The 286,774-nt window shown below is 42.2% G+C and overlaps 7 protein-coding genes across 14 annotated transcripts; 4 read left to right on the top strand and 3 right to left on the bottom strand.

Moving 5' to 3' along the window:
- Positions 1-12,461: 12,461 nt before the first annotated feature.
- On the bottom strand, positions 12,462-20,564 carry KICS2 (KICSTOR subunit 2; the record flags this gene model as incomplete). 2 transcript variants are annotated; one of them, XM_082784702.1, is made up of 4 exons in its annotated part: positions 12,462-13,891; positions 17,430-17,566; positions 17,645-17,718; positions 20,330-20,564. In XM_082784702.1, the coding sequence occupies 4 exons, from the start codon at positions 20,562-20,564 to the stop codon at positions 13,075-13,077; spliced, it is 1,263 nt and encodes a 420-aa protein (XP_082640828.1). In that variant the 3' UTR covers positions 12,462-13,074. The 2 variants fall into 2 exon arrangements, with proteins under 2 accessions (XP_082640828.1, XP_082640827.1); XM_082784701.1 differs by having other exon boundaries at positions 17,430-17,718.
- A 402-nt stretch (positions 20,565-20,966) lies between these two features.
- RPL18A (ribosomal protein L18a) lies at positions 20,967-24,309 on the bottom strand. The gene is made up of 5 exons (XM_082753806.1): positions 24,156-24,309; positions 23,701-23,880; positions 22,918-23,047; positions 21,505-21,614; positions 20,967-21,115 (listed from the first exon to the last, which is right to left on the bottom strand). Exons 1-5 carry the CDS (start codon positions 24,171-24,173, stop codon positions 21,023-21,025), a joined length of 531 nt encoding a protein of 176 aa, XP_082609932.1. The 5' UTR covers positions 24,174-24,309; the 3' UTR covers positions 20,967-21,022.
- A 403-nt stretch (positions 24,310-24,712) lies between these two features.
- Positions 24,713-51,753, top strand: XPOT (exportin for tRNA). Of its 3 annotated transcripts, none has more exons than XM_082771140.1 (25): positions 24,713-24,885; positions 27,073-27,209; positions 29,043-29,125; positions 30,127-30,183; positions 31,781-31,850; positions 32,739-32,957; positions 33,558-33,742; positions 34,122-34,290; positions 35,635-35,871; positions 36,176-36,214; positions 39,641-39,703; positions 40,666-40,790; positions 41,686-41,830; positions 41,990-42,109; positions 42,288-42,382; positions 43,124-43,193; positions 43,617-43,855; positions 44,384-44,669; positions 46,282-46,471; positions 47,717-47,833; positions 47,917-48,032; positions 48,543-48,590; positions 49,383-49,454; positions 50,554-50,610; positions 51,150-51,753. In XM_082771140.1, the coding sequence occupies exons 2-25, from the start codon at positions 27,150-27,152 to the stop codon at positions 51,174-51,176; spliced, it is 2,889 nt and encodes a 962-aa protein (XP_082627266.1). In that variant the 5' UTR covers positions 24,713-24,885; positions 27,073-27,149; the 3' UTR covers positions 51,177-51,753. The 3 variants fall into 3 exon arrangements, 2 of the variants coding, with proteins under 2 accessions (XP_082627266.1, XP_082627267.1); XM_082771141.1 differs by lacking the exon at positions 24,713-24,885 and adding an exon at positions 25,036-25,642; XR_014318419.1 differs by lacking the exons at positions 49,383-49,454; positions 50,554-50,610; positions 51,150-51,753 and adding an exon at positions 47,546-47,616.
- Positions 51,754-57,061: 5,308 nt separating this feature from the next.
- On the top strand, positions 57,062-84,681 carry TBK1 (TANK binding kinase 1). 2 transcript variants are annotated; one of them, XM_082756018.1, is made up of 21 exons: positions 57,062-57,111; positions 60,370-60,489; positions 61,487-61,627; positions 62,430-62,559; positions 63,130-63,311; positions 64,114-64,274; positions 65,674-65,784; positions 67,959-68,138; positions 69,615-69,811; positions 72,295-72,353; positions 73,445-73,536; positions 73,974-74,075; positions 75,539-75,617; positions 76,509-76,630; positions 76,746-76,822; positions 77,155-77,194; positions 79,432-79,533; positions 79,640-79,736; positions 80,784-80,890; positions 81,266-81,337; positions 82,138-84,681. In XM_082756018.1, the coding sequence occupies exons 2-21, from the start codon at positions 60,403-60,405 to the stop codon at positions 82,187-82,189; spliced, it is 2,190 nt and encodes a 729-aa protein (XP_082612144.1). In that variant the 5' UTR covers positions 57,062-57,111; positions 60,370-60,402; the 3' UTR covers positions 82,190-84,681. The 2 variants fall into 2 exon arrangements, with proteins under 2 accessions (XP_082612144.1, XP_082612145.1); XM_082756019.1 differs by lacking the exon at positions 57,062-57,111 and adding an exon at positions 57,530-57,607.
- Positions 84,682-139,480: 54,799 nt separating this feature from the next.
- Positions 139,481-187,597, top strand: RASSF3 (Ras association domain family member 3). The gene is made up of 5 exons (XM_082778277.1): positions 139,481-139,721; positions 181,709-181,816; positions 183,105-183,372; positions 184,347-184,462; positions 184,835-187,597. Exons 1-5 carry the CDS (start codon positions 139,593-139,595, stop codon positions 184,982-184,984), a joined length of 771 nt encoding a protein of 256 aa, XP_082634403.1. The 5' UTR covers positions 139,481-139,592; the 3' UTR covers positions 184,985-187,597.
- A 10,327-nt stretch (positions 187,598-197,924) lies between these two features.
- GNS (glucosamine (N-acetyl)-6-sulfatase) lies at positions 197,925-218,691 on the bottom strand. The gene is made up of 14 exons (XM_082760585.1): positions 218,435-218,691; positions 218,168-218,227; positions 217,314-217,520; positions 215,731-215,796; positions 215,179-215,277; positions 212,692-212,859; positions 209,009-209,091; positions 207,529-207,647; positions 206,902-207,005; positions 206,415-206,516; positions 205,080-205,187; positions 204,298-204,408; positions 202,393-202,553; positions 197,925-201,583 (listed from the first exon to the last, which is right to left on the bottom strand). The coding sequence occupies exons 1-14, from the start codon at positions 218,588-218,590 to the stop codon at positions 201,508-201,510; spliced, it is 1,620 nt and encodes a 539-aa protein (XP_082616711.1). The 5' UTR covers positions 218,591-218,691; the 3' UTR covers positions 197,925-201,507.
- A 95-nt stretch (positions 218,692-218,786) lies between these two features.
- Positions 218,787-267,784, top strand: TBC1D30 (TBC1 domain family member 30; the record flags this gene model as incomplete). 4 transcript variants are annotated; one of them, XM_082775143.1, is made up of 14 exons in its annotated part: positions 218,787-219,051; positions 221,161-221,325; positions 243,863-243,924; positions 244,325-244,390; positions 246,770-246,895; positions 248,402-248,587; positions 250,782-250,950; positions 252,427-252,595; positions 256,426-256,531; positions 261,238-261,350; positions 261,525-261,664; positions 263,326-263,532; positions 263,733-263,789; positions 264,948-267,784. In XM_082775143.1, the coding sequence occupies 14 exons, from the start codon at positions 218,787-218,789 to the stop codon at positions 265,730-265,732; spliced, it is 2,616 nt and encodes an 871-aa protein (XP_082631269.1). In that variant the 3' UTR covers positions 265,733-267,784. The 4 variants fall into 4 exon arrangements, with proteins under 4 accessions (XP_082631269.1, XP_082631271.1, XP_082631270.1 ...); XM_082775144.1 differs by lacking the exon at positions 218,787-219,051 and having other exon boundaries at positions 221,278-221,325; positions 244,253-244,390; XM_082775146.1 differs by lacking the exons at positions 218,787-219,051; positions 263,733-263,789 and having other exon boundaries at positions 221,278-221,325; positions 244,253-244,390.
- Positions 267,785-286,774: the final 18,990 nt, after the last annotated feature.

The following is a 286,774-nucleotide window of genomic DNA, read 5'->3' as shown; positions in this document are numbered from 1 at the left end:
CGACTCCACGCCTCAGGACTGCCTCCACCAAGAAAGAAGGGTGATCGGTGATCATTGTAGGCGACTCCCTTCTCGGCCTGACCCTACCCGTAGGGCAGTCTGCTGCCTCCCTGGGGCCAGGGTCAGGGACATTGCCAGGAAGCTTCCCAACCTGGTTCGCCCCTCTGATTAATAATATCCTCTATTGATAGTCCGGGATGGCAGCGATGATATTGAAGAGAGAGGCCTGAAGGGTATCAAACGGGGCTTTAGGGGACTGGGACGACGAGTAGATGGATGGGGGAGTACAGGTCGTGCTTTCCTCCATCCCTCCTCCCCCCGAGCAGCACAGGGGAACGGGGGAATGGGGGTTATGGTCAGTCTACAGCGCTTCTTCTCTGCCGCTCCTTCTCGGTCACTCTTGTCCCCTGTGCTGTGGGGTCCCACACACGGGATAAAGTCCTTGATGAACTGATCCGGTGTGGACTTCCCACAGGCAGCAGCTCTTCCAGAACTGCTCCAGATATGGGTCCGTGCCATGGGGTCTATCCCTCAGGAGAAAACTGCTCCAACCTGGGTCCCCCACGGGCAGCAGCTCCTGCCAGGTCACCTGCTCCTGCGTGGTCTCCTCTCCGTGGGCTACAAGTCCAGCCCGGAATCTGCTCCGGCAGGGGTCTTCCACAGGCGACAGCCTCCGTCGGTGCAGGGCCACCTGCTCCACCGTGGTCTCCTCCATGGGCTGCAGCGTGGAACCCTGCTCCACCGTGGTACTCCATGGGCTGCAGGGGGACATCCGGCTTCACCATGGTCCTCACCACAGGCCACAGGGGACTTCTGCTCCGGCGCCTGGAGCACCTCTCCCCATCCTTCTGCACTGACCTTGGCACCTGCAAGGCTGTTCCTCACTCCTCTCACTCTCCCAGCTGCTGTGTGGCACAGCGTTTTTTTCCCTGTCTTAAATATACTCTCACAGAGGCGCAAAACAACATCGCTTATTGGCTCAGCTCTGGTCAGCAGTGGGGCCCTTACCAAACATGGGGCAGCTTCTAGATCCTTCTCACAGAAACCACCTCTATGGCCCCCTGCTACCAAAACCTTGACACGTAAACCCACTACAGGCTCCAGCATCATCTCATCTAACTGTCAAAGTCGGCGGTGACAGGGGAAGGACAGGAAGGGAAAATGCTGCATGTTAGTTTTGTAGAAGCCTGGGCCACAGATGACGAAGCTGTGGCAGACGTTGTGCTTCTGCATCCCAAGTGCTGAAAGACAGGGCAGTGGTGCGTTCTTTCGGGGCAACCCTTCCACGCTGCCTGACTGTCTGTGTTCTTGCTCACTCAGGGGTCTGCGAAGGAGAAAGAAAACCTTCCAGAAAAACAGGATGCTGAATCTCAGCCGCATTTTCAGGACAATACACAGGTGACTGTGCTGAAGAGTGACGCAGATCAGTTGTGCAGACGCCTGCTGGTGGCGGGCACGATTTCTTAGGTTCAAATTGCAGCTGCAGACCGATCTACTGACAGGATCGAATGAGTAAACGCGTCTCTCGTCTTGTCGCGTCCTTACTGACTTCTGCATTCTCGTGTAATGCCGTTTCTTCAGGGTGTGGTCAGACAGCTGCCGCAGGAGCTTCCCCGTGCTCCCGAAGAGCAGCCCAAATCCCAAGCTCCTCTTGAAGACGCGATGCACCGTCACGGGCACCTGAAGGAAGAGAAGAGGCGTTTGCAGAAGGAGTTGGACAAGAATAAAGACAAGGTATGGCAAGGCAGTCTGCTGCCACCTCTGCAGGGGCCCAGGTGTTTTTCGTGGCAAACCCAAGTGGGGATCTGCTCCTGTCGGGGGGCTTTGTGTAAGCCTGGCTGGTAGGGAACAAAGGTAGACGTCGGAGAGGGGCCAGTACAAAAGATGCTGAAGTACATGTAACGTGGCTTTTGAGAGGTGCCTGGAGAGTCGAATCTGTCGACTCCTTTCTGTGAAGCCTAAGCTCACTTGTGTGAATCCCTGTTCCGATTTGACAGCTGCTGCGATTGCAACAACAGCATATCCAGCGCTTGAATTACGGAGTTGGCCTCCTGCAGATTGCTATAGAGAAGATGGACAGGGAAGTAACAGCTTCTCGTGTGAAACAGCAAAGCGTTCTGGTAGCATCTGCTGCAGCTGCGGTTATCAAACATCTGGAGGAGCGCGTGCAATGGTAAGGGAGTACGAGAGGGGGAGCAAGGCTTCACTTTCGGGGACTGTGTGAAAGCCAGAGGGTTGCCTTCTTGCCGCACAGCAAGTTCGTGCAGGCTTCTGAAAGATGCTTTTGCTTGGGGCTCTGCTACTTCATGCTCTTCTTCCCGGCTTAATACTCTTGAGGCCTGATCCAGGCCTATTGTTACCCAGGCCTATTGGCCTTGAAAAGGAGCTGGATATGCTTTTCTTCGATCCGGGAAGAACGGGATACATAAGGCCTGAAGGCCCAGTTGCTTGACAACTTAAAGCGAGACATATTGTTCAAAGGGAATGGAAAATGGAGACGGGAGTCGAAACAGCTGGGAGCCCCGCGGCAGGACAGAGGCACCACGCAAGGGCAGAGCCGCAGCCACGCTCCCGGCCACCCACGCGCTGTCGCTTCCCCAGTGGCGGCGACAGCACTGAGCTCTGCCTGCTGCAGGCAGCACAAGGCTTTGCTGCCAGGACACGGGCAGGGGGTCACAAAGGGTGTCACAAAGGGCGTCACCAGGGGCATCCAGCCTGGGGGCACCGCCCTCCGGGGGCAGGGGGCGCCTGCCCAGCACCTCCACTGCAGGGTGGCCTCACGGGCAAGAGGCACAGGGTGGGCGCAGGGTGGCCTGGGTCTTCACATGCAAGTCGGTGCCGGCCTGTGAAACTCTCTCCAGTGAGGAGGGATAGCACGTGAGGAGGTGTTGCGCCGGGGGAGGTTTGGGTTGGCCATTAGGAGCTCATGTTGCTTTTCAGTCCTTAAAAACGGCGACGGTCTGTGCATTGTGCAGACACTGCAGCCACTTTCCTGGCAATGGGGCTCGGGGGCTCAGCTTGACCAGTGCGCTTGATGGTCTTGAAGGTCTTTTTCATCCTCAAGAATTCTGTCCTTCTACAACAGGCTAGATGCCAAGTTTATTGAATAGCAAGGTGGAGCAGCACGTGTGGAACGAAATGCAGGGGAGGAGCTGCACAAGGTGGAAGCCAGAGTTTTCCAGGCTTCCCTCATGTCTTCAGATCTGCACTTTGCTTTCTGGAATTCTGTGCTGTGCGTCCCCCTTACCAAACATGGGGCAGCTTCTAGATCCTTCTCACAGAAACTACCCCTATGGCCCCCTGCTACCAAAACCTTGACACGTAAACCTACTACATTATCTCAACCACGGGGCTTTCCAACCCCCATGGCCACATTCCCAAATCTCCCCCTTCTTTATTAATATCAACCATTTTCTCGACACGAATTACCACTCCATATGTAACACATACCATTAGCAGACTGGAGCAGTGAGACTAAAAGCAAACTAAAACCATTTCCCCCTCTTCCCACTCCTGAGCAGTTCTCTTCAAGACCTGCTCCCACACGGCTCCGTACCACAGGGTCCATCCATCCCCCAGGAGCAAACTGCTCCAGCACGGGTCCCTCACGGGTGGGCAGCAGCTCCCCCCAGACCCCCTCCCTGCTCCTGCGGGGGCTCTCCATGGGCCGCAGCCTCCTCCAGGCCACATCCACCTGCTCCACCGGGGGCTCCTCCACCCATGGGGGGGCTGCAGCATGGAGATCTGCTCCGTGTGGGACCCATGGGCTGCAGGGGGACAGCCTGCTCCACCAGGGGCCTCTCCCTGCACAGCCCGCAGGGGAACTGCTGCTGCCTGCCTGCAGCACCTCCTGCCCTCCTGCTGCGCTGAGCCTGGGGGCTGCAGGGCTGAGTGGTTTTTTTGTGTGTTTGTTCTCCCTTTCTTCAATCTGCTCTCCCAGAGGCCCACCCAGCCTTACTGGGCAATGTAGGTGGGCAGGGCTTTTTTCCAGCATGGAGGCACCAGAGGCAGGCTGATGAGGTGTGGGCAGAGCCAGCGGAGTCCCCTCCCCTGTTGCTGCCCCCTGAGGGCGGCAGAGGCTCCGTGTGCAAGCTGTGGGCGGGTGGATGGCCTGGGCAGCCTGGTGGCGGAGCTCAAGGAGGAGGTGGAGAGGTTGAGGGCTATCAGGGAGTGTGGGAGATGGACCTGTGGGGCAACTCGCTGCCGCGCCTGAAGGAAAGGCACCGGGGTGAGACACCCCAAACAGTGGTGGGCCCCCTGCCCTGTGGGGCAGAGGGAGGGGACCTAGGAGATGCGGAGGAATGGAAGCAGGTCCCTGCTCGGCGTCGCAGGCAGCACCCCCCACCGGCCCTGCCCTCCCAGGTGCCCTTACACAACAGGTTTGAGGCCCTGGAGCTTGAGAGACCAGTGGGTGAGGTGAAAAGTCTACCCAGGAGGATGTCTAGGGCAAGGAAGTCGACTCCACGCCTCAGGACTGCCTCCACCAAGAAAGAAGGGTGATCGGTGATCATTGTAGGCGACTCCCTTCTCGGCCTGACCCTACCCGTAGGGCAGTCTGCTGCCTCCCTGGGGCCAGGGTCAGGGACATTGCCAGGAAGCTTCCCAACCTGGTTCGCCCCTCTGATTAATAATATCCTCTATTGATAGTCCGGGATGGCAGCGATGATATTGAAGAGAGAGGCCTGAAGGGTATCAAACGGGGCTTTAGGGGACTGGGACGACGAGTAGATGGATGGGGGAGTACAGGTCGTGCTTTCCTCCATCCCTCCTCCCCCCGAGCAGCACAGGGGAACGGGGGAATGGGGGTTATGGTCAGTCTACAGCGCTTCTTCTCTGCCGCTCCTTCTCGGTCACTCTTGTCCCCTGTGCTGTGGGGTCCCACACACGGGATAAAGTCCTTGATGAACTGATCCGGTGTGGACTTCCCACAGGCAGCAGCTCTTCCAGAACTGCTCCAGATACGGGTCCGTGCCATGGGGTCTATCCCTCAGGAGAAAACTGCTCCAACCTGGGTCCCCCACGGGCAGCAGCTCCTGCCAGGTCACCTGCTCCTGCGTGGTCTCCTCTCCGTGGGCTACAAGTCCAGCCCGGAATCTGCTCCGGCAGGGGTCTTCCACAGGCGACAGCCTCCGTCGGTGCAGGGCCACCTGCTCCACCGTGGTCTCCTCCATGGGCTGCAGCGTGGAACCCTGCTCCACCGTGGTACTCCATGGGCTGCAGGGGGACATCCGGCTTCACCATGGTCCTCACCACAGGCCACAGGGGACTTCTGCTCCGGCGCCTGGAGCACCTCTCCCCATCCTTCTGCACTGACCTTGGCACCTGCAAGGCTGTTCCTCACTCCTCTCACTCTCCCAGCTGCTGTGTGGCACAGCGTTTTTTTCCCTGTCTTAAATATACTCTCACAGAGGCGCAAAACAACATCGCTTATTGGCTCAGCTCTGGTCAGCAGTGGGGCCCTTACCAAACATGGGGCAGCTTCTAGATCCTTCTCACAGAAACCACCTCTATGGCCCCCTGCTACCAAAACCTTGACACGTAAACCCACTACAGGCTCCAGCATCATCTCATCTAACTGTCAAAGTCGGCGGTGACAGGGGAAGGACAGGAAGGGAAAATGCTGCATGTTAGTTTTGTAGAAGCCTGGGCCACAGATGACGAAGCTGTGGCAGACGTTGTGCTTCTGCATCCCAAGTGCTGAAAGACAGGGCAGTGGTGCGTTCTTTCGGGGCAACCCTTCCACGCTGCCTGACTGTCTGTGTTCTTGCTCACTCAGGGGTCTGCGAAGGAGAAAGAAAACCTTCCAGAAAAACAGGATGCTGAATCTCAGCCGCATTTTCAGGACAATACACAGGTGACTGTGCTGAAGAGTGACGCAGATCAGTTGTGCAGACGCCTGCTGGTGGCGGGCACGATTTCTTAGGTTCAAATTGCAGCTGCAGACCGATCTACTGACAGGATCGAATGAGTAAACGCGTCTCTCGTCTTGTCGCGTCCTTACTGACTTCTGCATTCTCGTGTAATGCCGTTTCTTCAGGGTGTGGTCAGACAGCTGCCGCAGGAGCTTCCCCGTGCTCCCGAAGAGCAGCCCAAATCCCAAGCTCCTCTTGAAGACGCGATGCACCGTCACGGGCACCTGAAGGAAGAGAAGAGGCGTTTGCAGAAGGAGTTGGACAAGAATAAAGACAAGGTATGGCAAGGCAGTCTGCTGCCACCTCTGCAGGGGCCCAGGTGTTTTTCGTGGCAAACCCAAGTGGGGATCTGCTCCTGTCGGGGGGCTTTGTGTAAGCCTGGCTGGTAGGGAACAAAGGTAGACGTCGGAGAGGGGCCAGTACAAAAGATGCTGAAGTACATGTAACGTGGCTTTTGAGAGGTGCCTGGAGAGTCGAATCTGTCGACTCCTTTCTGTGAAGCCTAAGCTCACTTGTGTGAATCCCTGTTCCGATTTGACAGCTGCTGCGATTGCAACAACAGCATATCCAGCGCTTGAATTACGGAGTTGGCCTCCTGCAGATTGCTATAGAGAAGATGGACAGGGAAGTAACAGCTTCTCGTGTGAAACAGCAAAGCGTTCTGGTAGCATCTGCTGCAGCTGCGGTTATCAAACATCTGGAGGAGCGCGTGCAATGGTAAGGGAGTACGAGAGGGGGAGCAAGGCTTCACTTTCGGGGACTGTGTGAAAGCCAGAGGGTTGCCTTCTTGCCGCACAGCAAGTTCGTGCAGGCTTCTGAAAGATGCTTTTGCTTGGGGCTCTGCTACTTCATGCTCTTCTTCCCGGCTTAATACTCTTGAGGCCTGATCCAGGCCTATTGTTACCCAGGCCTATTGGCCTTGAAAAGGAGCTGGATATGCTTTTCTTCGATCCGGGAAGAACGGGATACATAAGGCCTGAAGGCCCAGTTGCTTGACAACTTAAAGCGAGACATATTGTTCAAAGGGAATGGAAAATGGAGACGGGAGTCGAAACAGCTGGGAGCCCCGCGGCAGGACAGAGGCACCACGCGAGGGCAGAGCCGCAGCCACGCTCCCGGCCACCCACGCGCTGTCGCTTCCCCAGTGGCGGCGACAGCACTGAGCTCTGCCTGCTGCAGGCAGCACAAGGCTTTGCTGCCAGGACACGGGCAGGGGGTCACAAAGGGTGTCACAAAGGGCGTCACCAGGGGCATCCAGCCTGGGGGCACCGCCCTCCGGGGGCAGGGGGCGCCTGCCCAGCACCTCCACTGCAGGGTGGCCTCACGGGCAAGAGGCACAGGGTGGGCGCAGGGTGGCCTGGGTCTTCACATGCAAGTCGGTGCCGGCCTGTGAAACTCTCTCCAGTGAGGAGGGATAGCACGTGAGGAGGTGTTGCGCCGGGGGAGGTTTGGGTTGGCCATTAGGAGCTCATGTTGCTTTTCAGTCCTTAAAAACGGCGACGGTCTGTGCATTGCGCAGACACTGCAGCCACTTTCCTGGCAATGGGGCTCGGGGGCTCAGCTTGACCAGTGCGCTTGATGGTCTTGAAGGTCTTTTTCATCCTCAAGAATTCTGTCCTTCTACAACAGGCTAGATGCCAAGTTTATTGAATAGCAAGGTGGAGCAGCACGTGTGGAACGAAATGCAGGGGAGGAGCTGCACAAGGTGGAAGCCAGAGTTTTCCAGGCTTCCCTCATGTCTTCAGATCTGCACTTTGCTTTCTGGAATTCTGTGCTGTGCGTCCCCCTTACCAAACATGGGGCAGCTTCTAGATCCTTCTCACAGAAACTACCCCTATGGCCCCCTGCTACCAAAACCTTGACACGTAAACCTACTACATTATCTCAACCACGGGGCTTTCCAACCCCCATGGCCACATTCCCAAATCTCCCCCTTCTTTATTAATATCAACCATTTTCTCGACACGAATTACCACTCCATATGTAACACATACCATTAGCAGACTGGAGCAGTGAGACTAAAAGCAAACTAAAACCATTTCCCCCTCTTCCCACTCCTGAGCAGTTCTCTTCAAGACCTGCTCCCACACGGCTCCGTACCACAGGGTCCATCCATCCCCCAGGAGCAAACTGCTCCAGCACGGGTCCCTCACGGGTGGGCAGCAGCTCCCCCCAGACCCCCTCCCTGCTCCTGCGGGGGCTCTCCATGGGCCGCAGCCTCCTCCAGGCCACATCCACCTGCTCCACCGGGGGCTCCTCCACCCATGGGGGGGCTGCAGCATGGAGATCTGCTCCGTGTGGGACCCATGGGCTGCAGGGGGACAGCCTGCTCCACCAGGGGCCTCTCCCTGCACAGCCCGCAGGGGAACTGCTGCTGCCTGCCTGCAGCACCTCCTGCCCTCCTGCTGCGCTGAGCCTGGGGGCTGCAGGGCTGAGTGGTTTTTTTGTGTGTTTGTTCTCCCTTTCTTCAATCTGCTCTCCCAGAGGCCCACCCAGCCTTACTGGGCAATGTAGGTGGGCAGGGCTTTTTTCCAGCATGGAGGCACCAGAGGCAGGCTGATGAGGTGTGGGCAGAGCCAGCGGAGTCCCCTCCCCTGTTGCTGCCCCCTGAGGGCGGCAGAGGCTCCGTGTGCAAGCTGTGGGCGGGTGGATGGCCTGGGCAGCCTGGTGGCGGAGCTCAAGGAGGAGGTGGAGAGGTTGAGGGCTATCAGGGAGTGTGGGAGATGGACCTGTGGGGCAACTCGCTGCCGCGCCTGAAGGAAAGGCACCGGGGTGAGACACCCCAAACAGTGGTGGGCCCCCTGCCCTGTGGGGCAGAGGGAGGGGACCTAGGAGATGCGGAGGAATGGAAGCAGGTCCCTGCTCGGCGTCGCAGGCAGCACCCCCCACCGGCCCTGCCCTCCCAGGTGCCCTTACACAACAGGTTTGAGGCCCTGGAGCTTGAGAGACCAGTGGGTGAGGTGAAAAGTCTACCCAGGAGGATGTCTAGGGCAAGGAAGTCGACTCCACGCCTCAGGACTGCCTCCACCAAGAAAGAAGGGTGATCGGTGATCATTGTAGGCGACTCCCTTCTCGGCCTGACCCTACCCGTAGGGCAGTCTGCTGCCTCCCTGGGGCCAGGGTCAGGGACATTGCCAGGAAGCTTCCCAACCTGGTTCGCCCCTCTGATTAATAATATCCTCTATTGATAGTCCGGGATGGCAGCGATGATATTGAAGAGAGAGGCCTGAAGGGTATCAAACGGGGCTTTAGGGGACTGGGACGACGAGTAGATGGATGGGGGAGTACAGGTCGTGCTTTCCTCCATCCCTCCTCCCCCCGAGCAGCACAGGGGAACGGGGGAATGGGGGTTATGGTCAGTCTACAGCGCTTCTTCTCTGCCGCTCCTTCTCGGTCACTCTTGTCCCCTGTGCTGTGGGGTCCCACACACGGGATAAAGTCCTTGATGAACTGATCCGGTGTGGACTTCCCACAGGCAGCAGCTCTTCCAGAACTGCTCCAGATACGGGTCCGTGCCATGGGGTCTATCCCTCAGGAGAAAACTGCTCCAACCTGGGTCCCCCACGGGCAGCAGCTCCTGCCAGGTCACCTGCTCCTGCGTGGTCTCCTCTCCGTGGGCTACAAGTCCAGCCCGGAATCTGCTCCGGCAGGGGTCTTCCACAGGCGACAGCCTCCGTCGGTGCAGGGCCACCTGCTCCACCGTGGTCTCCTCCATGGGCTGCAGCGTGGAACCCTGCTCCACCGTGGTACTCCATGGGCTGCAGGGGGACATCCGGCTTCACCATGGTCCTCACCACAGGCCACAGGGGACTTCTGCTCCGGCGCCTGGAGCACCTCTCCCCATCCTTCTGCACTGACCTTGGCACCTGCAAGGCTGTTCCTCACTCCTCTCACTCTCCCAGCTGCTGTGTGGCACAGCGTTTTTTTCCCTGTCTTAAATATACTCTCACAGAGGCGCAAAACAACATCGCTTATTGGCTCAGCTCTGGTCAGCAGTGGGGCCCTTACCAAACATGGGGCAGCTTCTAGATCCTTCTCACAGAAACCACCTCTATGGCCCCCTGCTACCAAAACCTTGACACGTAAACCCACTACAGGCTCCAGCATCATCTCATCTAACTGTCAAAGTCGGCGGTGACAGGGGAAGGACAGGAAGGGAAAATGCTGCATGTTAGTTTTGTAGAAGCCTGGGCCACAGATGACGAAGCTGTGGCAGACGTTGTGCTTCTGCATCCCAAGTGCTGAAAGACAGGGCAGTGGTGCGTTCTTTCGGGGCAACCCTTCCACGCTGCCTGACTGTCTGTGTTCTTGCTCACTCAGGGGTCTGCGAAGGAGAAAGAAAACCTTCCAGAAAAACAGGATGCTGAATCTCAGCCGCATTTTCAGGACAATACACAGGTGACTGTGCTGAAGAGTGACGCAGATCAGTTGTGCAGACGCCTGCTGGTGGCGGGCACGATTTCTTAGGTTCAAATTGCAGCTGCAGACCGATCTACTGACAGGATCGAATGAGTAAACGCGTCTCTCGTCTTGTCGCGTCCTTACTGACTTCTGCATTCTCGTGTAATGCCGTTTCTTCAGGGTGTGGTCAGACAGCTGCCGCAGGAGCTTCCCCGTGCTCCCGAAGAGCAGCCCAAATCCCAAGCTCCTCTTGAAGACGCGATGCACCGTCACGGGCACCTGCAGGAAGAGAAGAGGCGTTTGCAGAAGGAGTTGGACAAGAATAAAGACAAGGTATGGCAAGGCAGTCTGCTGCCACCTCTGCAGGGGCCCAGGTGTTTTTCGTGGCAAACCCAAGTGGGGATCTGCTCCTGTCGGGGGGCTTTGTGTAAGCCTGGCTGGTAGGGAACAAAGGTAGACGTCGGAGAGGGGCCAGTACAAAAGATGCTGAAGTACATGTAACGTGGCTTTTGAGAGGTGCCTGGAGAGTCGAATCTGTCGACTCCTTTCTGTGAAGCCTAAGCTCACTTGTGTGAATCCCTGTTCCGATTTGACAGCTGCTGCGATTGCAACAACAGCATATCCAGCGCTTGAATTACGGAGTTGGCCTCCAGCAGATTGCTATAGAGAAGATGGACAGGGAAGTAACAGCTTCTCGTGTGAAACAGCAAAGCGTTCTGGTAGCATCTGCTGCAGCTGCGGTTATCAAACATCTGGAGGAGCGCGTGCAATGGTAAGGGAGTACGAGAGGGGGAGCAAGGCTTCACTTTCGGGGACTGTGTGAAAGCCAGAGGGTTGCCTTCTTGCCGCACAGCAAGTTCGTGCAGGCTTCTGAAAGATGCTTTTGCTTGGGGCTCTGCTACTTCATGCTCTTCTTCCCGGCTTAATACTCTTGAGGCCTGATCCAGGCCTATTGTTACCCAGGCCTATTGGCCTTGAAAAGGAGTTGGATATGCTTTTCTTCGATCCGGGAAGAACGGGATACATAAGGCCTGAAGGCCCAGTTGCTTGACAACTTAAAGCGAGACATATTGTTCAAAGGGAATGGAAAACAGAGACTGCTAAATTATGGAACTTAAAGGATTGTTTGTTACCTTTCCTGATTGTATAGGCATATTTGTATTTAGTATGTAAAGCGATGTTCTGTATATTTAGGATGTTTGATGTTCGTGTGTACTTGGTGGTGGAGCATAGACTCCCCACACACCCAGCACTGTTTACTTGCCTTTTATACATTTTATACCTTTTATACCTTTATAGTTTTTATACCTTTTATAAATATTTGTTTTATCAATATTACAAAATTCAGATTGAGACTTCATTTATAACGTATGTAATAAATTATATTAATCTCCCTATGTTGAGTCTATTTTGCTTGTGACAATAACTGAGCTGTCTCCCTGTCCTTAACTCAGCCCTTGAGCCCTTTCCATGATGTTTTCTTCCCTTCCTCAGACAGAGAGTGAGAGCTATGCTCTCAGCTGCACAGCAAGGTAAAATCACCACACATCATCAGGAGAATCACATAACGTAGGGCTACAGGTACAGCCGAATTCTTTCCAAATAGAATATGAGGGTTATTGATTCCCCAAATAAACACAGCACTTACAGGGTAACCAGATGTCATACTTTTTTCCAAATGTGGAGGCTAGAAGTAAGTGGTATAAGAGACGTTTCAGAATGAGGTAAACACGCTACACAAGCTATATACTGAAATAAAAATTCTAACAGTGATTCAGCCATATTATGAAATTACTTCAAATTAAACAGAAAGAAAAATATGCTTACAAAAATCTAAAAATAAATCTAGGTTGACCCTAACAGCAAATTGTAAATTTAACTCATTCACAAAGAGTATTTCCTACTGCGTTTTTTTTTTTTGGAAACATAGCCAGACCAAAGCACAACTTGAAATAGCTTCACTGCTATTCCCATGGCACTTCTTCATGGTTCCTTCTAAAACACCTGCTCAACCTCAGCTTATCTCCTTGAGTTTAAATCTGAATTAAGACTGATACCGTACACATAATGTCACAACACTCCAGTGGACTCTACTTCCAACCCAGACTTCAGCTTTATTTGCACAAGTGGGCATTCTGAAACAACGTCTGTTCAGAACAGACAGCTCTTTAATGGTTTATGTCAAAGACCTCAATTTTAAGCCCTTTGAAAACTCAGAATTCAGAGTATTTTTATGATGCACATATTTTTATTCAGAATGTGTTCTTGCAGGTTCACACATTTTAATATTCCCTTCTATCAGCGCAGTTCCCAGAAATAATTCCTGTCAGGCAACACGGTTTTCTGAAGATAGTATTTTCCACCTTCATAGCATTTTCAATAAATTCTATAGATCAGATTACAATAAAGTGCACATATTCCTCTGTGATACAGGCAACAAAGCTGTGGACTGAAAAAATAAGTCATACTGCAAGTTGAAAAGACACATACACACACAAAAAAAAACTTGCTGTGGCCATTTAGCACCCCACAATTAAGTTGTCCCACTAAGTACAACCAGAAATATATATATTTGTAAATGTCTGTTATCTTAAAAAAACAAACAAACAACAACAAAAAAAAACAACTTATATTTAAAAATAATGGTTCATTTTTAATTAGACTCTGAAAAAAAAATAAAAATCATTAATTCATATAAGTCTTGAAGCCTACAGCTTTCCCCAAGGCTGGCAGTCTGCCTTGACAACTTGTATTACGTATTTTACCCTTTGGATCCAGGCTTCAAGCTTGCAAAAGCTTTGGAGTTCTTCAGGGAATGCGAAATTTCATTGAGAAAAGAAATAAAATGAGAGTCCCTTTCTGACTTCTTAGACTCAAAAATGACTACTAAGGTAAAATGAGGTTCGGGGCGAGTCAGAAAGTATGTGCTTTGGACTTTGTCGTCGTAGAAGTGAACAACCTTCTCCAAGCTGTTGAGGTCAGAGGTTCTGTCAGTCATAATCATGATTACGTTGGGCCAGTGCATCACAGGCCTGTCGCTGGGCAGAGACACCACTGCGGGGTACTGATCCACTCCTTTGGGGGCTTCCCTGTAAGAATGGGGGTGATGATAACCGTGTCCCTGAAAACTCTCCGATCCACGATTGTCAAAAATCAAGGAAACGTTGACAGCATCATATTTCCGAATGAAACTGGAAATTTTCCCAAAGTAATCAGGATTTGTCTTTGCAGTCAACGTTTTCATTTCAGATGCTGTTGTTTGTCGACTAAGGGCCTCGTGAAAGTAAAAGCTAAACTTGGCAAGGAGAATGTTTTTGAGTTTCATCAGCCAGAGGAAGAGGTGTGGAGGTTGTACTGCTTTTTGAGACTGCCCTCCAAACAGATGCTTCTTGGTCTCTCGCTGTTTCTCAAAAATTTGGCCCCACGTCTGTAGTTTTGTGTGAGCGCTGTGCAAGTTGACCAGGGATGGCAGGAACTTCCACTCTGAGATCTGAGCCTGAGCCTTTAAGAGATGTGCGAGCACATCTACTTCCAGCTGGAAACTGCTTTCAAGAGGACTGAGGATTGGATGATGAAATCTAGAAAACACAACGGTATTCGAGACATGAGAACTGCTGTACACAGCAGTGAAATTACCAGCTAATGTTTGTCAATTCACATACAGAACACCACACAACGGAGGCTACAGTGTAACACACAAAAAAATCACCTTGTAAGTTTAAAAACTCCTCTTTTAACGCAACTAGGACAAACATTTTAATAAACATACAGCACTTCATATTTAACAAAAGCAACCATCAGGCCTTTATCAACGCAAGGGAATACTCTTTGACCAGCCCAAGAAAAGGCAACAGTTATCTTGATCCACAAGCTACCATAGTGCCACTCCTCTTTAAAATCAGATCTAAGAATTTTTTAAGAAAGAATTCAGATTTTTTTTCTTTAAATTTTTCTTCCAATTTGAAATCCCTTCTAGTGGCAGTATGTCTTGATAGTCATAGAATAGTGCTAAGATATTAAGTTAAAACAAAAAGCTATCTTACGTTATAAATTCAATGTGTATGTAGAGAAGCTATGAGGAAACCAAACTGACTTTTATTCTTTTCTTTTTAATTCACAATAAAAATGTGATGGGAAATTAGTCAATAGAATCACAATTGACTGTATTTACCAATGAACCCGGTCCCAAATTTTGAATGTTAGTGTGCTTAGAGCAATAAAGGAGAAAAAACATTTGGCAGGACTTCGTAATATCACAACAAAGATGCTCTAACAATCATTTTTTTCCTCTCTAAAAATCCAGGACAAGATCAGCTCTGAAATTCACAGAAAAAAATCTCATCTACAAGGTAGAAGTGTCACTGTACATCTTGTTCACTGGAGTGACCCTACCATTCAAACAAGTCTCAGTGGAATTTGAATAGATCCATTCTATGGGTTTCTTTCCCACCTCGTTTTCTTCACATCTTATCCAAAAATTGTGTGATCTTAAAAATATTTTCAAGTGTCCCTTTTTTTCTCAACAGACACAACACATATGTTGAAAGGATTTGCTTTTAAGATGCAAGTCCAGGTTTATTGGAAGGAAGTGAAATGCTGGATGTGGTGGAACAACTGACGCAGCATTTTCTGCAAAAAGGCTCAGTTGGGGGACCTGCCAGCTTCTGTACACAATGTATGTCAGCAGCCAACACGTCCTTCTGCTGTAGCAGTGATCCAGTGTTTACCAACTACTCTGGTGGGTTGAAAAGTCCAGAGCATGTTTGAATTTCTTTAAACAAATAAGGGTCAATTAGAAATAATATTCCCGTAATAGCCAACACTACATTTTTTTCAATGGTTTAGGTATTCAGCAGAAAAGAAAAAGAAAAGTTTTGTCGTCATGTATTAGAAGGGAGGAGAAGCACTATGCAACATTATTTATTCCAGATATTCCCACAGTCAGACTAAGCTTATTCTTCAACCTTAAAACCAATTAAAAAACTCGCTGCCGTGTCTCCTGGATTAATGTTTTGACGTACGGCTTCCCACTTCCACTTTCCTTCATGGCTCATTGCTATTTCCATGTTTCGCTGCACGGCAGGAGTTGCTAAACTGTTTTAATCCAAAAATATGCTTCTCAGCCACAGCTGAGAAGCCTGATATGGTTGCAGAGGAAACAGGAAAGTTAACTACAGCAGATAGTCTGAGTACATAACCTAATACAGAAGCACCTGACTGAGCTCGGTATCACTTAAAACAGATGGGCTTTTGCGCTATTTCGGTAAGCCAGAGTGTTAAGAACTTAACTGCACATTGGAAATTTGATTCTTCCCCCAATGGTTCTTGAAAGCGGAGGGATGATAGATTTGTTTTGCAGACCATAAACAAGTCACATCATTCTTCATTTCCTTCTAGAGAACACAGATACATACAGATCTGCAAAAAGCTGACTAGATGAAGAGCGTTTAACACTTCAGAACAATTACATCAAGATAGTTTACTATTTACTTATTCACTCCTCACTAGGTGTTTAAAGGCTCCTGCTTCTGATGCTGTTTTAATTAGTGCAGTTAAATTATCCCTTTCTTTCAGAAATACTCTGTACATTATTGGGGAGAGCCAAATGACTGCAATAGCTCTAGCAGCCTCTTAGGGTGTCTTTATCATAAAGATTGCTCCTTATCCCCAAGCAAGATCATCACTATTTTCCCAAGGAGACATTTCTCATTTCCTATTATTTCTTCCTTATTTCTTATTATTAATAGTGCATTAGAAGCACAAATGCATCTCTGAGACTCAGTTTTGATTTCCAGATTTTTAAACAGTGCTGTTGACTAAGCACACACTCAGAACAAGTGATAATAACCAGCGTACATCGTAAAGCAACTTTGCAACAAGCATACCTTCCTTTACTCTTCTACTGTCTGTCTTACCAAGGAAAAAAAAAAGCAGTTTCATTCTTCCTTGGACGGACTGCTCTGATATTGTGAATGCTTACAAGCTGAGAATCACCAAAAAGGACTAGTAAGATGACAGACTGGCTCTGACTTTCACATAGCAAAACTACACTACAGTTCCCTTAAATTATTCCTAAAATTAAGGGAGCCAGCTGCAGTGCTTAGATTTTGAATGTCAGAAAACAGCACCAAGTTATCTTTATTTTTTTACACTTACTTTAAAAATCCTAGCTGTATAAATAAAACCTCAGAACATTCCCCTGAAACGTCCTCTTTGATATTATTTCACTAACAGAGATTTAAAACAATCCAGCTCCATTTGGAAACTATTTTCCAACCACAGATACCTTGCTTTACTTTTAAAATCAAGAATTGGCCTCTTAGTCTGTTGTTGGGTCATTCAAGACTTCTCTTGTTTTTACACTGAATCACTTGCAAGGATCACAATTTAGATCTGCTCATCAGAGTTTAGATCACATTTAGATCTACTCATTTACTCATCCCAGTGATTTAAAGACATCCTGGGGTTCTTGTAAAAGGAAGTATTAAATCTTAACTTCAAGAAACCACAAATGCAGGGACCAAAGACTCAAAAGTGGTCTTTCTGCTGGCTCCAATAGCTCAAGAGAAGGGATAACAATGCCATCAAACCCCTCCATCTAGGCCAAAAAAAAATAATCTGTAGAATTAATTTGAAAATTTCCTAGAGACAGGCATATGGAGTCTAATACATGGCTTTTAGAATAAAACAGACGTATTCTTGACTAAAACTGGCACAGAAATATCTGTTATATTTCTACACTAATTTTACTGAAGCCCATATGAAATTAAGTCTTGTTTCCCCTCCACACACTCCTAATAAAAAAAAAGAATTCTTGTACTTTTTCCATGAGGAAAATGATTCTCCCTTTCTGCTGAGCGTGAATTAGGAATTGGTAAGATCATTTCTATAACATGCTGCATAGATTAGGGGTTGGGGCATCTAATTGTCTTATTTTAAGCCCTCAGCTCATGTTTGCACACCGCTCCCCAACGCTCACATCGTGTGTGAATTCACGCAGGGGGCCGCACTGCTCAGCAATCAAAGGAGAGCAAAACCTTCAGGCTTGCTTTGAACCTCAACACCATTTATTACAAAACATGGCTGAGTACTTACTGTCAGCAAACAAGCACTGACCTTGAGCTGTATTTCTTTAAGATGGATTCCAAAATGTTTACCAGTTCCTCAGAGTTAATGAACTTTTGGGTGCTGAGCGTGTACATTTTTTCATAGAAGTCAGCAATTTCCATCCGAGCCTGAACAAAAAAACAGAGCTGTTCAGACAGGTGAGAAAGCAGCTCTTCCAAGTGAGGAGCTGTTCCTCCTAGTGCATTGCGACCCGTCGCCACCACCTTCTTCAGCTCATTGTGCAGGGATGTGTAGATGGTTCGGATGGAGTCCTTTCGGCTGAAGAATGACTGACCACCTGTTCAGATAAATAGGGAGGTATTACCAAAATCCAGGGACAGCAGAGATAGACAGCAGTACTGGAAAAAATAAAACCGTGCTTGTTTTTCCCCAGGTGTTCCCAAGCTTTATTTGATCACACCATTTTTCATCAAGAAATAAATTTCAGCGTGTTGTTTTGCGAGTGCCTGAGCTGCATGTAGCAGAAAGTCAGAAGCACTCTACCTGATCTGATGCAAGTCACGCTTGTCCTTATTCCTTATTTCAGCAGCCAGCGACTGCTGCAAGATTTCTTTAACCCCTTCACATTGGCCTTAACTACGGTGTGACCTTTTTGATACCAAGGGGTTCGGTAATTTTGCTACTATGCTACATAACCTGGAAGTGGTGTTACCTGTGCAAGTCAGGAGAATCAAGTCATTGAGAAATGTTAATAGGCTCCACTGCTGTTAATAGCTCTAGATCTCTTGAAGAGAATTCCCCCAACAATACCACTTGAAACGTCAAACACTCAGACTTACAAAACCAGATGTTTCCAGTCCCTACACCATCTAATATAAGCCAGAATTCAAAGGCAAAACAATCATAGCTTATCTCAGCAGGACCACAGCACAGGTTAATGCGTAACTAAAACTGAGAAAAAAAGGTCAGGGCTTCTTTCTACCTGCTCGATGCTATGAGGAATTAAAAAAAAATTAAAAGTGGCCATCATGCTCATGGTTTTTATTTAACTGTCTGCAATTTTTTTCACATATACTGTTCAAAAGTAACCTTAGCAATTTGAGGCAGAAAAGCACAGGATTGGTTCTGGTGGATAAACAGCTGGCTTTCCAAGGCAAGAACTGCCCCCAGGTCATGGCAGAGCAGCAATCACCCATTGCTGTTGTCTAGGAAGTTTGTAAGTGTTATACATGGAGTGGTAATTCGTGTTGAGAAAATGGTTGATATTAATAAAGAAGGGGGAGATTTGGGAGTGTGGCCATGGGGGTCAGAAAGTCCAGGGGTTGATGGTAACATCAAACTCTTAACAATGAGGCCATCAGGAATATAAAAGAGTTTAGATGGAACAAAGAAGGGTGATTCAGGAGACTCCATGCAGTCTCAGCTTTCTTGTTCTCCAGCCATTAAGGCATGGATGTTTCTGGGTGTTTGCTGTTGTTGTTACAGTCCAAGTTGTTTGACCAATGGAAAGTTGTTTTGAAAAGAACTGCTGTGGGTAGAAGGGTATAAGAGGGGAGCCTGCCCTCAAGATAAAAAAAAAAGCAACACGATGAAGTTACATCAATAAAGAAGCAGGAAAAAGGAGTGAAGAGGAGCAGGCTGGCAGAACGGAGGCCAGGACAGGAACAGGCACATTGATTGCCTCATGAAGATAGGTTCGGCCAAACTCAGCAAACTGCTCAGAGAAGCTCGTACAGAAAGTCGCTGGAAACAGGCGGCACCAGAGCTGGGATCTCAGCTCGAGCTGAGAGAAGCGGACCCATGCACACAGCTGCCCCTCACTGGTAAGCAGTTGCACATTATGGGGAATCACACGTCCTTAGGAACAAAGACTGTCCTGGTAACCTTACAGCTTATTCTCCTTATTAACTATTGGACAGTTTATGAGCCTGAAATATGGGACCAAACTGAGGTCAAGTTGTGGGACTCTGCAACTAGAAACGACAAGGTTGCGGGGGGATTGCTCGGCACCTGGCGAGCAGTCTCTGAGGCCTTAAAGAGCCCTGTGGGACCGCAGTCACAAACGTGTGGCTTGCCAGACAGTGAGGGAGCTGCGGGCTCCTTTACTGATCCGACTGCTACGCCACGGGCCCCTCTGCTGCCACAGCCATCGAAGGCCTTTGCTGTTCTGCCCCCTGCTGACCTGGACGTGCCTTTGGACCCAGGCCTATTGGCCTTGAAAAGGAGCTGGATATGCTTTTCTTTGATCCGGGAAGAACGGGATACATAAGGCCTGAAGGCCCAGTTGCTTTACAACTTAAAGCAAGACATATTGTTCAAACGGAATGGAAAATGGAGATTTAAATTATGGAACTTAAAGGATTGTTTGTTACCTTTCCTGATTGTATAGGCATACTCGGGTTTAGTACGTAAAGCGATGTTCTGTATATTTAGGATGTTTGATGTTCATGTGTGCGTGTTGGTGGAGCACAGACTCCCCACACACCCAGCACTGTTTACTTGCCTTTTATGCCTTTTATAAGTATAAATATTACAAAATTCAGACTGAGTTGAGACTTCATTTATAACACTTTTATAAATATTACTAAATTCAGATTGCGACGAGACTTCGTTTATAACATAAACGAGTAGCTCTTGTCGTTTTATCATTTTTTTTTCCTTCCTGCTAGCACCAAATTCGCTTTTTAAAGCCAGCTGTGCGGATTTTCCTTGCCTGCGAGGTTCTCTCAGCGCAGGTTCACGCTGGCCACCCCTTCGCTACCAACACCGAGGCTGAACTTTATGGCCGGGCAGGCTCCCCTCCCCCGGCCAGCGCTGCGGGACCCCCGGCTTTCAGTGCCCGCGCACAAACCCGAGTCCGCTGCCGAATCGCCCAGCAGCTTTGCAGCCCCCCGCCCAACACAGGAGCTCTGGGGAGCCCCCCGCCTGCCACCCCCCGCGGGCGGTACCTAGCTTCTGCCCGAGGAAGGCCATGCTGTGGTACGCCTTCTCGGCCGCCGCCAGGTGCCCCAGCGCCGCCAGCAGGGCCAGCCAGCTGCCGCCCGCGCTCCTGTTGCCCTCGCGCTCCTTCTCCACGTTGTCCTTGGCCTTGTCGTACGAGAAGATGCCGAGGTGCGAGAAGAACGTCTCCAGCACCGCCTGCTCCACCGGCACCGGCGCGCCCAGCGCGATCGCCTCCCCCATCCCGCACCCGCACCCCCGCCCGGTGCTCCCGGCCCCGGCCCCGGCCGCTTCCTCCCGCCCGCCCCTTCCGCATCCCCCGCTCCGCCCAGCGCCTGCTCGGGGAGCTGCAGTGCCCGACAGGCCGGGCGCTGGGCGGACTCTTCTAACCCAGACGATTCTCTGATGCCCACCCCCTTCCACCGCATTAACCCCACGTGGAGGTAACGGGCAGCTCTTCCCCACCTCCAGCCGCACCCCTCCGCCACCCCCACAACAGCACCGCCCTCCCTTTCCCCTAGCCCCTCTTCCCCTCGTGCTCTGCCGGCAGCTTGTAGGGAACAGAAGGAAAGGGGCTCCGGGGAAGGAAGGGAAAAAAAAAAAAAAAAAAAAACACTGGGGAGTTTTTCCAAAGAAAAGCAGGAGTCAGAGGTTCAAATCTGTCTTTATTACAACACGGAGCCAACAGCACGTTTTTGCATTTAGAAAAATGTGTTTGGTCTCTTGGTGGTGAAACGGGGCTTGTGCTGCTGACGCAGAACTCTGTGCGGCAGAGGGAACTTGATCTTCGAATCCTGCAAGAAAAATATTTGCGTTAGTTGAGAAGTTAGATGAACACCAAAAACAGTTTGCAACAAATAACTGGGTTATAATTCAGCAGGTCATTCATGTAATGCATCCATAGGTTAGATACACTGCATAGGAGGTAATGGGTGCGACTGTTTTATGGTTCTTTCTGAACAAAAAAGCCCATTTAAGGCAAATTCCCTGTAACATAATATGCATTTATTTGGAGTACTCTGTAAGGCCTGATCACAGCATACAGTAACTGCAAAGCTATGCCTGCCAGTTCAGTCCCCTCCCCACATATCCCCACAAAACAAACCCATACCAGACAACAAAGCCCCCGCCAGCCCGATATTGAATTGGGACCCAGCAGGTGCCACAGTTTCACTTCACTCACATGGAACTGCTTGACTGCCGGCCTACGGCACTTGCTCGCAGCGATTTCCTCCACCTTCATGATCTGAATAGAGTGAGCACGGGCACGGTGACGGGCTCCCATATCACGGTCTGTAACGAGAGAACCCATTAAAATAAATCTTCACACATTCTCAGTTCAGAATCTTACCAGCATCCTTCCAGGAAATATGAATGTCACCCACAACCTCTAAAATGCCTGGTTAACTCTGCTTCATCACTTTATTTCCACCATCTAGAGCAACAGCAGAACTGTTCATCAGAGAACCAAAGTGCAGCAGCCAATTCCACCTGGAAGTCGTAACAGAATGTCCCTCTCCAAGAGAATACCATCTTACTGCTCTTGCCTGATTTCAAGGAGTTACGAACTTGCAGAAAAGTCTATATGGGACTTCCCCCCACACAAAAAAAAATGTAATTCAGAATCAACAATGAAATGCAATTATTGGGAAAATGGGTTTTTCTAAAAATTCTCAAGTGATACAGTCAGGGATTGTTACTTAGCCCACATGATTTACCTTACGGAACAGGAGGGTCTGTACATAAGCTGCCTGAAAACTCCTCCCTGTGGCAGTCACACTGCCTTAAGATCGTGATGTCCACAGCTCATTTTACAAGACAGGCCTATTGCAGTACCGTGCTCACAGTGTCCCACATGAAGACCTAACCTACTAAACCTTCATCTGCTACAATATTCTTGAGCATGCAGCTTTCAAAGTCATTGTGCTATGACAAATCAAGCTCTCAGACTGCTTAAGCAAGCTTTTGGGATGTTCGTTAACTTGCAAGGTAATGTAGGACCTTAAGTTTCACTTCCAAGAGCACCTCAGCACTTGAAAGGCGACAAGATACATATGCTATCTGCACACATTGCAAGAACATCATTACCAAGAACAACGCTCTTTGGGTTTTTGTGTGCAGTTTGTGGCATTTTGAACGCTTCCAGATTCAACTGTCAATAGCATCGGCTATACAAATGGTCTGTCCCTCAAATACTTCATATAGCAGGAACCTGGAGAACCCGACAGAAATAATCTCCCCACATGAACTAGGAAGATAAACTCGACCATTTCAAAACACTACATATAGTAAAATAAACTTATATAGCACCTTAAAGGTTATGAAACCGTTGCCCTGTGCAGCAAAATTTTTTACTGGAATTACAGAAAGTCACACTAAGGGGAAATATTTTCAAGTTAGAGAAAACGTATCATCAGTAAGGGAGCACAAACATCTGCAGACTTCTCCAGCCACTTCACAATCTGGATTCCGAGTGTTTCGGTTACTGTGGATGAAGACAGCGCTCTCACCTAGCCTTCACACCCAATTTAAGATCTGAGCTTGTGTTATGTACAGGTCCTACCATTCTGTACCTCCAGCAGCTACACATACTTACAGCACTGAGTGACAGCACCCGCAGTGGTCAGATCCCTGTACTCCCTGTACATGTTGTGAGTTCCACTGCGGGAGTCATAGCGCAACCAAATGCCAAAGTTCTTTACTCGCAGGGGGGACTTCTCATACACCTGGAATTAGACAAGAGCATAAAAGAAGTTAAAAAAACATCGTTTGTGTTTCACCATTTAATTATATTAAAGCTCTTATGAGAGCACTGTAGAAAGTTCTTCTGTCAAAGAACATTTGGTCTCTTTTCCCACACCAACGTGGTGGCTGTCAAACCTTATTGATTTGTCAATAAGGTCAAGAGTTGGACTTGATGATTCTTAAGGGTCCCTTCCAACTCAGGATATTCTATGATTCACTGTGAAATTACTAGACTTCAGCTCTACATCACAGCAAAAATAAGTAAAAAAGAACACCCTTTAAACAGCAAGATAGATATGCCCAGGTATCGATTTTTGCAAGGATTGCGAACGTTCATGTAACTCTTAAGAGGCATATGCCACAATGAAATAAATGTGAAACCCAGGGAACAGCAGTGAATGGCATAACTCATCATATGTTTAAAATATTAAGTTAAGAGGATTTGGGGTTAAGCTCCCTGGATATGCATTGCTACTTTGAAAAAGTGAATTTGTTGCTCATCTTCACAGTAAATGAAGGATGAATTTTTAACTTTGCCCCCCCCCCCCCCCAGCGCTTCATATAAATTCCTTCTATGTATACCAGCTGGCACTCCCCAGAAGCCTCCCAGATTATCAGGTCTTCCAGCGCGCACCTGTCCGCAGTACACGATCTCTCCCGAAGACTTCTTCATCTTCTTCAGCTGGGACACGAAGTACCAGAACCGGGACTTGGCAACCACGTGGTTGGGGGCGAAGATCCGCATGCGGTACAGCGGAGGAGTGGCGCATTTCGGCGTCGGCAGGCACCGCCCGACCACCTTGTACTCTCGCAGCTGGGGGCAGACGCAGGGCAAGCCGTGAGCAGCCCGCTGCCCGCCCGCCGCCCGCCCGCCCCGGCCCCGGTCCCGGGCCCGTCCCCGCCGCGGCCTCCTCAGGCGCCGCCGCCATCTTGGCCGCTCGGCTCCCTGCAGGGCCGCGCGCGGAGCGCCCCAACCCGCGGCACCGCGCTGCCAAAGGCCGCCTCGACCCCAGATCTTGATCCCAATTCCAATCCCAGTCCTAATCCCGACCCCGATCCTAATCCTAATCCCGCCGCGGCCGCACTCACGGTGCCCGACGCCTTCATGGTGCCGCCGCCCGCCGGAAAGGAAGGGGCCGCGCGCGGCGCCTCCTCACCTCAGCCGCCGGCCCCGCCCCCCGCCGCGCCTCGCAGCCCGATTGGCCCAGGCAGCCGTCAATCACCGCCTTGCGCTGGGAGCCCGCGTGGCCGCCCGGGGCCTTCCTTACGCTATTCACAGAACGCGTTACGCCGGCGGTAACCGCGGCAACCGCCTGACCGCCGGGGGAGGGAGGGGGTTGCGGGCCCCGTCCTTGGCCTCGGGGGGGTGCGGGTGTCCGGGCTTGATGCCGGTGGCTGCCCGGCGCCGTGCGGCCGTGCCGTGCCCTGCTCCCCGCCTCACGGCCGGTAACCTGCCATGTAACACGTACCCCACCGCGCGGCGGGACTACCTCTCCCAGGGTGCTTGGCAGCGGGACTACAGCTCCCAGCGTGCCCCGCGGCGCGGCAGGCTGTGTCTGCCGGCCGGCGCGCCGCGGGGCACGCTGGGAGTTGTAGTCCCGCCGCACCGCTGAGGGGCGGGGGCACCTCTTCCCGGACGCGTGAGGGCCGCGGCGCCTCCCCTTGGGCGTCTTCCTCCCCCTCCTCCTCCTCCTCCTCCTGCAGCCGCCGCCAGCCGAGGCGGCGCGGCCCGGCCCGGCCCTGCCCGCTCCCTATGCTCGTGGCGGCCCCGGAGCTGCGGGGCGGGAGCGGCCGCGGCCATGGCGCAGTGACCGGGAAGGTAACGGCGGGGGGGGGGGGAGGGGCAGGGGCAGGAGCGGGGCCTCGCCGCTCCCCGTCAGGGGCCGCCGGGGTCGGGGGGGACCGGAGGGGCCCGGGGGGGGCCCGGGGGACACGAAGCAGCGGGCACGGCGCCTGCTGGGCCCCGCGGGGCCGCCTGCGAGGCGCTGTCAGCCAACAGCAGCGAGGCGAAACTCCGCCGTGTTGTGGCAGCGCCTGCCGCGCAGCCCTGCGGTAACTTCCCAGGGTAGCGGCGAGCGCTGTTTGCAGACAAAACTGCCTCTAACAGCGTGCCTGGTGTTACGGCAGGCTGTATGTTTCGATTGAGTTGGTAAATTATCTCAAAATTGCAGCCAGGCCCTGCTTTCCAAGCGTAATTTCTCTGTAAAATGCATCTGTGCAGGAGAAGCGGCTCGCTGAGCTAAACCCAGGTGCCAGGAGAAGCTGTGCTGTTAGGCTGGCTGGCCGGGCCTTTTCAGAAAGCTGGCCCATTAATCGTCCTCAGGAGCGGGGTAGTCCATCCAAAACCTTCAGGAAAGGGTATTTGGTACAGGATCACATCTTAAACGTGCTCACGGAGCATATGCGAGGCTAGCAGAACCGCCTGGCCTCACTGGTAGCTGGACACGTGAGGAGAACGCGTTTTGAGCCAGGTTGTTTGTAACAGCAGAGCCTGTCACCTGTGTGTGGAAGATTCCTGTCTTTCAGGCCAAGGATCCAGTGATATCAGTGGGAAAATATGCCAGAAATATGCTGCTGTAAGTTGAAACAGCTCTACTTGTGTAACCGTGTGTGGACCAGGCCCCATCTGAAAGATGCTGTCCAAAAAAGCATTTTTTCCTACAGCGTTTTACTTTTTTTTTCCCCCCCTCGTCTGGCTGTTCTGGTGGTTGGTTATGGGGAAAACAAGCTGGGGACGCAGAGGGAGAAGCCTCAGCAGAGCAGCGCTAATCCCTAAAGGTTTTGACCCCGCGCGGGATTGCTGTGTGTCGTAAGGCAGCGTGCAGAGCTCGTTTTGCCACGAGTCACTGCTTTGTTCCAGACTTTCTGGTTTCTGTGCTGCCACAACCTGCATTTTTGTGTGCGCGCCCGCTTAATTTGGGGTATTAAATTGCCTTTCGTGATGCATTTACTTATCATAGGTTCTGCAATGGCTCTCATAGGAATGTCTGTCCGATGTCACAGCAAATGCTGGGCTTTCCCTCCCAGGCGAGCTCGCTGTCACCGTGCCACTTTCTTCAGGGGGGAGGGCGCAGAGAGCACGCACCGGGCACGTCACGCTAAGAAATCGGAAATCCTACCTATAGGCATGGAGGCAGTTTCAGACCACAGTTACTTTGTGCTTCCTCTCTTCCTCTCGTCTGTCTTCCTTTCCCCTGCCTCCTACGTGCTTACATAACGAGGCCTTGCTTCAGGCCTGATTAATGATGTTACCACGTGGGAATTTTTTTTGATGGCTAGGTGGATTTTTGTCCCCTCTTGCTGTCTGACAGCATCTGCGTATTTGACAGAGACTTTTTTTTAATCCACTGTGTTTTATCCAGAGCATTACAGAACAGCTTATAGAGACACAATCTCTGGAATATTTGTCCAGCTTGCTTGTTAGTTTTACACCAAAATTTCTAAATAAAAATCATCACTAGTAAATCAGCACCCATTAGCAGAAGCAGGCAGCTTTGTTAACAGCTCAGTATGATGTATTTTGTGGTTAACATCTATGACACTTCTGCAGCGTGCCCTTGCTTTAGAAGAAAGACCTCCTAATGGGTTTGTTCCCCAGGGGAAATACTTTACAAATGGTTTTATGAAGCATCTTAACAATATTTTAGAGATGAGTAGAGAAGCTTAGTTTTGCAGTTGCTAAGCTTGTGGGGTAAAAAAATACTGTTGTGTATCATTGAAGTAGATGATTTATGCTTATGTCATATCATGATGAGTCTTCACGTGCTTGAAATTTAAGTTCCAGCCTCTCAGTTAAGTGCTTCACCTTATGGCCCTTCTCTGTTATCCAAGGGTGGTTGAAGGAGTTTGAATTTTGTTTTCCATATCAGAAAAATGCATGCTCATGCTGTGGGGGAGTCCGTGCTGGGTGTCTGCGACTTGTGTGCAAACGTCTGTGGTTGCTGCTGTCCTGCGTTTAATTTTTATTGCCGTGCTGAGCAAATAAAATCTCTTTCTCTGTTTTCAGATGATCGTAGGCTCTCCTCTAGAAGAAGCGGGCAAACCTGTTAGTAGGAGTAGGAAACACATCGTATAGCAGTAGAGATGGATGAACAAGCCCTTTTGGGGCTAAACCCAAATGCTGATGCAGACTTCAGACAAAGAGTATGTAATTAACTCGCGTATCTCTCTAATAATTTGGGATGTTGCTTCACTGAAAAGTCTAATACTTTCTTGATTGTTATCTGGTTAACCAGCACAAAGGGTTTGTGGTGGCATGTGCAAACTGTCATGTTGCAGGCATGCATGTAAGCTGAAGGAGTTTGTTTCCAACTCCGTGAAGTTACAGTTAATATGCACAGAATTTATTTCTCTGGGCTCTGGCTTTTCCAGTCCTTTCAATTACCTGTACTTGTTGCTCAGTGCCTTATGCAGGTTCCCACAGAATGAAAAGCAGCCACTGGAAACAGAGTTGCTTAAAATTGCCCTTTAATTCTTAGGTGGGGATTGTTTTTTTGTGTGGTTTTATTTTTATTATTGTTTGAATGGATTGCCTACCTTCAGTGTCTTGTAATGAAACATCAGTTTTTGAACTGTGGTGAAGCTTAGAGTAACTTAAGAAAATAATCATGGTAAGTGGTAACAGTTATGTGATACGAGAGATGCTGATGTGGCAAGGCATTACTGTAACTATTTAATGAGTAAAGGGTTCTGCTTACTCATTGCTGCATACAGGATGACATTCAGTAAAATCCTTCAGAAATGTGGATACTCAATATCTTTTGGTGTTCATGAAACAAATCCCAGAATGTGTAAGGCAGTCACAAACGTAGTTTGCTGCATCCCGGTATTGCTAAGCAGCTCGGTAAATATGTTTATTGTGGGTGTTTGTCCTTCCTGAAAAGAGGGATGTAGCCAAACTTTAAAGTTTTGTTAACAGAATGTGACTATCAAATTTGAAGCTTACAAATTCCTTGACATTTTAACCATGCAATCTGCATAGTTCTGAAATATTTTATACTAAAAGGTGACATATTTTTTTGCTATTCATGCAAAAAGGGACTTTACGTAAAGTGCATCTCAAGCATCAGCTATTACAACTGTTCAGTAGAAGGATATTGCCAGTGCTGTCTACAATGAACTCTTGTTTTAAGATCTTCAACTCCCTGAATAATCACTTTGTTGAATGTAAACAGTTATGTTAGTGAAAAAGTAAGCTTGAAAGACAAGCCTTCATAGGCTTAAAATAACGTGTCAATCAAATCTGTTTCAAAAATTATTTTACTGTTTTGTATAGCAAGGCACACTAAATCTTAAAGCAGTTGGATTGAGTTAGCTGTTTTCAGGAGGTTCTTAGAAGATCTGATTAACAATTTGGGTGTCTACAACTTGACTGAAGTAGACAGTTCTTTCCAGTCTCTTTAATAGGTTCACACACTGATGTTTGTCAGGTGGTCAGTGAATGACTGTGTTTGAATGCTGCTTGAGATGCAGAAGGCAACCAAAACTGTGCAACAAAAATAGTGAGATTTTTCAGTGAATTTTTTCAGTGAAAAACCTGAATTTTTAACTTGGACTTGAACTTCCACCCTTGGAAGTTGTATTTAAAACCCAAGTGGACAAGGCCCTGAGCAGCTTCTCCTAGCTGACCCTGCTTTCAGCAGGCAGTTTGGACTGGACTATCACCAGAAATCCCCTTTAACCTCACCAGTTCTGTGAATCTGACCTTTTTAAATAGAAGTAACAGAAACCTTTGTATTGAATGTACAGTGGGGGTGGGTACCTGTAGGGTTAACATTTGGAGAAACACTTGTGTTGTGGTAATGAGGAAGCCACATAAAAGCCTCTTTCCAAATACCGTTTGTGTTTTTTTTGAAGGAGAGGTGTTTAAATGTGTGTCCAAGTGTGAATAAGATGTCTTGCTGTGGGTTTTTTGTTTGTTTGTTTGTTTTTGTATTTTTTTGGCTTTCTCATTGGTTCTTACTTGAATATTTGCAGGCGCTAGCCTACTTTGAGCAGCTCAAGATATCTCAGGATGCTTGGCAAGTCTGCGCAGAAGCATTAGCTCAGAGTATATACAGGTAATGTGGATAAGAATCGTTGCTTATTTTCACTAGTAGTATGTTTGGGTCTTTGGGGTGTTTTTTGTTTTTTTTTTATCTTTAAAGCATAATTAGCAAACTGTAAATTGCTGAAAGTTAATACGGTCTTCATGCCATTCTTAGTATCACTGTTAATCTGTGATTTCCATATAATGTCTTTCAAGGAAGAATAATGTATAAATAAAACTCAATATTAATTTGGTAGCTTAAAGATTGCTGCGTTACGAAATCCAGGACAAAAAAAAATGCATTCGAGCTCACTGAATGCATCCCCATTCAGTTCTGGGGAGGGGAGGAGTGCTGATGCTGTTGTGAGAATATAGGCTTTATATGCACTAAGCTAAGGAACAGTGCCTCAGCCCTTTTCAAAATGCAAAGTGTCGTCATCCCTATTTTTGTACAAAGTTGTGTATTTGGATCTCAAATAATAGGGTGTTGCTGTGTCATACAGTAATGCAAGCTGGAAGGAAACTCAGGGATGTATCTCTCCCAAATAATATCAGTGATTTATAGCGAACACTTCTTTTTCAAAAGATTCTTTAAAGCTTCTCAGACTCCAGCAGGTTATGCAGTGACTAATAAAACCATGCAACATTTGTAAAAAAAAAAAAAAAAAAAAAAAAAAAAAAAAGCATTTTGTAGTCTCTGTTTACCAAAATACAGTGATTCATACAATTGTTAGTTTTTTTAAAGGCAGGATGCAATACGTATTGTAGTTGATGTTCAATGCCAAACTCATAGCATGATAAATTGGTGAATATAGAAAAAAATATTATAAGAGGGAATATCAACATTGCACATTTTTTTTATCAAACGAATTGCTGGAATATTTGCTGGTTTTGCATAGACTTTATCTTTAGTGCACAGTAGTTCTTGAATTGCCAAAGGCACCACCTGGTTGTAATATATGAGGCATTTTGTTCTTCACAGAGAAGTGTGCCATACTGCCACATCTAACGGAATTTTGTCTTCTTTTCTAGTGATGATCACATCAAGTTCTTTTGCTTTCAAGTTCTGGAACATCAAATTAAGTTCAAGTTAGTAATCTTTCTTGATAGCAACCATATAACACTCTTTTGATTTTCTTTTTATTCTGCTTGCAAATAGACTTAAAATGGGATGTCGTTCCTGAATAAAAGCTTTCAGAACCTTTATTCTGCAAACCATTACCTCAGTGTGGTTGATGAGCTTAATTCATCGCCCAGGACTACTTCTTGTATTCCTTCAGCTTTTCCTGGGAGAGGAGTAGCTGGTGTCTTAGCAGCATGCTCTGCCTAGCTAGTCTAATGCTTGCCTCATGACTGCCCAACACCGACCTGATCACCAAGTGTGGAATGAAACTTACTTAGCATTGCCCTTTAAGCCTTACTCCACACTCCCGTTGATTTTTGCAAAAAAATAAATAAATAAAAAGTTTAAGTCCTGCAAACAGCAGCCTTACTCAGTACAGAATCCTGGACTCCAGACAAAGCCTTATTCATGCAGTAAGCATGGCAGAGATGTGAGGAAGTAGTGCTTTCACTGTGTAGTGTTACTGTAGCTTCATGATTTTAGAACAAAATAATTTGAAATAGCAAAAGTTTAGTTGCGTGGAGCTATATTTATTTCATACTTGGGGCTCCTTTGGTGTCTGGGCTACAGCATCACAGCAGAGGTGTCTGCCTCTGGGATATCAGTGTGGCTGGTTGCAATACACTGAACATGTGGGCCAGGCTTCAGATAGAAATAAGATGTATAGTGCAACTGAGGCTCACAATTACGTATCAGAGCAAGAATTAAAGCCTTATCTTTTAGAGATTTTATTAACTTGGTCTTACCTCATTGTCCGCCTTCGTCTGCATGTGTCACTTCTGTCATCTGCTTCTTACAATGTTTTTTCTCGTTTTCCTGCATCGTGTTTTCAGTGGGGTTGCTTTTTTCTTCTCCTCAATGACTAGATACTTTGACAGGAACACTGAGATCACATTCAGCAGACATTTCTGTCAGGGGGTGTTCCAGAGCTATAGCACACTGGAGAAGGAATGGCAGAAAGAGTCTTCTCAACTTGCCTAGTCCTCAGAAGGAGTATGTGTGGGTAGTATTTGAGTTGGGCTGGTTATAACATAGAATTCTGCCAAGACTTGTGCGTGATGCAAAGCAGAATTCCTTGCTTGCTTTGCTTTTCTTGTTTTGACGTACATGTGGTAATAAATGTCTTGTAGGGTCAGATCAGTGAAGGACTTCCTTGTGATCACTATTGTCAGAGTCTTCAAATAGCGTAGTAATCAAATTTGGGCATATACAAATGTTATTCGTTCTCCCCATGGCTTACAGTCAAAGGTGTGTTTATGTTAGGGTCATAAGTCCTGTCCCTTGTAGAAGGGCAGACTTCCTGCAAAATTTCAAACTCCTACTCTGATAAAGGAGGTATTAAAGAATTATATCTCCAAGCATGAATACAGGCAAAATGTTTTTCCTTATTTTAATACATCTTTTATTCAGAATTTTAATATGTTAATAGCTGTGTAAATTCCTTTTTCTAGGAATCTTTAATTTACACTAATGTGTAGCATAGTTACTAAACTTTTTTTTTGTTTTACCGAATGTTGCACTTTCCATGAAGCAGTCATAGTTTGATCTCATGCTTTGTTTCAGATACTCTGAACTTACTGAAGTCCAGCAGCAGCTAATTAGGGAAACGCTTATAACATGGCTGCAAGCCCAGGTAGGTGTGTTACTTTACACCAGTTCTGCACGGTAGGCTAACATAGTGCATTCAGTGCAGGCTAAGTGGCTAATCTGCCATTTGAGTTTAAAAATATATTCCTGAAGATATGCAGTATGAGACAGTAAAAAACTGTTAAGATGCTTGTATTTTTTAGATTTTTTTTTAATTATATCTTGTAAGGAAGTCTGTGCTTGAACTTAACACTAAATATAAAATTCTTATGTCAGATAATGATTGCGGTTTAACTACTGTGTGCGAAGTAAGGAGCATTTAAAGTTTCCCTTTAGAGAGGTATAATCTAGATTCCCGATGTCCTTGAGTGTCTAGAACAGGAGTGGTAATTGTGTTTTCACAACACTCCTGGCCTGTGTCCTGTCTACTTAGAATGCTGGCAGGTGTTTGTAAATGAAAGGATGAGACTGCTCGCATTACCTGCTCTGGTAATGCTGTGGTAGTGTATTGGCTACTCTTTTTATGGACTGAGTTACTGCAGCTGAAGTTATAGTATCAGTTGGACCCAAGAGTTTGGAATCTGCAGAACTGTGCAGTGAGCTGATGCAAGTCTTTGCCTACACCTGCCGTTCTCTGGCTCTCCTTCCAATATCATTCCAATTCCAAATTGACATTTATTTTTTTAATAGTATGCTTAATATTTTTGTACTGAATGAAAACCTTAGGACTGTGTCACCAAGAATGTTTTCCCTGCTTCATTATAACTTAGCTAATTTTTTTTTTCAAAATCATTAGAAAGTAAGGCTTTTTATAAATCTCAGCTGATAAAAGGAGGAAAGCAGTACCTTAATCACTGTATGGAGATCAACAAGCATATCTGATTTTTCTCGAATTTAGTAAAAATTTACAAATAAAGTATGTTTTTTCTACCAGATGCTGAATCCCCAGCCTGAGAAGACTTTTATTCGCAACAAAGCTGCACAAGTCTTTGCATTGCTTTTTGTTACTGAATATCTCACAAAATGGCCCAAGTTTTTTTTTGATATTCTATCAGTAGTTGATCTTAATCCACGAGGCGTGGATATGTACCTCAGAATCCTGATGGCTGTTGACGCTGAGCTGGTAGACCGGGATGTTGTTCATACATCAGAGGCAAGTTATTACTTCACGTTAATATTTGTTTTGAAGTTCAAAAAAATTCGCTAATTGCAGCAGAAGACAGAAGTTTTCTTTTTTTTTTCTTTCCTATGACAACTCTGCCTTGGAGCCATGAGGTGGTTTAGATCCAAAGCCATATGTTGTTTAATGCTTTTTTTGATTCCATACTTCTCAGTTAATGCATTTTTTGCGTGAAGAGCAAGCAAACAAAAAGTAAGGAGCTGAGTTAGCCAACATAATGTTAGACTTGACTCATTTTATAACGTTAATTTCTACTACTGCGTTTTTGAAGGAGTCCTAACATCAAAAGTCCATTTAATCATCTGGAAGACTTCTTTCTCCTTTGCCTTTCTTCAGTGTTTGGGCATTGTGGTAGGAAAAAAAAGGGGGGGAAAAAAGGGGGAAGGGGGGAGAAAACTAGGGCATTTTTCTTTTCTTACAAGAAAAAAAAATGCTCTTTTTGGGCATTTGATTTGAGTTGTTTATCTAGTTATGACATGGAGTTTCTGGTATTGGGTGCAAAAATGATACTAGTTTGAAAAAATGCTGCTGATCTGTGACAGGATTGATTTATCCTGTTTCCTGTGTTGATAGGAGGCTCGTAGGAACACTTTATTAAAAGATACTATGAGGGAACAGTGCATTCCAAGTTTGGTGGAATCGTGGTACCAAATCTTACAAAACTATCAGTATAATAACTCGGAGTTGACATGCCAGTGCCTTGAAGTAGTTGGAGCTTATGTATCCTGGATAGATTTGAGCCTGATAGCTAATGAAAGGTAAGGATTTTTTGATGGGATATCTTTGGGGGGAGAGGAGATAGCACAGGACTTGCTAGTATGTTGTCTGTATTTCTATGGAACTACATTAAAACTTGTCTTTGAATAGAGATTTTAATTGCATATAAATGTTTGGGTCTTCTGTTTCTGAAGAGCAATTGACTTGGCAAGCCAAACTGATATAACGGTAAAAATAGACACTTTAGAGTTTGCTGAGTTGTCCTTAAAATGTGTAACGTGCTGGGTTTAATCAGTACAAAAGACTTTATAATGGTTTCTTTTTAATAAGACATTTTAAATATTCACACAAATAATACAAAGCTTCTATATGATGCTACTGTGTACTTTTAAATATAAACTCTTTTTTTTTTTCCCAAAGGTTTATAAATATGCTGCTAGGTCACATGTCTGTGGAAGTTCTCCGGGAAGAAGCTTGTGATTGTTTGTTTGAAATTGTAAATAAGGGAATGGACCCAATTGATAAAACAAAATTGGTTGAATCTTTATGTCAAGTATTACAGTCTGCTGGCCTCTTCAGTATTGATCAGGTTTGTAAATTGCTTTTACAATAGGAATGAGGTTTCAGACGGTTCTTAAATAAGCAGCTTAACAGAAAACTGTCAAACTAAGTCCACAAATATCGAGAGAATTAGCTGTGCTTCTCTGTCAATGTTAAACGCTTTTTGCACTTTTCTCATACTTAAATTAACAGCTCTTTATTAATGTACCTTACTCATTTAAAGTACAGTCACTGCATTTTGTTTGTCTTCAGCATGAGGTGTTTTTTTTTGTTTTTTTTTTTGTTCTAGAAGGTGTTCTGTAACTCCTATTCCTCTCCTGAAGCGTGGCGTGCATACTGTTTATATCACTTCTATGACTTGTTGCCTTGTATCCTCCATTGTGATTGACTCTGTAATGGATATTTTAGCCAAGGTGTTTTAAGAATATAGCCAAGGCAGAAGTTTTTAGTGCAAGATGTTAGTCTAACTTTTTCAGGTCACGTGTGCTGTTATGCATGGCTGCACCATCAGACATGAGGCTTGAAATTCTTATCTGGGAGCTGGAAAAATACATCCACCAACCAAACACATATTCCCCATGAGGTCGTAGTACTTCAGGAATAACTGTTTGCTATGTGCTATGGAGATAGAGGAAGTTCTTAGTTCTTAGTTCTTAGTTCTTAGTTCTTGGATTACAAGGCAGTTTTCTCTTTATTGAGAAGTCTGCATCCAATATGTGCTCCTTTAGAAAGCAAAAAATGTGCATTCATCCATTCAGGAGTCATTTCTCTAAAAACCTCTGAAGATCTCAGTCTTTCAGAGAGACTTGGTATTGCTCTGCCTTTGTACGGCTCTGACAGGGATTAAAGCATCCATTTGGGATGACTGATCTAGCAGTGTTTCTCAATTCTGATTAATGTATTTCTGCAAAGGAAAGCCATAAATATTAACTAATCACTCGCTTTTACAGCCAGTACTGACTGTTGCTTGTTATCAGTATTTCTAAGTAAGGCACAGCTGTTAATTCTTTGAAGTTTTCCCATAAAGTTTTTCCTCTTATACAGACTAAAATTTATGGTAGCTATGTGCTTCCTCTTTTATTTTGAACCTGCTAGCCAGCTTCTTGCTGTAAAGCAAAAAGTGAAACAAGCTAATTTGAAGAGATGAGCAAACTACTTTTGCATAATGGAGAGCAGGCAGCTCCCTAGCATTGCTTTTCCTTTTCTCTCTAATCTCCGGAGAACACAAACCAGATAATTATACTTTCCATCTGGGAGTCAAATGTTGGTTTTACTTCTACTACATGCTAAATGTGGGTAGTACCATTGGTAAGCTCATGCCATTTAAACCTGATCTCTGCTAGTATTTTTAATCGGATATCTTTTCTTACAGGAAGATGATGTGGATTTTCTGGCCAGATTTTCGAAGCTGGTCAATGGAATGGGGCAAGCTTTAATAGCTAGTTGGACTAAACTGATAAAAAATGGTGATATGAAGAGTGCTCAAGACACTCTGCAAGCTATTGAAGCAAAAGTGTCCCTAATGTTGCAGCTGCTCATTCATGAAGATGATGACATCTCATCTAATATCATCGGCTTTTGTTACGACTACCTTCACATCTTGAAACAAGTAAATATGTCTGGCTTCAATTTAACATCATTTTTGATGTATTATTTACTTTTGATTTTGTGGGAATATATGAAGCTAATATTTTTTTTAAGCAGACTTACAACCTTTTGAGTAACTAGTGTTCAGTACATTCAGTTTTATTTAGAAATCTGTAGGAACTGTGTTAAATCTTGCAATAATGGACAGGAGGGTTGTAGATCATATGGCTGTTTAAAAAAATGCAAAAAGCAAACCTGTTTTTTTCTACTGGAAAGTAGCAAAGGAGTTACAATACAAAAAGTAACTCTTGAAATTTCTTTTACAGCTTTCTGCACTTTCAGACCAACAAAAAGCTAATGTAGAGGTAAGTGTTGACTTTCTCTTTACAAAGGCTTCTTATTGCAAAAACACGTTTTGTGTCAGAACTTTTCTTTTTGTTGAAACAAATGATGTATTATTTGTATGCCTTAAAATGTCCAGGCTGACCATGAGTCAGCAATGTGCCTTTGTGGCCAAGAAGGCCAACGGTATCCTGGGCTGCATTCGGAAGAGTGTTGCCAGCAGGAAAAGAGGAGACTGAGGGGAGACCTCATCAATGTGTATAAATATCTGAGGGGAGGCTGTCAAGAGGAGGCAGCTGGTCTCTCTTCATTCGTGCCCAGCAACAGAATGAGAGGCAGTGGGCACAAACAGAAGCACAGCAGGTTCTGGCTGAATATGAGGGGGCACTTCTTTAGTGTGAGGGTGACAGCATGGGCACAGGTTGCTCACGGGGGTTGTGGAATCTCCTTCTCTGGACATATTCAAAACCCACCTGGATGCCATCCTGTGCAATGTGTTCCTGCCTGTCGGGGGATTGGACTAGATGAATTCCAGAGGTACCTTCCAACCCTGTCCGTTCTGTGATTCATATGACAATAATTAAAAGTAAGGACAATATATTCCATCTTCCACTCAATACCTGCAGTTGTTTCTTTAATTAGTAAGCCTCTGTTGAGTTGTGCATAAAGATGAAAGCTATTTAAGTGCTGGTCTTCCCAAGGGCCCTCAGTACCTTAAGCCTATCTTGGTAGGCGTAGATAGAAGACCAAGATAGAAGACATTTTCTCCTGAAGCTTTGTATTTTTTATTGAAACCTGCCATAATCCCAAAGAAATGGAAGAAATATGGGAAGAGTTGTCATTAAATTCAACCCTTGATGGTATCAGATGTTAAACTTATGAAAAGCTGCTGTTCGAATATAACGCTTGTCCTTATGATGAGCAGCTACATGCTAAGCATTGCATTAAGCTTCAGTTTATACATTAGTCACCAAAATCAATAAATAACTGTGTGTCCAGTTTTGGAAGTCGTAAACTTACCTGTTTGTTTTTTCAGCAGTTTTTACATTTTTTCTTCCCTATGACATTTCTGCACCAATGCGGATGTACCAATTTAAATATTATTGGCTTGGTTGGTGCAGGCTCTGCAAGCTCATGTAGCTGACTGCTGTGATTCCTTTTCCTTTACTGAAAAGAAAACTGAGCTGTTCTAACATTAACATTTGAGTTTGGGTAATGTCCAGATTATGTGGATCTGGTTTTGTTTAATGTTTGTTTAAAGTGGATGAGGTAACCGAAGTTTGATAGTGTTACTGAGTCTTTTATTTTTGATACTTTCTCTCTCCTGTTCAAACCAAATTACTACTGCAGCACACGTTAAGGCACTTAAAATTTGAAGGTGGTGCTGTCCAGAACTCTGATTATGTTGAAGTTGCTTTTGTACTGAAGAACTTCCTGTTATAATTATTTCGTAAGTTTCTTGAGGGTTTGTGTTTAATTGAGAAGCAATTGTACCAATCTTTCTTCTTTCATCCAATTCATAACAGGAAAATTTTGAAACAGTCTAAGTCTTTTGGCTGACTTTCTTACCAAGCTTTAAATCATATGCTTAACAACATTCCTTTAAAATTTTGCACCTAAGAAGTTATCACTTTTAACTTGTGCATTATTTGAATGGGAGGAAAGGGAATCCTGTTTATTGTGCCTTTTGAAGTTGCAAAGGTTTTTCTCATCTGCAGGATTACATCTTTAATTCTTAAAAAGACAGCTGTTTCTAGGCATTTCTGGCTACAAGCATACCACATCGACGTTTTGTAATTCTTTTAATTCTTTAATTTTACTTCCTGTAGAGAAGCAGAGAATGCTTACATACGATGCAGACACTTGGTGTCAATAGAAAGCCTGACCACATTCTTGCCATATGACCACGTTCTTCCTCAAACTATTGCAAGTGCCTGCTTATGCAAGATCACCAAGAATTTCATTTCACTGACTCAAGTTTAATTTACCAGCCTGTTTTGGTGTTAAAGAACATACGGTTTTTGCACTTAAAAAGAAAAACATCACGATGAATTCATCAGAAGTTTATTACTATTTTATTTACCCCTTTTTCTTCTTGATTGCTTACCTGACTTTAATGGGTACCTACATTTAGAACCTCCAGTAGTGGAAGAGGATAGCAAAATACTAATTAAGTTGTTGCAGGTATGATCACAGATCTCATTTTCTGTAGTTGAAATAAAAACAAAAAACTGTCAGCTACAGAACTTAACAAATGGTGGGGCAAGTTCTTTTAATCTGGTATTAGGAATAGGGATCAGGTACTCTGTAACACTGATCAAATAGCTGTTATAATTCTGCTGAGTCTTCTCTACCATTTAGTGAGTCCACTCCACGTGTAAGGAACATGGAAATGTCCTGCCCAGTTACCTGGTGCTACTGAATATCCTCTCAGATTTCTAACACTTTGTTGTTGTAATAAACATAAGGAAAAGGCTGCCTCTGACTCAGTTTTAGTTATCTGGGATAGCTTTCTGTTCATTTGGAATGTTTAGATCGAGTACATATTTTTGTAGGCTCCCCAGAACAAACTCTTAAACTAAAGTGAAAATTAAAGTATAACAGATTTTCAAACATCTGTTTTAGCTAGCTGTGTCGGTCTGTTGTCCAGTTTTTCTCCATCCTGAAAAATGTGAATGGAGTTGTGTACTGTATATATTTTAAACATTATATCAAAGTTCTAAAACATAAAAATAATAAGTGCTTTGTAACACCAAAGTGATACATTTAGCATTTGAGACTTCAGTAGAGACTAGATCTAGTCTTTATTCCTGTTTTAGGACTTACAGACAGTCCCTGATAAAGTGAAATTACACATTAGTGCTTGGACAGATCTAACAACTTGCTGCTGTGGAAAAGGGAAGGTTTTGCTGTTCTTATTCTTGTTTGCTGGTCATGGCTGTTGTTCTTGAACCCTTTGCTGAACCAATTCAGATTATTTATTTATTTATTTATTTATTGCCAGATTAACAACCACCTTTCGGAGGTGGTGAGGTATTAGAGAATGTGATGTGATGGCTGAGCTGACCTACCTCTTTTAAAATATGATCTCAGACATCCTGTTTAGCTTCCTCTGCCTAGTTCAGTCATCTCTAATTGTTGTTTTCAGTGTGAACTGAACAGCACGGATTACAAGCAGGAAATACAGCCAGATAATACTGTTAGACAGAGCTCAAAGTCATGCATACCGTTCATCTGGAATGGCATCTGTGTATTTTCTGGATAGAGTCTGTTCTAATATGGGCTGTTAATACTGTTAAACCTCAGAAAATAATAATTCAAATGGGGTTTAAACGCTTACAAATATTTTAACGTTTGCCTTAATGTTTTTCTTTGCTGTAGGATTTTAACTGTTGCTTCTTACCACTTTTCTGCTTCTACCCTTAGTTCTGTCTTCTTCTTTATCTTAGGCAATCATGTTGGCTGTTATGAAGAAGTTGACATATGATGAAGAATATAACTTTGAAAATGAGGTATTGTGTGAATAAACAGGCTAATGCAACTTAAATTACATGTAGTAAAACTTTCTCATGTTTTAAAAAACATATTTTTTGTATGCTAAGGCTATAAAAGTAGAAAGCTAAGGTCTGTAGACTGATTTTTTTTCCTGTGTAGAAAGCTTATTTTTTAACCTGAGATCTGCATAAGATAAAACAACATAGTAAAAGGATATCCAAGCCAGTTTAGTTAACAGAGTAATTCTGGCTGCATTTGTACAGAACTATTCCTAAGTAAATACGACTGTGCTGTTAGCTAAACATAGCTGTTGAGCTGGCTTGTTCACTGCTGGCGTGTTTTTCAGAGTTTGCACGTTTCTGCTGTCACGCAAAAAGATTTGAGAAGCGTTGTGTAATGAAACACTTCAGAGATACTACTTGACCTACTTTGAGTGGAGGAGGCCAAACCCCTGCAAAAATAGCCTAAAAGAGGAGGAATTTCTTTTGATTTCACTTTCTGCCCATGCCAGCCAGCAGTAATGATTGAATGTGTTAGGCATTTTGCTCTGGGCTGTTGAGAGCAATGGTTTTAGAGATTAACATGGACTACGTGTAGTCCAGGTTCACTGTTCCTGTCAGATTCATTTTAAAACTAAGATGCTGAGGAAGAACATCTTCATGAGGAATGAGTCAATTTTCAAGAAACAGGTCAATAATGCTTTGCCAGGAGCATTTTCTTTCTTACACTTTTTGGCTAGTTTTCAGTTTGGAAAGCCTTTTTAGCGTGTTTCTGGACTGAATGCAATGGATCTCAACATATTGCAACCAGACAATAAAGGAGCTAGCTGTTATGTTGCAAGAGCATTATTGAATTTTCAGAGCATGATGTGGTGTTCGCATATATGTACACATTTTTGTTTTAAGTGCAATTGTCTAAAACAGTTCTGGATGTATTTAAGTGTGCAAATATGTACTTAACTGATGTGAATGTTTTGTAGGGTGAAGATGAAGCAATGTTTGTGGAGTACAGAAAGCAGTTGAAACTATTGCTGGACAGACTTGCTCAGGTCTCACCAGAGTTACTGTTGGCATCTGTCCGCAGAGTCTTTAACACTACACTTCAGTAAGATTTTTGGTTTTTAACTTCTTTACATGAATACAATTCTGTTAGCTTTTTTGCCTTTCTTACTCTCAGGGTTTGCACTAAACATAAGCATGGTGTAGCAAGGCAAAGCCTATTGGCAGAATAAGCTAGTTGCAACTCTCTAAGTGTGACTTTGTGTAACTTCATGATAAAAAATCTTTTACTCAGCTTCTTAGAAAGAAGAAGCTTTCCTTGGAAGCCTTAAATGGTATCTGTATTTTGTTCTTCTCGGGGTGTCTGTTCATTTTTGTCATTTAGACCCACACGACATCCATTTGGACAAGTGTTCACTTTACACTGCCAGGAAATGCTTGTGAGATATGGAAAGTTGTTTTTCTGCTAGCAATAGTATTCAAAAATAAAGTTGGATACAGAAGAGAAACAACAGTGAAGTTTTTGTTTAATTCTTACAAAAAGAACAGAACCAATCCTGAGACCTATGCATGTAAATAAGCTAGGTGCCTGGCTAGGTGGATGGCTGTCTGTATACAAGTCAAAATGTAGTGTCACCAGTGCCTTCCTTGTGCCTTGCTTTTCAGTGAGCACTCTCTTTAAGTGAAGGTGAATGCCTTGTTGACACATCAAAGTAGGCTTTTGTGCCTAAAGAAACACTTGGAAAAATCTGTAGCTTTTAAGCTGAAACTGGTCAAAGAAAACTGGTAACATCCAGATGGAGAGGTGTTACATCTGTGGATAAGGTCTTCAGAAGCATCCTGAAATACTGCATTAGGTCTTACAGTATTTATTTTCTTAGCTGAAACCTACTCTTTTTATGCTATGTGTCTGAATATTCAAAAGAATATTTTAGTGTGGTGGAACTGTGATTATTTCATAATCTTTGTTGACTAATGTGATTTTATTGTTGTTTCTCTAGAAATTGGCAGACTACGCGATTTATGGAAGTAGAGGTAGCGATAAGGCTGTTGTATATGTTGGCTGAGGCTCTTCCTGTATCTCATGGTGCTCACTTCTCTGGTGATGTTACAAAAGCTACGGCTTTGCAAGATATGATGAGAACGGTAAGCATGTGTGATGTGGGAGCTATTTAAAAACGATGATAAAGACTGAAACGTTTCAGTTCAAATGACTTATATTAATTACCAGCATTTCAACTACATTGTACTATTTTAATGCTATAAATGGGTAAAGTACTAACTTGCTAATGCTTCTATTTGTAGCTAGTGACTTCTGGCGTTAGTGCCTATCAGCATACATCAGTGACTCTGGAATTCTTTGAAACTGTGGTTAGATATGAAAAATTCTTTGCTGTTGAACCTCAGCACATTCCAACTGTTCTAGTAAGTTCCTCCTAATTTACATATTCAACTAGTAAGTGTAGATAAGTTTTCTTATATTTAAGAACTTTTCTTCTTTTCTGGACATCACTAAAGATGCTGGCTTTCTTAAATGTTTCAATGACTAGTTTTCCCCACCTTGTTCAGGGATTGTAAGCTGAAGTACTTTTCTTGATTGCAGATGGCGTTTTTAGATCACCGTGGTCTTCGCCATACAAGTCCGAAAGTACGAAGTCGAACAGCTTACCTTTTTTCCAGATTTGTCAAGTCTCTTAAGTGAGTAAAGCTGCTATAGATGTATTCAAATCCTGCAGAAGACTTATGTGTGGTAAAATAGGTGCATCACAGCTGTCACGGAAACAGGCAGGGCTTTAAATGGACTGCTGTGAAGTAATATGACAAAACGGTGCCCTAACAGAGTAGTCTTACTATGTAATACCAACGTAGCAGTGGACAAATTTGTCATCATAGAATGAAGAATTTGAATACATATATTTATCCGATTTTGATTAGATGTTGAAACTAATCAATGATATAGATGTCTGCCTGTTTTTCCTCTCTGTAAGCACAGATGAGAGAGATTTGAATGTTTACAAAATTTATACTTGGAGTTTACTCAGGCCAGTAGAGCCCTTCAGATAGCCCTGTCCTGTTGGTCTTACTTCACAAACATGGCAGGAGAAGCTCCAAGATGGAACAGATTACAGGATTCTTTTTTTTTTTTTTTTTTTAAACTGTTAATGAAAATAGTTACTCTGAGTGATGCTGTTTATGCATATTTTTAAAGAATGAGGGAAAAAAATAAATGCTTATTTTTGTACCATGTATTATTTGGCCCACCACAAGCACCATATCCATAACCCAGGTTTTTCTAAAACTGTGCTCTAATACTTAAAGGGATGTTCTGTATTAGGAAGGTAGTTTAATGTCAAGCTTTACACCTTATGGAAAATGGCAGCAATTTTGTAAAAATGCACACACTTCTAAATAGTGTCATGTACTTTTGTTTTACTTCAGTAAACAAATGAATCCCTTTATTGAAGATGTTCTGAATAGAATACAAGACCTTCTGGAACTTTCTCCTCCTGTGAGTATTTACAGCATTTGTTGTAATAAATAGGGCTTGTGGTTATTCATCAGTGTGCCCAAATACATACTGAATTGTGAACTTAGTACACAAACATTTAAGCACAAATAATTGTCTTGGATGCTGGGGGGAGAGGGGGATGACTTGCATGTTTACATTTGAACCTAACTTTAAGAATCTTACTTTTTTGGATTTCTGGGTGTATAGGCAAAAGAAAAGTAGATAGAAGGTTGTTTGAATTGTATAAACATTTTTGTTCCTTTAAGTATGTTTTGCCTGTGCTTTACACTTCTGCCTAGGTAGAAAAAGAAATAAATAAAGTATTGTAACTGTACTGTAGAGATTAAAGAAAATTGTGATTAAAGAGAAAGTGACTTTGATAGAGGACACTTAGTGAATTACGTCTGTTGTCTTCCATTTTAGGAAAATGGTTACCAAGCTCTGTTAAGCAGCGATGATCAACTTTTCATTTATGAAACAGCTGGAGTATTAATAGTTAACAGTGAATACTCTGCAGAAAGAAAGCAGGCTCTAATGAGGAATTTGTTGACTCCACTGATGGAGAAGTTCAAAGTATTGTTAGAAAAGCTGATGATGGCACAAGATGAGGACAGACAGATGGCACTGGCTGACTGCCTCAATCATGCTGTTGGGTTTGCTAGGTAGGTACTGCACAATATCTGCATGTATTTCTGATTTGAGTAAAAGTTAATTTATTTTTAAGTAATTTAAATGAAAAAATTCATTGGAAGGAGGGTCTGAGTTTCTACCTGTGTTGTATCAATCTAGAAAATCCCTAGTGGCTGTAGAATTTCTTATAGTAGCCCAGAAAATGAGTTAAGTCCCCTTAAAAAAGGCTGTTAAGGATGTATATCAAGAATATTGAGCAACTTGATAATGAACCAGCAGCATCTATACCCTTCCTTATGAAATACTTTCCTCAAGTAATTGTCTGGAGCTGTTCTAATCATATGTTGATTGTGACTTGTTAGAATTTAATTCTCCAAAAGCTTCCAAAGCATAGCCACTTCATATCAAGTATTTTTCTTCTGGTGTCTGGCTCCCATTTCACAAGATGTAATATTTTAGTCCAGTCTATGGATTTTAAAGCATACGTTGTTTTCAGTGTTACTACTTCTCTGTTATATAGAACGTGAGCTTATATAAAACTCGGTGTGTTGCTTTTACAGCCGAACCAGCAAGGCTTTCAGCAATAAGCAAACTGTAAAACAATGTGGCTGCTCTGAGGTATATCTGGACTGCTTACAAACGTTTTTGCCGGCTCTCAGTTGTCCGTTACAAAAGGAAGTTCTGAGAAGCGGTGTCCGCACTTTCCTCCACCGCATGATTATTTGCCTAGAGGAAGAAGTTCTTCCATTCATTCCTTCTGCCTCTGAACACATGCTTAAAGATTGTGAAGCAAAAGATCTTCAGGAATTCATTCCTCTTATAAACCAAATAACAGCGAAATTTAAGGTATGATGTTATATAAGCTTTCTGGAGTCAAATTACTGATGAATAGGTATTTTTCTGGAACCAGCAAAGAGGTGATATGTGTCAGAACCTTGCCTCACATTTATTAATAATGTATATTTCTATGACTCTTCATAGTGAACAGCCTTCAACTACTTCAACTACTTGCATGCATTGCTAGACTCACAGTAATTAATTGTTTTTCTTTGATTAATCTCAATATTTTATGTTGTTTCTGAACTTTTGTGTTTAATATTTAAAAATAAAGTATTACTTGCAGCACAATTTTTTATAGACACAATTAACTTTTTATGATTTACAAGATCTCAGTGCAGTGCTGTTGCCCAAAATGTACACTGAGGCTTAACGCACTATTTGAAACTGATCAACAAATACATATGGAGGTTGAGGCATGAGATGTGCATTGAGACTGGGACCATCAATTTATCTAGCAACAGTTCAGGTTGCAGCCTTTTGGGGGTTACCTAGTCCTAATTTCAACAGTTCAAATGCAAAGCTAATAAAACACATTAACTAACTAACCCGTTACTTAAATAGGTTTAAATAAGTCTTTCAGCAGAACGCAAAATTTAAACTCATAAACAGAAGAAGAAATGTGTTTTGTGAGGAGTAAACAAAGCCATAATACACTTGTGTAAATCTGGTATGTGGGCCTTTCTTTGGAGTATACATCTACAGAGAGAAGGAATTTTTGAAAAATAAAGTATTTGGGAGATTAGAGAAGAAGACTTCAATTGCTCTAGTCATTTCAACAAGTTGTGCTGAAATCATATCAAGATATTTAATGGTAGTCTATGGTGAAGAAGGTATAAAAAATTTGCAGGAGCAAGACTGGATGAATACCAAGTTCAGGTGTAACGCTTAACTTTTTATGGTACTGTACCATTTTTTATCACATTATGTTAAAATAAAGATTCTAGTTTCATTAGGTCCACCTTGGTTTTAAGGTCTTCACCCTCCTCTACTGTAATTCATTCAAATACTAGGAAATAAACATTTGAGTTGTGCCTTTAGGTAACTCTGAGGTATGGCTTAATAGCAACCCCAAGGAATTCTTCAGTTTTTCAAGTCGTTAGTGTTCAACTGCTGTAGTGCCCATGTGTATTTCTGACTGCAGGTAGGACATAAATGACAAGCTTGTTCTGTAATTGCAGTAGTTTTTCAGATCAGGTGAATTTTCTTTAAGTATTGAAAAAGGTGACCTGCTGTTGGTTTTAACATCTTAGAGGTACACTTTTCTGTAACTGCAGTGACTTTATAATAGCCCACCTTTATATTTTGGGGACTTAGAAATAGTCTGCCTGAACAGAAGGATGAGAAATGTGGCAAAAGCTTCTGTTCCAACTCTGAATGAGACTAGCTGAGACTAGATATTTTTGTACAAAAGACTTGAAGTAGGTGGCACATAAGTCAAGATGCAATAATGTTCATGGTGACCCTGATGTGACTTTCTTTGCTGTATGTACTTGGTACATGAAAATATTGACTTTGAAAGTGAATCAAAGCTGAGAATTGTAACAAGCCCTGAAGTTTTAATTTCCAAGTGTCAGTTTCTATAACTGCTTGAGCTCATATTTTCTTCCAATCTCCCCAGACACAGGTTTCACCTTTTCTGCAACAGATGTTTATGCCACTACTTCATGCTATTTTTGAAGTGTTGCTCCTTCCAGCAGAAGAAAATGACCAGTCTGCTGCTTTAGAAAAACAAATGTTACGGAGGAGTTACTTTGCTTTTCTGCAGACAGTAACTGGCAGTGGAATGAGTGAAGTCATAGCTAATCAAGGTAAGTAGCTCAGTTTCTTGACGATGGCACTACAGTGGTTGTCCTCTAAGTTTTGTCTGCTAAAATCGCAAGCCTAGTTCCTGCCAAGTACTATGAACTATGTTAGATAGAATGGACTGATGCAAATATGGTATTACACACTTACCTGTTTTAGCAAGAATTTGGGTCTGTAAAATCCAACTATAGTAGGCATATTCTTCCTATTCATTTTTTTCATTTTGAGTATGATGACTGTGTTTATAAGAAGAATGCTTTGTGCATCATCATGCATTATTGTATTTGATTGGTGAATCAGAGATTAAACAATATTTTCCCCTAGAAAATAATTTAAAAACAGATTGCAGTGTTGAAGCTGCTTGGGAAGGACATTCACAACTCCCAGTTGTAATTCTGTGTTGCTCATTTTCAAAAATACACATCAGTGACTTCTGTAATTTTTATTACTATCACCTGATCTTAACAACTATGTTAAATGTATTGTGACTTATTAAATACGTACTTAATGAGCTTTCTGAAATGCAAATTAATTCTTTTTTCGTAACAGGAATACAAAGCCAAGTGTCCAGTGTCTTGATTCTTTATTAAGTAATTCTCTTGGTCTGGATTCCATCAAAAAGGGAAGGGATTTAAAAAGCTTTAAAGAAACTCATCTGATAGTTGGAGCTCCAACTTCCTCCCCCCATCCTAAACTGCTTGTAATACCAATGGAAAAGGAAAGGATGGTGTTAAGAAGTAGTAAAAGCTTTCTTGAAAGAGGCATTTTGGTAGTTGTAATAGGCCAATATATTTTACAGGAATCAAATAGAAATAAGCATAAAAGCATCACAGAAGTTTGAAGTATGATTTAAAAAATCACCTTTCCCTGTATTGGAAGATAAGTGAATTATTTGGGTGCTGCCTAGTTTAGTTAACTGTCATGTTTGGGTCAAGAGGAGAAAAATGATTTCTAAGCAGATCAAGGTCCCCCCCCTCATCTTTATGTGTGTTAAAGGCCAGAATAGGGGGGGAAAAGCATCTCCAAACTTTGAAAATAAATAAGTAAATAACCTAAATAAGAGTTGTCTTGCATCGTAGGGGAAACTTTCCAAAAATATTTGAAATTTGTGCAAAAAAAGGCTATTTTGAAGTTGAAACATATCTTCCAGGTCAGTATTCTTTAAAAAAATAAAAACAAAAAATTGTGCAGTAGTACAGAAACTCCTAGGTTGCAGGTTTAAATGACAAGCTCCCTTTAATGTGTTTAAGGTGCAGAGAATGTGGAGCGTGTGTTGTTCACTGTCATTCAAGGAGCAGTGGATTACCCAGATCCTATTGCACAGAAGACTTGTTTTATTATTCTTTCGAAGTTGGTGGAGCTTTGGGGTAAGATTCTTTCCATAATTCCTTTGAAGCTGCTTCCGTCTGCGAAGCACCAGTAGGACATGAAATGTTATCTCTCTTTTCAGGAGGTAAAGATGGACCAGTAGGTTTTGCAGACTTTGTCTACAAGCACATTGTACCTGCATGTTTCTTAGCACCTTTGAAGCAAACGTTTGACTTAGCAGATGCCCAGACAGTATTGGTATGTATCACAGTTTGTTTTTTTCTTTTACTCTCATTGCGATGAGGCAGACTGAAGGGAAAAAGAATAATGGCCACGTTGTATTAATGGTTGACTTGTCTTACAAAGAAAATACCTTATTTTTTCTTAATGGGGTACTCGTATGGTTACTTTTTACATGTTGTGGCACTGTATTCTGTAGTTCACCTATGCTCAAAATCAAGCTAGAGAATTGCAGGTTTGAGAATTTAACATTGATCTGTATTACATGCAAACTAACACTCAGTGAAAGTGAACGAACAGGTAGCTCTTCCTTAGGTTGTTTAGGGTTCAGCTGTGACAGACAACTTTCTGGTTAGAGAGGAACAAAAACTGGAAGTAAAGTTTGAGGCTGTTAGTCTTGGGTGAGGGAAAAGAAGGCAACAATGGCATAAACTAGCCCTTGTTTTGGGACTGACTTTAGGATCTTTGGATGTAAATACTTACCCAACAGACTAACTGAACATTCTAACGTTATGCATTACGTTACAGGCTTTATCAGAATGTGCAGTGACATTAAAGACAATTCATCTCAAAAGGGTAAGCTACAGAATACTTTACAAGGAGTAACTCTTGCAGGCTTCTTTTGAATGTTTTCATTAATTTCTAGAAATCAGATACTTATTTAGATTAATTTATATTCTACTTGTATATAAATTAATAGGGTGAATATAATGCTGTGTAGGAATAGAGAATCCAGTACTTCTACGTCTTGATAATATACTGCAAAATATTGACTCCTTAATTAAGGGAGAAAAATCCAACCGCTTGATTGTTGCTGTGTTTAAGTGATCAATAGGCCTTATACTTTTCAATGTAGTACTTCAGCTAACATGAAAGAGCAATTAGAGATGGGAAACCAAGCAGTTTCTGAGTCCATGTTACTGCTACGCCCTTTAACTTGCTGGCTACCTTCTCTCTGGAGTTATTAACAAACTTTCAGAGAGGAGATTGTGTTGAGAAGAACTTAGGGTCTGTGTTCCTTTTTCTCCAGCTAGGACCTTCTTATTGAACTGACTTTTACAATTGACATGTTGCAAATTGACTCTATTGTAAATTTATTTCAGTACAATTTTCAGTGCATTCTGTTGTGTAACAAAAGATACCAAAATGCAGTTGAATTCTTAATGCCAACATTAGGATAATTCTTTTTATTTCCTAACATCTGAGACATCTGTGAACGCTTGGTGTTTGATACACATAGCTTCTCTGTAAAATAGACACATAGACCATCTATTTTAAAACTCTTCTGTACCGTGCAGTATAGGGCTGTGCCTTCCATAAGTATATAGAAAAATATACTTGAACAAATTGTGTGCTGCTTTTCTTTAGGGTCCTGAATGCATTCAATATCTTCAGCAAGAGTATTTGCCTTCTTTGCAAGTAGCTCCCGAGATAATTCAGGTAGGAATTCCCAAAAGAACGTTTGGAAAACTGTTAACGTGCAGAAATTTTTTATGGGAATAAAATGTATACTGACAAAGCTAACCTCCTACTATCCCTCAGTAAAAATTATTCTGATACTGCCTATTGGAATAGGATTCATTTAGTGTAAGGAGTGAAATTACTGCAAGAGTACCTTGCAAAAAAGTCATCTTCCTACTTCAATACAAATAAATTCGTACTTGAATATCAGGAAACTTATAATAACTCAAAAGTAAAATGACGAAGAATGTTGAATGTACACCAAGTGTGGTAATAAAGGCTGTATTCAATGCTAAGCCACAGCACTGGATTTACTGCCAAAATATCATACTACACCAAAGCAGGTGTGGATTTTTTGTGTTTATTTTGAAGTAGTAGATAGTATAAGAGGATTCTCAAAAGTGAGACTTTACACTTGTCCATTGTCTCAACATTAAGCATTGTTAGCCATATGGTAAGCATTGCTGTGAAGAAAGTGTTAGCTGTAGCCTAAGAATTTAAAATTGCAATTAATTTGGGTGCTGTAGTAATCAAGCTTGCTTGAAGTTTTTTAATAAGTACGAATGCCTCCTAAACTGTAGAACTTTCAAGTGGTGTTAAATATACATAAGGATCAAGTATTACCTATTGCTTGCCCCAGTGTTGTTTTCTGGTCTAAGAGTGCAACTTTCAGAAGTGGCAGACATGTTCTGCTGTAATCTAGAGTCACTTCGTGGTGTGTGTGAGAAATATCACTGAAGTGCAAATGTTTGCCTGAAGTATTCATTTCAAAGCCACCAAAAGTTACGAGAAAAGTTAAACGTTCAGAATCTCCTTTACTGCAGTCCTTGCTTCTGTCTATTCCTCTAGAAGTGAACTTCATATTCTGTATTTGACTATACAGTTTTTCCTCATCCCAGAATGCAGTTCTTTTACAACTTTCTTTTTATCCATAACATGCTTTTCTTTGGTTACACATTAAGAAAAATATAAACTAAGATCAATGGCTATACATACAAGATATTTTATATGCTCCTGATATGTCAGGTTGTCTTGTGCTTCATTTACTTCTTTAGTATTTCATTCTTCTCTCTTACAGGAATTCTGTCAAGCACTTCAGCAGCCTGATGCTAAAGTTTTTAAAAACTACTTAAAGGTAAAAGTTTGTTGTTTTTTTTTTCATTAGATCATTTTTAATTCCATTTGAACATTGACACATAATTCATTCATGGCACGTACTTGAAGTAAAATGGAACTACAGAATGTCCTAACATGAGACTAAAATTGTATATAAGCTTTTAGTTGCAGTGAACGTTTAAGCAGCAAAAGCAGTTGTATAATCTTTAAGCAGTTACATGAAAGAAGGAGCAGTAACAACAAACTACATCTGTAAAATTGCACTTATGCTTTGCACCTTGCCATTTCCTCAGTAGTTTGGTATTCTTGTGACTTGTGTTACTTAATAATTGAAATAACAAAAAAAAAAAGTTATCCTGTAATTATAGATAATGTGTCATTTCTGAGGGTGTAAATGTCATCAAATAGCACAAGTCACATCCTTGTAACTCATGGTTCATTATGTTAACGTAGAAAATGAGCTCTATCTAATTATCTTACATCTCAAACATGCCATGTCTTAAGTTTGTATTCCTTTTCCTCATTATTATTTTTTTTTTTTTTAATAAATTTTGACAGGTATTCTTCCAGAGAGCAAAGCCCTGAGGAAAGGACTGGAATCTCATGTATCTGTTTCCATAATCAAGAACTCTGGCTGTTAATTTATAAAAATGCTAACTCTTGTGCCATTAAAACTGGTTTTGTTCTTAAAAACTGTTGCTTTGTGCTCACATCAGTACATATTTTAGCCTTTGCTTAAAAAAGAAAGGAAAAATGCAAATGCCCTACTTCCGTGTCTTGAAAATGAAGGTATGTGACAACATGAAAAATTGCCCGTATATCTACACAACACTTTTATTATGTATAGGATGATTTAAGCTTAAGCTGTAACATGTACGGCAATAAAATGACACTTATTTTTGAAATTAAATGTAAAAATCCCTTCAGACCATAGAAATGGTTATTAAAATGTGTACATTTTTGATACTGAGTAAAATGTTTTCATAAGACATAAAAATCCATCTGTTCATGTATGGTGACATGAAAATAAAACAATCAAAGTCATTTTTGTAGATAGTCATTTCATTGAAGTTGTCTTAATGATAAAATATATATATATATACCTCCTATAAAACAGATTGGTTTAATAAATGATTTCATTTAAAAGTAGCCTCTGGTTCTATCTTTTTTTTAATAAAAAAAAATAAAATTTTATCCAATGAAATGTTAAGTCTCTTTCAATCATTTTGATGAACGCTTGGATAACAAGTTGGATTGCAGTCTTAGACGTGGAAGATCGTGGCAGAAAGAAAGAATTGCATTCATGAAAATACTTCAGCAGGGTCATACAGAGCCTATACAGAGTTTTTAGCAGAGTGTGCTGATATTTCTCTTTCAATTTGTTGATCAATCTATGCATTTCTGTTTTTTTTTTTTCTTTCTTTCTTTCCTATGACATAAGATCATTCATAGCTATTTTAAAGGTACGGAGGGAGGTAGGTTAGGATTCTTGCTATGCACAGGTTTTAATACTTTGTTCAAGAACTTATTTGCATAGTAAACAGCTTGCTTAACTCTAGCGTAATTAGAAGCACATTTTTCTAGACTTTATGGTGCTAGGTTCTTCATTCTATTAAAGCAGGAAGTAAATGAAAGTAAATGAGGAGGTGGGTTAGGAACAGCAGCCAGGAGTGCAATGTGGTAGCATTTTGAGGGTATTTACTGCACTTCCCTCCCTTTTCACTGGGGGAATGAAGCAGAGGGTGTTTACTACTCTTTGATAGGACAGCATCACTTCTATATTTTTTCTTTTTTTTTTTTTTTATGCATTTAATTGAAAGTTTCCTGTTTACTTATTTTCTCAGACTAGTTTTCTTTTCTCTGGTGCTGCTTTCTATACCTCTTAGTTCTACATTTCCTTCCGTCTTGCCGTACCACTGCTAGAGGTTCCCCGGGCCGAGTATCAGTTCTGTTTTCTCCTGTAGCAGTACAAGCCTTCCAGCCTCCATGTTTTGCATATGCAGCCCTGCTCTTGCACCTCGTGGCTGCCCTTCCACGAACAGCTCGAGGGGCCACCGGGCTATTGCTGAGTGTTTGTTACCACCCTCTGCTCTGTGTTTAGCTTGGTCTCCTACCCCTGCACTTACAGCAGCTTTATCACAGAGAGGGAAGAGCTTTCACTAAGCAGATTATAAGGCAAACAATAAGGTTCTTAGGACTTGAAACTTAAAACAAGCAAACAAAAGCCCATACTAGAGTGTCACTGTAATGGAGTTACTGTTTGGCATACATGATGTAGACGTCCATATTCTGAAGGAAGGGTAGTGCTGCTGCTTTCAGTATTTGGTAAAAGCATGGAAAAGCCTCCAGTCAGTAATTCTGTTAGCACATGTAACCACTCCATTTGTCTAACAGAGCAGATTCAGCTATCCTTAAATTACAGCCGCAGGAGAAGAGTATAAAGACCGGCCCCTGCCCAAGGAGAGCACGCTCCTTCCTCAGCCCCCCTTTCCCCTGTACTTTCCCCTCTAGCTTCCTTTGTGCTAAATGTGATGTTCAGCTTAGCGAACATCTGAGCTATTCAGGGAGATGAAAAAGCCGGAACGCTTCCCCTCAAAGCACATCAATTTAGTGTCCTGCCGGGGCAGTGCCAGGCAAGGGTGGGTATGAAGCAAAGGGAACTCATACGGCAGCCCTCAGCCCGGCTATCATAAAGTTGTACCCTGACCTTTCATCCATGACAGAAAATATCCTGTAGGATGAGTGGTTTGGTAGCATGGATCTTCAGAGAAGCTTTGCTTCAGCTTGAAGATTTAAAAAATCGTTTACTTTTGTTTTCTTTGACCTAGTTGGCGCAAAATACTGTACTGTGAGGGATCATGTGAAGTGTGAGCCACAAAACAGGATCTGTGTGCTCTGCTGGATGTGGGTTTCTATATCTGTAGACAACACACAGAGACCGATCCTCACTGCAAGCGTTATTTTTCTGTGACTTTCTTCAGCTGTGCAGAGACCAGAGGTCTGCAGCTGCTTACAGTGCGGTTGCATGGTGTGCACGTGGCTGTGCGGTGCCTACTTACCATCTCTGCACAGAACCTAGAAAGGCGGCCGATGGGTTTCTGCATCATGACTTTGAACAGATGAAGTCTTGCCTTTTTATTTTATTTTTTTTAACCTACTGGGAAAAAAAAATACACTATAGATTATCTATCTCCAAAGTCTCTGTATCTTTTATTTACAAGCTGGTGTAGTTATTAAAGGCAGGTAAGCTTTCAGGTTTGTAAGTCCTTTTCCAGGCGCAAAACAGAGGCAGTGAATTTCATGCCAGCAGGGTGAGAGACAATTTTTCTCAGGGAATGGCTTGTCAATTTGGGTAAGACATGTTGTTACCAACCAGTTGCTGCCCAGAGAGGCAATGCATCCCCACCCCCTCTCGATTCAGCTTGTCAGCTTCCATAACAAGATGATGTAGAGTGGAAAGCTGATCCTACAAAATAAGTGAATAGCTTTTTTAAAGCTATTTAGAAAACTCCTGACCCTTTGAGAATAGTTTCCCAGTTGGAACTATCCTGCTACTGTGTGCAACTGTGGACTCGAGGAAAGCAGCTGTACTGTGTGGGCAGGGTCTCCCTCCCTTCCTCACCCCTTCCAGCAGCAGTTGGACATTTTGCCCAGTAACCACCCAGTTACTGAACTTCAATTGACACCATTTCAGTAAATTCAGCCAACAGGAAACCAAAGAAAGAAGAGCATAGAAGAATAACCAACAGGTCTGAACTGACTGAGTACACCGAAACCACCATGCAGGGCTGGGAAATGCCAGCAGAAGTGAAAGAACAGGGGGAGGGGTGAGGGGAACGAGTAACAGAGGTTGGATGGGGCAGAGAAAGAGAGGAAGGTTGTGAAACATGCTGGTGGTAGCACAAGGTGCCACATCAGAAAGAAATGGAATGTGCTGGTGTCCTGGTTTCAGCTAGGACAGACTTAATTTTCCTCCTAGTAACTGGTGGAGTGTTATGTTTTGGCTTAGGATGAGAAGAGTGCTGATAACATGCTGATGGTTTAATTGTTGCGGAGCAGTGCTTACACCAAGCCAAGGATGTTTCAACTTCTCGCTGTCCTGTCAGTGGGCAGGCGAGGGGTACAGCAAGAGCTGGGAGGGGACAGACTCACGGGCTTCACTTTCCCATTTCTCTCCCCCATCCCAGAGAGGGAAGGGGGAGGGGGAGCAAACGGCTGTGTGGTATTTAGCTGCCAGCCGAGTTAAACCACAACAGCTGGGAAATACTTTTCTTCTAAGGCCAAGCTTGATGCAGTTCCTGGTGATACTAGAAGTGAAAAGTCAGAGGTAGAGCAATGGTTCAGTGAAAAATGATTTTGTACTCTCAGTGGGTCTTTCTTCTGTCGGTTGCTCACATTCAATCCAACAGGTACTTGGGTGTCTATTTGTCCACAGCACATGGCAGGAGGATGCTGTGATGGCATGTTGGAAAAAAGTGATTCTTGTTTTTGTTAAAATTTGTGTGGTAAGATGCAATTTATCACTCAGAATTTTAAAAAGTCAAATAATTTCTTTTTTTTCCTGGTACATGTCTACTGTGGTTGATTTCCCCACTCCCCTGTTCTTATCTCATTCTTGCTAGGTTGCCCAGAGAGTCCCAAGATTAAGATTAAAAGAAAGGACTATTTTGCCCATTTTATTGTTCTCAGTTCAGTTTGAACAAAGCTTCACGTTTACTGTTTTCATGTTTGGAAATGGGGCCTTGGAAATCTGGAAGAAGAGATCATGCTGGTGACTATTATATTTTTCATGAGCTCCTTCAACCAAACGTGGCTTACTGTGAATCATTGCCCAGAGTTTTAGTCTGTTTGTGTTCAGTAAAAACTCCTATCAAAACTCTATTACAGTGTCCAGCAGTCACCCAGATACATACCCACCAGAGGTACACATCCTAGAAAATCTATCAGCCTCTTTCCTTCTTGATGAAGGTCATGGTTAAGCTGTTAGTATCCGTTCTCTCTCCCAGCTGCCTTGCTTTCTTCGTGATCTTTTTTTTTTTCTTTTTTCTTTTTTTTTTTTTTGTCTGACTGCAAGTACTGACATTGAGTAATTTGATAATACACCCACAAAAAAGTATTTGTCTCTCTTCCAGGTCTTTCAGAAGGTGTGCTCTAATTTAAGTCTCCTCATAGCTTCTTGATTCGTACTTCAGGATGTGCTAATTAACATTCTTCGAGAGCAGAGTTCCAAAACGATGCTCGGTTTGACTTCTTTCCCAGCCTCTTTTTCTTCTCTGAGTTCTGGCTCTCACACGAATCCGTACATGTCAGAAGGCTGTACAAACCATGCCAGCCTCAGCTGCCGTTTGTATAACTGTATCGTTAGGAAGAAGAGATGTAATGGTATACAACTACAGACTGCTGAATTTGTGAACATGAATGAGAATCCGCCTACAAAATATGTGAGGAATACCAAAAGTTTAACTAATACATTGAAAAGAAGTCGAAGGAAGCCAAGGCAAAAAAATCTAGAGCGAAGCTGTAATGACATTTTCCATTTTGGTGTCTGTTTTTTTCCTGTTCCTATATTCAACGTACCGCTTTCCTATGACTCATGCTGTGAAACATTTAAAGGCTAGAGAGGATGCTCCTTGCATAAGGATCACGGAGAATGTTACAAATATACCCCAAGAAAATGGACATTTTGATTCATACAAGCCACGTGAATCACCTTTGTAGGTGCGAGGCCCAGGGAAAGCACGTGGGCTGGTAACTGCAGTGAGGGTGGCCAGCAGCCAGACCAGGGGCAGGGTGGCACTGGAGGAGAGCTGTCAAGGTGCACAAAGCCCTGGGGAACCTGAAGTCGGCATTGACTCTGCTTTGAGCAGGAGGTTGGACCAGAGACCTCCCAAAGTCGTGGGGATTGAGTGATTGTGTGACTTAAAATGGCTGGTTCCAAAAATATGACCGTACTGAGACAGCAGCCAGCCTGGCTGTAATCAGCAGCAGAAGCAGTCTTCATGCTCAAGATGTTACACAAGCAGGAGAAGTTCACTGGTGCTCTCCAGATTTGGAGAGGGCTTTGCTGAGATCCATATGGATGATCCGAGGGATATTTCTGAAGAAGGCAGCGCTGACTCACAGGCACCGAGCTGGTGAATTAAAAAAATAAATAATAAAAAAAACAAGCTTGGAAAGCTGGGTGCCGGGGAGGGGGTGGTGGGAATAAACCCTGCAACTTCTGAGGAGCATTGCAATGGCTTGCGAGATGTGAGGACAGCATGGCAACGTGGCTGGGAGCTATTTGTGATTAATGCACGATTAATGTTGATGGCCACGGGAGACACAGCCCGTGGTCAAAAGGTGGCTGTCCGGGATGGGAAGGGAAGGGAAGGGAAAGGAAGGGAAGGGAAGGGAAGGGAAGAGAAGGGGCCGGGTCCCGAGGCGGCGCTGCTGTCACGCAGGCCCGCTCCGCCTCCCGGCACGGCGGAGGAAGGCGGAAGGGGCCGTGGCGCTGGGCAGGCGGGGGAGCGGCGGCTCGGTGCGTGCGGCCGGGGCCGGGCAGGGCTCGGGGGGGCCGGGCAGGGCCGGGCCGGGCTGAGCCGAGCCCCGGGGGGCGGCAGCGGCTCGCTGGGAGCCGCTTGCCCCGGGCGGCGGCGGGGCGAGCGCGGGGAGCGCGGCCGGGCCTGCGGCCTAAAGGGGGGAAAAAAACACATAAAAAATAAAAATAAAAATAAAAGGGTCCCGTGCAGCCGCTGCAGTGACCACGGCGCCGGGCTGGGAACCCCCGAAATTGGGGGTGCCGGGGGCTTGCCGCTGCAGGCCGCTGAGAAGGGAGGGGTAGGCAGAAAGGGAAGGGTGAAGGCACCGAGAAGTGCTTGAGGTGGTGGTGAGGAGAATAAATCAGCCCTGGGGAGGACAGCTGGGACGGGAGGAACCTGGACGCCGCGCAGATAAGGGTTTATGGCCCTAAGGAGCAAAGAGTGGGGCGTCCAGGCTGGAAGCGGGACGGGGGCTGAGGGAATTGGTTTAGGAAGGTAATGGAAGGGGTGACAAGGAAACTTAACAAGTGCTGGGTGTTGGGAGACTCTGCGTCAGTCAAAGAAAGCAAAAGTATTAGATCAAAGGAGTCCTAGCGGTTGTATAAGTTATTAAACTGTTGTTATTACAACTTGATTAAAGTCAGAGCTTCTTGAGCCGCTGTGCCTTTAGACTGAAGGCTGTGCTAAGACAGCACCAGCTTTGTTATTACTATAAAAATACTTCTTTGGACAAAAAAAAAAAGCCCAGTAGTGCTACACTGACTGTTTTGGTACATACCTGGGGTCAATACCAGCACAGTTAGATCTTTAGTTTTGCAAATTAAAAACAAAAAACAGACCTTGAAAGCCCATTTCAGACTTACTTTTGAATCAAATTCAAGCTTATCTATTGCAGACTTAGCCTTCTGTGGTGTTTTTACCCAAAGACATTGATGCAAATTTTATTAGGAAGTAAGAAGGTAATGGCAGAGAGCTGATCTCATACATAAGCTGCCTCATCTGTCACTTTGGGCAGCGTGATGATCCGGGCTCTAGTAGGCTACTAAAATATTTAGTATTTGAGTAGACATCAGTGAAGAAACTGTGCTTGTTTGATCCATCTGCATGCTTTTGGTTTGCTTAGAAAGGATTCATTATGTTTGAGCCTCAGTACAGGGTTGTGAATGTTGGTTTCAAATAGATGATAACATGTATTTACAGTGGGCTTGATTTAATTGTGATTATTTTTTAAAGAGTTCCAGAGGTTTTAAAAATGATCTACAGAGTGAGACGTATTATTTTGTTGCCAACCCCTTCCTTCTGTCTCTGCATTACAGATAGCTCTCTGCCATCTACAGTAACTGCCAGCAGGGAGAACTTGGTACTCCACCATTGCCAATTGTCTTAGCAGAGTTGACTGAGTATTTCCATTTGCCTTTTTTTTTGGTTTTTTTTTTTTTTTGGTTCAGATTTGAGAGATTCTCATTAAGATTTGAGATGAAACCTTTCTTTGCTTCTCCACGCACAAAGAACTTTGTCTAGATGTTATAAGTGCTGTTGCCAAATGACTCCAAATTTATTTTGGAGTACTGGCAAGCCTTTGCATTTCGCTGTCGTGTTCTGTGTGCTCCGTGAACACCCGGATGTTTTGGGTACGGCCTTACAAGAAGCTCTGCGTCTTGTGTGAGCCAGTAGCTAAAGGAAAGCAGGAAATCAGCAGGTGCTCAGTGCAGAGAAATGTGTTTGAAGCCGTGGGAGCGCTGCTGTCCCTGCCCACGGCAGCGGCTGGCGCCCAGCCCCCTGCGCTGCGTGCCACCACCCAGCCAGCCCCTCTCTCTTCTTCCAGGAGGTGCAGCAAAGGCTTTTCCAGTTCCTTGCTTCTACATCTCAGTGAGCTGTTCCTGCTAACCGTGTTTCAGTCCTTGCCACTAGGACAGGTGGATGCAGAGCTGTCTGCCCGGCACTGAGGGAGGACAGCTGCTGGAGGACCTGCCCCTGCCCGGGTCCATGTCACGCCCTTAAGGTTCTTTAGATCTGGGAAGCTACATCGTTATCTCAGGTCCTTTTGCTAGATCTAATGGCAAAATTAGTGCTTTGGTTAAACCAGGAAGGTAGAGGTATTCAACTGCAGCTCCTGCTGTTTTTGCGGAGGCTGGCAGGTCTGTTTTTTTCTTAGAGCTTTTATTTAATCAAACTTTTTTTTTTTTTTCTTTCTTTTGAATCTGTGAATAATTAAGTGTTTGACCGTTTATCCTCGAGGAAGGTTGGTTAAGCTGGGCTGTCTCTCTAAAATTGATGTGACATACCAAATGTGAAATTTTAAAAGTGAGTGAACCGTAGAATCACAGAATGGTTTGGGTTGGCAGGGACCTTAAAGCCCACCCAGCTCCAACCCCCTGCCATGGCAGGGACACTTCCCACCAGACCAGGTTGCCCAAAGCCCCATCCAGCCTGGCCTTGAGCACCTCCAGGGATGGGGCACCCACAGCTGCTCTGGGCAGCCTGTGCCAGGGCCTCACCACCCTCACAGTAAAGAATTCCTTCCAAATATCCAATCTAAACTGACCCTCTTAGTTTGAAGCCGTCCCCTCCTTGCCCTGTCTCTGCACTCCCTGACAAAGAGTCTCTCCCCAGCTTTCCTGTAGACAACTGAAAGAAATGTCATTTAATTTCTTCCAGAGGAAATCAGTGGTTCTAACAAGTAGCTGAAAACGCTTGTGTTATTCGTGGCTGTTACCTAGCTCAGAACAGCTCTTTGTAGGTACTTAGCCCAGTTTCTTTACAGCTGTACTCAAGTGCAAGGCCCCGAGTTTTTGTCCTGAAACAGTTGATCTGAAAGATCCATTTATCAGCTGTCCTCTCTTGTGTGGTCTTTGCCATTGCAAAGTGAATTAGGGACTCCGTTACTTGTCCTGCTGGGCCCGTGCGTGTGGTTTTGACTCTTTTCTATAGTTTCTGTTACTGTATTAAAGACATATTTACAACAGATCAATGTTTACATGGATTTCACTACTGCAGATGATTTTTCAAACAAAGTTTGGGTAGTAAGGATCTTAGATGCAGAGGAGTGTTGTGTCAAAGGCATTGGCTTTGATCTCTGGTAGTGCTCAGCTTGGTTTTGTTTCTCTGTTTCTCCTCTTAATCCTCTGCTTGGCTCTTTTTAATTATTTCTGTATGTGTTTGGAGTTGTCTGGTTTTTATTTCTTTTTTAATTCAAAAGTTTCCATTGTGCATTTTAGTAAAATACATTTCAGTATATTTTACCTTTTGTTTTTAAGGTCAAAACCAAAGCTGTCTAATTGAGAGCAAAGATGCAGAGCACTTCAAATTACCTCTGGCTGTTGTCTGACATTCTAGGACAAGGAGCTACTGCAAATGTTTTCCGGGGGCGACATAAGGTTTGTGAGGATTTACTAGCCCAAGTAAAATATAAAACTGAAAACTTTTTTGTATGTGAGTAACGTCATGGAATTGATGATCAACTATTCAAGATTTAGCAAATGCATTTTTGTAACTACTTATAAGGAGGTTTTTTTTTTTTTTTTTTTTTATCCTTCCACAGAATTAGAGTTCTATACTGTTACCTGTGAGGGTTTCTTTATGATATTATTTGTCTTTGTAAAATACTAATGTTTAAAGTTGATTCTTGGTTCTTTCACTCTTCAGTTCTATGAGAAAAACACTCCTTGCTTAAAGAGTTTAAATAGAAATGTCTTGTCAATTATTGCATGATATATGTCTTTGTGAAACGCTATTTTCATAGTTGTCCCCTGTTCTTCTAAAACCTGTTTGTTGTGATTTTTATGGTCTTGTACTCTAAGTGAAATATTCTTAACATGTTATCATATCTGATGTGAAGTTGCTGTAATCTTTGCCTTTAAGTCAGTGCTTCATACATATGTTGAACACTATCATTTTGGATGACATGCTTTGGATAATTGCTATAAAACAGCACAGATCTGTGTATGCTGTAACCCAAGGAGCTAAAATGACCTTATCTGCCTAGTCATTCCATTCCAATGAGTCCCGTGGTTTGTCTCACAGAATGAAGAACAGCCTAGCTGTGGAAGTAATGTTCCCTTACATTAACAACACAGTGTCAAATCAATATGAAGTCATATGTAAGCTACAAGTTTTCTACATTCCACATCTGTGTGAAGCAACATTGAGCAATAATTCAGCCAATATTAAACTAAACCAATACATACATAATATATATTTTTAGGAGAATCTTAATTTTCACCGTGACACAAAATACTATTTTGAAGTTTTTCTAATCTGTGTATGCTCATACGGACAACAAAAGATCTCAGAATGCTTGGATAATGGGTATTTGCACGTTTACAATCTTAGGCTTCTGTTTGATTAACAATTTGTATTTTTTTTTTCTAACAGAAAACTGGGGATTTATATGCTGTCAAAGTATTTAACAGTATAAGTTTCCTTCGTCCTGTGGATGTTCAGATGCGAGAGTTCGAAGTATTGAAGAAACTGAATCATAAAAACATAGTCAAATTGTTTGCTATTGAAGAAGAGGTAATGAATTGTTGTAGTTATAATCTGAGATTGCTTTACTTCAGTTATAAAGGATAAAATTACATTTTTAAGAATGGTAACTTATGTGGACCCAGCCACCCCTTTTTTGCTTCCTTTTTGTTATTGTTGTTGAAAGAATTTGCTTGGTTTCGGTGTTTAGGCACAGGTTATGATTCTTCAAAGCCATCTCAAAAAGCTATTGTCCTAAGCTTTATTTTGAAATAGGATTTTTAAGTTATCTTAAGTATGAATATGTAATACATACTGATAAGATACAGAAGCATCAAGCAAGGTGAATACCGTTAATTTACAGTTAGTTTACACTTGAAAATGGGAGGTGTTTCAGTAATTATGACCTTTTTTTGCTTTTGCTTTGTAACCAACTAAAATAATGACATAGTACCTGTAGAATTTTAGTAAACACGAATTACAGTGCTGAAGCTTGAGACTGATCAATTGAAATGACCCAGATGCTGAGACAGCTAATGAAGAAAGAAGTGCTCTTTCTGCTCTCCTGTGCTGTAGTTTCTTGTTTGCCCACCTATTGATACTGCCGTCTACCTTGCAAGGGCCTAGAACTTGAGGCTTTCTTCATCTCCAAGTTAAAATAAGTGAAATAATACAAAAATTGATCTGTGCTTGTTTTGAAGATCACCAGGATGGTATTTGTGGTCTAGCTACTGATTGTTTTTATTTATATGTTTATTTATTTATTTATTTTAAGCAAGCTCCTGTGCTATATGTAATTTCTGACATTGTTTTCACAGTAATCGCAGACTTATCTTTTGGAATTGTTTTCCAGACAACAAGTAGGCACAAAGTACTGGTAATGGAATTCTGTCCATGTGGGAGTTTATATACAGTTTTAGAGGAGCCATCCAATGCCTTCGGTTTGCCAGAGTCTGAGTTCTTAATTGTTTTGAGAGATGTAGGTATGTAGACTTCGCTCTTTTTGTTGACTGAAACAAACTCATACTTGTTCTGTTTATCTTGAAATAGCAGGAGACAAGGAGTTTGAATCTGTCAATTCAACAAGTCAAGATAGCTATGTGGAGTTGTATCTTTTATTCGTGTCTGTATTGGTGTAGATAGCTGAATTAAGATGTAAAGCTTTGAATATTTTTGTCTGAATCGTTGCCATAAATCTTGATTGTTTGTTTAAGATTATTTATCATGCATTTGACTGATTTATAGTGATAATTAATCTCAGAAGAGTAAATTAGAAAAATTATGAGTTTTACCTGTATCAGCCTGTTGTTAGAAAAATATCCACCAGTACTTTATGGGAAAGATGTTTTTGAGAGCAAGAAATAGTGTAAGTTAGCTGTTTAAAAGAAGAAAAGGAAAAAAATGCGCAGAACGTTTCCTCGTCTTTTTGTTAATTGGATGTCTCTGCGCATTCCCATTTCCCATTGAGAAAGTGGACACAAATGTATTCTTAATAACTGGTCAGTGTGAGTGTCGAGTTGCATATGTAAACTCTGCCTTATTTTTTATTGAAGTGGCTGGGATGAATCATCTCCGGGAAAACGGAATAGTGCACCGTGACATCAAGCCAGGCAATATAATGCGTGTTATAGGTGAAGATGGTCAGTCTGTTTACAAGCTGACAGACTTCGGCGCTGCGAGAGAACTCGAAGATGATGAACAGTTTGTTTCTCTCTATGGCACAGAAGAGTATTTAGTAAGCCCGTATGATTTTACTTTCTGTTGAAAAAATGTTTAAAGCCTGGCACCCTTTGTGATGAGAGTTGAATAGGTGAAGTTGAGACTGCTGGAAATTAATAATGAAATCCTTGTGTTGTACTTGTTTTTATAACTTCCCACCTTTTTCACCTTGGGTCACGCCAGTTCTGCTGACCTGAGCACAGTAGCCTTGAAATAATATCCAGGTCTCATTTCTGTAGTTTCCTAGAGTGAAAGGAACAACACCAGTATTCTAGTTATGAATGTCTTTATTCCTTTAGGTATTTTTCAGTTTGTATTGAATAAGTGGGTGATGTTAAGTGTAGTTAAGACTCACTTGATATCATTGTTAGCCAGAGGGAGGCAGGCAGAGAAGCATCAGTACAAGCACCTTAGATGTTATTGTCTTCCTGCCATTGCCTAAAAATGTTTTCCCACAAGTAATACCATAACTGATACTCTCCTCTGCTATGGACCCTTTTCCAATTTAGTTTGTTGCTTCACAGACATCTGGAGGAGTACTAGCTTTATTCTTTTCTTTGGTGCTATTTTATTCTAGTGGCCTATTTTTCGCAAAACTTTATTAAAAGAAGCTATCGTAGACCTAGGAGCACTTTTGTTGTAATTTGTAGGAATAACTTAAACAAATTTCATAATATAATCTAATTTCATTTTTTGATGGAAAAAAAAACTGCTCTGAAATGATAAATTGTGGTTTCGTTCTTTATATTGCCCATAAAACAGTTCTAAGTTCTTTTTATCTATTTTATCTTTTTTTTTTTTTTTTTTTTCTACATCAGCATCCAGATATGTATGAGCGAGCAGTTTTGAGGAAAGAGCATCAGAAAAAGTACGGAGCCACAGTTGATCTGTGGAGTATAGGGGTGACTTTTTACCATGCTGCAACAGGGAGTTTGCCTTTCCGACCTTTTGAAGGACCTCGTAGAAACAAGGAAGTGATGTAGGTAATTTAGAAGGAGAATTTTATCTGTTCATAAATTTAAAGTCGGTCCATTAAATATTTTCTTTTTTTCCCAGAAATCCTATATACATATTGTAAACAGTAAGATAATGAAAATATTTAAGGCATAACATTCTTTAAAATTCTACTTTAACAAGGATTTTACTGTGTGGGACCTTCAGACCTGAAAGAAGTATCAGATTTTCCCCCAAATACTGATGCTTTTCCACACATCTTTCCTTCACCATTGCCTGTTGCAGTGCAGTATATGTAATTTGGATACTCAGATGATGTTGTGGTATTCTAAACTGTGTTCTTCAGCACTGCAAATTTTTCTTATCCTTTAAATGGTTGTGTCTGCAGACAGTCTTGAAGTGCATGCACTACCCCTGAGACTGACATTTATTTTTTTAGTAGCAGAGACATGGCTTTGCTTATTTCACACAATCAGGTACTGTAGCTAGCAACGTCAGGTAACTCCTAAACGTGAAACAGAAGTTCTGTCTGTGATGTGCTGGTTGTAATTGATCCCTTTTTCATCTTAGTCTAGTTCTATTTTGTTGTTCTTCTGTGTATTGCATTTAAAAACTAAAGCAAGATGGTACCTGGGGACACTGATGTGCCAGTAACTCCTTTGTACTAGTATTCCTTCTCAAGGCTGAATCCAGTTTCCTTAGCTTAAGGAACTGCCCATGCTTTGATTCTCTCACAGGCATTCTTGTCTACTTGATGCTTGTCTGCCTGAGAGAGAAGCAAGGAACAGGAGTATGTTTTGCATGTACCTCGTCCTCTGAGAAGAGAAATCACAGCTGAACTTTTACATTTCAAAGACAATTGCTCCTGATTCATTTCCTGAGGAGTTTGAGAAGTACTAGCCTGCTAGGTACAAAGTTGGACAGTGCTAAATTGTATCTGAATTGCTGGATGTTTCCAAGTTGTAATTTCACAAAACCCACCTCCTGTTCCTTCATCCCCAAGTGACTTTGTGGTAGCTAAATGTTATCTCTTGCCATGGAAAGTACTAGAAGTTAGTCAAGTAAATCCCCAAGTTAAAGTTCCTTGGCAACCTGATTTTGATTAATTAGTACTCGTGAACAAACTTCAGCTTCTCACAGTAATGCTAGAGATCTCTCCTTAAATTTTCTCTAACGTAAGCAAAATTGCTTCTCCAACATAGTCCAGAGTATTTCTACTTCATTATTTATTATTTTAGTACCACTCTGTGTCAGCTTATAAGGGAAGCTCCCTAATTATTCCACCACCTCTAAACAACAGGATGGCCTAATGTTCTCTCTGGCTTCAGAATTTATATTACTGATTCTATTTTGAGGATTAGTTTACTAGATCTGTCTGTTAGAGGTTGCAGTTAAGTCTGTATTATTTTTATAATGTGTCACAGGTATAAAATAATCACCGGGAAGCCTTCTGGTGCTATTTCTGGAATACAGAAAGCAGAAAATGGACCAATTGAGTGGAGCTGGGAGATGCCTGTTTCTTGTAGCCTTTCAAAGTAAGTTTTAGCTTCTCACAAAATGTTTCAATGTTGCTTGATGATACTTTTGCAATTATTTCTCAGGATTGGACCTCTGGAATAGAGGTCTGATTGTTGAGTTGCTTTCTTTGAACTCTTCAGTAGATCCATACAATGTACTAATAGGTTCTGATGTGTTTTTTCTTCCCGTCTGTCCAAATAGTTTTAGTATTGCTAACTAAAGTGTTGCTAGTTTATAGCTAACTAGTATAGCTAGTATTACAAATGAGCATCTATGAATCTGAAGTGTTATGAGTGGAACAAAAAATGTTACTATTTTTTTCCACCCTCAGAAAGGAGCATGAAGATTTAATGAATCTTGAATTGATGCACCACTCCTTCCCTTTCTTGCAAGAATGTGACTTAAAGATTAGGCAGTAGGAAATGATAAGGAAAGACAGTTCAGAAATTTACATTTTTCCCAGGAAACAATCTGCATTGGCAGATGCAACATATTCTTTTAGCATCTGCTATTTTTTATCATTTATTTTTGTTTTTGCTTCGTATTTTGTGATACTCAGGATGAAGAGCCATGCAAGACTGGTTTAGACAGAAAGAATAATTACTGCTGATATATTGAAAGGGGAGAAATGTTCAGTGCAGTGTAATTACCCCTCAACATTTTAAGGATGTTTTGCTTTTTAACAAATTTCTCTAGCAAACATAATGTGAAAGATCTCACCACAGTACGATCTTAAAAACACCTCCCATAGCCTATTTATTTCAGAGACTCATAGAATATTCTGAGTTGGAAGGGACTCACAAGGATCATTGAGTCCAACTCCTGGCTCCACACAGGACCACACAAAAATCAAACCCTATGTCTGAGAGTGTTGCCCAAACGCTTCTTGAACTATGTCTTGGTTCTGTGGCCACTTCCCTGGGGAGCCTGTTCTCCTTTCAGTGAAGAACCTTTTTCCAACATCCAGCCTGAACGTTTCTGAGTCTTCTTCATAATGCACAACTACAGGTGTTCTGAGTACCTTGCTGAACACTTACAAAGCTATTTTTCTCTTTCTTGGTGAAATGAGAATGAAATTATTCTGTGAACAGGCTTTAGAAATCAATTTTGTGAAAGTCAAATATGTTGACCCATGAGGATTGTATAATAGAAGTCTGCTTTTTATCAGCTTATTAGTTTGTAAAAATAAATTTATTCATAGCATCCAAAACATACAATTTATGTTTTTCATGGTATTGCGTAGTTGCTTCCTTCTGCTTATTCCGTATAATTCATGTATTTTAAATAATCTAGGAAGCAGATTTTTTTACTAGATATCTGTTTAGAGTAATATTTTCAAATAGCATTTAAACAGAATTTATTGTTGCAAGTTTAGACTGAGGTGAGTTATGAGTTCAGCATCCACTGACCTCCAGTGGGATCATCACTGAAGCTTTCTCCAAACTGTTTCCAGTTTTACCCACTGAGGTCAGATTGGGGACACATATATTTTTAAAACTTCCAAGAAATTGTCTGTGATAACACAGGAGTAGGATCCACAACATTCCTCGCAAGTCAGGTTTTCAGAATAGAAATACAAGACACTTCGGCTGGCTTTTTCCTAGAATAGTGATAGCTGTAAGGCAATTGTTGCATGTTTTCCTTTGCAGCAGTTGAGCTGCATGCGTCAAATACTGCTTTAGTCCCATCTCAATCAAGATGAGTTCTTGTGAGGTTGACAATTCCAATAATGTCTTTGCTAACTGAGCTGATCCTTACTAAAAACAACACACAAGCATCTCTGACAGCAGACTGTAAATGGCTGAAATCTCCTCCAAAGTGAGGAAGTGCATTAGGTGTTTAGTGAGAGCTGGATAAAAGACTATTGCCCAGCAGTGGTAGAACATGACCTTAGTTCTCTGATGCAGACTTCTTAAATTGTCATTTCTTTTCAGTGTCTGTGAAGTTTGTGAGATATCAAGGAAAAATATTTAATAGTCAAGGCTCAAAAGGAAAGAGATCAAGTGTGTGTTATAATTAATGAAAAACAATGGACATTATCACTGAACATTCTGTTATTTTGCAAAGGAAAAGAATAGTGCTGGAATATTCATCAAGGCATAATGCACAGACTTGTATTCTTGAGATAAGTAAAACTGTGAAAAGATCCAAGTAGACCCAAGTTGGTTTATGTCTTCCTGGTGTTCTCTAGGGGTCTGCAAGTACTGCTCACACCTGTCCTCGCAAATATTCTGGAAGCAGACCAGGAAAAATGCTGGGGATTTGACCAGTTCTTTGCAGAGACAAGTGACATCCTGCACCGAATAATAATCCACATCTTTTCGCTCCAGCAGATGACCTTGCACAAAGTTTATATTCACAGCTACAATACGTAAGTGTTGCTCGCTTTATTTTCATTTGTTTTCATTTCTTTGCTCTTGCTCTGGCAAACAGTATCGTGACCTGAGACCACCAGTGTTACATACATGGTAGCCTTTCCTTGCCAGTTTATCTGGAAGTGTAAACTTGTAATTTCTCTCTGAATTCACAGGGCACTGAAGTATGTTGATGAATATATCTAATAAAAATAAAATTGTTGAAGGTCAAATCAGCAGGTTTGGGCTTAATCAGTGGCAGAACATAGACTTAATCCTTAACATGTTTGTTACAGTGCTTTTGTGTTTGTAATGGTTACCAAATCAGCCCAGGTGTGTTTATGCTATGTTTTTAGTACCTGCTACTTACAAAATAGTTTTTCAGAGAATGCGTTCAACTCCCACCGTACTTACCTTGTCATCAAGGGTATAAAACATGCGTGTCATCTGTGTCTGACATAAAACTCTCACAGGGCTTCTGACGTTGTAATTGATACAATTCAGGATCCTGAATTATATGGTGTTCACTTCATGGTCATCAAGCGCTGATGTTAAAAGCTGTAAAATCTGATTTATAGTTTGATAGAAAAACAAATGCATTTTCTCTGCCTTACTATAGATAATGCAAAGCATATACTATCCTCTAATATGAGAAAAATACAGTTATTTAATCAAATGTGCAAATACAGTTCTGGCCTTTACCAGTTTTTCTTTTTTGTTCTGTTGTTTGTATTGCTGGAGTACCAGTTTTGCAGAGAAATCCTGCTTGTAGCTCTAATTACTGTTTATACTTTGCTTTTTCCTTTATTATTTATCTTTATGATTATTTGAGTGCTGGCTGTCATATTCAGAGGTAGCAGTGTGGTAGTGCTCCACAGGAGGCAAACTGGTCCTTTCTGGTGGTTTGTGTTGTAAGAATTCCTAACTTCAGACAACGTCTCATATTCATTGATAGCTTGAAATAAAATACCAAAGTATCATTGGTTGTTCTGCTCACTGCTGTTTTGGAGATGAATCTGGCCATCTGTTAGCTTCAAGGCTGGATTTAGGGTCTATGCTTTTTGACATGTAAAATATCAGGCTTTTCTCTTGGAGAGACCGTATACCTCTTTTTAAGAAATGGGAATGCCTGAGAAAAGTGAAGTATGCTTCCTTCCTCTCATCTGATGTTGCCTGTTTCTACTGACCTTCAGACTGCAGGGCAAAGCAAGTTTGTTTACACAGACACTGACAAAAAGTGCTTTGTTGGAAAATCAGAGGTAGAGAGGGAAGTTTGGTAGTTCCCAAGGAACAGCATTTCTTTTTGTAACAGAGCAAGTGGGAGCCTTAGGCAGCGCTGCTTTTTGGTGTTCCAAGACAGATACTTTATGTATAAAAAGTGTTCTTAATTTAAAAGAAGGAAAAAGGGATTTTGTTATAAGTAATACAAAATCTGAGTTGTTGAACTATTGTAGTGACTCTAACTAGTGCTGTATATATCGTGTGCATTGTAGAGCTGCTATATTTCATGAGCTGGTCTACAAACAGACAAAAATACCATCTCAGAATCAAGAACTGATTTATGAAGGTCGGCGTTTAATACTGGAGCCTGGCAGATTGGCACAGCACTTCCCCAGAACTACAGAGGAGAATCCTATCTTTGTGGTGAGCAGGGAGCCTGTGAACATCGTTGGGTTAATCTACGAAGAAGGTATGCAACAGTCATTTCTCCTTTCTCATAGCTGTCCTTGGTAAATGGTGTTGCTTGTTTGCTTAACATCTTATGTCTGGATGACTGAAAGTCTTTCAAAAGCTTCTCTGTGAATATCTGAATTTCTAAGTAAGCAGTCAGATTTAAAATTTGCTGATACTCAGCATATTTTTACTGTAACAGTAGCTGCAGTGTACCTAGTGCTGTGAACCCAGGCATTTGTAGCTGTGGTGCTGCATCGGGGGTTCTGAAGCTTTTTTGAAGCACACACTTTTAAAACGTTGAGGAGAATGTTATAGAATGTTATTCAAAGCTGGTTCTTTTGTTATTTCTCACTAAGTGGAAATTCAGGCTTTGCTCTGTTTGTTTTATTCCTCATGAATGCGGTTGGTTTTTCTGTTAGCAGAGGAGGTCTAAACGCCTTAGCTTTTCTTAGAAGATAAGGTAATGTCATAGCAGAAGAAAACAAAATTCAGTTTTTGCATTTATCACTGAGAGACTTACAGAGGGCCCTGTGCCAGAGCCCTTTTTTTTGTGAGACGAGCTGGAGGACAAGCCTCCAGTTGAGAGATCAGCGTTGGCTTTTGTCAGTGTGTCTCACAGTGAGTGCCAGAGCCAGCTGGTGCTCACGCAGAGGTGCCGAAGAGTGTGGGTAGGTGTGCCGTCTGTAGACGGATCACCAGGGCCTTTTTATTGTCAGAGCTCTCCAAAGGACTCTGTAGCTGTGAGAATAAAGGAGGTTCAGCTGATGGAGGCTACCCTAAAACAGCTACAAAAGCTGTTCAGTGAAGTCCTACCCATAAGGCTCTGGATGAATCTGAGCAGCAATGAGATGAGAGGGACGGGTCTCCCACAGGGACAAACACAGGGCTGAAGAACAGAAATAAATGGCTGGCTTTTGGCAGGCGAGAGATCATTAGTGGTGATGTGTGTTAAATCTGCACTGTGCAGCATTTTCACAGGTAATCTGGAAAATGAAGTATATTTTGCTGAAAATACCACATGAAGGTGTTTAAGGTAAAGGCTGGTCATGAAGGTACGTGTGAGAACCACACAACATTAACAGGCTAGGCAGATTAAATGAAAATCCACGTAGATGCACATGAAAACAGTGTCCGGTGTCGGGAGGGGAAGCAGCCTGAACTTACAGAAGGACTCAGCTTTCCTGCTATTCTACCTTGCCATTCAGGAAAAAGATCATGGACTCTTAATAGATGATTCTGGGCAAACATCCACTTGGTGCTTAGTAGCAGTCAAAACAGCCAGTGGAATATTAGGAATATTCAATGAGGCTAAAAAAAAAAAAATGTTAGTCCCCCTGTGTCCACTTACTTTGCCTTTACTTTGACCTTTGAGTTTCCGGACAGTTCCAGGCCCTTTTCCCTCCTCTTTCCAAGATGGTACAGAAGCACTAAAACATCTGAGAAGAGCAACAGGAATGGCTTAAGAATTGGTAGAATGGATGAATTTTTAGCTGAGAAAGAAGTGGGGGGGGAGCAGAAGAAGAGGGCTGTGCTATATCCATAGGCATGTAGAAGCTGCATAAGGATTACTTTGCTTTCTCTTCTAATAGAACAACCACAAAATACCAAATCCAGTTGTCACGTTTACTGCTTTGAACCTGTGTGAGAGGTACTTCCATCACACAAAACATACTTAGGCTGCAGTTTTTTTTCTATAAGATTTGAGTGCTAAAGCTTTTAATGGGTTCAGGAAGGCTTCCGTTAAATTAATGGAAGAAAAGCAGTGCAACAAGGGCTTCGTTAAACACAAATTTCATCAGATCTCAGGAAGTCCTTGAAACACAAATTGTTTGGAGCTGGGAGAATCTGAGAGTAAGTTAGATTTTGTCCTGTTCTTTTTTTTCTGTAAACTTTTGCTGTTGTTAGCTGTGGGAGACAACATACTGAGCTGGGTGATGTATCATAGAATGGCTTGGGTTGGAAGGGACCTTAAAGATCATCTAACTCCAACCCCCCTGCCATGGGCAGGGACACCTCCTAGACCAGGTTGCCCAAAGCCCCATCCAGCCTGGCCTTGAGCACCTCCAGCGATGGGGCACCCACAGCTGCTCTGGGCAGCCTGTGCCAGGGCCTCACCACCCTCACAGTAAAGAATTCCCTCCTAACATCTTATCTAAATCTCCCCTCTTTTAGTTTAAAACCTTTTCCTCTTGTCCTATCATTATGTGACTGAGCGTGAAGTTTTTCTCCATCTTTTTGAGAAGCCCCCTTTAAGTATTGAAAAGCTGCAATGAGGCCTCCCTGGAGCCTTCTCCAGTAATGCTTTTTTGTTTAGAGGTGTTCCACATAACAAAACAAAATGGGGCTCTTCTTACATTCCTAGCTTCTGACTCAGTTGTGGTTTTGAGTTTTAGTAATAAATATTTCTTCAATATGTACTAGTGTATCTCTCATTTTGTTAAGACTTCTGAAGTCTCTTATGAAACATGGGAAAATACAGATTTTTGTTTTATGTTTCAGTTTTACTTCCTAAAGTACATCAACGTTATGACTTGGATGGGGATGCCAGTATGGCTAAAGTGAGTAATTGTGATTTTAATTTATATAGCTGTCTCAGATAATGATACTGAGATGAGAGCTACTTAATTCTCAGATGAATAATGTTAATAAAGCTATTTTAATATGCTGGTAGGAATTCTGACCAACAGAAGTGTATTTGCTAACAAGGGCTCCAAAACTGTACTTTATTAAAGCCTGAGTTTGTATACAAAACATGTTTGTATTTAAAACCAAAAAAAAAACCAGCCTTCTGAAGTCCAAGTGCTTTGCTACTGCAAAAAGGCACTTCTGAAGGCTCCAAAGCTAGAAGGTTCATAACATCTGCAAGAGTGGAATTTCTGTTGCCTTTTTTGCAAGTTTACAGGATCTCTGTGGGAGACAAGTAGTGGATGTTTCACTTTTTTCTTGTTGTTACTCTAAAATTACCAATGGTGGGTGCATTGACATGCTTTGACTTTGTGACAACCATTTATGCTGTTCCTATAAAACATTGTCTGCTGAGGAGCTTTGTGTTCAGGCAAGGTAGTCCTAAAAGTATATGTTTCTTTGGAAACCAAATGTCTTCCAGATTAATAAACAGAAAGTAAGCAGTTGATATTATTTAAAATATTTAAATTATTGTTTGTGAAGCTTTGTTCAGAATTCCAAGTGATACAGCAAACTTGTAAGGGAAAATTAGGTGAAAGAAGAGTCCCTAGCCTTAGAGTTGTCAAATGTATCATTTTTACTAGTTTCTTTTAATGTATATGTTTAATTCCTAAACTACTGAGGAAGCGTACTTGTGACTTCCCAGAGGTTAAAGTAAATGCTGAGAGTAAGTGGTATGATTTTTGCTTATAAAAGACTTAGTTTCATCCCTAACATACTTCAGCATAATTAGAAAAACTCACTACCGTGTTTAGCTGTACCTCTGTAATTAATGTTTGGTTATTTCCTGACTAGAATTTGGGCAAAGTTGTGCATTTTGTACTACCATCTTCATGTTGCTCTTTGTTTTATTAATCGGAGTAGCTTTGTTGTCATTAATTGATCTGAAACAGTTGTTAAAAGAATGACAGTCCAGTACTAATGTTTTTTGTGTTTTTTTTTCTTTTTTTTTTTTTTTACCCAGGCAGTAACGGGTATCGTATGTTATGCCTGTAGAGTTGCCAGTTCTTTGCTGCTTTACCAGGAGCTGATGCGAAAAGGCATTCGATGGCTAATGTAAGTGGTTGATTGAATTGCAGCGAATGCGATTTTTTAAAAATTATTTTTATTGAGATATACCTTGGCTATCAATGTATAATTTTGTGATCCTGGGAAGGAGGTTTCTTTTACTGCCTGAATATGAATAGACTTCCTGATTTTTCCATCTTTTCACCATTAAGGAAACAAAGATTCTTTTTTCTGTCAGTAAGTTTTAGGCATTTGCAGTTTCACTTTCTCCTGTGGATAGTCAAAGTATAACCTCTGGTAACATGCAGATACAATTGAGCAGCTTGCACAGGATAGTTTTATTTTTTTTTAATGAGGATTATAGGAACACATCTCTAAAGGAAAACAATTTTTACTAGCAGTTACTACTGTAGATGTATTATTGTATTACTGATTGCTGGTAAGGTGGCAGTTGAATGTTAGACTAATGCTTCACTATTTTTTAGTGAAATAATTAAGGATGATTACAATGAATTGGTTCATAAAAAGACTGAGGTCGTCATCAGGCTGGATTTCTGCAGCAGAAACATTGAAAAAGCTGAGAAAATGTGAGTAGAAGCACTACACCTAATGCATTTATTTTCTTTGTTGTCTTTAATGGCAGTGGTATTTTACCCTATGTTTATTTACAGAATTTTTGCCTTTAAAAATTAAATGTGAATTAGTATGGCTTTACTGACAGCAGTGACTTCACTTAATCAGATTTAGTAATATGCTCACATATGGTGGTTAATGCACACATGTAGAGCCGTTGGGCTTTTAGAGTAACTCCAGCAGCCATGTATGTATACCACCAGTTTGCAGGTAGCAACTGTAGATACGAAAGGACTTGTCAGATGTGATGTGCACATGCCAAATATGTAAAAAGTGACCCATCTGGGCTTTAAGGTACTTGCTTTAGAACAAACAAACAAACAAAAAAGCAGCAACTAGCAAAACTGATGCCTGATGTAGCTGGGTAGCCTAACTGCAGATCATCAGGGCTGTACTCCAAACTTTCCTTCAAGCCAGTTCACACTAGGTAACAGGACCGTTTGGCCCAGGTATCTTGCTGTGTTCTGCCAGGTCCTGCAGATGTATGCTACTTACACTGCTCAGAAGTCACTGTAGGGTCTGTTTTGTGACTAGTATGTTCTGTTGTATATCAGAGCAGCTGTTTGAACAAAAATTATAGTAGTTGTTATGTGAACAGAAATTTGCTATGTGTTTGCATGTAGTTTTTCACCCTCCTAGGAAGAGGCAGTATTTTTTCAGTTTACTAACTTCAGAGGACTTTCACAGAGTTCGCAAAGGACACGTCCTCTTGTTTGTCCTCCTGTTTCAAGGCTCTGCTGTAAAGCAGGACAATGCAGAGCTTTTATTTGACAAGGCAACCAGCATATTCGCCTTGAGCGAAGTATGTATTGTTTGAAAGTAGCTGGGCTTGTTTTTCATGGTATTTTTAAAAATAAAATGTGTCTCAGACTCAGCAGGAAAAATACCCTCCTGGATGATTTATTTGACACTTGAACTATAGTCTTACGGAAAGTGTCAGTATGAACAGACAGTGCTACTAGCCCAGCCTTTAAGTTTTTGGTACCTCAGCCTTTCTAGTGAAATTCTACAGAAAAAACATCTTGTTGCAGTGGTTTGTTGTGTCATTGATTACTTGAAGAATCATTAGTTCGGTAACCTATTAAAAATGAATTGATGAGAGGAAACAGTTTTCTACTGTCTGTCAAATACAAGTCATGAGAGTAGAATTTAAAAAAAAAGTTAGAAATGGAACTTTCAGACTTCTTTTTAACAGTTCGAATGTAGGAGAACATTCAAGGAAGATTTTTTTATTATTACTATTTTCATTACTAATGGCCACTTAGAGTTGTCTGTCTTTCATGGTTGCTTGGCAGATAATGTATTTCATATAGAAGAAATGGTACTTATCGTTCATCTTTAGATTCAAGGAATATTTTGAGTGCATTCATTACTCTTTTATTATATTTTTTTTTTTATAAATGTGCTTTGCGTTCAGATATGAGAATTTGATGCAGATCAACTTGGAATCATCAGAAGTGGATGAAATTTCAGAGATAAACACAAAACTGTTGCGTGTAAGTATTTTATAAAACCCATGTCATTCTCAAAATGGTGTTACTAGAGAAAGAATGAAAAAACAAACCAAACAAACAAAGAAACAGTAATACAGGGTTTTCTATGAATAACAACTCTAAATTTTCAAAGTCATTTCTGGACTGTCAAAGGCAGTTCAAATGCCTGTATCTAGATGTGGTTTTCTTTCTGCAAAGACACCAAATCCTGTTATTGGTCCAGTGCAGTGAAAATAATTGGGTCATCCCTGAAAATACAGTTCCATTTACTTAAATAATCAAGTGAAAAATTAAAACCACAAAATGTATTTTACTTGGAGAATCTTTTTCCCTTTCCTTAAAGAATTTTAAGCTCCTTGGTTGGCTTTCTAAAGTGATACATAGACAAGCATGCTTCAGAGTGATCTGCTTTGAAATTTGTATCAAGTTTCCAGACAGATGGAAAATAACTTCTCAGACTGGTATCCTGGGAAGATGCATAAACTAGAAAGGAAAAGGTGATTACTGCATTTTTATTTTGGAGGTTGTATGACTTGCAGAGAAAGAAATGCATGAATTTAGTGAGTAGTTAGTCATTATGTGAACTTGTAACAAACTAAAAGAATGAGAGTAGAAGTAAATTGGGAATATATGAAAGGTAAAATCTTGTTGTTGAGGACTCTGAAAGAAAAATAGTAACAAATAGAAACACCAGCTTCAGCGAAATTCTTTCTTGAATAATACTGTATTTTATCTGCTTTTAGCTAAGCTTCAGCAGATGATTGGGCATATTGCTTTAATGAAGGTCAGTTAAACACATGGGTCTGTAGTATTAATGTGCTCAGTCTGTTTTCAGCCTGAATTAATTTTTCACTTTACCCAGTAGTAAGGTTGAATTTTCTTGCTCTTATGTAGCTCTCCAGCTCTCAGGGCACAATAGAAACCAGTCTTCAAGATATCAAAAACAAGCTTTCTCCTGGTGGTTTACTGGCTGATACCTGGGCAAATCAAGAAGGCATGCATCCAAGAGACAGAAAGTGGGTAATTGTATTAACTGTTTTAATATGTATTAGTTGTAGTTCATAAAAGCTCATTAATAGCTGCTTAAGTTCGTGTGTGAAATTCCTAATTTTATTCCTTTTGTTGCTCTAGTCCAGAAAGGCTGCAGGCACTGCTATGTTCCATCACAGATATTTATTATCAGTTCAAAAAAGACAAAGCAGAACGAAGTAAGTAACTTATTTGATTCACTTTTAACATAAACTCTAGCATAAAGGACGGTTCTATTGTTCTGTTAGGATATTTGTGATAGCAATGAGCAGTTGGTCAGCGTCAGTGAATATGTCTGTAGGCCTTTCCCAGTTAGCTACTGTCTTAAAGCCCGTGTGAATGAAACTATTAATCTCACAAATCTGAATTGCAATACTGGCAGAAAAAAAAATGTTACTTTTTCCTACCAACTTAGAAGAACATACAGAAAATGGGTAAACAAAGTGGGGTTTTACATAAATACAACTAACAGAATTCAATTGGTAATGTCTGTCATCTGCTCTTATCCTAGGGCTTCCGTATAATGAAGAACAAATTCACAAGTTTGACAAGTAAGTTTTGAAGTTACATTTGGGTAATACGATGGTTGGTTTCATGTCCTATGGGCACTCTTGGCAATAACCTCTTCTGTTGATTATTGCTGTAACTTACAACCTCTTTAGGAGTTTTTTTAGGAGTATTTTTGTTTGTTGTTTTTTTGTTTTAATGTCCTTTAAATGTCATAAATATATAGGGTACCAGCATTTTATAATGAGGTGTTTTCTGTTGCTGGAGTTCCTTCACAGATATACCTTTTAAAGGTAGATGTGAAATACCTGCTCCTAATCTGGGTATAATTGTCTAGACACCCATGAGGCTCCTCTGACTCTACAGACTTAACTCCTGAGCAACTCTAAACAGCTGCTCTGCTCATCCTGTGGCACTTGTCTCAGGATCCACTCAGGTACTCCTACACAGGTGCCTAATACTATCTGAGTCACCCTTAGGTACCTGAGATGTGGTCTGAGACTGGGAGGTGGGACGTGACTAATGGGAGACCTGCACCTTTCTGGATGAACAGCTGGAAGCGGCACAGGATGCCCTTGTGCATCTCACATGATGCTAGATGCTTGAGTTCAAGTAACTAAGTTACTTTCCTAGAGGCTGGTCAGTTGAGTGGTTCTCTAGTTGTTGCTTACTGATGTATGAACTTAGACACTGCTTCTGGAACTTTCTATGAATTCTTGATGTTGCTACCACTACTGTGGATCACTAACAATTACAGATGGAGCCAACATGAAGGTGGCACTGACGGGTATTCTCTTGATCACGATTTTACCATGATGATAGCTAAGTGGTGTAGCTGCCAACCGGGGAGGGGAGATTGCTTTAATGTAACATTTTTGAACTCAATGGTCCTTATGGGTCCCTTCCAACTCAGGATATTCTATGATTCTAAAGGCCAGCAGGGACGAGAAACCTAACTAGTTATGAGATAGATCTTGATACACTGAAAGTGGCTTGGACACATCATTGTCCTGCAACAACCAGAACTTAACGTAGGAGATGATGTGAGCAGTAATTTCAAGTCCCATGTTCTAAAAAATATCCTCAGAAAACAGGTAAACGTTGAGACTGAATCCACAGCATATCTTTAAGCTGCACTCCCTTTAGCAGAGAAAATAAATTTTATTTTTTACCTACTACTACTCAAATGGTGTCCTTGCATTAATATATGAATAACTTTAAATAAATAGGCTTCATTTTAGTGGTCCTGAATACTTTATATTTTCTACCACAAGTGGTAGAAATTTTCTTTTCTTCCTCAAGATTGTACAGGTGTATTTGAGATCCTAACTACGTCCTTTTTTATTCGATGCCTCCCAGAGAGAAATGGCAGTGGTTTGCCTTAAGTATTACACTGCTCTTCTGCAGTGCAATAGCTTGAGTTCCACTGATCTGAGAAATGAAACTGAAGAACTTTGTGCCTTTAGCAACAGTGATTGGCCTTTGTAATAGTTACTACTGGAGAGATAAGGGAGCACCACTAAATTCATACTGTTTTGTGGCTGAATGACAGGTATGCATGCCTGATGACAAACCAACTACATTCCAATCAGCATTTGATTAACCAAAGGCTATCATGCAAAAGTTAATGATATACCAGAAACAGTTGTTAGGCTGCAGCCCTCAGTATCCTAGATTCCCTTAGTTTTGCTTCCTGGTACAATGCATAGTATAGTATGGCAGCTCTACTGGGACTGCTGTCTGCAATGCTAACAAGAATTGGGCTTTGTTTTGTTTTCCCATCCTTATCTCTGTATCTACCTTTTTTTTTTTTTTTTTTTCTCTTGTCATAAATTTAAGCTGACACAAAAATCCAATTTTTGTGTTGCATGGATATTATTCATCACAAAGGATTATTTATATATGCTGGAGGTTCCAAATATCTACCAAAGATAAATTAGAAATAATGAGGAGTTTTTCCCTTTCCATTTAGAATCCTTTTCCCTTAAATATACCTGCTTGGATAAATGCTGACTGGAAAAATACATTTGGCCAATTATTCATACACCAATAATTGCAACTTAATTCATTCAGTTATTTTTTTTTCTCCCTGCAAGGGAATATTTTTGAAACATAACCTGTCAGCTCACGCAGTGTGTTGAATTCTCATCCATTACAACTGCACACATAAAATTGGCGGAAGAGATTTTAAGTCCAAATTCCTTTTCTCCAAGTTTCAGGAAGTGAGTTGGAGGAAAGGGTTGTGAAAGGAGTATAACACTGTTTTGTTTCTGTGTTTCAGGCAGAAGCTGTACTTGCATGCTACAAAAGCCATAGCTCTGTTCAAAGAAGAATGTGTCAGCAAGTATGATGTATTTCTGGACAAGTCTGAGGACTGGACAAGGCAAGTTTATTGATTTCTTTAATATTCAGAAGAGTTTACTGCACCACATTTTTACAAGATTCTTAAAGGGTCTTGAAAGAAAACTTTCTCTTTTTTTTTCTTTTAGGAAAATGCTTCACGTAAGGAAGCAGTTATTGGCTCTCACCAACCAGTGCTTTGATATTGAAGAAGAGGTATCCAAATACCAAGATTATATAAATGAGGTAGAATTCTTCTAAATTATTTAAAGTGTTGGCAAAAATAAAAGACTATATTTTTTAATGTTAATACTACTGTTTATAGTGAGTCATGCTTAGGTTAATGCAGTCATATTAAAATATAGGGCTGTGTGGATGTAGTGGTCTATAGTAGTTTCACTGATGATACAGGAGTTGCATAGAGGACAGCCTGGTTTACGAATCCTGACTTGTTTTTTATTTTTGATATCACTAGCAGTCCAAAAAAACATCTATGCAAACAGATGTGAGTTTGCTGGGAGGTGTTCTGTGTAACTGCTGTCACAGTAGTATCTAAATGCTTAGAGGATTATGTTAATACTCTTATGAAGTATCAGACACTTCTCCCATATTCAAGATCAGGGGGTACATGCTCAAGGATACATGCTAATGTAATGCTGCTGGTGGCTTGCAAGAAAACGTTTTGTTAAAATTTGAACAGCGACTCTTGCAGGATACAAACTTACCAGAACTACCTCAAAATTGAGAGAATGAGAATAGCTGTAACTCTTTTGGGTGTAATCCAGTTAATGAGACATACAAGGATCATAGTCAATGCACTGTCCCCTAAGCAAAAAGTAATCTTGAAGTGCATTTTCATTCAATACATGTATTATTCTTTATAAAGGAAGTAAATATGAAAGAAAAACACCCAAGAGATTAAAAAAACAACCAAACAAGGAACAGTGAAGAGCAGCGTTTTACTTGTTATTTGTTTGTATTTTAGTAGCATGATAGAAGTCAGTTATTCATTAGAATCCTGTTGCCTTAGGATATCTACAGACATAACAAATAGATAATTCCTCCTTTTGAGAGTTTGTTAGGAAAGTATAAGGCACTTAAGAAGATGGAAAAATCAGGGAACTACAGGTTATATTTATAAAGAAATTGCCATGATGATCTCATGCCTTATTGTTGTAATGATTTTATGAGGCATCATAGCAGCAGAGAATTTAAAGAAGGATTTTAGGTTGGACATTGAGATATGTATCACACCTTGTATTTTAACTTGTACTTCCTTTTTGTCTATTGCAGTTACAAGATGCTCTGCCTCAGAAAATGTTTGCAGCTTCCAGTGGGATGAAACACACAATGAATACAGTTTACCCAAGTTCAAACACATTAGTGGAAATGACTCTTGGGTGAGAATTTATTAGTTGGGTATATGTAATATTCCATACCAGTTACACAGATGGATTGAAAACAATGTTTGCAGTTGACTTAGTGATTGTTGTTAAGACTGATAATTTTATATTTATTGCAGGGGAAAAAAAAAAAAAAACAAAAACAAAAACCAAAAAAAAACAACTTAATATTGCTAAAGCAGTCTTACAGATTTGTGAGTAAAGGATAACACTAATAAATATCCCTCACTTTTAGTAAATAACCAACCTGATACCTGTCTCTCATTTGGTAGGCAGTAACAGGTAGCTGAAAGCTGTGTGGTGGTGAGTGGTTGTAGTAGATAACTGCCTCTGTAAAAATTGTAACCTTTCTTTTGCTTCTTATTACTACAGGATGAAGAAACTAAAGGAGGAAATGGAAGGGGTTGTTAAAGAACTGGCTGAGAACAACCACATTTTGGAAAGGCAAGTGATTATTTTCCCTTTTTGGGCTGATAGTAGGAGCAAACTTAATTTGGTACATTTTGTTGATTCAGAATGCAAACTAAGGGACAATTCTACAATCTCTTTAACTGTATATATTTTGAACTATCGATCTGAGGTGTAACATGAAAGTTTAATTTAAAACCCTGAAACATTACTGAAAAATTATTCTGACACAGCAGTCATGACATGTTTGTTCAGGTATTCAATACTGCTTAGGTATTGAACAAAATACCACGAATAGAAATATCTGTTGCACGGAGAGCTTAATTCTGAATTTCAACACAATATTTTTGCAGCAATCCAGTGGGCTCTTTTAACTCTTCACTTTTAGATATTTTTAACTGAAATTATGCCAATATCGTTGAATGATTTTACAGTTTTTGGATTGCTTAAATAAAATGGAGAGAAACAGTTTTCATTATTACATATGGAATACTTTTGCTTTTTTTCATAATGATGATAAAATATAACGTCCTGGTGATGATGATAATAATATATAATAAAAACAACGATCTCCTAAAAGTTTCAAGGTAAATTGCTGATAGAGCTGAGCTGAGCTTCAAGACGAATTGGTTTGGTTTTGTTCCTCATGCCCAGTCTCATACAAGAAAGGATGCTATGCTCCAAGGACCTTGTCACCTACAGAAGTTAGATACAAACGTGTGTGTCAGTATGTAGCTAGGGAAAGGAAAGCTTCCATAAATAAATTATAATGAAACAAGATTAATTGATTTTATGTTTAATTCCATCGCCTAAGAATACACTGTTTTCTCTTTTAGATTTGGTGCTTTGACTACGGATGGTGGCCTGCGGAATGTGGACTGTATCTAGCTTTCAAAGGACTTGAAGAGGACTTGTAAATTTTTCAAAGGGAAAAAGTACAATTGGGACATGTAAAAACGAATGATAATTCTGTACCCAGTTTTTTTTCCTCTGCAACTGTAGTATTAAAAAATGTAAATATGTATAATATGTAAATATAGAAGATATATATATCTTTTTTGTCAACATTAGGATAGAACTACTCCTGGCAGGGAATTTAACCCATGGAAGATCTATGACAGAGTCCTAAAGGCAAAAGTGTTGTTGATGAAGTTGATATGTATTTGTTTTTAATATTGCTCCTTTTTTCAGAGTGCAATTTACTCTTCATTGCAAGAGAATTTGTGAAAAATTATGATTGGTCTTTAAAGGGTGTTTTGGTTTTTCTTTAACCACTACTGTTATTTTGGAGTCTACTTGAATGACTAGTATCACAAAACAGGAGGACTGTTAAATCAGGTCTCTTTAAGTAGGTGTAAATGGTGACTAAAAGCACAGACAGGACAGAGTGGAAATGCCTTTCTCTTTCCTTCACATCCAGACTGTTAATTCACTACTACGAGATAATAAATTCACAGCTTTTTTTTTTTTTTTTTTTTTTTTTAAGTCCTTGTCCATATTTAGTGCCATGTTGTCTGCTCTGTATGTGGAAATTTTGCACTCCAGGTTGTCAGACTGAGTGTAGAAGGTCCTTTTGTAAAGTAATGTTTTCAGAATTTTCCTGAAATCTTGTTGCTCACCACAAGAGAAGTGGGTTCTTAAAGTAAGATAGCTTTCTGAGAATTCTGTTTGCAGACATAGTTTTAAAAGGTTACAAATTTTGTATTGTAAGAATTTTGGGGCTGTCAGTAGGCTAGATAGCATTGTGCCTCAGTGGTAACTGAATACTACAAAAATAACTTACCAGTTCAGATCTTGAGAAAGGACTTCAGCCACTGCTGACTTATGACTGAGATATTAAGTGAAAAATGTAGTAAGACTATGTGTATTTAGTTTCCGGAATCAGTAGTCACTACTTTCCAGTACTACATGATTGGGTTGCAGAGATGCAGAATGAAACTGCCTGCTCCAAAATATATAAAATGAGAGGAGGAAGAGAAGAGGAAAACAAACAAACAAAATCACTCAGAAAACAACTTTTACTTGTTTGGATACTACAGATATACTTGTTTCAGGTGAAGAACATGTAAATGTTGCAGGTTTCACTCTTACTGTGTAGAAACCTGTCTAAATATGATCAATAGTATCCAAATAGCTCTTCTAGTTGCCATATTTAATCTGTAAGAAGAGCTGGATCCATGCTATTTAAAATTATTCATAATTGGTAGTGAAAAATTTAGGTCTAAATTAAACAGTAGTAACCTGTGATAGCATCTGAGAGTTTTGTGTTTTTTATACCCTGCTTATCTGTCCAGGTCAGTATACAATATGTTTCCATTTTATTGAAAAAAAAAAAAAAAAAAGAGGTATGTGTGATAATAAGTGATTATTTCTTTGCTGAAAGAAGAGGAAATTCACTGCCTTGATACCTCTGAGACCTGTTTTCCAGTGTTCTTGGTTAGAATCAAATATTAGAAGGAAAATCAAACAGTCACTATCACATGGGTCTAAGAATATTCCTTTGCAAGCTTTGTTAAAGAAATCTAGCTATGCAAAACTAGCGCAGCAGTTTGTTACATGTTTTTCCTTGGTTAGTCATGGCATTCCTAACTGTTTGTTTTAATATACTGGAATCATGTTTAACTGGAATGTTTTAATGCCTGGTTGTGTATTCATTCATTCACATCCACGGTCTCACTGCATGTCAGTAAAGCACATGCCTACGTGTTAAATAATCAGGCTCTCAAATTGTACATAAATTATATATTTTTTTCAACATTATGTTGGTAACTGTTGTTTCAAGGGTTCTTAATTTTGAAAGAAATTGAATATTGGAATATATAATTTTTGACTTCCTTTATATTGAAAGTCTGAAAAGGAAAGTTAATTGTAGTAACAATATTGCCCATGTATTGAAGTATGTGCAGCATTCTTTTATATGGTTGAAAATGTTTTATGTTCTATTATTTCATTTTAAACATTGCTGGTTTTAGTGTTGCTAAATACATCAGTAATCGTAATCTTGTTAAAATTACTTTTTAAAAAAAGTAATTTTTATTTACTTTTTTTTAAAAAAAGCAATTTTAACTAAGCACTAGCTAAAGAACCTGAAATAATCAGTTCATAATCTACTGATTATGTTCTTATGAAGCGTGTATCTTTGTCATATTGAAGCATGGTGTATGATACCATGGAATTTTTGGCTCATACTAAGTGTCCTGATACTATCAGTTGCACTACTGATTTGCCAAAAGAAGTAATAGAAAGTAATATATGGTTCTTCCTCCTGAAGCTGGTGAACTGTTTTGGGGGGTTTAGCTTAGTATATTAATTATCTGTTACTTGAACAAATCTGTCTTCATACGAATTGTGAAAATGCATGAGTGAAAGACTTAAATACATCATCAACCACTTACCGTAGGGTGTGTACTTCTTTGTCTTTCCATAATTTCACTTTTTGTCCATTTCAGTACTACTTTTATATTTTTTATTTCCCTGTATGCTCATACAAAAGAAGTCTCAAATCTGAAGTAGCAAAGTGCAGCCTAGCATGCATTAGTTGGCTGTCCAGAAAAAAAGTATCCTGAACAACAGAATTACCACTATAAGTGCGATATGGAGAGTCACTAATCCCTTTTATTTTTAAACTACTCTGCTGTTCTGTGTTCTGATCAAAGTTAGTTCTCTGTAACAGTGGCAAAATCCCTAGACTCTGAAACAGTCCACTGGTGGAGCTTGATCAGTGCTCATTTAGGTAGATCACCGTAAAAGTGGTAATCATAGAATAATGTTGCATGTAGTACTATGATAAGGATTCAAAAGGATGAATGGAAGAGTTTTTTTGTTTGGTTTGGTTTAAGTCTTAAATCCTAGAAGTGGGGGATGTGGAATAAACTGGAGTTGCATAGGTGTTTGGGAAAAATTAAACACGGAACCATAGCTAATAGTTCTAACTATAGTTGCATAGCATTATATTAGGGTCAACTCCCCTCCAGGAAGGGCGGGGTAAGTGACTTGGTTACCCCCACATGGTCAGCTGAACTGGTGACAGCTGCTAGCAAGAGACCTGGAAGCCAGCAACAGAATCCGACTTTGGCCTGTGCAGAGGAAAGCATGGTTTACTGGTGACCAGCACAATGAAGTGTGTCTAAACTGGCTTATCGGTAACAATTTAAAAAGGTACAGGCTACTGAAGATCAGTTAGAGGAGAAAAAAGAAAATAGCTAAGGTCTGGAAAACTTGCCTGGGAAGGACAGGAAAAAATGGAAGTCAGTTGGCTGAAAGGAGAGAAGATTGGATGAAGGGGGTAACAGAAGCCATCAGTCATCTAACGGCTGTTAAAGTCTGTGGTGAAAGGATTAGAGACTACAAGTACAAACTGTAGTGCAAGAAAGAGGTAAAAATCAGACTGCGTTAGGAAACGTCTTTCTGAGAGTGAAGAGAGTCAAGTGGCTGAACAGACTGTTCTGAGAGGTGAGCAGTGTATGTTATATAGGGGAGTTAGGAATAGGTTAATTGTCAGGAGCTCTTGTGGCCAGTTCTGCCAGCAGCAAGGCACAAGCTTTCCAGCTCTACTTTTTTTCTGCCCTGTGAACTCTGTTGCATGCTTTTTGGTTATTTGTTCCATTGTTTGCAAAGAAAAAAATATGTTAGGGGTGGTTATTCCTCAGTGGACTTTGCTCTCTTGATGCAGGTACCAGTGTGGCCAGCACTGACTGTGCTTGTAGATGTCCGTGCAGGCATCTTTTGGAGAACTTTACTTCATATTGACAAGGAAGGCTGACAGCAACAGGTAGAGCTGCTGATGTGCTACAGCTATGGGCATGCTGCAGTTGTTCAGAGGTGTACTACTGTCCTGAGGAGTTGCACTAGCATTCATTGAGGTCTGGCATCTACTGAAATAAAAACACCCAGCTCCCAGCTCCCTCTGTGCCACCGTGAGGGCTGCTTCAGCATCCCTGAGTGCACCTGGGCCATGCGGTGGGGGTTTGTCAGCGATTCCAGAGCCAGCTGTGAGCAGGCACACCATGTCCCAGCTGGGCTCACAGCAGGCATCTCACTAAGCAGCCGTCAGCTTTGCTTGGCAGGCACGTTTGCTAACTCATCATGAAAGGAGCTGACGCTGGCATGACCACACTGCTGCTTCCCAGGTGACGGCTGTGGGAGCCTTACTGCGGTTTCAGGTGTAAGCGGATAGGAGCAGGTTACAATCTTTGTGTAAATCAGATGAAAGGATTCAGATTTGTATGGGCTTTCAATACACCTGGCTCTCGCTGCATGGTTGGTGAGGGGCTGTCCTGAAAAATTTCCTGCAGATACCTTGTCATGAAAACCAACACACTGCTGTGTGTAAAGAGGACAGGGCTGGTAGGCCTGGAGCACTGCAGAGCCCCAGGCAGCAGCTGTTCCTCCCAGAGGCATTTTCATGGACAGGTCTCAGGAAGGGACACGAGGGGCCATGCTCGGGCTTTGTGGCGGTCACTGGGACAGGTTGCAGATGTGCCCGGCACTGCCATGAAGTGACCAAAGCCGTGAGGTGGCTGCAGGGCCTAGATCGCCCTGGCACCTCCCCACCTGTGTCAGCAGTGCTGGCACAGTACCCCTCACCTGGCCCTAAGGAGAGCCTTGTTTTTTTTCCCAAATATCGCGTGTGGGTGCTGTCAGCTGTGTTCCTCACAGGCACAGCACAACTCGTACCACCGCTGTGTTTCTGATTGGCTGTGCAGCACCACAGGGCTCCTGTGGCTCCATAAAGCCAGTGCTGCTGTGCCCTATATCCAACCTGCTGGATGCGAGGAGGCTGTGTCTGGAAATACCAAACATCACAAGGTTGTATCACATATGTGCCAAGGAAACGTCTTTTGGGGGTACATAGTAGACAAAGGTGGGTTTTTCTTTCCTCATGTGGAAAACAACTTCCCTGTTTTCCAGCCATTGATTTGTCACCAAAATACTCTCAAATGCAATGATTCAATTCACCTGCTTGCTTCTGTTCTCTTCTGTGCCAGAGTCCTTTTGGTGGAGCTGCTAGAACATTTTCATTACTGGGAAATTTCAGAAGAAAAAGCCAGCAGACTGCAGACAGAGCTTGCAAGAAGGGCAGCTGGCTCTGCCTGCTGAGCAGCTCTGCTGTGGCTGCCTTTACATCGCTTAAAAACATGATGTACCTCGTTTTGTTTTCAGGGCTTTTATAAAGTGTAGGGGAAAAAAATCTCCCATTGAGTTCTCAATGGGACGCCTTCTTCATAGTTTCAGTTTCCCTCCCCCAAAAACCAAAACCACACCTTTTAGGTTAATCAAGCACTGTCCTTAGAGGAGCGATGCATGAAGGTGTGTGATTTGCGTTTGATTTATCTCATCTCTTAAAAGAGATGAGATTTGAAACCCACAGCAGCACAGAAAGGTCAGTATTTTCTTATTGTTTTGTTGTGGCTTAAAGATGTGTTATAGCCTCATATTGTCCTCTGCTGAGTTATAAAATTCCTGTTATAAGGTTCCCATCAGTACACCTACCTTTTGTAGCTCTGTTTTTGCAGTTACTAGCCTGAATGGAAATATGTCGATGTGAAAAAAAATACGTATCATTTAAGATAGTGCATCGTTTGTTCTGACAGGATGTGTAAGTGCAGTTATGTGAAAGTAGACCTTAAAAATCACTTTTTTTTTTTTTTTTTTTTTTTTTTGTCCTTTTATGGTCAAGCATTCTGTGGCAAGAGCTTGAAGTGTCATGTTGGATTATGTGTCTTCCAGTAATGTTTTCTCAGAACAATTACAGCTTGCAACGTTTTTCCTTCTCCTCTATGACAAGCTCAATTTTTATCAGCCATAGTCCTTCAAGCTGCTCTCTTAAATCCCTGGCAAAGTAGCACAGGGAGCATTCAACATTTATAGCCTCACATGAATATAATATCTAAAAGCCGTACAGCGGTATGGAGATGAGAGGGAAGAGGAGCTAAATCACGCCCAGACTGCTGCGAGAAGCTCAGTGCCTGCCTGGCGCGCAGGCACGCTGGCGAGCTGGGCTGATGGGCTGATCTGGCAGCCGCAGACACCTCCAGGGCTGAAGCGAGGTTTGTGGCCACCGTGGTAGCCTCTGCTGGGAAAGCTGTGGTCCGCTTCGGGTATCCCTGTGAAGCAGAAGTTACGTCTGAATTTATGAAATACCTTTCTGAGGTTTCAGGCGGCCTGGCAAGGCGTGATAGAGCTGGAAGATTCTCAAATTGTTGTGCTTTCCAGAGGCTTCAAGTGTGGGGACCTTCGTTTTATGTCATCCAAAAAGGAGACACGACAGAATCTTCCAGACTGGCGGCTGCAGATGAAAAAGGAATTACACGCTAAATTGTCGTGAGGATTCTGAGTCACAAAGACACAGGTATTATTTTTATTTAAATCACCCTGTTTTGAGTATTGACTGAAGTTGTTTCTCACTAGATGGTTGCCTCAGACAAGACCAGAGTCAGAGGTGCTGAGCTGGGTGGTAAGAATTAAAAGGCATGAGAAATTCCCCCTGGGACAGGGAAGCACTTACAGGGCACATCAAAGGGGGAATTTTCAAGTATTTAGGTCAGCGGACTTTTCCAGTCTCAGAGAAAAAATCCACAGTGGTTATAGGAGTGGTGGCTCCCTGAGCACCCCTGGCCGGCCTGCCTGGGCTGTAGCACAGCTTTTTCAGGGGCTGGGCTTCGCCATCATCATTTCCCAAAGGGGCTGTGGTCATCTTCATTTATTTTTATTTTTTTTTGTTCATTCCTTGGTACATGTGAAAAAGCAAGGTGAGATTGTGACATTGCTGGATTGAATGAAGAACTACCAAGAAAGGGGTCTTTCTGCTTCTTTTTGAGTCTCATTTGCAATTCGCACGTAGGTTTTCAGGCTTCTGCTAAAAATTGGAAAAATACTTTCATTTAACCCAGGGAAGAGAGAACAGAATGGGAAAAAAAGAGTTCAAGGAGATCAATGATCATCTGTTTAAATGCAGTGCACGAGGTGTGCATTATTCAAGCAATATATTTCTTGGAAAAAAATAAGGCAATACTGGTATTTCTGGACCTGAGCCCAGGAAGAAAGCCATTTGTAATGAAATACCTCTGAAAAAAAAAATAATCAAAAAAGATGCTTTGTAGTATCAGAGCTCTTCTGTTGTTTTGGATTACTTTTCAAGAGGGACTTAATCAGTTTAGCACTCCTGACTTGCTCAGCCATCCACCTTTTCACCTCTATTTTGTGGGGTAAGAACTGGTGATTTGTGCAGATGCAGAATGGCACTGCCTGGCCTGACTGCTCCATACAGAGCAGTCTGAAACAGAAGAGATTGGATTATTCTAGGTTAAAGTAATGAAATGATGTGCAGTAAAGAGTGCTTTTCTGTTGTTCAGGTTTTCTTTCAATCTGAGAGTATTGCGAAGTGATAATTTTCAGTGTCAAATCATACTGCCAGTTTCATGGTGTTCAGTATTATGGTGCATAGCAGCCCTGGAATAGCTGTATGGTTTGGCCTTATCATCTGACATTTGAAAAATGAGGCATTTCTAATGGTTTCAGGTAAATATCTATCTCTATGCTGCCTAGTTTTGGAATAGTGTTTCCTGATGGTTTTACTTTCCCCAGAGTCTGGTCAGCAGGATGTGTTTATGTAGGTGGCAGGTGGCATGAAAGGAATTACTCTGCGGACTGCTTGCTCCAGACCTCCTACTTCATTCCCATGACTTCTCTTTTACCTTGAATTCTGACAACTTCACTGTGAAAACCTGTTCTCATTGAGCCAAATAGAAATGCTGCTAGGCCCTTTGAGGAGCTTTGCTTTTCATTTATGAGAATATGGAGAGTTTGTAGAGCCTACGTGACTTTCAGCTCAAGCTTTCCGGAGATATTTAATCAGATGGTATTTTAGAGGTACCATGAAAAATAGGTTGTTCCTTTTCAACTTGAAGTGATGGGACAGGCTTGGGAGTTCACAGATACTTTTGTTGAAAGCATGGCATTGATGAACTGATACCTTCTACTCTTAACACCTGTGTGTCACCCAAGCAGCAGTATAGAATCATAGAATCATAGAATATCCTGAGTTGGAAGGGACCCTTAAGGATCATCAAGTCCAACTCTCGACACCGCAGGGGTCTACCCAAAAGTTCAGACCATGTGCCTAAGTTCACAGTCCAATCTCTTAAATTCAGACAGGCTCGGTGCAGTGACCACTTCCCTGGGGAGCCTGTTCCAGTGTGCAACCACCCTCTCTGTGAAGAACCCCCTCCTGACGTCCAGCCTAAATTTCCCCTGCCTCAGCTTAACCCCGTTCCCGCGGGTCCTGTCACTAGTGTTAATGGAGAAAAGGTCTCCTGCCTCTTGACAACCCCTTACGAGGAAGTTGTAGACTGCGATGAGGTCTCCCCTCAGCCTCCTCTTCTCCAGGCTGAACAGGCCCAGTGACCTCAGCCGTTCCTCGTACGTCTTCCCCTCAAGGCCTTTCACCATCTTCGTAGCCCTCCTCTGGACACTTTCCAACAGTTTCATGTCCTTTTTATACTGTGGTGCCCAGAACTGCACACAGTACTCGAGGTGAGGCCACACCAGCGCAGAGTAGAGGTAGTGCTGTGTGTGTTGGGATCGTGTGGCAAGGCTGGCGGTGACCTCTGCGAGACCAGTGCGGTGTAATGCTGCAGGAACACTGGGAAGGAAAACAGACTCACAAGTATTCATGCAGGTGCCTGTAAAAGGTTGCTAGAAGGAAAAACTGCAGTGTCTCTGTCAGATTTCTGATGGAAGGAGTCCTTTATTGATGAGGATTCAGGTCAGTGGGCATCCCTCAGGTCCCAGCCCGAAGCGAGGTGCAGCAGCCCCTATGAGCAGGTAGGAGGGCAAGCTTCCCCTGCCTCCCACCCAGCTCAGCCTTGTTCAGCGAACCATCTCGACACCTTTCATCCATTTCTCAGACGTCGCTTTTTGAGCAACCTTCCCTTGCAAAGAATATAGCAGTTTCAGGGCCTGTCAGGGCCTTCAGATTCTTCTTATTATTATTCTTTCCAGTGGAAAAGGGGATTTTGCTAGGTGCAGGCTAGCCTTTAGTGAGGTGCCCCACTCCATTTGTAACATTTTTTTGGCATTGAATATTCAGTAAATGAGTGCTGCTTTAGTGCAAAGTGCAGGACAGAGGCTTTACATTTAATATGTGATATATCTCCCTTATTAAAAGGCTTTTAAAGTATCTGTAAAAAACAAAACAAAACAAGCCTCTTAGAAGAAGTTGGGGTGTGTTATCTAAATGCCTCCTAATTAGCTGCACCATTAAAGAAATAGATTCCCCCTTAAAGAAATGAAGGTAAAATGTGGAGAAAAGAGGTAAATAGAGGCATCACTGATTTCTTTTCCTTCAAAAAGATACATATATTTTTGGTAAACAAAGTTGTGGAACATACTTTTTAATGTTTTGAAAAAGAGGATAAACACTGAGGCTAACCAGCCAGTAGGAGTTTATTCATATTTAATCACATATAATGAGGTGGTTAAATTGCTGGAGCTATGTCTAGAATTACTATTTATATTACCAAACATGTTCTGGGGTCCAGAATCCTCTTAAAGTTTTATCTAATTTGTGAGAACTGTGGAGCAGAGAGGAAATAGTGGAGGTGGAGACCTTATTTCCATCCCAATCTTTCTATGTAGAGTTATTTAATGACATGCAGTTCTCAATTTTCTCTTCATTTTGTTTCAAGTAAAAACTTACCAGAATTTCTCAGTCTCCACAGGGGCAGGAGTAGCAGCATGGTGCAGCCCAGGGTTTGGGCTCCCAGGGGAGTGCTCCCATTGCTGCTCTGAGCCCTTTTCCCACTGGTTTACAGAGAATGGTAACTCCCCACCTGGTTCTGCAGTCACTGTGGGTGCCGGCCTCTTTGCCTCTGCTGTTTTCTGCTTGTATGCAGGGGGGCAAGGTGCCACAAGGCTTGGTTTTGAGCAAACACATACTTGAGAGACGGTACTAGAGCAGAAAGGAGCCTGCTAATGAAAAAAGTGATAAAATAGTGTTTTTTCAGGAGTGCTCATAGCCTGGCATGTCTTCAGCATGTGTCATTAAACATTGCTCACCAGCCTGGTATCTCCTGATGCTCTGCTTGCTGAGGGAAGTGTCGGGCAACCAAGGAGAAACTTGGCCTTGTCCTGTGAGAGCCTTGGAGACCTTGCTGTGTCTGCTCAGAGTTCAACAGGCTGTTAGCCTGGGAAACTGGGTGTTTGGGGCTCCATGGGAATTAGTGTTCCACCTGCCTTTTAAATTGCATTGTTACATCGCCTGCAGTGCTATTTATTGCTAATGTCTATGCTTTTAGTTCACTGGGGGAAAAAAAAATGAAGTTTTTGCTTGTTAACATATTTTTGATAAACAGATAACAGTTTATCTGTTTAAGAAATTGCAAAATTTTCTTCTGATATATATATATATATATATCAGAATATATATCAAATGCTATATATATATATATATATATATATATATATATATATAGCATTTGCTTTTAGCAGTAGGAGCTCTCAGCTGCACTGTGTTCTTAATAGCCAGGCTGCTTGCACAAGAAGCAGTCCCTGCTCTTAAGTGCTGCAAGTTGAAACAGAGAGGAAAGCACCGAGAGGTGAAATGGCCATTTCAAGGTTATCCAGGAGGTCACTGGCCAAGCCCAAATTGGAGCTCAGCTCAGGTCCAGAAAGCATAGTCATGCCTGCCTTCTGCTGCTAAACAGCATTTAGCAGACCCCCCTGTGTGACTGGATGCATCCCTGTCACCAAACAGCTAAATGCAGGTCAGCAGCCTGCACAGCAGAAAGGCAAGAACGACGCTGGTTTTGGCTGGATGGCTTTATGAGCTGCTAGACATGTCTGTTTTCTCCATGCTGTACTGAGTACTGACAAATGCCTTTCTGATTTTGCTCCATAAAGGGAAAGCACTTCATGTGTAGTAGCTTGGGTGCAGGAGGCTGACAGTGAGCACAGGAGCTCAGAAGAAAATACAAAGGGCTGCAATGATAGCTGAGCTCTGCAATATCTCTCTTTTGTATTTTTCTCTTAAATTCCAATTCCTATTACCTAATAGCTGCCATGGCTAAATAAAGGATAGGGGCTGAGAAACATCCCAATCTTCAAACAGAGACTGAACGTACAAGGGGCACCCTTATTAATCTCAAGTGCAAACAGCATGTGACCCCTTGTACAACATGCAGAGATCTAATGAAGGGTGCTCAGCTTTACTGTACCCTAAAAATTTATCAGGCTATGTTTGTCATAAGCAGACCAGATTAAGAAGAATAAACTGGTTCTTTTAGCAACATTTAATGCATATTTTTGTTTTCCTGCCTTGGTCTGATTTTGCTTAGAGATATTCCCTGCAAGCTCTCAGTGAGAAATCTACTAATTTTGGCACAAAGTCACCCGAAGCCCACAGGCAAGTCGGTCTGTCATCCGCTGAGTCAAATCCTATGTGTCAAACTGAGTTACGAGGCAACTCAGCATCTTCTCTCCAGTTCTAGCCTTGAGTTTTTTTTTCTCTATATCCTAAAGTGAAACCATGTGCGTACAAAAGCAGTTTTTCTAAGACTGTGCTCTCAGTTTCCTTAGTTCTACTACTACTAGCACAACATCTACCACATAGCTAATACTGATCTGTTCCCACCTCATTTCTCTATTTTCTGCATTTAACTTTTAAAACTAGTATCCAGCTTTAATTCTGATGCACAAGCCTATATACATGTAGTAAGCCTGTAACCAAGCCACATTAAAAATGCCAACGTGCATCATGTTGTACCTGCAGCAGTCTCTAAGAATTAGTGCATTCCCTTCCCGACACGCAGCCGTGCCAGCACAGCAGTGCCCTCTCTCACACTCATTTGCATCACAGTTCAGTGCCTGTCCTGTCTGCCTCTGCACGCTTCCAGCATCAGGAAAAGAGCATAAAGCAAATTAGGACAAATTTTACAGGTTGAAGTATTCAAAATGAAACAGGGAACAATGGACAATACTAAAAAGAATGCAACAGAAATATTGCTGAAATGTACAAAGAGATGCTCTTTTTCACATAACAATTTATTAAAATATTTCACAGTAGTGTTGCATGTTGTATAGTGAAATAAGAACTAAATTAAGAAATGGAAAAATAAGAACTAAATTAAGAAATGAGTGAAATAGGAACTAAACCAGGGTGCACTTCGTTGGAGTTACTGCTCAGAAGAAACATTCCTATTCCTTGCTGCCTAAGGGCAGAAATCCAGTTGTTCCCCAACAGCCTATGGAAGAAGTAGGCATTTCCCAGGGATTTTCAGCTGAGATGTTCTCAGAGTGCCACAGGAAGTCTTCTTGTCACTGCACCTGTTCAGAGCCAGCTCCAGGAAGGACTCTCCCAACCCTCCATGTGCTTTCCGCAGTGGTGTCCTGGCTGCTTCAGAAACTTCAGCCCGCAGTTCATCTTGTGTGTTTGACAACTTTACTGCAGGATGGGAATAAGTATGCCCAAGAGGCTCTGCTCCTTCTCTGCTGACTGTAAAGGGAGCCATGACAACCAGCTCGGCAGCAGACATCTGGATTCAATTAGACGAATCCCAACTACCTGCTCGTCCAGAGAGATCTCCTTAGGGCCGTCAAAAAGGGTTGAAACTGCTCCTGCTCACTTGCTTTCTCTCCATTTTGGAGGGGGTTTATACAAATGTCATGCTGTTCTATTTAAAAAGGCATTCTTATCGTAGGAACGTGTCTGGACTAGAAGCATATTTTTTATTTATTCAGAATAATGAAAAACTGTTGGATGGGAATTTCTAATGGTATAGATTTGGTAGTTGTTCAGTCTGATGTGCAGCGATTGCCAGGTGACGTTTGGGGGTTTGGTTGCATGAATTTTTTATTATTTTTTTTTGTTAGCGTGACTGTCATCTGTAGTGTATTGTGTAATGTTTTCAACATTTTTTTCCCTTCTCTTCTGTCAGCTTTCTTTATTTCCATATCACATGCATTACCTACAGGTGTATAAATGATTGGAAATCTTAATAAGAGAGGATTAGACGTGAAATACTTTTGATCTCACAGCTGAAAGGGTATCTATAAAATATATATTAACTTTATTCATTTATTTGCAAAGTAATAAATCCTTACTTCTGAAAACAAACGTGTTTTACATCAGTTTGAGTACTGCAGTTCTTCAATTTCCATCTTTCAAAAGGAAGCAGGATTTCGGAAGTTGCAGATTGCCAGTCACTGTTCATTTTTAATCCCTTCTTTTTGTGTATGTGCAGCTGCTGAGAATCAGAAGTTTTTTTAGAAAGCTCACAAATATAGCTGCTTATTTGGATTAGGGATGGATGAACAGCTGAGCTGGAAATCGGAAGTATTATGCTAGTTTTGCTGAGCGAAACTCAAATGCAGCAGATTTTTGTTTCTTTACTCTCAGGAATTGCATTGTGTTCTTTTTAAGCTTCCTAGCAACTGCACAGCTTTGTTACACGTAATAATGTTATAATTATGTTTTAATATGAAATCTGTGATGCTGTCCTGACAGTGTCATGCAGACACAGTAGTGCAGAAACATGGGACTCAGTAGGCAGGATCCCTCTCTGGCTACCTCGATAAAATTCACTCTGACACAGAGCTGAACAGGATTTAAGGAAAGTCAAAGCTTTAACTTATAATTTCTCATAATAATTTTCTTAAATGATAATTTCTTTTAATAATTTTCATATAGTTGCTATCAGTTCCACTCGTTCTGTCCAGTGCATAGATACGGTGTTTCTCTGCACAACCCGGTCTGGATCAACAAAATCTTTCAGTCCATTTCAGATCTGTCAGGCACAAAGTGGAAGGAAATAGTCCACAGAGCTGTGGAAATCCTCCTGGCAGTTCAAGCTCCATCGGCAAAGAATACCCTTGTGAAGACTGCCTTGTGAATACTTCTCCACACTGAGCTCTGCTCGTGGTGTGGTGTATAGCAAGCGTAGTGTCACAGATCCACACTGCGATGGGTGAGAAAGAGAGGATCTTATTTTCCAGTCATAATATTGTCCTTGCAAAGTAGGAAAAATCTTGTTTTGAGCTCAGCTAATAGGTCATTTGCTACCCGAGAGCTGGGAGGAGTGAAGATGTTGGCAACTCCCCAGTGGGGAAGCTGCTCAGCCCCTGAGCAGGAGGGTGCTGCCATTGCGCCCAGCCTGGCAGCCCCGCAGAGCTGGGCTCTGAGCCTCAGCATGGGAACTCGTGTTCATGGAGTTTCTCAACTGAATGCTTATTAGCAAAGAATTTGCTTTAAAACTACGTGAAGGCATAACAGTGAGGGGTTTGTGTGGTTTTAGTTTTGTCAGCTCCAGCAGTACTCATGGGAAGGGCTTTGGCACAGCCGCCTGCGTAGCTCAGCTCAGAGCCCCCCAGCAGGGTGGGCAGAGACACTGGGAAGCCTCTGGAGGTTTCACCAGCTCCCTTTTGGGCCTAGGGGATCTGTCGGTCCTTGCCTCTTCCAGCAGGCCGGTGAGGTGAGCAGGGGCTGATGCCTGATGCAGGGAGAAGTCTTGTGCCACATTGGGCCCAAAACTGAGGCAGACATCAGGAGCGTGAGGCTGCCTGCTGCCACGGCCATGTAGTTAATCATGAATCCTGACCTATGCTCTTGTGTACAGCAGCTGGTTTGTCGCACAGTGTAAGTGCCACGTTTACTTCACTGAGGAGTTTATGTATAGCTTGAGTTCTGTATACGTTAAGGTAACACGCAATCAATGGCTTATGCTCTGGCCTATTGCTCCGGTAGGGCACCGAACACTGTAAGGCACAGACCTCCACTGGCTGGTAAGCCCATCAGTAACATCAGCTTGCCTCTTTCTGTTTTATACTCTGATGTGTTTTACTGAAAGGTTTTTATAACAAAAATACTGTAGTAGTGTTTTTTTAGGTGAAAAATACATTCCTGAGCCCTTCATATACTGCTAACAATAAGACAACTCTCTTTTTTTTTTTTTTTTTTTTTTTTTTTTTTTTTTAACAGTTTATGAATCTGTTACTGTATTTTCACTGCTAGTGTGAAATACTGAGAATTTTTATATAAGCCACTTTGATTTTCATTAAACTTTTGTATCCATGTATTTCAGAAAAAAGTCTTCACCACTTGATTCAGTATTTTTGCAGTTGCTGCTAAGCATTCAAAGCCACGCTGGTTCCTGAAAGAGGCAAGTTAGCTGTTGGGCCATTACCTCTGCTCCTTGCATTTGCTGAGTTGGGTGCTAGACCTCCTACTTGTGCTAAAACTGTCACTTTGCTGCGAAATTCCCACTGGTATGGCAGGGTGGAGCATGAACAGGGGACGAGTCTGGTAGCTCCAGCCCTGAATTGTGCTCTTTAGATGACGATGCCTGAAGAATTGTGGCAAATACAGCAGAAGAGGAAACGTTTGTTTGTTTTTGGAGACACTGTGACCAGAGGAAATGAAAACTATCTAGCTTGGTCCTGAGAAGTTAACAGTATGTTAAAAATGTCTGATGTATAAAATGGGGTTAAATACTTCACATATTTCAGCATGGAGAAATACATTGTGAATTCTAGAAGAGTTATTAACTGTGTGCTGTGAACATAGCTCGTGTAACAAAGCCCTTCCTTACTGTAGTTTAAAGGTTGATATAAAAGGATCTTTGTTGAGTAATGACATTAGTCTTGGTTTTCAGTGTTTTCTGCCATCCAGATTTAGCAGAAGAAAAAAGCAAATAAAATGTGAGAAGCTGAAGAGAAGCTTGTGACATAGCTGAGAAGATCATACTACACTTGGGAAATGGTTAAATATTCTTGCTGTTAAAAAAGTGTGTGCTAGAATTAAATAAATACATATTTAATTTATTTAAAAATGTTTACGGGACATATATTAGTTCAGAGAATCTCTAGTTTTGCAATTTAATATGTATCTTACTTGAAACATGCAGTGTAAATACTGAAATTTGGGTAATTTCTCTGGATGACTGTGTTAACAGATGCTCAGTTCTTAAGTTAATTGTGGCAGTGAATGATCTGACTGTTGTATTTGTCTTGAAACCCATTAGGAATAAAAGTTGCTTTCTCAAAGCCTGTGCATCTACGGAAATGTGTTAAATTTATTGCTAAGAACATCCGTAAGAAGGTTTTTGAGAAACTCTAGAGAAAATCTTGTCGATTTAAATAAAGGGATTTTGAAGGGGGATTTATGCTCAGTTTTGGAGTTTATTTGCTTACAGACTAGAAGAGGTAGCTGGAGATAAACAACGAGTCCTCCAAAACCTGAAGGAAAACGTGTCTTAACATCACTGAAAACGCAGCACCAGGTTAAGGCTCTGAAGCATTCGTCTTTCTTTAGCCAGAGCATCTATTAATATAGCTCTGCTTGTCATAAAGAGGGAGGTCTCAAGGGCTCCGAGCCGGGTGGCTGGGAGGGAGGGAGGGGATTTAGGACTAACAGGTGGTCTCGAGACGAGCTGGCTGACGCTGAGCTCAGAGCCGGCGTGCTGTGTGCGGGCACTCGTGGGCTCTCCTCTCGCAGTCTGGACGTGTGAGTCTGCTCTCCCTGATGTAGCTGGAGAGCCCTTTCAGACATGGCAATACGAAGTGACTTCAGCAAAACCATCAGGAGGATTGCACGTTTTTTTTACTGGTTTCCTAAATCATGGAGCCGGTCAAGGAAGAGGACAGTAAAACTTCTTTGGAAGTCTGCTGGTAAGTCTGCTGCTCTGCTTCTTAAGACATTTTTTCCTGCTAAAAAGAAATTCAAAGGGAAAAATAATTTATTTCCATTCAGCTCGTTAACTTTCCCAATCCAGCATTGTTTTGCATTTTTCCATTCTCTGAGGCTCATTAGGCAAAACTGTAAAAATATTTTGTAGATGCAATGGACGTTTCGTTGCTCAGCTGAAGAATCCCCTTGCAGCCTTGTAATTTATTCCTATTAACGTTCATGTCGGTGATATTTGGTGTCCCACTTTTATAGAGCCTGTTTCTCCCTCAGGTATGTAAATAGGAGCTCTGATGTGACTCGAATACCTGCCAGATTTTTTAATTTATTTTTATTTTTTTTTTGGAATTTCCTTAGCCGTTCATTTATCTGCAAGGCTACGTGGAGTTAGAGTTGACTAAGACCTTAACTCAATGTATCAGCATTCACACAAAGCGATGGGCAGTTGAGAGAGGGCTGGTGTTTGGCAGTGTTATGCTACCCGTAATTCCCATTTAGTCATCTGAAATGACGTACCACTCGGCTCATCAGTTAGTAAAAGTCATTGCTTCTAAAGACGATTTGGTCTTTGATCCTTGTCCAGTCCTAGCGGAGAAGCATTTGCGTCTCCCAGATTAACATCCTTTCAAACAGCCTTAAAGCCCCAAAACTGTTGTATTCCTTTAGAATCGTGTAAAACCTGGCTTTGAGGCAGTTCTCAGGGAGTTTGGAGAAAATGTCCACTCCCCTAGGAAGCTGAATTCAGTCTGTTATTCTTAGAAATCTCATTGTGCAAGACAGAATTTCTTTTGATGAGGACTATTTTGTCTCAAGCGATGAACTTTTTGATTCTGTGAGTATTACAATATTAACACCAAATTTCAGTTTGTGTGGGGTGGGATTTGGGTTAATTGTGCAGCTGAGCAGGTTTTATGAATCTGAGTCAGGAAGGACAAGTTGGACAATCTGAAGTCTATCACAGAAATGTTGTTGGGCTACATGTCTAAGTGGCATGTGAAGGAGTACATGGTTTTCAAGCATCCAGAGCTGGGGAAATCCAAAACTTTCTTTGACTGAAACTCGAACCTCTGTTTGAACATTGATTTTCTGAAGTCTTTTGGTACATCAAGTTATCTTGAGTCCTCATTAGTACATCGAATCATTCATGTGTCTCTGTTCTTATTGTCAGAGCTTAAGTAGTTGAGAAAATGTCAATAAATGCTATTGAGAGCTCTAATTACTAACTTAATTACTTATATGTGAAAATCTTTATATGCTAGTTATCTTTTCCCTCTGTACTGCAAAATAATACATGTATTGTCACCCATGAATTGTAATAAGCAACAATGTGAACTTTGAGTTTTTTAAAAATAGTATTTTTTGTATTTTTTCTCCCATTTTTCTCTACATGTAGTGGTTTGAATAAAATTTGCCTTTCTACCCTCATTTTATTGTATGTGTTAGCATCTCTTGAACTGAAATCATAAATAATGTCAGAAGTTCCCTCCATGTCATCTACCCATACAATGAGAAGATTATCACAAAAATTGTGGTTTTAGTGAAAACACTGCATTTTAGCACAAGATGGCATTTGGGGAAAAAAAAGAAAAAAAAAACAACAACAAAAAAAAACTGTGTGAAAATCCACCTCAAACTTTATAGAAGCCAAACACTTCAAGCACTTAAAACCTGGAAGTCCTAGTGCCTGTGTCACAGAGGAGTGGATACTATTAGATTTTGCACCAATGATTCCTGTTTGGTCTTCGGGAAGCCAGCAAGTTGCATGAAACCCAAGCTACACCAAAGTTGATGGACATTTCTGTCTTTTACTTGAGTGACCAGAATTTTGGTTGGATTCTTGAGTGATTACCAAATTACTCACATGCATGCTTAACTCTGAAACACCACATTTTAGTACTCTTTTAACCAAGCTCCCCTCATGTCCTTTTGAGAGTTCCCTAATACATAAGCCTGGTCCAAGCGGTATTGACCATCTATTTACGTTCCTACAAAGGGACACTTACCCTCACAGAGTCCCAGTATGGCTGAGGCTGGCAGGGCCCTCTAAAGGCCACCTGGTCCAACCCCTGCCCAAGCAGGGCCACCCAGAGCAGGCTGCCCAGGGCCACGTCCAGGTGGCTTTTGAAGATCTCCAAAGAAGAGACTCCACAGCCTCTCTGGGCAGCCTGTGCCAGTGCTCAGTTGCCTGCACAGTAAAGTAAAAAAAATGCTTCCTGACTCAAATTCTAGATTTTTCAATTTTGTTATCTCCACCTCTGTGTCTTTCTGCCAATTTTTGTTCGTATAAGGGTGTTAAGAGGATTTTCTGGTTAGGTCAGCCAGGATGAGCCAGCAGAATAATTCTGCATTGCTAGTCATGTTCCACAGCTGAAAACCCAGCTAATAATTAAAGCTTGCAATAATGCTCACTGATAGCTTTTAGCCACTTACACTTTAACAAATAAATTATTGTTTCAACAACAGCACAAGAGAAACTTTCATGTTTTGGATGTACTACAAAGAATAGAGATTAATTCTGTAATATACTTTGCCATAGAAGCAATATCATCTGTCATCAGAATCAACAGAGGCACTGTGCCTCTGTGCAGACATTTTGCTTTCCTTCTGCTCCCACCACTCCATGTCTCTCAGTATTCCTTGTCCTCCCCTTTCCTGTTGAGAAACAAAATCTGCTGAAGCATAAAATCAGTTTTTAAGTATGAGAATGAATTTGGTACTGCTGTAGGTAATTATGTTCAGAAAGTTGCATTCAGTGCAATTTTAGAAAGATCTATCAAAGCATAATGAGGTTTCTGTTCCTAAAAATACATAGCTTTCCAGCCTCTCCTTTGATGGATGCTTTGGGATCACTGGCCACAGACTGTTGCTCACTGCTAAGATACCCCTTTCTGCTCTTTAAAAGAAGGAAGAAAATTCTAGGGTGGTGCTTAGTAACTGGTTTTGATTACATTTCTTATCAAAGGGCTAAAATAATACTTTAGATGTGGTTCAGAGTATGCAAAATGTAGCTGATAATGTTTTAAGTGCACTTAGTTTAATCATGGGTATATAGCATTTTGTAAGAGGCTTGAACTATGAGCTGTAGTATTTAACATTCTGTAGCCTTTATTTCTTTGAAATACGTTTGGATTTTTTTCCTACAACATTCTCATAGAATTTGTGCTGACAAGTCATAGGACTAGAGGTCTTATGATAAAATATATAACCGTCAGTCATGAAGAGGTATTGAAACACAAAGGAATTAGAAATAGGAATCAGAGAGAACTTTGATAGGACTGTAGAAATCTGTGATCAATAAAGACAAAACAGACAAGCATTTTCTCTGTTTTACAGCAGAGGATTAAGGCAAGGGGTGAAAAAATTAAAGCAGCTAAAAGAAGCCTCTCTTTCTTTCTTTCTTTCTTTCTTTCTTTCTTTCTTTCTTTCTTTCTTTCTTTCTTTCTTTCTTTCTTTCTTTCTTTCTTTCTTTTTCTTTTCTTCAAAATATAATTAAATTGTAGAGCTCATTACTAGGGGACGCTGCTGAGGTCAGGAATGTAACAAGATTTAAAGAGGGTCTGGAAAAGTAAGAATATTCAATCTTATGACAATTGAAGCTGCAAGAAAGGCTTTGAAAGAGGCATAAATCATCTTGCTTCAGTGTTTAAGCTAATTTTTAACAATTAGGGATTAGTCTGAGATAATTTTATGGCTCAGATCCCACAATTGTTGTTTCTTGCCATTTCTTCTGAAGCAGCTAATGCTTATCCCTAGCAGAGACAACCTTATGATCTGAATTGATTTAATCCTTCTTCAAATTGTTCAAGCTTATACAGGAAAAAAAAAAAGAAAAACAAAAACCATGTTATTGAAACATGTTAAATATTTTTGACGTGTTCAGAAAAGCGTCCCATAACATCCTGTGGAAATGCAAATGAAAACATGAAAAGCACAACTCTTGCTATCATTTTTCTTACTTTGGCAAAATTGCCCTGGTGCAAACCCTGCTTGCTTTGGAGCCTCCATAATAAGTAAGTAAGTAAATAAAGTCAGTCTGAGGTGGAAGTTTTTGTGTGTCCATTTCTTGCCAAACCCTACTGGCTCATGAAGAGCTTCTTGCTCAGTTCTCGGCTACTGAGGGTTCTCAACAGTTTGAGCTACTGTCCCACTGGGTATGTAGGAAGGCTCCTTCAGAGGACAGAAAGAGGGAATTTATTGACAAAAACTTTAACCAGATTTCACACAGTCTGAAGCTGATGTTTACTCTTCACTGTTGGTTGTTTTTGTGTGTGTATGTGTGTGATTTTTCTGCCCTAGTGCTTTAGCCTTTTAGCCCTGTAACATTAAAGCCAGTAGATTATTTCTTATTGACTTTGAAGGGTTTTTTTGTTTGGAATGGGTCCAATATAAAATTATGTTTCTGCAAGAATATGTGTTTTGAAAAATAAATGGAAACATATGGAAATGTAGTGCTGTCCCTTAAATTGGCTACCTCCTAAACGAATTCACGTGTAATAATTTAAAATTTTCTGCAAACTGATCAGACAATTATATCCAAATTATATCCAGCTGACCAATTAAAACTATAACACACATAGGAATAGAGAACATGAAATAATTTTAGTGTGGTACATCAATTTCAAGAGGCTTAGTTTAAAATATTTGTGAATTCATTTCTTATTTTTGTATTGGCCAACTAACGAATTGTGGTGTATGGTGTGAGTGCTGACGTCCTCATGTAACCTCTTTAATTGAGCCGTGCTGGAAATACTTTGGTTATGTGGAGGAATCATGTGCTTACCCAGCATTTGTGAGACTACAAGGCTGGGAAATTAACGAGCAGCTGAAGTCACTGTATTTCTCTGTTCTTGTCAAAACATGGTTGGTTGAAAGAGATTGAAATACATGTCTGTTCTGGGAATGGGGAGGTATTTCCAGTTACATCCTGCTGTCTCAGCTCTGAGGAGAGCCAGGTAGGGCACAGAGAGGTGACCATCAGTCTGCCTCGCAGCGATACGGTCCCACTGCTCGTGCTTCGTTGGCATTTGGGTAGGTGTGACCACATTCATATTTAAAAGCCCATTACAAAGCACTACGTGGTTGAGAGTGGCTTGCTGTGTGTGCAAGCAATGGATCTTTTAATGGATATAGTAATTTCCTTTTCAAGTTGTGTTGTACGTGTTGCAGGGGTGGCTCTTGCTGATGGTGCTGGCAGGTTGCTCAGCTCCAGCTTTCCTGGCTGGTATCAGGGCAAGCTCACTGCCCTGGGACAGTCCATACCTTACCTACCCCTGTGCTGCAGCACAGGTTGCTCCATCCAAAATTTTGGAGCTAATTTACACTGTGTGTTGTCAAACAAAACCTTACAACGGATGAAGGTGAGAGAGGTATGAGAGAGAGATTCAAAGAGAGAGGTATGAGAGAGAGATTCAGAGAGGAATTCAAAGCCAGAGCCTCCCTCTCCTTGGTCTGATGGAGAGAGTTTTGGCCCAACGCAGATGATGAATGGGACATGTGGGAACTGCAGCTCTGGAGCATTCATGCTCAAGTAGGTGGACAAGATAGTTGCATCCCAAGCGAGTACCATTTGAAGGATTAATTAGCTGTGTTTGGGAAAGGGGGAAGAAGGAGAAACCAGCTTGGTTGCAAATAATTTATATTGAAAAGTAACGTGGTATCAGACAAGGTGAACTTCTGGAGTGTGAATCCAGCAACTCAAGGTCATACCTCTTTGGAACCTACTGTGGTGGGAAACCAAAATTTGGATCCATCCTTTCTGGACTGCTATATCTGTTTGTTTCTTAAATGTCTGCTTTATGGCTATTATTCATATAGTGGTAGAGATGGGTATGGTACTGTAAGAGACTGGAAGCAGGTAGACAACAGCCTTTTACCACCAGGTCATACATACAGGTCTTCTGTCTGCATTAGGACTGGGCACAGTCCTTTCGGTTCATCCGCTTTGAGCATTTCAGCCCATTTGGTTTGGATGTTCCTAATCACCATTTAATAGCCTGTGCCTGGTGTTCATTTAAGTATACATTGATTATTAATTAAATTATGCCATTTAAAGACTATTTGTATTGTGAAGGCGTGAGTTTAGGTTCTGTTGTGCTTTTCAAAAACATCTCTGTATGTGCTTTTCCTTTTTATTTTAAGTATATGTATAATATTTTTGGGGCTATGATTTGCATAAGAGTTCACTTACCTGGTTCTGGAGGAAACTGTGCCAAGATCTGTGTTGTAGAAAATATTTAACACTTACTAGAAAAATGAAAAAGGAGATGTGTGCCGGATGTCAGTGTTTATAGGTCATCAGGGTAGTTTAGAGTTGACTGCAGAAAGCTGCAGAAGAAACACATCATATTGAGTGACAGGACAGTAAAACATGACTCAGTGTTAATAAATACATAACTAAAACTAGGGGAGAACACTACCTGCACATACAGAGCAATGGCTTCTAATTTAGATTTTGTCACTTGGAAAACAGAATTAATCACGTGGAAGGTTTCTGAAGAGACTCGTCTCAATGTTCATGCTAGAAGGAAACTGAATATATAGAAGGGTTAGGAAAAGAATAGTGCAAAAACCCAGAAAACCATACTGTCCACGCATCATATAAAACAACCTTGGTCACTCCACGCTATTAACAGCATGAGGATGCAAGACAGGGGTTTGGGTTATCAAACAGATTAGGAAACTCTTACACAGCAGGGCTTTTCAGCTTGGAAAAGAGGCAACTGAAAGCAAATTTGCTACTTGTACTGGTATGAACAGCGTAGAGGGTTGGAAAAGTGCAGTTATTTGCCATTCCTCATGGCGTAAGAAGTCAGGGCTGCACCATGCACTGGCCACACAAGAAGCTTAGGACAAATTATGCTTTCATATACACACATACATACACATAATTCAGCTGGGGAACTGACTGACCCAGGATGTTTGGGAGACTAGGAATATAAATGCATTCAAGAAGGGATTAGATAAATCCATGGAAGAAAGAGCCATGAAGGGATATTAAATAAACAGATGCCAATACAGGCTCTGGCTCACTTGTTTAAGTTGCAGGTTGCTAGAGGCTAGAAGGGCATAAAGGGGGAATATCATTCAAAATTCATTTTTTTTTCCTCACGCATGTTCCCTCAGCACCTGCTGGCAGCTTTTCCCAGGACAGGATACTGGCCTGGGTGGATCCTTGGTCTAACCTCATCTGTCCTTGTCTTTTTCAAGTGCAGTAACTGGTAAAGGCTGGGACATATGAGAGCCTATTTCACTATTGTTGATTTCCATGTGGTTCTCCACTCATTAAATATTTGTCTAGTTTTCCTCATATTCGGGAGTCTGTATTTTTCCAGGGGAGATGCATGCTGTTAGTGTACAGATAATGCATGATATGTTTTTCTCTATAGTGGTCATCATCAGTCACACACAGCTCTCAACAGTCATGTGGCTTTTGCAAATTGCATCACGCATAGTTTTATTCCATTTCTCATATAATTAGGTGAGGTGAATGTTGCATCCCACTAAACTCCCTTTTCCTTAGCTCTAGCATTTTTACATGAAGCAAGGCATAATAATTTCACTTTCTGCTTTTCTACTACCACTTTTCTTCTTTCCTCTGCCAATGTCAAACAATAGCACTTGGAAGATGTTTTCTTTCTTTCTTTCTTTCTTTCTTTCTTTCTTTCTTTCTTTCTTTCTTTCTTTCTTTCTTTCTTTCTTTCTTTCTTTCTTTCTTTCTTTCTTTCTTTCTTTCTTTCTTTCTTTCTTTCTTTCTTTCTTTCTTTCTTTCTTTCTTTCTTTCTTCCCTGGGAGCTTGTTGAAGACAACAGGAAGAAAAAAGGATGACCAACTGCATGCATTAAACTCCACGCCTCCCTAAGATACATGCTTCAAGGTCCATTATCAGGCTCAGAATAGTGACTCATAACATCTGAAATAAAAGCTGTGGATTGGCCATTTATGCAGAGTAACAGTAATAAATTATTAGTGTGGAATTTCCTCTTTTAAAGAGATAATGTAACATTACAGCCTGATATATCAACACAGACTGCGCTGGGAGGCAGTATGCAGAAGCACACCCAGAGCAGAGCTGTGCTCAGTGTTGGAGGTGACCACTGCAAAACACTCATTTTGCTGAACAAGCACAAACATTTTTTGCACTAAGCTTCACTTAGTCTGATGGGCTTGATTCAACTTTTCCCCTATTTCTCTCTGTGCCAGTTATACAAAGAAGAGTGAGTTAAATAACTCTGATCTGGTTGTGGGCTTGCAGCCCCTTGGCAGTGCTGGTAGCTAGACGTAAGCCATGCTTTTCATTTCAGTTCTTGTTTTTTGGTCAAGTTTCTTCCAAAGAAAAGGAAAACCAAAAGAGTATGCTAATTTGAAAATTAATTTTATGCCAGTTGGTTTTGGTGTTCATCAATAGAGGGCACTAGAGTAAATGGTTTCAAAAAGAGTTACGTTTTTGTTGAATCTTGCATAGAGAATAGAGAGATGAGAGTGTTTATCTATTTGTTTATTTATTTATTGTTGTGGAAGGTTTTTTTCTCCCCGTTATCTTAGATTTTTAATGTTAGGAAGAGACTAGCAATCGCAGCAAGTGGAAATCCCCAAATATCAGCATGACGCATAGTGGAACTGCATAAATACTTTGAACCCTTTTTTTGCCCTTTTAAACAGTAATTCTTCAACTATTTTCCATCACGTTTTCAGCTCAGAGATGCAGGCAGCCATGTGTTCCTGGGCCAGGTGCTCAATGAATGTAAATTACTGCGATTTTCAGCATGTGCTCTGAGAGAGCCACAGGAGGAAACCCAGCTGCTCGGGGCTGGTGTGCCTCGCCAACCCCTGTATTCAGCAGGGAACTTCAGCAAGGGCTTTGGACTGGTGGGTTTTGTGAGCTTCATACGCAAGCTCTGGCTCTTCACGGCCATGGCACCATCACAAACCTGTGTACGATAGGTGCACCTTCTGCTGTGGCATGCATCAGCAGCACAAAAGCACTCTCTGAAGTCCATCAGGAAAGGCTAGACAAGGTGATATATCAAGATACCTGCTGAGTTTTGTCCATGATCCCTTGTTTGAAGTTACTGTGTGGAAGAATTTGGCCTCCCCACCCCTAGCTGCTTTGGCAGAGTCAGAAATGTCAGTCCTGTCTGCCAGCAAGTGGTTATCTCTGGGATCTCTGTTAGTGTCAGTAGGAGCTCATCACATTCCCTTCTCATCTGCTGCAAAGCATGAATAAAATTGGCTGTGAAGCCAATAATGAAGTCTTTCCATTAATTAACAGGTTGAGGCTTCACCAGGTCTCACAGTTTTTGTGTGCAGAGCTTTGGAAAACAATAGGCATCACCATGCCACAGGGAGTTGAAAAAAGCTACTGAATGTTAAGGGTTTTTTTGGCAGTATAACACAGTCCCTAGAAGGGGGCCTCAGAAAACAAGCCAGCCAGGTACATGGGGAGGATCAGGTTATGGGGTTGAAATGCCCCATTCCCAATTTCCTCGTTTCATGCTTGGTCCTCAAAACTCACAGCAGAAGGAGTGTTATCTGCCCAAGGAGCTTGTTGCAAAAAGCTATTGAAAATTTCTTTTTTAACTCTTACCTTGATTGAATGAAGTGAACATAATTCAGTCTTGTTTACAAACTTTTATTATTTTATTTTATTTTATTTTATTTTATTTTATTTTATTTTATTTTATTTTATTTTATTTTATTTTATTTTATTTTATTATTTTTTATTTATTTTTCTGGGTGGTCTGGCAAGCATGGGATGTTCTGTTGCTGCAGGAGTGCACAAAGACCATTATCAACCCAAAGCAGGCACAGGAGTCCCCAGGAGCACAAGCCTTTTTATAGGCTGATAATATGGGATCCCACCTTTGTGAAAGAGTCTGCAGTGACAAGTCCCAGCTGGAGCCTGCTGGCAAGCACTGGAAGGAGGGAGAGAACATGAGACTGAGCTTGCCACGTTGATAAAAATAGAAATGTTTTTTGCATGCAGATGAAATTGACTTAATTCTTTGATAGCTCTAGAGTAAATCAATGGGATTTTTATTCCTACATCGCTCACAGCCAGGTGCTCAAAGACATTTGAGCATCAAAGAGCCACTGTAGAATTTAGTAGCTCAAGATAGGTATTAACCCTACCGCATGCACACTTTTTACATGTATGAAGAATGTGCAATCCTCTCTCAATGGTCAGGGACTTTCTCTGTGGCTGCTGCCTGGCTAACAGTGGCCACTCCAAGATGCTTCATCCAGGCAAACTCCTCCATCCCAGTTCCTAAAGGGGCAGCTAGATGGCAATGTCTCCTGCCATTCTCTGGGCGAGCCGCCCTGGCATGTCAGTCCTGGCTTCCCACCTGCCTGCCCCCTCCTAAAGGGATGCCCACACAGTTTATCTGGACTGCTGTTGGAAATATTAAATCTGAATCTTAAGCTGGTGAGTAATGCAGCATTTGTGTGTGTGTGTGTGTGTGCAGCAGCCAAACCCCAGCTTGGTAAAACACACTTTATGGACAAAAAGATGGTGAGCGTTTGGGCTGGGTTCTGCACCATTCTGTCAGTTAAAGCACCCATCCTCTGCTGAGGTCCAAATATATGCAAATACACGATCTAGCAGGTCTGGGCCATGAGCAGGCTGCTAATTGTACCTCAGTCGCCATGAGAAGCTGCAAATAGAGCCGGTTGCAGGAGTTTATCCTGTTCCCAGGGCAGGTTTCCTCACCCCAATGGGGCTGTGATGGTTACAGATGGGGTGGCTGGCCTGACAGAGTCACTTCTATCTGGTGCGTATGTAAATGCTTGGGTTTGCACAATGCTAGGATGTGGGGTGAAACACATTTGCAGCCACAAAGAAATGACAGCTGCTAGTATGGGGATCTTTGCAAAATTCATGTAAATGTGTGTCAAGCATTTCTTGTGAGTCAAAATCACAAGAACCTCCAGAGGTGCCCATTTGGGCTTGGTGAGAGGGCAGGATGGGAACCAAACTTCAAGTACCTCTTAATAATTTCCTGTTAATATGATTCTCTGGTTAGGATCCAAAGATTTATTTTATTTTTTTTTTTTCTTTCTAAGAAATAAGGTTCTATTTCTAAGAAATAAGATCAATTTCTTGGTCCAAAGTAAGAAAGATGTAAATCAAAGAACAGTCTCAGATATGAATTTGAAGGAATACCTTTATTTTCAAATATCCATTAAACATTAGAAGTATCTTCTGTGTAGAATATAGATGTATCTTTTTTTTTTCTTCTTGTCATAGAAACTAATTAAACTGAGCATATTTTAAAGTGTCATGCCTGCATTTGATTAATACTGTAATATAAAACTTGTTCCTCGTAACCATTACATCCTGTTTCATCCAGGATGATATCAGTACAGTCAGTAACTTGTCTCATTTTAGTTTTTCAGCGTGACTTTATCAGTTCAAGATGACTCTGTTCATTAAGTCAGCATTCGTCATAAAGAGTGGTGTATTAGAGGATGAACTTTCATGGGCTAGTATTGACAAAGCTGCAATTCTTTAAAGTTACAGAGAGATCATGGCTTAACTCTCTTTGTTAAATCACTTATTTGCAATCACATTCCTTTGATTTTTAACTTCAGTTTAGGGTCTTACAACAAATAGCATTTTATAGACTGTTATTTATCAGACATATTATTTAACTAGTAAAATGTGTGAATATATTAGATGCATTGATAGATGAGTGTTTGAGAAGCTTTTGTTTGTTTTTCACAGATGGAAGATTGTAATCCAAATGGTATTTGCCAGCTGTGTGAAAGAAAAAAAAATAAAATAGGATTTTAGCAAAACTGAAAAAAAAATGCATGTATATAAATGATTGAAATTCTAAATCTTGAAGCCTAGCTTTAGCACCAGCACTTTGAAAGCCTTTTTCCTGTGTTGTTTATATTAATGCTCGCTTTCTAATACTGCCAAGTGGGCTGCAACAGCTGTAGGAAGCAGGAATTGAATGAGAGAGTATGTCTGCTTTCCAGCAGCAGTGTTCATCTGCTTGAAGGAGGAGGCGCATCTGGTTACATCTTCTGGTCTTAGCCAGCCCTCCTGGGCCACTCCAGTAACAAGATGGTTTCGCTGGCTTTCTAGAGGTTCTTGTAGTAGCAGGCTTCTTGGAGCATTGCCCTAGGAGGCCAGTCAAGTCGGCTTTGTGGTATTTCTGCGCCCAGGAAAATGGCAGAGGATCCTCTCTGTGGGATGTGTGTATCCCACACAGGGCCTCATGGCCAGTAGCCACAGCCATGTACCTGTTGAAAGCTGAGTCTGCAGAGAAACAGTGGATTAGAAGAATTTACATGGCAAAGTGGTGCTTGTAGATGTGGGTGGATACAACTTGACATGAATTTGGGAGATGGGGCTTTTGTGTACTGCAGTCTGAGTTGAGCCTTGCCTAGCTCCAGGACTGGGAAATGTGCAGAGATCCCTCAGGAAAAAAGGTGGTCAGAAATTCCCTGTCTCGTCCATAATGATTGTGATCCCTCAAAAATCACCCATATTTCATTAATTGGGAAATATGGTTAAAATGAACTTTATTTTAATCTCAGACTGATATTGAGTGATAATAATAAATAAACAACCAGAAATAAATGGAGTTGCATTGAGAGTATTACAGTGGATGTCTGCCCCCAAGAAGCTGTACCCAACTCTTTCTGAAGGTCAGTTACCCAAACAGGTTTCTCATTCTTTTACAGCTTCTAGAGAAACTGCTAAAAGAGCTGTTGGTTTGAGCTTTGGTATCAAACTAGAATGTAAGCTTTTGGCCATCAGTAAAAAGGAGAACAACACAACGTATATTAAGTGCAAACCAAAAAATGAGATGTTGATATCAGCATACTGGAGAAATACAGTGTAGTTCTGTCTTGCAAAAGAAATGCTGCTGAACTTCATTCTTCTTCCTTTTGTGACCTGATGGCTTAAATGGATTAAGAGTTAAGGCAGTAAACATCTTATGTAGTTTGAATATTTCTCCAAGAAGCTTTACAGGCATACTTTCTGTAGAGCAATCACGGTAGCAATCTCTTCTCTGATTGCTGGGAACAAAGCCATAGGCTATCAATTAAAGATGATTTCACTGGCTAATTTCCTAACACACAGTAGCAACACCAAGCTGTATACCCTCCTCAAGCTTTCTAGTAAAGATGTCTTCAACTTAGTGCAGTTGATAAGTAATACAAACACAAACACAAATTTGGCTTTGAACTTCCCATGTGTTGCTCAGGCACGGCATGCACTTTGCATATGCATTTGAAAGTTAAATTTGTCTGGGCCATCACAGAAATGAACATGCACACTTCCTGAGCAAGGAAGAAGACCACAGCAGGAGAGAGATGTTGCTGCTGAGCCTCTGCCTTCCTCAGCAATGCTCAGTTATCAGGGGCTGCTATTAGAGCATCTGTTGAGCTTGCTTGCTTTCTGCTGTGCAGCCCAGGCACGAGGCCGTGGCTGTCATGGGGACAGCTATTTACGAACTATCAATTAAAATCAAGTTTCAGGTGAAGAAATCCCAAACATCAGGTAGGGACCATGAACATAAATGAATGTGTTGATGTCTTACAGCTCACCCTTGTGAAGACGAGATATGAATAGTTTTGATTTCATGTAATTTTCTTTTTTTTTTTTTTTTCTATGACTCTAGAAGCAATACAAGAATAAATAATGGGTTACATTATGACTCAGTATTTGATAATGCAACTTTAAAAATATGTAATTTATATGTTTAATAAACACACACTTTGCATTTACAAATTTTACAGGATAATTACAGATGTTCAATATGCATTGGAACATCACTTTCATAGATAACTTAAGCATACAGGACAGCCCAAGCATTAGGAAAATAAACCTGCTACCTTCTCTAAGTGTCACTGGCTTTTATCAGCTGCACCCAGTTAAAGGCCCCATATCTTTGAATTTAGAGGACAGCATTTGTTTCAGACCACATCAGGAAAGAATACCTGGTTCTGAATGCTTTCCAAGCAGAAATAATATGGCAATCCCCTGTCTGATGATTGAAACAGTCTTTTCAGAGTAGTAGCTATTTCTTGAACTCAGTGTAATTTGGCAAGTGCCCAAGTGAAGGATTACCAAAACCAGAGGTTATTCTTTTTAATTTGATGCTACCTGGACCTTTGTGAAACATTGTATGCCATTAATGGAGTAAAATAATGCATTTAGAGCTAAAATATGTACAAAAAGAAGGCTGTAAATTTTACCATCCTAGAAACAAACATATTTTTTTCTTGTCTTTCTCATTAAACTTATGGTCAGTATATTTAAATCTAGTTGATGATCGAAAGAGTTTCAGAGATTAAGCTTTTACATCTTTTGCAATTATGCCTATAAGAGCCAGGAGGAAATTATGGGCTTGTCTTACAAATGACATTATGGACTCACAAATTAAAATGAATATAAATGACAAACAAAATAGCATTGAGAGATAATGTTTCCTAACTTAATTAGTAATCCTGGTTTTGACCACTGTTTAGCTAAGAGATTTTTTCCTAATACTATTTGTGAAAATGGGTTTTTAGAATAGGTGCGTGTAGGTATATACACTTGCATGAAGCCTAGTTTCCTACAGATTTTTGCTCCATTCCCCGTGAGGGAATAGCCAAGAGGAGCTGTGTAGGAGCTGGTTGTCCAGACTCTCAGATACTTGCCTGGTTGCTAAGCTTGGCTTACCTTGCCCTGAGCCTGGGCAATAGGTTGGGTCTCCCTCCTTTAACCAAGAGATGATTTTCATGAATTCATATAAACTTGATCATCTTTTAGACTGCATTTGGTTGAAATCAGTCAGCTCTTTCAGAGTCAGTGGGAAAGGGTAGGAAGGTAGTCAAGCAATGCAATTTCATAAGTATTTTTTCTTTAGAAACTAAGCCAAGAAAATATTCACAGATAACTAAGCTTCCAACGTAAGGAACTCAGAAATTAAGAAAAATTAGAAACGCAGCTACTGCTTCCGTGTGACCTCCCTTCACGTCTTCATTGCCATGCAGCGAAGCAATGCCTGCTGTGTTTGTCAGCCACCTGAAACATCCTTTTTTTTTTTTTTCCTTTGTAGTCTTCTATCTGTTCTGCTTCATGTTTTCCAAATTCTGCATAACATACAGTAATGGCTTTAGAGACATAGAGCCTTTTCTTAGCATTTGGGTTAACATTGCAACAAGGTCCTTCTTGCTCCATAATTAGCTGGAAGATATTTGCTGATGTCCCAAGAAGGGTGTGACAAGACATGGTATAGTGATAGTCTGGTTTAAGTCTGCCAGATCAGAAATACTGTAGTTATCTGATCCAGAGTACTGATCCAGTAAGGACTGAGTCTGCTGAGTCACTGGTGCTCAAGAAGCTTTGACAGGCTGACTTTGTATTAGCAAGCTTTGTGCCAGATAAAATACATTTAATCTTGCGTTAGTGTGGATATAGCACAAATTCTGTATCAGGCACAGGACTGTGATTGCATGTTTATGTGTGATCCACATTATATATATATATATATGTATGTATGTATCTATGTATATGTGTATATATATATATATAAATGTTGAATGATCTGTCCATGCAGGGACCTTATATTAGACATCCAGTCCATAGCCAATGGTGCAATGCTGTAGGAACCACTCTGCTGTCTTGCCCCATAACACTGCTGCTGAATATTGATTGTAAATGGGAACCTAAAATAACTTATTCTATTTCTCTGCAGGAGTTGTAATGGGAATCTAACAAATCATATGGAAAACTGAGATTTTTGAAAGGCTGATAAGGGAACACCAAAAAAAAGCCCACCCAGAATTCACCTTATGCTATAAATCAGAATGGTGCAAAGCTTTGTAACAAAAATATATTTGTAAGAGTAGTTTATTTTAGGAAAATCAAAGCATTTCCTCCAAAAGTCATTCTTGGAAATGGCTGAATTGTTTTAGCTAAAATGTTCTAAAACAAACAGCATGATGTTCCCCAGCATGGAAACTTTAAGTACAAGTGGTTTCTCTTTGGCAAAATTATAAACAATTTAAGACAGAATCTAAAAATAGAGAGTGACATTCAGTGCTAGACAAAGGTGGTATAATGAGCTCTGCCCAGCTTACATTGAAAAACAAATGCAGCAAGGCTTCAGGACCAAATGCATGTTGGTTTTGTAAATATTATTTAAGTGATTTTTGTTTGTGATAGTGAGGCAGTATGAATGGGCTGATTTCTTGCTGGAGATGGGGCCATCTGCCTCTGTGATGAATTTGCATTGCTGGTAGCCATCCATGTTGACTCTGGTAGTCAGCAAGTGACATTTTTGAATTGTTCCTGAGGGCAACTTTGTGATTTAGCAGGTTAACTGCAACTTCATATAAACTCCTCATTCAGTTTTCAATACTCCTGTGCGTATTCTCAAGAGAACCTCAAATATAAAATGCATATACGCATGTAATGATCATTGTACTTGGGTAGAATTTTTTATCTGAAATGTTGTGTCTTTCCTGAAAGCACTTCCTCTTGTGCTTATATTATAATTGCTAATAACTGGTACGTGGCCCAAACTTCTTGCAAAACTGTACTACCAAGCAGCCCTGAAATAACTAGAGACCTGCGTCTCTGCAACTGTGTCAGGGTGACACAGAGGCTGTGACAGGGTGGCACTGGGCTGTCACCTTTGCTTTGGTGAATTCACATCTTCTCCAATTTGTAACTATTTTTACCCATGTGCACAGAGATGGAGGTTCAGCCGAGAGGTAGCTCATCAGGATGTGCCTCTCTTCCAGCTTCTGCCTGCAGCAACTTCGTTTCTAAACGCTTCTTCTATTTTTTTCCTTTTTGTCCATGTGCGTGTCCCAGACTGCAGGTACACATGCCACGCTCACTGCCGAGACCTGGTCCACCTGGGCTGCCGGCGGAATGGGAAATTAATGGCCTGCCTCGCTGCACATGGCACCTTAGACGGATCTGACAACGGTCAGGTAATAGATCTTGTGTTTGTGTAATTACTGCCGTCTCCTGCCCGCTCTGTAATGAAGCGTGGTCTGCCTGCTTTGCCCAGCTGCTTGGCAATGACGTCTCACTTAGGCACGGCCAGCAACGCTGAATTTCCCACCCAAGGCTGTGATTTTGCGGAGTAGCTGTTGCCAGGTGGGTCGCTGCTGCTCCAATTAGTCTGCAGCTGAAGTAGCTGAGAAGGCATCCCACAAAAAGGTCTTTTTCCTGTTGGTTTGGCTGCCTGAGGTGGGTGACTGGCACAGAGCTGCTGAACGTAGTGCTGTTGGGCGGTGAGTGAGGCTAGGGGCTTGGCCACTTGTGACCATTAAGGATGCTTCTGGGTCTGTCAGGGTTTGGTGTCCCCCAGCTCTTGTCACACCCCTCTCTGGGTAACTTTAAATTTCCTTGCCTGGATTGCCCAGCAGCTTCAATTGGTCATGATGTACCTCCTCATCTCCTGCTTTACACCACCACAGAGTTTCAGTCCTTGCATTTCACCCTCGACATCAGGGCCTTTCTCCCTGCCCTTCCTTGCTTGGGGGACATCAAAGCAGCACCCAAAGAGAGGTGGGAGTCCTCCAAGAAGGAAGTTCACACACTGATAATGAACCCTGTAGATCTTCAGTGCTCTGATAAAGGTTGCGTTGTGTTAATTAGCTCTTGCCTTTTTGCATTTTCAAATCCATTTACCTTCTGTCATCCACAGAGGTCCATCCACGCTTAACATCTGGACATTCACATCTCACCAGCAGAAACTTCTGAGAGGGCACCAACATTTCTCCATGTCCTTGCTAAGCTTTCTGAGAGTGCTGCAGGACAGTGCAGAATTTTCTCTGCAAGAGCAACACATGTTTGTTAAACAAATTTTAAAAATGTAAAACAAATTGTTAAAGGTGCTTGCTCCAGCTGCCCAAACCACAGCTGTGGACACAATGTGTCCCGTGTGATCCTCATGACTTGCTTTTGGGAAGAGTGAAGGGGCACAAATCAGGTGCTGAGAGGAGTAGCAGGGGTGAGGAAGGGGAAAGACATGGCAGCATGAGTTTTGGAACCGTGGGTGAATGTCAGCATGAAATACCACAGGAACAGAAAGGGAAGACTGTGAAAAGCCATTTGTACTCAAAAAGACATGGATAGCTTGTCCATGCAAGAGAGCCAAGAAAGAGCTAGTGTTGTCTTGGGCAGAGCAGCTATGAATAATGAGCGAGGAAACTGTCTTGTGGTTTGACCCTTGCAGCATGCAGGGAAGCAGTCCTGTGTGCATTGTATGCAACAAGCTGGCATCAAAGTACTGCTTTTTTTTTTTTTTCTTTTCTTTTCTTTTCTTTTCTTTTCTTTTCTTTTCTTTTCTTTTCTTTTCTTTTCTTTTCTTTTCTTTTCTTTTCTTTTCTTTTCTTTTCTTTTCTTTTCTTTTCTTTTCTTTTCTTTTCTTTTCTTTTCTTTTCTTTTCTTTTTTCTATTGATTCCTTTTCAGTTTTTCATTTCTATTGAAATTTTGTATCTCCCTCCCCATTTTATACATGCAACTGTGGTGTTTACTATAAGACAAGGCATTGGATGATAGGAAAAAGGCCAAATTTATTCCGTTTGGAAAATTATTCTTGCATTCTTATTCTGTGAATAGAGTTCAGTCTGTAGAGTTTTAGTCAGACTCAGCGTACTTTGGAAGCAAATCTTCCAGTTGTCCTCACTTCCTTTGTTTTGGTTCATATCATCAGGCAGAGCACAGAAACTTGGTGCCCTTTCAGATGATGCTAAGCTGTTTACTGGAGCCCCGTGAAGAGGCACTCTGGGAGCATATCTACCGTGCTCCAACCACTGATGGGCATTCAGCCCACAGCACCAAAACAGAGACTGTCTAAAGCAAAACCTCTGAAGTATTTATACAGAGGACTTTGGGCTCTCATCACTGATTGCTTTGTAGAGCTGCTCCTGTTGCACCACAGGATTTGCTAATGTAGGCGTAAGCTATTTGGCACAGAGCAGTCCCCAGCGAGCAGCAGCCTGATAAGTGTTCCAGCGAAGCCTGCTTTTGCTTTATCTACATCATGGCTTTGAAAACCACATGGTATGCAAAACCAGTTAATTTTGAACCAAGCTATGCTAGTAAAATGCAGAGCTGCGAAGACCATGCATGTATCTGAGGATATCCCAGCCATGCAGCGGGTGTCAGCTGAAAATGTGAAGGGATTACAGAGAACTGCTGGGACTCCATAGTATTTATGGAGGGGAATGCCTTGCTAACAACCTGTGCAGTCCTGCCAGGGCACGGAGTACTTTGGTGCACCCACAAGTGGTCAGATAGGTTCACGATCTGGAACACAGACACACTGCTTGGCTTTGTTAATAAACCATTAGAGCTCAAAAGCCTGAAGGAGCCTGAAGTTTGAGGTTCTTCCTGTGTATATGCATACATTTATGTACACGTATATTTCATTATTAAAAAGTTTAGAATGTTCAATTGTATAGCTATTTAGAGAGATCAGTAAGGCTGTGGGGTTAAATACTTGTAAGCGAAGCTTCCAGTTTCACACATGCTGCAAGGACCTGATCACAGAAATGATGGCTCAGGTGAAAAGGGGACATTGTTTTGCTAATTCTCTGGCCTTTAATGTTTCCCTCCTGAAGAGGCTTCCTATAGAGATTAAAGAGGAAACAAAGGATGGAATCTCTCTGTCATCTTGCAAGGGCATTCTCAGAAAAAGCAGCGGCAGAGCTGCCGATGTCCTCCAGAAGCGAGCAGGGGGATTAGCAGAGCCCCCTTCCACCTCGCCTCTCCTCCAATGTGTTGTCACAGCAGTGGCACCTTCTGCCTGGCACTGCCAAGGGCTTCTGAAAGTCTCAGAAGTATGAAGCTGTTACGTGGACTTTCACTGTTTTCCCTGTTTTTCCACCCTGGATAGATAAAAAATAAAAATAAAAAATTATTAAGTGTGAGGCACAGATACAATTTCTTTTCTCCTTCAGGAAGGCCTGTCTTCCCACAGAGGCTCCACTGCACTCAGATTTCCCCAAAGACAGAGGGTGGTCATGTTTGATGTTTGTCCAAGACTGTAGGGACTTTGTAAGGTATAGAAAAAGATAGAGGATATCACAAATGACTTGGATAATAACATCCCCAGGATCACTTCGAATTGCATGAACCCTCTGTGAGAATAGGGATAGTGCAAGAATGGAAATTTCTGGGTCTGGGTTGGTCCTGAGGTTACCACTAATGCAACTTCCACCTCAGAGGTGAGGCAGTTTGACATCTATTTTCAAAAATATCTTCTTTGGGAAGAAAATGGACAATATAGCACAAAAAATCACCATGGATATGTGCACTCTTGATTAATAACAAAAGCTACCATAGAGCTACTGATTTCTCTCCCATACTCACTGTTGGTAGTGGCTTGTGCACTGTAGAGTGTGCACGTTTTTTATGGCTTATATATTTCAGATCTCTATTAAACCTGATTATGCTTGGTAGAAGTTGAAAGGAAAGAAGGAAAACTGGATGACGTTCATTTTGGCAGGCTGAGCATTGTTTCATTTTTGCCAGTGACTTGGAGTGATTTCAAGCCTGGAGCTGATTTCAGTTCCAATTGTGTGTATTGCTCAGGCTGCCTTTAGAGAAATCCATTTCACATAATTAAAAGCCTTGATAAATTATATAGGCTAGAAATTAGTCCCAAATTAAAAAATAAATACATAAAAAATTAAGATGTATCCACAGAAATTCTATTAGTGCCATCTGCAGCCTTCCTTCACAGGAGTGTTACTAATATGGCTTTGCACAGTGCTGACTTAAGAACTTCAAATTATAACATATAAATTTATAATTATACAGAAAACATAAATTGCAACTTTTTAAGAAGTCTAATTTACTATATCATATACTTGAATTTCTTTATTACTTTCTGGAAAAAAAAAAAAAAAAAAAAAAAAAGTGGCAGAAAGCACGTTATTGCATATAGATAAGTAATTCTGACCATTTCTTTCCATCCTGTGGATCAGAAGTTTTCCATCCCTTGCCAGAAAGGGGATCTCTTGCTGGAATTCTTTTTTTTTTTTTTTTTTCTTTCTTTTTGGAAATATCTTCCTTTCCCATGTGGAATTTTTATTTTGTCAGAATTTGAGACTTTTTTTATATAGTTGTCTGTGATTTCCAGACGCCTGGCAGCTCAGCCAGTTCTGCTTTACCTAGCTCTCCAGGCATCCAGAAATCTTGGACATCCTATGCACAGTCTTTACAAACTCACTTGGATTTGCTTCAAGTCCAATCAGTAAAGACTGGATGAGGCACATGGTGAGTGAACCTGCATCATCATACCACCCAATGGCATATTACAGGAATTCATACATTTAACAGGACAGACTTCAGCCTGCTGGCACCTGATGGGAATTTACAGCCGACAGAAGGAATCACAGTTGTGTCGTTACACCACTATGGTTTTAAAAAAGTATTAAAAAAAAACCACACATATATTTATCAGTAAATCTACCCTTAAACTTTTTTTTCAGAAGTATTTGATTTCCATTTAAAGTCCTCGGAAAATAATGTACAGGCCTATCCTTTCAGACAGAAAGGTAGTGAGTTCTCTGCTTAAAGGACGCATTGCTAAAATCCAGGGAAGATCAATTATTGGTTGTTTAGCAACCAGATCAACTCCAGTCAAACAGCTCTGACTTTCTAGCCACATAAAAGAAGCAGACAAGGCTTCAAATTACAGGAAAAATCTGATATTAGACCAGGGGAACATGGCAAACACACTTTGGATTTTTGCATGGTTGTGTGTTGTTATATTCAAGACATTTGTACAGTCTCCCTAGAAAATGATCCGCAGTGCTTCCCCCATAATGCGTCCACCTTCAGTGTGCAATTTTGTCAGCTGTCATTATAAGATCAATGTTATTCTTCTACCATTTATTTCTATACAAACCATTCTTACCACAAATATTTTTCCACAGTCCTTTCCAGTTTGCGCTATCGTGGCATATATATCTGATGTAAAATACTAATTACATGTTTTTATTGCAGCAGTCTTCTTCCTAATTCAAGGATATTAATATCTTCACGGTATCTTAGCAGGCTTAGCAGAGCACAGATGATCACACTACAAACTTAATATAAGTAATATAGGCTTGCATGTCCCATGTGTTCAGGTGATTTGCTGAACGTCAATTCAAATAACATTGCCTAATCTTGTTGGAGAAAAAGCTGAAAGAGAACCAGACCTGGAAAATGTTGTTTTCTGTGTTGCATTTGTAATATTATATGATAGACACTGAGGTGAGGTGTGGCCAGGCTCTGCCTGAGCAAGCAGGTGGAATTGTCAATAAGCCAGGGTCCCCAGGGTCGTGCCTGTGATGGTTTGCAGCAAAGAGATCAGAGCACAGTTTTTTTTGGCATCTTTTGGGTAGATTTTCACCATGCAGATTGGCCCAGTGACTACTAGAATGATTGGTTTTGATGGTGTGTGTGTAGGCAAATGATTTTTGGCTGACTGCATTGAAATGTGCTTGAAGAGGGGCACCTGGGGAGGAACAACCTCAGGCACCAGGACATGCTGGGGTCCACCCAGCTGGAAAGCAGCGTGGTTGAAAAGGAGCTGGGGGTCCTGGTGAACACGAAGCTGCTACAGAGGCTCGTGGTATTCTTGGCTGCATTAGGTAGATCACCGATGAAGCCGCACCTGCAGTGCTGGGTCCAGTTCTGGGCCCCCCGGTACAAGAGAGACCTGGACATACTGGAGAGAGTCCAATGCAGGCCACCAAGATGGTGAAGGGCCTGGAGCACCTCCCTGTGAGGAGAGGCTGAGAGCTGGGCCTGTTCGACCTGGGGAAGAGGAGGCTCAGGAGGCATCTTGTCAATGTGTCTGATTCTACATATAAGATGCCCATTTCCTTGGTGGTAAAACCCTAGCGATAATACTGTCCAGTGCCTTACTCAGCCCTCACAACATGCAAAGAAAATGAGTGCTTGTTGGGCAACTGGTGAGTGGGGGGATCAGTGGCAGCCCCGCAATTCTCTGCCCCTGTGCAGGCCTGCACCGACTCTTCTCAAATGCTGATGAGCCATAGATGACAGACAGACAACCAATCTTCCCCTTCTGCTGGAGATCAGCTGGCAAACGTGGTGACAGACACTTTCGTCTCTCCCTTCACAAGCTGCCTATTTATTTCATATCCATAAAGATGTATGGATATATATTCATATACCTCATCCCAAATGGAGTTATCAGCAGCCCAGCAGCTGCGTCAAAGCTATCTTACTCTATTAATCCACTGGGGTGACTGGTTTCCAAACAGGGCCCAAAGAAATATTTAATATCACACACATTCTAGTCTGCTTATTCACTGGGCTGATTTTATTTTGCATTTGAGAGTTCAGGAAGGAAGCTGGGCTGGAATAATGATTGCAGGCTACTTAATTCACCCTACATAGACCTGCCCTAAGCAAATAACTAGGTAGCAGCAGAGCTGATTAGAAGAAAAAGTCAGAAACGTTGTGAGACTTGCATCCCGTTTTCTCATCCAAATTGGCTTAAATATTCTCGGAGCTTCTCTGTCTCTTTTTTTAAACAGTATCAGGCTTCTTTTGTTTACTTACAGTGTTAGCAGCTGTTGGAAACATACAGAGAAGAGATTGCTGCTGCCTATTGACTCAGTGCAGGAAAGGCATGATGCAAAACCTTCCCTGGTGGGGAAGGAAGGTGGGGAACAGTTTTTGATTATTTTTAGTGATAACATTGCTGGGTGAAGATATGAAAATATTTGTTCCCAGTCTTTGATCCATGTGGTTTGCCAACCAGCAGCCCCACAGACAGCTGTTAGGAAAACAGGTAGAGAATAGGGCACTATATTGTGCTGATGCAGTCGTGTTTATCTTAGAAGAACTTAAATCATTTTTTCCCTACAAGCAGGGAATCAAACAACAGCAGGTAAAGTTTTTCCGTATTGATTCAAGGCTTCCTCTATTTGCGGATGCTGCTAAAAGCTGCTACTGGGGCCTTTACTTGGTACTCAGCTCCCAGCCTTTGTCCTGATGGTCTGTCCAGAGTCCTCCTCGCCTTGCTTTCCCCACCAAGCAGTGGTCAGAGGAGCCCTCCTGTCTTCATAAGCTCAGTTTCTCTGCTGCTTGGCATGTGTTCTCAGTGGTGGTTCCTGTTCTTCCAAAGATCTTGTTGTACAGTGAAGCTTCATTCTCATCTGTGTTGTCTCACATCAGTCTGCTCCACAGGAAATGTGGATAAGAGCATACATATTCCCTGTTTGCTCTGCAAAAAAAAAAAAAAAAAAGTGTATGAGCGTGTGAAAATTCAACAATGTAGTAATGTTAATGCTTCAATGTATTTACTGGGGTAGAGGAAATTGTCCCCAGTTACTTTGTCATTTAAAAGCAATGGCAATGAAGTCATATTATTTAAATTTGTGGGGAGTACTCCTCTTGTTCCTAGCCAAACCATAAAGAAGTAACTGGCTTTCCTAGGGTCAGAACATACTGGGTTCCCATCACAAATGTAGGAGACCTCAAGTAATTACTTCGTCATGTCTCCTTCTCTGTTTTTATTTAACCTATTTAACCTAAGCCTCCATTTGTGCAGCTTAAGTTCTAGTGGGGGTCTTACACCTCTGGTGCCTGTGACCTGTTCCTCTGCTGCCATGCAAAAGAAGCTGCCTGGATATGAAAGGCTGTTGTGTTTCTTCTGAACACAGAGACAAAGATAAAAAATACAGATTCCTACATGGTTTTTAGATCTGTTTTGTTTAAAAAAGAATATGCTGGTGATCAGCTATTCATTTTTTATTTCCTTAAATGTTTATTTCACAAGTGGTATAACAACCCTTTCAAAAATGAGGAAAAGCCCTATCATCACTTCATTCAAGATAAACACTTTATATTGTGGTTGTGATATTCTGAATCAATCTTTCAGGTTTTTGATCCAGAGATCTCTTTGCATCTTGATTGCCTATCACCCGTGATCTCTAGATTTCTTATGACTCATGTAGCTTTTGTGTCTAATCTGTTTTGTCATGCCAAGAGAAGAAATTCACACACTACCTGGAAGAAAATAAGGAAGAAAATGTTTGAGAGATTTGATGTGCTTTGCAAGTACCATAGTTGTTCATTGAAACCTCTTTTATTAAACATATCTTCTGTGCACTGTCTCCAGGCAGTCTTCAGGACTGACACAGAGCAGCCTATGCGACTGTTTTCTCTGTGTGTGTACAGCCTCTCTGAAGTTTTGGATCAGCACCTGGACCAGATGATGTTGGAGCCATGCTGCTTGACAAGTGGACAGTGCCCTGAGAACATCTGCATGCCTGCCCTGGATGGATGATCTAACAAAGAAAATGGAGAAAATCTTATTTGCCCATTAACTTAGAGAGGAGCACCTTGATCACGGGTCCCCAGAAGTTCTTCAGACACATATGCCACAACCAATATCATTAACCAACAGAGAGTGACAAATGCCCATTTAAAGCGTTTTGCCGACTGATGTGCTGCAGTCAGCTGGATAACTGGATAAAATTATTTGCTTTGCCTCAATCATACCCTATTCTTCTCCACCTCTTTCTCTGCCAGTGCTTGCAGGCTTGCATGAAGCCAGGGTCAATCCCCTTTTAAGATTCTCTCTTGTCTGGCAAAGTATTTGTTTACAGCAAGATAAGTATGATCATTGATTATTTTGCTTTACAATCCTCAGTGAGAACAAAGCCACGGTGATAGTTGCCATGGGGCAGCAGGATGAGGTCAGCATCCTGTCTAGGGCTGACCTCACCTAGCTGACGTCAGGATAAAATTATGCTATCTTGATTTCACTACACTTTTGTGTCACAGCAACCTTATCAAACTATTCTGCAACATTTGTTCAGGGGAAGGAAGACCTGTGTACAGCAAGGCAGGCCACTACTTCTACATTTCCTGTCACTCCTGAGCTCATGTTTAGAGGAATATTGCTCTCAGTACACACTGCATTTTCTGTTTGCACTGCATTCTCCCTGCAACCTTCCTTTTGCCATCCTGACTGGTATTTTCCTTTACAGAAACCTTGGAGAGATTCTTTATCTGCATATATGACTAATCAGTAAGGTCTTATGATTATTATAAAGCAATTTGTTGGAGGTAGGAATTAGAGCATGAAACTGGGACTGAGGAAACCAGATTTGCAGTACTTGCTCTCCTAATGACTGATTAGATATGGCCTTCAGCAAGTCAATTTGGCCTCAGTTTTTAGATGCACTGATTTAATTTTTAGTCCCTCGCCTCCAGCTTTCTTTTCTTCCTTCTTCTAGGAGGAGGGAGGTGTTCACGGTATGCAAACCTCATATTTCGTTCTATCTCAAAAACATCTCAGTCTGGGGAGTCAGAATTGAAAAAGTTTTTGGAAATGGTGATGTTGTGATTAATGGTCCTTGCCTATCTGCTGCTCTCAGTCATGTTGAGGACACACTCTTTGATCTGCAGCATTGTGGGCACATAAATGCAGTTTGTGGCATGGCTGTTTGTCAGCAGCAAGCAGAGCTCTCTTCTGAGAACTTGACTGTTTCTGAATTTGTTTCTGCTTTACCCATAGTTCTGTGAAATCATGTACTGCTGAGTGATTTATCACAGAATATTCCTGAATTTGTTAAAGAAATTGTAATCTGAAGAAGGAAGGCGAAGATTAATTCTTAACGCTGAGGGTTCTACATAGGATAAGCTCAGAGGTAACAGTACAAGAGGGGAAGGAGTAAGATCACAGGCAGCTGCATTTGTAATCTATGATTTTACTGAGTACTTTATATTTTTCCCCACAATTATCAGACACAGCTAGCGACTGGAACAATTTATTGTAGTGAAGAAATACAAGAAATAAGTTCAGGAAATACCTAGAATCCGTATTTTCATCTCTTAACTAGTCAGCTGCTGTTTGTCCTCCTCCTCCCCCTGCTCCTCCTCCTCCTCAATCCTCTTTCTCCTCCTACTGCTCCTTCTCCCCTCATTCCTCCCTTCATCCCCTCCTCCTTCTCCTCCTCCTTGCTCTCCTACTCTCCAGCCAACCCCAGCACTGCAGCCCGCAGTTCTCCCTTTGCCCCTACCACATCCTCCTCCCAAGATATTTTGTGCAGTGTATACTCAAGCAAAGCCAGCACGTGTTTGGTTGAACCATCTTTTTGAGATCCTCCATCTCCCAGCAGGTGACCTGACCCTAAGCCTGGTCCACAGCTCCCCAGAGCTTCCCCTGGAGCAGCCCCACATTCCCCCAGCCGCTGGGCTTCACCCCCTTGCTGCCAGGTCCATCCACCCCACCTAGGATTTGCTCATCCCATTTTTTTCCTCTTCTCTCCAGCTCCCATCACACAGCATGGACCTCTCAGGGCAACCCCACTCTTGGGTGTGAGAATCATTGCATTCGAGTAGACAGTGAAAAAGGGGATGTAGGGTCCAGCGGAGTCAGTGAGACCAGCGTTTTGCTACAACAGATCCAGTTTCAATAACAATTTGTAAACATCTATTAACCATATTTTTTTTTTTCCAAAGTGTCTCCAGCCCACATTTTTTTTTGAGCCTTCTTTAGCCTGAGGTTGCCTGCTGGAGGGTGAGCACAGCGTGCCCCAGACCTCTCCTGCTGCTGGGACCAGGAGCCACCTTGCATCCTGAGCCAGAAAGAGAGGTTAATAGAGATGGGGCCTCCGAGGCCGGGGAAATGGGCCTGCCTCGATCCCACCCATCCCCAGACTACCCTAATCAGAAGATGATTTGGCAGTTGTCCCTAATACTGGGGGCTGAGGCAGCATTTCATAGGCAAGTCCTCCAGACTGTGCTGAAGCAAAGTGCATAAGGGCAGTATTTCCTGGTCATTTCACACTCTTCCTCACACTTTCATTTCTTTTAAGTCACCTGTGGTTTTTGGCTGCAATTAAGAAGGAAAAAAAATAAAAATCTGGCAGTTCTGCTGTAGTTAGATTTGGCAGTTTCGCCCGTTACTTCCAGGAATTATCTTCATGTCGCAGATACGCCCTCAGTGCCAGCTTTAGGAAAACCTTCCACCTTTCTGGCGCTTTAATGAGGAAACAGATTCCTTAGGAAATTGCTTTCCTCCAAGAACAACCCCTTCTTTACAAACGCTCTTGCCACAGTCTTCTGGAAATGTCTGCATTGGAAATTCACAATATGCTGACCTGAAAACCATGTCAGAGGCCGCCCCCCAGAACCTGCTGGCCGGGGTGCTGGGGCAGCTCGCTCTGCTCCATTCTGGCAGCCCCACAAACTCTGGCAGTGCCTCTGTGTTTCAAACGCTCACTGCCACAAGCCTCCTTTGAAAAGCTTTGCAGAGTTTTCCTGAGTTAACTTAAAAGCAGGTATTTGAAAGAGACACATAGTTTTTTAAAAAGCTTCCAGATCCCAATAAAAAGAAGGTGGATGCCCTAATGCCTGCAGCAAAGAGCTCTTTAGAGTTGGTGTTACGTGGTGTTTCTGACTTATTTTGAGGTCTTCAAATAGACCACATACTCACTGCTTGCTTTCTGAGCTTGCAGTACAACCCATTTTTCAATGCCCCCTGGCCTCTTGGGGGTCTGGCCCTGCAACTGCAGGCTGAGGAGGCGGTGAAGGAGGCAGCATGCTGCTGACAGGAGCGAGCACTGATCAGCACAACTCAAAGACAAGGTGTAAGAAACAAAGGCCATCCCTTCTAAACCAAAAACCACGTGTTGCTTTTGCTGGGTGCAGTGTTTTAACATCCAGGCTTGGCAGGATTGCCCGTGCCACCAGAGCAGATCCGCGGTGCGGGTGGCACCTGGCAGTAGGCAGTGCTGGCAGCTCCCCCAAGCACTTTGTGTTCCCCTCCTCCAGGGAGGTTTCCAGCTCCCGACCAGTGACATCCACCTTGGTAGGGCTGCAGCAGTACCAAGCCTGTTTTCCTCCTGGGGAGCTCCATTTCGCCCCAAGGGATGGCTCAGCGCATCAAGCAGCTGCTCTGCTGTGGCAGATTTCAGCCTGGTGCTATTAAAAAAAAAAAAAAAGTATCAAAATTGGTTCCAGTTTATCCTAACAATCTAAGCCCCAAACTGAGGCAGTTCAGCAGCTGCTTTGTGAACAGCTGAGCTGTCTGCAGGGGGACGAGGAACCTCTGGGAGAGGGGCAGATTGGATGGATGGCCGAGGGCGAGGATGACTGCTTGTATCCAACCTACATCCCTGGCCGGTTGTGGGGCAGATCTCGGTGTGGTAAAGAAAATCAGAGCTGTGGGCAGTGTCCTTGTGAATTTGTACAGAGCATTTTTATGTCAGCAGCAGAAGAGAAAACATGTTGAAACAAAATGTTCAAATGTTGGTGGAAAACAGCTATATTTAGCAGCTCTAAAAATTGCCCAGTGCAAGACATAAAGGAAATGTCTGTGGCAACCTACACTCCTCTGGTTTCACCTGTTGTGGTGTCTCCTAAGCCTAGAAATATCTGTAAAATAAGTAACAAAGCTGCTAAAGCTTCCCCAGAAGAAGCCCAAGCAGACTAAACCCACTTGCCGAAGCAGCTCTTGCTGAACTACGAACTGACCTTGAGCTGTGTTGATGTGCTGTAATCCAAACCATCTGCGCTCTGAAACAATTAAAGCCTTCAGATCTCCGAGGAGTTTCCTTCCTCTGATTATAACTTATGTGCTGCGGTAGGAGGCAGAGGTAAACAGCCAGTTAGCGCCGGCCTCTGCGCCTGGGTGATTTGACGGCACCATTCCCATCCGAGGCGGCTCTCAAGTAGGGAGCACGGCACATGCTCTGCGCCCAGCGCCAGAGTCATAGGTTGCAAACCAGCCCAGGCTGGACGCATCTGCTTCACCTCCGCCGCCTCCCTCCCCCCAGCTTCTCCTTTGGAGATGAGGGTGTCTGTGGTTTTTGAGGCGATTCTGTGAAATAGGGGTCAGGCTGTGGAGGAGGTACGCGATGTCCTTCTTCAAAGCCTTGTCCATGTGTCCCGCTGGCCCCCTCCTCACGTCTCAAACCAGTGAGACTTCTGCTAGCGAGCCTGTGGCTGTGTTGGAAGAAGAAGGTCTGGGTAAAAATTACAAACTCGCTTCTGAGTTTGGTTCCTTTACCACAAGGATTTTATATCAGTTTCCAGAAGCTCAGCGTTTGCACCTCTCTAAAGCCTTAAAAAATCAATCTATGGCCGTGACATCAGGGCTTGGACATCGCTGTGGTGGGAAAATACCAGACGTTTGCTCTGTAGGATCTCTCTGCAGTTTGTTATATCCTGCAACCGGCAACATTTCACATTAAAAGCACGGCAGTGTAAAACTTATTTTTACATCTTAGGCCACTATTTCTCTCTATCCAAATGCTAACAACATCAAAATTTTGGATCCTCAGTGATCCACAGTGAAGAATAATCACTCAGACTTAATAAAATAGGAAAAGACTTTTATTTTGTAAGAATAATGTTGTTGTTGTTGTTGTTTTCCTGATGTTGGAAAACAAGTTTAAAAATATAAACATAAGCATTGACCATAACATTTAATTAATTAAATATTTCAATTTTAAAGGTAAGACTGAACAGTAATTAGTAGATATAGCACAGCCTCTAAGCCAGATGTGACTCCGTCTGTGCTGCTGGAGGCTTCCAGCCCAGGTGGTGATCCCTGGCCTCCGACCAGGCAGAGCAAAGCAGCTCTGGTCCCCTCTTCTCAGAGCTGTCCCCTCCACGAGCAGGCTGTGTGCCCACATACCTATACCTGTAGATGCCAAATGTGACGCCTGTGGTTTGACAGTTTAGAGGGGAGGCTGTGGGGCAATATTTGCTGAGATGGGGTGAGGGGATGATGAAGAGCAGAGGAAGGCTGGGGTGTCCACGCTGCCATGACAGGGTGATTTCTGGAGCTAACGGGAAGCATATGTGGGTTTGCTTGGAAGGAAATGCATGGATTCACTGTAAAAGAGGTCCCAGAAATAATTAACGTCTAAAACACATTATCAGAGCACCAGACTGGAGACCAAATGGGAAAGCTGAACTATTCAACTGTGTAGGTACAGCTCCTATAAATTCAACGTGATATTATGCATATTATATATAAAAGACTACCAACAAATAGGCAGAAGTATATCAAATGTCAGATTTATGGTTTCCTTTGTGACCTTAATACTGAACTGTGGCCAGCTGGGGCTGGAGACCAGAGAAACAAGGAGGGTCTTGGTCAGGTCCTGCATGCAGGGCACAGGGGCTGTGGTCAACCCCCTGCGGCATTTCCCAGCTGAGAAGCACTTCTCTTTGAGACCAAAACATGTCCCATTTGTATTTTGTTGTTTATACTATCATGTTTTCTTGTTAATGAACAAGCTAACAGTAAGCAATGCCAGCTTGTCCAGCCTCAGCCCAGGGCTCAGGCTTTGACCTCTTCACCCGCAGCCTGATGAGATGGCAGCAGGCGAAGGCATCAAGAGCTTCTTCCCCTCGGGGTGGGAAGGTGCTCCTGCTTCATCTAACTGCAAATGTGCTTTCTTTCCCCTGGTCATCTTTCGTTTCCCCCCCCAAACTGCTGTTGCTACATTTGAGGTAGGGGAGAGCAAGAGCTGCACAAAAGCCTCTCACCGCTGCGTGGCCCCGTGCAGCCCATGGCTCTGCTGGGCTTCTTGTGGATATGAGGCACCTACCACATCTTCTTCCCTCCATACATGAAGCCAGGAGGCTGACTTTAAATCAGCTGAATTATGGATTCAAGATGCTGAGTATATCATTCCACTGTTTTGATATAAAAAAGGAGCACCATATTTTCATTTTTTTTCTCTTTTCTAGCAATATCTTCTCAGCCCTGATACATATGCTTTTCTTAGCTGTCCTTTCATCTAGTGTACTTCTCCCTTAACTTTCTTTCTTTCTTTTTTTTTTTTTTTTAAGTATATTTTTTCTCTAAATCTTGCCTCAAAATTAGAAACATACATCCCAGCTTTCCTAGACATGTGTTCTTTTTCTACCCAGAAATGCATCTGGCCATTTGTTCTGGGATTTTTCAGAAATTCTGGATAGAAAAATCTGTCTGATTCTTACTTCAAAATGCTACCTGTTTCTTTGCTTTCGATTCTGGCCAACTTGCCTGTTTCTCACTTCTGTTTCTTAATGGTCCCTGAACTCCTTCCTGTCTCTTGCACGAGGGGAGGAAGAATATGACAGCAGCGGTGGGAATCAGGAAGCTCCTAGGCTGGAGAATGGGATATGAACCAAATGTGAAAGGCCAGATTTGGCTCAAAGAGAGCCCTGTCTAGGGTGTGTTTTTCAAAGGTGGTCACATCCTCCAGGAGGTGTGAAAAAATGTTAATCTTGTGCAGCACCGCAGAAGTAGAAGGGGAAAAATAATAATTACCTTGCATTAGCAGCTGGCAGCTCCTCTGCTGCCTGCTGGGCTGGTGGCTGGCGGGCAGGCACGGGGGAGCCCCGATGTGTCCCCAGTGCTCTGGCTGGCTGGGCACATGTGGGGCCCTGTGCTGAGGCTGGATTTGACCAGCATTTCAGCAGCAAGCTTCCAGATCTGTTGTCCTGTCAAGCAGCACTGGGATATTTGTCCCAGTGGATGGTTGTCAGGAAGATCTAGAAAGTCCTCAACTTGGGGGGACAGCTTCGAGGGGGTCTCTACTATCTGTCACATCCAGACATGCTATTAAACAGAGTAAAATGACATTTCTAGACAGGATGACAGGCCAACTTGTTGTTCTTTGTCTAGGAAATGAGAATGTGGACTTGATTCCCTGATCAGAAGGCCCCTTCCCCCAGTGACTTACCCGTTCGGGGACAGATGCGGGGAGTCGGGTTGCAGCTACAGTGCATTAGGCCTCACATTTTCGTGGTATTCACAAACATGTTGAGCTTCCACAGTTGTGGTTTCTATACTTAAAACAGAAGGTCCTAGTTAATTTTACTGCCCCGAGTATTTTTACATACTGTTAACAATTAGGAAGAAAATTACAAGTCGGAGAATGCCTGTTTTCTGTGCTCTTTATTATAGAATATTTCCTTAATGCTCTGTTTTCTCATACAGCAGCTCTACCGCTCACCCTGGCAAGGCCTTGGTGCTTACAAGGAGTTAGATGGTACTGCTCCCAGGCCTCTAAGCTTCCTTTATGCCAGCCTTTACTTATACTTGTGTCTGACTACTCACACCAACAGGCTGTGCGAGCAAGGATGAATTCTTCACCTGCTTATTGAGCCAGGGCTTTTGGACCACACCTGGATGCTGACAGACTTGTGGCCTGACGCTGCTAGGGCTGGCTATATCTGAAGATAAAAAGCCCATTGCTGCAGGCAACAGGCTGCCAGATGTAATACCACTGCTCTCAGCTCTCAGCTTTCCCTGGTATTGGCACATCTACTGATCTGTCCGTGCCACAGAAATCTGGTCTTGGGAAGGAGATGAGGGGGATGGCGAGACTCACTCCCTGACATTCACACAGCTCTTTGAAACCCTCTGGTTGAACATGTGACAGACATATGAAATATTTGTTCTTCATTTGTAGTGTGAGATCTACCCTTTTATATCTGCGACAAGAAAGTGTCTGTATGATAATGCATTTTATAGTCAACAGAAAGGAAAATTGCTAGCAAATGTCTCTGTTTTGGAGAGCACGTCTGCCTAACAGGGTCACGTGTACCCTGTAAGTAAAATGCACACAAGTACGGTTGGAAATCACTTTATGAGCCCCATCCAAATCCTCTCAAAGGCGATGTGAAACTTTCAATGGGTGCCCACAGCAGTGTCTTCAAGCGGCAGAAATACTCCCCTGGTGAAGGTTGTACTTCTAGTCTGGTGCTGGACCATCCTTCATCATCTCGCCAAGCTAGACCAGACATCTCTCTGGGATGAAAAGGGTTATTTCTTGAATATTCTGGGAAACCGTCAAACTCTAACCAGGGGATGATGGTAATCCCAAAACTGTCAGGAAGGGAGCAGGTTTATCTCTATAGCTTTACATTGCCATCAAAAGTCTCCAATCCTCCAATTTAAAATGTCCACGTTTAAAATCGCGAGCAGCTCCATTGCTTTCAGTAACACTGTGCATGCGGGTAGGTGGCCACATGTTTGCAGCATCGTAAAAAAAGAAGACAAGCACAATCTCCTCTTTCCGCTCCCTTTTTATCTCCCTTCAAAAGAGCGTGAAGTCTGACAGCTCCCAGCACAACGCCAAGATGGGATGGGGGGGAGCCTCCTTTGGGCTCTGTTATCTTGTGACTGGTTTAAGCTAGAGAGATCAAGACCAAGATCTGGGGCATGACTGTAAGTGTGTGAACATGTGAGCATGGAAGAGATCACACGGGTTATTTTTAGTTTGCAGGTATCCCTTCATTTTGAGGATTTTGATGAAAGAGTTGCACTAAGGGGCTGAACAAAACTAAGTATTTTAGGAGCTGGAAAAGGATTCCTGGTAACACTGCCCAAAGGTTGTATCTGTCCATGGCAGACGCACATCCCCACCACATTTCTTCACAAGGCAGCGGAGGGAGGCTGCTGAACTGGTTCCTGCTTGTTTTCAGCCTGCACTCGTGCGCCTGTGAGGCTGGAATGCCCTTGTTTGAATTAGCAAGTCACCAAGTATGAATCAAAGTGTAATTGTCATTGCTGCCTGTGGTACTAAACAGACCTGAGCTATTAATTCAAGACAAATGGGAGAAATGAGTAAACAGAAAGTTTACTGGTCTGTGGAAACTACAGGCCTGAGTGGATGCTCTGTGCTGGTTATATTTCAACTTTATTGCTTTGCTTTGATCATTTGAAATTACCACTGTTTTCAGCTGGAATTTAGGCAAACTAAAAACACATGATTTCTGAATTAATTATTCTGATTTTAAAAGGGTATTCTGTTACAAACTGTACTTCTTCCTCTGCGACTTGTCTTTGCATTGTTTTTGCTATACAAACAATTTGCATAATGAATATCATGGAATAATTATATTTTGCTACAAAAATGTTACAGATAAGCCAAATTCAAAACATTGTTAGGCAGGAACTCTTTGATTTCAGTCCTAAAGCATATTTGAAGCTTTAGTATGTCCCACAGGGACTAATCATAGGTAAAGCTATGTGCGTGGTCAAGCCTTTACAGGATCATGACCAGCACTTGCAAAGACATGTGAAAACAGAAAATGAGAGGGGGAGAGAGAACCACAGGACTCCAGATGTGACCAAAAGTTTTCCTGTAGCAGCCAGGAGCTAGAGGCATCTTGCAAATTCATAGCAATTATAATTAGAAATACTGCGCAGATCATTAATGGAAATCTTCCTGGAAAACACTGGTGAAAACAGGAAAGGTAAAAATAATGCAATCTGCAATCTTTCTGCAATCTGCAGAAAGCAGAAAAGGAGGCAATCTGGCTCCTCCCTTGCCACTGAAGTTGAATCCAGCCTGGCCATGAGAATTGCCAAGCCATCAGCTTTTTTGCTGAGGTCATATATTAGTACTTTAAAGGCTAATAGATTTTGAAAATATTTGAAATTTGGCATATTCTTAATTCCTTATTGTCCTCTGGCCAAGAAAAAACAAATGAGAAGCTCTTGAGATCTCTGCACTACTGTTTGTATTTTAATAGAAAAGCAGCTTGAAATGCTACAGGGCTCTCCAAGCCCATGCCCTATCTTGCTTTTAGCTTTCCTGCTGCTTTGACACACTGCCTTTTGAAACAGCCTGGCCAAAATCTGGTGAAAAGACCAAGGCTTGTGTACAGACCGGATCATTTTGGGCCTTGGCAGCCACAGCAGCCATAGCGGTGGAGCGAGTGTTTGCTCAATTTCCCATTTTAATGAGCTCTCCGAGTTTCTAAGTCAGAGGGCTGAGGGGATGTTTTAGAAACATGTAAACACCATGCAGTCACTGATGGAGTTAATGTAAACTCTATAGCATGTTTTATCAGTTATCCTCTTGTTTAGTCTGGGAGAGAGGAGAATGGGGGAACAATGAGAGACCTCAAATACCCAAAAGGTTGTTATAAAAACAGTGATGGATAGCTCTCTCTTTGTTAATGATTTAAATAAGATGTTGAGATAGTCTTTCTAACTCCAATAGGTAGCTAAAAATCTCTGGGACAGATGACCTACAAGGGAGATGTTACGCTACCACATGTGTTTGAAGAATGGCTTAGCCAAGGTCTGCAGGGATGCTGCAAAGACCTTGCTTCTTTCTTAGAGCAGGGGTTGAATTTCCTGAACTTCCCCTTGTAATCCCGTTCAACCATACTTCCCTACAGTATTGTGATCACTCTCATAAAGTGACATTTTAATGAAAATAAATAAATGAAGCTGCAAAACCTTGTGACGCAGTCCACCTTTATGAAATTCAGTATCTATTTCTAAGGGTTATTTCAGCTGTGGTGGTGGAAAGTCCTAATCCTTGCCAAATTAATAAAATTATTCACACCCCTTTTGCCATTTAGGAAGCTTAGCTTTAATTTCCAATTTCTGAAAGCTATACCCAATGTTTCATTTCTCTAAACCGACTCCCCAAAACTACAAAGTATCTTAAAGCTGAATTTTATCCTTGAATGTAGTAGTGATACTAAATATTGTTTTTCCTCTTACATAACAAATAATTGTTTATCACTCAGGTTATACTCACCTGTGATTGCTTTTTGTTAATATTTTATCCACATGAATTGTGTTTTGGAACACAGAGTGCCCATTACTATTTTTGGTTGTATTACTTGAGTCACCACTTTCAAGTGGCTTGAATGGGCTAGAGTTTAAAAACATTCTGACATTCAACCTGCGTCACCAAGCTTCGTTAAATAAACAAAAAACATTTTGTCTTGTTTTCTTCACAGGTGCATCTTTAGCACTGCTTGCTACTTGAACTTCATTGTTCATTTCAATAAAAAGCATCTTCATCCTCTTGCCAGCTGTCTTTGTGATCATATGGTAGCTGATTGCCAGCTTAATTTCTCACTCAATTGAATTATTTCTTGGAATGAGCGATCGAGAGCTTCATCGTGCTTGTCTGTGTTTTAAATCTCTCTCCTGTGCCACGTTTCTTGGCTTCTAACTTCATTATTTTTACCTAATGCTTCATTAATTCTCCTTAAGAACAAGCATGCATTCAAAAACCTTCTTACAAACTTTATCTTGAGACCTGGCTGTCGTTGTTTACAACATGCAGCATTATTTCTTTGGTTGACTATTTAAGAGGCCTGTCAGAGGGGGCTGAAAATAATCCAAGGCTTGTAGTCTACAGGTTTCTGTGCAGCACCTAATAAGCAAACAAAGAGCCTTGGAAGAATCATACCTAAGTAAGATCAAGAAATCCTTTTGAGAAAGTGGAAAAGTACTCATCTAGGGAGAGACCTTAAAAATGGACTGAGTAGTTTGGGAACAGTAAAATCCATGGGGGAAGTGTAACCATGCATCAGGGTGTTACCTGGCCTTCGAGTCCCACCAGCAGAAGACAGACCCCCCTCCAGCTCCCAGTTAGAAAGCCTTGATGCTTAACATCCACCCAGTCCATACTGCAATGTAAAAGGACAATAACCTTGGAGAGATGGAAGCTGAAAGTAGATGCCTAAGGAGGACTTATTTCTCATTTTAAAGCTTCTGGAAGTTTTAGTGGGTATATGGCATTGATTATAATGCAGGTGGTGTTTAAAGTGGCCCAGACAGTAGTATATCAAGTGACAACATATTGATGTGCTTAAGGAGGACAATCTGTGATTGTTGGTGCTGTTCTAAATAAAACATAGGCCTGATAAATTAGCAGATTTTATCTGAGCTTCATTAAGCTGAATTACTGTCCTAATAATGCAGTCTGTGGGGTCATATTTATGCTTCTGTATGTTGAGTCTTTTAGCTATGACTAGAAAGCACTATACTTAAATGACAGTTCTGCAAACTGAGATCACCTGGATTAGTTTAAAATTCATTACAAGAAATATACCTGTACATTAGAAACCAATTAATTTTCAAGTAGCAGTCTTGCAAAATACTTGATAGGATTTGCATACATTATTGCAAGCACCAAGCAACTCAAATTTGAAAGGCATCACTTCTGCTTGGACCGTCATATGAATTTTTTGATTCAGTGTCACATCTGAAAAAAAAAAAATAAGAGGGCACTGTCAAAATTAGTAGGCTTAAAAACTGAGCTCTATTTGAGGAGTGAATTCATACACGAAGATATATCAAAAAAGAACTTATATGTATTTCCCCCTCACAGTTTTCACTGCAGCTGGAGAAAACTGCACTGTAAATCTTCCAGTGTCATCAACAGAAACAATGCTTCACAGACAAGGTGAATGTCACGCCCTGCTGCCCGAGAGCATATAAATTGGAGCCCAGGACTTGCAACTGATACTGCACAGATGGACTGAAGCTCCCTTGCGGCAGATTATTGTCTCAACAATCCGTATTGCAAGCTCGACAGTCCACCCACACACGATGGGTTTTGAGGCGGTGGCTAAGCAAACAGGCTATGCACACAATGCCTTTTGTTGCTGGGGTGTCGGTCAAGTGTGCCAGTGGATAACATTTAAAAACACCTTTGTAGATGGAAAACAGAAATCTTGTCCTGCAGTGCACCCAACTCACTTAAAACCTTCACCTTGATCATGATCATAGTTAGGGGCCTTACACCCCAAAGGTCCAAAAACTGGGGTCAGTGGGTTTTGGACAGGTTCAGAGGCAAGTCCAGCAGATCCCTAGTGGGACTGCCTTTTGGCATGGGTCTGGTCTCAGCAAGCCAGATAGCACAAAGCTCATTTGTTTAAAGCAAGCATTTTAATACCAGTTACATTCAAGTAACTTGGCATTCAACTCAAAGCTATCTTGAATACCGTGGAGCTTTCCAGTGCCAACAAGCAGGCTCAGGATCTGACACATTCACATCTACACTCTTAAACTTAATTAGTTGTTTTTAAAAGCTGTGCTATGTTCTAATATGCCAGATGCCAAACTCAATACAAAGACCAATACGAGTTGACGAGATAGTAAGGATTCAGCACCCCCAGCCAGACTAACTGCTTTTAGCGCTGGGCTTGAGTTGTTTTGCTGGTGCTGAGGTGATTTGATCGATGTGTACGGCGTAACAGCATGGGAAGAGCACCTAACTGACCCCACTGGGCCATGGGGACTGGATCAGCCGCACGCAGCTGGCGAGGAGTTTGAGAAGGGCCAGCATGATGGGGACAGGGGAAGAGGGAAAGGAGCCGTCAGCCGATGGCATCCCAGCCGCATCCATGGCCAAGTGCCAAGGCCACGGGAGCCGAAGCGCTGGAGCAGACCAGGGCTTGGCAAAAACACACTTTCACACCCATTTAAACTAACCCAAGGCCGTGCTGCTGCCAAGAGGTGCAGCCAGCCCTGCCTCGGCTGCAGACCCCACTCCAGGCCATGTTCGTGACTCACGTCTGTTCCCCTATGGGATCACCAGCACGGGGCAGGCGCTGGGACTGCAGGGCTGAAGGCCTGCAGGAAAGGCAAGCCTGCTTTTTTGGGCAGCTGTGTGGGCTTAGGAAGCTGTACCTTAAAGCCAGTATCCTGTCTCTGACAGCGACCAGCGCTAGATAAATTAATGGAAGATATGAGAAGCCCTGAAACAGGTAATTACGGAGCGACGTGGCCTTCGGGCATTGTCTGCCACTTCCCCCGCCAGTAACCGAGCTTGATTTATGCCCTGCGCCGTCCCAGAACTCCTGTATTTTTAAAACACATTTTCCAGCCACGGTTCTGGATATTCCTGCCATCCCTGCGCTTATCTCATCTCTGCCGAGTCCTCACAGGCATCGCTGCTCATCGCGTCCCGGGGCCATGCATTCCTCCTGCCCGAGGTCTGCGCGCCCATCCCCGCCGGGTTACTGCTGCTCAGGCACTGCTTGCAAAGTCTGAACTCAAATTTCACCGGGGGAATAAAGCAAGATAGGCAATTATTCGGCAATTGTTACAATTATTTATTAGCTGCGTTTATTACACTGCGATCAACACACTGAGGGGGCCGAGAAGCGCTTGGGCGACCTTATCAGTCTTTATAGGTACCTTAAAGGACGCTATAGCAAGGTGGGGGTTGGTCTGTTCTCCCATGTACATGGTGACAGGACGAGGGGGAATGGGCTAAAGTTGTGCCAGGGGTGTTTTATGTTGGATATTAGGAAGAACTTCTTTACTGAGAGGGTTGTGAGGCATCGGAACGGGCTGCCCAGGGAAGTGGTGGAGTCACCATCCCTGGAAGTCTTTAAAAGATGTTTAGATGTAGAGCTTAGGGGTAAGGTTTGGTGGGGACTGTTAGTGTTAGGTCAGAGGTTGGACTCGGTGATCTTGAGGTCTCTTCCAACCAAGATAATTCTGTGATTCTGTGACGGTGGCGGGACTTCAGCCACCTCCAGCCCGCCCCTGGGCTCTCGCCTCCCTCCAGCCCCGAGCACCGACCCGCGGGGGATGCCCCCGGGGCCGGGCGGATCCCCCCCGTCCCGCAGGGCCGGCCGGGAGGAGGCGTCGGCGGCTGCTGGGGCTTGGAGCGGCGCTGCCCCGCGGAAACTTGTGCTGCAGGAAGGGAGGGAGAGGCCTCCACAGCGGCTCCTCCTCCTCCTCCTCCTCCTCCTCCTGCTGCTGCTGCTCCCCGGGCCCGGCGGCGCTGGGAGAAGAGCGGCAGCGGCGGGGCCCCATGCGGCGGCCGGCACTGGGCTCTCCGCCGCCGGGCCCCAGCAGCACCAGCAGCACCGGCGGCAGCCGCCGATGACCTGGAGCAGCAGCATGAGCAGCGGCTACAGCAGCCTGGAGGAGGAGGAGTCCGAGGAGTTCTTCTTCACCGCCCGCACCTCCTTCTTCAGGAGGCCGCCGGGCAAGACCCGCGCCGCCCCGCAAGTAAGTGCCGGGCTCCACGTGGCGCCCCACGGCCCCTGCCCGCGCCCTGGGGCTGCCCTTTGCTGCCCTCCCCTTCGTGTCCGCGGCGCTTTCTGGAGGCTGGCAGCCTCTCCTGCTGGCGGGGAAGGGCCCCCGCCGCCTTACAGAGACTTGGTTTAAGCGTCCGGGCTCCGCAGATGGGCTGCGAGGGGTGTTTGGGGTGAAGAAGTGATTAAAAGCTGAACAACAACAACAAAAAAAACAATTCCCAAGCTTTTCCGTGGTCGGTGTTGGGGCGGTAGGGGACGAGCTGTAGGGCTGCAGGCGGGGTGAGCAGTGCTGGTGTGCTGGGCAGGAGCAGGACTGGCTTCAGGAGCACAAAATGGGTCGGGCTCCTGTCAGGGAGCGGGAGCGAAAGCAGCCGGGGTGAACCTGGTGCCTCTGTAGCTGAAACAGCCCGGGCCCTCTGGCTTTTCCCTTCCCCAAGCACAGGATCCCATTCTGGAGATGGGTTTGGTGTTCAGAAGCTGTAGGCTACCAAGCCTGTGCTCCCTGTGCTGGCTCCTTCCCCTGCTGTGACCTCTGTCTGATCGGCGTTTACTTCCCTGTACAAACTCCGTGTTTGTTTTCCTCACTGCATTGGTCTACAACCATGGAGACTACGTTATAAACTTGTCTAAGCTTCCAGACTCATTATTGCCCCCAGCCCTTCCTCTAGGTTATGTTGTGCTGCAGAAAGCCGACCTTAGTTTTTGTTTCTCCGAGGTTCTCTGACTTTTTCCCCGTCTGTGATTTGCTTAAAACTTCAGCCCTCCGGCCACCCCCCAGGAAACTCCTGCTCCCATTCAAGGAAGTGCACGGAGCTTTCTTGAGCTTTGCTTCCCTTTGCAGAGTTTGGCAGAGAGCCTGGGCGCACCCTGTGCCTACACCTGAGCCGGGCGCCTTGTGCAAACAGACCCGGGGCCAGCGTCTCACCAGGTCGGTGCTGCCTCCCCAGGACGCTTCTTGCTGCACCTTTCCTCAAGGCCGTCGCTTTCTCATCCATTTTGGTTTTCAGCTTCCTGTGAATCCCGGTGACTGGAAGCTGGCAAGTCCTGCCAAGCATCCTTGACTTCCGTCTTCTGATCTGGTTGGCCATGGTTGGCCCCCATCTGGTCCATATAGAGAATCACAGAATGGTTTGGGTTGGAAGGGGCCTTAAAGCCCACCCAGCTCCAACCCCCTGCCATGGGCAGGGACACCTCCCACCAGACCAGGCTGCCCAAAGCCCCATCCAGCCTGGCCTTGAACACCTCCAGGGATGGGGCATCCACCACTCTCTGAGTAAAGAATTTCCTCGTAACGTAGAATCTAAATCTCCCCTCTTTTATTTTAAAACCATTAGCCCTTGTCCTATTGCTACAAACCCTTGTAAAAAGTCTTTCTCCATCCTTCTTCTAAGTCCCCACTAATTATTAAAAGACTACAGTAAAGTTTCTTCTGCTTGCTGAGGAAGACCGTGGTGTCTCAGTACTGTGTGAACAGATAGCTAGCTGCTGCCGTATTTTGTGTGGTTGTTCTACTATGGAATGTGATGGGGCCCAGGTCTTGGTTCAGATCCTAAAATATACTCGTGTCTTTGCTTTGTAAAGCTGTGACGTGAGTTGTCTTACTAAACACGAGTTAGGTAACATGTAAATCCCTGTGTGTGATGTTCAAGTTCCCAGTCAAGGGGGATGGAAAAAACTAAAACTTGATATTCTGCTCTAGTAATGTTTCCCAAAAGAATAGTGTGGTAAGATGCTGCGGGGTATGTGCTTAAGTACATATTGGGTAGCCTGGAACAAATTCATCCATATTGCTGACTCCGCAGCGTCAGAAACGCTCAGCTAAATGTTTCGAGTTGTAAAGTTATTGCCGGCTGCGCTGTGCTGCCGAGTTACAGAAGAAAGAAAAAATCCCCCAAACAATGCTGAATGTAGATTTCAACAGTCATGTGGCCAGTAAGAGTGAGTTTCCCCTTCCAGCAATAACAATCATAATAAGGCTCTTTGTATGCATGAGGATGTTACTCTTGGTTTGTATTTGAGGTTTAGTCAAAAAATGCATACTATGTCCCCTTGAGCAAAGAGGAAAGAGGGGAGCTATTAGTTATTGTTTCTGTGTCTTTCTCAACCATACAGATACCAAGTTTTGCAGGCTGTTTTTTTTTCTTCTTTTTCTTTTTTCCTGCAGAAGACAAAGTGGTGGCAATTACTTTATCCTTCTCTGTCTTAAATCCCTCTTTCCCCTTTTCTAAAAGGGGAAAAAAGTGGTTACAACTTATATCTTGTGGCTGTGTCTGTGGAAAAAAACATGCTGGTAGCTTTTGGACTTGTTCTGTAAAGATTTCCAAAGAAAAGAAGAGAAGTAGCTCTATGAAATCTCGGCTCCTGTTTAATGGGGCGGGCTGGTCTTACTTACATATTGCAGTTTCTACAGCTGAGACAGGATGAGTGGATTGATACCAATTCTAATGTAAATATCTTGTAATAGTGCCTTTGGGCCTTGCCAAAGAAGCCTAATCGTCTGCAGGGTGTTGAAAGATTTGTCTCTTCCTCTCTCTCCACCACTTCTAAAAAGAGGGAAGCATGAAAATCATTGTGGTGTATGACAGGCAGCGTGGTGTTTTGGGGCTGAGGTGTGCTGTTTGCTGTCCTCTCTTGCTGAACTCTGTTTTATTGGCAGTTCAGTGGGTCCAGTGGACTCACACACCTCCTCAAATCTTTTTTTTTTCTTTGTTTCCGGGACAAATTAGGGTTAGCAATCCAATGTTTGTAGCTTCACGCAGTTAAAGACACAGACTTGAAACAGATAGATCTCGAACTTGAATTACCATGCCTGTATCACCTCAAATACAAGTGACTTTTTCCCCTTCCCAGTAAAAATCTCCTTTGAAAGTGTAACCATGGCAATAGGTGACTTGTACCTACTCCATCCTTGCCCTTTTTTCTACAGTAAAACGTGGGGGAGGAAAGAAGTAAATGCAATCAGGGGTTCATCAGGCAAGAGACTCAATGCTAATTTTCTAACACAAATGATGAGGTCGGTGCAAGATCTCGTGAAAGGAAAATTAAGCAAGCAGTGCTTTAATCTGAGGGCAAAGTGCCTAAAGTGCGGGTTGCTTTGTGGCATCCCTGGCTGTTCAGTTTTATTTAAGGTTTGTTGTGCTTTCTGTGGCTGTTGTAAATGCAAGCATTGGGGCTGGATTAGCTCTGCATGGCCCTGTTTCATGTTTGCAGTGACTCATTTACTAAATGAGAAAGGAGGAACTGCAAATGTTTTTGACCTGCTAGGCACTGTTCGTGTGCGGTGAAGCTAGCCGTGCGCATGGGCTGCAGCAAGATCAGACCCGTGCTGCTGTACGATCAGGCCTTTGGAAATGGTCCATTCCCTCTAGAGAAAATACCAAAAGATGTTTTGCAAACTTTTGAAAGCTGACCCCTCTCCCTCCTCCCGCCCACCCCCATCCTTTCAGGAAAAGTGAAAACAGCCCTGCCTGCCCCTGCAAGCCCTGCCGGGTGCTGCAGGGAAGCGCGTCTTCCTGCCCGCCTCTTCGGCACTTCCCTTCCACATGCCAGTTCCCCATGCTCTCCCACTTTGAGTAGTGTTGATGTAAGTCCTGGAGATACTTCTCCTCCTTTCTTACGCAGCTTGGGGGCTTTTCAGGCGCTGCCCTGGGCTTCTGGGTCGGTCCCAGCCGTGCTGAGCTCCTGTCTTCCATCCAGGTCACTGAAACACCCGGGGACACCCCAGGTGAGAGCTCTGTGCCCTTACTCATGAGGGGCCTGTGAGAGAGGACACGGTGGTGCTTGGAGAAACGCTGCTTCAGGAGCAGGCAGTGCTGTGAGGGTCGTGTTTTTCACCACTTCACGCAGGACTCTAGAGATGTTTGCAAGAAAAATGTCACTGCTTCTCATGGTGGTTTCCAGAAATGCACACTTCCCTCCTGCTCCTCAGACCATGCTGCTTGCCTTGTGTTCACTGCTGGTCCTTCCCCTTTTGAAGCCCAATTTCTCCTCTCTCTTCCCCTTTCTGCTCTGGGTTTTTACAGTTTATATACCTTCTTCTCGGGCCCTTCCCCTGCACCCACATCTGGTGCCGCACATTTTAATGCGCTGCCCCCTGCCTTGCCAGAGTTGCCTGCGTTTCAGTGGGATTTGCAGGTGTGGTGATGAGGGTGGGACAGGAAATTAATAAAAAAGCTGGAGACGGAAGCTGGATAGAAACGAGCAGAGGGAATGTAAAGGGAGAGCAAGAGGCAGTGGGTGAAAGTCCTGTCCCTGCGAGCCCAGCAAGGCGACTCCGCTGTCAGATGAGGAGGTTTGCGTTTTGCTCTGGGTGAGCTGGTGTCCGTGTGAAAAAACAGGCCAACTTCTGGGTCCAGAAACCCTTTTTTTAGGTCTGTCCAGTGTGAAGTTGCACAATGGCTTGAGGCATTTCATTTAGAAGAATAGAGGGAAAAGCATGCCATTTTGGAAGAAATCGGGTAAATGCTGTTTGTAGCCACTCAAGTGCAGTTAGCATAGTTTTGTGTTACCAATGTCCATTATTAATAAGTTTCATCTTGTTTGGCCGTTACAACTCTTTCTGGGTTTCCTTTCCGTGGCATTCCCCAGGGAAAATGTCTCTCCTGACGACCAGAACAAACGAGCTTTCTAATTATAGGCTTTGTTCGGAGCCAAAAAGGTTGGGGTTGTGTTTGACGCGTAGTCACGAAGCTTATTTAAAAAATAAAGCTAAAAATACCCAGTAATGTGTTTCATTCTTTCTATTTTTTTTTTTTAATCCATTTGGCAGTCGGTGAATATTATGGGATAAACATTGTCGCAGCTAAAATACTTGAAAGTTGAGGCTCGGAGCAATGAGCCGGGTAGAGATCGTGCCTGCTTTAAGGCTGCGTCACTGCCAGAGCAAACCCGCAGCCCTTGTTTTGCTCCTGCGAACTACTAACACACAAATTAAGACACAAGTTCAGGAGAGATGGCTTAACGTGCTGTACTGTCCCCGGAGGAGGTAAAGTCACTGAGACATCTCACGAGTTGAGCAATTTCAGCGTCCCCTCTACAGCAGCACTGGCAGGTATTATCCAGGCTAGGTGACCCTTTTCACTTTTTTCTTCAGTCTGTTGTATTAACACTGTATTAGGCACGCCTCAAGCAGTTTCTTCTCTGCCAACATAAGGTTTTAGAGCACCAGGAAGGTGCTGCCAGCTTAGTTGCTGACATTCATTTGAATATCACCAGATAAAAACAAGATTATATTTTTTTGTCGTTGTCCTTGGGGAATAAAAGCCTGTGATTCACCTGAGTTTGGGAGGGCAGCAGCTGTGTGTGGCTGCTTGGAGATCCAGGTTTCAGAAATGTAATTGAATGTGGGTTAAAACTGAGGCTTTATTTAAGAGCAGATCTGCTGGAGCTTTGAACTTCTACTGACATCAGGAAGCGTCGGGACCTGTGTACCTCCTGGTCCGGAATATTTAGACTTCAGCTTGTTTAGACATCTGAATGGATGTGCAAGATGCGAGGAATTTTGTTTAAGTTGGGGAGTCTGGTGAATTCAGGGAAATGCTCTGCAGAGCAACTGAGCACAGGATCATCTGAATACAGTAAGTAGATTAAAACCAAAACAACCAGCAGTTATTTAAGGAAGGAAAGGGAAGATTTGCTACCTCGTTTCTGTAAGCTTTTATTTCAGTTGTAGACCTGTGTATAAGAAAAACAGCAGAAAAACCAAAGAGGTTCTTAATGGCTAATATTTAGCCATGGCAAGAGCAGAAATATGAAGAACAAATGAAGTAAAACTGGATGGTGCACATTGTCCCTTGTGTGAAATGGCAGTGGCACCAGTGTTGGATTAACAGCTCTGAGTAAACCGATTAACAGAGGATTTCAGATGAAGCAATGGATCTGTAATGCAGCATTTGCCAGTGACAATATACTTGTGAACCAAGCCAAGCAACGTAAGTGTCAGGAAGAGATAAATCAGAGTGACAAATCTCCGCAGCTAAACTCTCCCCTTACTGACAGGCGGCTGAGTCTCCGCTGACTTCAGCAGGATGTGCCCGTCAGGCCAGGACTGTGCAATGCGTGCTCTGCTTTTCCTCCCAGGTAGACATAATGGTGCTTTAAAATACATATAGGTGTATTTACATACAAACAGCATCTATTATTTAAAATATTCATTATAAAATATGTAATATTTATAATGAATATGATATATATATATACACACACAATATATATATATTTTATATTTCTACACAGAGACGGTTCTGTACCTTTTGAGCCCAACTTTCAGGAAAGGTCATAAAACCAGCATATCCCACGGACTTGAGGGGAACGCCCTGGTGTGACTAAAGCTAGCCCAGCGTGCTTTCATCCAGTCCAGTCTCAGCCCAGCACTTGCCTAACTACGCCATTGTCATGGCTTTGTATTTGCTTGGGTGCCTGTAATAAAGCACGCACGCTTCTGTAGGCAGGTATGAATTGACTCGGGATGAGTAATTGCTCCTTTCATTTTGTTTTTTTTTTTTTTTTTTGGTGTACTCTTCTGCAAGGTTGACGAAATACTGCAGACGGTTTTGAGGAGAGTACTTCCTATGTGGCCATACGTTTGGCTGTGTAAAGTAGCCACATGTGATTCATGTAGCAATTAAGATCATTTTCTAGTTATTCATCCGTGTGTGTGCTGGGGAGGAATTTGTGTTCCCTTGCACAGAGGAATGTGTGCTGTGCTGAAAATCGTGGTAAAAGCAGCAGTGGTTCCTCTGCCTCTCAGAGGGAGCCTTGGGTGGCAGCGCTGCCTGCCTGGGAGTGCTGACCATGGTGTTATTCACTGCTTCGTCTCGCTCTTCACCTGGCAAATACATGCTGATGACTTCACACTACGTAATTGTGGAAAATGGTGTTTGCAAGTGCATTTCTTTCAGAAATTATATACAATAATAGAGTAGAAAATCATGGGCTCTCTGTTCGGGGGCAAATTACAAAGTACGTTTATTGTCTGTGATCTTTTATAGTCATCCCTGTTGTCCGTAGTTAGGGTTGCTTTTCTTGTGCTCCATCCTAGGTGTGTTCAAGTGCTTGGCCGTACGGTCTGACCGTGCTGTATGTTTCCCCATAACGCAGCCCCCCTGGTTTCTATTTGCAGTACCCAATCTCTTTAAAGCCAGATTAGTAACGACAAAAACTGAAGATCAAATTCTGCTCTGGCTGAGGATGATACGTTGCTTAATAACTAAGCAAGTGCTTAATCTTATTTCCACTGAAGCAGAGGGTGTCACGATTTGGCTTGTCCCTTTTGAAGACAAGTTTGGGCCAGATGGCATTTGTTAATGCTGCAAAAGTAGCTTAACACCTTTACTGACGGATCATAACCTTTATTGTAGAGACCTTCCTCTCAGTCACTTCCTATAGATGTGTGTAGGGTCACACTAGCCTGCCAGCTTGGAAGAGTTTAGTTTAGAAGTTTTATTTTTTATTATTGTTATTTTTTTTCCTGGCTTCCTCTCTGCTGAAGAATTCTGCTCACCAAGAGCAAAACGTGCTGACCTTGCTGTTTGGTCCACCGGGGGCTTGATTTAGTGGGTTCGCTTATAGATGCAGCAGCTGAGATTGTGAAGTCTTTTTGTTCTGAGCTAATCACTTAATTGCAAAGTATCTTTGCGGTCGGTTCATCTGAGGAGCATCTGGGAAAGCTGTGTGAACTGGAGCAACTGCACTGGGGATTTCAGCGTGACCCAGTGCTTATATATTCAGAAACTGCCATGTTCTTTGGCACTGCTTGAAAGACTAAAGACGTGGTGGTTGAGTGTTGTGTGATGGGAGAACTGACCTGCGTTGTTTGTCCGGTGCCATAAATGAGAAAGTTCAAAGCCCAGGGCTGTTGAGATTGGCGTAAGTCAGCTAACTTTGTGAAAGATGTAGTTTGAACTATTATATTATGATTTTTAATAGGTTATTACTGATATGTGCAAAGATTCTGTAACATAGGCATAGACAGGTTTGTCTCTTTTTACACTTCTTGAAGTAAAGGATTTTTCTTTTGTGATAGAGCACAGGGACAACGTGTCAAAATGGGTGGTGCTCCCCAAAACTGCTGAAATCCTTAGCACTCCATGCATGGACCTGGCAGTTTTGCCCTAGCAGCTGAAGGCTGGAGATAGGCGTTGCATTCATATTTGATGGTTAAGGAGTCGGGGAGGAAGGAGACTTCTGCCTGAAAGACTCGCTCTGTTTGTTGCAGGATGATAAATAGAAATGCTTACCTGCTGCTGAAAGAAAAGCAGGACAAATGGACAATTTAATCAAAAGTTCCTGCTTGGAGAGATTGCTGCATCATGCATGCAAAGGCTGGCACGGGAAGAACACCAAATGCACAGCCATGGAGGCATCGTTTGTGCAGGCAGCCTGGTGTGAGCAGTGGTCAGACTGCCATGTAATCCACAGAAGAGAACTTAGAAATGAGAACTTAATCTGTCATTAACGAAATCTTCCTCTTGTCATGATGCTCCCAGCTTGCGCGGAGTCTAACTTAGCACTGCATTGCTTTTTCCTACATAAACTGTACCCTTGTAACTCAAACCTTGTTTTCTGTGTTTAAAAATACAAGGCTTTGTGAGTGGATTTGGACGTGAAATATAATGGAAAGGACAGTTTGTAGCACTTGCATGAGTTAGCAGGCCAGGTTAAAATATATTCCAAATATTTAACTTGGAATTCAGGGGCCCTCCATTTCTTAACTTCAGAGCACACCTTTTTTCCATTCGAAGAATATGCAGTGTGGAGTGATGACTAATGACAGGAGTCTTAATCAACTCTTTATGTAATGAAAACTGTTTAACTGCTGTTAGAAATCCTGATAAGTGGATCTCAGGATAGGAGAGGATGGGATCACAGTAGCTAGAAAAGGTATTCCCATGGAGCTGGACCATTGCAGAGTTCAAAGACTGGAGCACCTTTTTATGTTTCCTAATACAATTTAGTTATTTCCATGGGAAAGTGGTTTTTAGAATACCATTGTATTGCTTTAGCTATCATTTGATTCAGCAAAGTGGTAAGAGATTTAACTTATGTACATATGGCAGTGTGAGGAGATATCACAACTGCGTTTTTCTGTCCCCATTGACTCTGAAGTTGAATGGATTGCATAAAGAAAGAATTGCCATCCCTAAATTTCTTTCTTAGGGCTTCATGACTGACAGTATAAAAAGAATTATTCCTCTGCATAATGCTCTGATGTTTATTTTTTTCCTTCTTCAAGGTCCTGGCCATGTGAAAACCTGTTTTATTTTTTTGGGTACAACTTACTTTCCCTTTTCCCTTTAGTGTGAGACTTACTTGCACTGCAGTGGTTTGTACCAGCATTGCTGACAAATCTAAATACCTTCTCTCAACATTCCCCATCTCAGCTGTAAAATATTGCTTTGGGTCTGATTAGGCCTTCATGGGAACAAGTTTGTTTTCATAGAATTTGAAAAACGGTATTAGTGTTCAGCTGACCATGTCATCCACTCTCCTGAGCGTTGGCTGGTCCCTGATTTGTGTAGGAGGTATGTTACAGCTTTTCAAAGAGAATACTATTGGCAAAATAAAATACAACTTATCTAAAACCACCGTGTTTTAATTAAAGTGGACTAAAGAAAATATTTTCTACAAGATTTTAAATTCCGTGCTGTAGTTGCATTTTTTTTTTCTTGAGAAAAGAGTGTATTAGCAAAAAATAGACAAATCTGGAGAATGCCCTCATTACTAGCTCAAGCCTGTGTGCAGGGGGACTTCCCGAGGTGGATTTGGCTGTGGGATCTCAGTTTTTTTGTCACCCTGGTTCTGAATTCTTGATTTTCTGTTAAATGAAGCAGAGAGCTGATGTACTTAGCATGGTGAGACCTTAAATTCTGGATTATGCTTGGCGTTAATTAGGCAGCACATGGTATAGGCAGTTTCCCCCATCTTAAGCCTGATCACAGCATGCACGTTATCTTAAGTAAACTCCAGACATTTAGGCACAGAGGCAAACCACTGACACTTCTGAAGTCAATGGATGTCAAATACAAAGTGGCGTGGACGCTCGAAGAGCACATTGCATCAGGATTTTCTCTTTCGTTTGTTAAATCAGGGGGCATTTCTGGTTGCCTTGATATTGTGACAGCAGGTTTGTTATAACATACGGAGAAAATAATGCCTGCTATACACCTTTCTCAAGTTCTGATTGGGAATTAAGTTGTCTGTTAAACAATGACCACATCGAAATGCCCAGCTGTCAGAAAATCTAGCAAGTTCTTGTGAAACGTAGCAGGTGGTGCAATGCAGATCAGTTTGACTTCTCTTTGATCACAGAATCACAATGAGCTTCCTTGGGAGGCTAATCCCGTGCTTTGTCACAAAACACTTTGTGCTCACCTGTGCCCAGGGTGAATTCGGGAGCTGGGTTTTCAGTCAATGAAGTTGTTGGCAGCACCCCGTTGTTCTGGCTCACTCGCATCAGGAGTCTTTGGTTTGTTCTCCAGCTGCCATGGCTGGGTGTCCTAATGGCAACTGTGGGCATGAAAGCCTCTGCTCAGCAGCATTGCTCCTGCTGAGTTGAATTCTAGGAAAAACTTAATTTTCTCCCCTTAATGGGTTACTCTGAAATGGGTCATTCCCCTTGCCGGGCTTTAGGGACTGTTCTGGCAAAGACCTTTAACGTGGTGATCGCAGGAAGAGTTCTGGCATTTCAGATACCCAGTTTGTTGTTCCACTGCTTCTCCCAAGACTGGGAGGTGTTAAGATGTGCCTTGGTAGGAGCAGCAAGGGATTTAAGTAAGTCACAAGTCATTGCAATGGAGCAGAAATTACAAAATGCCTTTAGTAGTTTAGTAGCTTTCCCGTTGCCCTCTGTTTATAGCGTGTGTCTGCCTAGTTATGGAAATATTTTTATTACAATATAATTAGATATGATTAATTATGTCACGGGTTATTTTGTTTTATGGAGAGACTTGGTGGGTTTGTCTGAGTTGACAGCTGCTTTTGATTCGGTTGCGTGTTCACATGATACCAAGCTTATCTCAAGATGGGCGAACATGATTGTTTATGCCGTGCTAAAAGGTGGATATTATGTGCAGCCAAACTTCAAAGCAGTTTCTGCTGCTCTGAACTTTAAAACTCACAGCTGATTTAATTAAAAAAAAAAAAATCAAAAGCAACATCTTTCCCCACCCACTAAAACAGACCCCAAGCATTCTTCAAAGCATATTTGATTTTAATGATTTGGTGATTTCTTCCCCGAGGCGTTTCTGAAGTTCCGGTTACTGCTGGAAGATGGAGATGCGGCTTTGAGCTGTGAAGATAATAGACCTTTAGTGAAGTAGGCGTTTGCCTCTTAAGATGATAAAATGACGTGTTCTGTGAAAATAGAAATAGCCTGGTATTTCTAATATATATTACATATAATAAAATCATACACCCGGTGATTTTTCCTGTAAGAGATGAAGTTGATGTCAAACTCCTTTGTTATTCATAACTGGAAATAGCTCCTGAAGCAGCTTGGTGAAACACATGCTTAAAGATGCTAGTATGCCACCCTTGCTTTCCCCCCCACCTCAAAATTTAATCAGGGATCTGTGTTAAAATGAGCTTGGTTTTAGCTAGGCTTTTATGGCTAATGGCAGAAAAATCTTGTAATATGTCACACAGCTTTTAGTGCACAATCCAGTTGTAAAAACGTTACAGGAGGAACTTGGGACAGGTGCTCCATGAGGTATGTCTGGGTTTAACATCTTGCTCATACAAGTAATAACCAATATGTTTTCATCTTGAGAGATAGATGTGGAAGATACAGGAGAGAAACAAACAAACATCTTCTGCAGGTGTTTAATATTTGGTGGTAACTGTGGCAGAGACAAAAGGCAGCAGAGCGACATTAATTATTTTGAGGATAATTACAGTAGTAGTGTTGGTACGAGCACTGGCATTTCATTATCTTGTGGGCATGAAGCATTACAACATGGTAGGGGCAGTCAATAGAAATGCAGTGCCTTTCTCTGGATTTGGGAAATAACTTTTGGGAATAACTTTGGGAAATAACTGCTCGTTTGGGTATTTCTGGAGATCCTTTCTCAATCTTCCCCATCCTGTCAGTATATGCTGCTAAAAGAACCTTGATACCGCCTTCCTAGGGAAATCCAAATGTTGACCTGACTGTTCCCAGTACTTAAAAGGTAAGCAAAAAAATTTGAAATAGGGTGGCAAAGCCCTGCTGAAACTTTGAGCTGGAATGAGATCCCATTTTCTTTCAAACACGTGCCAAGACATCCCTGGGTAGCACTTGTTCTGTTCTCTCTTTGTTCTTCACACGGTCTGTGTAGGGTTTTATGGCTCGTTATGCATTCGCACAAAGAAGTCTTCCAACCCTGACTGCTGGTCAGCACAGGTTATCTGTAATTCGCTATATAGTATTTTCTTTCTAGTATATCAGCTCTACTTTTGTTGAAATGTACATACACAAAATGTTTCAGTAGAACGTGGTACTCTTCTTTTTTGGGGCATTTTGTAAAGGGTGCTGCCAGTTCTCTGGTCTCCAAAATTCACCCCACACACCAAGAAGAACAAATGATGTCTCACAGGACAGGACGTGGAGTATTGTCATGGAGCAGCTCATCCTTCTGCTGATTGCGTCCTGTAACATCTCAACAACACACCCAAAATGTGGCAGGTCCAGGGTTGTCTCGGAGCATGGCTGCCATCACTCAGGTGGAGGGTGTGGTTTCACTGCACCTTTAGGTTAATTAAGTTCGTTTTAAGCCAAATGCCTTCCTCGAACCAGCTCTCTGTGTGGTTGCACGAGGAGCAGTGCTGGTGCAAGAGGGGGTGCAGGAATGTGCAGCTGGGGAGGCTGGCAGTGAGGGTGGGACCTCGGGAAGCCCTGTCTGGGCTTGGCTTGCCCCATGGAGCTGTGCTTTGGGATCCCCCAGAGGAAGAGCCTCAGCAGAAGGCACAGGCAAGGCGTGCCTTGGAGCGTTGGGACGGATTTCTTAACTGGATGCTCGGTAGAAATGCTTCAGGTAAGCAGCAGGTAGAAAAATCTGTTTGCTTGTTTAAAATGAATAGGAGATACTGCAAGGGGGTAAGCAAGGAGAAGGCAGTAGAATTTACTGAATGGGAAAAATTGGTTCTGCTTTAGTCTGTGATGAAGTAGGGCACCAAATGGGATTGCAATGTAAAGCATGGATTGCCTTGCAGGTTTCTGATTTCAGAAATAAACATATTTGGGTATTTCTAGCTCTTCATATTTTCTGTGGCTTTGGAATCCTCTCCTAATTGTTCCCTATAACAGGTTTTACAGGCCAGTTCATCCATTTAAGGAGTAAAGTTGAGGACACTGTTTTAAGTGCACTAAAATACATTTTAAATGTTATGCAACACCAAAAGGTGGCTGTTTATTGCCTAGCACCCTTCTGTACCTTGAATAACTTCACTATCAAGCAATTATTTTTTTTCCCCACTGCAAGCACAAAACTATTAGTGAAAATTGAGTCTCCTCAACTTTTTTTTTTTGCCTTTGAAAACTTCAGGTAGGTTCCCTTGCTTGTCAGTTTGGGGAGAAGTTGGCAGGGCTTTATTAATCTGCTTGACAAAAGTATCATCACTGTCTGTTTTCATGCCAATTCATAAAAAAGTTGTACAGCTGAAACTGTCTGCCTGTGGTAATTATTACAGTAATCAACTTCATGCCATGATTTTACTTTCTTATTCTGGACTTTTATTGGTTATGGCAAGACAATTAGTGGTGTTTTCACAAGCATAAATATAGCTTTTTGGCAGCTTTTTGGCACATCACTACTGCTCCAGGAAAAAAGAAGCATCTTTTCCTGAATGAAAGATGTAAGAGAAATGTGAATGAAAAAGAAGCTACAGTGAGAGAAGAGGAAGCTCGTCAGGGCCAGAGGACCTGCTCTCCTGTCGGACCACTGTTAGGGGAGAAGACAGGCTGTGTAATCCTCTGCCTTTCTCTAGTGAAAGAGATGTGAGCCTGTTGACCCCAACTGTTTAATCATTTATTTTGCTCATTACAAAAGGGAGAGCGTCACCTGATGAGCTTCTGGTCAAGCTGTAAAGCAACATTGCCGTCTTTTTTTTTCATTATTTTTTTCCTGGAAGACTGAAGATGGAAACTAGGACAGGACTCAGATGAGTGAGGCATGAGTATTGTCAAGATCAGGGGAAATATCGTAGCTGTATATGCTATCAGTGTAAGAATAATACCAAGTTTAACAAAACACATTATTTCACAGATTAGATCTAGTTTCTTACTTTGCTTGTTTTTATTGTAGGAGACATGAGGTGTTCCCTCCCTTCCTTGTTCCCTTAGATCTCCCTTTGACAACTGCGTGAGTCTGCCCCAGGTACTTTGTTAAAACAAGCAGGGAGCAAGTACGGGCTGCTACCAGCGGGCTGGGTGACATGGGCAGGAACAGAGGGACCCAGCCCTGGCTGACACCGCTGAGACCTGGGAACCTTTGGCAGATTGAAGGCAGTCTCTTTCTTAATTGTCCCTGAGCTCAGCCCCATAGATGAGTTTAATTGTGAAGGCCCTGGTGTTTTATTGAGAGCTGAGAAATGGGGCAAGGAGCTATTGGGCTGGAAAAGCACGTGTGTGTCTAGCCTGTGGGGACAGACAGCGTGTCCTGGTCAGGGCAGGGACACTGGGGGAAATGGTCTGGCCCAGCAGGCAGGACACGGGGCCCTGTCCGTGTGGTGAGAGCAGGCCTAGGAGCTGAGCAGCAGCCAGAAGGGTGGCTTTGGGAGCTCCTGCTGGCATCTGGAGTGGAGGTTTGCCTGGAAACTGGGCGCTGTGGGCCATCAGCCTCATCCAGGCTGGTGGTGGTAGTGGCTTGGTGAGCGCTGAAGGAGTGCGGGGAAGTCAAATGGTGACCTGATGTGGTGGGAGCCCTGAGCCTGTGCTACACAGACAGCGACGTGTACGAGAGCAGCTTATATATAGGGAAAGGTGTGGTGGTGGTGTGGTTTTGGTTTTTGTCATCTTTTCCTCCACTGCCGGTTTTGTTTTCTTTCCCTCTCAGGACTGGCTGGACTGGCTTTGAGCTGATACCATCAATGCAACCTTTATTATTTCGTTCTTTGAAATCTCTGTCTTCATGGCTGTGATGCCTAAAGAGGTCACAAAAAATACCTCATTGCACACAAATGCTTTTCAGATGATATTTACTAATACCACTTACCAGACGTTTACTAAGCAAGCCTATTCATAAACAACGATATGGTGGGTAATGATTAACTGTAAGTCCCTCAGTTCTGACTGCTTGTCCATGATGCTTGAAGACTGTTGCTGATAATGGACAGGTTGTTAAAATATTTGTCCATGCTGAAGTGTAGCAAGCCCTGTCTGACACTAGTCCCTTGGCTATATTTGAAGGATGTGAGGAATATTCTTCAGAGCTTAGATGGGGTTTCAGGCAGACCTTGGAGTGCCTGTTATCAGAGGATAGGCAGGAGCCCAGCTGCTTTTCTCCAGCAGGCTTCAGGGTGCTTTGGCTGTCCTCTGCAGAGCTTGTTGGAAAGTACGTGTAGAAAACAGGACTTCTTTTCCTCTGATATTTCACACAATATCTAATGATATTGTGTGAAAGTGAGTGAGAGAAATTTGTAAAGCTGCTGTCCACTGATTGCACTTTTGTATTGCCTGTTTGTCAGTTAAAAAAAGAAAAATAAAGTGCATCGTTTCACTTCTGGCCAGACAGGCAAACACAGACCAGTTGCATGAAGTGTTTGCTCTGGCACCCTCCGTTGCTTATGAGAGTCTTTGCTTATGACCTGAATTCTGGGAAGGTGTCCAAGCCTTAGGCAGGCTGAAGTGCTTATCTCTTGAGCTTTTTTTTTTATTATTCTGCGCAACTGAATACACAGACCTACTTAGCAAGTGCCCATGCAATCATAGCTCTCGTTTCAAATTCTCTCCCCTTCTGTGCTGCAAAAGATATGCAATTAAAATTAAAGCTCTCCTTTCAAGGAGGTCTTGTTCTTCAGTTCCTGTTTGCTCTTTTGCCCCAAGCCTTGATGGTGTCTTTTTTTTTCTTCTGTTTCAAAAGTGTTCTATGTTAATGATATGACTTACTCATTTTTGAGGTGACCTGTCATCTTATATTGGTCTCTGGGAGGGGAAAGTTAATTCACTAAGCAAAATAAATTGTTTTCTGTTTTTATTTGAATACTTGCACAATTTGCAAAGGTGCATGAGGTGCATTTGTTCTTTTGTGTCCATGCTACTGCTGTAACGATAGTCTTTCACAATAAGCTGCTAAGAGTTTCTGACTGTCTGAAACTCACTTTTTCTAGCAGTAGCAAAGTCATTTGATCTGTCATGTATTTGGAGAGTCCTTGGTTAGTACTTGGGGAAGCTGAAAGCTGTTTGGGGATGGAGCAAGTACAAGCATGGATGGCAGAAATACAGCTGGTTTTGTGCTCTGTCTGTGACAGGCAGAGCTTTGACTGTGGTGTGCAGCTGTTTCAAAGTCAGATGTAGCTTGGGTGAAGAACACAAAAAGTGTCCCAATTTGCTGCTGATGGTAGGATCTCAAAACAAGACTGTCCATGTTTAGCTCTATTTTTTTTTTTTTTTTGCAAAAGCAAGACTTTTGCAGTCCTTCCCTTCCTTCTCCTAAGCTTAGAACATCTTCACCATCATCAGTGTCAGGGAATCCACTTTGTATGGGCTTCATAGCCCATACAAAGGGAAAGAATTTCAGCCCTGACTTGTCCCTTTGTAGCCATCCATGTGAACGTCTCGTGCAGATTATGATGAGGTCACGTGTGAGACCATAGGAAACCAGGCTTCAGCAGTTCATTTGCCTGCAAACCGCTTGCTTTTTTTGTTGCCCTTTAGCGGATACTGGAGGACTTTCCAGTGTTAAATGGGGCTGATGCTATCACTGACCTTGGGTCGCTTGAGTCAGAAAATGGTTTGAGAACAGCCTTGCCTGCTTAGAACAAAGGAGGACCTGAAAGTTTTGAAAAGTTCAGTAAATAACCCGGCATTTCCATGGCCAGCAGCAGCCCAGGCTGTTCATGGAAGGGACCACAGCAGGAGCATCATCTGAAATTTGTGCTCCGGTGGCATCTCCAGGCCCCTGCCTCTGCTTCCCGCTGGTGCTTGGATGCTGGTGCGCCCTGCGGGTGCTGGTGGCCTCGCTGCTGCCCCTGAGGCTGTGCTGCTTTGGGTTTGTTGGTCATCGAGGGAAGAGCCAGCATCCCACACGTGCTGAGGTACTGTGCAGCACAGTCGTTTGACACGCTTCTAGCTCTTGCCCCAGACAGTCCAGAGCCTGCCCAGCTAGAGAAGGCAGCCTGCCTTTGAACTCAATCCTGGAGAACTCCTGGTGAATGAGTCTTGACGTTATGTTTTCCCCCAGGCTTGTGCATTTGTGCAGTGCAGAGGTCACCCCTTTTCCCCTCTGCCCTGCACTGAAGTGCTGCAGGACCCTGCGCTGGGCTGCTTTGGCCGGGGAGCTCGTGGGTTAGCTGTCCTCAGCAGCACGCTGCGTCTGGCAGGAGTCTGAATGCCTGCTTTCCACTGACCGTTCAGATCACAAGGCAGAGATAAAAATGGACTGATACATCTTTAATGAGTTTATAAACCTCAAAGGGTCCTGCTTTCTTTTAGAGCAGGCAGCTGGCTCTTGATTCCATGCTTTGGCTTGCCTTCGTTGCGTACTCCCTGGCTCTTTTATGTGATATTGGAGAGGATTTCCAATAAAGAGTGAGATTTAGGGATGGTTTTTGGAAGCAAGGTGGTTTCTTTCTACAGAAGTAATTCTCTGGAACGGCTCAGACTGGCAGTCCTCGTGCTTGGAATAACCCACGAGTACCTTTTGTGAAAAACCTGCGTGCAGGCCTTTTCTCTGTGTATGGCAGAGACCGAAGGACTCTTAAGCAGACCACTTACCTCCAGGTGAAGCAAACCTTGGAAAATCCTGTGTTAGGAAAAACAGATCAAATCCATCTTCTTCCTAATCATGCCAGTCTTTTCTAGGCTAAAGCGAAAGGAGTGAAATGTCTTGGGCGTTGCAAATATCTGACCTGAGGAAACTTCATCGTTATTTTCTTTTTCACCCAGCAGTTATGTAAGAGTGACGGGACTGAGAACTTTGTGGTTTATAAGCAAATATACAAAATGTTCTTCTGTTTAGTGTAATCTTTTGTGTTTCAAAAGGAAAAAAATGATTTTAAAGTTCACGGATAACCTAGAGTTCAGCTGTAAGCAACAGCCAGTGTCAGAGCAAAGGATGCTATTTTTTTCCTCCTCTTCGCTGCTTTTACCACTTCCATCTTTGGCAAACAGGATTCCTTTCGAGTTCTTTGTTATTGTAAGAGGCTGGTTACATGTCTTAGCTGGATCATGCAAATGACAATGTTTGTTCTTCGCAGCGAGATGATAGGAAGCAAGTTGGATTCCTACCTTTTAATTGTACTCCGGGGTAGCAGTAAACTGAGAAGCTGTTAAGGAAAGCTGCTGGGTTTATAGTATCAGTAAAAGTACCTCAAAACAGGAAGGCAGTTTTGAATAAAATAACAGAATATTCAAGTTTGTCATCCAGCTGAGTTTCAGTATCTTCTGCATGCCTTCCCTGTATAGCCATGCTTCCTTTCCCAGAGAGGATGTGTGGCTTTATTGTCACATCCAGTCAGCTGCATGATTTTGATCCTTTACAGCAATGTGCTTCATACTGCAGGGTGGCTCTTAAACACACCACTTACAGGCAAATGCATGAAGCAGTGCAGAAAATGTTAAACATTAAGACTGATGAGGAAGATTAATAAAGGCAATACTTGTGAGTGCAGAAGCACAATATGGCACTCGCAGTTCTGTAATTTTAAAATACTCACTGGATAAGCATCTCATATGCTTTCACATACGAAAGCATATGAAAGTTTTGGAATGCAGGGGCCTTTGTGGCTTGGTAATACCATGAAGGCACGTGGTCATCTGTGTCGTTTCAAGCAGGGGTTTTCCCATACTGCTGTTCTTCACTGCGGGCTCCGAGTCAAAATTCGGCTGGTGCTTATCTCATAGAAACCACAGCTGTCCCTCGCCGGAGAGCCGGCGGTTTGTTGTGTTAGCTGGCTCTGGTTGCAGAGAAGATGTCCTCTGGCTGCAGAAGCGTTATGGACTAGAGTTGGCAGAAGCACACATGCTTGGCTCCACTTTGGTGCAGAGGTAACATGCAGGTTGTCAGCTCTGGGTGAAAAAAAATCGTGTGTGTGTCCAAGTTTGAAGGTGCATGCTGAATTTCTGAGGCTGTTAGATGTCCTCTTCCAAAACCCACATAACTATGTTTGAGATCTGGATTCCTTTCTGGAGCCGACCCTTATATTCAAGCTTTTATATGTTGGGTTTTTGCCTTACTAATTTTCTCAGCACTTAAAAATCTTCTCTAGGTGAGTACAGACTCTTCTCATACCGCACAATGATGTAAAGGATTCCAACAAGAACTAGGGCGTGTTGTCTTTCCAGTTCTGTGTGGAAATGCCTTTAACTTCTTGTTTTTATGAAGCAACCAACCCAGAATCCATAAACCTTGCTGTAGGATACTTGGCTCACACTGTGTGAGTAGGTCAGGAAGTCAGTGGTTGGGGAGAGCAGCTTGAAGCTGCTTAAACATCTTACACACTGACCGTGAACCAACTCCTGTGCTGCTTGGACCTTGTTTTGCTAACTTCGTGGGAAGCTGCATTCATTTTTCTCTTCCTCCAGGATTAATTTCCAAACAGGTTCGTGAGCCGAGTTTCCCTCACCAAGGGACTGAGTAGATGTGGGGAGCTGGGCGAGAGGCGAGACCTCATGCAGTATCTCGCTCCCCTTCCCTTTAACCATTTTTCCTTAAGAGCAGCAAGTTGTGGGGTTGTGTCACACCGCCTAGGAAAACTTTACCCTCTTGTTTGACCAAGTCTGGGTGATAACGCTGTAGTGCTTGCTCCACAAAGCAAATAAGAGCTGTTAAGAGCATGGTGTGATGTGAGTCAGGGGCTGTGTGTGTAAAACCGGTTCCTTCAACCCCTCACTTGGGTCAGTGTGGCTTTTGGGGAGGCTGTAAGATCAGGGAACCTCAAGTCTGCAGGCATTCTCTTTCTTCTGAGAAGTCCCGGTGGAGAGTGAGTCCTTTCCAGAAGTGACTTGCAGTGCACACCTCAATTGACACTCTAATGCTATACCTAAGGGATCCATCGAAGCACTTGTCATCTCACCATGTCAGACAGAGACCTCATAGCAAAATTAACCTAGCAGTTGGTAACATACTGAAAATAACAGGAAATCTGTCTTTTTATTTTAAAGCACAAACAAGCACAAACTGAGGTAAAGCTACCACGCAGTGTTTTCCATGTATTCAGATTCACTTTTGCCCCTGCGATTGGCAGCTAATCAGAGAGAAATCGTGTTTCCTTGTTGAAATCTAACCACTCACTGCTCAGTACCCAGGAAATGTGTATTAGCAGGTAATCTACTCTATGCAGAAGTCACTTGTAGGCACACAGAATTTGTCTGGCAAAGCTAGCTTAAGTATGTTTTGTGAAGTGTGAAATACACCCTAGCATCAAACTAATGGAGGTTTTGTTTCAGCATTGTTGCAGGCACACCATGTCATTAAATACAGCAGCCAGATTTTAAGGATTAACTTTTAAATTCAGGGTTCTTTTAGACTTTGCTGTGCAAATAACGTGCAGTTGTTACTGGTTTGTCTTTTATAGAAGGGATTAAAGGATTTTTTTCTTTAGTGTAACTGACAGCTCTCTGTGGTCTTGTGCCTTCCGAGGAAGTTCATGACAATGCAAGCACTTGACACCTAGGAAAATCAGGCTCCGTATCCTTTAAGTTCAGAAAAGTCTTTTCATATTCTGACCTGTTGAAGGTGATATTAGAATAAAAGGTTATTTGAAAAAAGCGTTTGAGGTCTGTAAGCCTCAAATTTATTACTCTGTGTAGCTTATTCTTTTAAAAACGCTTCCTAGAATGGCCCAGCTATTGTGACAGGTACTTTCAAGCAAAATAGACTTGACAGCAGTGCTTTCCTCTAAACATGTTTCACACATAGCAATAGAAACAACCTCACTTTTGACTTGTCCTTTAATTTGAAGTTCCTCAGTGACACCTGATGGCTTCCTCGAGGCATTTAGCAGGCACAGTATGTGCAGTCTAGAAGTGGCGGCTGCCTCCAGATATGTGAGGATATTGGGTGAATTAAAGCACACCTTTGTAGGAAAAGGGTCTGCCTTCCATTCCCTTCTTGCCACGCATTTCAAATCGCTCCAGATTTTTAACTACAGAAGAGCGAAGTGCTTCTTTATTCCTTGGCTTTCACCAAGTGGGGAGAGACACGCTCAGCTCTGTCTTTGTTAGTTAGCATCAACCAACTTTGCTGTTTTTTCTGGTACCCAAGTCACCAAGCTTTACTGCCTCTGGTTTTCTTTTGGCTTAGACTATTGTATGACCAAGAAAGCTCTACAGCTTGACCTGCCAGTCTGCTGACTTGTTGCAGGCAGCTTTTATTTTATCTCTATTTCCTCTTTTGCTCCTTATGCGGTGTGAATGGTATCTCTAAGGAACGGAGGGTTGAAGTGCTGTTTTCGCAGGCTGCTGTAGCTCACCTGCTCTCAGCGTGCCCCACGAAGGGGCAGGAAGGCAGCAGCTGCTGGAGGGAGATCAAAGGATCTGAACCAGACGGCGGGGCAAGCTGCAAGCAAAGGCAGAGCCCTCCCTGCCATGGGGCTGGGCTCTGGAGAGCTGCAGCTCGGAGGTGTAGTGCTCCGCTTCTTTGCCTTCAGCTGCGGGACTCCTTTTTCCAGCGGGGCTCCCCTGGGCTCGGTGCTGGTGCCCTGACTCAGCCTGGGCTGGGTGCCTGTCTGCAGCTCCCCCTTTCATCTCCTCCCTGCTTGCTTACTGCCTCTCCATGATCTCCGGCACCTCCCGCAGCCACTCCTTTCCCCTGGCAGATAACAGCAGCCCAGGCGCTCCCCGTGCTGTTCCTGGCAGGTACTCGCTGCCTGGGGTACTCCCTGTAGCTGCTTCCTTCCCCCCAAACACCATTGTTTGCATCTCACTCCCTGTGGGACAGGTCAGATGATCATCTGCACTTTCTAACCCAAGGTATTTTGGGGACAGCCGGCCAATTTACGGGCAGGGAGTCTGCATAGGAGGCCGCTGGTTTTGATAGCTGGGGGAATTGCAGGACCCTCTGCTCACGTCCTGTGCTGGTGCAGCCACACTGCAGGCTGAGCACCTGCACTTGGGCTTCCCACCTGCCACAGATCTGCCCTTAGGAGGCAGGCGAAGAGCCGACTGATTGCTCTGTGGGTGGCTGGGAGATGGCCTTCACAGCCCTGCTGGTAAAGCAAAATGTGCCGGGAGAAGCCTCTCCTGTGGGAGCAGGCTATCTCCTGCTCTAGGAGGAGGAGATGTGTAGAAACTCCCCGTGTCATTCCACAGGTGCTGTCCCTTGGGTGGTGGCAGGGTTTTGCTTTGTGCCAGCGGGATGCCCTGCCTCTCTGACCCGCTGGCAGCTGCCCGGGGCTGCGATGTCCTCGTGCACGATCCCCTTTTTACTTCACTGCAGTTCAGGAAAATTCAATGTTCCCTCCTCTCCCCGCGCGTGCCTCAGCCCAAGGGTTTTCTGTGGGAAAATAGCAACATCAGGGCAATGGCAGAACTTGCAAAGTGCTGAGAAACGCTTGCTGGCTCTGCAAGATAGAGGAGGACACGTTTCTTCCATTGTATCTAATTCCCCGGGATGTGGCTGTGTTCGTGCTGCTCAAGGCAGAATTCCCTGAATTGTACAAGAGAGGCCAGCGAGAGGAGTAGCAGCGTGCCTTGGGGGATCGTATGGTTTAAAATACATCTCGACTATAAATTGCAACAGATGGCAGTGGGACGCTTTGAGGTGGAATTTTATTCCAATAGGCCTTTCAAACAACTTTTTTTTTTTTTTTTTTCCCCTCCAGCTTCCTCATCAATGCAAGCTTCTGGAAAAAAATGTGAAAATGACAAAGGAAGCTGAACTTTTTTTTTTTTGTTAGGTTGGTTTGCAGCTTCAAATGAAAGGTCATAGGAACTTCAGCTCTGTGGTGCCAGATGTAGGGTTTGCCTCTGCCAGTACTGCTCTGTTTTGTTACCCAGGCTAGAGAAGTGTTGTAAATGGCGAGTGTGCGAGTGGGGTTTTTACGGAGTCTGTGTGTTTTTAGCTTGTGCAGTGCATGTTGTAGGATCTGCATTCCCTTCTCTCATTAGTGTTCATTTCAGTGAAGAAGAGATCTGTATTGCTAGGGGTTTAACTCTGCTGGTTAGCTGCAGGCTGTATGTTTGAGGAATTGTCTGAGGGTTGCCCCACAAGCCAGGTTTGGGTCCTCCGAGTGCCCAGGAGCACAGAAGCTGTCCTGTGGGTTTCCAGCCAGCAATCTTTCATCTGCTCAGGAAGGGCGTCCTGCGCCGCTGGGTTCTCCGCAGTATCTCCTTACCCCATGAAACTTGAATGCGGTCTTGAACTCTTGACCAGACACCTTATCTGCTCGTGCTTTTATTATCCTTTTAAGTGGTGGTGTTTCTTGTTTGTTTGTTTTTGAATATCCCTTGCAGCAAGATGGATGGCAGTTCAACCAATTTTTCTTTGAGGTCACTTTTTATTTGGTCTCTCTTCTTGGATAAGGTCATACATTATCATAGACTTAACTTCCTACATTTCTCTTTGTTCTGTTCTGTGTGTTCAGACAGAAATGATGCCTTTAATTATTTTTTGTTCTTTACAGAAGGCTGTTAATGCTTGCTGCAGCTGAATGGCAGGTTTTACGAAATACGAATTTGTCCTCCTTGAAGGCTTTGAACAGAAGTGGTGATTCTTGCTTTTCATTTTGCCCTGGCCTGATAGATTCATCCTCATGTTCCACAAGCGTGTAGGATTTGCAGATCTCTCTTGACCTGTCAGAATGAAAGCCAGCTGGAATAATTTCATATCTGCCTCTTGGGTTGAAACGAGATCTGGCTTCTGTGAAGGTTGTCATGTTACTTGGAGTGCCCGCCTTTCTTTGAGACAGTCACGGTCTCGTTGGCCATTTTTTTGGTGTGTGTCTCAAACTAAGACCTCTGAGCTGTTACCCTCTAAAATGTCTTCCACAGGCGTGGTGGATTTGCCCAACTTTCCCCAGACAGGGCCTGAGAAAACTTGTGCTGCTGCCTTCCCTGCAGCCCTTCTAGCAGAGCTCTGAAACAAGCTGGGAGGCTTTTTCACAGTAAAATACGACTTCAGATTCAGGGCTTGTACCTGAAAGTCATTGATGAAGCTTGAACAGGAGAGGGGCGAGTGGCCAAGTCTAGCTAAACTTGGGGCATCTCCCATCGTGTCTGCTGGCTGAAGGATGGCGTGCTGAAAAACAGAGGAAGGCATCAGCAAGGATAAGGAAGCGATTACTAAATGTTTCATCAGAAATAACTGCGTGAGTAATAACCAAGACATATATTGCAAAGCAAGAAAACGTTTCAAGACATTTTGTGAGGAAAAGCTAAATAAACTCCTTCTCCCAAGAGAGGCGCTCTCGAAAGAGTTGTTTAAAACAGTTTGGTCTGCTGCAGTCTATTCTGGGGGGGCAGCAAGAAAATATGATCTCTGTGTGCAATGTTTCATCTGTTGCTGCGGTTATTTTTTCATTCAAGCCCAAACTCCCACGTCTTTTAGTTTATCATAGATCGTTAGAGAATAAATAGTCGTTTAGAGGAATTCTTGGTGAGGTATGAGATACATATATATATGCCAGGGCTTAGTCATGTACAGTCAAGTACAACTGTTCTCAGTGTCCTTAAGTGCACAGTTTCATCATAGTCTTCATAGTTTTTTGACAAATCCTAGCTCCGTGGCACTCTTACCCTGGATTGGACGTTCTAGGTAATAAAATAATTCTTAGCATAAATGACCACATTAAAGCATGTTTGTTTATTTTTAAAAACACGGGATAACTAAGTCAAGTTGTCACTGGCTTGGAAAAGTCAGAGTTATTCCTCCTCCTTGTCTCTTTGAGTTAGGTTACAGTTCTTAATTACGTTACTGCTTGCCAGCATCCCTCCCACAGGCTCCTTCCCTCATCCAGGACGCAGGGTGTGTGGTGCTGATCTTGATGAGCCTTTCCCCTTCTCCTTATTGTGGAAAAGGTGGCATACAGCCATAAATTTCCTGCAAAGCACTCAAAGCTTGCTTTAAAGGAATCAATCATTTCAACATGGATTTTTTTATTATTTTGGTATTTTACAAACGTTTGTCAACATGTCTTCCAATAATAATACATTAACAGTTCCTTCCCATTTGCAAATGCACTGCCACTCGTGGTTCTGGCTTTAGGATGTCCATTTGGTGGTAGGGTTGAAGTGTGTGATTCCTGGCCTTTCCTCCCAGCTCGGTGCAGATCTGTCTGGTCAGCCCGGCCGCGGTTCAGGACCCACTGTGCCTGATGCAGCGATGGGTTTCCCTTCCCATCTCGGGAGGTGAAGCATAGGGAACGTGTGAGTACCCCTGCAAAGCCAAAAGCAAGGTCTGTCTAGACCAGCATCATGTCTGGCAATTGCTAACAGTAGATGCCAGGGGAAGAGTAGAAAAATAGGACACATACATGGTGATGGTTTGCCAGAACATCAGTCCAGCTTGTGGTGATTCGCAGTCTAGCTTATCTTCTGTGAGTTACCCACTTGCTTCTGAACCTGTGCAAACTTGCAGCACCCCTAGCGTTCTGTGCCATGGGATCCCACAGGTTAACTGTGTTACACACTAAAAGCACCCCATCTCTCTGTGCTTTTTGTCTGCCTCTTGCTAACATCGCTGCATAGGATTCAGCTCTGAGCTGAAACACCTACAGGCAGGTGTGTGAGTGCATCTCAGCAGCACTGCTGCCAGAGGAGCTTGGAGAAAGGCAGCTCAGCACCAAGTCAACTTGGGTGAGAGATGGCTCCTCCTGCCCACTGCATCAGCTCAGATGGAAATGAAACATTTTGGGTGTTTGGATACAGATCTGTGCACTCCCCCCATTTTGTTCCCTCCTCTGTATAGGGAAAAATGTCTTCTATTTCTGATCTGGTACTTTCTGACTCAGGTCATAAGTCAGCTCCCCTAAAAGGAGAGAACCTGCCATTAGCAATCATCTGTGACTATTTTTCTGCTTAAAACTCCATTTCTGGCCAGAGATGGGATCCCCTTCTGCTGAGCAGTATTTATCCGAGAGGTTCCTGCCTCCTTCTCTGGACTGCTTCCAGTTTCTGCAGTAAGGGACCTTGCAGACCGGGCTTTATTCCCAACCTCACAGTCGCAGTTGCTTAATGAAAATACTGCCACAAAATGCTTAAAATGCCTGTGTTCGCAAGTGCGTGAGGAAAACAGCATTATGTGGAGCGTGAAGAAAAACAATGCTGTTTTGCTCAATACCGTAAATGAATAAGCTTATTCTGAGGTTTTGTGTGGCTGTTAATGAAAACAAGCATAGCAATGCTGCTCAGAAAGATCTGTGTGTTTACTGAATTATTTAAACAGTAGGAGGTCCTCGAATTAAGCAACCCTTACAAACCACTGCCGTACACATCTCCATCAGGATACAGCCCGGAGTTTTGTGCCTGCGCTACCTTTCCCCACTGTTTCCCTGTCATCCTTCTGGACTCCGCAGCTCTCCCTTGTTGGTCGCAGCTGCTCCAGAGACACTCAGCTGAATTTATGTTGCGGACAAAACAGCCTTTTCCTGCAGCTTTCCCCTCCGCTGTGACTGAGCAGCCTTGGCTGGAGTTTTGAGAGGGAGAAAACGTATTAATATGCAGTATCGTGAACCTTGGCTCAGGCATTTAGCATTGATCGAAGTTACAATCAATTGAGAAATGTCTGCTACAATTCTAGTCAATGTGTGTTGGTGCACTTGGCTTCATTCATAGAGGTAGCGGTTTGTGATTTTTAAATAATCTCTTCTCAAATCACTGTTACAGCTCACATCCAAGTGTCAAATTTGCATCTGTCCACAGAAAGCATCTTCTGTAGCTTTCCGTAGCCCTATTTATAATGCAGTGTACCTAAACCCATCACTTAGTGGTCATGTTCAAATTCATGGTAAAGGTGATAGCCTGCTCTTGCTCAGCACTTCACTCTCCAAGCATGTAATTAAAGACTGCCAGATTAGACGCTGCTCCTCGTGCCTACGTGTGTGTTCATGGCAAAAATTGAAATGGTCTTCATTCCTGATTTGAGTGCAGGAGTGAAAAAGACTGACTTTCCCCATCATCCAGCTGCAGAGAAAGTAAATTAGAGGCCTCTGAAGGGGCCAGGTGTCCCTTGGCAGCATTGTGATGGCTCTTGTTTCTAATAAGCAAGCTGCAGTTTCTAAGTCTGTCTGGGTGGGGGGAGGAGAGTTGTGTTCTGCTGTTTATAAACCTAAATGAGGATGGTTGTGCTCTCTCAGCTCCTCTTTGTAATGTTACTTTATAGTATTCAATCTTCCTACAGCGGATTTTTTCAGTGCTTTTTGTGCTCCAGAGCTACCAGGATCACGCAGTGATTTCAGCTGCTTGGATGAAGACGCAGCTAACAGCGAGGTGCTGGACGTGGTCAGACATCACGTTTTGCAAACAGCTGTTGTGGTGGAAGGCAGCCGTGGCCCTTCTGCAGGAGCAGTTTTTCCGCCCTGAAGCAGGCAGATCTGGAAGATCTCACGATGGTAGAAAAGTTGATGTGAAAATCTGGAATCCTATCGCCAGCATTCCTGATAATTCGGTGTTTCAAAACATCCTCCTAAGCAGATATGTGGCACTTAATGTAAACCGAAGCGCAGGAATGCTGAGATTATGGTTGCAGAGATAGTGTTTCTGTGCTGTGTGTAACGTTTCAGAAGGGGTTTGCTAAGCCTGCTATGTACAGCTGATTTGCAAAACATTCCCAGGAATCTCCAGTTGTGCTGACATTACCCTCAACCAGCAGGGACTTGCAGAAAGGTTGCAGGGAGGGTAGGAGCACTGGCTGGGAGGAATCCTGATAAGCATTTGATGACCGCAGCCCGTGGCCAGGAGGGCTGGTACGCCAGCACCTGTGGGAGGACAGCCTCTGCCCCACCCTGGAGGTTGCAGAGCACACCTCCACTCGGAGCTGGCAGCTGGTCGCTTACCTATCACCAATATTATGTATTACTAGCACATAATAAAAGAATCCACTTCTGCGGTGACAAGCAGTCTGTTACCAATGCGATTGCAAAGTCTGAGCTAACAAAAATGACGGTGTGACTCCTTCCCCAGCTCACACGCACAGGAATTCCCCTCAAAGCGTTTCAAAATCATCTGGGGTGCGGGTGCCCTGCGTGGGCAGGGAGAGCAAAGAGCCATCGTCAATGGACGCCTGGGATGTCCTGAGCAGACAAGGAGTGTAGCTCCATGGTTGGTTCGGTTCTGTAGGGAAAGGTGAGCCTCTCTTGTCTAGACATATCCTTCGTGGCTCCGGGTGCTCTGGGAGGCCATGGCCCTGGAGCAGGCCCTGCTGGGCACCACCACAACCACTCACGGCACCGTGAGTCCGTGGGAGGGAGGCTGGGAGCAGGTGTGCTTCATTTCGAGTATAATTATGTGGCTGTGTAAAGCTGCTTGGGAGTACGAGGCTCCTTGTAGCACCAGCAGTGTCAGGATGGAGCTTGTGTTGAGCAACGTCTTTCCTTAGGATGGGAGCAGCTTCTTATGGCTTACTAGAAATGTGACATTTCCTGGTCTGGTAAAGCCTGTAGTATGTTTGGGGCTCCTGTTAATTTTCCAATAAGTTAAATTACGAAGATGTACTGCATTGAGAAATGGCATACAAAATGTGGCTTACTGAAGCAAAACCAGGAGGTGTGGTGGCACTGTGAGTTGTACTCCCCACAGCGTTATCTTTCCTTAGGATCGCTTGCATCCTTTGTAGTTTGCTTGTTTATATTACCTCTGCTCTTTTTCTGAAATGCTGATTTTATAATAGTACAGCCAGCTGTGGCTGGCTTCTTCCCACTTCGCTTCATAAAAAACATTTGATTAAAAGCACGTAATAAACTCCCTTTAAAGTCCCACTGTTTCCACACTTTGATGTTGGCATATTATTTTTTTTTTTTTTAAAAAACAACAAAACACAAACATGTCTTTCCTGTGTGCACACATGTGCTTCTGTGTGTGTCACCTTGGGATGTTTATGGAGCCTGTGTAAGTGACTACACTTATTTCATTACTAACAAATAATCCTAATAAAGTACGATTGCATGAAAATCTACTGATTTCATTAGCGCTTAAGAATGAATGCTCCTAATAGTCAAGGAACGGGTTCTGCCATATTGAGAGAACTTTCTTAGGCCCAAGGGTGCCCTGTAATTTATGTGTAAATGGGCGACTTTTTGCTACGTTACTGTAACTTACAGCATTCGTAATACAGCTCACTGAGATGGAAATCATTGTTTGGATAATAAATGAGTGCCTTTTTAAAGCAAAACCAAAATAAAACCAAAAAAAAAAAAAAAAAGAGCAGCCAATGCTACCTGAATACTTGGTACTGTTCTGCTGTCTCCAGCAGGCAGGTCTGTGCCCTGCTCCATATGTTTGTAATATGGTATTTATTGCCTGGCCAAGATGCTGGGTAGAAAACGACAACATGTTCCTTTCCCCACATGTGATTAGGCGTTATGGAAGAGTTTTTATGTGAATCGATCACCTTTGCTAATTTGAAGAGTTTCTGCAGTCAGGTTATGCAAGGGAGCTGCTGGTAGAAACCTGATGAATTTCAGTCTTCTGGCCAAACTGAACAAGTTTGGAACAGAAGGAAAAAAATAAATATATTTTTTAAAATTGTTACAGGTTTGGTGTGGGTGCGTAAGGCTGAAGTCCCTCACACATAGCAGGTCTGCAGTTGTAGGGGCCTTGTTACCAGGCCTGTGTTACACAGTCCCAGTAGGAGAATCAGTACAAACCCACTGGTCTGATTACAGGCCCAACGCTTCTGTCTGTGTCAGAAGTTACAGATATGTTCTTGTTTTTTTCCAACTTTGAAGAGATTCCCCTTAACTATTTGTTTTTGATCTACACATGTGTATTTATAATGTCTTTAAGAAAGGCATTCTTTGGTTACTTAACAAAGATTTTTAGGTTAGGACAATATTTTCTGTTAGAGTACAGGAAATGTTAACGGCAGTGTTTCAGGGACTTTTAATAAAAATTCATTTGTAGTTTTGCTTTGTAGAATTTGTTGTTTATCTAAATGATCTTTGATTCTACTGTCCTCAGCTTATCCTGTGCCTGTGTGGTGACACAGGTGGTGACCTGTGCTTTTCAGTGTGCCCTGCCTTCTGAGGGTGTTTGTTGGGGTTGTGGTGGGTCCCGACTCTCCCTGTTCTCTTTAACATTGACAAGTATGTTTTTTTATGGAAAAAAAAATCTAGTAGACTCTCTTCTCCCTCCACCTGAAATGGGTATCAATGCTAACAGATCTCAAGTCTTCATGAGCTTCGTGATTACATTTCCTGAAACAGCAGTTGAGGCTAAGGAAAGGTGGAGTAACAGCAGCGTTTCCTTGTGCCTGTAACATCCTGCCCATAAAAGCAGGGAAATAGCTGTTTGGAAAGAAAAAAAGAACAACTTCTGAACTTTGTTGTAAAATCAACACATTCTCCCATATGCTGCTTAAGAACAAAGCCTGTAAGTTTTTTCCCCTTCTCTGGTTTCCTGGTGGCCATTCTCCAGCATGGCAAAATAACTTGTGTTTGGAGTCGGGCCATGCAGTCAGGTTGTAAGCCAGCAAGCCCTTTTCTCCAGGGCAGGCTTAGTGCAGTTCTCCTGACCTTTCCTCAGAAGAACAGTTTTGTTTATCCAGCTTTTCCAGTGGGATACTCATTAACCATGTTTTAAGGCCTTCTGTTCACACCTCCCATGAAAGCCTACTCGTTGTGACCTCCTACTCCTTACTTCTTCTTGCCCTGTGATTCTCTTCACTGCAGACCTGAGCAGTGGTTGTTTGCATAGACTGTAACCTTTTTCTTGCCTTGCTACAAGAACCAAGATTACAAAACCACTTTCCCATACTAATTCTTTTTAGATTGTCCCAGCGTGGATTTCTAAAAATTGAGGCATCCGGGTTCATTTGTGTCCCGGATTTATTTGCGTGTGTATTGTGGAGAAACAAGTTCGTACTGAAACTAGGCAGTTGGCTCCTATTCTGCAAGTGTATTTTTGCAGAAAGGGCTGAGTCAGATAAGGTTGTGGCAGGTTTCCATTTTTGTAATGGTAGTAGTGTTTTTTGTCTTTCTCCTTAGAGAACATATGAGTTGTGAAGAAATGTGTCCTTTTTTCAGTCCCACTCTGCTCACAACTGAAGTGTTGGGTAGCCTGTTTAAATGTGCATATGAGTAATAAAAATAGGGTGTAAAAACGTGGGATTAAATCCCCTCAGAAAGCAGATTATCATTACCATACTGATGAGGTTATTCCAGGCATAATCTCACTGCATAAATTGCTGTTTCCTCACAGTGCAGCAATCTGAGGATCGGGTGCCACCTTAGCAATGTGAGCTTGAGATCAGTGGGACACTGTGACACTCGTGGTGTGGGGTGGAATGGCTGGGGTCCAGACACCTCCTGCCTTTACCTACTTCTCAGCTGAGCCCTGTGACTGCATTCATCATCTGCAAGATGAAAATAAGTTAAACCAGGGAGCTGCAGCAATGTAAAAGACTGCGTCGAGCCCTTTCTTTCTTTTCTTTTCCTTCTTGCTGGAACTGCAGTCGAACCTGAGCTCTGAAGCTTCAGTGAGTTCAAGCTGGAACTTGAGTCAAATTGAACCCAGGTGGGGAAAAGAACCAAAAACAATCTTTTTGTTGCTGCCTTGAGATAGATAGATCATTGACTAGAGGGATGTTTTTATTTTTGCTTCCTCCCAGCATTTGATATCATAAGGCTGGTGATGTTAAGGACGTAAAATCCTATCATTAAGGTTAATGTAAGTTGCAGCATAATAGTACATGGTGGTGGTGTTGAGATGGTCGCCTGCTTTACCTCACCCCCCTTTTTTTTTTCTTGAAATACTGAATTGAATTTTTGCCAGATGATACCTGGCAGCAGTAGGTGGAGCTAATGGTTGTGCTGTGCTTCTTCAGAAATGTCTTTTGGCTACTATCCTATTTTTAATAAAACAAGAGGCTGTACAGAAGGGTGCAGTCACTACACCATTAGTGGTTAATGAAGTATGCCAGGTGATCTAAATTTTCTGGAGTGTAAAGGGAGAAAAATCCTTCACACAGGCTAGTCTGCAGAGATGTCGCCTTTTGTCTGCTTTTTGTGAAATACCTCATTTGGATGCCTCTTTGAAGAGACTAGTAGCTTCTTTGAAGAGACTCCCTTTTAATATTTCTGTGGAAATTGTGTAGACGGTTAATCACACAAGGTACAGTGAGAAAGCTACTATTGGAGTAAAGATATTTCCCATGTGCTATTTAATGAAAACTCTCTGTTAAAAAAAAGAGCTGCAGTCACTGAAAACTTTATCAGGCGTGGGGTTAGTTTTTGTCTCTTACCATCTGATGTGCAGATATAAAGCACCAGTTACGTAGGTTGACTGTAAATGCATGTGAAGGCCTCATCATAATCATATTCAACATACTAAGAAGATGCTTTAGCTTTTTAGTGGCCTACAGGATGTATACTTTAATAAAGACAACAGTGATTGCTTGCCCCTAGATTATTGTGGGATTTTGAGGCCTTTAGAATGAGGACTTCAGTTGTGCTTCCTGAGTTTTGTGGGGTTTCTTAAGAAGTGCATGTGGTAGGAGAGGGCTTTTTCTGTTCAGAAAAGCTTCAAATATGAGATCAGCAGCAGATGAGCCAAGAGAGACCCAGTAGCTTCTTCATTTTTTTTAGGGAGGAGCGAGGAGCTCACCCTCACGGTCAGCATGTGCCTGAGAAGACCACAGGTCTGCTTGAACAGCACTGTTTTCATTGCAGTGGCCTTGGTCAGGGAAAGCCGTCTGTCAGGGTTGTGCTATATCAGAAGAGGCAATGTATTGCATCATGCTTCCTAGGTCAAAGTGACTACTGCGCCCTTTATAAGAGCTTGTGTTATTTTTCTTTCAAGTAGGAGAAATCCAAACAGAAGTGATGGGCTTGTTGGGAACATGGCCATGTGCAGACTCTCCATTTCTAACCCGAGCTCTGAAGCTGGGCCTAGGTAGGAAGCTGTTACTTTTTCTTGACACAGTCAGGCTTTGTCAGATGGCTTAAAAAATAATCTGATGACCCAGTCTGTGAACTACCCAGCCAAACCTGGGAGGGGATTGCTTCTCTGAAGGTAAAATGGCACAAAAGCCTGGCCCAGCACCCAGCTCCTGCTCAGAGGAGGCTGATGGCCCAACAGGCCTCAGACTGGAGACTGGGCATGGGGAGAAGATGGCAGATCTCCATCAGGCTGGATCTTCCCCCACAGTACTTCCCCAGGAGCTGCTGGTTGTTCTCCAGTGCCAGTTTTGATGTACAATGTAGATAGGTGCATTTGAAAACCAGGGGGGTGTCATTGCAAACCTTTTCCTGCCTCCTGTTGGATAGATCCTGCTGGACTTCCTTTCGGGTTCACATGCAGATGCTGTGGGGTAATGACCCAGGGTCCTAACGTTACCTCATTGCCTGATTGCTAGCTGGATGAATAGCTCAGCTTTCAGACAATACTTAACCTTCTTTTCAAGATACACTAATTAGACTTCTATGCAGTATCTTGTATAAGCTCGTTTCCTAACTGCCTGCTGAAAGCTAGATTTTGTTGTACAGGTCTCAGAGAGGCTGGCAATCCATTTTACTTCATTAAACTCCTTAACTGCTTAAATAGTCAGCAATCAACTCACACGCTTTCTGTAGAGAAGACCCGAAGGAAGGAGGTTATTTGATGTTTCTTGCATCTAATTTTAATAGATGTAATTTGCAGAATTGAAGCAGCTGTGAAATGTTACTTAACTCGTGTAATGTATTGCTTTTAAAATGTGTCATAATATGAGAAAAAGAGTGCAAATCTGCATAAAACCTGCTGTGTCTTTGTGGATAGACTTTAATGCCAGCCGTTGGAGACTATTCTTCATACAGTTGGTTTTCACTCTAAACAAATGACCGCCTTTTAAAAACTGGGTTGCGTGCCAGTAGTTAAAGTACAGCCATATAGGGTATGGCAGGCTTTGTAAGTAGGGGTTTTCAGAGGTGAGGTCATGATAAACTTAAATGAAACTTCAGTAATGTTAAAGTCACCAACAAATAGATTTCTTTTGCTGTCCTTTCTTTCACGATGCCTGAATGTTAACTGTGTTTATATTGCCCCTGTTTAAAGGAAAATAATTTGTTAAAATGAATAAAAGGAAGTTAGTTAAAGTTCTTGTTTTCTTTCTCTGCTGATTAAGTGTTCGCCATATAAACATATAAATGTTTACATCAGAGAGGTCAGGCAGGAAAGATAATGCTTTGCTTTACCCTTTCATTAGCATGCCAACCCACATAGTGTGGTGGTACTTGGGGAAAAACTGGAAGCAGTGGGAAAGTAACAAGCATTTATTGAGTGGAATGCCTGTACTTTGTAAAATTATGCCAAAACTGTGGTAGTTGCCAGTAGCTCTCTTTGAACATGGTGAAAGTGCCCTGGCAGAGGCACCAAGCTGCATCACAGGTATCTTAGTTAAGGATTTCTGGCAGATCTGTAGTGTTCAGGTTATTAAATAAAGATCACCTATACCTTGGCGCACCTGTCATGAGTTCTGCGTGCAGCTCTGCTCACTGCAGCTCTGCTCACCACATCTCGGGAGAGGCATGGTGGAGCTAGCTGCCCTGCTTAAATGACCGAGAGGTTGGAGCAGCTGTATCAGGAGAGAAGGCTAAGGAGTCTGGGGCACCTCATTTTTGGAGAGAGGGGAAAAAAGTGTATGATTACAGTTTACAAAATCACAAAAATGATGGATAAGCTGATGCGAAACTTGGGTTCACCAGGTCCTATAGTACTAGGATTAAAGGGTACCCAGTATACATAACAGAAGTTTCCTTTTATCTCAGCTGAAGTTCGGTTTAAAGCAGATGACAGTCCTTCACACTACAGTTGTGAATTTCTGGAAGTTGTTGCGCAGGAGGTGCAGAGATGGGCAGCATCGGCAGGTTCACAGAGGGTTTGTGCTTTTGCATAGGCAGCAGGTCCATAAATGGAGACTAAAAGCACTCAGAAGGGAGGTACCCTCTGCATTCCTGCTGCAGCAGTTCTGGATGCCAGCAGAGAGGCTGCAGGAAAGGCTCATGTGCTCTCTCGAAATAGCCTTCATTTCTGCTGCCATCGCAGGCGGAATACCAGGCTGGATGGACCCTACACCTGACCCAGGCGGGCGTTTCTGCTGTTGCTGCCTCAGGAAGGCATGGTGCAGGTTGTTCTTACTTGCTCTGTTAGGATAAATTATTTAAGACTCAGGTCAGCAAAGCCTGTGCAAAAAAACAAAAAGTGTTTTGGACTGCTTCCCTGCCCGGTGTGCCACTGAATGGAGGGTGGGAACTGGGTCACACTGAGTGCAGAAAGAAAAAGACACTGAACAGGATACAGAGGTTATTCTGCCTACATCATCCATCCTGTCAGAAAATGCTCCGTTCCCTGCCCCAGAGAACAGTGTCAACCTGTTCAGGAGGACACAAATGTTTCAAGGTGCAACTGCATGAGAAGGTGCTGAGCTTAGAGCTATGTCTGTTTGCTTTTCGTTTGTTTTTTAGTTCCGTGTGGGGTGTTTTGTTTTAATTTGGCTGTTTGCTCCGTGCTTTTCTGGCTGTTGGTGTGTCTGACCATTTGTGGATGGAGAAGACCAGCATCCACCTTGATTCTCAGGCTTCCTCATGAAAGAAGGGCACATCTTCTGAGTATGAATAAGAGAAATTGCTGTTGCTGGCAAAGCTGCTTTGCTCTCAGGAGAGTTAAGATGGGGAAAAAACACAATGTTTGTTTCTAAAACCATGTAATTGCAAGGTTTATTTTCTGTGGGAGTGCTGGCAGGTTGTAGGAAAAGGAGCATTTTTTTCTTGTGAAAGCAGCTATTGAGATAAAAGTAATTTCAGTGTTTTCTTCCCTGTATTCTCTACTAAGCTTCTGTTGTATGATGTATGTTAGTTAAATCATTTATTAAATGTAAACGGGATGTAAATACTATGCATTAGTTTCATTCTTTTATTACTAAAGGAGATGTAAATATACCTTTTCTTTTTAATGTAGATTTGGCTGCATTTCTCATTTGACAAAAAGCTATTGTGCTTTAATTCAGAAATGATTCCTAGCCATGACTTACAGCAAGATCAGTGCATCTTCATCCATTTGGCTGAATCATGGCTCACTATATGTATGGGATTAATATGATGTGTGAGGACAGGGGATAGGGACTGCTATTGCTTAAAAGTTGGCTTGAGCTGCTGCAGGTGTTCAGTTGTTTAGATTTGTGACAAAACTATTGTGATGTTCCCAGGATAGGTTTACCTTTTGTTCATTCTATTTTCCTTCGTCTATCAGGCCAAAAAGTTAAGAGGAACTTGGTTTCCGATTCCTCAGAGGTACTAAACTTCTAGAAATTTTGTAGAAATAGGAGGTTAGATAGAGGAGAATCAGCTTCTTGTATCACCCTATAAATAAATGTCTATAGCAGCAGTTTGGGGAAGCTGTGCATCTGTCTCAAGACAAAGATCCTGAGGAAAAAGGCTTCAGGGTTTGGGGTATTTTTTTGTTTGTAGAACTGTATCATAGCCTAATTCCATAGCAGCTTTCTAGCTGCTGAGGTTAGAGCTTTCTCTAGGCTTTGGCAGGAACCGTGGGACTTGGACTTTATGAAAGTCCCAGATGTGATGTGATTCTTTCCTGGGACCACAACTTGATTTGCAGTTCATTTTAATTGTAATCTGTGCACTTTTAGTTGTGCTCCTTGAGGATTCGTGCAGAACTGGTCTCTGTAGGCTTTGTGTTGGGTGTAAGTGTAAGAAAGGGAGTGATTCTTCTCCAAACTTCTGTCATGCAATAAATGAGATGTGTGGGGGGTGTGGAGGGGACAAAGAAAAAACACATTTTCTGCCATTTTTGTTGAGAGGAAGCTCAACTCTGAAGAGGCATTGCCTCATGAGTTTTAATGAAAGACCAGCTATTTCCCTTGGGAAAGTGAGAGCACTTGCCTCATTTCCCTCTTGCTGGCAGCTGTTGCTTAGGAATTTCATTCGCGAATGAGCTGCTGCTTTGGTGACCTGAGGAATGGTTTTAATACGAATGTCCATCAGTGTTGTGTGCTGTAAGCATGGGGAAGTACAGCGTGATTTTCCCAGGAAGTTAGCAGCCTGGACTGGTAGTGGTGTTTTGGACCCAAAGACGCCATCCATACGGATTCTGATGTATTCAGCTATCTTCTTGAGATAAGATTTTTATCTTTCACATCTGTGCTGGGCTGAGGAAATACCTGGTAGCCTGAGAAGCAGGGAATGGAAAGAGACCAAGAGCTCTGATGAGGAAAACACACTTCATCGGGCTGGGAGGAGGAAGCGCTGACGACATGGCAGCCATTGCTGAGAGTATCATCTGGCTAAGTGATGGAGGAGCTGCACCTAACTCAGGTTTGGTTTTTGATTTTGACCAGAATAACACGGAAATGTTTGTGCATTGTTTTGTACAGAAGATGCATTTTTTTTTTCACACATAAACTGCTTTGCTGATTGCGCTTCCACAGTGATTGATACGCACACAGATCTGTGGCTAGGAAACCCATTGCCAGGCCTAACTTTTGCAGAAGGGCAGTTTCGCAATTCCCAACATTCAGATTTTGCAAGGTGTGCGGACTGGGTGTTTTACAGGGGCCTGGGATGCCCCAGGAGCCATGTCGGGGCTGGCAGAGCGTGCCTGCGGGGCACAGGCTGTGGAGGAAATGGCGGCTGTGTCCTGGGCTGGGTGAGCCGCCAGGCGACACGGCCTGGATTCGGCTCTTGCCAGCCCAGGCAGAACAAGACCAGGCCACACATACTTATCTGTAACATCTAAATCTCACCTCTGAAATGCCTTCTCTCCCCTGAGCTTCATTTGAAATGCTTGAGGTTGAAGGAATTGCTTTCGCAGCAGTCCCACACAGAGCGGGTGTGACTTGAGCCACTTCGCGGCCATTTGGGAACAGCCCAACGTGAGTGTGTTGCGAAGCCTGGTGGAGATGAATTTATTACTGCTGTTGCTCTGCTGTTGTTGGATGCCTCAGGGCCTTCTGCAGGTGGTAGGTTTATCTGCTGAGATAGCAAGGTGGAATTTGATCTGCTGAACCTATGCAGAGATATCAGAAGAGGTTTCCTTGTGGTGTGTCTTGTTATGGTGTGACACGTAAGTGAGGAAGTACGAGTCCTTGAGTTTGCCAAGTCCTTCCCCACCCACCTATAGGCACACTGGTAAAAGATTTGTTTGTTTTAACTCAAGACGTGGCTAGACAGCTGTGTGGCAACAGCTAAATGCCACAGAGCCACTGGGAACAATTCAGCTCTGTGAAAAACTGCATACCATCTCACCAACATGCTTTACTGGCATGTTGGTTAAGTGTAATTAGGAAAAATTAAAATACACAGGTGCCTCAGATCTGTGTGTGGTATTGGATGATAACCACTGCGCACAGCTGACCCAGTGAATCATAGCGGTCCAAGGCTTTGTGTCCGTGACGGGCTCGGTGAGGTGTGCCTCTGTGGGCTTTCTCCTGATGGCAGCCCTGTGGGGCTTACTAATGTGACTCAGTCCATGTGACAGCAGGGTGATTCTTCGTGTGTGTGGCAGATGAGGAGGTCTCTTTGCTTGGTTCAAGCACATCCACCCCCTCATGCACAGCTGGAGCACCAGAGCTTTTGTTTGGGAGTGGGAGCCTATCTTGAGGCTCATTCATGAAGACCTCGGGCTTAGGTTTCCTGTTGCAATTAAAGGCATGTTTCCTTTTCTGGGACTGATGTCCTCACTGCTCACACTCTCTGGCCTTGATCAAGGGTGGTGGATTGGGGTGAAAGTGATTGCTGAAGTAAACAGGGTCTCTGTTTCTTGTGTGTAATGTTTTTTCTTGAAAGGATTTGAGTCTATTCTTTAATGTTTTAATCCCCAGTAGTCTCTTTTTTTTTTTTTTTTTTGGTATTCAGTCCATAGTTTTGCGTAACGTACATGCTGTTAAGATTAGTTGAGGCACAGACTCTGGTGGCTCAGGAAAATGAGTTACAGCGATGTTTGTTGCCAGTGTACTACAGAGTGAAGTTCTCTCAGCTTTTGCGTAAACAGGGCTTTATATTTTCTGTGTGCTGAATTAAACTTTGCCAAAATCGCCTGGACTTCAGTGTCGATGCAAGGAGCCAGGAACTGCAGTGGCACGTTCAAGCAGGGAATGGTATGCAGCTCCGTGAGGGAACCATGCATCCCCCGGTGCCGCCAGGCACTGTGCGGCCCTGTAGGGAGCCACCCCTGGGGAGACGGGGCCCCTCTTTCTCTCCCTGTGTTCCCGTCTGTTTTTATTTATTTTTTATTTTCCCCCTCCATCTCTCTTCTACTTTTGCAACGTAGACAGGTCATTTACTTGCTGTGAGCCTTGGGAGCTTCTCCTGTCTCCATTAAAGGCAATACCTTCTTTGTGTCATCTCCATTTGTAAGTCCTTGCTGACAGATTCAGCCTTTGAAGTTGCCCAGAAATTAATGTGATGATGTTACTGAAACAAAGGTTGAGCTTTAAGCAAAGGAGAGGTGAGGAGCAGTCTGTTTCCTGGTTAGTATTTTCTCATGATGGTGCTGCTGTGGGTGACTGCAGTAATCACAGTGACAGCTCTGACAGGGTGGAGGAGAGATACCTGCTTGAACAATCACCAGTGAAACAATGACAAATACTAAAGATGAGGTGTCCATTATTGGAAACTCAATATCAAAAGTGTTAGGAGATTGGAGAGGTGTGAACTCCACAACATGCTCGTCTGACAGAAGAAGTAGCCTTGGCTGGCATCTATGGTTAGGGGCTCGTCTGCAGCTTCAGAGGCCGGGAACTTTTTGAATTCATCTTTGGGTTTGTGAAAGCAGTCAGACAGATGGTAAAAGCTCTGTTGAGTTTGTGTGCCCAGTCCTGTAAGAATGTGGCCCAATCTTACAACAGTGTTTGAAGACAGCATTGAGAACACCTATACATCCAGACTTTGACTATGAGTCATTGCTTTTGGTACTCATTTTGAGCATTAAAAAAAAAAAAATGTGTACTTTGATGTCAGAGGAAAAAAAATGAAAACAACAAAAACCACACTTACAAACGGTTTTGTTTTTTATCTACTCATTTGCTCCCAAATTGAACACTACAAAGTGGTCAGAGCCCCTGAGGAGATGAAGAGAGAAGTTGAGATGAAGTTGTATTTGTAATGATTATGGCAGTTTGGGGGAAGGGGAAAGAGGACAAATAGAAGGGTAAGAGAGATTAATTTCTCTAGTGGGACTGAAGACTTGGATTCTGAAACCACTTAGTAATTTGCTGTTTTGTAATAGATTAGGTGGGGTTTGGCGACCGTGCAAGATGCTACACATGCTTAGTAAGAGCAGCACTTAAGGAGTGAATAGGAGAGCTGGCTGGCTGTGTTCCTTTTTGCCTCAGTGTCCTGATCTGTGAAATAAAGGTGTGTTCTCCGTGTTTCGCAGGAAATCAGCATTCGAGTCCAGATCAGAATTCAAGGTTTCTGGCTCCCGGCTCTGCACTCAGGCCAAGCCTTTCTTTTTATAGCTATGGGAAAAAAAGTCAGCTCCAGCGTGTCATTTAGTAAAACACCATATAGGAAAAGCAACCCTAAGCCCACAGGAGCTAAAACTAGCCACTTTTAAATTAGGAGATGGAAAGATGTCTTGCACAGTCTTTCCGGGAAACAGCAGCCTTCAGCTCCCCACCAGCTGTGGTCATGGCTGGGGTGGCTCCTGTGTGAATTGTCCTAAAGATGTGGTACGGGGCTGGGCACGGCAGGCAGGGACCTCCTCTCCTAGGATGAGCTCCAGGAGGATGCGCTGCTGAGGACTGACCGTGTTGCTGCTGCCTGGCCCCTCGTTGGTGCCGTGAACGCGTATCGCTGTGTTCGGCCCTACCCTGAAAGCTTCGAGCCGCTGCTTCCCCCTGTCCGAGCGATGTCTTGGGTCGTTAAAGCTGGGAGCTGAACCTCTTCCATACTATATATGGCCGTGGTGCTCATGGTGGAAATCGGAGTGTATTTATAACGCTGGTTTGCTGCGGCGACGTGGATTGGGAACAAATGTTTGTTTGGATAAAATCCAGCTCCAGGGACTGGTTTTACTGCTGCATGTAAAATCCGTAGCAAGCTCATAAAAGCAGCAGTCGAAAATCGAGCGGGGCCTTCCCCATGGAAAAACCATGAATTTGGTGTAACGTGATACAGCTAGAGAGTTACTCACGATGGCTCACGTAGTAGTCAGTGGCCCTGTGTGTAGTGTGCGGTCTGTCAGGCTGGAATGCGGGGATGCTCCTGCATTGTTGGCACACTTGGGGATTGCTGGTGTTACTTGTCAGTACGTGCTGCTATTTTTGTATGTATTCTTCTGTTTGCTTAGAAATACCCGTCTGTGCCCTGAGTAATATCTGGTGAAAAATTGCAACTGTTTTCTTAACAATATTGCATAGCATTGACATGAGCAAATCAGGCCATAAAGTGAGCTGAGCTGTTTTACATACTGCTGATAAATATTTGAATGAGAATAGTTGGCAAAAAAAATGACCCAAGTGTCTTTGGGTGTGTTGATTTAACTGTCTCTATTCAGTTCAAGTGCCTAACTCAATTTGCCTAACTTGTTAATACTTTCTTTTGCTGTATGGATAATTAATATCCATTGAGCCTCTGTGAAGTAATTATTACTTGGACTGAGAACGCTCTTATCCAAAGTCATAAAAGAATTGTTCTTTGCTTTGTTTTCTAAAACTGCTCTTTCTCTTGTTGTTGCAGGATGTTCAGAAGGAGAGAGAACCTCATGTTTATCTCAGTAAAGAAGAAGTTAAAGAGAAAATACAAAGCTATAATTCATCTGTCACTGATAAATTAAAGATGACCTTGGTAAGTTTTGCATATGATGACTGTAACTTATGTTAGGAGCAACTGTGTGGTAACTTTGTAGTGAATTATGAATCACTTTATTCTTAGCATCTCACATGAAACTGTCTCTGGTTTAATGACTTTGTAGTAGGCTCTTCCTTAAATCTGGAAATTAAATCTTCCATCTGGAATATTTTTATCCACATAGCTTCTTTATATGGACTGAAACAAATACAGATGTAATTTAAAATGTTTTAAAGATAAATTCTAATTCAACACTAAGATGTCCATTTGTCAGATGAAAACCCTTCTGCTGGTAAACGTGAAGGTATTCATCCTGTTTGGGTTCATAAATGTTTGTCAAGTATTTCTTTCATAAAGATGCTTCAATAGTGAGAAAAGTTAAAACATGCCCTGTTTATTATAGGAGATTTAATATTCAGAGCAGTTACGTGGGTTTTCAGCATTTGGAGACTTCCTCCCACAATCCCCTCCATACACATAATGCAGACAATAAAATCCATATAGATTTGTAATTTCCAAGGACTGTGGACCAGGTCTGAGACTCAGTCTGACCTACTCCAGACCATACTAATATTCTAGGCATCTACCTGCCTGTCTAGATTTTTCTGATATATTATGTACTCCTCTGGGTGTACAGTACATGCGAGCTTAGAAATTGTACTATATTCCAAACCATATAGGCATGAGTATCTACTAAAAGGCTTTTATGTATTTCCATGTGCCTAAAACCAGGTTGGTTGCAGTTCTCTAGCTCAGTAATGTTTGATCAATTTCAATATTTTCTTACAGAAGCAATCAATACATAATTTGTAATGTTGATTAGAATAATGTTTATTCTAATTGTTTTTGAATTGAATGAGGATTTGAGTATCTAAATACTGTAGGCTAATTTGCAGCTGAGATGTGGGGAGATAATTTCTGCATTTGTGCATAAAATGTATAGTTAGTTAGTTAGTTGTAGAGGCATGTTACTGGTCTTTTTTCACTTCATAGTTCTTTCCTAATGTGAAAACTCACCACTAGTTCATAGCACCTTTTGCTTGGTGAGATCCTGATAGCCTTAGCATTTGGTTGTTATTTTTAAGGCAGGAATTGTTATTCAGCAGAAATACCAGAAAGAGTAAATATCAGAAATACTGAACCAATGTCTTTCCTAGGAGATGTCAAATATTATTACAATGGCATTTAAATTCTGTTCTCTGTAACCACTTCTGCCTGCCTTCTCCAGTATGCCACAGTTGGTCATTACTAATTTTAACTTCACAATGCTTTCTTCCTGTTGCAGAACTCAAATGGGATTTACACTGGCTTCATCAAAGTTCAGATGGAACTATGCAGACCGATCACTGTGCAGTCTTCCCCCAGCCAGGGGAGGTGTGCTCACAGCAATAACGAAACTGCTTTTTGCTTGCCGAACGACTGTGTGAATACACTTCACATCAGCAGCACCAATACTGTTCGTGAAGTTATTGAGGCCTTGCTCAAAAAGTTTTTTGTGACCGACAACCCCGCGAAATTTGCACTTTACAAACGCTGTCACAAGGAAGACCAAGGTACAAATTAGACTTGTGGTATTTCGGTGGCAAAGTGGTTTGGGGGACAGCTGTGTTATAGGAATACTTGAAATGAGCAGGGTGGAAGAAAGATGAAGGGAGGTGACAGCCTTGCTCTCTCTTATCTTCTTTTCTTGTGAGAAGTAACATGCATAAGAGTGTAAATGATTTGGGGATAGTTCACAAAAGACAGGAGAGCCCACTGAACTGAACCATCTACACAGATCCCCTCTGCTATTCAGTCTGTTATATTTCATTTAAGATGCCCCTTATCAGGCCTTAAATTCCAGTTGGACTGAAACACTGCAGATTCGTGAGATTAAATTATGGGACAGATTTTTTTAAAGAGAAACCACGGTGTCAGCAATACCTGCAGTCCCTGCGTTAGCAGACAGCTGTTGGAGTGGTGACCATCATGGGCTGTGTATTATTTTCAGATGTGGTTCTTGGTTCACGTGGCTCTGTCTGTGCGTGACTACTGCTAAAGTTTGGTGTTTATTGTGCTTGGAAATACCAGAATATGCTAAAGGTATCTTTAGTGAAAAGGGCGTTTTGCCAACATTGTGTTTGTGCACTTAGGAATCTGCCTCCTTCTGTGTACACTGACAGTGTTGCAGGAGCTCAGATGTTTCTGGCTGTCTGAAAAAAGTTTCAGAATGGTGACACCACAGCTGTGATGTTTTCAGTATTTATTTATAGCAACAGAGCTGTGTTGGATTTTTCTTTTCCTTCCCCCAACCCCCACATGTATTCAGATTCTGTGTTGACTGGAAGCCACTTCATTCATATTCAAACCCAGTCCTGCACATTTAGCATCCCTAAAACTCATTTGTTCAAAACCAGTTTGTAAAATGTGGAGATTTATAGCTACATATGCGTATCTCTGAAAATGTCTAACATTGGCTAGTATTAACCATTCAAAACACTTCATTACTTCTAAAAATGACTAATGTTCATCATTTCTTCTCTTGCAGTTTATACATGCAAGCTGTCAGACCGAGAACATCCCCTCTACCTGCGTTTGATGGCAGGCCCCAGGACGGAAATGCTTAGTTTTGTTCTACGTGAGCATGAAACTGGAGAAGTTATGGTATGTTACACTCATGCTTTTGTTTGTTTGTTTAACTTCACAAGTGAAGTTAAAGCTCCTCTTTGATCTGTGCTGACATGTTGATCCATTTTTTTTGGAAGCATTTTTTTTTCTTGTGATACTTATTTTGTGCTTTTTGTAAACATTTAGTCTGCAGTTAGCTTGACCTCCTGTTACTTGCAGAACAAAGAAAAAGTTTAAAAGAGTAAAATGTCTTCAGAATTTGTAGGACTTGCAAGAAGGGTGCCTGATGCTGCTTCAGTGTTGAAATGGTTTTGAGAGTCTGAGGTTTTGTTTAAAAATGCTGTATATATAAATGGTTTGTGTATTTCCTGTTCATCTCATCTGTTTTTTTCTCTTCTCTTTGTACAGTGGGAAGCTTTTAGTCTTCCTGAACTGCAAAACTTCTTGCGTATACTGGACAAAGAGGAAAACGAGCAACTTCAAATCCTGAAGAAGCGTTATGCAGCTTACAGAGACAAACTTGAAGAAGCCCTTGGTGGGGTGTGGAAACCTGGTTAAAAGGGGGCCAAAGAACACTCAGGAAAAACGCACGCTACCAAATGTCAGTATAGCATGCCAAACCCAATGTACAAAAGAGCAGCAAGGAGTAGTTTTCTTTATTCAGAAGACTGTTTTGTGATGCCAGGGTACCTGAACTTTGCTATAGACTTAGTTCCATAAGCCAGGTCACTTAAGATCTTGCACCCGCAAGTGTAAGGGATTCTGCATGTTTGTACATCAGTTTGCAACCCTCTGTGTGCCTAGAGAGTTTTCCAAGTTATCTTGGTGCAAGCTGTGAAACTGTAATCAATTTTCTAGGATGCTATGAAATAAGATTATTTTTTTTCTTCTTTGCTTTAATGGTAGCTTTTCAAGTAAGGAGGTGCAAATTAATTGGTAAAAAAAAAAAAAAGGAATGAAACTGTCTGGAAAAGAATTAGTTGGAGCACTATCTTTGAGATGAAATTGATTTGCACTACCTTTCTGTTTTCAAATAGTTACTGTATAATTTGTGAGGAAACTGTTAGAGATGGAGGGCATATGAAATCTTTTGTTTTGTTCTGTGAATTTGTGGAAGGCTTTAAATTAGTCTTCCTGGAGAAGGTAAAGAGAATGTTGAGAAGAGGGTAAGAGTTGAGGAAGGAACAGTGTAGTAGCTGATGGAGGAGGACCGGTTTTAAATAGAAATAGTATTTATACAGAGGAAAGTTAAAATACTAATTCTACAAGAATAAAGTTTTAGGATGTTATAATATTGTGAATAAGTTTTAGGATTTTTTAATTACATAAATCCACACTGGAAAAGAAATAAAGATAATAGAATTACTGGGAAGGAATGAGAGGCGAAAGCTGAATAAGAATAGAAATGGAGCTGCACATACAGGTCACTATTGGAGAAGCTGCTTCCATAAATGTATGATGGGGGGTTGAAAAGCGCAGCAAAGCTAACAAGTGGCAGCTTACTTGAATTCTAAAATGTGGACAACGTCTCCGATAACTCTGTGAGAAAAGCCCAGCTAGTGAGCGTTCAGATCCAAGCTGTAACTGCAGATGCATTTGGTCTTATTGTAAGTCAGATCTTTCCTCTGGCTCAGCAATCCCTTTTTAGGCTGGATACTTTTAAATTGTCATATCTGAAAGACAAAAATAGCTTCCTCTGCTTCCTTGTTTGTTAAAGGCTCAGTTGGGCAAAGAAAGTAGAATTTCTTATTCATGTTTCCAGCATAAAATGAAATTAAAATTTATCATCAGTGTTGGTGACTGAGCATGGTAACTCCTGCTTTTAGCAATTCAGAAAGTTTTTTTCCTAAGTTCTTAAAATTCTTAATTGAACAACTGATTACCAAATTCTGTAGACTGCTGATTTACTTGATTTAAAAGTAGGAAAAATGTAGCAAGAAAACATTTTAATGTAAATAAAATTGTTTTTCTTTCAGAGTTATTTATCTAAAAAGCACGTTCGAAAGAAACCAAAGAAGTGGGTGTGCAATAGAAGCATGAGGCAGGTTTGAGTAACCAGTACTTTAGTCATTACCAAGCCGAGAGGAAATGAGTTATATATTGGGGGTTGGGGTGGGAGGGAAGTGCTAAAGATTTAAGAGCAGCAGAAGTTGGTGGTGTGTTTTTTTTTTTTTTTTCCTCCACTCTTAGGACGTTAATTTTAAATTCCCAAGGAATTGTTAAAACTTTGGTGACATCTAATGGATACTATGTGAAACTCCAAGCTTCTGTTCACCACCTTAATTTGATGTAATTGTGCCTTTGTTTCCTTTCCTTAGACTTTTTTAAAACTCTTCACAGGTTGATTTTTTTGGTTAAAAAAACATAAAATTAGAAAAAAAAATGCAAGCTTAATGAGACAATCATAATGTTTTAAAGTGTTAAGAGAAATTAAAAGTAGGACTAACTATAAAGTATATGTAAGGCATATCTTGTTTGTTTTTTAATTTCACATGTAACATTGTAGTGCATGTGTGACTTAGTAACATTATCCTCAAGTGAGACACTTTATAATGGTTCAGGGAATGCTTTTATGTTTTGTTACTTTTTTTTTTTTTTTTTAATTTTATTTTTCTGTGAATGCAGCATGTTGATGGGTATTCTGTTAACATCTACTTATTTATATGCCTGCCCATAGCTATGTAATCATTACATAATCGCTGTTAATGTTGAACCATTTGTTGCTTAGATTTAAACACTGTTTGAGTCTAAAAGTGGAGTATAAAAATATGTGAATTTTGTTTTTACTTGAACTGAACTATCAGTCTTTTAAGTAGGCACATCTGCATTTACTTTAGCCAAAAACCTCAATCAGTGTTGTATGCACTACAAGTTTCAAATTGGGGGAAGAGAGGCAGGAACCAAAACAAACTTACTATATTTTAATTTTGTCTTAGTCCACGGTTAATTATTGTAAGATGTCGTGTGTGGGGTTAATTATTATTATTTTTTTTACACACTGGCAATTACAGCAGCTTTAATTTAAAAGAAACGGTCATGCCTGGCCAGTTTTTCTCTTTTTAATTTTAGCATCAAATTAAACTGTCAAAACTTGTGTTGCAGAACTGTTTTCATTTCAGTATATGATGGTACCAGAATGATTAGATGATGGGGGAACGGAGGGGCGTATTTGGGGGGTTGGGGGTGGGGGACAAAGGGGGATTGCAGGGAAACATTAAAATGTATGTCTTTAAAAACAAGCAAACGTTATTTATAATTTTGACAAGCTTAGTTTTATTTTTATAGGGAAGTTTTTATTCCCCTAAAATTTATTACTGAAATGGCAATTGATGGTTCCATTATTAAAGTTGAAGTTGGCAATACTTAGCTACGTGGTATGTGTTTATTTTCCCATTACCTGGAGTTCATGGTGTGATACCTGAAGTCTGGATGAGACTCCCTTGTTGCTGGCAATCATGCTAAAGAGACGCAGCTCCCTGCAAGCATCAATTAAGTTTGTCTGGAACAACAGGTAAATTTCAGTGTCTGTGTATGCACGTGTCCCAGTCATACTTGTGCATGGAGGTACGTGGCTGTGTTTTCATTTTGGCTTCTGTTTTTGGTAAAGAATACGGGAAAAACTAAACCAACAGATTTTTTTCCAAGTACAGCAAGAAAAAGTAAGTAGACTCCCACAATGGCTGCCTCATGTTAGCCTTCTCAAGAGTGGGTGTCTGGTGGTTGTTAAGAACCTACTATTTAAATTCCTGTCAGTCAGTAAAGAATACATGGAACTGGCACACACCTTGAAATTCAGCTTTTTTTTTTTTTTTTTCTACTGAAGAACTGACTCAACACGAATAATAGAAATATTTCCACCTCCATTTTCTTAAAAATCCATAGGAGATGCTAATTCTAATGAGATGCTTCTCTGCTGTTTTTACAGTTTGTCTTCCTAGTCAGGAAATTGCAGTGCTTGTCAGACTTAGTTTTGTTAGCCAGACTTTTTTGATAAGTCTGTGAGGAATTTGTGTGTCTGAGATGCTATTTTTAATATCTGGCTAAAACTCTAGTGTCAATCTTAAAGCCCCAAATAAACTGAATGATATGTGAGTGTATTTGTAAGAGGCCCTGCCTTGGAGGATCCGTGGGTGGGTGGGCATTTAATGTGATACTGTACCTCTCCTGACACATTCCTTGGGCAGATGCCTGGGAGTCGGAAGTGGCAACCAACTTATATCCTGCCTTGTCCTTTGGAGGAGGTGCTTGGGGAGTCAAAAGACCTCTCACACACACACCAGGAGACCCGTGAGACTGTGGGCCATAGCAGATCGATATTGGTGGAAGAGGTGAAGGCCTGCAACAAACAGGAAAGCCTATCCTCAGGAGCAGAGACCATCCTAGAGCTCCCCAGCTGGAGCCAGGGACAGTGTCGATAAGAAATGGGCTGTGGAGATGTTCAAAGAGGTGCCAGTGTCTCCATGTCTCTGTCTCCTGTGCCATGCCTGCAGTGGAAGCTCAAGGACTTTTGTTCATTAGGTAATCTGTGGGTATTCAGCCTTGTGCACAACATCACATGCTTGGAAAGGCTCCAGACACGATGCTCCATCAGGAAGGAGCTGCCACTCATCAGCCATCCATGTGTGTTCAACAAAAGGGCAGTGTTGGTGTCCTCTCCCTGATTTACTGCTTCTGCCCCCAGTATCTGCCATCAGGAGGAGCTGTGTCTTCTTGCTTCTCCATCTGTGACTAGTCAGCGTGGTACGTGTGCTGTGGAAAGTAGGAGGATCACACAAGTACATGAGCCTGATGGCACTGCTGTGGGGATGGCTGTGCGCTGTGATGCTCATCTGGCTCCTCTGGAGTTTTTGTTAGTGCCCAAGGCAAAAACAGATCCCCTTTGACCATGGTGTGAATCCAAAATAGATGAAGATCAGACCATGTTCCTGGCTGCCTGGAGAGCCTCTGGTGCAGAGTGTAGGAGCCGGAGAGAGGGGGGTTGCAGGGTGAGCGTGTATGTGCTATACCCGCAGTGGTTAAGGTGCTCCCAAGGGTACAGAGCTTGTGAAGCTGCCTCAGCACTCCGACTTGGCTGCCAAGAAAGTCGGGGTGAATTAAAGCAGTGTTGGAGGTGCTGTCACTGTCAGAAATAAAAACAAATCACCATCTGGCCGGCTCTCACCCTTCTTCAGGGACGTTCCAGTAATAGATTTCTGGAAGACCAGCTAGATTTGCTGATTACCTCACTGTTGTTTTAACCTCCATTAACAGGCTCCCTCTGCTGTTCATGACGCCTTGGTGCTGTGGCATCACCATCCTTGACAAAGGCCTCTTTGCCCAGGGACAAGGATGCTCGCAGCCCCCCAGTCCCTTTCATGCAACCAAGTGTGTTGGCGATGTCACCTTGTGGGCCTTGGGGCTCTCTGTGTGAATTTCAGGCTCGCTCCAGCTTAATGACAGTTCTCATGGTGGGCTGGATGTGGTCTCAGCACGGTCATGCAGCGGAGACTAATCTGCTCTGGCTTTGCCCTTACATACTTTTTGTAACCATGGAAGTCCCCAAACGCTCAGAGGCCATCAGCCACCTCTCACACCCTGGCCAAGTGACACAGCGTGCGTGGCGCAAGCCTTGTCTAGACCAGCAGTGCCCAAGGCCAACCCAGGCTCTTCCACAGACCAGCCCAGTAATTTCCAACCTGCTTGGCCACGACAGCGCCCAGGTGGCATGCTCATGGCACTCGGTGACACTTCATAATCGTGTCATGCCTTGGCCTTGGTGGTGATGGAGCCCTCCAGGGGCTCTTTCTGGCAGGCACAGTTACAGGCATGTAGTTGTGTGAGAAATGAGTAGGGTTTCTGTGGTGCTGTGGTCACACCGTGGCGCAGGGCCTCCATCTACAGTCACAGCATCAGCCTGACCAACCCACATCCAGGTTCCTGGCTGGGACTACTGGTACGTGAGGTTGGTGTGGGTGGTCAGGTGGATACACTGGTTCTTTCTACCCCACTGCTGGGTTTGGGACGTGTTGGGTCTCATGTGTTCATGTTAAGGTTTGAGGTTACCAACTTCTGTGGGTTCACCTCATTACTGCAAAGCACATAAACATCTGGGTCAGTGTGCCAGATTTCCCACTGCAAGGGTTACCGTTGTCTGACACGTTGCTTTCCAAGTTGCTGGTACTGAATTCTCACCTGATCTCCTATGTGCCACACCAAGGTGCTCAAGTCGTCCTGCTGGTGTTGGTTCATCACAGGTGATGGTTCAAAACCTCTGTCTAGTGGGTTACCAGTAGGAGCCTGGCATGGGTTCAGCATTTGTATGGCCTCCCACAAGTTCCTTCCCCAGTGAGCATTATAGTTTTGCCACATGAGTTGTTGTTTAGCATTTCATCTTTCTACTACCCTATTACTCTGATGTCAATAGGGTAAGTGGAAAGTCCACTTAACTCCATGGTTAACACCGTTCCTATACAATTTATTTAAAAAAAAAAAAAAAAAAAAAAAAAAAAGTGACTCGTTATCTGACTACCTCTTGTGGCCCTGGGTGCATTACAAACCACGGGATTAATTCTACTGTAGATGCCAATCTGGATGTGGTACACGTTGGGTAAACATTACCCAAACCACTCACTATTTCAACTCCAATCATAAGGAATCCGTTCTTCAGAGGTATGTGTCACGGGCCCAATACTGAGTACCCCAAAGGACTTTCCCTTCCCTAAGGTTTGCTTGTGGTTGACTTTTGACAAGATAATCCTTCATTTTCATTACAAAATCCACAAGTGGTCACCAGTTGGACTGCCTGTTGTTTAGTAATTGGCCTGCCTCCTCCTGCTGCATGCTGATACAGGGCACATGTGCTGGTGTGTCCCAACCGTCCATACAGTCATTTGCTTAATTATTGCCTCCCTCTGCAACAACTTCTAGGGTAGATACCGAGCTGTAGAAAGGAGATAACAAACTAACCCCTACGGGCAGACAGAGCCAATGAGCTCCACCTCACCCCACTTGATCATTAACATCAGGTCCAAGGATATTGTTTGATAACACGAGGAAAAATATCACCAGTCCCTTGTGGACTTGTGCATTGTGCTGGGGTGCACCATGCATCCTGTTCCTGGGGTGAGAAATGATCAGACAAACATCTCCGGGTTGTTGCAGCTGCTCACTCTACTACTGCTCAGGCTGTGACTAACACACCCCATCTTGAGTGATGTTCTGCAGAGCTAAGAGGTCATACTCTGAATCACTGTTTGCCGTTGTGCAAGCTGGAATTAGAAGTGTTTCAGTTGTTGTAACATAGGATGGGAGGGGACATAGCTCAGTGCTTCTCATTGAAGCAACCATTCCTGTCACGTCTTCTCAAAGCTCGTCCTTCCCACTTTTCTCAAAGGTGTTACTTTAAATAGTCTTTATATTACACTTTTTTGATCTCCACTGCTTTCTCTACAGCTTTCGGAAAGCGTAGAGTTTGTGACTGGAGTTTTGCATTGCGGATGCCCCCTCCCTGGAAGTGTTCAAGGCCAGGCTGGATGGGACCTTGAGCAGCCTGACCTAGAGGTCCTTTCCAACCCAAGCCATTCTATCTTTCGATATTTTAAATATGAGGACTAATCCTGCAAATGCTCTGTGTTGCCAAATCTAACCTCTTTCATGGTGCTGTATAAAATGCTGCTTTGGTTATATTTGTGTGTGTTAATCCTACCATGGATCTTCCCAAATTTTGGGATGGTTTTGGATTCAGTCAGGTGAAATCTTACAGTATAGCCAAGATTGTAGTGATGTTGCCAGATTTAGGTAAATGCTGATTTCCTTATGAACAAGGTGGGATGTTATGGGTAACTAGAGTGTTCTGTTTTGCCTTGAGTTTGCTACAGGTACCCATGAGACAAATCTAGTGCAAAGCTCACTTGCACTAGCTATATAAACCTAAATATAACATCATAGCCTAGCACGTAGCATGATAAAAAATAGCAGTACTAGGCTAAGATTTCTCTCCTTAAATACAGAATCTGGTATGTGATCAGAGATATCAGCTGTTTCCAACATGCCCAGGGAGGCATTAGTGCACCAGTAGATTTGATGACAGAGAAGTTCAGCCTGTTTTTTTTTTTTTTTTTTTTTTTTTTTTCTTTTCTTTTTTCCCAGGCAAAATTATTGTACTGAACAGTGGCTCTCTCCACTGGGATAAACAGGTGCTTTCTGTATGCCAGTAATCCTAGACAATTCTTTTAATCTAGCTCTGACAGCCGATACCTTGAGAATCTCTCCTCTCTGCTCATAACATTTTTCTGTATCTGTGAGCGAGCAGATGCCAGACATTTTTGCATCTGTTTATATACTTTGGTATACGTGCTCATTGGACAAAGTTAGAGCTGGTGTTTTTTACTAATGTTGGGACAAGAAGGTAGCATAACTCTTATGGAGTATCTTTTAATGCCTGCTGCCAAGTAACAATGCAGTTTTAAACACGAACAAGGCTCGTCTGAAAAAGCAGGTCACATTTAAAGAAAATAATGTCTACCTCAGTTCAGCCTGTGTGAATTAAGGAGAAATCAGAGGAATGTTCCCAGTGCTATTTTGCAGCCTGGGCTCACCAGAAGGGAGCAGGATGCACCTGCGCTGTTTTTGGAAGGAGTGGCCTCATCCCTGCTGGTGTTTCTCCTTTGATACTCTACAGTAGTCGGATATCAAACAGAAGTTTTTGGAGTTACAATACAACATCATAAGATCTGCAGATTTTCTGCAATGTTTTTGCCTTGTTAATTTATAGACACTACAAGCAGAGGACAAAACAGCTGCTAAGCAGTCAAGAGTGTCCAGCCCTTTAGTGCAAACTCACATATTTTGGTATTATTATGGTAGTTAAAGGGGGAGGGGAAAAGCAAAAAGAAGAACATCACAACTTATTTATTTATTTATCTATCTATCTATCTATCTATTTATTTATTTATTTTTCCTTAAGATTTTAATGTCCTAGGAGAAGGGTTATTTTCTTGTCTCGAATCAGTCGTTATGATGATTTTCTTTTATCTCCTGCCTATTCTGGCCAGCTGATAATGTTGCAGGACCCAAGGAGAAAAACAGTGATTGTGGGAGCTTTGCTAATGTTTTCACTGAATTTAATCGATAGCAGGAGAACATCTCTGTGGATGTGCAGTTCTGTCCTTGATGCCTTAGGTCACTGCTAACGCAGAAAAGTCTGAAGATAAGTTTTACATGTACCGTGTTTATTTAAAACAAACATGTGAGCAACTCGTATTTGTGCTAATCTCCAATTTGTTATTGCTCTTTCTGCTTTGTGAAAGTATAAAAATATATAAAAAGTAAGCTGTATGTTTTATTTGCCTCAGTCCCTTTCAAAAATTTAAAGAATTCTCAAAGATTTCTCATACTTATTTATTTTTAATCTTTTGAAAATGATTGGCTGTGTGGAAATTAAAAGGCCCAAAATGAGACCAAAAAGATTGATCCATTCAGAATGAGACCAGGGCTCAGCTGTTAACTTCTGGCAGCTGCCAGACGGTCGGTCAGCTCGTGTTACTGATGTGCTGCTGTCCCCTGCTCAGCAAAGGGCCACGATGGGGGAAAATACGTGACGTGGGGCAGAGGGCATTGGGTCAGAAAAGTGCAGGGTGTCAAGCTTCACTAACTTCATTGCTCTCAGGGGAAAAAAAAAAAGAAAAATCATTCACTACAAAAACACTAAGCACCATGTGCCTGGCTTCTGTATTTCTAGCTGAGGACTGCTCTCATGGGATCTGGGGAATTGGGTCCCGCAGCTGAGGTGAAGCAGTTGGCTAAATCTTTCCTTAAAGCAGTTTTCTCCGATCTATTTCTTGGGGATATATATGGTAATCCTTAATGTTTTACTGAGTCAGTAATCCTACCAGGTACTCAGCCACCTTTAAAGTTGTTTGGAAATGGAGTAGTGCTGAATATTGCTGAAGGTTGGGAGCAAATTGTTTCCTATGGAACTGAAGGAACAGAGATGACTGCACAGACACTATACTGTCACTTGCATTGCAAGTCACTTTTAGAGACTATTTAGGGATGCTTTTAAGGATCTTATTTATTCAAGGTGAATAGTTTAGTGCTTTTCAGCCTTTGCATTTCAGGATCTTTGATTGCTCAATCTCCTGGTTTTACACGTCTTCCTACGTGTGTGTCAGGACCTCCAGACCATGAACCAACATGTGGCTGGCCCCATGGAGCCTGAATGGATTGGGATGGTAACATGATTGTGGTGGATCCTTAATTTGGCCTGTAGAAAGTCAGTCCAGGGACAGGAGACAAAACACTCCTGCTATCAAGGGAAAAAAGTGATGCAACAGTCAACAGGAAATAGATTGAGCTTGGGTTTGGTCTGCATGATTATATATATACATAATAGATATATTATCCTGTCCATTTTTGTGCCGGCAGCACCATGTGCCATGTTGCAGGGCAGACGAGCACCTTAACACAGCCTGGCGAGACCCTGCGGCCTTGGGCTGAAGTGAGCTCAGGGTGTGACTGCCCAAAGAAACTGTTGTGTCTGGATCCTTACAACGTGGTGCTCTCTGTGTGGTATCGTCCTACCAGCATGCTCTTGTGCTGCAGTAAGAGCGTGGCAGCAAACTGCCGGTGTGCCTGAAGGCATCTTTGCTGTTTAGTCATGCCCTTTGAATAAAAGTTTATCTGGAACGGACTGGCTGTAAAGCTGAAATTCAGGGAAGTCCCAGGCATAAAGTGCACACTGAGTCTTCTTTACTTACAGAGAGTTCTGGATAAAATTAAGCAAGAAAAGTCACATGAAGGGAAATAAATTTAATAAGGGGTCCCTTTAATAAGGGACTCAACATCCAGGTTACAAAAGAGGGGGGAAAAGGACTAGCTGAAACCCCTCATGGACAGCTTGCTGCTTCTTAAAGCACTCAGACTTATGTTCGGGAGTGCCTCACGGCCACCTCATCCGCCATTTTGTCTCTCAGCCTGACAGGCGGGTGCCGCTACACATGGCAAACACAAAAGCCATTTCTTCCTCACGAGGCTTGTGTTTACGTAATTCAAAGCTGCCTGATCAAAAGTAAAACATCAGCTGGTTTCTTGCTTAACCAAGCACTTGTGAGTGCTTCCCAGTTTGATTTGAAGAGGCTGTACTTGTTCGCAGGCCTCAGCGCCCTGCTGGAGCAGGAGCTGCAGAACGACGCGTGTGGAGCTGAGGGCCTGGAGCCCCCATGTTCCTCCGTCTGTGAGGGTGCTGTAGCTCACTGCTGTACGCTGTGTACTCCTCCAGGTGCCCTGAGTTTACTGTTTTTACAAGGATGCCATCTGCGAGTCTGCTTTTAACTGATTTAGGTGAACACAACTTCCAAATATTTCCTGTTCTAATTGAAACCTGGTGTTTTTGATAACCTCTTCTTTCAGAAGATATACAATGGAGGTAATAGAAAGAAACCATCTCGTCTTGGGCTACTAGCGATCCTCTAACAGGAACAGCAAGAACAGTGTTCGGTGGCTTGTACATCACAAAGGGATTGCACTGTCTCCTATGAAGACTACATACTAATAGCAGAAAACAGCATATGTAGAATCATACAGCATGTTAAACTTTATTCTCCTCCTGGATAGAAAGTACTACGTTAGTTTATACTATACATTTGTAATCAATTTGAAGATGTGTCTTATTTGTATTTCTCTATTTTCTTTCCTAAAATGTAAAGGGGAGGTGTGCAGTTAACAGGGCTCCTGCTGGAAACTCAGACTAAAATACTTTTAGTTAAGTCTAGGTAGGGATGAACAGTTCTGTCTACTGCCAAATATTTTTATACCTATTTACTTATTTCAGAAGTAATTTTGATGCTGTATAGCATTAACTATGTGTCACCTGAAGTCACATTTTTTTTTTTAAAGCATGAAAAGTATAAAAGAACTTGCTATTTTTTCATTTTGAAATGCAAGAGACATTGCTTGAACTTTATCGTTCAGCATGCCAGTATCCCAACACAAACTAACTTCAGTTTTTCTGGAATACTTGAGGATTGGTTAATTTTTTTATATATTGAAGCATAACAGCAGTTTTGCAGTAACACTGAGAACTCATTTCTAAAGCAGAAAAATCAGCATTAACAAAAATAGCCCACATTCACAAGCACTCATCCCTTTGTTTATAGAGACATATTTTCAATGCAGGTGAAGAACCCTTTACACAAAATAAGGGGAATTTGCTATAGGAATCTAAACCTGCAAAGTCCTTCTTGCCAAGCAAGAGTCACACACCCTGTTGTGACTAAACACGTTACTGTTTTTTTTCTAGGAGCCCTGCTGCCTTTTCCCCAGAACTTGTACAGGAAAAACTGAGGTTGGTGATGCAGTTGTATTCCATCAAGTACCTCTTAGTCCTCTTGTCTTTGTTGTGTGTTTGTTTTGTTTCTAAGAAAAAGAGTTTCTTTTGGCAGCTTGACTAGGTTCAAGTACCATCCACACCTTGAGCAACCTGGTACCACCTCTATTTTAAGATTAACGAGCTATTACAGGACCGACAACTTCAGACAGTCCAGTGGATATCATCATATGATTAAATGATAGCTTAATCTGAAGAGAATAACATCTAAAAACTGTGTATTAGCATTACCATCCTTTTTTTCCTTGAATGAATGTGAGTCCTTTATCATTCTTCATTTTTCTTCATACACATGACTTGCTCTTAGAAAGCAATGACAAAAGGGGGCAGTGTGGAAAGCTTCCATGACCCATGTGGAAACATCACTTGGGCTATCAGTTACATCTTTAAGCACAGTGGGAAGATGCACCTAGGTAATAGAGATGCATTTTCTTGCAGTGCTACAGTAAACTTTCAAGTTTTCATAGCCTGAATCAAAAAAAATCCTTCAAGTAGCTGTTTTCAGCTAACATTTTCCTTTACTTAATGAAACACTGCTACATCACTGAAGCAGAAATGAAGTTAAGTGCAGAAATACTTCTTCAGAAGCTTGGGAAATCTTCAGACTTAAATAGGTTCAACATACCTGCTGTTTAGTCTAGAAAATTGTTATGTGCATACTTTTAAAGCAGTTGCACAGAATCTTCCAAGGAATCAAATTCTGTAACAGGGATTTTGAGGTGAGGGCAGCACTTCAGCGAAACAGCACTTATTTAACTGTTGCACACAGTTCCCATTACTGGAAAAAGCCTTACACAGGATTGTATTTTTCCTCTTCCCCAGGGGTAGAGTGTACTGCTTTTAGTTACAAATAACAGTTTCTCCATTGTCTGTTGTTGAAGTTTTCCATCTATTCAACTACATCAGTTTCCAAGGAAATATTGGAAAGTACAGCCTGCATTTAAATGAAGTCACTCAGCTCAGTGTTCCTGCCTCCTGCAGTAGTCATGTGTGGTCTTGCGAGACTCTACATAAAGATCAACTGTGACTCTGTAGAAGGTCACTGATAGACTTCTGTTTTTGAAACGTAATAGGGCAGTAAGCACAGAACTAGCTTATCAGATGAGAAATCCATCTTTAGAAAAGTGGCACAGCTTGATCCTTTGGAAAGCTTTAATTGAAGTTCAGTAACAAAGATAAGAAGTTTGATAGGCAGTTTATTTTTTCTTTTCCCAAAAGTGCAGCAGTGAACAGGGTCCTCTGGAAGGGCACTTTCTAAACAAATGTTCAAACAGCAGAAACTAAGTATGCTCACAACATGCTACAGCAAAGTATGCTCACATACAGAGGAAAGGAATACAAATAAGATTCACTTTAATTGAATCATAACAAAACTGACAGTTGTTTCATTATGAGGAAATGTATAATCAGTCTCAAACTTAAGTTGATTGCTTGAAGAGGTATTGCACCTGTGCTGTGTGTTTTCATGCATGTCCACGGTACAGCTTTGTTCCCCAAACAGAAGTCCAATTTATCAAACTTATGCTGGGTAAACACGTACTAGCTGTATTGACTTATGCTGAAGTGATGATACAGAATGTTTTTTGTTTCAGGGTAACGTCAAAGTTATTAACTATATTTCTCCCTGCATAATATCTGCTTTACCACATCAGATCATTAAAGTTCACAGCTCTGCTTTTGATAATAATGACAAAAAAATAAATCACATTTTACCTAAACAGATCTCTGCTCTGATAAGGCCCCTTCATTTAACAAAATGCCTTCAGTAACAAGGTACAGACACAGCTACGATCAAATAGCATATGAAATTGAATGTCCAGGAAGACCATTTAGCTTTAAATCCATTTGGCTGGCAATTAGATCTGGTTGCAAGTTAAAGTTTCTTCCTAATATTTTTTTTTATTGCCACAGATAAGAATTAATACTGTTCATTTAGGGCTGTTAAAATACTCAGAATTAATAATTCCTGGAAATAAACACCAGACAAGTCACAACAAACTCCTCCAAAAGTAATGGAAGTCAGGCAGATGTTGGGTCCTGTTCTTCCTTCAATTCATTGTATGTTCTTAAGCCTCTATCAAAAGTGAGAGTGAAGTTATTTTCCTGAATTGCTAATTCTCTTCTTTTTGGTTAAGAAAGGAATAATTTCATTCTAAAAGTGAGTTTAGTATGGCATTATTACCTACGACAGATTTCAGATATTTCAGATATAGCGTGGTTTTCTGAATGCAGAAGGTAAGTTTTTGAGCCTGGTTACAACGTTGTACCCAAATTAGCACTTGTACTACCTGCATAAACCTGTAAATAATTTGTGTCATCACCCACACTGATGAGTGTATAGCAATTCTACTGTCAACTTTCATGTCATTTGATAGCCAAAAAAGTAAAACCTTCAAAAGGAAAAATTTGCTTACTATGGCTTTAGATCACTTTAAGAGAAATGAGTGCGTGTTATGTATTTGTACACATAACAGAGATGTTTTTCTATTCAGAAGCATCATAAAGCACATTATTTGCACTGCAACTTAACAGAAGTATAAACTTTACATATGATCTCCTAGATTTGATAGAGCTATTGAGGGTTTCACATAAATGGTGTATTTTGTACCAGCTTCCACACAGCTACCAATATACAGTTTAAACAAAGACCAAGTCTAACTTGCTAGAATTATGTGAGCAAAACACTATGTAAATGAACTTTAGGTTTAGCTCAGGATACAAGAAAATACTTGAGCATGAAAAACTTTGGTTTTGGTTTTAAAGACGAAACAAGAGACTGAAGCAAACTGATGGGCAATACTAAGGCTTAAGAAACAAGGAGAGAAGGATAAAGCTACGATTGTAATGGAGGAAAAAAACATCCTGAGTATCCAAAAGCATGCAAATAGTTTGAGAGGATCCAAAAATCTCAGCATTGATACAGATGCTTTAGCTGAGAAATTACCTTTGCGGCAATTTTTCTCCAAGTATTTGGTCATGCTGAAGATCTGAAACAATGAGTTAAGTTGGAAATAAAAGCTCTAAGTAGAGCTTTTAAAAGCTCAAATAAAACCTTACCATCACAGAAGTTTGCAACTAAGCTATATGAAAGGCAAATTCTGTGCTTCAGAATCAAAAGCAAGGAAAGCTCATAGGATTTTACTGTAGCATTGTTTTTGTCTAGTGTGTGGTCTGTATCAGGTTATGCATCTCCACAGTTGTCATACCAGTATCATCATACTTGGTTGCCTGATCACTTTTCCCCTGTGGTAAAAGGTTGTGTGTGACAGAAACTGAAAACACCATGCTCTCTCTTTAGAAGACCTAAAATAGCTGGCTAAAAGCTGGAGTTGCACCACAGTTTGTTTGACAAGGGAAAGACCATCTTGCCTGATAATACAGTTGATTTGCACACAAGCAACATGAACTCTGAACTTGTGTTTCAAAATATACAGTTTCTAGATTTTTTTTTTTCCTAATGAATCTATACAAAAGTTCTATACTAGCTCAAGTTCAGGTGTTTTTCAAGATTCAGAAAGATACTCAAGTTTGGGTACAAGTGACAGCTGCATTTCAGATGAGCCTAATCAGAAGGTTGAAAAGTCAACACCACCCTTCCAAAGGGAAACCAAATGATAACACACTACAGTTAGATGTCTGCTGTGCACTCCTTTGATGTGAAGGCCAATTACTGCAGATTGTGTAATGTCTCAACCAAAAAGTAGCTCTCACTACAAAGAACTGAAACTGCCTAAAATAGCCCCCTTACCTTAACTTCTAGTGAACAGTGATTTTAGTTTTCTCTCAAAATAATTTACCTTCAAGAATCTAATGACTTGTTAGACAATTCAAGACATCTGGAGGTTAGAGACAGATCAACTCTGCTGTGGTGCCCTGTTGTGTGTGTTAGTATTACTTCTTTCCATGTACTGAAATAGATTTAACAGCTCAAAACACAGGCACACTTACTTGAATACTTGTTAGTCTCTGTTCTGATTAACACACTAGGAAGCCTATATTAAACCCTAAGTTTTTTCAGTAGTACATCTTAACCCAATCCAGCATTTCAAGCTAGGAGGCTGAAATTACATTCTTGTTTGCAAGCTACCAAAGCAGATCTACAAAATTCATTGGTCTCATTTAAAGTGGTCTTACTGAAAGAGGGTATTTTGCATACTGATTTTAGTCTGCAAGAGACACTTGCTAGTCAAATCCTACAGTTTTGACTAATGCCTTCCCTATGCTATTTTGGGCTAGGTTGCTATTGTCATTAACAGCTTTGAGCTCAACACAGGAAACCTATCATTAAACATAGCCTTCAGGAAAGTGTGTGACACTGATATAGGTGAGCATTACAGTGCAATAGCTCCTGCCTATCTAACCCAATTCAAATATGCATTTATTGACTTTTAGAACAAAACAAACTGTTCAGATTCATAGGCCATAGATTCATCTCTGTGCCTGTGATATGAAAAGGTACTTAAAAGACAAAGGTGGTAATCAAATATCTGAGCAAGACAGGTTAGCTGTGTCTAACGATTTAGAGTTACAGTTCAGCTGTAAAATATACATATTGCACAAGGCAACCAGCTAAAGACGAGGGTTTTTCTTCCAAACAGGATTTGAAGAGCCCATCAGAAGTCTTCCAGCTGCGATCAGTGAGTTTCAGAGACAGACCTGCTGCAATCACTGGAGAAACTGGTCAGTGGGAGCTGATTGCAAGAGGCTCTTAAATGCTTCATAAGGACTGTGCAGAAAACCTCCGAGCCCGAACACCGTGATTGCTGAACATCAGCCGCGGGTCGAACCTGTACCTGTAGAAAGGAATAGCATGAGCTAGTCTACAGTAGCAGTCGTTTCTGGAAATAGCTGATCTCTGAAATAGTTCCAATATAAGGCTACATGAACAGTTCCTTTCCTGATACCAAATAGGTAAAGAGATCGTCTCTACTGTGTGCTGAATTATAACAATGTGCAGTTAAGGAGTTGATAATCTCTAGAGAAATAAATACGAGCTACAAGCTACCAACAGCATGTTGGTATGTATAACATTAAGCATTCACGAGATGTATTTGCTGCCTCAAATTACAGATCTGTGTGGCACAACTGCAAGAAAATTTTAAATAGTGCTTAGAAAAGCTTCAGTCCAAATGAGTACTGACTGAATTTTGACATAAGCAGCAAGAATTACTTACCACAGCTGTCTAATAGATACAGCTTAGGTCCTGCAATAAAGTATTTTTTGCTAACAGCACCTCCAGGAATAATCAAAGCAAGTATTTGGAAAATTCCTGCCTATGGAAATATGCAGAGCTTTTCACTGCTTGCAGACAAGTCTGAAGTCACTTGTGTTTGACTACCCAGAATAGCTGTAAGCTTACAGCTATGCTAAGTCAGTGGCTGACAAGATTAGAATAGTAGAATTAATACCATGAAGTTGTATTTTAATTTAACCTACAAAGTGTAAGTTAAGCATTTAAAAAATGTAAGCACTGAGAAGCCATTTCTATTAAATAAAAGCACGTATGTTGGTGATATTCTTTCTTATAAGTACCTTCTATGAAGAATTTCACACACACACATTGTTATACTTAAAAGTATTAAGAGTGGACACAGTGTTTACCCAGGATCAAAGACTCCAGGTGTACGGCAAGTTGCTCCTGAACAGGACTGCAGCATCATTAATCGATAGTTCATCTTCTCTAGAATTTCTTGATCAATTGTTTTAGCAATGTTGTTGATCTGGTGCGGATCTGCAGTCAAGTTGTATACTTCCACAAACACCTGTTGAAGACAAGAAAGTTCCCATATTGTATTAAGTCCCACATGTACACACTAGTTAACAATCACATCATATTGCTGTAATGAAGCGTTCTTCCCAGATAATCTCAAATAGTATTTTCAGTTATATGACAGCTTCCCCATACATAAGCTATCTGTAGCCTGGTGGCTAAATAGCCAAAGACAGGACAGTCTGTATGTGAAGATAAAGTTTTGTTATAGTGCAATATTACTGAAAAAGTATTTTTAGATGGGTGCAAATCCATCTGCTACAATATAGATCTTCTTAACACCTAAAGGACCCTGTCTTAAGCTTGCAACTTCAGAGGCAAAGGCCATGGAGAAGGTGGCTGTTTTTTCATTAATGGATCTCAGAACACAATTTGACAACAATCATATCACCACCATACTTCATGTACTTCCAGCTGTCAGAACTCAGACACATCTTAACTACATGTACAAAAGATGCTGAATACAGATATGCTATAACCATAAAGTTTTTGTTGTGTATACGTACTTTGAGAACTTGATTTGTCTAGACAATTTTGGGGTATATTTGTTTCTTGGTACATTAAATCTCTAAACTAGTCTGTGGGACAAACAGTAGTCAAACATAACAAAAAACTCAGCTGAGGTTTTGTCTGTGCTGCAGTAGGAGTTGTGATTGCAGATGATAACGATTAACACTGACTCCGTTGTGTCTAACTTAGATAAAGATGCATCAGGACAGACTCTGGCTGCAAGCGTTCTTATAAAGTTCACTGCAAGGTCTCAAACACTGCACCTCTGCATCTTTCCAGTATTGCTAGCCTTAATTTAGCTGACCCAGGTAAGCTGAGTGACCCAGAAATTCAGCCACCAATCAAGTGCAGCATCTGCTATCTCTATTTCCTATACAGTCTTTTTTGCTGTTTGCCTGCAGAAAAAAAAAAAAAAAAACAACAACAACAAAAAAAACACCTTGTGGGACTGGCTGCCCTGCTTTCAGTTGTTTACTGCAGATTACCACAGGTTTTTGTGTGGCAGCATGGTAATTGGGAATACCTGTTTTAGTGCACATCTGCTGCCAGTGCAGCTTATTGAATTTGTGACCCTAACACTTGCCTCAAACCTCAGCGTGCTCTCTGAAACAACTGCTTGCAAATGGGCATCAGGAACAATCAGCCCTGAGACTCACCAGCTTTTGCGTATACAGCTGGTGCTCTGCAAGTGAGGTGTGAGCAGTTTCTGAGCAGACAACTACATCCCATACAACCAAACAACTTAAGCTAACAGCAGAGACTTTTCTTAGAGCTGTAACAGACTTTTGGCCATAAGAGGCAAACGAGTGAGCAACAGAAGAGGTGATTAGAGTGAGGCTTCTGTTCAAGGAAAAGAGTTGCAGTTAAACACAAGAACAGTAGAGTACAATGCAACAGAAAATGCAGTACAGAGCAATCTGTCACATGGAATTAGGGCAAAAATGGGAACTGAATCCAGCCTCAAAACAGCTCTCCCATAGGCTGTTAAGGAAGCAGGAAGTAAAAGTGATAGTTAAGCTATTCCCGTGCTGCCCTCCCACCTGCCTCCCCATCTCACCACAAAGTTTTGGTCAAACATTCTCCTCAGCAGTTAAATACTTCACTGCTTGTCCTGCAAGCAGCACTAATCTGCTTTTCAGATTACTTGATGCAAATGTTGAGAGCTGACAGGACTGTGGGCAATCACTCGCACAGCTGAGAACAGCGAAGGTCTGTTAGAGACTCACCTCCCGGTCATCAAACTCGCAGTACTGCAGATCCCAGGAAGTTGACATCGTCCTTACACAAGCATACGTGTTGTTATAGGAGTCCTCACAGACGCAGTCTGGGAAGCAGTGCTGTGAAGTAAGCAGTTCACAAATACTTGAGATCAGGGAAAAATAAAGATGAACTAGCAATCCTCTCCCTAGTCTATACCAGCTCAAGCCAAATGCAGTTAATTAATGAACACCTGGATCTCAGCCTAACACACACAGGTGTCTGCTGGGATGTTAAGCAAAGGCCAGCTCTTCTAGAGAAATGTTGTTAATGACATCACTGTGATTAATCACATGCATTTTGCCTGGGAAGCTTGTGTATGCACACTAGCACAAAACACTACTAAATACACCACAAAAGGGATGTTTTCCTTAAAGGACACTGATTCAGAAAGCAGGTAGTGACTTAAAAAGTACAATCTTGTAGCTGTGTGACAAGGCCACTGAAACTTTAGAAGGAAAATGTCGCTGCCAGCCATTTTGTCCAGTCCACTCTTTTCTGGATATTTCTTCTGCCCACATGCCCCATAGATTCCCACTAAAAGGGCAACTGTTCTGTTTGGTCATGTGCACATCACTTCTGCATGGCTGAATGTCTCCCTGGTTCTTAAATGCTGCACAGCACTTACAGAGCTAACCCCTACTTACCATGACACTGGAAGCTTGCTTTTAGAACCAGGTTAGCTCACAGAACAATCAGAGCTTTAAGTCAGCTGCTGTTTGCTATTAACAACAAATCTTGTCCTACTCACTGTGACACCAGGTCCTAGGCCGGGACAGGTAGGATCACTGCCGTTATACCCTTCTCCTTGGTACTCCACCAGGAAGTCTGATCTCCAGGTCACATTTTTGTCTCCTCTCTAGGAGAAGAGGTTAACATGACTTAATATTCACTGAACTGTGAAAGAGAAGAAATGCTCCATGCCTGGGAAAATAAAAATCTATTCACTGCTTAAAAGGCAGTTGAGACATGGTCCCTAGTTTGAGTCAGTCTTAAAATAATACTCGGTCTTAGGTTAAAATGCCTTGGGTAGCTAGAAGACAAGGATCCAATCAAAGAACCCTAAATCTTTATAAAGAGGGGTACTAAAAGTACCATCTTCAAGTTATAAGGAATCAATCATGCAGCAATACAAAACACGAGCCGCACGGCTAGAAACTACTGTATTACAGACAAGCTCCCTGTAACAAGGCTGTTTCTCTTTCTCTTTGATTTGTATCAGATGACCACAACAGATGGAAAAAGATAGCCTTAGCGTAAAAGATAAACAGCTTTAAGCAGCAACTAAGTTTTAAGCTGCTCTACTTGTAGACACATTTTAAAAGATGGAGTGGGGGAAAGAATTGCAAGGTTAATGTACAGCACCATCATATGCAGTGAAACAATGAGTTTCACATTTTTGCTTGTCGGAGTTTAAACTAGATACCTTTTATCTGCTTCCACCTAATGAACAGCTTAAGGTTGGGATACAAGGTTTTAATAGCAAAGCACTGTTTTAAATCTAGATGATCTCCCACATTTCCAAGTAAGCCGTCTTCAATTTATAGACTAAATTTAATTAAAACTAAAAGGATCAACTACAAGCAGCTTTATTTAAGTAGGCTTCTGCTCACTTAGTGGAAAGGTCAGGTTTACTTTATGAAACCACCTGCATTTTTGCAGAGTTTTCGGGGGACCCACTACTTTCGCTGAAAACTGAGGCAAACCAAAGATGACAGTAAAAACAGGCTGCTTTTCTCTTACATCTATATTGAGAAATCCTAAGGAAAAGGCAAAGGATGGTGCAAACTGGAATTAACATACAGCCTTCATAATAGGAGTTCTTTTATGTGCAGCAGGATTAGCCAAAGGATGACAAGTTTTGGTTACAAAACAACCACAAAGCCGTACTGTTTATCAAAATGTACCTGCACTTAAACAGCATACCAACACCCCTTCTCCCTCCCTGCAAGCTATGAACAATCTGTAAAAGTAAACAAGGGAAGAATATGAACTACAAGTCCACCCAGTCCGCTGAAGGGAACGGCATGCACTCTGAATAACCCCTACAAGAATTACTGGTTACGATCCCTGTCCATCTACTTACCAACAGCGGCAACAGTGACATCCCATCCATCTGGGTCTTATTCAAGTCGTAGCCTGCAATATCCAGAATAGTGGGACCCAAATCAATATTTGCAACAAGCATCTGCAGGGTGAGGAAAACTGTTAGTTCAGAAGAACAGAACCTTAACAGATAAAATAATGAGACTTCTATATTTTAGTGTTTAGGTGCATCTAAAATCACAAGTACTTCATTTCATCTTTATTGTCTAATAGAACCTGTAACATTCACAAGCAATGCTAGGATCTTCAGAAAGTGATCTCTACACCTAATTTATTTCTACAGCCTGCAATTACTTGATTTTACTGATTCAAGCAAGGTCATATAGCTTTTTTTTTTTTTTTTTTATTAAAATGAGGTCTTTGCATTTTCTACCACCCCATGTAGGCGGTAATTTCTAAATGATATAAAGTGGGTAACTGTGAAACAACAGAAGCAGAGCAGTATTGTGTCTTCACTTCTTACCTACCTTGTTTGTCTGGTTTGGTTTTATCCCTGGTCCTCGAACTAGCAGTGGAACTTTGATATCAAACTCATACAGCTGCCGTTTGTCTATTGGCAAAGAAAACTGGCCTATACATTAGAAAAGAGAAAGTTAAATGGGTTCTTGTTTCATATTTATAAAGTCTTGTATTACTCAGTTTCCAGCAACCAGTTTTAACAGGTCAGGAGAGGTTCATAACACTAACTACATCGACAAAGTAGAGCATATTTTGAAGCTGTCAGTTCCTGTAAGACATATCTCAAGGATTAACAGCTTAGATACCACATATTCAGCTGTGCAACTTGATGTAGAGATAGGTTTTTGAGAAAGATATTTATTGGTCAACTCTACAGAGATCCTTCCTCCATTTCTATCTGATTTTAGTGGTAGATAGTAATGCTGAAAACCAACAAAGCAAACACTTAAACCATGAAATATCCCCAAACACTCCACACTGCAACTACAGAATGTTTTGCAATTCAGGTCAGTACTTCTCATGTCTACAGTTTTGCACAGCTGCTGTTCCCATTTTCTGGAATGGCCAGAAGAGTGACATGTTATGTGCGATTTCTGGATCTTCTACAAGTGCTCAGTAAGCAGTAAACACCTTACCAGTATGGAAGCCATTGTCTGACGTGTAGAAGATGTATGTGTTATCCAGTTCTCCATGGAATTCCAATTTCTTCACTAGTTTCTCTACCAGGTCATCTACTGACAACAGAGTCTGCCACCTGTACAGAAACAAAGCAATTGATGTGAAAATGAAAAATACAGAATAATTCTGATTAGTAGGGCATTCATGTTGCTCTAAATTAGCAGCATATGCACTGTAAGCAGATTTTATTTGCAAATTCTGAAAACAAGTTTCACAGATTACTATTCTGTACTTCTTGAGGCTGCGACTTAAGATAGAAACAGACTGTTTGCCTTCAGTTCTTGTTGATTTTATTCTACAGTGTCTGAGAAAGACGTCAAAATGATGATTACTTCTTATCTTATCTAGAGACAGCCAGGACCAACTTTGAAGCAACACAGTAACAGAGTCAGAGTTATCTCCTACAAGGTCATTTGTTATTAGTTCTTTATATCTAATTTTTAATACCAAAATGCAAGTCTTTCAGAACTTGATTTTCTCTAAGGGATCCTTTCTGCCTGGAAAGCACATCAGTTATTTTGTGTTATGCAGTATCAGGGTCCGTTCTTCCAGGATATCGAAAAGCCTTGAACAGTCACAGGTTATTCTTCCCTTCGTCATGGGGTCTGTCATTGAGAATGCTTCCAGTAGGTCAACAATAAGACTTCACAGACTAGCATTATGCTGAATTAACTGGAGTTATTTAATTCTTAGATCGTTGTCTCCAGGCTTAATTTAAGATTCCTGCATAATTTTGCCTTCACATTTTATAAAGCAAGAGCTTAAAAAAAAAAAAAAAAAAAAGCCTGGTCTTCCACCTCCAAAGCAACAAGCTAATGCCTTTATAACTGCTCAAAATGAAGTTTAATATTTAAAGTTAAGCTAACATTTCTTTCAGAAACCTACAATGTAAACAAATATACCTTTCTTTATGGTAAAGGAACAAGCTTTATCTTCACATTCCCACTTTCCCTAGCCCCTTATAAAAAGGGAATCAAGCACTTGCCTTAAATAGTCAGTTACTACAGATATTCTTATCTGAAAAGATGGGACTAAGAAACAGACAAAGCCAACGTTAGTGAGATTAGATGGCTGATAAATTGATATTTCATGTGCATCATGGGAGAATCTGAAATTCAAATGCTTTCAAAGTAAAGAATTATGTCTTTTTTATTATTTTTTTGAAAACGTATTGTGAACTGAAAGAAAAGCAGTGAAGACACCAAGCATGACATCTTTCTACAATTTAGGAGAAAAATGTTTCCAAAGTCAACTGAGTTTACTTTTTGTGAAGAAAATTGTAAAGTCAGGTGTGTTGAGACAAGTGAAAGAACTATTACTGGTAACTCAACATCTATAGTCAGACTTACTACAACCCTTTAAATAAATAAAAAAAAAAAATCAAGAAGACAAGTTTTGAGCAGAAAATTTTAAGCAACAACAACAAAAAAATCTTACCTCTTTCTGTAAGCATCATCAAGGAACTGTATTGAAGAGTTAGTCATTGGGGTCTTTGCTTGTCGAATTAACCAGTGCTTGTTCTAAAGAAAGACAGATCAGGGTAGAAGAGAAGAACAAGAAAAGGTTTGTGTCAGCTTTTAAACCTTTGTTAGGCTGATTACAAAAGAAATCTTATTTAGGGTAAAACATCTGCACAATTCCTGTGAAATGGCTAGGTAATACTATCAAAATGACCTGACTCCAGATTTCCCTCTTGGTTTATGTAAGACCTAAGTTGCAAGACAGAACATGTTACAGCTCCACTGTACTTGGTCCTTGGACAAAAAAAAAGTAGCTGTGAATATTTGCAAAGCAGTCCAGGAAAGAATTCATGCAAATTTCTAGGGAAGGCTCTCCCAAACAAAGTTTCAATAGCTACCAAAATTCAGGAAGAAGTCTGATAAAGGTCTGATGGGAAAAAACTCTGAAGGATTGTGCAGAATTATAAAATTGGACATGGTTGTCAAAGCAAGGTTCTTTTGGGACTGATACTTGGGAGCATCCTAGCATAAGTTGAGAAGTGGGGAGAAATGTCTGGAATTAGGACTACCTAATTTATGGACAGGTGATAGAAAGATCGGCCACTATCAGATTCTCAGTAGCCTTATGAACTCAGGGCTGGAGACTATTGAGGGGAAAAAACATCTCAGATTTAGTTGATCTATTTTATCAACTTACTCCAGAAAGAGCGTTTCTTTTGCTGAAATGTTACTATTTTTCTAGATTTTTTCATCCTCAAGTTTCAGAAACAGCCCTTCCCCTTCTCCCCTCATCCCCCCTCTTCCCCAAGTAACAGAGATGATCAAACTCTTCATAAGAAAAGTTACAGCTGCACATCCTGAAGCACCAGTCTGAACTGGGTCAGGCGCTGTATAAATACCTGGGAAGGGCTGTTGTGAACAAGCTGAAGGGTAGCATTAGTGGGGAGCAGAATAAAGGAGAAAGTCATGGCAATGCAACTTTACACTTTTTTGTTTACTAAGTCAGACATGATCCACTCCTCATCTCCAGCCTGAGCCTATATTTAGCTGGTCACTCCTCTCCAGAGCCTCTAGTTATGCAATTTCCCTCCTGTCACAAGTGAGTGACTGAAAGGGTTCAGAAGGCTTTAAGGACTCACAACAAAGTGACTCATCTTCTGCAGTTTCCCTGTTCTATGTTCTGCAGACTGAAGAAAAGATTTTTGGCATGGAGAACTAATATCGTGCCCAGTTTATTTTAACTCAGTTGTATCAGGCCTTGCTCGTGGCAGTTGTACAGCAATTCTACGGACAGATGCTACATCCATCTCAGCAAGAAAACTGATGGCATCATCAAGACCAAACACCAAGGCCTTATGTGTTGGTCAGGAGTGCAAAAGGAAGGACAGACATCACAACCCCCATCCCCAGCTCAGCACAAGTTCTTCAGGAAATGAAGGATGCAATGTCACCTCTGCAGACGCCTTTCTCAGGAGGTGGACCTGGGAAAGGTCCTCCCCAGGACGCAGCCGTGCTTTGTTTCTCTTGCTGTGAAATAGCAAATCCCTCTTTTCTGGAGTATTCTGATATTCCTACCTTCCTCTTAAGTTTCAGAAAGTTCACAGAGCACCTTAACACCTTTGTGGATTTCAACAAACTTCGTACTGATGCACTGCCCTCAAGTTTGTTTCCCCGTTGAGTTTCTTTCACCAGATTATACACGAAGCTGTCCACCTGTCCTGCTGCCTCCCTGTGTCCCACTCTGACAGAAAGTTCACAAGACCTTGGGACAGAACACCCTATCTTGCCGGCAGAATCTGAACACAGCTGTGCTTCAACTCGCAGGGAAAACAATCCAGAAGGCAGAGTACACAGCACGCTGGCCAGTGCTGAGAACTCAAATCCTACTTTTTATGCAGAGATTCCACCTACACTGCTCCTTTTAGCACCTCTTGCACACACACTACATAGAGAAGCTACGCAATGCTGATTCAGGTATCAGGACTGTAAAATGCAAAGCTACACAACGCGAGATTGCCCAGCAAACATTACAACATCAGCGACTTGAGGGTCTGAGCCAAAGTGTACATTTATTACTACAGCAGGAATTGCACTTGCCCTAGAGAACAGCGAAGCTCAAAAAAGAGCTAGGCTTGAAAATTATGACATTACCACCTGAAGAAATGCACGCCGTTAATGATTGTAGCTATTTTATGTCCAGGAAGATAGGCAATGCCAGGCCATTCCTATTGCGAAACCGCTGCACCCACGGATATGAACTACCACACATTAGATCAGTCTGTCATTTCGCTCTGTATTGTACAGGCACATGCAGAGCTTTCACTTCACAGAAGGGACCTCCCAGGTTGTATTTTCTGGCTAGGTGCTGACTTCACCGGTCAAGTTATTTCTAGCTCACACCTTTGAAAGCACTCAGTTATGACAGTAATGCAGCCTAAGAAAGTTAAGGATTTTTTTTTTCCATTAAAAAAAATAAGACTTCAAGATCAAGTCCAACCATCAACGAAGAAGACAGGAATTCATCTACTGCCTTCCCCTCTGCCCTTTTCCTCATACCCAGCTGTGTTCCTGATTTCCCCCCGCAGATAAGGAATGGGTGGCTGCAGCCAGTCCCTAACAGCCAGTCCCTAACAGCACCTCTCTGCTGCTCCCCCCTGCTTTTCCCTCCTCCACCAGGGGCCTCTCCTCAGGCTGCAGGGGAATCTCTGCCCTGGTGCCTGGAGCAGCACCTCCTCCTCCCCTCCTTCTTCAGTGACCTTGCTGCTCACACTGCTGTTTCTCACACTTTGTTTCCTCTTCCACTGCCTGGGAAGTGTTTTCTGCCCTTAATGTGTCTTTTCCAAGTGAAATCTTGACGTAAGTTAAATAGTGAGGTGCAGTAAGGTCTGCATTTGAGACTAATTGGACCAGAAAAATACAAAACCCCACAAATTAAGTATCTCACCAGATTAACTGTTTGTGGCTTACTCTACCAATAAGAGAAAGCAAAAGCAGCAGATTAGTCTAAGCTAGACCATACATGGCTAATTTTCCCAGCAGTGGAAGGTACTGGCCTGTCACATACATGTCTGAGTTTGTAACGCTAGGCTGAGCAATTCTGGTTACAAGTTATTTCAACAGACGAAAGCCAAATTCTCCAAGTCCTTTATGACCCTGGGCCCTGCAGCTCACAATTTCACAAAGCCTTCTGGTTGGCCTGATAAGCTTGTCAAGTTGGGGCAGCTTTCTATGAGCTCGAGCAAAGGACCATCCCACCCACGTGAGCAGGCACGCACAGCCTGTTCTCATCCTTCCTCTGAGCCTTTGTGTAGCACACCACCTCTGTGCTCTCCTGAACACGCTGAAGAGCAATGAAAGAACACAAAGTGCTTCAGGACAATCTGGAAACTGAACAAGGAATTAACTTCTTCCCCCACTTACCAATATTAAACCATGGTATTTTTGCCACTGACTTTGTTAATTTACAAGGTATCAGTATGCAAAAACCTAAGTCACAACAGACATACCTTGCACATAATGGGTGATTAAGATAACTAACAACCAGAAATCATTGTATTGGTCTATTCTTTTGCTTAAACTTAACATGCACGTCAGGGTCACTGCCTACTGCTCTCACAAACGAGTGGAATAACCTATGCAGATCCTTTCAAGGTAGCTTACCTTCCCATGAATGTTGAAATTGCTGTTTCTTGGCGCACTGACGTTCTGAAAGCTGTTCTTGTACTGTGGCGCAGCTGTCCAAGGTGAGTGTGGAGCTGGGGTTGAGATCATCATGAAGAAAGGTTCAAAATTAGATTTGTACTCCAAGAAGTCCAATGACATGTTGGCCTGCAAAGAGTTTTGTTGAAGAACATAAGTCCATTCACTCAAAGTAAAAAAGCACTCAAAAAACTCCTGATAAAATAAAACCAAGTGCTAAATTCTTCGTCCCACATCTCTGAACAGCATTCTGCTTTAGACATTTACACTATTTAGGCCTGGAAAGCTGAAAAGGATGCAAAGGACAACTCCGTCTTCTCATGCCACCGCACCTATTCCACATCTCAACAAAAGCCACTTGAACCCTCCCATCACTGCATAAAATTGCAACTTTAATATAATCTGAGTCTTTGAGGCTCTCAGAATGCTATCTCGTGCCTGACAGCTCATAGTCTGTCAGATTCAGTTGTCTCAAAGTACCAAAAGTTCTGAAAACGCTGTTTTGCTCCACTGTTTACAGCGTATGCTCACAATGCAGCCAGCTCCTAGTTTCTAAGGGGTGCCCCATCTGTGCTGGTGAAAGCAGAAGCTCTAAGGTAAAAAACAGTGCCAGATCCAACCACTCATGCCAAGTCATTGTACTTTCATTTTCACTTCAGTCTATGTCCAACTTCAAGTAGTGAGTTTGAGGAGATTGTGAGTTTCATTTTGGCTTTAATTTCAAAGATTGGCCAGGGGAAGGCTTCAAAGGCATTACATGCTGGTGAGTTCTTCACTATTCAGATCCTGCAATATTTTCTTTTCCTGTCTGATTAGTGTATCCCTCAGATTTCCTTCTCATCCTCTAGAATAGAGGAAACACCAGGAATTCCCTGCTAATACAACCTCCTCTTCCTTCCTCCTAACTTCCACGGCTAAGCAACAGGGACTGGACTTCCAATATGTAACTACAGACTTAAGGGAGGATAAGAACCGTGTGAAGGAGGCAAACTCAGAACTAGTCTGAGCTAGTTAGGAGCTTAAACTGCAGTAGACAGATCCAGGTGTTCAGATTCTTAATACTAGACTTCATCACCTGGATGTCCTTAGGACAAGGAGATTGCTCATCCCATCAAGCAACACAGGAACTTTGCATAAGCTATGTGAGCTTTTTCCTGGTGGTCTCTATTGCCACACACCTGGCAGCAGAGGTATGGCGTGCAACACCCATGCAGTGAATTGAACTCACACTAATTTGAAATGATGAGTATGTATTCGATAACTATAGGCAGAAGTTAGAATGCAACACACTGAAAATCATCATATACTGCTGTATCAACAGGCAACCCACCACAACTAAGTTTCTGCAGCAATCTGTTGACTGAAATGCTTATGAGCTACTGAAAGATCGATAAGGCTGGTACAATGCCAGTAACAGAACAGTTAACTCACTTCTGGCTTATCAATTCCAATCTAGCTTTAGCCACTGTAAATCAATTTAATCAGACAGCTGTTACATGCCCTAAGAAACATCAATCATTTCTGTCCCTAGTAAGCAGCTGTCTAGGTTAAAAAACTGGCAATGAACCTCCTTAGAGTCTCGACAGAAGACCACAAACTTACTGCTTCGGGAGACTTCAGGGAAGAGTTTTCCTGAGCATGCAGGCTCTCAGGAATGCCGAATAACATACTGCAACAGAACACTAACTTAAGACTCCAGCTTTTGCAGGGAGATGAGGAGGTGGAAGCAACAGAAAAACCCACACAGGATCCAAGGTACTTGCTAAACAGGGCCTCAGGAGAAGTAAGACTAACTCTTACAACTTGCCTTTAAGCATTTTATATCTCCGTTGACTTTCTTAATAACTTCTCTTTGTCTCAGAAGGATAAAAAGGCTAAAGATTTCCCTGGTCAACAACACATTTTGGTAGATGTTGCCCTCACACTCCATGGTGTATTAATTAGCCTTTGATATGCCTAAGTTACCTATTTTATATTGTTAAGGGTGACAAGACATTGACACACTGTAATAACTACCAAACAGAACAGCACAAAGTTACTTTTACATGCTTAATTTCCTACTGAAGTTTTGGTGCAATTAATCTGTTACAGAAGTTGAGTACTATAATGAAATACATCCTTCTATGAAGTAATTTAAGACATGGCTTGTATCCACCACGTTCCTCACGTACCACAGCAGTCATTAGCAACCTCACACTGAAGTTACTGGCAGCAAACGGACAGTTGAAACCAATTTCCTTTTCACACCTCATGTGCACAAACGTGTCATTTTTAAATTCACACAATCTTGTGTCAATCTTCTTGTGCTGGTTAATGTCTGCCTATGACAAATACTGCATGATTGTGCTGTTGTTATGAACTAACAAATTGCCATCCCCAGCCCCCAAGCCCCCAGCATGAGACATTATCTGGTCACTTTTGTGACACGTACGTTGTGAGGTTTCTTACCAGCACATCTGTCAGATAATCTACGCTGTAGTTCTCGCCATGCCTCCGTGCTTTGCCATTTACTGAAAGAGTATAGTTGTAGTACTTGGAATTCTTCTCCTGTGAAAAAGAAAAGTTACAGGCATTTTTATACATAGCAACGTGTACACTGATTGCTCAAAATAATCAAGAACTCGCAACAAGCATTCATCAAATATGTTGCAAAAGCATTTGTCCCAAAAACAGATCAAGAATTCTCAAAACTGGTCCCCAACAGCACATATTGCAGCGTTATCTTACGCTGCTTTGGCTTTACAAGCTGGGGTTTTTCCCCAGGCATCTGAGTAGGAGCAGCCCTTGTGAAAGCCAATGGACTGACATGAAGTAGAGAAAAAAAAACATAGGATTTATGTCATGTTGTTAGATGCTCTGACTGCTATTTCATGACCAGCAAAGTTAGAATATGAATTGGATTTCAAAGCTACCAAAATTAAGTATAATAAGAAGTATATTAAGAATAATTAAAATAAATAAAATAAATAAAAATAAGTATATTAAGAAGAAGTCACATACCAAAGCATACCAAAAACTCCACCCAGGAGGGACGTGGCTAACTCCCCCTGCATCCTCTGCTCCATACTGAAAAAAGACAGACCATGACTCACTTTCCATTATCACGAATAAAACCTAGAAGTTACGTTTCATATTCATGTGCTTTATTCAATATTAGTCAGAAACCCCAATAAGCCAAATTCAACTTCAGAAGAAATGTATCCACTTGTACGTAAGAGCGTATATAAAGCCTGTTAAAGAGATCAGGGTTAAAATAATTAACCTTTTAGGGATTCATCAATAAGTTTTAAAATTTATTCCCTCTTCTACTCTGCACATGGATGTATGCAGAAATGTGTATACAGAACACATGATAAATCATCCCGCAATAAGATATGACCAAAACACGCAACAAGACAGCCTTGGGTTTTGTGCTAACAGTTCAGAAGAGATTAAAGACAACTTCACATAAACCAACAGCCTCCATCACCCTGCCTGAAGAGCTGGTGTGAACTTAAAGCAGTGCTAGCTGCTGTCATCTTAGTGCCAAATGATCCACAACAACCAGCCCTGAAGCCAGCAAAAAGGAAACCAACGGCTGAACCAGTGCCAAATTCAAAACAGAGGATGCCTCAAAGCAACACAACACGTCTTCTCAGTGCTGTCCTCTGCCATCTACATGGCTCCCCTTACTGCAGGGACAGGAGATTCTGCTGAGTCAAGGGATGCTCAGAGGAAGCCAAATAAGCCTTCCTTCCTCTAGTCACATCAGTAACTTCAGTAGAGACAGACTTGTGCCTGGTGATGAATACTCATGTTTCATTGTTTTATTATACCACCATTTTCTACCAAGAGATGCAAGGAAAATAGTGCTGGTAAGAACTCTAAGTCACCTGGCTCCAAATACAACACCATCACAACACAAGAACCACACCTCATCTTAGATTATTAGCAATGAATTTTAAAGCTTACCATAAGCTACTGTGAACCATAGCTTAGCTGAAAACAGGGAAAAATACAAGAAGTGCACACACACACAAGTAATTTAGTAAAGAGTAAGGAGTAACCTCTGCATAGAGCTCCATTAATGCCTACTCTCCCAGCGAGTTTACTTCAGTGAACTTTTAATATTTAAAATTTACTGCTAAAAAGAAAGTAGTCCTGATTTGAGGAGATACATCAGGAACAGTGAGATAGACCTATTTTTTCTTCTTTAGGTAACACTGTTCTAACACCCATGGTGCTGGCCTGATGGCATTCTTCATAGATACTACACGCCAGTCATTTATTTCCTACAGTCATAAAATGAATCATCTCTAGCAATTAACACATCTGAACACACTGTAAAAAAACCTTTGGATCCTTTCACAATCAACTTTTAAAAACATTCATGGAACTAAGAATCTGATTTTAACTAAGTTCTAGATTTGAACTTTGCATCTTATTTACCCCATGTCAGAAGACAGAGTTGTTTATCCAAGTATCTGTTTTAAATATTCGGGGAATACACCATTCATTACAAATACAAAATACTCATTACAAGTATAAAATCCATGGTTATTTCAGAAACATAGATGAACAGTAAAAACATAAGCACAAAATACCTCATTTAAATACTTTCCAGCGAAGAACGTTTGATAACCACACATAGATTTGAGCAGGGCTGGGAAGGTATTCGGCTCTTGAATCTTCTGCCATGACTTGCTGCTACAGTTTCCTTCCAGAGTGTTATTGACAACGTGATGATTATGAGGGTATTTTCCAGTTAAAATGCTAGCGCGACTGGGACAGCAAAGTGCACTGGGAACGTACTGCAAAAAAAGCAGGATGAAGAGATACAAGATTGGTATAGTAGAATTTTTTTTTTTTCCTTAAAATTTAAGGTTTTGAAACACCAGAGAATAGGTTAACTAAGAGTTCAACGGCTTTATAACTTCACAAGATACTATATTCTCCTTTTCAGGGCGAAAGGATTACACCCCAAATATTTTCACTAGTGAAACGCTGCACGTGAAACCAGCTTTTTGTTTCTCCACCATATGGCCTCCACCCCCACTCCCTGTACCACAAACACTGCTCACCAGTTGGCTCACTACGTTACCTCAGCCGTGAGACGATATATTAGAATTCCAGATGTCTGAAGCAGGTTATCAACATGCAAAAAGCTAGAAGTTTTCAAGTTTTTCTTAGGTTATAATAGAAACACTTACTAAGCGGTTTTACTTCACTGGCTAAGGAAGTTTGCCTGAGTGCTTTTAGGAAGTGAAATTTTCCCCTATAAGACTTTGAGTGTGACTTGCTGTGATATGCATTTTGAGACTTAAGGAATAGTTAGGCATTAAATTAAAGAAACCGGCTGCACACATACGGATTTGTAGGAGCTCCCAGGCTCCCAAATTTTGGGCTAGGCACCGCCAGGCGCACCTGGGCGGCCCGCAGAGGCACCCTCAGCACTCACCGCGTTCACGAAGGTGACTCCCATCTGAGCGATGAGCGCGTTGGTCTTCTTCAGGGGGGTCTGCGGGAGAGGTGAGGGCACCGTGAGGCCAAGGCCGAGCTCGCACACCCCGACAGGGCTGAGCCCCGCTCCCGCACCCACCCCGCACCCATTTCCCCCCACACCTCACACGGGGGACCCCAGCCCGCCAGGGGACGCCACATTTTGTGCCCCACGGGGTCGAACCGCGCTCCCCTCAGGGTTTATCCCAGGCCGTGCCGGGCTCACCATGCCGCCCAGAAACACGTCCTGGTCGTCGGTGAGGACGAGCACCACGTTGGGCCTCCGCGCCGCCTGCGCCGGGCTCAGCAGCAGCAGCAGCGCGGCCAGCACCAGCCCCGGGGCCGCTGCTGCGGGAGGAGCAGCAGCACCAGGAGGGGCCATGGCGGCGGCAGCGGGGCGCGGAGGAGCCGAGGGAGCCGAGGGGAGCGGAGCTGGAGGCGGCCGAGCCCCGGGGAGCACCGCGCGGCCCCGCCCCGGCCCGGCAGATGAGCGGCGGGCAGGGGGCGGGGGGCGCAGGCCGGGCCCGCCCGCCCGCCATGGCCGCGCCCCCCCCCCGGAACCCGGAACCCGCCACAAGATGGAGGCGGCGGAGCGCGGCCTGAGGGGGGGGGCGGGCAGCAGCGCTGACAGCCTGCCCGAGGAGGAGGAGGAGGAGGAGGAGGAGGATGAAGAAGATGAGGAAGGTCCTCGCAGCGGCCGCTCCAGCCGCACCTCGTCGCTGGTCAGCGGGCTGCTCACCGAGCTCTACAGCGCTGCCGAGGCGGGCGGCGCCCGTGCCGGGGTGCTGAGGGAGCTGCAGCGGCAGCGGCGGCCGAGCCAGGACGGGTGCCTGCGGCTCAAAGGTACGGGGCGGCCGCCACGGCCCTCGCGGGGGGCTCCCGGCTGCGGGGCGAGGCGCTGAGGGGCCGGGAGCCGCGCTGGGGGCGGCCGGGGCTCCCCGTGGGACCCCCAGCCCAGCCCTTTCGGTTTGGGGGTGCTACAAGAGGGGCTGCACCGCACGGGGCAGCTGCACTGATCGCAGGGGAGCCGCTCTGCTCAGGTCGGTGCTGTTCTGGCAGGGTTAAGGTTTGGGGTTTTTAGGCTTTTTTTGGTGTTTTTAGCCACCTGCAGGTCAACTTCCAGGGGAAAGCAAAACGATGCAACATGTAAGCGCAACACTCGGCTACCCCAAATCAAACTGAAGCCGTCAAACACCACCAAACTCAAAATGAAGCCGCCAACCAGCACTAAAATCAAAATGAAGCCACCAAACGCTGCTAAAATCGTAATAAAGCCACCAAACAGCACTAATGACAGCCAGGCAGCTGTGGCGGTGAATGCCTGTGAGAGGATGGGACTTGCAGCGCCAGGCTGACCCGACAGAGAGGGCTCTGCAAAGGGCGCTGCTCTCCCGATCTTAAAACCTTCTTGGTTTTGGCAAGGAAAGAAGGGAGGTGAACAAGTGTGCCTGTTTTTCAGGCTGTGCAAACAGCTTTCTGCTTCCGTGTTTGGCTTCTTAATGCGGTGGTGTTACAGGATGTAGCTCATGGTCTGTATGTCCTGTGGTGATCTGGGACTCGGCAAGGAATCAGCTTCCTTAGGAATACGTGTTAGAGGAAAAAAAAAACCATGAATGTTACTGTAAAACTGATTCATTGTTCTTATAGGGACAGCTAACTGGAATGAGCAAAAAAAAAAAAAAATCTAGCTCACTGCTTTTGTGGTAACTGTACAAGCCAACTGGAATACAGTTTAATTTTTTTTTTTTCCCCTTGAGGTTCATAAATGAGATTTCAAGTCACCTTGCCTGATGCCTGTGATTGGAGGCTCAAACTGAGCAGCAGGTGCCAAAATGGGTGGAGACTACAAAATACAGGATTGTACCCGTGGCTGCCCTGCCTTGCCTTGTGCCTGCCTCGTTATCACCCCATGACTAACATCTTAGCCTACTTTGCCCTTTTTTTTTAGGCTCCCCAGAATTTTGGGGAAGGCTTTGCTGTATGAGTTGAGCTGATCACCATGATCACCATCTTGCTAACAGTAGGTTTTCCACGATTCATTAACTTTTTTCTCACTGGATCAGATTACCAATGTATGGATTTTTTTTTTTTTTTTTGATTGACTTTTCTTTCAGCATCAGGGAGGCATGATTGGATTGAAAGTGATGGAAGGGTTGATAACAGCCTCAGGAAGAAAGCTGTTCAGATACTAGGGGCAAACTTCACCAGGCTGTTACAGCAAAGACCTGAAGAGGTCAGTGTGCGATAGGCAAGACCCAAGCGTTCAGTGATGGGATGTGGTGTTTTGGGGGCAGAGGAGAGAATTCCACATTTTAATGGATTTAAGACATCTCCCACACAAATCCCTTTTCTCTAGACCCAAAGCTCACCACATGGGGGCTAATAGGAATATTAGAATTAAGCAGAATGATTTGGGTGAGCTCCGGGGGTGTGGTGGAACATGGACTGACCAGTGAAAAGAAGTGGGAGCCACGTAGTTTGTCTTTTAGAGGAAAGAGTTTACCAATTACAGCTCACCCTGGACTTGCATTTCTGGCCTTGCAGGCAGGTTCTTGAACGTGTTCCTTTGCCTATTATCATTTGCTTATTGCCCATGCACATTTTCCACAGGCAGCTTTCAGTGTTTAAAATACATGTATACCCCCTGCTTTTGCTGCTCTAGGTGTGTTCTGTCTACATCTGTCATAAAATTTCCAATTTACAGAAGTGTAATTAGTAAGTTTAATATATTGTGCAATAAGTTGAGGTACTTTAGTTCAAATGAAAAGTCTTTGGCTCGGATCCTGAAAATGTTTGTAACTGGGAATTGTGCCATTCAATAGAACTTGTCATTTATTGAAAGTTTGTATACGTAAATGCCTGTGGGGGAAAGTCTCTTTGCATGTCACCTACAGTAAGCTGTTTATATGTGTTTCGTCCTGAACTGAAGCTATTTTCTATGCTTATTGGCAGGAGTTGATGAACTGACAACCATAAAACGGGAACTGAATTACAGAATTTCTGTCCAGTCGGCAAAGCTGCTTCGTCTACTAAAGCAGAAAGACAGGCTTGTACATAAAGTCCAGAAGAACTGCGATATTGTCACAGCTTGTTTACAGGCAGTTTCCCAGAAACGATGTAAGTACTGTTCTGTGTATGCGTATGTTAGTGTAAGAAGTTTATTTCATTAATGTGGGCAGTATTTCAATTAAGCCCTTGCACTTAATTTAAAATCAAGAGGCAAGGCTGTATTATCCCTTAGATAGGACTGGCTTGCAGTGGTCTGTGGCACCTGGGAAAAGGCAAAGTACACTTTGATTTAACCAATTGACTGGGTAGGCTGTTGGAGCCTCAGCTTTGTATACTGGTGCGGCACCCTTACTGTAGATTGTCAGCCAGACATCTTCAGCTTTAGTGTACAAAAATTCTGAGATGAATTTTTGGTTGTGCATGCTGTGTTTGACCGTGTACCTTCATATGGTTGTAAGGAAGATGCTGGAATGGGAAATTCTGCTCGCTGGCAGCTATTGATGGCATATGTAATTGTCTTCCCAGTGCATTGCTAGTAGCGCATGTAGCTCCTTTCTATTGAGTTGCTTCAAGATGAAGAGTATCAGTAAAAACAAACCCACTTTCCTCAAACTGTTTTATCAGCACCTGTGTATTTTTTTAAAGGGAATATGTGGGGAAGAGGGGAAATGCTGTTCTTTAATTCTTTAGCCTTTTCTTCTGAGACAGTGAAACCTTTTGTTTACCTTGGCCAAGTTGTCCTCTAAAGACATGCTCTACTGTTTTTGTTAGTTCTACTGAAGTGAAACTGAATGTAATGTCACATGTAAAAATAAGTAGAAATTATACCTTTGTAGAACAGACATGTGAGAATAACCTATTTCCTGTTCTATTTTTTTATTAACATGCTGCGTGACAGGTACAGAAATGTTCAGGTACAGTAAATAAAGCATGGTCTCTTCACAAAAATGCCTGTAGGCGCTTTGAGGTGCATGTAAAAATATTATTAAAAGAATCTTACCATAGTGGCATGTGCTAATGTAATTTAGTTAATGGATAGTCTATTAATTTTTTTTTTTTTTAAGTATTTTTAACTATTCGTTTGTTTGACTTAAAATGCAGCATGAAAGTTCTTGGCTGACATCCACTAATTAGGCATATTTTTTTCTTCTCACCTATTATTTTTCTCCCTCAACATCATCTTGATAATTGAGTCCTCAGCATTAAGCATACACTGTGGTCTCCTTTTAAATGAAACTACGTTACTTGAATTTTGCATGCATTTAAGTATTTAGAGGATTAACTTTAAATTCTGAAGGTCTGAACATCCTAACCTCATTTGTTAGGTAAAATCTTGTTGACTCGAAGGGATATGGGATTTCACCCTAAATATGAACGTGTCTTTATAAACGTCAGATACCATTTTGCATTTACATTTTAAGCATAATGTCTCTTCCCATTAGTTTGCTAGAAACACCTGAAATAGCAGCTACTACCTCATTTTGAAATATTGAAAACATTGATTTGTAGATGATTTTATTGATCCGGATTCTTCTGATGAAGTTATACACTTGGAATATTATGTTACGTGCCATAAAACTTCTTCATAATATGCATTCACGTACAGTATTACCATTACAATATCCTGCAGTTCTAAAATCTTTCTCAAGTAACTAAGAAGTTGTTAAATATTTTTTCATTTTTAAAGAATATTTTTAATGGCAAACAAAGAAAAAATCTTTTACCTGTGTTATCATTAATTCTGTCATTGCAAAATAGGTAAGAATACAGAGGTTCCTCAATTGATTTCTGTAGAGTTTCACAGTGTGTTAATACCACTGCCACGCATTTTTTTTTCTTGACATTGTGAAATCAATGTGTAGAGGTAGAAAGCCAAGCAAGTTAACTTTAGGGTCACCTTCACATGTTTGAATGCTACCTTTAAGCAATCTGTACAGACCAAATTGTAAACAAAGACTGTTCAGTTCTGGATTTATATTAGACTCTCAATTGAACACTGTTGAATTCACTCCTCACGATAAATTCAGTTAAGTAGGGAATTACAAAGGATAAAATTTATCCTTTGTTTTATGATGAAATGTCTATCATGCTTTAGTCTGCTTAAAAAAAGAAAACAAACGCTACATGTATTTAAACAACTGCGTGTTTAAAACTATATATTCAGTATCTAAAAATTTTGAGGCTGTAAGAAACTCCATGGATCAGTTTGTGACCTGTGCTGGTTCTCAGTCTCTGTTCAATGCATGGCCTTCTGGCAGCTTTGGAAGCCCATCTTGGGTTTGCTCGTGCTTCAGGACCACCAATACCTGGCACAGCACCTGCAGCATTGGAGCTGCCAGACAGATGGAGAAAATGCAGAGGAGCAGTCACCAGAGAAGGACTTCATAACCTACTGTGCTTTCCATGAAGCTGTTGGCCCTTATCCCTGGAAGGTGACGTGTGTTTTGCATACAAATAAATATTACCATAGAAAACAAAATTCACAACAGTAAAATGCATTTTGGTTGGATACAAAAATAGCTACGGCTCTGCTGGGTGGTGGATAAATTGCTCTGTTGGATATGTGCTGAAAGCAGTGCTCTTACAGACTGTTTATAAGATACATGCCAGACCAGTTTCATTTTAATAATGCATATTTCACCCCAAATTTAAAAACAAACAAACAAAAACACTGTAGTGAAGAACATCAGTAAGAAAAAACTAACAGTGATGGCCTGACGCCAAATCTAGCTTCTAGGCACACAGGTCTCTTACTTTTGCAATTTTGATTTATTTGGAATAACAAGAATTAAGTTTGTTGGAGCACTGTGAACTATTTCAGATCCATCTTAGCAAGCACAGTGCTTCATGCGCCGAATTGTATCACTTGAGAAAAGCAGGGTACAGTAACAAAAAAAAAGTAAATCAAGTTTTTTTCAGCTACATCTAAAGGACATGCAAAAGACACCCCATTCTTCTTTCGTCATGTTTTTATATAGTAACAGCAAGCTTATATTACTAAATATATTTTGAGTAATCGAATTGCAAACCAGAAATTCTTAGAATCACAAATTTTGATTGCCTGTCACTCTAATAAAAAAGCATGTATTGCCTACACATTTATAAGTAAAATTACCCTGCTCCATTATAACTCAGTCTTCCTGCTGGCAAACAGGGATGCTTCAATCACTTTCAGTATAAAATAAGATGAAGTTACATTAACAAAAAGTTCATTAATATTCTCTTGTATTTTCAATTAAGTAATAGTAGAAGCTTTCATAGAAATTGTTTGGATTTTGTTTCCTTTTTCTCCTCCTGGTTTAATTTAATGCAGGGCCAGCAGAGGGAGACAGTATGTTTTACTTTGTGTGGTGATTGAGGTTTATCTCTGCTTATCATAGGTTGGTGGCTTTCATGCACTTTCCTTAAACATGAAGGAAAGTGCTTTGCAAACATATTCAGGCAATAACTGGATGAAAAGGTTTGAAGTCAGGTGCAACCTAGCAAATAAATGTTATTCCTAAGGAAAGTGTTAGGTTTCACGTGTGAAGTGGTTGGAAAAAATGGTGACAGATGGTTATTAATTAGAACCGAGATCATTAATTCCCACATGGCTGCTGAGGTTATTCCAGAAGCTCCTGATCATACAAGCTGAATGTTTTGGGGTCTGTAGAAATTCTGTAGAAAATTTGGGGTTTATATATATATACTTCTTAGCAATACTTTTAATCTCTTTGCATCTCACCTAGATAGAAAGTCAGCACAAACTGCTATTACCTGGCCACAAAGAGGTACCCTGTGAGTTCCCAGGGGATGGACAGAGTTCCCTGGGAGATGACCAGGCTGTGGACTGCTTGCCTGTTTCTTTGACTGCTGAGAACGTGTTACTGTCATTTAGCATCAATCCTCCTCACGGGTTATGGAGTTCCCTTGGGGGAAACTGTGAAAGCCCTATCTGAGGTTGTAGTAGTGTGAGGTGGTTAGAAGATGAATGAGCAAGATCATCTTCATCTGGTGTCTCTGGATAAGTGTAATCTAGATATGCAAAAGTACTTGATTAAACTTCAACTTGATTAAGCATATTGAACTTCTGCTTTCTCTCTTCTTTCCCTCCCTCCAGAGTTTGTCTCTTTAGCTTCTGTCTTGCATCATCTGTGTGTCCTGTCTCATCTCCCACATTTTTCTTCCCTTCCTAATTCATTATTAGCTTTTCTCATTTGATCTTTGTCTTTAAATGTCAGACTTCTCAGCCCTGTTTTGTTTTTTATTTATTCCCCCCCCCTTCCTACATCTTGTCAGCTCTGCAGTGTTGAGTTTTCTTCATGTTGTTCCTCAGTCTTTTTCATATGTTCTTCCTTGTCTTTTTGCCTGTATGCACTAATTATCTGTTCACCTGTTTTCTCAGTCCCCCTTCTTCACTCAGTTGCTGTAAGACCGAGGCTGACTTTCACAAATTCTAGTTCACAGGGTGAAAGCTTGATAAAGTGTGAGAACAGCTTTAATGAAACATACTGTGTGCTGTTAACACAGCTAATGTTGATTTGACTGTAACTCTGGATCAGATGTATTTTCTTTCCTTTTTTTTTTTTTTTCTTTAAACCTGGGGTATATGCTTGTGTGCTGGTGTAATAATTCATGCAGGTCAATGTGCCTTACCATTCTTTATACTTCTCACAGCCCAATAGCTTAGGGTGCTCTTGCAGTTGTATAAATGTCATTTAAGCTGGAACATGCCAATTGCTCTCTTCTTTCTCTATGAAAATCTGAGCTATTCAGCAGGTGCTGCTACTGTGGAAGTTTTGCTCCAAAAAACAGACAGACAAAACCCACTGACTCTCCATTATAAACGTGGACAAATTTCAAACTTGTATTTGCAATTCATGTTTGTCACTTTCATGTCTGAAATGTTTAGTAGGGAAGAGGATTCTTTGTATTAAAAATATTGTCAGTGCGATTTCCATTTGCAATTAAAAGAGAAACTGTTGTGTACTTGCTGTGTTCATCTCCAGCTCTTCTTCAGATTTCCAATTTTAATTGTCTAATTTTAAATAGCTCTGATTTTTGAAGCCAGATGGATTTGCTTTTATAACTTTTTTTCTTATAGCAATATCTATTTAATTGATTTATCAAATACATGCCTGCTTTGCAGTTAAAATAGGAGGTTTGCTTCTCATGGAGTCTGATTTCATGTGAGTCATCCTCAAATGACTCAGTTGGCTGTATGCTTCAGTTCAGTAGCTTTCCTATTATCTCATCTGGTTTTGTGTACTTGTTTATATGACTAGCCTATCCTTCATGGCTGTTAATGAATTTGATACTTGAAATTGATGCTGTGACTTCTTGAAATGCATATCTAAGAAATAGTGCCTGTGGCTGCTTCCTTTTTTTTTTTTTTTTTTTTCCCTAATGAATTGTTCTTAATTTATTCTACTTGATCTTTTGCCCTTGGGAAGACTCTGGGGTGGGGAAGGGGAAATGGAAAGAAACAGAATCATGAGTCTGAAAATGTGATGATGATTTTCAGTTCCTTTTTAAATGGTTGCCAGAGGCCAGAGGTATGCTGAATTACCTTTACAGTTGGTTGTCCACTTGTAGCAATGCATATTTGCTATGACGAATAAATGGAATACTACTATTGATTTTTAATTGTTGCTATTGTCAACAGACTGTTACCTATGCTACACAGAGCAAAGACTTTCTCTGGTGTTTATGACTCAGGATGTGGAGGTGGGCTGAGGGGTTGATTAGCAAGGATTTGATAATCTATTCTATGTCCTTTGCTGGTTTTTAGGGAGTGAATTAGTAGGAGAGGAAAGAAGAGAACCTGTTTCTAAGGATGCTGGAGCTTGGCTCATTGTGGAAGGTAGCTGTGAGAACCCTTAGAGCCAACTGTAGTGGTGAATATGCTTCTACAAAACTAAATGACACTTCATTATCCTATTTTATTCAGCTATAGCCAGCCAAGATCCTGAGGAATCTGAAAGCCTAATCCAGTGCAACAGGAGCCTGGTCTGAGGGTTACTTGCATCGTTCATCATTGTGCAACAGGTCACAGAGAAGTGTTTCAATAAATAGTCGTGTGCCATGATTAGTATTTGCGAATGAACATCAGACTGTGTATTCTTGGTATTTGCTAGTGAGTCTTTGGGACAGAAGAGTGAGTGTTCTCATACACAATACCAGCAGTGTGGAACAGTGAACAAGATGTTGATTGTTGAAAGGACAATAATAATAATTTTTTTTTTTTAAACACTATTCAAAGTTTGCTGTTCTAGTATTTTATGCAGTTATGGAAGCTATTCACACAAAAAGTGCCAGTTCTGTCTTTAAGGCTGACAATCGGTATCTGAATAATCCTGGGGACTGTTTAGGTAGTGAATTCCATGGTTGCTTCATTTTGATGAGAATAGGATCTTGTAACTGGTTGGTGGGATGTGCACACAGAGTACGGATTCTATGTGTAATTGGGGTAGGTACCGAATGCTGACATCTTGGGTCATTTGGCAACCTGTAGTATTGGTAAGCACCATGGAGAATTCAGACCAGCCCACTTCATTGTCTCCAGATAGTAATTCACGATGACTTACTCTAGCCCCAGGAAGCTGGCTGGTGTGAGGCCAGAGAAGCCCTTGGCTACCTAATTCAAAACAGTTCAGCTGACTGCCATCTTCTCTTGCTGATATTCTCCACTGTAAAACTAAATCTGTAATATAAATTCTAGATTGAGAAACTGTCTGGTCAGTTTACTTACAAACTTAGCAAATGGTTTGATTGTACAGACTTGATATCACTCAGAAGGCCACTTCAGAGCTAATTTCAGTTTGACTCCTGAAATGAAGTAGGAATTCTCTCCTTTTCTAAAGTAAAAAAGGAAGTAATCTTTTCTTTTTTCTCCTCTGAAATTGAGAGGCTGGATTTGCTGTCTAATTTGGTCATAGCCCATCTGAAAGGTTTCTGTTGACTGTGCACTTGCAGAATATCAAATTGAAAAGACGGCAAAAACTAGTGCTTAGAGAAGTGCAGAACCTGGAATCCTCACTTGGAGGGAAATTCTGATTTTAGAGTACAGCAACAAAAATATCTTGTTCCAGCATGAAATAAAAACACCTACTCACAACATTCAATTGCTTATGAAGCAGAATTCTGAAAGCTTACATTTTGAGCTAAAATGCTTTGTTCAGATTTTGACACTCCTCGCCCTTTCTCATTTCATGTTATATAATGAGCCATTTTTAAGACATTGAATGTTTAATCCTAAAAAGAGTCAAAATTGAATAATGCTTTTGGCATTTAATTTTTTTTTTTTTTTTGGTCACATATATAGTACTTCGTTGTGAAGGACTTTGCTTTCCACAAGCTGGTGTTTTATGATAGAGTTTTCCATTAAAGTTTTCCTGGGAATATGCAGCCATCCATCTCTGCAGTTCACTCCCTGGCAGCTCAACACTGGGGTTGCCAAGCTGATTTAGGGAGCTGCAGAGCTAACACTCATAATTAAGGCATATGTTTTCTTTCTGTCTCTTTGGGGATTATGTGGATCCTTATTTTTCTGTGTCAGATATTCCCTACTATATATGCACATATACCTGACTGCCACTTTTGTTGTAGGTGTCATTCCATTGCTACTTTTATTGGGAAATCGGCTGCATTCAGGGTTGAAGATGGATGCTGATGGTAGGTAGCTTCCTGGGGACACTGGAGGCTGCTGACTAAGATTGCTACCTCCTTGGGGGACGTACTGCCTCCTGGCTCACTGCTGCTGATCATTTTCCAGCTCGGTGAGAGCTGCTGTCTCTCAAGGAGTGGGATTTTCTTGGGGAAGGGAGACAGCAAGGGTTCAGAGCATGGTGGGTGCCGAGCAAAATGGGCAGGGGAACTCAGGCCTCTGAGAGGAGATAGCCTTCAGCTTCCTCTTCTCTTCTGCCTGATGAGCCTCAAATACATTACCACATGTAATAAAGGAGCTGTGGACCAGCTGATTGGTGGTATATTGTGTCAGGCATGGTTTGGGAGACACCAAGCCTTCACCCAAAGGAGTGTGGTGAGCCCTAGGAGCCCCTGGTCAACCAGCCGTGCTGTCCCACTTCTCCACAGACTGTGGGTCCTGTGAACTTGAGAACCATACACCTGCGTGCTGCCTTCTCCCCACGCTTTGAATCCTTGCCTTGGAAATGGCAGACATCTGGGGTGAGGGTGGAGCGGGGCTGAATTTGTAAGCGATATCAAACAGGCGTGGTCAGTCGTTGGTCTCTGACGCTGAGGTGGAAGGGGCGCTGCCATCTTGTAATGGTCGCCACCTCAGGTGGTGAAAGCCTCTGCCGCTGCTTATTGAACTGCAGTGTCCTCAGTGAAACAGTTCTACAACACTTGTGTATTGTGCAGACACCTCATGGGGTATTAACAGCTGAATATGGCTACAGTATTAAATAAATTACCAAAATAAATACTTAATTACGTATCAAGGATCTGAATGGTGAATTCAGCAAATCTTTCTGCGATCAATAAACTTGCTGCTGAACCTAGGCCTAGTATGCAATTGAAAATGCAGGCTTCCTAGTATGTAACTGTGTGACAGGAACTTGGTAGCGATCCTGTAATCTGTACAGTGCTTGTTATAGCGTGTTTTGAATATTCTTTGTCAGTGTGCCAGCAGCTGTGACAACAGAGAAATAGTTGAGTTGGTGCTACACCCGAGATTGTGCTTGTTTTGTATACGCGTACAACTTGCGTTGACTGACTGCTGCCTTTTCCATATTCTTCTGTGTAACGGTGGTCCTGTTTCTGCTACAAAGCGATAGCAGACCTCGTGGGATTAATTTTGTGATGCAGGTAGAATTTTGAATGCACTGAACTACGTTTTTCACAACAGCTGTGCCATGAAAAGTTGATGTATTGGATAGTACTTGTTACATAAAATGCTTGCTGAGTATTAGAAATGTGGATTAATCTGATAGATTATTGCATGTGGGTTTCTTTTTTGGATTCCTTTTCAAGTAATGCTCTAGTGGTTGTTATTTACTAATTTCCCTGAGCAAAGTGGTTCTTAAATAAGTGACATCTTATTTCTCTAGTCCTGCAGTAACTTTGAGAGGTGGTATTGAATCAGTTTGAACTGAGGAGATGCTTTAGTCTCCTGAAGGAAGGATGCTGTTGTTTGATGATAATAACAGCAGAAAAATCAGAACAGCCTGTTCCCTATCTGCAGTCCCTTGTCAGTCAGTCGTGACCTCAGAAACACCTCTCAGACAACAGTTGCCTCTTCACATGTGTAGTCATCAGGATGGAAACCTGATCCACAGTGAAGTTCAGTTAGCCTTCTATTTCCCTGAAGAACTGGAAAAGCCAAGCTTTGACTGAAGTCATGCTGGGATTATTGTAGTGAAGTGAGTTGGCATGCTGATTTTCTGCACAGGTTCAGGAGCAGCATGAAACTGAGCTCGTCCTGTTCCAGCCCAGTGAGTCTGCCCAGGGCAGGGAGCGTCAGGCAGGGAAGGGAGGAGCAGAGTGTGCAGCCTGGCCAAGCAAAGGGCTCGGGCTGCAGCTCTGCGACGTGAGCAAAACCAGAATTAAAAGTAGTCCTGGGCTTTACTGGGGGACTTCAGTGTCCAGGATATCCAGGATGTAATCTAGGATTTCATTGCTTTAAATGAGGATATGAGAGGAAAGTGGCTGTACAGCCAGTGCTGCCAAAGGCCATACGTGGAGGAGTAGTGATGCGTGATGAGTACACATGATGGAGATTTCCAGCCTTCGTGTTTCCCAAAGCATTTAGATGCTTCTGAACCAATGATAAATCCTGCTCTGACACCTGCAGGTACTAAAAACCCATGGCGCTTACTGGAAATGTTGAACATTCAAGATGTAAGGGTTTGTTTGTGTGTATAAGCTCATAGGATGGTTGGCTGTATGAGCTCTGTAACCATAATACAATTGTTAAAATCTTTAATCTTTCTCTTACAAGCTTTTGGATGTGGAAATAGCCGAAGAGAATAAAGTGTGCAATTAGATTGTATGCATAGTCTTTCACATTTGTCTAGCTTAGCACTACCTTCTTTTTTTTTTTTCTAGATATTATACTTCAGTACAATTAACTTTACTGTTCGTTTTCCTAATTAAATACCATATTATTTTTTTTTTCTTTTTTGTTTTAAATCTTTGTAAGCTTGCAGGAGGGTAAATGGAGAAATGGAGCTTTGGTGAAAATGCCCTACACAGTATGTGGCCTTTAAGTAATATAGATGCATTTTATCTCTGAGTATGACATATAGAACATTCTTTGGTTGAGTGAGGCTTTGACGAAGAGATTTCCTGGATACTGAAGATCAAATGGAGGATAGCAGCTGCTTGGGATAATTAGTCCTAGGAATAGACCGATTTATGGAGCATCAGCTAGCAGCTACATTTCTGCAGCCTTCCGAAATAAGTTTGACATTTAAGCACAAGATACTAGAAAAGCGAGCTGTGAATTTAGTCTATTTGGATCGATACTCCTGCATATAATTCTGTGCTGAAACAGCTCTGGAAATCTCCTCAGATTTTACAGTGTTTTGCTACTTGAAGTTAAAAATAACCTGAGTTTGACTTGCTGAGCAGTGGATGCTCCTCAGAAACACTTGAGATTTGCCAAGGAAGTGAAGTCCATGTTACATCATCTTACTAAAACACTTTTGTAAGAGAAAAGTGACACAAGCATATTATTTATGTCTTTCTTAGTAAAATTTGGAAACCTCTTGTTCTGTTTTAGTAGCAGTGAAATCTTTTTATAAAGTGATGTACCTCCCTAAAAATTACAGCAACTTGTACCAATCATTATGTTCTTCCTGTCATCCATACAGTATGTATTGTCCAAATCCAAAGTATGAACAGTTTGTGGTTCTTGGGTTGCATCTCATCCAGTTGTCTTTGTCAACAGATGTTATTGGGCCTTAGATCCTGAAGGAAAAACAGTTTTTCAGTGAGGCTAAAGGAAGTTGGAATGGGGATGTAATCAGTGGTGTTTTTTGTTTGTTTGTTTGTTTGTTTGTTTGTTTTTTATGGGAATCCTAATCTGAAGACTTAAATAACATTTGCGGTAATTCCTAGAGAGCTAGTGGCATCTACAAACAGAGGCTGATGTATATGGGATCAAAGATCTAGAGTGCTGGTGGAGGGCTTCCATAGCAACTGATCAAGATTTGTGGTCCTAAAAGCTCCATTAACTTCTGTTAGAGTGAACACCATTTTCCTCCACAACACCAGAAAGGGTTTTGTTTCCATTCCTCTGCAATGAAGCTCTGTCCTTGGAGGCCATGTGAACTGGGAAAGGGAGGATCTGTGCTTGAAGCAGGACTCTATCCTTGGGCAGTGCAGGGATGATGTCTTCTTGGTACATGTCTATAGAAAGCCTTGTACCTCTTGAACCTGGTCTTTGATGGAAGTCCTAAGCATTACTGCAACTAAGTAGTAAAAGATATATAAAAACTTGTTTAAAACATGGTCTCACCCCATAGTGCTTCCCAGCCCGAAGCGAAGGCATTTTTTGGTTAGCTGATTTTTCAAACTGATGGTTACTTTTCAGTCAAAACCATTTATAAGTGTTCTGTCTGTGGATAAATCTTGCCTTGGGGAACACAGTATTTTAGTTTTCATTAGTTATGTTAGGGGCATTAAAGCCTTGCTGTTTCTAAAATAGCAGTTCAAACCAAACAAGCTGGCAATCCGCACTGTAACATTCAATTTCTATGCTAGATGCTAAGCAAATTAAATTCTAATAAGGGAAGAGCAGCTCTGTATGAGAGCTGGGAGTCTGCAATCAAGTGACCTTTCTTCTTCCACAAATATTATCTTAAACATGACTACAAGCAATAGCTGTCAAAAGTGTAGTTCTTGTTACTCTTTTTTTCATATGTTGCATTAGTCTTTACTGCTGATACAGTGATTTGGTTTTTAAAATGACCGTGTAGCATCTAAGCAGGGTTCTAGTGTGTGAATGTTGGCCAAGACGTGCATTTACTTTCCATCATTAAGCAAGGTAAGGGAACATTTCTTAATTCTTACACATAATATTTTTATGTAGGCCTCTTCAGTGATTTTTCTTACCGTGTCCTTTACAAAAATAATATATTTAATTCTGTATTTCAGTGGAGACAGGTAATTCCTCTGACAAAAAAAAAAAGGTATTTGCTATTTAAGATCTCACTTCAATTAATGTGTGTTTTATTTAAAACATGCTCCTCTGTATATATTTTATTGATCACAGAAGCATTGCTTTGACTTCTGTTCCACCTGTTAACACTAGAATTTATGCAGTTTACTGCTTGCTTAAATACATGGTCGCTATAGCAATGCCTTCATGACATGTCTCTTACCTTGCTCACCAGATGCAAATATCTGCCTAATGTAACTGCACGTGATCCCCTTTACTGCTCTAATCAGTGCGTAAATGAGTGAAATAAATTGATGTTCACTCCACGTCTTCCACCCCCCTCACCGTATTTCTGTATTTCCTTCATCAGGGCAACACTGATCCCTTTGCTCCTGAAATGGCAAGGAGGACTTTAAAATTAATTTATACAGTAGAACCTAATTAGAAAAATAAATAAATAAAAAGAAAAGGAAACCTGGATGCTGTTGTTCAATGCCAGCACCCTATAATTTCACAACATGAGAAAAACCTTCCACTGATTTACCTGTCGCTTTTTTTCTGATTAAGATCTGGTTAGAAGCATTTGGGACACACAACACTTCTCCAAGCTCTTTTTGCTGCTGGCTATAGTTGTGTCCTTTTAGGAGACAACATAGATGCTGTACAAAGAATTAACTGTAACAGTAAACTTCAGTTTGAGATTAACCCATCCACATTTGAGTATTCGTACATAGGTGTTTAAATGTGTGCGAGGTGCCTACACTTCCCTTATGGTCTTCAGAGACCTTGCCAGTATCTTGCTTCCCTTGCGTTAGCATACAAAGCTCCTCACAACCTACTCTTCTCCGTTACCACATATTTGTCATTTCCTGTTTGGTGTTCAGGGTTATCTCCTGCCTTGTAGCTCCATCCCACACTTAGCATTTTAAAACAAGTACCTTCGTAATTTCTCCCTGTGCTGGTATTCACTTGTGGGTGTTTCTCCGTGTTGAAGTTCATTAAAACCTAATCCCTCAGCCCTCTTACTGACCTCATGCTATGCCTCTGTCCTCCTTCAGGTATGTCCCTTGGTACTCCTTTTTGCCATGAAGCCTACAGAAATGCAATAGCAGCTCCTATATTAGGACAGCTTCCATCGTGCTTACCAATACAATCTCACTGTTTCCATGTGCTCCTCCATATGCTGATATGTTTTCTTCTGTCTTATTTCTTCCTTTTATAGCAGGCAGTCTCTTTTGCTGTGCTTGTACAGCAGCTACTACAAGAATGCTGCAGCCCAGAATTAGAATTTATGGGCACTGTAGTGAACAGAAACAGCTTCAATAGAATATCAGGGTTATTTAGTTGTGCAAGCTTGTTGCCCTCTGTTAGTGGCATAATAAGGGGAATTAACTTACTCCTGTCCTGTTATCAAGTAATAGTATATTTAAAACCCTTCTTGTTTCCTACGTGGATGGTTCTGAGCTAAAAAATCTTTGCCTTGTCCTTACAGTGCATTGTGTTAAGGTAAAGGCTTCCAAATCACATCTAGCTTGTAGCATTATTTTTTTCTTCTGAAAATATTTGAGGTGTCCTTGATTTGTGGCATGTGCTGTTTACAGAGCGTGAGTTGGTTGCTGCTTCTCAGGAAATCTTTTAATTCTCTCCTGTTATGCTCTGGGAGCCGTCATGTCCTGGAACGAAATAGGCTGCTCTTTGTACCTGGCCCGTTGGCACTGGTTGCTGTCACTTTTGTGCTCAGTGCTGCTGCCTTGTCAGCAAATTTAATTCTTCCACCCTCAAACAGTTTGGCCTAGAAGCTGCAGATGCTGCAGAATACGCGCTTTTAAATGTGATTGTGAGAGATGGTTACATAGCGAGGAGAGTTAATAATTTGTGGCATATAGCATTTGAGTGTTAACATATTCATAGCTTTCAGTGTGATTGTGTTGTAGGGACAAGCTCAAGAAAACCTTACTGCTGTGTGGTTTCCTGAAGGGCTCAGGGAAGTAGGGTCTTGGTGCTTCACTGGGTTGTGCATGGATCTGGGGAGACACGAGCACGCAGTTCTGTTGTTGCTGGCCTTAGGGAGTCCTGGGACTGTTCAGATGTTTTCCTGCACATCCCCTGTTCATGAAAATAGCTACATCTTTATAAATGGAGATGGGTAAAGGCAGGTTCAAGGGGGTTACAGGCATGTCAGTACTTTTGGTACTTTTTCTTTTTTAGCAATCTGTGATGCTTTTGAGAGCTTCTCACCCACATGATCCTATTGCATAAGCATCGCTTGTGCCACTTGGAGAACAAGATATGAATTGAGGGGTTTGCAGCTGACCTTACCTGCACTGATTCACTGCCTGTGAATGTGGTGCCTCCCTAAATGGGAAACTGGTCATCCTGGTGTGCTAGAAGTTCCTAGGAAGTGCTTTCACAACTGGTTTGCAAGTGCCTTCGTTACAGATAGGTGATGTTTCAGGTCTTTTCACTAATGATGGAAAAGTTTGGCATACTTCTCAGGCATACTTAACTGCCAAAAACTTATTTACTGTGTTGGCTGTTGTTGAAGGGAAAAATGAGTAAGAATGGTGTGTGCAGTCTAAAGGAAGAGGTAGGACTGGACTAGAATTGGATTAGTTTCTCGGTTCTGCTGCATGCTTCCTGAGACTCATCATTTAAGTCCTTCTTTTCCATTTCTTGGAATCACAGATGTTATTTCCTGCCCATGATGTAGTTTACATTTGCAGTGAATATCGTGGTAAGCAAATACTGGCTCTTTTTTCTGTGATGTCTAATAAGTGGGTTAAAAACTAGCTGGGTAGCCGGGCCCAAAGAGTCGTGGTGAATGGAGTCAAATCCAGTTGGAGGCCGGTCACTAGTGGCATTCCCCAGGGCTCGGTGCTGGGGCCGGTCCTCTTTAATATCTGCATCGATGATCTGGACGAGGGCATTGAGTGCACCCTCAGTAAGTTTGCAGATGACACCAAGTTAGGTGCGTGTGTCGATCTGCTCGAGGGTAGGAAGGTTCCGCAGGAGGATCTGGATAGGCTGCACCGATGGGCTGAGGCCAACTGCATGAAGTTCAACAAGGCCAAGTGCCGGGTCCTGCACCTGGGGCGCAATAACCCCAAGCAGAGCTACAGGCTGGGAGATGAGTGGTTGCACAAAGCTGTGTCCTTTTCTTTAATCACAAGGTTGCTCTGCAGCCCCATTTCTGCTGTTGTTCCTGTCACCACCCCATCTGCTGATGCTTAGCCTTCCTTTCCTGCTGCACATCTTCAACCTTGTTGTTGCAGTGCAGATAGAAGAGAAGTGGGCTGGTGAATGGGGAGGTGTAGGGTAAATGGAGTTGTTTTTTCTGTGTCGAAACCTGGTGGAGATCACAGGACCAATCACCAGGAGGCAGATTGTGACAGCTATGCGAGTTATACTTGTCATCGAGGATTTCTTATAAAGTATGCTCAGGCCCTAAAAAGGCACAGTTAGCAGGTGGTGATAAGGCTGCAGAGAGATACCAAATGAAGAGGAAAAGTTTTTCAGAAAGTGACTGTGTTGTGTGGGAGGGAAGAAATGAACTGCAGGGGAGAAAAGCAAAGTCTCAGGCTGATAATTATAAAATATCTGGAGGTTAAGTATCTGGGTTGCCCAAAACTCTTCTCTCTCTCTCTCTCTTTTTTTTTTTTTTTTTTTTTAATGTATTTTCTAATAATTTGCCATCTGTCTTGCCAGTAATTATAGATAAGGACTTGTGAATGTGGCCAGCATTCTCTGGCTCGGTGGATCAAACTAGATGCATGATGGCTGGTGACATCTTTGGGTTCAAATTGTTGCTTTTTCCTCAGCTTGAAACTGGTGATTCGTCTGTGAGCTGCAGCACCCGCGCTTTGAAATTTCCTTGTTGTTGAAGACTGTTCACAAATTAGTGGTAAATATGGCAAATTTATACAAGCTGCTGACATGCAGTGTCATGCTTAGATGCATGCAAGTCCAAGGAGTGGGCCAACGCCTGCCTTGCCACTGGCAAGTTATAGATTTTGGCTGATGGGTGGTTAAAAACTGATGCGATCCATTTTTCTAGAAGCTAGGTTCTTGCTCTTAAGATATGCATATGTATATATAATGGGAGACTTATCCGTGTCTCCAAAATCCATTTGTGCTAATGATCCAGTGAGTCATCAAACCCATTAGTATGTCTTGGCTTATTCATTTTGTGCACTAAAGTGCATTTTTGCATTTTTCTTACAAGAAACGTTGCATTAATTGGCTGGCACGTGGGCAATTGTCCTTAATGGTGTGCTGGTCCTTGCAAGTATCCACGTCCTGAGTCACGGAGCGATTGTCCTGTTTGTTTCTGGTTTTCAAAGACTGACAGGATGACAAGCAGGAGAAACAGCAGTGATGAGGATGGTGAATACTTTGGTTGTACCAAAGCAGCTGGTTATCCTCATCAGCTAAATATGGATGTCTTTCTTAGAGCTGATTTGTTTAACAATTGAAGGAAGGATACGGCTGTGTTGGTTTGGTGGGATGACCAAGTCACCATCTGGATAACAGGAGTGCCTCTTTGGGCAAGTCCCGAAAATTTGGCCATGGCTGCTGAGGCTTTGGCCAGCAGTGTGTAGTGTTGAGTTACCCAGTCTTGAAATGACCAAAGACTGATGTGGAGCTGTTTGTGTACGGTGCCCAAGGAAGAGGAGAAAAATATTAGATGACATGGTTATTTCTGTAGTTAAATATTTCTGTCCCAGTCCCGTTGGTACAATCTGTCCACCAAGGGAGATTAATTTATTTCAGATTTGATGCTTTAACCACTAAACCATCATCTCCAGCTGGCACTGCAACAAAGTGATTTACATCATCTACATCAGCAGGGAAGTGTCACCTTTGTTAAAAAAAGAACCGCCGACACACAGGCTTCATTATCCACCCGGAGTGCAAGCTAGCAGCTCCAGCGCGGTGGCTTTCCTGCGGAACCAAATATTTAGATATTTAGAGGCATGATCAAAATCACACTTCTATGAAAAATTAACAGATTCTAAATATAGATATAACTTGTGTGTGTGTGTGTTTTATATAATTGGCTTTGCTGCTTATCTGTTGCCAGCTTTCTCCTGCCCGTGTCATGAACACCTGTCAGGTTTATAAATGTGATAAAGGAGCGAGGGGCTGTGGCGCAGGGTGGGCTCGGACTCGTGGCAGCTCGCTGGCCAGCGTGAGGTGATGAATCCTGCTCGCCTTCTGCAGCAGCCCCGAGTGGTTTAGCCCCTCAGGGCCGTCAGTATGCCAAACATTTTCCTCGATGGTTTCTTTTGGAGCCCTTTCGGGGTGCTGTTAGGTCGAGCACCTCTCCGGCTGCTCGCCCCCCGGGCCGCAGGGCCCCCCGCCGCCCTTTGTTCCCGCAGCCCAGGTGCTGCTGGAGGAGGAGGAGGAGGAGGAGAGGCTGCCGGTTTTCACGCAGTGATGCTAGGGTTGTGGGCGGGAGCAACTCCCTTTTTTTTTTTTTCCCTCATTTTCTCCTCTCCTCGCCCTCCCTCTCTCCCCTCAGCACACGGCCGCCGCCGCCCAGCCCTGCCGGGGGCTCGGTGCCCTGGCCATGGCCGCAGCCCCCCGCTGAGGGGCCGAGGGAGCGGTGAGCGGGGCGGGGGGCGGCCATGCGGCAGGACCGGCTGCCGGGCTCGCTGCGGCGGGGCGGGCGATGCCTCAAGCGGCAGAGCTCGGGCGGCGGCGTGGGCACCATCCTCAGCAACGTCCTCAAGAAGCGCAGCTGCATCTCCCGCACGGCGCCGCGCCTGCTCTGCACCTTGGAGCCAGGTACCGAGGCATTAATCCCCGTAATCCCCGTAAAGCCGCTTGGCCATGCCCTGCCCTGCCCTGCCCTGCCCGGCTCGGCTCGGCTCGGCGATGGGCGCCCCGGGTAGGCGCGGCGCGGAGCGGGGAGGCGGCAAATGGCCGCCCGCGGGGCGCCGCTGGCTGAGGGCGGCGGGCAGCGGGCGGAGCGGCCTCAGGGACCGCCCGGCCCCGCTCCGCGTCCCGCAGCGGCCGCCTCTGCCCTCCCGCAGCCCCCCGGCAGCTCCTCGGCCCGCTGCGGAGCCGCTGGGCTGGTCCCCGCCTCATGGCGGAGCCCCCTCCTTTGTCTGCCGTGCGGGGCTGACGGGCTGTGAGGGGCAGGTGCCGGCCGGCTGGTGGCTGCGGTAGTGGCAGGGAGATGGATGGGTTTTGGGCTCAAAAGGGAGGCTTTTCGGCTCGGGGGAGCCTTGCTGGGTGTCGCAGCGTTGGATCCTTTGGTTGTCAGTGGAAATCCGGGTTGGTAATGTCAGAGCTGCCGCTCGCAGCTAACGCGTTGTCAGGTCTCGCCTAATCCTAGGCGTACGGAAAATACGTGAGGCGGAGGTCTCCGAAACAAACCTGGAGCAGTGCACGGAGCTATATACGGTTCCTTTTCCCCTCGTGCTAGCACTCGTGTCCAAGATGGCTTTTGGAATTGCGTTGTGCTGGCTGCTCCTGTGCTTGAGATTGGCTTGGGATGCTGTTATTAATACGGTCTGAGGCTTTTTCTGGTGTAGGTTCATAGCACTGCTGTTACTGAAGGGATTTCCTGACTTCTGATTCTCACAGACCCCTGTAGTAGCCTTCCAGTATTCCAGGTAATGATATCTGGGTATCGATATTCTCATATTCTCCTGTGAAGACCGGGAGAGGCGATAAGAGGCACAACCACGAATGCCAAAGCCCTAAAGCTAGGAAATCCCGCTGGGCTGGGGTTTCCACATTGTTCAGTGTGAGTTACTGGGATGACATCACTGGGGATATGTGCTTTCACAGCGCTGGGAGAGGGAGCCTAATGAGCCCTTAAAAATGCTAGCTTAATGAATTTTTCTTCGGGTTTTCTTAGTGTCTGTGTCAGCGTATGTTTGCAGTGAGAAGTTTTTGTGGACTGCAGGTTTTGGATGTGCTTTGATATATCCCAGTGAGCTCCAGCGGCAGCTTTGGCTGCTATTTCTGGTTTTGCAGGTGAAAATGTATATTTAGAAAAAAAATACAGGGTGAGACTAGGAGTATTTTTGGTTCTAAAACAAGCAACAATAAGGTAGTAGTTCATGTTGCCATTTTTGTCCCCAGGTTTGGACTCCCGCTGCACAGGAAGCCGCTCTAGGCCCTTTTCCTTTTTTGTTTTCAATAAAATATTTATTGGTTTTCCATGGGAGATGTTTCAACAGCTGCTTTTAAGTACCGATAACCTGCAGCAATGTGCTTTGTAAGTTTGAAACTCTGGCTCGTATACGTGCATCAGAACAGATCATCTCCCTATGATTTTTCTGTTTTAGTATTTCAGAAAAAAAATATCCGAGACTTCAGCACCGTCCTTTTGTTTATCACAGCTGAGGATCAGGGACTTGATTCTTCATCCAGGTGCTTGGCTGGATTTCTCTGCTCTGGTGGCTTATTATGTGGTCCTGTGCCCCGTTTTGGTCATGCAATGGATGTCTGTTAGGGTTTGGGAGTCCTAGGGCTGTGATGTTCCTTCTTTTAGCCCTTTGTTGTCAGGCTTCATGGTGCGTTTTTCATGGGAAAGCTAACGGGCCTGGGTTTTGTTGTGTTTTGTGTGTGTCTGTTGTTTTTTTTGTTTTTTTTTAATTTCTTTCCACATAGCACTTCTGCAGTTGTTTCTGGTGACCTGGCTGCAAGGGCATTGAACAGGCCATATTTTGCCATCCTCCTACCCTTCAGAAATTAGATCGTTGCCAAACAACTGTACCTTTGTGTGTGCTTGTGTTTGTGGAGCTAGTTAATTCATTCGTGTTCCCAACACGTTCCTGCCTACACAGGTTAATAATTTTTTTAGGTATGAAGCATGAATTGAAAGTGTATGACCTGGAGGTGATGTGTAATATGTCAGATGACACCGCGGACTGGCTGGCTTGGTGGAAAAGGGCTGAGTGGTACTGACAGTGCTTACAGCCCACAAGAGTAGGATCTATTGCTGCGTGTATGGTACGTTTCTGCCATGTGGAGGGGCTGGAAAGAAAAGTTCCCGCAAAGCCCCAAGGGGTCAGGAGTCTTCTCTGCGAAGAGTGCGTGCTTATGTAGTGGAGAGGAATTTGGGACAGATGGAGGGTGGACAAAAATGGCAAAATCCAGTGAAAATGGGTGCAGAGGGTCTGTGGCGGGATTGGGTAGGTGTGGGGTGCTGAAGGAAGGAGAAGGTGTTGGGGAATCCAGGTTTGGGAAGCCAGGAGAGCTTGGAATAGGGATAGCCATTCATTTCCTTGGGGAAGCTCTGAAGTCCAGGGACAAATCCAGTGAAGAGTGCAGAAATTGCACATGGAGAGATGTCTCTTGTGTCAGAAACCAGTAACAGGCAGTGGGGTTTGATTTTGGGAATAGTTTTGACTAGCAACTGGGAACAAATAAGTGGCCACGGACTCCCTGGCTGTGTGGAGTTCGGTGGTTACAGTGCATGGCCTGACCAAGAGGTCTCTCATCATATGGCAGAGAGACCTAGCCAGGCAGGCTAGTGTTACCATGTGATGTTAGCCTTATTTCTAGTAATTTTCACATCCATCTTAATTGTCAGCAATGATTTGATAAACTTATATGGATGGAAATTCATCTCAGTCTGATTTAATCAAGGGAAAGCTTATCTGGTGCGCCGTGTGAGCTCCCTTCCCATGATGTTAATGTAAATGATAGATGTGTCCACCTCACCGTGAGGGTGTCTCTGACCATGCAGGCCTGACCTTTTGCAGATCGGGCTGTCTCTGCTTGCATCTTTCTTAAAAAGTTGGCAAGACAAAGAGAGAAGTTGATGCTGAGATCTTTAGATGTCTTAGAAAACTGTGAAGAGATTAATATTTGGCTGTTGAGTTGGAAACGAATATGTGATTGATGTGGAAGGCTCTTGCTCCTTCGCCACCAGGCAGTGTTAGATAACTGTTACCTGAACAGGAGGAGTTCCTGGTCCTGACACCGGTTTGTATGTACTGGAGATTTCCAGGACTTACCACTGAATTGCGTGGGAGCAAGAGTGGCTCTTTCACATTTACAGCAAGCGTGATATGATTGCTTCTTAGTAGGTTACCGGCATTGTTACGCTGTTCTGAATTATTATGGAAAGATTTATGTATCAGGAGTCCCTGCTGAGTGCCATGGATTTATGGGGTAGAATACTAATCAGCAGTTACTTCCAGGAATTACTGTTAACACTTGAATATTTTTCAAGATGTTTCTATTGTGGTTTGAAGCTTTTATTTTTCTAAATCTGACAAGCATGTCTTTTAAATCTGAAGCAGGGCAATGACAGCACCCATCCCAAAGTCTCAGTGATGCAATACTAGAACTCATAAAATTCAAAACAATACTTATTTTTGTGTGAATTTTCTTTCTTTTTCCTTTCCCATGCCAAAACAAAAGCAGCCTTGAAGGAGACAGCTTCAGCTTTGTATTTATCAGGCATTGGGGTTTCTACATATTGCTACTTTTTAAATTATAGCCTGAAAGGCGTTTAATGTTCCAGAACAGTTTGGGTTTTCACAGACTCATAGGCTCCAAAGTACTGGGTATTACTGGTGGGTTGATTGGTGTGGATTTTATATACTTAAATCTTGCAGGATTCAGGTATTGTTGTGTGGGGCTTTTGTTTGTTTTTTAATATGACTATTGAAATATATATGCAAAAATGGTTAGGGTTGATGTTCTAGGAAGACCATCAGTTATGCACGACATAAATATGGAGCAATACATGATACTGAGTTATGGAGGGACAGTACAGAAAGGCTTTTTTCTTTATGCCAGAAGCTGGGGGAGCAGCGTTTTGTGCTGTTCAGAACCGGAGCTCTGGACAGCGGCAGCTGAAGGACCGGAGGGTTGTGGAGGCAAAATGGGTGCTGTGAAGCAGCCTGACAAGTGCTGCTGTTCTTTGTGCTACAGCGTACCAGATGCCCTAGTCAGGATCCAGTGCAGGCCTTGAGATCCTCGTATTCATGTATTTTAAACCATATCCGCTAATTTTCTATATAAAAACTAACATAATCTGCTCTTACAGCCAAAAAAAAAAAAAAAAAAAAAGTTGTAGGTTAAAGATTTGACATCCCGAGCAATACAATACTTTTAACACCCCAACGTTAGAAATTAATGTCAAGTGTTTTAGTGTCCAGAAGTTGACACAGATGGAAAGCACCTCTTGGTATATCTTTCTTCAGTGGTAGTTTGCAGTATGTCTTTTGTATATCTTTTTCTATATCATTTCATATGGTAATTTGGCGTGTCCTAATACAATTTTCAGAACAGTGAAATACCAGATTATTTTTTTTTAGTTAAGTGAATTTTGCTGAACGACAGCATTAATTTGAAGAAGGCACAACTGCATTTTAAAAATGCTTTGTCCGTGTACCTTTTAAAACATGCCTAGAATCCACTGTGAAAACAAGGATTAACAGAAACAGGTGAAAATATAACTAGTCAGACATATCTAGTTGAAGTCTCATGTTCTTATTTCAACTAGATTTTTTTCTCCTTCTGAACTAAATGAAAATAATGATCACGATTATTTTTCCTTTTTGTTTCTAGGGGTTGATACGAAATTGAAATTCACTCTTGAGCCATCTTTAGGTCAAAATGGTTTTCAGCAGGTAATTTGATTCATTTTTCTCCGTGCTTATGACTGACTGGGCTTTCTTCAGTTGAGATGCTTGCCCTAATTCAAAAATGCATCTGTCATCATGTCAGCATATTATTTGCTATTGCATGAAGAGCTGTTCCATTAGTATTTGGAAAACACAATAGGTTTTAATTGTTTTCTTGGTTATCTCCTACATCTTTGTATTCTAGAATATTACTGTTTTCTTAGTGCTTAATTTCTTAATGCTATCATTAAGCAATTAATCTGTATTTTCCCTGTAAGTGGATTAAGCAGTTAAACTTCGAAATGCATACAGAAATGAATGTGCATGTTCTCAGTGTTACAGATGTTGCCACGGTTTTGCATTAAGCTAACGGTGGACTTTTACCCTTTTGGATGTTTTTGCTTAGTGGCACGATGCACTCAAAGCAGTGGCCAGGCTGCCGACAGGCATACCAAAAGAATGGCGCAGAAAGGTAGGTAGACCTGTACACGATGCAGAACTTACCACCTGTGATTTCCCATGAAAGGGAGATGAATAACATCAATCTTATTTGCGTTTCAAGTATTTATTGATTTGTAACTTGTGCTGGGATTTTTCCAAGTTTCTGTTCTTCAGTGATAACCTCATTTAGCAGCTGGAGAGGCTGAGACAGGTAAACACAGCCTTTACACCTATTTAAAGGTTCCTTTTGATTGAGGCTTAGGTAAATTATTCCATCTCAGTCGGTATGGCTTCAGTCTGCCAGTCCCAAAGAACTGTGCTGGCAAAGCCACACCAGCAGCTGAAGGTCGGCTAAAAGGAGAGGTGAAGTTGCCAAATGCTGGTGCTGGCAAGAAAGTTGATACAAAAATGTGACAGGGTAAAGGCAGGTCATCTAAATGGGAGAGTTCAGAGTCAGCAGTGGTGTGGAACAGCAGAGTACACCATCACTGGGAAATTGCACATGGTTAGTGATGTAGGGAAGGGTCCGGTGGGATTATGCTAAATTTGCCTTACTGCTTTCTTTAGCAACATTTGAAGTTCCCTAGCCTAAAAAAAAAAAAAGCCTCTGTATGCATTCATCTTTCTTAGCAACTAAGTGAGGCACATGATCTCAGCTTTAAAAATTTAGTTCTACTGAAACAAATATTTTTAAAGCTTTATAAAATATACATGGTTCCATATATTTTTGATGTATCGGGTAATTTTCTTCCCTGTTTTCTTCTTGTTTTATTTCCGAACTGAAATGTTCCTCTTTACCAAATGGGGAAGGAAAGGTAAGATGTAAGTGCCATTGCTTTTCTTACACCACTACCATTTTATTTTTGATCTACAACTCCAGTTAATTATTATGTCAATTTAGTAGCCTTTTTCTTTCCTGAAAAATTCTTTTTTCCCTCTTCAATTAGTCTCTTAGAACTGCTGTTTCAGCTTTTCTGTGGTGCATGAATGGCAGAGGTGATAAAAATCACCAAAATGCTGAAGTAGGAAGGGCCCTCTGGAGGCCATCTGGTCCAGCCACCTCCTCAAGAAGGGTTACCTGGAGCAGGTTGTCCAGGACCATGTCCAGATGGCTTTTGGATAGCTCCACAGATGGAGACTTTGCAGCCTCTCTGGGCAACCTGTGCCCGTGGACAGTCACCTGAACTGCAAGGAGGGCTTTCTGATGTTCAGGTGTAACCTCCTGTGGTCCAGTTTGTGCCCAGTGCCTTTTGTCCTTTTGCTGGGCACCACTGAAAAGAGCCTGCCTCCATCCTCTCTGCACCTTTCCTTCAGGTATTTCTCTACAATCATGAGATTCCCCCTGAGCCTTTCCTTCTCTAGGCTGAACAGTTCCAGCTCTCTCAGCCTTTCCTCACAGGAGGGATGCTCAAGTCCCACTGTTGTGGCCCTTCACCAGACTCTCTCCAGTGTGTCCATGTCCCTCTTGCACTGGGGAGCAGCGCCAAATGCTGCTGGGAGGCAGAGAGCAGCATCGTTCCTCTGCATGGGTGGCTTTGCAAAAGTGGGATGGCGTGTTTAAATGGAGAAAAACTCCAATTCTGTGAGTTGCCTATAAATTCCTTCACCATGCCATTATCTAAGTGTTTGTATTTGTGGGAAGTGTCTGAACTGCTTTCTCACTTGGGGGACTTAACAGCTGGTATAAAACTTGACCCATTTGCTTTCATGCTTTCTTTCAGTTTCCTGAAGACAAAAATCCTTCATTGTTAGTTGTTGGCCACTGTATGCTCTGTCGCATGGATTTATGGTTCAGGAACTTTTCAGATGGCTAATAAAGGTCCATCTTTAGTCTTCAATACACATTCATAAATCCGTTTTGGTAATTACTTTTTGGTAATTTGGTAATTTCAGATGGGCCCCATATTCTTCATGCTCAATGCTGCTTTCCTGCAAAGTTGATCAGATGAGACCCCCTCTGCAGGAGAGAAACACTATTAGATTTCCCTTGTGGTGTTTGCAGGAGATGGATCCTTGGTGGAGTTTGAGGAAAGCCTGCAGCTGCTTTATCTTTTTATAAAGCTCCTTGCTGGTTACGAGGTCAGAAGGGCTGATCTGACCAGGAGGGCTCTTGCAGTAGGTGGGCTTCTGTTGTGGAGAGTCCCTGTGAATTCAGTTTCTGACAATGGACGTGCACCTTTGTAAGTGCTTCACAGATTTGGATGCTTAATGCTGTTTCCTTCCTTTCTGCTTTAGGGAGCAAGGGATTACTTTAATTATGCAAAAGTTATTTTAAATATAGTTCTCTTCTGCATATTTGAAGTGTAACAGCAGATCATCTATGGCGGAAGTTGGTGAGGATCATCTCATGGTGTTCATAAAAACTGCTCATATTTTATCTGAGAAATAATGCATTCTGTTGACTTTGCAGGTTTGGCTGACCCTAGCTGATCAGTACTTGCACAGTATAGCCATCGACTGGGATAAAACCATGCGTTTCACCTTCAATGAAAGAAGTAATCCTGATGATGATTCAATGGGCATCCAGATAGTAAAGGTAGTCAACTTATTGGTATTTTACTTTAACTTTTCATTAAAAGTGAAGAATTTTTTAAGATAGAGTTTGGACTTACTTTGTTGTCCGTAATAGCTTTGGGAAAAGCTACACCTTAATTCCCTTTTGGCTCAGTAACAGAAAAAAAAAAAAGATATTACTGAACCTTTTTTTTCTCAATTTATATATATATAAGAAATAATGGAGTAATGGAGACAGTTACATGATTTTGTCCTCATCTCTGTAAATAAAACCAAATATTTTCTGGGGTTAAACAGTGTTATGTTTTATAATAAAGCAATTGAACATCTTTTCAGTTATTTTACAGTAGTGAACCACCTTTATCTCTATATATTTCTCAGCTGGTTGACACTATATTTAAAGCAGAGAGTAGTTTTGGGGAAAGGCATAATAGATGTATGTTTCTGTGGTGACTTAGATGTTAGTCTATTTACCTAGGAGAGATTGCTTCTGTTCTGTAGCCGCCTTAATTACCGTACATGGAGCAAAGTACCTTATGTTCCTGGTTATTACAATAGTCGTCTGTACTTGGTAATTTAAGGTTATAGATATTACTCATGAAAAACTGTAGCATGCTTTGCCCTTCACAAATCATTTAAATTAAATTCTCAAGGACACTGTTTTTGTTTGTTTTTGTGTTTTGAAAATCTAGCTTCCTGGCAGTTCTTTTATAGTTTGATTTAAAACAAACAAACAGTTCTTCATGTTTTATTTAGTCATTTAAAAAAATTGATTCTGTCTGAATTCATTTCCTTGTCTGTATTCCTTTCCTAGCACAAATTACCACTTCACAAATTTAATGATAATGTCAAGCACATCCTGGTCAAAAACTCTAACAGATTCTGAAACAGAGGTCTTGAAGGGGAAGTCCTTGACAGATGCTTGCTAGAAATTTTGTATCTAGCTTCAAACCTTGAAATTGCTGCTGGCAATGTCAGTTTCACACAAGCATCTGCTCTAATCCTTTGCCCCATGTTGTGCAATAATAGCAGGTCATGATATTCTGCTGAGCCAACTCATGGTGTAATGGTTGCCCCATGCAATGAAAGCGATTCAGAAATAGAAAAATGTGGTATTTTTCCCTTAGGCTTCTGTTTAAGATACACAAAATGCATTCTTCTGAAGTCTTACTTATTGGCAGTCTTTAAAATCGAGAGAAATCGCCATTCTGTGAAGGGAGATTTTAAAAAGAATGATGCAACTTCTATATTTTGCATATTTGAAATGTAGATGTCTTCTAATATCTAATATCTTTTGTGACAACTTCAAATGAACATCTTCTGGATAACTTGTTAACGTAAGGCCTTGCTCAACCTATTCCTCTTCAATAAGCTAAAGGGTTACAGATTAAAAAACTCGCATCAATTCAGGAGTATGCACCAGGAGGGTGGAGGTGGAAGGAGAACTTGGACAGGCAGGAGAACTAAAGGGGGAAGGAAAATTCACGCTTTTTCTGTCTATGCTTTTCTCCTTTTTTCTTCTTTAAAGGACCTTCACCGGACTGGTTGCAGTTCTTATTGTGGCCAGGAGGCAGAGCAAGATCGAGTGGTATTAAAGCGAGTTTTGCTGGCTTATGCCAGGTGGAATAAATCTGTTGGCTATTGTCAAGGTTTCAACATACTGGCTGCGCTCATTCTGGAAGTAATGGAGGGCAATGAAGGAGATGCCTTGAAAGTGAGTAGAATCTTTTGTTGCAGAGGTGAAGAGTGTGTTTGCTTAGTGAATGTCAGAATAAATGAATGTGCAAATGCTGTAGACAGCCAAAAAGAGGAGAACTCAGAGGGCACAACTGATTTGTATCTGTGAATTGTTTGTTACCCTGTCTGAGCTGAAGGTGGACAGTTTGAATGTTATCCTTGTTAAAAAACTTGCAAACAAACAAATGAGGGTTTAGCCATAACAAAATGAAAGAGAACATTGCTACTGACTTGGGAAGAGTTTAACCCCTAATCCCAAACCTGTTTCCAAACCCTGTATGTGGCTAACGCCTCCAGTTTCTGCTACCAACCCCATACATAGCAGTTAAAAATTGACTGTATTTTAAAGCAAATTCTAGGAAGGCACAAAATAAATATTTAAAATGAAAATGAATAAATTTGAAGCTACTGTCAGGGCCACGTTAGCCATGACAGTGTTTTATTTTTTAGACCTTTTCTATTCTAATTAAGAGGCTTCTTGAAGATCGTAATAGATCATAAAAAAGAAAATCCAGCTCACTGTGGTCATATGCAAATTTGAGTAAACTTGCTCATATGTGTCAGGGTCAAGATCGTAAAAGATTACTTTTTTTTACGTAAAAGACTCCTGAAATACTGAGCCATTCGTTTTGCCTTTGACAAGAATGTGGCAAATACTTAAGTCTGCTCAGAGCTCTAAAATATAAAGCTTTTGGTAATAGAGTCCAGCTAGTTGATGCTTCATTCTACAGAGCTGCCTATAATATTAAGAAGATAATGTAATATATTTGCTTTATCAGTCAGTAAGCTTTCCTCTGAGTAGTTTGTGCTGAAAATGTATTCAATGCTTTCAACTATTATTTTTGTGTGATTTTTATACTGTCCAGAAGCTTCTAGGACATACGATGGAAAATATAAGTATAGGAAATATGATTCCCCAAGGATTTTATGAAGTCCAAATTGATTATTGGGAACTCTTGTGTTATTTTTGGGTTGTCTTTAATCGTGAGCTGCATCAGGCTTTTTGTGCTAAGGAAGCAACGGAATGGCACCAGACTGCCCTGGAGAGGGGGGAAGCTTTTGTCACTTTTAATTGTGGGACAAGCTAAAGAGGAAAGATTTGCAAGGAAGCATGAGACAGAAAGGGGCTCTGAGGGGGTTTGGGATTTAGCAATGGCTGAGAAGCTTATCGTGCCGAGGTGGGGAGGCACGTGCAGGTATTTGTAGTTGCTCTGTGTTCTGTAAAATATGGAACAGAAAAAAATTATTGTCTGAGAAATCTTGCAGACGAGGATAAGTGGCAGCATGTGGTCACAGGCAGCTGGGAGAAAGCAAGGAACAAGTAAGACTGTGTAAGGCAGTACCCTCAGAAGTTCAGTATCTGACATCGTTTCTGTGGGCGTCTTAAAAGAGGGATTGAAAGGAGGATTTTCTCCTGTGTATGGAGGTACCAAGTACCTCTCAAGTGTTAGATGCTGTATGAAATGGAGGATAAAGATGCTTGTTTGGAATTTGAAGAAGTGAGTAATGGAGGGTTGAAGCAGACATTGTGACCACACGCAGGCTCTCTTAATAAAATCTGTAGAGTAGGCATAGAGATTGTCAAAGATCCTGAAATGAGGCCAGTGTCTTCTATTGGGCTGATGAACTAAATTGCCTTCTGTATATTTGTTTCATTTGTTCATTCTCAGAAATTTGGTGGTACCCAGTTAAAGCATTATTACCCATGCAGTTGAGACATTTTGAAACAGATGTCTGCTTCAACTGTCTCATGCTGCTTAATTTAGCACCTTTTGAAGTGACATGATGAAGTGCAGCACACAGTGACACGTCACAGTAAAATGTGGGAGGAATGTTTTTAAAGAACAGTACCTTGCATTTTGGGGAGGAAAAAAGATCATTTGGAAGATAAGTCTTCTAGTTGTGGCAGTTAACAACCAGACAAGGGATAATGGAACTTTCCAACAATTTGGAGAATCTCATAAACACCTCTGGCATCAAAAGTGCAAGAAGTTGCCTTTGGTTCAAGTAATGCTTCCAATTTACTCATGGCTTACTGTGAAATTGATGCCAGCCATTCGTGGTTTGTAAAATCTGACCAGCTTCAAGAGGCTGCCTTAGCCTTTGCGCCTTGATTGCTTATGGTTAACTGGAGTACCTGTGGATACTTAAAATATTTCATTTTCTTACAGATCATGATTTACCTAATTGATAAGGTGCTTCCTGACAGTTACTTTGTCAACAATCTCCGTGCTCTCTCTGTGGATATGGCTGTTTTCCGAGATCTTCTAAGAATGAAACTTCCTGAACTGTCCCAGCACTTAGACACCCTGCAGAGAGCTGCTAACAGAGAAAGTGGAGGTAGGCTCAAAAGAAAATGCTGTGAAATTCCTTCTTGTTATTGTTTCATCTGAGCACAGGTCTAAAACATGGTGTTCGAAGTGTTTACCTGAATACATGTATATTGTTCAGAATATATGTATGTATGTATGTGTATATACATACATATACGTATATATGTAAGTTGTTTGAAGTGAAAGATGACCGTTTCCATTACTGATATGCTTAATGTATGTTTTAGTGGCTCTCTCAGGAAAAATAAATACCAAAATCATTTGGTCCCACAGTTAACTGCAAACATAACGATGTTGACGAGGTCATAAAGGGCGTGGAGTGGCAACACCACTGCACAGCATAGTACAAAAGCTACCTTGGAAAGATTTCTTGCTCAAGATATCTGTCTAATCACATACTGCTTGTAGTTGCTAGAACTTAGCTGCTCTGAGAAGAATTACCATTTGTGAGCAGATGGCATTTGGTTAGTATTTCTTCCCCTGGATGCTTAGCAATACACAGGTGCAAAACTGAGATACTTCTTGGGTTACTACCCGAAGACTGGCTTTGCACTGTGAATTTTTCTTGTATAGCATTCTCTCCAGACTTAAATTAAAACAAAACAAAACAAACAAAAAAACAAAAACAAAAACATGCAGCTGTTTCATTGTGTGGGATTGTGTTGTCTTCTCCCCCCTTACGCCCAAGTCTGGAATCTAAGCAAGTTCCATCTTAGAAAAGATGTACTACCATGTTCTGTGTAAAAATCATGACTGTGCCCAGACTGTACAGAAACAAAGGGTGTCAAGTAAGCATTTGCTGTTTGGAAGTGTTTTCGTAGACAGAAGCCTCTCTGGGTCATGGCCTTCAGTGCATCAATTCATACTAGGATGCATGAAGTTTTCTCTAAGAATAACAAATAAATAAAACTTTTCAGGCTGAAATACTAAATGTTGTATGAAACTGTTAACAAACCAAAAGGAAAACTGAATATGTTAATGGCTGCTTCTGCTAAGCTGGAAGTGCATCAGGGCTTCAGTATAATAGATAAGATAGACTTTAACAAGAGTCACCTTCATGCAGCTAAAGACTTCTTGAGCCATTAGTTTCTGCAGAAGTACAACTACTTTTTATTAAAAAAAAATTCAAGCTCATGTCACTTTGGTGGAGGACAAAGATTTTATTCTGATACTAAAAACAAAATAAAACAAAACAAAAAAAAAACACAACAACAAATGTTTAATGTGTTTTCAAAAGTTTACTCAAGCACCAGTGCTGTTGCTTAGAGCTTTTGGCGGTGCAGCAGAATGAAGGAAGACAAAGTATGTCATTTTTCATTGTTCTTTTTCTCAGCTTCTCTTCAGACAGCTGCAGGCTAAGAAAGTTTTGAGCATTGTAAGAAGTTACTGGAATGACTGGTGGATTTCTGTATCCGTTTGATACTCCTTGTCATTTACTGTTATTTTACAAAATTACTTGAAGCATTTATATTTTTTATTTCAGGAGGCTATGAACCCCCACTTACAAATGTCTTCACGATGCAGTGGTTTCTGACTCTCTTTGCCACTTGCCTGCCTAACCACACAGTTCTGAAGATCTGGGATTCAGTATTCTTTGAAGGCTCTGAAATTATTCTGAGAGTCGCGTTGGCTATCTGGGCAAAGTTAGGAGAGTAAGTGGTCATTTTAATCTGATCTTTCTTTCAGTTTGAGCAATGTAAATAATTTATATGCTGTTCTGAAGAGCATGTTCTCAGTTCTAAGCAAGATGTGACCTTTCAGGAGAATGTGCAGCTTTTTTGAAGCAGAAGCAACGTGTCTCTGTCTTCCCACAAAAAACATGTGCTGGAAAATATCATCATGATGTCTGAAGAATGGGCATGATGATGAATCAATCCTTCTTGTCTCTTGTTATTTGCATTGTCTGTGTATAATGTCTTTATGGTATACTAAGATATTGGTTGGACTTTACAGAACATAAACCTCTGAGGGAGCTAGTAAGTACTGGGGTGATGGCTACACAAAGAGGCTTGAGGGTGACTAGTTAATTCAGTCGTAATTTACCTGAAGCTGAAGATTTTAATTCTCATATTTTTGCTTAAGGATTTGAGCCCGTTGGCTGTACCTGAGAAAGAGTTGAGGGTTATTAAGAGAATGATTTAGAGCTACATGGTTCCTTCTGTTACAGCCTGCAAACACATTTTCTTGAAATTCTCTGCTTTTAAACACATTCTAGCAAAATTGCCACTACTAATAATTTCTATTTCCATTATTATTATGGACTATTAATTTCTGTTATTATTAACCCACCGCACAGGGCAAAATGCAAGAGAAGGTTAGTTCTTCTGAACTCTGTCATGGCAAATATTTGCATCCCGGAGAGTGTACAGTCCTCCTGGAGAAACAAAGGTTTTGTCACCCACTCCAGTGGGAGGCGTGAACTCTTACAGGACAAGCAGATACTAGTTCAGCTGGAAACTTTTTCATCAGCTGCATCAATTTTATCTTGTGATGGCTAGCCACACTTTCATTTTTCCCCCCTCAGGCTGGACCACTGGGATTTACATTCAGCTCTGTCCTTGGATGTTTCATTTTTATTCTTTTTCTTTTCTGAGTGAATTAGCACTTCAGTTCAGTAGCACCGCAGGAGACTGTTTAGTACATCTCATTTTTAATCTGAATAACAGTAAGAATAAGCTATTCAAATTTCAAATCCTAAAACTATTGTTTGTGGGGAGTGAGGAGGAGCGTGGCCAGGTTTTGGGGCACTTAACAGAAAAGGACCACTGGTGTGATAACCAGAGATGCAGAATATAGTGGGTCACAAAAACTGTACAAGCATGGAAATTCAGTAAGCGTGTGATTATTTATTACCAAACAAGATAAGGAAGTAAAGTGGGGGTGCTGTGTTCTTGATGGGAGAAGACTCTGATTTTTTTTTCCTCTTCTCTGCTGAAAGTAAAATGGGGAATTGAAAGAAGTCAGACCGGAGACAATGGTAGTCTCGAAGTCTTCATGCTTTTCATGACTATTTTTCTAGAAAAAAAAATAAATGGGGTGAGAAGTGCTTCTCTTGAAATGCTAGAGGTTCAATCATGCTTTGGTTTTGATGGAAATAGACTTAAAGAATGAACAGTTCAAAAATAGTGGTAATAGAGAAGATGTAGAGGTCACGAGAGACTGAAATTATTAGGGAAGACAGGCAGTAAGTTTGTGGCAATTGGCTATATACCCATTATTTCTTTCCTCTGTCAATATTTTAGCTAAAGTCAGGGAAGCTTCCTCTTCTAATCCTTAAGAAAAAAGGCTACTCTTTTTTTTGGGGGGTGGGGGGGATCATCCTAGCAGATAGTGGCCACAGTACAGAGGAAGCTACAGTATGCTCAGTTCTTTGAGTTTCCAATGTCAAATATAAGCAACAATTTTGGATTGTTTCAAAAAAAAAAACACAAAAGGCTGTTTGGGTTTTAGGACATTGCCATAATTGATATGTGCATTAACATGTGAAGTAAAAATAGTGAGGGCGAAAACAGTAAAGATTCTTGTAATCAAAAGCAGATACCTGAGCAATGATTGCGTAAACAAACAGAAGCAGCCTGGAGCTAACTGCTTGTTGAGGGAGTAGTAGGAAGAGAGCTTTACTGTTCTGAAAGATCAAAGGGATGCCTCTAAAACAGGAGGTATGCTGAGGAAACTCAGCTGGTGCAGAGACTGACCCAGTCCCTCACCTGGAATGGGAGGTGAATTGGCAAATGTTCAGTGGTCATATTATCCAGGTGAGGGTTTTCTCAAGTTGGTCCATTTGGGATCTAGCCACAATAGAGAAATATGTCCCGCCCCAAGCAGTGATTCAACAGAAAATTATGGCCATCTTTTTGTAGTTAGATGGTCTCGTGATGCCTCCTATTTCTCCCAACCTGCTAAGAGCAACAGGAACATCAATAGTGGAACATACCGATGGCTGGAAGTAGCTCTGTGTGCTGGATGCATCCTTGTTTGTACTTGAATTTTTTTCATCAGTATTTGCAGACACTTCCACTTCAGCAGGATGAGATGGATGGCTTGGACAATTGGATACTTGAAATCCAGAACTTCAAGATGCAGTGTGCAGAAGGCCGGTGTGTGTGTGTGTTTGTCTGTGTGTGCAAATCTATCTTTACCTTTATGCATTTTTTGATTTGTTGTTCTGAATTTGTTTTTCTTCATCACAGCTACGTGGAAAGAATCACAGCTCTTAGTCAACACAGAACAGTTTTAGAGCTCCTGTTTGACAAAGCCAATGATATATTGCTTCTCTGTTCTGCTGAAGTCCAGAGAAGAAACACAATTTACTTTTCCAGCCTGTTTTTTTTAATCTCTTCAAATTCCTGGTGTAAGCTTGGATGAATAATAGGCCATTCAATATATTTTCTCAGAATAATGATTTCAGCCAAAGTGATTTTAGAACTATGATTTTTTCCAATGAAATATCCGTCCTGGATGGATCAAAGATCCATTCTATTTCTAGAGCTATTACTGCTAGATTTACTGACAGTTTCTTTCCCTTCAGGGTATTTTTAGGAAGGAAAAATTGACTTGTGTATACGTCTCAGACAAAGAACCTTGAGAGTGTGGATTACTTCTATTTTCTTCCAGGTTTATTACAGAATTTCACACAAGTCTTTCTAACCCGTAAGCTTCTCATTCACGGGGTGAAGATAATATTTATTTGCCCCTTGAAGGTGATGTGAAGTTAAACTAATCTTTGCAAAACATGTTGGTATCTTTGAATGGAAATTGTTGCAAGTGCAAAGAAATGATTGTGTTCAGCTGTCTCATCGCTGGTTCGTTATGCTGCCTTGCTTCCCTGTGTCTGTCTTTAATGGGTTTGCTGTTTGGAGGTCAGACGAAGGTTCTTCGAAAAAACTGTTGGGAACAAGGTTAATTTTTATTCTTGGAGGTCTGAAGAAGGGCCTTGAAAGTCTGGAAGCTTTTCTAATTGAATCAAGCCAGTGTAACCCTTAATCAAGCTGTTATACAGTGGCTTTATAAAATGTTCGGCTAAACTGACCAACTCATAGGTGTGTATGTAAGAGAGAACATCCCACTCTTGTGTTTTTTTTTTTTGTTTGTTTTTTTGTTTGTTTGTTTTTTAATGCAAGTATGCAGAACGTTACAAGATGAATTTAGCAAGAGACACTCCATTTTTGAGCTGAGGGGTAAGCTCCCTTGTGTTGTAGAAGTTGCAGGGGGACAGGACTTATTGATCCTTGTGTTGTAGAAGTGAAAGGAGCAGAGCGAATAACCTGTCGGTATGTGCATGAATCCTTTATCTTATGTAGTCACGATAATGTGATGTGCACTGTCTTATTATTTGGAAGTGTAAGGGGGGCTGCAATAAACGTAAGAATTACAGTGACTAATGGAAGCGCATATTTTATGATTACAGAAAGTTCTGTTTTGGTTTAGAGGCATGTGATCACGTGTAAAAGTAAAATAAGAAAAAATATTTGTTTTGATGTAGGCAAATAGAGTGTTGTGAAACTGCAGATGAGTTTTACAGTACCATGGGCAAGCTGACGCAGGAGATGCTGGAAGACAGCCTGATTGACAGCAATGAACTCATGCAGGTGAGTAATTGTGATATAATTATTGTTTGTGTTTTCTGTTCATCCTTCTGGTGCTGATTTCTGAAGAATTACACTTTTATTCAGATGCTGCAGAAACCTAAACTCTCCCAGGAATAAAAATTTAAGATAAATGCAGATGGCTTGCAGTTAAAGCTAAAATATTATACAATAAAAATAGAAAACCAGTAGGCTCCATTTGATAAAATTGTGTATATGTTGACAGCTGAAAGTTGGGAGTGATACAGTGCCCAATTGGTTTTACGCAAGCAAGATGTATAATCTCTTCATAGTCATAATTTTTAGGGTTTTCTTTTCTATTTGTTTTTGTTTTGGCCAGTTATTTATTACACTGTGTCCTTTTCATTCTGTAGACACACTATGAGATACAAATTTATCAAGTAAGAAGGGGGAAAATCCTTGATTATTAAAAAATGATTAAAAAAAATCCATCAGTGGTGTCAGTGAACTATAAACAGAGACATTTTTAGATAACTGCGCTCATTGAGTTCTTAGGCTTACATCATTGTGTAAGAACAAAGATCTACGTTCTGGAAAAGGAAAGGGCTTTGAGTATTGCAGATAAAACTTTATTGATTTGCACTTGTATTTTTATGTATTTTTTTTGCTAATATCCATTAGGTATTTTTCTTTTTAGGTGTTTTTATAAAGATTTCATGCTGCTGTTCTCAGGTCAACTTTTGTTGAGTCAGAAAATGGTGGTTAAATAGGTGCATATACAGAGCACATAATTCACCTGAATTTTTGTTACTTAGGGGAGGAAAAAAAAGTCTGAAGCATATGAAGTTGGATAGATATATTAATGGAGTTTACAGGTGACTTTTTTTTACACATTATTGGAAGCCAAATTTGTTGACTGGGATTCAGTGACTTGGATTTCTTTCTTTGCTGTTGTGTGTAATGAAGATAAGGCATAGGAAAATTTCTGGAGGGTCGGAAGGATATTTCTTTTCACTGCTGTAATTATTATGAATATATTAAAGTCATTTTGTGCTTCAGCAAAAAATAAGCTCTTGGTACAGTGGCAGGAGTGTTGGGGAAAGATACCACTGCTATTGATACGAGAATGTGGTAGTTCTCAAGGTTTTCTGCAAAGAGAAGCAGCACGCCTGTTTTCTGGGTGTTCTCTCAGCTGAGGAAACCGTGCTACAGCTCAGGTAGCATTCATCAAGCCAAAGGCAGGCGTTGGCAGTGGAGCCATCCCCATCTGAGGTGTTCACTTCTTTACCCTAGGTGAGAGAAGTAGGCGCTGTAAATGTTTGCTGTTAGGGGATATGAATCCCACCATGTGCCTGGCCACTTCATTTGAATGTGTTTTTTTTTTTTTCCTCTGTTTTGGGGAAGAAAATAGAGAAATGTGAACCAGTGTGTTAAAGAAAGGATCCAGGCTGCTTGACAATATTTTTATAAGTTGCTTTAACTTTTTCCAGAGAAGTTAGCCAGAAATGAGTGTTTAGACTGCTTTGTTTTCTTTTTTTTTTTTTTTTTTCCTGTAATCAGAATCAGAGCAATGATTTTACTCTGATACTTTTTCAGGGTGACTCAAAGATTAGTATTGTACAATGGGAAAGGGTTAATATCCTACTCTGCCTTCTCTGTACTTCTCTCTTCATTCTGTTGCTGATGATCATCTCTTTTTTTTTTTTTTTTTTTTTTTTTTTTGAAGCTTGTGTGATGCTTCCATTTGTATCTGAGCTACCTGCCCAGGCTCGCTTAAGCCAGTGAAGAGTAACTGACACTTCTAGGCCAGTTACTTTGTTCTGGGAAACAAAGTCCCATGTAGACAGTAAATAATATACTCTGGACTGAAGACTTGCAGCTTTTGTGGATTTGGCCCTTAAGCAGTAAGAGTTCTTCTCATGTTATGCTGAGGAGAGCTTGGAGCGATCGGAGGAGCAGGCAAGCCTACAGCCTCCTCCTTTTTTCATTGTGAACAGTTTAAGTAAATAAAGGGTAAGTGCTGCACGCTTCAGATGCTAGACTGCATATGTATTTAGGACTAGAAGCTAAACAAATAGGGTCACCTTATTGGCCCATTAATAAGCTTCATTTCTCGCATGGAGACAGGAGGCTTTTTGCCAGGTGTCTGCAAGTTCTCTAAGCAGCGCGTGCTGGCTGGGTTGAGGAGCCGCTTTGATCCCTTCTCAGAAAGCCAGCGTTTTTACAAGCAGCTAAATTAATTCAGCTTGTAGGCTTAGAAACATTCCAGCGTAGAGGAGATGAGAAGCAAACAGGAAAAGGAGAGGCATCCCTGTGTGTTTACTGTGTTGGAGGGAAATAGGGGTTAATCCGTCTCTGTTATCCCAGTTTTAGATTAAGTCTGTAGTCAGTTACCTGGATGTGGTGGTATTCTCTTTCTCCTGGAGTAGCACTTCGTCTGTTTTCTTTTGGGGTTGTTTTTGCTTTTGCTTTTTGTTTTGTCTTCCTAATGAAAAGAGAGAAAAGCCTTAACCCGTTGTGGGACAGCTTGAGCGAAGCATTTGTGAGCTATCTGCCAAAGCAAAACCACTTGCTCTCTTTTGGAAGTCACAGTCAGGGCCTTTTGTATGGCTTTCTGCTGAGGGTGTAGGTGGCTTTGCATTTTTAGAGAGGCACCGGACTGAGAAAGCACTACTGATTTGAGCTGAGAAGGGAGGGTATTTTTCTAGCCTCTTTTAGTGTTCCCAGAATCTGTCCCTCACAGCCATAACTAAGATAATGAGCTTGGCTGCATTGTGATTCTTATTTGTAGGCTGTGTCCCACTGGCACAGTTTCACCTGAATCAATCAAAAAGCATCCAGAGCTGTGTGCAAACTAGGAACAAGATCCTTTGCCTCTGAAGCATTGCTGTGAGATCACAGGTGCTGATTGACATGTCCAGGGAAATTTTGAATGTCCAGGGGAATTTGCACCAGCATAAGATCTGCTTGTGAATCTCTTAGATAGCAAGTGAGGCTCCTAGTTACAATCTGATAACAGGTAATTAAGTTAAAAATGTGGACAAATGAAAGAAATTGCCCAGGATCTGGAAAAGATGCAGATTAGAGACGCGCAAAAGCTGGAAGCATAATCTAAACCAGTAGGTGCGAGGAGTAAATGGAGGACTCAAGCTGACTGTTTCGCGTAAAGCGTAACGGGCATATGGAAAAAGTTACCTGAAAAGGCTGTTGACATAAAAACTAGAAATAAATTCCAGACGCACCTCCTTCTCTGTGAAGGGAGGGAGTGGAGACATATGGGGAAAAACACAGGAAAGCGCGATGGAGATCAAACGAACAGCCAGGCACGTTGGGCCGGAGGTAGGGCTTTCTCCAGGTCATAAAATTCCTTCGTCTGGTAGACTGCCGGCGTATCAGTGTTTGGGCCCTAGAGGATATTTATCTTTCACAGTAGCAGTGCAGTTGTGTGGAGTGGCAAAGCCTCTCAGTTCCTGCTCGGGGTTTTGGAAGGTGCTCTCCTTGCCTTCGTTTTTTCAGAGCTCAAACCAAAAAATTCTTTTCATGCAGAAGCCTGTCGAGCTGCACCATTGCCCTGTGCCTGATCCAGCCAGGAACACTCTTCCTGCCCCTCATTGCTTACATCATTGCCACTGGAGAAAAGTATATATGTATTTTTTTTTCCTATCAGGAAAGGTCCAGCCCTGAATCTCACTGGATTTAGCACAAAGCACTGTTCATGAATGAATTAAATAGAAATTGTTCAAAATTTCCTTTCATCTTAATTGAAGCTATTTGCCTTCACATGAAAATGTCACTGACTTAATGGGACAGAAAAAGAAACGAAGCTGTCCTTTCATAGCTAATGAGATATTTTTTTTTTTTTTTTTACGTTACTGCCTTTCAGGAGACCTTTAATTTTCAAAAAAGCTTGATTTTTCAAAGCAGCTCTGAGTAATGATGTTTCAGATTTTTTTTTTTTTCAGTGCAAAAGTAGGGGGAAAAAGGGTTACTAAAATAGGTAAGAACAAATCAGCAATGATTCTGCAATGAATATTACGTATTTTTATGCCAGGTTGGCTGGTGACACGCATTCTTTTATTGCAGAATGAATTAAAGCAAAACTAATACGGAAAGCAAGTACATTTGCTATTATTTATCTTGCTAACTCTGGGTATTGAAATCAATAAAATAGTATTGGGGCTTCTTCTTTGAAGTTCTAGTACTGCAATGTTGCATTCAGAGCGGTGCAGAGACTTTTTTTGGTCCATGGTAGGACAAGTCTCTTCTCTCACAATTAAAAAATAAGTAAAAACTGTCTGTTAGCTGCATAATTTTGGGTCCTTCCTGTTTGACTGTGACTCAGGTGATGTAAGGGATCTGTTAACAATTCCCAGACGATGAGGATTGTCAATGCCTGTTGAATACTTGAGCAGAAATGTAGGAAGATGCCTAAAGCCTCAGCGATGCATATGTGCTGGCAAGGAGAGGACTGGTAATGATTATTAAATAGGTACAGTAGCTGGAAAGGGTGCTACCTCTCATATTATCTTACATACTTTTAAAACTATGAACCTTGTATTTTTCTGTTGAGCCAGTCTTTATTTTTCTTACAGGAAGCATCGACTGAATCGCAGAACTAGACCGTTTACATTTTCTTATGGCAAGACTGAAAGTCTGTTCAGGGAGAAATCTTTTGTGGGACTGTTGGTTAGAGGGACAATTTTAAAACCTGCTTTTTTATTTTTCTTTTTTTTTTTTTTTCCCCCTAGACTGTTTATACCATGGCTCAGTTTCCCTTTCCACAATTGGCAGAATTAAGGGAGAAATACACGTACAACATCACTCCTTTCCCTGCAGCAGTAAAGTCAACGTCACTTTCAGGGTGAGTTTCAAATGCTTCTCACTGCATATAGGATCATTGTTTACCCTACAGGATAGTGATATGACAGGTAGTGTCTTCCCTTATATGCACCTGAAGAAGATAAAGATGTTTTGTAGAGATGTTTCATATGCAAGAATGCCTCTTTATTTTTTCCCTTACGTTCTCATTTGACAGAAGGCTAGGCAGAACCAGAGACAGCGACGAGGAGAATGACCTAGATGATGAAGACTCAATTGTCAATGCAATTGGCTGTCTTGGACCATTAAGTGGGTTTTTGGCACCAGAGCTCCAAAAGTACCAGAAACAGATGAAAGGTAAAAGAATTTCAGTTACTTTTGAAAAATGTAGTTACATCTGGGTGAACTTGAGAATCATTTGTACATTCAGCTATGAAAGCTGCTATGCAAATTGGATTTTGAATTCACATAGGGATTACAGCAGATACTGGCTCTGCAGTCCTTGAGGAAGTCAGAGTCGATTTTGAAGGCTGCATGCATGCTATCAATAATAGCATGGGGTATGAATTTTGCTACAACAATGTTTAAAAACAAAAACCACCATGGTGTTGCCTACACACACAAAAAAAGAAGTGAATATGTGAAAAGGAAGTCTACCCTAAATCCATGCTTATTTCCTAGAGAGCTATTAGTTAATCAGCATCTTCTGAAGATTATACTTTCAATAAATAATTTTGACCTTTATTAGCATGTATAGTATTGGAACATTTCAGTGAGGGGTAAATTCTGCGGGTAGTTTCGCTAACCTATTGGGAAAACCTTCAAACTGTTGTATATTTCGGGTATATTCACATTAAAAAAAAAAAAAAAAAAAAAAAGAGCGGGGGTATGGTGTAGGGTGTTCTGACAAAATGTTATTACCATTTCTTCAAATCCTTCCATTGAAATTAAACTTCTGACAGAATTACATGTTCAACTGTGCAAATGCTCACAGGAGAAAAAATTCTGATGCATATGAGAAGAGCAGAGCATCTCACAGTGGCCTTTATGAAATGATGATCAGTGGTGATTTTAGGATGCCCTGGGAGAGGCTATAGCAGTTGTTTTATTATTTCTGTTTGTTTGTTTTTTAAAAGTGGATGAGTAGAAGGGGAAGCAGACTGATGTAGCAGTCACTGTTACCTGATTACACATCATCGTTCTTGTGGCTTGGTTTTGTTGAGACCTTTATGCTGGGATCGTCCTCCTGATTTTTGTTTTTTCCTTCCTGAGGGACTGTAAGTCTCTGCCTGCTGCTTCAAGCTAGCACTTAGTCAGAACATCACATTTCTATTGCAAACTAAGCCCAAGACAAACATCCCTCGGAAAAGAATTATCCCCTTGACCCTGGAGTGCCAGTTTAGTGATGCATCAGAAACAGCTGTGAAAATAAATTGCACTGCTTCTGTTGCTCTGTGGCTGTTCATCAGAAAGGCTCTGAAGTTGCCTGACTGCTCTGCTGCTCTGTATCTATCCCTTCTCTTGCTACTGGCAGCTTATTCCCTGGGGCGCTGTAACTGTTTCTTGATGCCTCTTGCTACTATCCCTTAGGTCAGTTGATTAACCTCCTGCCTTCTTGCCTGTAATGTGTTTTATAACTTGCATTGCTAGTCTCATCTTTGATCAACAGAGCGTTTTTAATAACCATTTTTTGAATTACTTCACCGATGGGTTGGTGTACTTTAGGGTAATTAAAAAACTGATGATAGCTTTCCATTGCTGTGTTAATTGATGTACTCTTGAAATGTGCACCCTCTCCCCCTTCCCAACCTTTTCTATTTTTAAGCAGTAGTTCTGGAAATGTAATACTTATAAATACTGAAGCTTTGTGAAAAAACTGTATTATCCTAGCTTTAATTAAAGACTACAGTTAAATAAGACAATAGGAACCAGACATAGTCTTGCCTTGCAGATAATCTGCAGTATTCTTCAGTATGCCAATTAACTCCTCATCTGTGCTTTATTCCTGCTCTGTGCAGACCAGAATGAAGAACAAAGCCTGGGCTCCAGCAACATCGCAGAGCTCAGTCCAGGAGCAATAGACTCTTGCCGCAGCGAGTATCACGCTGCCTTTAACAGCATGATGATGGAGCGCATGACCACTGATATTAATGCACTAAAAAAGCAATACTCCAGGATAAAGAAGAAACAGCAACAGCAGGCTCACCACGTGTATATTAGAGCAGGTAACATATCAAGACATGTTTCATTTGCTGATTTATTGCAAACCTCATCAGGAGACAAGGCAAATACGCTTATTTTCCTTTAAACCAAACAGAGAAAATGAGAGGTTGATACAATGTGTAACACCATACTAGTAGAGTGGGTACAACTTCGTGGACACAAATTGTAGATGAAACAGTGATGTTGTTTTTTCTCTTGTCAGGATCTGAAGATGACGACCCTGGGATATTTTTAGGTCCCAGGGACCAGCTGAGCAATGGTATTTAATAGTGTCTTTGCTGTCTGGGTGCCTTGTCTTGCTCTCTCTGCTTCACAAGTTTAAAACTTTGGCATTCTTGGAGTTGACATGCTGATGCACTGAAAAAAAGTGAAATGAAGAAATGAGTACGCTTTGGATCAAGGGGCAGGCAGATTCCTAGCTGTTACATAGCATCCAACCTCCCCCAAGTTCATCAGGGCATGGCAGGTTGCACAGCTGAGGAACTGGCCCAAGTGTTCCGCTGTGTCTGACAGCGTACCTAGCCCTAACGATGCTGCTCTGGAAATTGGACCAGACATCAGCCTGTTACGTAGCCATCTGTGTTCTGAGTCTGCTTCCCCAGTTGGTACTCAAGGACGTGGAGGTTAGCCTGAACAGAGCAGCTGAAGGTTTTTAATGGGTGTGCAATCGTTTGTAAGAAGTTTATTTTTATTTATTTATTTTTTTTCAATAGTGGCAAGGTTCTTGCTTTGAACAAAGGCAGCAGCCATGCAGAAACAGTGCAAACAGTAAGATGTTGATTCCCAAGGACTGCCAAAAAAACAATAATTCAAAAACCATTCTAATTTTACTAATCATGATTCAGGGCTGGTTTTAATCAAATTCTCACCTAATTACCTAATCCTGGATTTACTGCAGTGGTTTAATTAGAGAACCTAACAGAAATAAGTTGGTGTGGTTTTATCTATTAACAATATACTGCTTCATTCTCCAGTCACACAGGCCTCACACACAAGGAGGGGCTTATGTGCCTGACGTTGTATAGGGACTGAATTGCCTCTTACAGCTGGAAGAGAAATGAAGGAGGGGGACAGACATCAGAAGCCAATATTAATGTTAAACTTCCAGCTACAGTGCAATTCCAAAAATGGAGGAGCTGCATTTGTTACAGTCTATTTATTGATTTATTTTTCTGGCTCAGGACTCAGCCATAGTTTGGAAGCAGGGAGGGAAGATGGGAAATCTTTACCACAGCACTTCTAGCAATGTGTTCAACTCCAAGATGTAAGAGGAATTCAGTGATTTTACTAGAAGTCAGTCCTACAAATCTCTGCTATACCTCAAGAAAGGTTTTGAATTCTTTGCTGGTGGATCCTTTGAACATTAATTTGTTCTGATGTTAACAATACCGTGTTTCTTTTAAACTCTTTCTTTCAGACAAAGGGCCAGTTACCAGCCTCCTCCCTTCTCAGGTAAACCACTCCCCGGTGATAAACCACCTCCTCTTAGGAAAGAAGATGAAATCAAATAACAGGTCTCTCAAGAATGCTGTTATCCACATCCCAAGCCATGCTCCAGGGAAGATGTCTCCCATTCCCCAAGAAGATCTTAAATCAAAACTGAACTCTCCGTGGCGCACTCACATACGAGTTCATCGAAAGAATATTGCCAGAGCTAAAGACCAGCAGGGGCATGGGGATACCGTAGGACTAATAGATGAGCAGAGTGAGAGCTGTAAAACAAACAGTCCTGGTGCCAAGGAGGAGACTTCCAAATGCTCTGATTTTGGAGAAGAAGGAGGTGGTTTGGATGACAGGACTGCGCGAAAAGCTGACCAACAGCAGCCTGCTGACCCTGTCTCTACAGACAGCACTACAGACGTGTCAGTGGTTCAGCTAAAACTGGAAGCACTGGAACTCGTCTCAGATAACAAAACTGATGCTGAGTCAACACCCAGTCAGTCCTGCCAGCCACGTTTATCTGAGTCGAGTAGTTTGTCCAGTGACAGTGGGCACCTGGTGAAATCCCCCCAGCCTGGGATCCCAAAGCCACAAGTCTTCAATCCTTTCCCCAGTGTCAAGCCTCTTCGGAAGTCAGCTACAGCCAGGAATTTAGGGCTGTACGGCCCCACCGAGAGAACGCCAACCGTACACTTCCCACAGATGAGTAGAAGTTTCAGTAAGTCAGCAGCGAGTGGCAACAGTGGGACCAAGAAACGATGATGTACCACGTGGCACTTTCCATTTCTGACAGGGAAAAATGTATTTTTATTTTATTTTATTTTATTATGTTTGTGTGTATGTGAGTCCCAAAGAGTTTCTGATCTTTAATTAAGTAACGAGGACAAAAGTGGTTACCAGATGTATAAATATGTGTCTTTGAAAATTGTGCTCCCGTGTTGCCATGGGATAGATTAGTGAAGATGCACTTTCGTGCCCTATTGTCGATTCTGATGGTTCTGTGGTAAAATAAACCTTGATTTGCAGTGTGAAGCATACTATTTCTTTAAATCTAATCCAGGCATGAAATCACCAGCTGCCTTTAACCCCGTAGGCCCCTGTGGCTTCCTCCTGTCTCTTTCAAGGCTGTAAGGACAAATTGTCTGCCTGGTGCAGCAAAACCATAAAGCAGTTTTTATGACTGTTACGCAGCCTCCCTGTTAGACCTCATTATTATGCTCCATGAGTAGCTGGAGAAGCCACAACTAACAAAAGCACAAGCAGCCCTAGCAATCTACAGTATCGCTTTCGGTGTCAAGCATTGCCACTTATTTATACTGGGCCATCTGGCTTCAGGCATCCTCCAACAGCATGTCACGCTTCTCTTCCCGTGGCAGTCCTCTGCTGATAGTGTTTTTCATATAAATGTGATCAGTGAGTGTGAGAATAACAGGCATGAGCCCATCTACAACACTGGTTTGCTCCTTCTCTGTTACATACAACTGCTGGGGCATTGCAGCACTGCAAAATTAGGCATAAGGAACAATTAACTAGACATACAGTTGTGTTGAATATTGTATACATCTTGGCTTTAATGTATGTAAAAAATACTACCTAGTTTGCAACCAGTTCTGTAATTAAAATGTATTTGCCTGCTTAGCAGTAGGTAAAATATACGAATGTTCCAAAGTAGTTTAGGAGTTTAAATTCTATAAATAGAGCGATTAGATGCTTAGGGTGCCACTTCTCATTAAAACCCAGCACATCAGCCACGACGTTAGTGGATTGGACACGTTGGGCTGTCATGGGGTTCCTTGGCATGCTTCTGGTTCGTTGTGAAACAAAAACGGCTAAATTATAAGCTGAGTGTTTACTTCCAAGTCAGTCCCTTTTGCCAGTTTCTTACAATGTTTCCTCAGAAGCCTAGGTTTTGGATGTGTCCCCCACTAAAGTCTTGTAAAGCTGGTGAATACTGCGAGACAAGTGACAGATACATACGTATTAAGCAGGCAGAGAAGCTAACTGTGGATAATTCAGCTTCAGGGTTGCAAAATCAAGCATTCTGACTCCAAAAAAAAAATCAGGTTGCTCTTAAAATACTACAGCTCTGCTATGCTGTATGCATTAACTGTGATTCATGACCTTTTCACTTCCGAGTTTCTCGTGACTTGAAGCTGCCCTGACTTGAAACTGGTGTAAAGGCAGTGAAGATGAATCGACCCCATTGTATGTAATATCTTCCTCAGTTAAAATTGTTTGTTAAATTTGCAAATTAATATATCACTGTCTATTTATTAATGTATCCCATGATCTCTAGGATGTGCTATCGGTTTTAGCTGTACAATATACCCTGTTTATTGTTGTGCGGATGATTTTATTTCACTGTTGTATTTTATACAGGTGTATGCATATGACGTAATGTACAAGTATGAACACTATAAATTTAAAACAGTTGTAGATCAGATTTTGCCCCTGCCTTATTTTCAGGTTAAGTAGTATTGTTGCTAATGATTATTTGTAGCACTAAGTCAATTTAAAATAATGTAGAATTTAGTCACTGAACATGGACTGTATGAGAATTGTTTCTGCCTTGATTTAAAAGAAATGCACTTCTTTTCAAAATTTTACTGTGAATCATTTTCCCAGTTTTTACCTAGCTTTAGCATATCATGCAGCTGTATGTGGGACTAGTAAAAATAAAAGGATTGTCATGCTGAAAAAACTGCTGAAACGTCACAAGTACATGCATGGATTTTCAGCACATTAAGATGTGATTAGGTAATGGAAAACTAGCAAGCTTTGCACAGATAATGATTGGGGGAGAAGAAATGCCAATAAAATATTGATTCAGATCTAATCAATAATTGATGAGTGTGCTCTGAGGGGCCTGTACTGTACTTGGACTGTTAGGATTGAGGCGAAGGAATCACAGCAACTCTGCATTAATTTCCTGCTGCAAATAGCACCAAACTTTCTCTGAAATGGCTTTCAGTTTTCTTGTTTCCCATCACTAGCACTACTGAGTTGCTTGGAACTGCAAAGGAGGTTTGATCTACCTGAAATATATCTGCTGAACAGACAGCAAAATCATTTTAGTTGCTTGGTACTGAGGAGAAATGTGAAGGATAGGTCCAGACAGCCAGCAACCTACAGGGAAGACTCCAATTATTTTTCTCTAAAGATTCCCTTCATCAAGTGGGGTCTGTGGCTACAGATGTAAGGGTGGCTTTGCAGCACCAAGGACATTGGGAACATGGTAGTGGGAGTCTTCACCACATAAAGCTCTGGGTTTTGATTTCCTTGAGGCAATTTTTCCTCAATGAAGCCTCATTGCTTTCTTCCATGCAACTGAAACACCTTTCTTTTTTTTTCTTTTTTTTTTTTTTTTCTTTCTTTTTTCTAAATTTAATAAGTCTTTTTATGAGAAACTATTCTATTAAGGACAGATTGCCTTTTATTTCTGAGAACTCTTCTGTGTCATCAAATGGAAGATCTGAATGGATGGGCATTTGATTTGGTTTTGATGGTACTTAGAGTTGTGCAAATGGAAACAGGTCTGAAACTATTCTGAGATTATTCAAAATTGCCTTTGCTTTTGGGGTAGAAATGGTAGATGGTAGAAGTCAGTTTTTCAGAATTGCAGGCAGAAAACAGTTGATTTCATCCACAAATGCAGCTAGAGAAAATTTAGTTTTGTATACTTAACAAAAATACTGCTAGAATCCCTTCAGTATTTTACGTTGCTAGAAAGGTAACAGAAAATTACTTTAAAAATAAAATGCATCTCTTTACCCTGCTATTTCCAATTCAGGTTCAAGTTCCAGATTTTAAGAGAATCTTTTAATGTTTTTGTTGTGTATTTTAAGCCTTGTAAAATTGTACAGAAAGAAGGTGGGTGGTTTCACCACTGTAGTTTCCTTGACCTCCCTGCAATGTGTCACTTGGTGCCCATCCACCGAGCAAGCACACCTGCAGAGCCAAAATCATCACCTGACATCAGCTACACTGAGGCATGAGGAGACAAAAATTCATCCTTGCTGTCCTTGTTGCTTTTTTTGCTCCACTTTTGCACTTTTTGTTGGCAGTGTGAGATCATTTCGGGCTAGACAGGGGGCTGGCCCAGGCACCCCAGCCTGCAAAATGCTGTTACTGCTCTGCTTAATCCTAAAACCAGCGTGCAGCAGTTACCACGCATTTAAGAACCACAAATGTTTCCAAGCCTTCCTCTGATAAAACCATATCAAACCACATCGGCTCGCCACAAATAAGCAGGGAGGACAGGCGGTGCTGGCAGCGGCGGGGGAGGCAATGCTTGTGAAGGGGCTGAGAGCATAAAAAGGTGTAGGAAGGCTTGAGGGAAAGCAAGCTCCATGCCTGTACTTCTTTTGGGGTTGTTTATAAGCAACAAATCAAAGGATCAGATCAGCTGCGTGCTGCTCCCTGCTTTGTGTGTTTGGAGTTGTTACAGTCTTTGCCTGTGGTCAGCGAGGAGCTGATCCCATGGTGGTGTCTGCCCCCCTTGTAGCCCAGGGTGCATCCAGAGGCAGCCTTCCCCTGGGGCAGCTTCTCAGCCTCCAGCCATCTCATTCTGGCACTACACGGTGCCAGCTGCTGTCACTATGAACTTAATTAGGCTTTTTGTTTGTTTGTTTGTTTTAACACCACCTTTTTAATAATCTTTTTGCTGCAAAGTACTCCCATGTAAGCTCTAAGATGTACATGCTCCCTAAACTAAAGTTATCAGTCTTGTGAAAATTACTCGCATGAGATTCAGACAGCATTCCTGAGAAAGGCTACGGACACACCCCCATCTCTTTCCTGCTTGCAACTGAAAGGTAAGTGAAATTCATCGGGCATAAAGCTCTGAATTATTTGTAGAGGAGACGACGAACCTTTGTGGTGCTTCCAGTGCCACCGAAGGTTCAGACCTCTGGCTGGAGGGGCCTCTGGTTTGGTCAGACATCGCAGGCCAGGAGACTGCATCACCCGCGTGTGACAGTGCCTGGAGGGGAGCCACAGACGCTGTAGTAGCGAGGTGGTGCCTCTGTGTAGGTCTACCCAGCTCTCCACTCCTCCTGGGTTTTAAATCAATCTCTGTCAGTAATCTCTCTCTGTCAGTAATGGTTTCTCTGCTGCGTGTGTGCACACGTTGCTTTCTCTTCCTAATGGGTCCCTTGGCATTTCCAAGTGACACACAGGTGTGAGCACGGGTCAAGACTCAAAGGCAGGAGACAGTGAGAGCAGATACACCACAGAAGTGGAGCAGTTTGGTCAGCAACAAGCTGGCTTATTCGTAGAAAAGAAGGAGAGGTCTCTAGGTCTCTAGCAGCCATTCAGCACAGGTACAGAAGTGCAATATTAAAATGTTCACAGACCATTGATTCATAGCGTGCCTGCAACCAACCACACTTGTTCAACGAGAGCAGAGCTGCATGACGAGCTAGCTTGGAGCTCCAGACACTGAAAGTGCTGCTAGAAATCTTAAAACTGTTTAATTGTTTCATGACAGGTATTTATAATTGCAGTTTTCCTCACCCTCCTAATGACATTTTTACCTGAAAGGTTTTTTTTGTTTGTTTGTTTGCTTGCTTGCTTTTTGTTTTGTTTTTTTTTTTTTTTCCCCTGAATGGAGCTTCATGGCTCTATTTTATCTGCATCAAAATACAGGTGTAAAGTTGATCATTTTCTAGTCGTTCTCGCACTACCAGCCCGTCACATTAGACATCGTGCCCTTCTGAACTCCAGATTACTGTATATGTAGAATTATTTATTTATTTATTTATTTATTTATTTATTTTTTCACAGTTTTCCCTGTACTAGTAAACTTTTCACCCAGTTGCAACAAGGCTGCCTGCTGTCTGGCCCCCAGCACTCTAGGAGAAGAGGCCCTTCTCCCGAGGGAGCAGACAGGCCATCGCCTGTTTGGCAGAGGGACCGGAGACCCGGTGCTGTTGGCTGACACTTTCCCCAGTCCATGCTGGATCTCTCCCCTGCCCTTGGTCCATGCCATGGCTTTCCGTGTTCATACAAATTCACGGTAATCTAGTTGTGGTCACTAGATGCCACTGTTGCTCCACACGAAGCCTGCCATGTGGCTAAACTACAGTTCCGAGGAAGGGCACTACACACAGCTTAGTGTTTACAACTTATTTTTAATCCTTGATCAGGTGTGAAGCAGTTACCCAGTCATCCACCCTTGTTTTCGCACTGCTCTGTTGGGCTCCTCACATTGACCGAACCCAAAGTACAGACGGCCTAGCAGTGTGTCTTTTGAAAAAATGTCTACAGCAATACAGTAAAACACCAAAAAAGGCTTCTCAGTTAGTGGTAAAACACATTGTATCTCTGGGGCAAACACAATTCAGGTGGCAGGCAGGTGAAGGAAGCTTGCCAAGTTCATTGTGTGCCTCGTATAAATTTACTTTGTCTTAAGAGTGGGTCAGCAATAACGATCAGACACTGTCAGCGATGAATCAGCTGCGGTCCTGTCTCGGGGTTATTTCTATCATAATTGCTGGTGTGAAGCTGTTCAACCCTAATGGTTAAAAAAAAGTGTTGTTGTTAAATTTCTGTAAAAACAAAACTTAGCTAAACTAACAGTAGCCCTTCTCAGTTACTCACTGCCCTACCCTGAAGGCCTTACTGTTTAAACCCCTGAGTGATTTCCAAGCCTCTGTGTTCAGGTCTCTCACCTGTGGATCCTCTGCCTTGAAAAATTACTTGCCCTCTCTGTCCACCTGCAGTTCTGTCCTCAGCAATTATCACTTTCTCAGGTCCACGTGTGCACCAACTTCCTAGCAAAATGAGAGAAGCATTTCCAACATTACTTTTATTTTTTCCCTCATATACCTCAGGGATGTCCATGATCAGTGTCCTTGAGCCCGAGCAGTTCCCATCCTGATAAGCAGCGTCTTAACTTTTGAGTGTTGTCTATTTGAGGGCACAAGGGGGTATTTTCTCTGTCTCTTATTGTGGTGGCACCACTGAAGACTCACAGCCAAGTTCCAGGATATGAGGACATGGCTGTGTGCCCTGTGTACAGGGTGAATGGGTTTCATCCTCTGGGCTATGGGCTCATAAGGGTGAAAGGGGTGGAAGACATTGACCTCTTCTAAAATTGCAGGCAGCAGTGTTATTGTTTAAAAAAGTAGAGATAAAGGGGTCTGTGCATCCACTGGAAAGGCTGCCAACCAGAACCAGGTGACAGAGGGAAATGTGAGCCCCAGCACCTGCTTTTGTTTAGATTTTACATTGTGCATTACATATATATATTATAATACACATTATATATATATACACACACATTATATAAAAAGAACACAGAACTCCTCTGTGGGGAATAATCTCAACATGGGAGTTACGCAGATTAATGAAAGAAAGCTTGAAAGATATCAATGCCATAATTTAAATATGCATCCTACATTAAGGATAACCCCTAATAGGTCTCCTGTGTCATTTCCCAACCTGCTCTCCATTTCAGTGAGTAAAAAAATGAGATCTGGGCAACTCTGACCAAGGAAAAGACTGGCTGTGCTTTGGTCAGGCTGAGCTGAAGTGGCTGCAGGTGCTGAGATGGTAATTGGGAAAAAGAGCACAGGTGGGTAAGAGAGGGAATACCAGAAGACATCCTTTTCTAGCCAATATTTTGAGTATGCAGATTTTTTCCTTTAAGGACACCCATGTACCTCATGTCACAGTGTCACCACACGAGGCTGGGCAGGAGGCTGAGGGCTGACCCGTGCCATGGGGCTGGTGGGCCCCACGCCACACATGGGCCAGGCCTGCCCCAGCCTCCCTGGTGCCGTGAGGGGCTGGAAGGAGGCCATGTGGGTTACTTCCACTTAGCATTTATTTAAAAGCAGCAAAATAAGTAATTTTCATTTCCTTCCTCCTTTCATTCCCTCCTGTCATGCCTAAGTGGTTTAACAGCATTTTCCAAAGCTGGTAAAAACTTGTGTAGTGCAGTATCCAACATGGATGTTCTGTGTTGCTTGTCCAGCTTTCCATTTCATATATATTTTTAATTTTCATATATATTTTGAATTACTTTCTCAAAGTCTGTGGTGTGTCTGCAGCTTTCTAGGGAAGACCATGAAAGAGCTTTGTGATTTACCTCTGTACCAACACGCTGTGGTGACCTGCATGTACCGTCTGCAGAGGAACAGGGCCATGTTGACATCTACACTTCTACCATGGACCAGATACTACTTTGCTTTTCTTTTGTTACTTTTTTTTTTTTTTTTTTTTTTTTAGTCTTTCTGCTATGTTACATGCTCTCACAATTAGATATTGACTCAGCCAAAAAAAAAAATAAATCTTTTTTAATTGGATGCTCAGCTGCTAGTACCAGGTACGTATAGCTATACCAGAAGATAAACTACCTCAATTTTCTTCACAAAACTAAACCAAAACCAGCTTGTTTATGGATGTCTTACATCTCTCTTACCTATGAAGAAAAGTTCAAGTTTTTTTTTTTTTTTTTTTTTGTTTAAAATTTGGATATTAGAAAGAAAAAACATTTCCCAAAGTTCTTACCCCTACTTTGAACCTGGATGTCTTTGAAGACTCAGTGCAGAGTTTCTTATGTTTTGGTGTGAAACATAGTGCTGTCCTCAAAAATGAAGACACCAGTGATCATTCAAATTCACAGCAGCAAATAAATGACCTGCCTTTTAAAAGCAACTTTTCTCAAGTAAGAGCCAGAAGCTGGAAGGAAGCTAAGTACATATCTAAGACTATATTTCTACACTCACTTGAGTCATTCCAGTAAAATTAAAGTCATTTGAGGGAATTACTACACACATAACATCACTGCAGAGCTACTTGAAAGTTAAAATCACTCAGTCTTGGTTTATTTCAGTGACAGGCTCAGAGAAGGTGGATGTGCTGGGACGTTGCTGTCACTAGAACTATGTGAATGGCAAACGAGTGAAGTACAGCTATTTTTCTTTCAGAGGTGTGTTCTGCTTTGAGGTGCTGTTGGAGGATATGGAAAGCTTTGATGAAGGTATTTTGACAATGATGAAAAGAGCCATCACATGTGTGTAGAAATGAAAAGGAATTCCTTCTTTTACCTTCTCTTTTTCTAGCACAATGGATGGACTAATTGGAAATTGGATTGCTAAAGTGAATCATGACTATTCACCAGCTTTTAAACTCCATCCAGGATCACAGAACAGAGGGTAAGTCCCACTTGCTCTTGTTAGGCCGAACACGTGGCTACATGATTTTCCAGCTCTGCCCTTCACAGATGGAGATCATTACAGATGAAATGTATTCTTTATGTTGTTTTGCTCACTACTCCCATGCAGAGATGGACTGGGGTGGAGAATGCCTCGTACAATGTAGCCCTGAAATCATGACTCTCAGAAGAAGTGTTGCAATATGAATGTGTTGCCTGGGTTTTATACCCAGGCTCCCTTCTCAGCTTTTGAAACCATATACAGCATTGTTGCAAGCCAGCAGCTGTGTCATGGCATCTTGATTTAAGTTCAGGCCACCTCAGGATGGGAAGAGGATGTCAGTTTAGGTCCCTAGCTACCTTCAGATGGTGCTCTCAGCTCAGGCAGGATGGACTCCTTCTTCCACTGATGTTTGGAAGATCCTTGGGGCTATCAAAGGGAGCTGAGACACGACAGCAAGATGCCCCTTGCCTGTCCTTCCTGGGCATAACGTATCTCTAAACCAGTCCAAGTTTCCAGCTTGAGTTGTGGGTTTTACACAGCTCTTTAGTTGTGACAACTGGTCTGTGGGATGCCTCCCTCTAAGCTGTTGCCATTTTCTTTGGAGGAAACAGTGAGCTGCTCTTGAGGCTGGGAACACTGCCCTAGCAGGCAAGAACCTCCTTTTCCTTCATTTTCTGGAAGTTCTTACCAGAGAACATGACTTCAGGGCTGAAGTACAGGAAATCTGCCTCCCCAGCTTTATCTTCACAATGTCCTTTAGTGGCTTATACCAGAGATCCAGACAACACAGCAGTGGCCGCAGGAGGCTGTGCAGGATGAGGGAGGAAGGAGGAGGATTTATGGGGAAAGAGCATCCCATCGGCATCAAGACAGCCAAAAACCATCACCATCAATAATAGCCTGTGGGGAGTGGATGTCCCAGGAGTGGCATCCAGCTCCAGTGGCAGCTGATTTTGGGCCACCCTGATTTACCACATCAGGCTTTAGTCTGTGACCAGAGTACCAAAGAGCAGAAAGTTTAGAAGAAATTGGAGTACTGTTTGCTGCTGATGAGAGCTAAGTGGAAAAATATAACCAAGATGATAAGCAAAATCCCTTTGTCTGCCAGTTACAAACCTCCAAGCAGAAAAGCTGAAGAACTACACAGAAAAAAAGTCTCTGCAAGGTAGCAAAGAGCTCTATACTTGTAAAAAAAAAAAAAAAAAGAAAAAGAAAAAGAAAAAATGGGAGTTGGCAGGATGATTTTGAGCACTGCCTTCTGTCCCATTAATCAACATCAGATGATGTATGTATAAAAGAACAGTGCTGAATGAAACAAGACCAGTTTGATCCCAAAAAGTGGAGTATAAAGCTGACAGGAAAAATGGAATAGTATTTCATAAGGAAGGTGGCTGAAACATTCTGGGTGGATTTTGCTAGATTTAGTGAAAGTGAAATGAAGTTAAAAAATTTTTCAAGCAGTGTCAACAAGACCTCACGCTCACATTTTTTATTAAACTTTATGATTTTTAGTTTCTATTTTAACAATGTTTACATTATGTGGCCTAACTCAAATCATATGTTACATGTTACTTAAAAGACACACACACACCAAAAACATACACACACACACAAAAAAAGATTAGTTGACTTGGAACATCCCAATATTTTGGCATTTTAATTTCTGGAGAAGTGTTGGGGCTTTCTGCTCCCAAAAATTCATTTGTAAAGAAGGGAGCAGGAATTTGTCCTTCCCTCCGTTTGGCACGCAACACACAAGTGCCTTTCTGTAAACAGCAGACTCATTTGAGCAATAAGCAACCCACACAACAGGCTGGCTTCTGGCTTTTGCTAACTGGAGTCTGAGGGCTAAGTGCAACAAAAACTTGAGTTGCCCACAGAATAGCTACTCTGATTCAGCTGAAACCTGAAGCAGATTTTGGTCCTTCTTAGAAAATACTTGTACTTTTTTTGTTGGTTGTTGTTGTTTCTAACAAAGACAGAACTGAACCAGTCTCCCAAGCTGAGATGCTCAGAGATGTCCAAAATGAGATGTGACTGGCAAGAATACAATACACAGATTAATAAGGAAGTCATTAAAGGACAGAGAAGCCCTGAAGGGATGGAGTGGCTTTTAGTTTGAGGAAGAATAGGTACATAAGCTCTCGTTTTGCATTAAATTTTACCCTTCCTTTCTGCAGTAAGCCATAAGTCAACTGTTTGCTGTGACTTCATCAGAAAACAATCTCTCTCTTTTCTTTCTTGCTCATAGGCATCTTGGGCTCAATAGAAAGCTTTCTGACTTGGATCCAACTGTTTGCTCAGTTTAGAGGAAGTTTCTGATGCTATTCAGTATTTCACAATGGCACCAAAAGGAAATTTATCAGCACAGGGACTCTACTTAATTAACAAGCTGCCAGAAACACCCCTGAAACAGGGGAGGAGAAAGGCTATTGCAAGGCACAGCTGGGATGTCAGTAGGGGTGGTGAAGAAAGATTACACCAGAGAAGGAGGTGTCCTGCAACATGGAAGTAAGAAAAATGGAAAGGAATGACCACGTATCTGAAGAATAAAATAAAAAGGCAACAACGAAAACAAATTACTCAGTTTTTCCACCCTTTCCTCTCTCTTGCTTGCCTGTTGAGTCAGACACCTAGACTCAGTGCAGACTAAAACAGAGTGTCTTTGTTACACATGAACATGTCTTCTTCTTATGCCTAAGACTCTTTGACAGGGATATGTGCATCTAGGGATGCTTATCCTCCATTACCATTGCCCAGGGCAATTGTAGCTCCCTGTTACATGGCTTGAAGATGCTGTGCATTGCAGAGCTTCTCTCTCTGTCCTTTCTAGAATTTCTGTCTTGCTCCTAAGTACCCCAAAACAACAGATGATGATACCTACTCCAGAAAGCAGATGGGCTCCCAACTTGTTTCAGACATATGTCCTAGGAAATGAACTGCAAGGAGCCACTGTAAGGAGCTAGACCTGAAGTTCCCACCCAGAAAAGCTGGCAGATCACATGGTGAACAGCAAGGCTTATCTTACGCTGCTTTGATCTGCCTCCAAAAGAGCCTTTGTATAGCATCACATCACAGATATCTTCAGGTGGTCAGGCCATGGCTGGAAGAGAAATCAGTGCATCTCTGCTTTCCACAATTCTCTTCCTGAGAACTTTGAAAGTCCTGGTCACAAAGGACTAAAGGTGAAGGGGTTTTGGAGGCATTTATAGATAGTTTCCTATTTTATAGAAAGACCTTTTGCTTTTTGAAGTTCACACAAAACTGTGCCAAAGCTATGAGCAGAAAAACCATAGGACATAGCATCAAGGAAGTGTGTTTTTATTAACTACATTCCCTTGTGATATTTCTTATCCATGTGGGATTTGCACTTGACTACTTGACTCTTTTGAGTCACCTGTTTCTATGAATCTGCAGTTTGCTAGTACAGTGTAATACAGCAGTGTCTAGTTTCCTCTCCAAAGCTTTCAAGTGTAACTTAACCTCCAAGGACAGTAATTGCAAATGGTGCCTTTTTTTTCTTTTCTTTTTTTTTTTTTTTTTAAGGTTAAGTCAGGCTCCTCAAGCAAATCCTCTGGGGTGGGGTTGTTGTTTGATTCCCATTCTAATTTCCATCATGCATATCTCATTCAAACATTCAAATTCAGATAAAACCTTAATGTTTCTATACCTTGCAAAACACATATCTTTTGAAAAGTTTTATTCTTTAGGAGTACAATCCTGTTAAAATCTCTACAGCAGATTCTGTAGGTAGGCTCACTTTCTGTAGCTAACTGAGCTGGAAGATGCCATCTTTGTCTCAAGGTCTGCTGATCACCTGGAGAACATACCAGGAAAATATCACTGCATTTGTCCCATTCTTAAACTCTTCCCTAGATGTCTCTGGTCTCTGGGCTAGAGGAACTCTTGGGATAATTCAATATAGCTGTTACTATGAATTTCTCTTCTATCATTAAATATCTTTCCTCTGACCCAGAATCATAAAAAAAATCAATATTTTTTGCTCCTTTTTTCTTCCTGCTTCTCCTTTTGCCAGAGGTGGAGATCTTGTTCTTGGTTAAACCTCTACAGTTGTTCAATGCTTTTAAATAATTCAGCTTTCTTTAGGACTCTCCATTTCATGATTTCTACTCACAAACTTGTCTCCTGGTTCCCTGTTTCTGGCTGTACTCTTCCATTTCCATCTCAGCCTTTTCACCATGTGTCATTTCTTGGTATTATGATTAAAGGTAGCTGTGGATGGAAACCTATAATTAAATACTTAATTAAATAATGCGTAACAAGTATATAATATAACAATTGACATGACAGAAGCAATGAACAAAATAGCTCCTCATAGATGAAGGAAGGTCACTCACTCTTTTAACACTATTGCTTAGTCAGTCTTCTCATTAGCAAACTGCTATAACTAGTCTTTACCAGAATGTTTGATAGGCTGTTGTATTTTAGTCCTCTTGTAGAGACAGATATTCCTGGAGGGTTATCTACTGGAAAGGTTGTTTCAGTTTTTGTTTTACTCATTGTCAGTCACTACTGAGTAAGTTATCCATGGTTGTTAATATTATATCATCTACTCTAAATGTAAATAAATAAAGAAATAATCTTTTTTGCCATAGTACACTAGAAGAATCAACAAAAATGGCATTTCATTATGTCAGGCCTGATACTGATAGTAAATAACAACAAAAGAAGTCGCAGTACAGTCTGAAGATTACAAAGATAGAAGTTACTGGAGTTCTACCATTGGAGAGAGACATGCACAGAGAAGTTAGTTGACTTGTTCTGTATGGCACAGTGAGCCAAAGCCAACAAGAAGCAGAACCCAGCCACTGTCATTTGCAGACTCACATACAAACATAAAAAAACGTTTCTTTGCTTCAAAAACAACCAATTCAAAACAAAAAACATTCCTCTTGGGTACAAGCTAGTAACCTCTAGTGTCCATAAGTGGCACTGTCTTTTTAGAGACCTTTACCATTTTGTAATAACTGTGGTATTTTGTTCCATCCAGTGTCTGATTAATTGTGCATTTTTTTTTTGCTTGGATTCTAAAGCTGGAACTATCAATTTTATATATGTTTATTTACTTTTAAAAAGCACATAATTTAGTTTTCAGTAAGATGTGCCCTAGCCCCAAGAGTTCTGCATTCAGTCACGCTTCTGGCATGTCAGTTATAATTTGCTTTTTCACAGTATCTGGATAGTCCTCTATCTTGTATGAATAAACCTATTTCCCCTGAGTGTGTCTTAACACAAATCTGTTGTTCTAATCCCTGGCCTTTGAAATGTAAGCTATACACAAACTGTTCTGTTGTGTGCAATTTCTAAAAACAGAATGTTTCGAGTTTATTACTTTTCTAGCTTTAACTAATTTCCTTCAGCTTAGACTGTTTCTCAGCCCCTTAGTCCTTTATTGTAATGTTTCCACTTTTTCTATAAAATTCAATTGAAAATCCTTTGTTGGAAAAACAAAGAAAGGTCATTCTTTGTCATGACACCATTGTGGTCATAAGAAGACCAAGATATTTCAGAACTCAAGAGTAAAATTGAGTAGAAGATGCAGATTTTGACTTGAGATTCTGACTATGTCTCCAGTGAGGCAGATATTCTCTGCTGATTTCAAAGCATGATGGAAAAGGAGATTATCTGAGTAGGAATCACCATCTGAACTTATTAAAAGAATTTTTCTTCATGCTTTCAAACTCCTTGAAACTATGTAAGTGCTGCCAATGGCATAAATCAATGAAGCATTCTTTTTGTTAAATGTTAATGAGCATTGTGGTTATTAATTAGTCATTGCATTTCCATTTTAGTAAGTCCATCTGTAACTGAAAAGGGAGAAGTTAGGCTTAGTTATGTGCCTTAGTGACCAACTTTTGTTATGCTTCATCTCTAAGGTTTTCAAAAATAGCTAAATTTTGCATTCTTTGAGGAGAGAGAACTTCTATTGGAGCAACAGTTGGTGCTAACAGTTTCTCAGATTTTGCCATTCTGTTAATGATATGGTTGAAATCCATATCATTGAAATCCACCCAGCATTGTTTTCTTATGAAGCCTGATTTCCAGGCATGGAAAATCTCTTCAGACAACAGCAGTTTCAATGGCTAAATATCTTTGCTAATAGTATGGTAGGCCTTATTTTCTGTGTTTATCTAGAATGAAATCTGTAACAGTGGCTCAGAGAGGACATGCCTTCCAATAATAGATGTAGTTTTGCAAGTATGTACATAAAATCTTAGCTTTCCTTGCCTTAAACTATCTATAGATAGGCTTTAGTTTTCACAACTCATCTCGGAAGTTCCAAGCTTTTAGTCTCGGCCCAGCAAGTATTTAATTAATTTAGGCAAATAGAAACTCTTTCAACAATAAGGCTGAGAGAAGCCCAGTTCAGAGGAACCTGTACACCAGCTGTAGAGCATAATCTTATAATGTGAAGAAACTGGTTAAAAAAAAACGTTCAAGTGATTATGAGAAGCCCTGTGGCTGGGCCCTGTAGGAGGCCCAGCCCTGTAGACATGTCCTGAGGAGATCTTGTCCCCTCAGCCAAACAGTCATTTGTTTCTTAATCTGCCCTGTGAATTGTGCTGTGCCATGTAAATGAGAAATTTGGGGGTTAGGTGATTTGGAAACCTGGATTCCAACAGGATTTACTGGAAGAAACAATATCAGTAACACTAACTGGCATATGAGAAAAGATCTAGCAATTGCCCTCAAGGCTCAGATAATGCCTCCTGCTGTCTTTGTGGTTTCTAAGGCTCTCAAGCCTCATGTTTTCTTTCTTTTAGTCATTGCTGAAAAAATGATAACTGGAGCAGGGCTGACTACAGAACCTTGCAGTACTGGAATGTGATTCTCCCATCTTCATTAACATCTATATATTTAATCCAGTTCTAATTCATTTATGGTGTGTCACAGTCCCTTGGCACTGTTACAATATCTTAACCATTTGCCAGTAAAGCAAAGCAATATGACTTTGCAGCCTTGGGATCTGTTTTCTCACTCTACTCTGCTGGTGCGGCCTCACCTCAAGCACTGTGTGCAGTTTTGGGTGCCACAGTATAAGAGCATAAAAATATTAGAGCATGTCCAAAGGAGTGCAACAAAGGTGGTGCAGGGTCTGGAGGGGAAGATGTATGAGGCAGAGGTCCTTTGGTTTGCTCAGCCCCGAGCAGAGCAGGCTGAGGGGAGGCCTCATGGCGGCCTGCAGCTCCCTCACGAGGGGAGCGGAGGGGGAGGGACTGAGCTCTGCTCTCTGGGGACAGCGACAGGACCCGAGGGGACGGCATGGAGCTGGGACAGGGGAGGGTCAGGCAGGGGGTTAGGAAAAGGTTCTGCACCCAGAAGGTGCTCGGGCACTGGGACAGGCTGCCCAGGGCATGGTACTGAGCCTGCTAGAGTTCAAGAAGCATTTGGACAATGCTCTCAGATACATGGTCTGATTTTTTTGGGTGGTCCTTTAGGGACCTAGGAATTGGACTCGATGATCTTTGTGGGTTCCTTCCAACTCAGGATATTCTATGATTCTGTGATTCTTTTTTTCTGCTAGCTTATGCAGATCAGTAGTAATTATATTACCTTCTTCAAAGGGGTGGTCTACATCCCACATGGTCAGGGAAAGGAAAAATGGATCTGGGGAGCCATAGCATTTCTCTGGGCGTCTCTGGGCAAGAAGTCCTGCCAGTGGACATTTGCCAAGGGCTTAGCTTTCCTTTGAAAGGGTGCTGACTCCGATGAATATTCTGAAGGCAAGTAAGCTATATGAAAGCTGTGTGAGTAAGGCAAGGAGATGCTTTGTGTTTTGCTTTTCTGTCATATGAACTTGTCTTGTTCTACAGGTGAGGGGATTTGAGCTGTCTTTGATAGAGGTGGAGGTACAGCCACCATCACAGCACAGGCACAAACAACGGAGAGAGGTGGGTGATCTGTATCACCAACAGCTGCTGCTGAGAGTCCAGTTTTGTACCCTAAAACCATCATGTTCCCTGTGTAGCCCAGCTGGGAGCCAGCTGGGTGCTGTGCCAGGCCTGGGCACTGTTCTCACAGGGCATCCACACCATCTTTAGAGAGTGAAGGAGATCTTTCCAGTTAGCAGCCTATGAGACTGAGATGGAAAGTGGAAAAGAACTGAACATGACTGGTTAAATGTAGAAAAGAGAAAAACAAGATAAGAAAAGATGTGAGAGGATTAAAATTTAGATATGGAAGTATTTAAGTCTTCAAAGTTAAACATATTTTTAAAGGGGTTTGCAAACAGTTCCTCTCCACAGGTTCTCTTCCCAAATAGAGATAAAACATTGTCCTCTAAAGCAGTAATGCCATCATTTCTCTCCAGTAATAAAGAAACACCATTGTTAGGCTTCTTCTCTGGTTTGGTCTACTAAGGAAAATACTTTTTTGTTCTCAGATACGCCAACCTTAAAATCCTACTTGGGTGGTTGTTTTCTTTCTCTGATTATCCTTTTACGGTTCCTATTTCCTAAACTGTATTCATTGTTATCAATTCATCCTTTCATTCATTTATTCTCTTAAAAATGTTTTTAGCTTCTGCTTTCCTTCTAAGTCAGGTTATTTTGTAACTAGTACAGCCTTCTTTCCCAGTTGTGGTATTGTGGCTTTCTTAGCTTCTAGTGAAATACTCTTAAATATCTCCTAATTAACATTTTTCTTTTTAGAGTCATCTCCCAACTGACTTCAGTCAATTGTTTTCAGCTTGGTAGAAAGTTGGCCCTTTTCAGGCCTCAAGGATGTATATAGTTTACTGGTTTGGACTCTATTCTAGTTATACAGAACAAAGGTAATCAAATCATGATCGCTGGCTCCTAAATTTCCAGTACCTCCTACTTCTGTGAATGGCCTCTGTGTCAACAGAAGGGCTAAGTATAAATCCTTCCCATGTTGGATATAGTATTTGAGTTCAGATGTTGTCTATAATTCTCATAAATGAAGGAAAATCTCATTTGCAGCATGAAATCCATGAAACACGTATTTCTTCCTTCCTGAATATTGCAGATGGGACCTGTAGGAGTCAATTGTCATTCAAACCTCTAACTTCACCACAGCTTGAGTTATTTTGCTGTGAAAACAATATAAAACATTTTCTAACCATCCACAAAATGTGAAAATCAGATATGATGTTTTTCAATAGCCAGCTAAGCAAGATATACTTTTGTAGGTCTCTGGATTTGCTTGAACAAAGCACAGCACGCTAGACACAAAGAGATCGACTCTCAAGATCTCTAATTGGCAGAATTCCTCTGAAGTTATTGAAAGAGGAACTTTAGTGATTCTGGTAGGTAGGAACCTCTCTGCATGTAGTGTCTAGCCAAGAGCTGCATGTCTGCTTTCTAAATCCTTTACATAAACTGTGAATAAGCTTTCATTGGTACACACAGTCACCATTTCCCCATAAGCAAAAAGTATCCAGCAAGGTATCTGGGATATTTGTTTGTTTTGCTTGTTTATTTTATTTGAAAATATGAACTCCTTCACTTCCATTAGGTAAGTAACTGCAGCTCTGTGTCTCTCATTAGGCCGGCCTGGGTGCCAGTTCTGCAAATCCCAGGCACTGGTGATGCTGAAGGCTGACTGGCAGAGAAGTCATTGTAGAAAATGACCTGTGTGTCGCGGTGGACACCTAGCTGAACATGAACCAGCAATGTGCCCTTGCCACAAAGAAGGCTAATGGTGTCCACTCATTGGAGGAGCGTTGCCGGCAGGTTGAGGGATGTGATCCTTCATCTCTACTCAGCACTGGTGAGATGCACCTGGAGGGCTGGGTCCAGTACTTGGCTACACAGTACAAGGGAGGCATGGACATGCAGGAGAGAGCCCAGTGGAGGGCCACTGAGACAATTAAAAGATATGTCCTATCAGAAAAGGCTGAGAGAGTTGGGACTGTTGCGCTCTACTGGGTCAGGCTGGAATGGAGGTAATTGCCTTCAGAGCAGCCCATGTGGTGAGGTGTTTTGGATTTCTGACTAAATCAGTGCTGATAACACAGCAGTGTTTTGACTTTTGTAGAGCAGTGTCTGCACAATGTTGAGGCTTTCTCTTTTTCCAGCTCTGCCCCAAAGGAAATGAGCTGTAGATGGGCATTAAGTTGGAGGGAACATAGCCAGGACAGCTGACCAAAGGTCCAAAGGGATACTCCCTGTCATGCAATGTCATGCTTAGCAGTAAGAGCTCAAGGAAAGGAGGAAGTGAGGATGCTCATGGTTATGACATTTGTCTTCCCAAGTAACTGTCATGTGCTTAACAGAAGGAGACTAAATACTGATCTGCTGATGGGAAGTAGTGGACAAGTTCCTTATTTAGCTTTGCTTGTGTGCACAGCTTTTGCTTCACTTATTCTTCTGTCTTTATCTTGATTCATGAATATTCCCACCTTCCTTCTGTTTTCTCCCCATACCTTGGGAGGGGGGAATGAGTAAGCGGCTGTGTGGGTGTTTGGCTGCTGGCTGGGGTCAACCCACCACAATTGCCTAGGGAAGAGAAGGCTCAGGGGATATCTCATCAATCTGTATGAATATCCAGACACACGGAGAACAGAGACAGGCTCTTTTCAGTGGTGCCCAGGGGCAGGGCAAGAGGCAAAGGGCATGACCTGGAGCACAGAAGGTTACACCTGAACACCAGGCAGCACTTCTGTGCTTTGATGGAGCTCTGCCACGGACTGCCCAAGGAAGCTGTGGAGTCTCCCTCCTTGGAGATCTTCAAAAGCCACATGAACATGGTCCTAGGCAGCCTGCACTGGGTGGCCCTGCTGGAGCAGGAGTTGGACCAGATGACCTCTGGAGGTGCCTTTTTTTTTTTTTTTTTTTTTTTTTAATCTTTCTTTCTCTTTGTTTTCTTGTCTGTCTGTTTAGCCCTCTTTAACACTCACTCAGGAGCCTGAGAGACACATAAATGTATGTGAGCTGAAACAATTTACTAACCCAGCAAACTTTTTTTTTTTCTTTTCTTTTTTTTTCCCCCTAGATTAGTAAATAAACTAAGATCACAGCTCTGTGCAACAAGCGTTAAACCTAGGGAGAACTGGGAAGTGCAACATCTGAATAGCAGAGAGAAAATGGCAGAGCTGCAACCTTTTCTGAGCTCTTCGTCTGTGGGCCCAGGGTGGGGAGAGCCAGTCTGAGTGATCTCTGACAGAGTAGCTGAGTTAATTTTCTCTTGTGGGTTTTCAGAAACCAAGTTTTCTGTATTTTAGAAAAAGGTGAGGAGTAGTTGCATATTTGGGGTGAAACCTGCCCTTACCAAGATATCAGTGTCCAAACAAACACAAAATAATGCCCTGTTCCCCTTGAGCTGCCATCCCACTCTTCTGGCTTTTCTGTAGGGCGTTTTCCCTAGAATACAAGCCCTCTAAAGATCCTTAAAGCACCTTTCACTCAGATGGGATCTTAAGAATACCTATTGCTTTTCAGGCTTGTAGCTCCTTCACTTTGCTTACCTCATTCTGTTCTTCCATTCCTGCCCACTTCAGACTGGATGAAGAGTAAGTCTTTCATGTGGTAGTGAAATGTGAGCTAAAATGGACCTCTTTTCATGGAAAAACGTAGAGAACTAAAAGTTACAACCTTACCATTGAACATCCACATTTAAAATACTGAAGTTCTAGAAAAGAAAGGACTATTATGTCTCGGGAAGCAAGAAAGCACAGAAGAATTGAAGCAAGACTGATACCAGTGTTTGGGTTCCACCTACAGCCATATGCCTGGGGTTAGTTCAAACTCATTTTATCTATTACTGTTTCCACCCAGGTACAACAGAGTGCTCTGCTTGCAGGCACTCCACAGCTTCACTGCCTCCTTGTTTACAGACCCCAATATCATTCATTCTCCCTTTAATTCTGACTATTTTACTGTTATACCCTTTGCAAAATATCAGAGGATATAGTCAATTCTTTTTACAATTACTTGTACGTATCCGTGGTTTTAGAAGTGGGAACTAGAGAACTTGCTGAAGGACTTGCTTTTCTACCTAGTTCTTTGTCTTTAGCACAACAATTTCTGAACTGCCAGCTGAACACCACCATGCATATAGTTTTTCTATTTAAAAGCCATAAAAATATGCAGAATAAGAGTTGCATTAATGCAGTGAGGTGTGTGTGTGTTTGTTTGTTTTTCTTTCTTTCTTTTTTTTTTTTTTTTTTTAAATTCAATCTGCTGCTGAAGGATATGTTTGTGTGTTCTAGTGGAAGTCTATCTGAGTTTATAAAGTATTTTAAAGAGGAAGGTGTCTGTTTTCTAGGAACGTGTGTGGTTGATAGAATCTTCCTGGGTTTCTACAACTGAAGTTACTACTTCCTAGGCTATGAAGCACTGCTCAGCACACACAGGTTATTGTGGGCTTCAGTTATGATAGATATGTGTGTACTTAAGTCTCTCCTGGAGACATGAAAGGATATTTTTACTTTGCTTTGCTTTATGAGCTCTTCTAAAATGTGGTCTCCACTTCAGAGACACTGCTGTAATGAAATATTTTCTAATATCCCATGCAAATATCAGCCTTTATATGCTGAAGCCAAAATAAATATAGACTAAAGACTACATCTATGCTGTCCTTAGGAACATGCTAGAGACCTGTATTTTAGGAGCCTGTTCTACATGTCCATGCTGCCATGATGCCTCTGCATTGCCTT

This window comes from Aythya marila (genome assembly GCF_965140915.1).
Source record: "Aythya marila genome assembly, chromosome: 1".
In the NCBI taxonomy this organism is placed as follows: domain Eukaryota; kingdom Metazoa; phylum Chordata; class Aves; order Anseriformes; family Anatidae; genus Aythya; species Aythya marila.
Note: the sequence above shows the minus strand (reverse complement) of the source record. Positions and strands in the feature narration are given on the sequence as shown.

Bases quoted from the DNA above. Each gene is read 5' to 3' on its own strand.
- RPL18A (XM_082753806.1), bottom strand. The intron at 21,615-22,917 runs GTAAGTATGTGT...CTCTCGTTACAG, and splicing joins GGGTGCTGTCACTCAGTGCT to ACCGTGATATGGGAGCCCGT. The intron at 21,116-21,504 runs GTGAGTGAAGTG...TTTTTCTTGCAG, and splicing joins CGGCAGTCAAGCAGTTCCAT to GATTCGAAGATCAAGTTCCC.
- XPOT (XM_082771140.1), top strand. From the start codon at position 27,150: ATGGATGAACAAGCCCTTTTGGGGCTAAACCCAAATGCTGATGCAGAC. The intron at 29,126-30,126 runs GTAATGTGGATA...CTTCTTTTCTAG, and splicing joins TTAGCTCAGAGTATATACAG to TGATGATCACATCAAGTTCT. The intron at 41,831-41,989 runs GTAAGCATGTGT...TTCTATTTGTAG, and splicing joins TGCAAGATATGATGAGAACG to CTAGTGACTTCTGGCGTTAG.
- RASSF3 (XM_082778277.1), top strand. From the start codon at position 139,593: ATGACCTGGAGCAGCAGCATGAGCAGCGGCTACAGCAGCCTGGAGGAG. The intron at 139,722-181,708 runs GTAAGTGCCGGG...TTGTTGTTGCAG, and splicing joins AGACCCGCGCCGCCCCGCAA to GATGTTCAGAAGGAGAGAGA. The intron at 181,817-183,104 runs GTAAGTTTTGCA...TTCCTGTTGCAG, and splicing joins ATAAATTAAAGATGACCTTG to AACTCAAATGGGATTTACAC.
- GNS (XM_082760585.1), bottom strand. From the start codon at position 218,590: ATGGCCCCTCCTGGTGCTGCTGCTCCTCCCGCAGCAGCGGCCCCGGGG. The intron at 212,860-215,178 runs GTAAGAAACCTC...AACTCTTTGCAG, and splicing joins ATTATCTGACAGATGTGCTG to GCCAACATGTCATTGGACTT. The intron at 209,092-212,691 runs GTAAGCTACCTT...GTCTTTCTTTAG, and splicing joins ATTTCAACATTCATGGGAAG to AACAAGCACTGGTTAATTCG.
- TBK1 (XM_082756018.1), top strand. From the start codon at position 60,403: ATGCAGAGCACTTCAAATTACCTCTGGCTGTTGTCTGACATTCTAGGA. The intron at 77,195-79,431 runs GTAAGTTTTGAA...TCTGTGTTTCAG, and splicing joins CAAATTCACAAGTTTGACAA to GCAGAAGCTGTACTTGCATG. The intron at 81,338-82,137 runs GCAAGTGATTAT...TTTCTCTTTTAG, and splicing joins AACAACCACATTTTGGAAAG to ATTTGGTGCTTTGACTACGG.